This window comes from Rousettus aegyptiacus, unplaced genomic scaffold (genome assembly GCF_014176215.1).
Source record: "Rousettus aegyptiacus isolate mRouAeg1 unplaced genomic scaffold, mRouAeg1.p scaffold_m13_p_20, whole genome shotgun sequence".
In the NCBI taxonomy this organism is placed as follows: Eukaryota; Metazoa; Chordata; class Mammalia; order Chiroptera; family Pteropodidae; genus Rousettus; species Rousettus aegyptiacus.
Window position 1 is genome coordinate 1,019,269 of NW_023416296.1, and position 268,540 is coordinate 1,287,808.

General features: G+C 64.6%; 17 protein-coding genes, 2 non-coding genes and 2 pseudogenes across 29 annotated transcripts; 10 read left to right on the forward strand and 11 right to left on the reverse strand.

The window, feature by feature from the left end:
- Positions 1–30,416: 30,416 nt before the first annotated feature.
- Positions 30,417–31,415, reverse strand: LOC107510167 (keratin-associated protein 10-8-like). The gene is made up of 3 exons (XM_036238145.1): positions 31,230–31,415; positions 31,019–31,100; positions 30,417–30,880 (listed from the first exon to the last, which is right to left on the reverse strand). The coding sequence occupies exons 1-3, from the start codon at positions 31,413–31,415 to the stop codon at positions 30,417–30,419; spliced, it is 732 nt and encodes a 243-aa protein (XP_036094038.1).
- Positions 31,416–37,842: 6,427 nt separating this feature from the next.
- Positions 37,843–38,694, reverse strand: LOC107510166 (keratin-associated protein 10-7-like). The gene is made up of 2 exons (XM_036238137.1): positions 38,458–38,694; positions 37,843–38,358 (listed from the first exon to the last, which is right to left on the reverse strand). Exons 1-2 carry the CDS (start codon positions 38,692–38,694, stop codon positions 37,843–37,845), a joined length of 753 nt encoding a protein of 250 aa, XP_036094030.1.
- Positions 38,695–46,401: 7,707 nt separating this feature from the next.
- LOC107510165 (keratin-associated protein 10-12-like) lies at positions 46,402–47,178 on the reverse strand. The gene has a single exon (XM_016143431.2). The coding sequence runs from the start codon at positions 47,176–47,178 to the stop codon at positions 46,402–46,404; it is 777 nt and encodes a 258-aa protein (XP_015998917.2).
- A 2,964-nt stretch (positions 47,179–50,142) lies between these two features.
- On the forward strand, positions 50,143–51,072 carry LOC107510164 (keratin-associated protein 10-3-like). 2 transcript variants are annotated; one of them, XM_036238132.1, is made up of 2 exons: positions 50,143–50,590; positions 50,687–51,072. In XM_036238132.1, the coding sequence occupies exons 1-2, from the start codon at positions 50,143–50,145 to the stop codon at positions 51,070–51,072; spliced, it is 834 nt and encodes a 277-aa protein (XP_036094025.1). The 2 variants fall into 2 exon arrangements, with proteins under 2 accessions (XP_036094025.1, XP_036094026.1); XM_036238133.1 differs by having other exon boundaries at positions 50,143–50,567; positions 50,760–51,072.
- A 3,420-nt stretch (positions 51,073–54,492) lies between these two features.
- LOC107510163 (keratin-associated protein 10-12-like) lies at positions 54,493–55,479 on the reverse strand. The gene is made up of 2 exons (XM_036238131.1): positions 55,338–55,479; positions 54,493–55,202 (listed from the first exon to the last, which is right to left on the reverse strand). The coding sequence occupies exons 1-2, from the start codon at positions 55,477–55,479 to the stop codon at positions 54,493–54,495; spliced, it is 852 nt and encodes a 283-aa protein (XP_036094024.1).
- Positions 55,480–59,604: 4,125 nt separating this feature from the next.
- On the forward strand, positions 59,605–98,303 carry TSPEAR (thrombospondin type laminin G domain and EAR repeats). The gene is made up of 11 exons (XM_016143522.2): positions 59,605–59,718; positions 81,854–82,092; positions 83,535–83,625; positions 84,289–84,442; positions 85,368–85,499; positions 86,034–86,260; positions 87,245–87,431; positions 88,396–88,625; positions 94,170–94,357; positions 96,750–96,851; positions 97,879–98,303. The coding sequence occupies exons 1-11, from the start codon at positions 59,620–59,622 to the stop codon at positions 98,030–98,032; spliced, it is 1,803 nt and encodes a 600-aa protein (XP_015999008.2). The 5' UTR covers positions 59,605–59,619; the 3' UTR covers positions 98,033–98,303.
- LOC107510158 (keratin-associated protein 10-3-like) lies at positions 64,108–65,004 on the forward strand. Its single transcript, XM_036238136.1, has 2 exons — positions 64,108–64,568; positions 64,677–65,004. The coding sequence occupies exons 1-2, from the start codon at positions 64,108–64,110 to the stop codon at positions 65,002–65,004; spliced, it is 789 nt and encodes a 262-aa protein (XP_036094029.1).
- LOC118614912 (keratin-associated protein 10-3-like) lies at positions 70,635–71,651 on the forward strand. Of its 2 annotated transcripts, none has more exons than XM_036238140.1 (2): positions 70,635–71,014; positions 71,345–71,651. In XM_036238140.1, exons 1-2 carry the CDS (start codon positions 70,635–70,637, stop codon positions 71,649–71,651), a joined length of 687 nt encoding a protein of 228 aa, XP_036094033.1. The 2 variants fall into 2 exon arrangements, with proteins under 2 accessions (XP_036094033.1, XP_036094032.1); XM_036238139.1 differs by having other exon boundaries at positions 70,635–71,007; positions 71,308–71,651.
- LOC118614910 (keratin-associated protein 10-3-like) lies at positions 75,071–75,883 on the reverse strand. Of its 2 annotated transcripts, XM_036238135.1 has the most exons (2): positions 75,481–75,883; positions 75,071–75,390 (listed from the first exon to the last, which is right to left on the reverse strand). In XM_036238135.1, the coding sequence occupies exons 1-2, from the start codon at positions 75,881–75,883 to the stop codon at positions 75,071–75,073; spliced, it is 723 nt and encodes a 240-aa protein (XP_036094028.1). The 2 variants fall into 2 exon arrangements, with proteins under 2 accessions (XP_036094028.1, XP_036094027.1); XM_036238134.1 differs by having other exon boundaries at positions 75,071–75,883.
- On the forward strand, positions 79,038–80,183 carry LOC107510157 (keratin-associated protein 10-3-like). Its single transcript, XM_036238138.1, has 2 exons — positions 79,038–79,558; positions 79,889–80,183. Exons 1-2 carry the CDS (start codon positions 79,119–79,121, stop codon positions 80,181–80,183), a joined length of 735 nt encoding a protein of 244 aa, XP_036094031.1. The 5' UTR covers positions 79,038–79,118.
- A 3,342-nt stretch (positions 98,304–101,645) lies between the features above and the next one.
- On the reverse strand, positions 101,646–106,013 carry LRRC3 (leucine rich repeat containing 3). The gene is made up of 2 exons (XM_016143434.2): positions 105,884–106,013; positions 101,646–105,189 (listed from the first exon to the last, which is right to left on the reverse strand). The coding sequence occupies exon 2, from the start codon at positions 105,142–105,144 to the stop codon at positions 104,269–104,271; it is 876 nt and encodes a 291-aa protein (XP_015998920.2). The 5' UTR covers positions 105,145–105,189; positions 105,884–106,013; the 3' UTR covers positions 101,646–104,268.
- Positions 106,014–114,309: 8,296 nt separating this feature from the next.
- TRPM2 (transient receptor potential cation channel subfamily M member 2) lies at positions 114,310–158,657 on the reverse strand. Of its 5 annotated transcripts, none has more exons than XM_036238117.1 (33): positions 157,597–158,657; positions 153,906–154,144; positions 153,148–153,233; positions 151,792–151,960; positions 151,196–151,376; positions 148,676–148,842; positions 147,037–147,217; positions 145,620–145,681; positions 144,699–144,899; positions 143,346–143,448; positions 140,090–140,211; positions 139,498–139,836; positions 136,024–136,161; positions 134,819–134,948; positions 134,414–134,559; positions 133,680–133,792; positions 132,550–132,763; positions 131,743–131,861; positions 131,284–131,416; positions 130,692–130,863; positions 126,799–126,982; positions 125,249–125,430; positions 124,880–125,012; positions 123,029–123,116; positions 122,533–122,620; positions 121,753–121,910; positions 121,026–121,102; positions 120,702–120,803; positions 119,828–119,914; positions 119,168–119,273; positions 118,342–118,443; positions 116,964–117,080; positions 114,310–116,399 (listed from the first exon to the last, which is right to left on the reverse strand). In XM_036238117.1, the coding sequence occupies exons 2-33, from the start codon at positions 154,068–154,070 to the stop codon at positions 116,274–116,276; spliced, it is 4,491 nt and encodes a 1,496-aa protein (XP_036094010.1). In that variant the 5' UTR covers positions 154,071–154,144; positions 157,597–158,657; the 3' UTR covers positions 114,310–116,273. The 5 variants fall into 5 exon arrangements, with proteins under 5 accessions (XP_036094010.1, XP_036094011.1, XP_036094009.1 ...); XM_036238118.1 differs by having other exon boundaries at positions 131,284–131,323; positions 153,148–153,236; XM_036238116.1 differs by having other exon boundaries at positions 153,148–153,236; positions 157,451–158,657.
- LOC118614930 lies at positions 118,404–118,453 on the reverse strand. Its single transcript, XR_004956164.1, has one exon. It is a non-coding gene; the product is annotated as a Z6 small nucleolar RNA (small nucleolar RNA).
- Positions 119,161–119,214, reverse strand: LOC118614929. Its single transcript, XR_004956163.1, has one exon. It is a non-coding gene; the product is annotated as a Z6 small nucleolar RNA (small nucleolar RNA).
- A 6,103-nt stretch (positions 158,658–164,760) lies between the features above and the next one.
- On the forward strand, positions 164,761–171,920 carry CFAP410 (cilia and flagella associated protein 410). 2 transcript variants are annotated; one of them, XM_016143518.2, is made up of 7 exons: positions 164,761–164,949; positions 166,233–166,251; positions 167,545–167,591; positions 168,324–168,553; positions 169,266–169,437; positions 170,143–170,239; positions 170,934–171,920. In XM_016143518.2, exons 1-7 carry the CDS (start codon positions 164,873–164,875, stop codon positions 171,063–171,065), a joined length of 774 nt encoding a protein of 257 aa, XP_015999004.2. In that variant the 5' UTR covers positions 164,761–164,872; the 3' UTR covers positions 171,066–171,920. The 2 variants fall into 2 exon arrangements, with proteins under 2 accessions (XP_015999004.2, XP_015999005.2); XM_016143519.2 differs by having other exon boundaries at positions 164,762–164,949; positions 170,146–170,239.
- Positions 165,907–166,025, forward strand: LOC118614921 (annotated as a pseudogene).
- A 1,002-nt stretch (positions 171,921–172,922) lies between the features above and the next one.
- PFKL (phosphofructokinase, liver type) lies at positions 172,923–195,155 on the reverse strand. Its single transcript, XM_036238115.1, has 22 exons — positions 195,024–195,155; positions 190,027–190,100; positions 187,350–187,427; positions 185,149–185,338; positions 184,389–184,554; positions 183,906–183,950; positions 183,607–183,715; positions 182,911–183,006; positions 182,377–182,469; positions 180,685–180,810; positions 179,827–179,891; positions 179,472–179,535; positions 178,074–178,220; positions 177,672–177,742; positions 177,143–177,230; positions 176,730–176,882; positions 175,252–175,416; positions 174,818–174,879; positions 174,508–174,619; positions 173,850–173,949; positions 173,635–173,740; positions 172,923–173,389 (listed from the first exon to the last, which is right to left on the reverse strand). The coding sequence occupies exons 1-22, from the start codon at positions 195,106–195,108 to the stop codon at positions 173,242–173,244; spliced, it is 2,343 nt and encodes a 780-aa protein (XP_036094008.1). The 5' UTR covers positions 195,109–195,155; the 3' UTR covers positions 172,923–173,241.
- A 3,959-nt stretch (positions 195,156–199,114) lies between these two features.
- Positions 199,115–209,181, reverse strand: AIRE (autoimmune regulator). Its single transcript, XM_036238146.1, has 12 exons — positions 209,047–209,181; positions 208,384–208,558; positions 208,047–208,202; positions 207,606–207,680; positions 206,796–206,909; positions 205,668–205,812; positions 205,462–205,540; positions 204,511–204,626; positions 203,424–203,541; positions 202,727–202,909; positions 199,992–200,060; positions 199,115–199,446 (listed from the first exon to the last, which is right to left on the reverse strand). Exons 1-12 carry the CDS (start codon positions 209,179–209,181, stop codon positions 199,366–199,368), a joined length of 1,446 nt encoding a protein of 481 aa, XP_036094039.1. The 3' UTR covers positions 199,115–199,365.
- Positions 209,182–210,640: 1,459 nt separating this feature from the next.
- On the forward strand, positions 210,641–212,456 carry LOC118614915 (annotated as a pseudogene).
- Positions 212,457–218,299: 5,843 nt separating this feature from the next.
- DNMT3L (DNA methyltransferase 3 like) lies at positions 218,300–230,019 on the forward strand. Its single transcript, XM_036238141.1, has 12 exons — positions 218,300–218,512; positions 219,010–219,099; positions 219,405–219,449; positions 219,970–220,049; positions 220,128–220,240; positions 220,950–221,121; positions 222,980–223,067; positions 224,093–224,181; positions 225,331–225,406; positions 225,748–225,881; positions 228,261–228,346; positions 229,780–230,019. Exons 1-12 carry the CDS (start codon positions 218,413–218,415, stop codon positions 229,943–229,945), a joined length of 1,239 nt encoding a protein of 412 aa, XP_036094034.1. The 5' UTR covers positions 218,300–218,412; the 3' UTR covers positions 229,946–230,019.
- Positions 230,020–235,102: 5,083 nt separating this feature from the next.
- On the forward strand, positions 235,103–243,756 carry ICOSLG (inducible T cell costimulator ligand). 3 transcript variants are annotated; one of them, XM_036238129.1, is made up of 7 exons: positions 235,103–235,230; positions 237,230–237,270; positions 238,143–238,490; positions 239,065–239,370; positions 240,747–240,911; positions 241,424–241,459; positions 242,327–243,756. In XM_036238129.1, exons 1-7 carry the CDS (start codon positions 235,217–235,219, stop codon positions 242,335–242,337), a joined length of 921 nt encoding a protein of 306 aa, XP_036094022.1. In that variant the 5' UTR covers positions 235,103–235,216; the 3' UTR covers positions 242,338–243,756. The 3 variants fall into 3 exon arrangements, with proteins under 3 accessions (XP_036094022.1, XP_015999001.2, XP_036094023.1); XM_016143515.2 differs by having other exon boundaries at positions 241,424–243,756; XM_036238130.1 differs by lacking the exon at positions 237,230–237,270 and having other exon boundaries at positions 235,129–235,230.
- Positions 243,757–268,540: the final 24,784 nt, after the last annotated feature.

Genomic DNA, 268,540 nt, shown 5'->3' on the forward strand with positions numbered 1-268,540 from the left:
TTGCCCACAGCCTACGCTGCAGGCGCGGGGTGCCGCCCGGCCCGGCCCGGAGCTCCCGGCACCCAGCATGGGGCCGCCCCGAGGGTGCAGGTGCCTTTGGGGTGGGGCCGCGGGAGAGGATAGCCCACGTCCATGACCGGCAGCCATGTCCGTGACCGAGGGCCATGTCCGTGACCGGCGGCCATGTCCATGACCAGGAGCCGTGTCCGTGACCCGGGGCCGTGTCCGTGACCGGGGGCCGTGTCCGTGACCGGGGGCCGTGTCCGTGACCCGGGGCCGTGTCCGTGACCAGGGTCCGTGTCCGTGACCGGCGGCCGTGTCCGTGACCGGCGGCCGTGTCCGTGACCGGGGGCCGTGTCCGTGACCCGGGGCCGTGTCCGTGACCGGGGGCCGTGTCCGTGACCGGGGGCCGTGTCCGTGACCGGCGGCCGTGTCCGTGACCGGGGGCCGTGTCCGTGACCGGGGGCCGTGTCCGTGACCCGGGGCCGTGTCCGTGACCGGGGGCCGTGTCCGTGACCGGGGGCCGTGTCCGTGACCCGGGGCCGTGTCCGTGACCGGGGGCCGTGTCCGTGACCGGGGGCCGTGTCCGTGACCGGCAGCCATGTCCGTGACCGAGGGCCATGTCCGTGACCGGCGGCCATGTCCATGACCAGGAGCCGTGTCCGTGACCAGGGTCCGTGTCTGTGACCGGCGGCCGTGTCCGTGACCAGGGTCCGTGTCCGTGACCGGGGGCCGTGTCCGTGACCGGGGTCCGTGTCCGTGACCGGCGGCCGTGTCCGTGACCGGGGTCCGTGTCCGTGACCGGGGGCCGTGTCCGTGACCGGCGGCCATGTCCGTGACCAGGAGCCGTGTCCATGACCGGCGGCCGTGTCCGTGACCGGGGCCCATGGGGGTAACTGGACGACCTCAGGAGGGTGCTGACCTGTCTCTGCTCCTCTCTGTGGACTCTCGCTGCTCCGCTCTCCACCCCGTCCCTGTGGCTTTTCTGTCCCCTCCCGGTGGCCCCAACGGCTGAGGTGGACGGGCTGAGCAGCTCGCCAGCCCTGTTGCTGTGGTCAGACGGCAGGGACTGGGCTGGACCAGCTGCCCGTGCAGGTGTGTGGCCCCACCTGGGACATGGGGTCCTGACCCATGGCTGTGCCTGGAGGCCTGCGGTGACACTCAGCAACGGGCTCGGACGGGCCAGCAGCGTGGCACGTGGGAGCCGGACAGGAAGCGCCACCCTGGCCTGCTGGCCAGACACGGCTGCCAGCTCCCCACACCTGTCCCTTCTAGAGGCTCTGGTGAGAAGCCGGCAAAGACACAACCCCGAAATCGACATGATCACCAGTCCGGTCCCACGTTTGTACCTGTCACATGGGGTTCTCAACTTGGGGCACCCGGCCCCCGGGGGACGCTGGCAGTGCCCGCAGACACGTCAGGTGCTCATGACGGGGCAGGTGTGCACCCCGTGGGCCTCGGCGGGCAAAGGCCGGGCCAGGGCAGCGCCACCAGGGAGCAGGACTCGGGCTGACAGGGCAGGGCTGTGGCCCGCGAGGGGGGGCTGGGTGCGGGCAGAGCCGCTCAGGATGGGCGGGCACCCAGCCCACACTGCACCCCGCACCCCACGCCCGCACGCAGCCCTGGCCCCCGGCCCTGTGCATCTGGAGCTGGGTCGCAGGGTGGACGTGCGTGGTGGCTGTCCCAGCGCTGCGGGGAACACGGGGCGTCAGGGCCGCCAGCCGCGGGGTGAGCCCTGGCCTTCCTGCCTGGCACCGGGACTCGTGTGTCCTCCTTGCCGAGGTCGAGGCGGAGGCGCCCGCCAGGCGGCCAGGGACACTGTTGCCCCTCAGGGAGCAGCCGGGCAGCCAGGACCAAGGGCACACGCGGGCGGGGCTGCCAGGCACCGCGGGGACATGGGAGTCGCTGGACCACGCGCATTCGGCAAGCCGCCCGGTGGCCCGGCCCTGCCCGCGGAGGGTCTCGCCGCCGCTGGCCGGCTTTCTTCAGAGCGGCGCTGCTGAGGCCCGGGTCCCCGAGTGCCCGCCAGTGCCCGCACCCAAGGGCGCCCTTCCCTCCCCGCTCATCTGTTGGGGTGCGTTGCGTGTCTGCATTCCTGAGTTTTGGGGTAACCCGGTGTGATCGTGGCAGTGTGTGCCGGCGGTGTGTGTGTGTGGGGGGTGCATCCTCCCTCGGGGTGGGGGCTGACTGCTCTCTCCCTGCCGCTGGCTCGGGATGTCACTGTCCCCTCGCAGGGCTGCCTGCCTGACAGTCTGCTGCCGTGCCCCGGGAGCCCCCGGGGCTGCCGCTCTCTCTGGAGGAACACTTTCTTGTTCACGTTTTGGCCACCGATAGTGTTTTCTGCAAAGCTGATTGCTTACAGATAGCATGCATTTGGGTCTTGCTTTTATGTCTTTATTATGTATCCAGTCTGACATTCTCCATCTTCTAACTAGTGTCACAGTGTTTCGGAGAATCGTGCGGATCCTGGGTCGGGGTCCGCGGTTTTACCGTTGGCTTTCTGTCGCCCTCTCTGGATTTGTTACTTCGTTCCCGTTTTCCTGATTCTTTAGGATCATTTGAATATTGTTTATTTTGACTGTTCTGCTTATTAGATTTTCAAATGCGTTTCTTTGCATTGGTGCTTTAGTGACTGCTCCGGCGTGACCGACTACACAGCCCTAGTCTCCATGTCTTCGCGGAGTCAATGTTTTATGTCCCATGTCGTAGTCGTTTTGAGTTTTGAAGTTAGGTCTTCCTCGTGTTTCTTTTTCTCTGTTGAGAACTGCGTTTCCGCTCAGTTCAGGTGTGTTGCCCTCGCTTCGAGGCGGGGTGTTTGCAAAGACCTGCCAAGGGTCGGGCAGGACCAGCACCTGCATTACCTTGTGTTTGGCGTCTGTGACCTTTTCTCTTGGGAATTGTTCACGGTTAAATGTGTATTGAGTGATTTTTTTATCTTACGTGAACATTCTGAGTATTCTATTTTCAGACTGTCTTGTTGGATTTCTCTGGAGACGTTTTTCAAAGCCGGGCGTCCCCCGTGACGGCTCGGCAGACGCCCTGCCTGGCCCCTGTGGGCGGTGTGCCCGAGGCCAGTTCGGTGTCAGCCTCGGCTGTGCGTCTGGCTCGGTTGGGAGCAGCCCGCACTGGGGGTCTGAAGGGGGCGGTGGCGGGGGAGCTCGTATCACGCTCTTGCTCTCAAAAGCTTTCCTGAGCTGCTTCGGGGTCCATGCGTGAGTTGCAGGGAGCCAGGACTTGTGTAGGTTGGCACACGGAACTGGGGGTTCCCTCTGCATGGCACCTCCTCGCTGCTGCCCTCAGGCCCTCCGGCGCCCTGGGCCCCTGCCCCCCGCCCCCTACGCAGCCCGCAGAGCGAAGCAGTGGGTGAGGACAGGCACGACAGGCCTCCCCTCGCCAGCCTCGGGCCGCAGTGGCCTTTCTCCTCGTTCCATTGGCAAGAAAGGTGGGTCGTTTCTCGGGGTTTGGACAGCTGCCCTGCTGGGGCTGCGGGGCCCCTCCAGGCGACGGCCAGCCCTGGGCAAGGCCAGGCGGGGAGGGCAGAAGGGACGCTGGACCCTGCATTGCGTGCACCCAGCTGTGCCGTTGCTCGGTCCTCTGATCGGAGAAGGGGTTGCCGGGCGCCTCGCTCCTGGCAGGGAGGGCGGCCGCCTGCAGGCCAAGCAGGCACAGGGAGACCCGCTCCGCGGCCAGCGTGGGGTCACCACTCAGCGAGCTCCGGCCCACGTCCGCCCACCCGGCTGCCTTTCTGACCAGCTCCGTGTCCCGTGCCTCAGTCATCAGTGGCAGAGAGGCCGTGGCGGGCACCATCTAGAACTGGAGAGTTCTAGAACCCCTGTCCTCCACCGAGGGTCCGCGGGTGCCCCGCCCACCTGGAAAGCCCCGTCCCTCGTCCCGCGTGAGCCGGGTGCGTCCCGGTCCGGACCCTGGATGGGCTCGGCTTGTCTGCCGAGAAGTCGGGGTCCAGCGTGCCTTGCTCCCTGCGTGGAAAGTGGTGCTTTCCCGTCTGCTTTCAGGTCCCCTTTCCTGGGTTTTCCGGCCGGGCCGTCATGCGCCCGTGTGGCTGGCTTTCCGCGCACCCGCCGGCCGGGGTCTGCCGAGAACGCCAGCCATGGCGCCCTGGGTCGCCCATCGGTTCGGGAAACGCTTCCCTTTCCTCTTCGACGTTTTTCTGTTCCGTTTCGCGGTTTCTCCTTCTGCATCCCGTCCCCAGACCCGCCCGTCACCCAGCGGTCTGCAGGACCTGAGGGCATGTGGCGCCTGGGTCCCTCTGCACGGGGCCAGGCGGCAGCCCGGAGCCCGGAGCCCGGAGCCCGTCGACGCCCCCGCGGGGGGGTCCCGGCGTCGCCTGCGCGTCGCGGCCCCGTTTATGGAGACCTGCCGCGCGGGGCGAGGACCCGTGCGTGGCCCGCGGCCCCCGCGGCTGGCCCGTCCCTCTCGGCCCGTCTCTCGGCCCCCTTTCCCTCTCCTCCTCAGGCGGCTTCATTTCCACTCACCTGTTCGCTTGAAGTTAAGCCATCCGGTGAGTCACCCATCTTGGACTTTCCAGAACTGGGAAGAAAGATTCGCGTTTCTTACAGTTTCTGTTTCTCTGCCGAGACTTGCGACTCTCGTGTCTCTTCGTTCTTGGCCTGTTCCCCGCGCCCCCCCCCACACCCCCGCCCTCCGAGCTCTGCAGCCCCCGCTGGGCCCAGGGCCGTGCTGACTTGGGGCTGCGTGTCCGCGGCCCTGTTCCCACGCCGCGTCCCCCCGACCCCCAGCTTGGTGCTGAGGTGCCGGACACCGAGTTCTTACCTTTCTCGAAGAGGGCCCGTTTTTGGTCTGGTCGGCCCTGCGTTTGTGAGTGTGGCTTTATGCGTTGCTGGGTTGTCTCGGAGGCTCGTCCTAGGTGTTCCCCAAGCTCCCGTGACTCGGCCAGGCTCCGCGTGCAAACCCCGTCTCCCCGCCTCCCGTCAGGACGTTGCGGGGGGCTGGGTGTCTAGCTCGGCCACTACAAGACGCAGCCTTCCTGGCGCCCCCGCTGGGCGCCCGGGGGGTGAGTGACGGCCGGGTGCTCTCTCCGCCCGGCCCGAGCAGCTTTTCGGTGGTTCCCACGCGGCCAGGCTGCCAGGTGCAGACAGCCTTCGGCCCGGGGTGTGGGGCCGTGGACCCCGGGGCCCTCTCGGCACATTCCACCCCGACCCCTCCCCGCCGCGCTCCGCCTGGGGTCCAGTCTCGCCCTGGCCCTCGGCCCCACCTGGAGACGGGGACCTGCCACGTCTTCCGGGGAGGAGCTGGTTTAATGCGAAGTGCCGGTCGGGGCCGGTTGCCGTCGCCGCGCGGAGGGACCCAGGAGCCCTCCACCTTTGCTTCGTGACGTCCCCATGTTACGGCCGACTGTGCACTGCTTTGGTAACTTAAAGTAAAGATGAGGGCGTTGGTAAGCTGGGACCCTCCCTGTGGGCTCCAGGCTGTTCCGGGGCCCTCTGTGGAGCGCCCGGGGAGCCGCGAGGGCTTTCCATCACCAGTGCTGTTCATCGGGGTGACAGGCGGGTCTGGGGAGGGGACGCGGGAGGACGTGCCGTTCTGCCTGGTGCTGTGTCCCCTCTGGAGGGGGCTCACAGCGGCTCCTCACCTTGAGGCTTTGGGCCTCACACTGACCTGCGTCAGGCCTAGCGTAGTGCGGACCAGAACCCCGACCCGAGGCCACTCACGCGCGCCTGGCCCGCCGGACGGGGCTTGTGGTCCGTGGACTCTGGGCGGGGAGGGCGTCCACCGCGTGCGGGACAGGCCTGCCCGGGGGGCACGGGTCCTCGGGAGCAGGGCACAGTCTCTGGCCATGTGGCTGGCATGGTGTGCCAGGGGAGAATGGGGTTTGTGGGGGCAGCCGCGGGGCGCAGGGGTCCCCCGGCTTCTGGAGCCTTGGGTGGATGGGTGGGAAGAGCGTGGAAGGCGTGCTCGTGCGCCGGCCGTGCGCCCGCGGGGCCCCTCTGCCGGGTAGGGTGTGGGGATGGGGGGCCGGCCCCGCGCGTCCGCGTCCGTGGTCAGCTGTGGGGCCAGACGGCTCTGCTGGCGGCTGTGAGCCAGCGTGACGGCTGAGCCAGGAGGTGGCCCTGGGGGCTCCAGCCGGGGTGGGGCCGGGGGTGCAGGGTGGGGGTGTGGGTGTGGTTGGGGGGGCTGGCAGCCACTTGGGCGGGCTCTGCACCCTGGTTTCCATACCGACTTTCTGGAAAGTTCACTCGTGCCGCTGAGTTAAGGGAGGACGGGGAGGAGAGACTAGGGAGAAGGGTTTCTGATGGGAACCCAGCTGCGGTGACGGTGGCGGTGACGGCGGCGGTGACGGCGGCGGTGGCGGCGACGGCGGCGGCGGCGGCGGCGGCGGCGACGGTGGCGGTGACGGTGGCGGTGACGGCGGCGGTGGCGGTGGCGGTGGCGGTGAGGAGGGCCCTCAGGTCTCAGCGTGCGGCCTGCTGGGTGAGGGGGAGCGGGAGGGGCGGCAGACAAGCTGCCCTGGGCACACGGTCATGTCCAAGTGTCCGAAAGACCCACAGCAGGGCTGCCACGCTGGGCGTCGCTGCCCAGGGCCCCTTCCGGCTGGCCGCCCTGGCCCCCTCACGAGCAGGGCAGAGGCCCGGGCACCCTGCCCCCGCTGGGCTGGCACCCGTCCACCAGATAGCAGAGCGGGCGCTGTGGACCGGCTTCAAGTGTCTTCATGTCCCCCCGGGAGGATGGTTAGAAAGTAATTAAGCTAAATTTAGCCTGATTGTCATAAAGAAATGAGCCACGTGAGTCATCGGCGACTGCCAGCCCGCACATGCTCGGCTTCCAGGTGCTGCCACCGCGGGGGACGCAGCCGCCCACCTCCAGGAGCTCGGGCCCGCCGCCTCGGTCAGGCCCACGGACCCCTCCACCCACCTGCCTCTCTTCAAACCCCGGGCAACCAAGGAGGTCACCTGGCTGCCATCGCACCCGGGCTGCCTCGGTGGCCGAGACTACTGTGCACTGGCAGAGAGCAGAGCCCCCTGGGATTGCCTGGTGCCGGCTGCGGGGTGCCCACACTCCAGGGGCGTCCTCTGGTGCAGGGCCCCAGGGTCCTAGGACCTGGCCTGGCTGGGCACTTGCCACCATCAGATGTCTTATGGGGGGACCCAGGGTGGGACTGGCTCATGCTGTAGAGACACCCCCAAATCTCATGGCTGAGGGAGGCTGAAACCCCCTCTTCTTACCATCCAGGGGTCTGCACGGGATCCGCCCCTGAGCCTCTCTGACCAGCTGGTGGAGGCCCCCCGGCCCCGCCACCTGCCCGCTCCGGGCACAGAGGCTCAGAGTGTGCCAGGAAGGCCACCTCGTCTGCACACGACATGGCAAAAACCAGGCTACCCTGAGGTCAGCGGGTCCTGTCCCGTGTGGACGAGGACGTCTAGACCCCAGTGTCTCCACACAGCAGCGCGTCACACACCGGGGGTCGTCACCGCACGGGCCGGGCGCTCTGGCTGGGCCGCGGCGCTGGGCGTGTAAGACGCCGTGGGCGCACATCGTTCAGGCGCTGTTCCACAGTCAGCCCCGGAAACCTATGTTCCTTAGCCTTAGCTCAACAAAATCACTGTTATTATAGTCAAGATTTTCTTTAAATTAATCTCTATTGACAGTATTGGTCTAAAATATTTTTTAAAACTGTAATTGTATTCAAAGCATACCGAATTTGAACACGTCTCCATAAAATATAGTTAAAAACAAGCTGAAAGGTTTATTTTCAAAATTTTCAAAATGCTATTTCTTCTAACGTATCCAAATGTATATATTAAAATACAAATTGTAACTTTAATAACCTGAAGGTTATGAATTATAATTAATGAGTATAAAATGTAAATCAAAATTCTTAAAATTAGGAAGTGGTTCCATAGTGTACCGGTTTGCACGTCTGCTTTACACACAGAAAAGGTCCTAGGTTCGTGCCCCAGTGGAGCCACAGTCTGTGGTCTACGGCCATGTCACCCTAAACAAGCTGGATGTCTGATCTTGGAAACTAAGCAGGGTCCGTCCAGCCTGGTTAGCACTTGGATGGGAGACCACCTAGGAAAACCAGGTGCTGTAGGCATAAATAATAATAAATAAATAAATAAAATTAAGCTTTTAAAAATCTAATGCTTTTTGAAAATGCAATTAAATCTTCCTGGGGAGGCTTTAGAGGGACGATGTGTGACCTGATGTTCACGTGGAGTGGCAGGTGGCCCGCGTAGCCCCCCGGACAGGTGCCTCGTTATACCCAGTGGTCCTGGACAACCTGCTCTAGCTCCTGCAGCCCCGAGGCCACCAGCGAGGATGTGAAGAGTGAGACAGCGTGGACCGCGGCCGCTCTGCCACCAGAGTGACAAGTTAATTCACTCCTATCTTCTGTCACATGCACGCTACCTCCGTCAGTCAGGCCCATGTCCCGCTCTGCAGCTGACCAGGCCGCAGGCCCGCGCGGCTCAGGAGGCGCCAGAGACGCGGCCGGCGGTGCCGGCGCCTGCGCCCCATGCCCGTCCCGGTCAGCGCGGACTGCCCCACAGCGTCGTCGCCGAGCGCTGGGCCCGCCCCGGGGCCTCGTGCTGGCTTACGCCCTCTCAGTGGGAATTCGGGCGCTGACCTGGCTCTGTGTGCGGCTTTCTATTAAGGTGTCTTCCAAGCGCCCTCCTGCCCTGGGTGACCCCGCGGCGACCGGAGACCCGGCCAGACACGTGGGAACAGGGACCAGGACCCCGAGCAGCAGCAGCGACGGCGAGCCGTGCGGGGCCCGCGGGGGCTGCTCTCTCTGCTCACGGCTGCGGATGCGTGCTGGGACGGGTCGCGAGCTGCCTCACTCGCGATGGCACGACGACGACGTCGCTCCCGGAGTCGCACTCGGAACGCGTCCAGCTTCCTCCCCTTCAGCCACCTGGAGATGCAGTCACTCTCCGTCTGCCAGATCCTATCTTCCTGTTCAAAGCCACAGGCCTGCCCCCAGCACTCGTCACCTGCGGCGGGAGGTGACTCACAGCCTCGGATCGTGGGCTGTTGTCCTTACTGGTTAGACAGTCATCACACATAGACATGCACACACACACATGTACGTGCACACACACATCCACGTAAGTGCATGCACACGTACGATCCGTGTGCGCACATGCACCTGCACACGCACATGCACATACACACATATACGTACATGCACACAGATCCATGTGAGTGCACACACATGCACACATATAATCCACGTGCATGCATACACACACCTACACACATGTGCATGTATACATGCACACGTACATGCATCCATGTGCACATACCTGCATGCACACACATGCACGTCCACAGGCACGCACAAATCTACATGCCCACACAGGCATGCACACATGCACACACACGCCTGTGTACACATCTACGTGCACACGTGCGTGCACACACTGCTCTGAGAACCGCCCTAGCCTTGGAGCAGGAGGCCAGCCAGGTGGCGTGTCGCTCTGAGCAGTAGTGTCGGGCCGAGGCTCGTCCTCTGCACCGACAGCGCAGAGTGTGGGGGAACGTGGCTCAGAGCCACAGCTGCTTCACGGTCAGTCACGAGTGGGGTCATCGTGGGCCAGAGCTGTGTCAGGCCCCTGGGCTGCGCGGTTGGGACACCTGACCCCGGCCCCACTGCAGCTCAGAGCCAGGGGAGTGGGCTCTGGGCCGGGGTGCCAGAGCGTGGGGGGCCACAATGAGGCCTCCGGGGCCCCGGGAACCCTGAACCCCCTGCGGGTGCCGCAGGCTGGTCCCTCAGGCCTCAGTGGGTCATCGTGATAAGCTCGGGCTGCAGCAGGTGTCATCCTCTTCCTCGGCCAGTGACCTTGACCTCACATCCCGCTCTGACCTAGCTAACAGCCCAGCCAGGGGTCTGAGTAGGAGAGGCCTCTCAGGTGGTGAGCTGGTGGTCTTGGCTGGAAGCCCAAACACAGGCGTGGTTTTCTTGCCATCTGTGTGAGGGGCTCCCCGAGGACCAATGGGGGGTCGGGACCATGAGCTTAGCTTGCTCGGCGGGGGTAGGGGGGTGGCGCGCAGCACCTGGACGGGACAGGCCGAGCCCAGGGTCCATCGCCCACTCCCACCCCGCGCGCCCCTTCGGACCCCTCCCGTCGTCCCCTCTGCCAGATGACGCCCAGGCGCTGCCCGTGGGCCTCACTCCGCTGGCCACGCATAGAGTCCTGGGCCCCGCTGGAGGGCACTCACCCGGACGTCAGCGCTCCCTCCCTGGGACGTCAGAGTCGCAGCTCTGGGCCCTTCAGGTCCCTGGGGAGTTTGCTGGTTCGCTGGGGGGTGGGGGCCCTGGACGTGGCGGGACGGAGGGGGCGGGGCCGGGTCCACGGAGCAGTGCGGCTGCGCCGAGACCAGGCTGTGCCGAAGGCCCGGATGCTCCAGCGCACGCGTGGGTCGGACGCCCGCGGAACGAGCCTTGCAGGGGCCTGAGCGGGCTGCGGGGGGCCGGCTGCTCTCCTCTCGGGGCGCCGGGTTGAAAGATGCAGGTTCCCAGGCCCGTGTGGCATCTGAGCCCCGTCCTGGCAGAACCGTCTGCTCCGGCTCGGTGACCACCATCTCCCGGCCCGTGGGGGCTGGGCAAAGACCCCCCGGAGTGGGCCCAGGTCACCGCTGTGGGCCAGCTCAGCGAGGCAGGGCAGTGGCCCCAGCTGCTCCCCACTGCAGGACCCGGACACCAAAGCTGAGCCCAGGACACGGAGGCTGAGCAAAGGCAGCTGCCCTCCCTGTCACCAGCGGTGGTGGCCTTCAGCCCGGAGGCCTGACCTCGGGGTGGTGGGGAGGCTGGCTCCAGGGGAGGGGCGCTGCCCCTTTGATGAAACGCCCCCCCCCCAAACACACAAACAAGGACTTCACAGAGGGGGGTGACAATGAGGGGGCCAGGTCGCAGGGAGCATCTATGTGCCTGGCTGACCTGGGAGAGGGACGCGCGGGTCCCCGGAGCGGCTCAGCCAGCCGCACCCCGCAGGGGCCCGGTCGCCAGCGCCTGCGCCTGCGTGGGGGCGGGGCCCCCAGCTCCCGCTCAAGGTCAGCCCGCCAGCTGAGGAGGCGCGGCAGAGGGGGGCGTGTGTCCTCGTGCGCCGGCATGGTCCGCGTGCTGCGTGTGCGGCGCGATTCCCACCGCAGGGCGCCGGGGAGCCGGGTGGCGCCCCTGACGGCAGAGGGATGGATAATTTCATTTCCTTTTTTTCTCATCAGTATGTGATGAGGTTTCAACAATGAACCTAATTTTACTTGCGTAATAAGAAAAATAAAGTTACTTTGAAAGCGGCTGTGTGTCTGGGTGAGGTCACTTGTTTGCGGGCTCTGACGGACCGGACCGGCCCCAGCCGCGGGCGGCGCCTCGCGCGCCAGCGGGACTGAACGTGCGGGCGCCCGGCGGCCTTTGTCGTTGTTGGGCGAGGCGCACAGCCGAGGCGCGAACACGCCGGGCGTGGACGGCGGGCCGGACGCGCCGTGCTGAGAACTCGCTGCGATCTCAGTCCACCCAGAAGACCGGGCCCTCGGGCCAGCCTGAGCGCCGCGCTCCCCGGGTTTGACTCGAGGGCGCGCGTTACACGGGGTCTGCTCTCCACACCCCCCACTGGGCGCATCCTCGTGAAGACGAATGCTCGGTGACCGTGTGGCCAATTTTATTCCCACATTGAGAAAAGGACGAGAACCTGATACGCTCCTACTGTTGTGGCGCCTTTAAATCTAAGTAAGACCCACGGAGCCAATTGAGATCAATGGGGCTGATTCTCCTCACTAGAGAATCAGCCCGGAGCCTCCGGAGGAGGCAGCTCATAAAGCCTGAAACTATGTCTTGGTGGGCTTTGATTATGCAAGCAAGCAGATTACAGAGGCGGATGTTGGCGGTTAGCGTCTAACACAAGGAAATGTGGTTTCTGGTGGACAGCTTTGTTATCTATACTCCAGCGGCGATATTGTTTTATCGTTCTTCTTGGGAGCCTTGGAGCTATTTTCTCCTAGGCAGCTGGCGCCTGGAGAGATCACTCTCTGCCCTGTCCTTGGGGCTGACTCACTGAGGAATTGATACCAATGACCCATAACATGTTTTCCAAAGTGGTCACGGCCGGAATGAAGAGGGGAGATGTGAACCAGGAAGATGCTATTGAAATGCACTTTTACACTGTTACACTACGTGTTGACTTTAACCTGTCTCTTCCACGACGATGGTTTTTATGGGCTGAGTTGTATCCTCAAAATTCACGTGTGGCCGTCCAGCCCCCAGTGCGTCAGAGTGTGGCTATGTTTGGAGACCGGGCCTTCAGAGGGGTGATCAAGGGAGCATGGGGGCTTCAGGGTGGCCCTGCTCCCCCGGGGCTGGTGTCCACAGCAGAGGAGACCAGGAGACAGACGCATAGAGGGGTGACCTCGCCGGGACACGGAGGAGCCGTATCACAGCCCTCCTCGCGCGGGGGCACTTCCGGTGGCCTCGTGTCCTCCCATCTCCCCGTCCTCCCATCTCCCCGTCCTCTGCCCGTCTCCCGCTTCTCTCCCTCCCCTCCCCATGGGGCGGCTCTTTCTAGAACCCTCAGGTCTTCCTGCGCCTGGCCTTTCCACTCTGCTCCCAGAGAACCACACGCAGGCCGACCCTGTCCGGGGGTGGGGCAGACATGCCCCGAGTGGAGGGCCGGCTCTCCTGCCGTCCCCTGTCCCTTCACTCTGCGGCTTACCTGCCACAGCCCCTTGCGCCGTGCCCCTCCCCCAGCCCCTCCCCCCACCAGCGGGCGGAGGTGCCCGAGCCTGGGCCGCAGCTGGGCTGGCACGAGTGGGCGGCTTGGTGTCGGAAGCTGCCAGCAACCCCGCTGGGGAGCGCCACAGCGCAGTGACTCAGGTCCCACTGGGCCATCTGTTTCTGTGGGAAGGCCATGGGGCCTTGTGACAGGGAGGCCTCTGTGACCTCCGAACCGCAGTTAGGCCCCACCGTGCACCCGAGCAGGCGCGGCCCACCCTGCCTGAGCCCCTCTGGACTCCAGGAGTGAGGACCTGAGGCCGGGGGAGGGGGGAGTGGGGGAAGCACGTGGCGGAGGCCCGAGCCCTTGGTGGGAACAGCACGGGGCGGGGCAGTCTCCCCAGGGAGGAGGCGGAGCCCAGTGGGAACAGCACCTGCAGGGGGTGCCGTCCGGGGTCCCTCATGGTGGCATCCGGCACTCCTGGTCCCCAGCCGGGTCCCCCAGGGGTCTCTGCGCACTGGACTTGGAGAGCCCTGTCCTGGAACAGGCCCTCAGCAGATGGAATGTGGGGTCCTTAGAGGGGGTAGGGGCAGGGCTAGAAGAGAGGGGTCACCCCAGGAACGGGGACCTTATAGAGGAGGAGGGGATGGACAGCCCCGGGGGCTGCGGTGGCCATGGATTAGAGAAGGGGCATGGCCTCGGTCACCGTGCAGAAGGGCGGTGCAGAACTAGCAGGCTGGGGTCCCGTGACGGGGGCGGGGGGGGGGTGGAGTCTGCGATTGTCAGTCACTCAGCCGTGGGAGAAAAGAAGGGAATGCAGAGGGCCACCAGGAAGGACACACAGCCTCGATCATGGGATCCCACGTCAGCTCGCGGGCGTGTGGCAGGCGGGGGCCGCGAGGTCTGCAGCTGAGTCCAGGAACGAGGCCGATGGCGGGGCTGGTGTTGGTGGCAGTGACGGTGAGGCCCGCTGACTCCGGGCCCACGGCCCGCCCCACTGGGGCCCTGTCATGCCCGTCCTGACCAGCAGCGTGGGTCACCTGGCCCACACAAGTGAGAAGGTTTGCCACGACATCTGGAGGCGGGACTGAAAATGTCCACAGACGCGCCTCGCTCTTCCTGTTGAAGCTGAAAAATGGCGTGTTCACTCACTGAAGAGCATGCCTGCCGCGAAACACGTAAAATGGGACCGGAGGGGCCTGGGCGACAGCGTTTGCCTACCCCGCGCCCTTGGAGGCCTGGGCGACACTTTTGCATATCTCGTGTCCTCGGAAAATGTTTAAAACATATCTTAAGATAACGAGGATAGGACACCAACAGAGGCCAACATACTCCGGTTTGGTGCTAGTTTGGGTCCAACTGGCATCAAGCAAGTGGCCAGCGGGCGGCCACCCCGGCTGTCAGGCCGCTTCTCTCCCCGGGGTGCTTCAGCAGGCATCCCAAGCCGGGCCTTCCGTCTCCAGCCCCCGAGGTCCCTGTGGCAGGGAGGTGCGTCCCCTGCTCGGGCCCCATGGTCCCTGTGGCCAGGAGGCGCGTCCCGCGCAGGCGCCCCCGACCCGCTGACCGCAGAGGCTGTGCGCCGGCGCGCGCGGCGCGTTCCCGGCCCCACAGGCGTGGGCGTGCAGACCTCGCGCACCTCCATCCTGCTCTGTGGCTCCCGCCCATCTCCCCAAAGCCTCTACTAGTCGCAGAGGGTGCAGGGGGGCTGCCCGCGGGGTCCCCGGGTGCAGGGCGGAGGGGCGCGCCTCTGCTCCCGGCTCCCGGTGATTCACATCAAACACTGGGTGCCTTTGTTCCTGCGGCTGTGCGTGCGCGGGGCTCTCTCCGCCCGTGGTCGCCCGGCGGCCGCGCTAATTACAGCTCTGCCTGCCCCCGCCCGCCGCGCCTTTGAAGGGGTGCCGCTGCCCCGCCGGCCTCGCACCCCGTAATTGCAGCTTCCCTGCAGGGCCGGCCGCTGGTTGCGAAGTTTCCCTCTGTCTTGTCAGCGCGCTGCCGGGGGAAATTACAATGCAGCTCCGAGCAGAAGGGAAAGCCTACGCTTTCTTCGGGGTTAGATTAAGGTGGGTTAATCTGTAAGGAATTTTAAGAACATGCTTCGTGAGCCCAGGATAGGCTTTGCCTGGAGGTGGGGACTGGTGCCCTGGCAACGCCGCAAATGACAGGCTGCGGCGCACCCGGAGAGGAAGGGGCTGGTGGCTGGGCCTGCCGGGCCCCCGCCAGGCCGGCTGCGCCCGACTGCCGTTTTTTCTGATGTGCTGCTCCCCTTTACAACCAGCTACTCAAACTAACTCGAGTGATTAGACTCACGCCCCTTTTGGTGTCTGGAGTAAGCTAAAAGCCGGTTCGTGAGAGAAAACGAGGGACCCGCTTCTCTTTCCCCACCCTGCACGGTCGGCTCCCCGCCAGAAAACGTCGTGACGGGGCCTCAGAGGCGCCAGTGGCGCAGCGACGCGCTGCTGGAAATGCCGGCGGGGGCCGGGGGTCTCCGCGCTCCGCCCACCCGCCCTGGGCGTGCCCCTGGCGTGAGGGTGACCGGCCTCCCCACCCCGTTCCACGTTCGCCCTCTAAACACCAGCGAGACAAGTGCCGTGAGCAGCCCTGCCTGAGCCCAGGCCCCACGAGGGAGGACTTCCCGGGCCCTCCCTGAGTCGCCCACATGGCGCCACGGGCTGAGCCCCTGCATGGCTGGCGCCCCAGGGGAACCCCTGCTAGAGTCTCTGGGAAGCTTCCGGGACGTCGTCATGGGACAGAGTCGTGTAGGAAGCAGGAGACGCATCCCTAAGGTGTGTCGTGGGCTGCTCAGGGAACTGGGGGGCTTCTTAAAGCAGGCCCCTCAGTCTGAACCCGCATGAGTGGGTCACGGGGAAATGCCGAGATCGGTGCTTTTCAGGCCTAGACTTTCATGCAGGAGACTTTTTCCCCCTAAAGAGACATGACGGGGACTCCAATCCGTGAGAGGGTAGAAGCAGAACTCCTCTGTCTGCGGGGAGGCCGGCACTGGGGGGCTTGGCCCCCCCAGCTCGACTTCCTCCTGTCCCCCCCCTCCCCCCTCAGCTCTCCCCTCCCCACCCTCGGATACACCTTGGAAGACAGTTTAGGAAGCACCGCCTTAGCTATCCTAGTCAGGGTTCTCCAGAGAAACAACCGATAGGAGATATATCCATATATCTATATATTTGTATATTCTATCCATCTAGCATATCTATCTATCTACATCTATCTATATCTATCTATCTATTATCTATCATCTATATATCTATTATATATCTATGTATCTCTCATCTATATCTATGTATTTATCTATGTATCTATCATCTATCTATCTATATCTATCTATATCTATCTATCTATCTATCTATCTATCTATCTACCTACCTACCTACCATCTATCATCTATCTGTATCTACCTGGCTCACAGGTCCAAGCTCCGCGGGGCGGGCTGGCGGCCGCAGACCCAGGGAAGAGCGGGAGCTGCCGCTGGAGCCGGCACGCAGACGTCCTCAGAATCCCTCCCTCTCCGAGGCCTTCCCTTAGGGCCTCCCGCTGATCGGACGAGGCCGCTCGCCGCAGGGCACGTGACCGCTTTCCTCGTGAACTCCCGATCCGAAAGCGCACCTCGCCCGAGGAGCGCCTGCCCAGCAACGCCCGACGAGCTCGATCCTCCGGGTACCGCGGCCCGGCCGGGGCGACAGGTGGCGCCGCACCGCACCGCGCATGGCGGCGTGTTACGGGCGAGGGCGCGCCTGCCGGCTCCGAGCGGGCGGCCCCGGACCCCGAGGGCTGGGTGCCCTTCCCGACAGTGTGGGACTCAGCCGACGTCCAGCACCCTTCCTTCCTGACGCTGCTGGGTGTCACGGACGGCAGTGTGCCTCCCCTTCCACTCAGTGGTAGAGAGGTGTGTTTGTTTGTTTGTTTGTTTGTTCTTAAAGAGGTGTTTAAGAGGAAAACAAAGGGGTGCAGATAAGCCGGGCATCAGGCTCTACTTTTCGAGGCGTCCGGGAGCGGGTTCTGCAGTGTGTTCCCATTGCAGGATGTCTCCTTTTTGCGACTCTTTCCCCAGGTCCCCAGAGGGAGGCCCCGCCTGCTTGTTCTCCTGGAACTTTTGTTGCCAGGCGGGAATCCGTGTGGTGGCGCAGAGACAAGCGACATGGACGTCAAAGGCCGTGGTGGCGGTGGAGGAGGGCCCAGGCCGGACGCTCCCCGGGAGCCCTGCGGGGTCCAGACGGGGCTCTGGGAGGCAGGCGGGGGTGCGCGTGGCCCTGTGCGGGGGTGCGCGTGGCCCTGTGCGCGGCCGCAGGGGCCGGGAGGTGCCTGGAAGCCGGGCAGGGGGGAATCTGTCTTGGGAAGAACTGAAAACAGCTGCCTGGGTTTCTGGGGTGTGCGTGCGCGTGCGTGTGCGCGTGTTCCCTGTCACCCTCGTCTGGGTAATGTCGAAGGAGAACCACCGTGAAGACTGCAAGAGTCATGCGGCGGCCTCGCCGACAGGTCGGCCTCAGTTTCCTGGGTTTTGGCAGAGACACGTGACTCCCGGGGCAGAGACAAAGGACCGTCGATTGCTAACAGCGGTAGGGGCGCGCAGGGTGTCGGCATTCTCGCCCGTCCCCGAGCCCGTTTCCCGCGTGGCGACACGTGCAGGGGTGCAGGGGTGCAGGGGTGCGGTCCGGGAGGGGCCCGAGCTCAGGGAGGCCGAACGTGGAAGGCGGTGCTCGGGCTCGCGGGGGGGAGGGGGGTGTTGGGGGGGCGGGGCCGGAACGAAGCGGCGCAGACGCGGCGTCTCCCGGAACGACCCCCGCCCTGCGGCTCGGGAGGCCGGAAGCAGCAGGGTTGCTAGCGGGTCTTCCCTCTGACGGTCGCCAGGGAGCCCCTGTCCCACGCTGTGCCCCGGCTCCCGGCGGGTGCTGGCCGTCTGGGGGTTCTTTGGCTTGTACGAGCCCCGCCCCAGGCCTTGCCCCCACGTTCACATGGCCTCTCTGTGCGCCTCTGTGTCCAAATGTCCCTGTTTCATAAGGATATGGGTCAGATTGGATTTGGGGCTCCAGTGTGACCGCCTCTCAACTAAGCACATTTCCATTTACATATAAGGTCACCTTCGGAGGTACTGGGGGTCAGGATCCCGACGCATGGATTTGGTGGGGTACGGCTCACCCCGTGACGGGCCGCGAGCAGGGCCGCCTTTGCTCTGGGAGCCTGTCTTCACCGGCCGGGGAGCACGTCTGCTCACTGCTGACAAGACAGGACCGTTCGGTGTCCCCGAGGCTCCCGAGACGAGCAGACTCGCAGGACGCCCGCGAGGCGCTGCATCCGCACAGTTTGCCGCCGGGCCTCCGGCATTTCTGGGGACACAGGCATCACGCCGTCCCGTCTCGCTCGTGAGTCGGCGGAGGCGCAGAGAGGCCGACTTGTTGCCCGGGGTCTGCACAGCCAAGAATGAGCAGAGAGAGCGCCAGAGCCAGGAATCCCGGCGTGAGAGGCGGCGCTTCTAACCACCGTCCCCCGACATCCGTCGTAAACGTGTGCTGTGATGTCGTGTGGTAAACTGTATCAGCTGCACGTTCACGTAGAGGCTTCTGGAAGGGCGTACACTCAAACATGAAAGTCGATGGCTGGCGTGGTAAAATTACAGAGTCCTTTCCCTCTCTTTTTGGTTAATTACATTTTTACACAATGAAAACATTGCATGAGTAATGTCCTATGGGTCGAGTGGATGTTATGTGAACGAAACGTGTCTTAAGGGAAAAGAAGAGACCTTGGCATGGACCCCACCTTGTCAACACTGTCCTTCTGGGGCAGAATGGGGACCTGGCCTCTGCTCCTACCAGTTCCGTGAGTCCTCTCTGCCGTGGCTGAAAGAGGGGAGGGGCATCTAGGCTTCCTGCGGCCGCCCTGTCCCCCGTTTCCCAAACCCCACGGTGCTTTCCTCATCTCGCGGTCCCTAGAGCATCCCTGCGCTGGCTGGCTGCCCTTGTCCTGGGCGACGGGCTCACCTCCTCTCAGACCTCTTTGCTGACTCCTCCTCCTCTTTTCCTGTGGCATCTTCAAGGCTCTGGCTTTGTCCATCTTGTTGCCATATTTTCTTCAGGAAGCAAATCAATTTCTGCAACTTTGCGTGCTTTGCCTAAGTTAGAAAAAGCACTGGGATTGGGCAGTGAGACAAAGACGCATCTTCTGTAATGATACAAAAGGAAAATGCACCACAACCCAAACACACTAAACAAACTTCTAGAAGGAGACAAGCTTTTGGGCAAAGAGGAATGTTATATACCAACCAGGAAAAAAACGCAAGAACGTATAATCACAAACATATACGCACCAAACAACATGGCATCCATGGATGCAATTACGGGGAGAAATGGAACAGAATGGAGAGATTAAAAAACATACATCTACATGCACTGTAGGAGGATATTACATATGTAAATTTAAAGGACCTCTACAGGAATCACTTTACAGAAGAAATACAGGATCTCCATAGTCAAAACTCCAAACATTTTTTTGATGAACTTAAGATTTGAATAAACAGAGAAATATATGTGTTCCTGAGTGGAAACACTTCATATCATAAAAACGTCTATTATTCTGAAATTAATCTGTAAACGTATAGGTATTTCTATGACGCTTTTTGCTTGTCTGTGTGATTTTGGTTTCAGAGGTGAAGATGAGAACCCATCATTTTTACAGTTCACATGGAATGGAAAATACGTGAGACTTCTACTTTCGTGAAAAGGCAGAGGTAGTGCATCCACCTTTACCTGCAGGCACGAGCAGTCACCAGGGAGGCTGTTATCAAAATAACGTGCTGGCGAAGAAAGGAGACAAAGATTAGTGGAACAGAGCTTAATGGACTGGGTCCAAGTATATGTAGGAGCCTAATCCATCATAAATGTGACATTTCAAGGTGGCGGGAAGGAGAGGTATTTCACAAATGGTGCATAACAGCTTCCTGAAACAGTGGCAGCTCACCGCACTGTGCGAATTCAACCTCGCGGCCCAGAAGGAATAGACAGCTAGACATAAACACACAGCCGAGAAATTTAAATTGTTTTTTAAGACCCAAGAGTCTTAAGGAAAATGTTGCCGAATAAATAAAAATTTAAAATACCTGGCAAAAGACAAAAGCATCAGAAAGCATGTTTTCAAAAGCATTTCAATGGGCGCATCGAAAAGGAAGAGAGAGGGAGAAGGTCCTCACGGCGACCGCTTCACAGACGAAGGGCTGACGGCCCCCCTGTCCTCGCGCTAGGAAGGATGAACTCCTGGTCTCGTACTCAGTGACCTCACGAGCTGCTCTTACGACCGCTCGTGCGAGAGGGAATTCCAACCTGCGTTTCCTGGGACGCTGGGCCTCGCACACGCCTCTCCGGGTGCGTCAGGGAGGGGACCAACGTGGGTGCCAGGTGGGCCCAGGAGCAGTTAGCCCAGGGCGCGGCCGTCGGCCGTTGTCCCCGCCTGCCAACTCTTCCTGTCTATGGACGCTCGTGGTCACACGTCAGGCGCCCGCTTTCCTCTCCGGTGGTCCACGTAGGCGACGAGTTAGCTTAGTAAAACCCCAAACTGGGAGACCGCCTTATTTCTGTAACATGGAGTTACCACTTCAAATTTCTCCTTTACCTGTCACTTCTCCTTATTTCCTGGAGAAAGCGTCACTCCCCGGTGGGGTGTGTGTGACAACCCCCGAGACATGGACAGCCTTCGGGGCCTCCAGGTGATACCCTCAGGCTTATCGTCACAACATCGGGAAGCCCAGGTTACTGCCTGTGGCCTGCATGTCCACCGATCTGATCAGACAGCTGTGTTCCCAGCAGGGTCAGGCGGCCTCCTCCGTCCACGAGTGGGCAAAGGCGGGCGACGGTCTGCACCAGCCCAGCGGGGTGTGTCAGGGACGTTCCTGGGCGGTTCCCTGTTTCCTCGTTTGGAGCCAGTCGGCCCCCCTAGGAGGTCCGGCCCTGTGGGCGGCCGGGGCCTGCATCTGGCTCCCAGGCGGGAATTTCGCCGCCCGCTTCCCGGGCTGTGCTGGCCACGTCCGGGCAGGCAGGTTCTGATGGAGCGTGGAGGTGGCCCTCGCCTGTGGGCGGTGGCCACGCGCTGCCCTTACCGGCGTTTGTCCAGCAGGCTCCTGGACACAGCCCCGCGCGGCAGCGCACGGGAGTGGGGGCCGTGATTTCCACGGCGAAGCCATCGTGGAGAAAACGGGGCAGAAAACGCTGAGCAGCTTCCTTCGTCGCCGAGGCCGCAGAGGCGTCGCGGGGGCCTGCTGGCAGGTCCCGCGTGCCAGGGCCGTGTCCAGAGACAGGCCGCGGTCCGCGAGGGACCCCGCTGTCCAGTCCGTGTGTCCCTCCCGCCACGCGGGCCGCACAGGCAGGACGTCAGGGGCCAGCGCGGGTCGGTGACCCGTCCCGGGTCACGCGGGGCCCCGTCTGCAGACGGGACTGCCGGGCTTCTCTCCAGCTCTCGGCATGGACGCGACTCTGCTCTGCACCCCTCTCTTTGTCCCTGAGCGTCGCGAGGCTGCCGTGACCCACGGGACAGGCGGAGGCCTCTCCTGGGGGAAACCGAGGCGGCACAACGTCGGTTCGTCACATCTGGTTGCTAAAAAACGGCGCGCGATCCCATTTTTAGCAGCCAATTAAAGGGCGGCGAGAGACTTGGCGTCGGAGGTCGAGGGCCACCCGGCGAGGCTGGCGGCAGTGGCGGTGACAGGGCCGGGGTCGGTGGCCCTGCGCAGTGCCGTCGGGCTATCCGGGGGGACGTTACCTGCCCACATGTCTGCTGTCGCCTCGCCCAGGACCACCGTGGCCCGTGGGATTCTCATCAGCCGGGAGTGATGAGGGGGGCTCCGTTGACCCAACTTGCAGCTGCCCTGTCCCCCAAATCAGGCCCCTCACACTCGGGGGGGTGCGGGCTACGTCCTCCCTTTGATCAGATAATGGTTATAACGAATCAGACTGGGTCTGGGGCATCGCACAGCTCCTGAGATCCAGCGAGGTCGGAAAGCCTGTCCCTGCACTGTGCCCGGCGGGGGGCCCGGAGCAGGGAGGCCCGTGGCGAGGGGTCCCTGTGCTGCAAGCCAGTCCCAGGGTTTCTTCCTAGGACCCCACATAACTGAGACCGAATGACCAGGGCGAACGCCGTCTCCTGGTATCTGTCAGCGATGTGCGCACAGACGTGTGCCCGTGGGTCCCCATCACCCATCTGTCCAGCGTCTACTGTGCATGTAGGTGTCTATGTATCGTCTGCCTGGCATCCGTCTGTCTATCCTCCATCCACCAGACAGCGATACAACCAGGCGCAGAGGTGGCTTCGCAGGGGCCCCCCCTCCCCGCTCCCTGTCTGTCTCCAGCCCCAGCAAGTCTCACACCCCGGGCTGTGTGCTCTTCACAAACACCTGTGTCCCGCGCAGCCTCTGCCCAGACCTGGAGCTGGGGCTCCCCAGGGGAGCTTGGGGTTCACGCCGCGGCCCTGTCTTTGGGAAATGTGCACTCCTGGGGCGCTGAGCGGGGCCTGGTTGACTCGGGGACGGCTGCCAGTGTGGCTGGGGGTCGTGCGAGGGCGTAAACCCGGCCCCGGGAGCCCCTCCCAGCCCGGCGCGGGCAGTGCCGGGAGGGGCGGGCGGGCAGGGCAGCCTGCTCCGCGGCCGTCCGCCTGGGGCAGCGTTGCACGTCAGCTGCGGTTCGGGGAGGTCAGACCCAAGTGAAGCCCGAACCGCAGGGAGCACGGAGCACGCCTGTGCTCACGCCCCTCCCCCGGGCAGCTCCTCTCTCCCTCCCCGTCAGCTCTTCCCTCCAAGGGCCGGCTTCCCTCCGGAGGGAAATTCCTGAAACCCAGCAGTTGACAAACCCACACACCCTCCCGAGGGCCGGGCACCAGATAAAAGGAGGAGGACATCACGGCGGGAGTGAGACCTGCCGCCTGGAGCCCGGCGGAGCTGGGGACCTGTCGCCACCGCCACTGGGGACCCGGCAGAGCGGGGGCCTGCCGCCTGGAGCCCAGGGGGCACCCTTGGGACCCGCTGGCCCTCCCTGGCTGGTGGCCGGCCTCACGGCCCTGAGACGCTGCCCACCTGGAGTCTGCGTGCGAGGCAAACAGGTTCTCTGAGTTTTTCTGGTTTGCGCTCAGGTCTCCGCTGGCCGATCTATTTCTGTCTTTCCTTTGGGAAAAATGCGCCTTGCCAATGACTAATCACAGCCCCTGCGGAGATGTTATCAGCTGTCACCTGCACGGCAGGACCCAAGCCCATGCGGAAATGAGGAGCTAGACGGGCGGCAGCTGCAGCCCCGACCAGCTGCTGGAGCGTGGCTGCCCCAGGGCCACCTCCATCTCTGCCACAGGCCCCGGGCATGTGGCCATCCCAGTGACTGCCGGGGGTCCCCTCGAAAGGGCTGACCCCGGTGTCTGAGGAGCAGCTGCCGCCCTCGGGCCCAGTGCGAGCCCTGGGTGGAGCGTGGGGCCCTGACCCCCCATGTCGGTCCTGCTGGCGCTGTGTGTCACGCTCCTGACCCTGGCGACCCCCGGCCGAGGCGCCCGGCGATGGGAGCCCTGCACAGGTAAGGGGGTGCTGCGCTGGGCGCCAGGAGGGGGTGCCACCACTTCCTAACGCGAGTCAAGGTCCCCGCTGCAGCTGGGACAGGCGAAGGGGTCGGGGAAGATGAAAGGGCGCGGGGAGGCGGTCACAATAGAACTGTGGTTCTTTAGAAGCTAACAGGGCGGGGACGCGGTTCAGAGAGTTAGCCAGCTGCCATCCGAGGCCCTTCGCATGTGCCTACCTGCTCGGCCTCCCAGGGCAAGGCCTGACACCTGCCTCGGGAACGGAGCCCGCGGAGCGGACGAAACCCGGGCTGCACTCGGCAAAGCTCGCTGGCCCCGGCCGGGCGGCTCTGTCCCTCAGGAGGGGAGACAGGCGGGGACGGCCCCAAACACAGCAGCCCAGAGCAGGCATGGGGCGCGGCCGGCCAGCTCCCGGGGGCGGCGGGCCGGCGGGCGGCAGGCTGTCCCCCGCTTCGCGGAAGGCCGAGTGGACGCGCTAACGCCACCGGCGCGTTGTTCGGGATTTCTAACAGACTTTACGTGTCAAACCCACCACCCCGAGCGAAGAGACAGGGAGAGGCCCGGGGCTGGGAACCGGGTGCCCAGCCCGTGAGCGAGCGGTGCGGGCGTCCGTGGCCTTGGTGGCCGTGGGCATGGGCATCAGGGGGAGGCGCCCAGAGGCTTCGCTGAGTGGCTCTGGTTTTATTTGCAAATCACGCATCCTCGGTTCCATGGAACCAGCTGAAGTCCCCTCCGTGCTTTGGCTCTTTGCTCTGGTGGCACTTGGTTCCCAATGATGTGACTGGGAGGTGACCGATGATGACCCCGGTTGGAGCACCGACCCGCATGGGGAGGGACGTCCCATCAAGGTCCCCGGCGGCCACTCCGGGACAGCCAGGGCCCTGTGGCGGGGGTGTCGGAGCAGCCACGGCATGGTGGGGGGAGGCCTGAGCCCCCACCGGGCTCCCGAGGTAGCCGCACCTGCCCCGGGACCCAGCTGGGACAACAGTTCTGAACAGCAGACAAGAGCCAGGCCCACCGCCAGAAACCCCAGGCTTTGAGCCACTGAAGGCCAAGCTCCATCCTGGCACCGAGCCCCGCGCGGGGTCCCGGCTGGCCCCCGAAGGGCCCTGAACGGGCGAGCCCACCGTCCCGAGCCCAAGCGCGCGGCGTGCCCCCGGTGGGCGAGTCCCTGGGGTGTGTCTTCATGTTCCCTTCGGCGCTGGGAACAGTCAGCCTGCGTGATGATGACAGAGGTTATTTATAAAGCCCGCCCCCTCTCCCCCGAAGGTACGTTGCGAATAGTTAGAAGATGACCCAGTTACGAATGCCACAGCCGAGGGAGGAAAGGTAAAAGTCAAAGAAATGACACTGAAACTGAACTTGGAACACTCCCAAGACACTTGCAGTCGGCTACTGGGGACACCAGGCAGTTCAGCGCACTGCGAGTGGGCTCGGGGGTGGAGGTACGCCAGCGTGCGGGCGCCTTGCGCGTGTGTCCGTCACTGCGAGTGCGACGTGCTGGGCCTTGGCCGTGACGTCCGGGGCCGTCCGGCCCAGAGCGGCGGCCGGGGGCTGGCGTGCGGGCTGCCGGGCAGAGGCGAGGGCTTCGGGCTTGTGTGCCCCTGTCTGCAGGGCGCTGTGCTGCGGAGAAGCCACTTCGATGGCCACCACCCCATCTCCCCGCCCTGGTCACACGCGCTCCCTAGTCTTAGGTTGTAATTAAGGTCACACTGTGAGGCTGTGGGGACCTCTGGGCTGGGGTTTTCGGGCGTCCTCACCCAACGGGGCAGCAGAGCGGCGAGAAACTGCACCTCAGGAAGTCTGGGTGAAGGCGGAAGGCCCGAGTGGCCAAGGATTTGGGAGTACAGGGGACAGTGGCTCAGCTAGACAGGACTTGGCGCCTGGAGAGCTTCAAGTTCAAGGTTGAGGAGGCCGGGGGAGGGGCAGTCCAGGTGGCCTGGGGCATGAGGGAGGCGCCTCCTCCAGAGGCATGATGGCCCCTTCTGCCCAGCTTTCCTGAGGAAGGGACAGTGGGCGCTGTGTCCTGGACCCCGAAGTGGGCACGGGGTGGGCAGGGGAGCGGGCAGGGCTGGCCAGGAGGCTGCACCTGGACCCCCAGGCTGCCAGCCAGCTCCCCACTGATTGGTGTCCCCGCCAGCAGGCCCGAAGGCCCTCTCCCCAGCTCACAGCTCCGGAGGGGGAAACGGAGGTCACATGTCTGGACGTCTGGGCGCCTGGGCGATGTGTGGCTGGGACCCTCCCCTGAGGGCTGGGGGCGGGTCTGGCCCTTCCGCACAGCAGGTGCCTGACCTTCAAGTCTCAGGGTCTCAGTTCAGCCTGAGAGGCCCCGAGAACAAGTGGGAGCCGCTGCACTGGACCAGCTGGACCAGCTCCAGGGGGCGAGGGCGGAAGGGGCTCAGGCTGTGGGTGGGGTGCAGCGCGCTCCCAGGTTGGGTGCGCGTGCGCGGGCAGGGTTCAGGCCCAGGCGCCTTTTGTGTGGTTGGCCTCCCTGACCCTGGAGCCAGTCCGAGCCTAGCTAGTCACCTTGGGACAAGGGGGTGACGCGCAGTCTGCTACGATGCCTCCGGCTCCTACCGGAAGTCCACGCTTCCCGCTGCACGAGGCGCGTGGGGGCGTCCGCGGGTGGGCGCGTTCCGACAGGGCGCTAGGGCAGGGCGGGGGCTGCGCGTGCGGGCGGGGGTGCTGGTGGAAAGTCCCTGCTTTCATCCCAGCTCAGCTTGTCTCCTCGGAGGGACAGGAGGCCGAGGCGGAGGTGTATTGCCGGAGCCATCCTGGCGACAGCTGGCCAGGGTCGCTGACGGGCTGGGCAGAGAGAAGGGCTGGGGTGGGGGCCGGGGGAGGTGGGGTGTCCGCAGAGCAGTGTCGTGCCGTGCGTTACCCGGAAGCACGTGCCCTGCATCCCTCGTGCGTCCGCTCAGCGGCCAGGCGCAGGAGCGCGGTCCCCGGGCCTGGGAGCTCGCACCGCAGTCAAAGGGCAGCTCTGCGGGGCGCGGCGCTGTGAAACCCCCGCGCCTCGCCCCCCCGCCCCGTCTCTGTGGGGTCCAGATGAGACCTTCGGGGTGGGGGAGCCACCTGGGCTAAGGCTTCAGCAGGTGTGGGGGACCCCAGGGTGACTGAGTTCAGGAGTGGGTGCAGTGGTCAGACCTGGGGTGCCTGCATCCCTGGAGCTAGAGAATGATGGGGCCGAATTTGCCTTTTAAAGCCAGCTGGGGTGTGCGGCCCAAGACGGCCCAGTGGGGGGCGTCTGTCTCCCCGCGCACCTGGGGCAGGAAGCGCCCCGGTCCCCGCCGGGTGCTCCCAGGATCCTTCTGCTGACCGCGTCCTTCGCTTCCGTAAGGCGAGCTCCGCGGGCGGCGGACGCCAGCTGGCGCGTCGCCAAGTGCGGTCCCTGGGCGACGCCCCCTGCTGGCGGTTCGCGCCCGCACGCGCAAAGCCTTCTGCCTTTTGCAGTTCGGCCTGCTGCGGTTAGCTGTCCTTTGTCCCCTCGGAGCTGCAGCGCACCGGCCCCCGGAGTCTGAGCAGCCAGCCCCGGGCCGGTCCCCGCACGGCTCTGGGAGGTCGCGGGGGCCGTGGGGACCGCCTCGCGCGCTCAACAATTCTGAGGGGCTGGGGAGGGGCTAGCAATTGGAGACACTTGTAGTGCTGAAGCTTTTCATTGGTCACTTTTAGCAAAATTCCATGCGCAATATTAAATAAATGACCCCATCAATACGAGCTCCGAGGCCCGCATTCTGCAGGAGACCCTGGCACGCCCTCGCCCTGGTCTCTCGGAAAACAAGTCTGAGGGACCACCCTCCCCCTTCGCCCCCACGCACACCGAGGCCACGCGCCAAGCCAGGGCGCTGTCACCTGACGCACATTTCCTTTAAACGTTCCCCGCAATTAGGACGGGGCTTTTCCTCTCTGCACAGAAATCAGGAAACGAAGAATATTCATTTTTATGATGGAACCTCGTACCCTACGTGCTGGTGTTTTTCTTCTTTATTTAATCTTTAAGATTAAATCATGGATTCCCAGGCAGCCACCGGGTCTGGACTGGCCTCCAGCGGGACCCGCCCCAGTGCCCCACCCCTCCTCCCCCATCCTCCCAGGTGGATTCCGAGCAGAGTCCCGGCTTGGAGGAGACCTGGTGATGGGGTGGCGGAGGGGTGGGAGGCGCCCACTTCTCTCCCCATCCTGAGAGTCTGGGGGAAAACGGATGGGGGCGTGGTCCTTGGCTGTCGCCCTCTGCGTCCCATCCCGGCCTACTGGACCGCCCCGGAGAGGGCTCGGGCCCCGGGCTGGGGCCTCGCTGATTCTCTGCTCTACCCTCCTCGCCAAGCGGCCACCTCCACGGTGATACCACGTGTCCCCCACCCCACCGCGGACCGTGCTCCTCCAGCTCCGCTCAGAGGCGGAGAGGGGCCTGCGGACGTGAAAGCCGGGCCCTCCCCGGCCACTCCGCCCTCACAGGGGCTGGGAGCTCGGGGTGGACGCCCCGTCTGTTAATGCGGCACTTCTCATGCGCCCCCCAGGGCGGGGCTCGGCGCCACCATCCAGGTAGCCGGTGTCTCAGGCGCGTCCGATCTCACGAGCACGTCCGACAACGTCGGGCGCGCTTACCCGCCGCGGGGGCTGGGGGGAGGTAGAGAAATGCCAACCTCGCTGCCAAGGCGACTCCAGGGTCCGTTTGCAGGAGCCCCGGAGACCCCGCCGGGGCCACGCGAGGGCGGAGCGACCCCGGCGGCGGGGTGGGGCTGGCGGGACGGTCCTGAGCTCCCGCGCGTCCCCGCCCCGCCGTCGCATCTGCAGAAAGGGACCTTATCTTCAGGCTAGGTGGGGCCCGCGGGGAGCGCTGGGGACGCGGAGGGGTCCTGCCACTCCCAAGGGGAGGCGGTGTGTGCGCGTGCGTGAGTGTGTGCGTGCGTGCACGCGCGCCGCTGAGAGCAACCCGGAGCATAGCCGCGCCGGCGACAAGCGTGCTTCACGGTTTTGTCGCGGCTGCACGTGGCCCCGCCGCAGGACTTGCGTGTGCGGGCGGTTCCGAAGTCTGCCACGGCGCCGGCGCGGCTCGCCTGTCCCACCTGGCGCGGCGCGTGGGCGGGACCGGCGACGCGCCCACGCCGGAGGGTCCGCGCGCGCCCGGCTCCCGGCGCGCGCTCCGGGCAGCCCTGCGCGTAGTGACCACCTTCCGCCGGAGACTGCGTGTCGCGCGACCCGGGGCGGTGGTCGTGGTGGGGGCGCGAGGCTGAGTTTGGGGCCCTCCAGAAAGGGGTCACCACTGTCGGTGACAGGCGACCGCTGACGTTCCTACGGAGCGGAACAGAACAGCGCGCGAGCAGGTGGCTTTAAGGGCTTCTTTTGGTTAAACCAGGGCGTTCTTTGCTGGCGTCGCTGGGCTCGGTGCTGGGGCCCGGTGGTAGAATTCGGGCTGTGACCTTGAGCGGGAAACACTGCCTCTTTGTCGTCATCATTACAGCCTAGACGCTGCAGTCCAGTGGGGACTGTCACCTGGGACTGTCACGGGCATCGGAGGAACATCCTGTCCCCCGTCCCCATCCAGGCCGCTGCTCCTCCTGCCGGTTAACGCCTTAATGGCAAGACCACCTCACTATCTCATTCGTTGGTAACTTGTCTTTCACACGACTGTCCCCCTTGAAATCTGGAGTGTCACATTTTGTGCACTTAAATACCTGTGTTGGAGAAGCGGCCTACGGGTTCACCAGCAGCCCAGAGGGGTCCAGGCCACAGGAAGGGGGGGGGGGGCGCCCAGTCCACTGGTCTCCGGGGGGCAGGTGAGGCTGGCCAGAGGGGGCTGCCCTGGGCAGCATCCTGGGGAGTTTTCTGGCCCCATAACAGCTGGGAGCGTTGATTTCTCCCCTCCTCTCCCGCAGCAGGGGCCCAGGAGGGAGGGGCAGGGTCCCCAGTGGAAGCAGCGGCAGTGCAGGAGGGGCTGTGGGTACAGGCCTGGCACCCGCACCTTCCAGGTCCTGTCCCCCTGAGGGGTTCCGTGAGGACCTTCTGTCATGAGGATGGCTCTGGAAAAGCCAGCCCAGCCCAGCCCAGGGCGTCAGGGCCAGATTCTCCAGGGGGAGCCGGGGATGGTCAGGGGGTCTCTTTGACCCGTCCCGAGGGGCCACTCCCTTTGGGGAGCGCCTCGCTGGATTTCATGGCCTCCTGCGGGGGAGGGGGATCGTGCATAGCAGGGGAGGACGAGAGGGAGGAGGTGGCACAGGCGGGACTGTGGAGGCCGGCGGGGCGGCCGGGATGGTCCAGGAGCCAGGGCTGGGCGTGGGAAGTCGGGGAGGCATGGGGGCCCCATCCGCACTGGCCCTGCAGGAAAACCCCACGCAGGAGGCAAGCCAGGGCCTCGCACCCCAGAGCGTGGGCCCTTTGGGTCGCTCACCCTTTGGCCTCTTCCCTTGACCTCTGCCACACCCAGGGCGGACCTGGGTGGGGGAAGGGAGCTGTCGTCAGCTTGCATGGGGCGCGTCGGCAGGGCTGGGGCATTGAGTAGAACAGTGGGGATCGAGGGGAGAGCGAGGAAGCCGGCCGTGTGCGGAGGCCCTCTGTGTCAGCTCTGTCCTGGGACGGCCCGGCCCAGCCCTCCTGGCCTGGCCAGCTTAGGCCCTGTTCCCTGGTGTCCTCAGACCCACCAGGGAGAGCGAGGCCTGGGCAGCAGGACCCTCTTCCCCAGGGCCCGCTGGTCAGCTGGTTATTGGCCGGCCACAGCCACCCTGGAGTTGCCCAGAGGTCAGACACAGGAGCAGGGGCCGCCCTGGGTGGGCCTCAGAACTCAGTGCCATCAGAGAAGGTCCCAGGACCTGACTTGTGTGCAAGGCTGTGGAAGTCAGGGCCATGCCGGCCCAGTGAGGCTGGGACAGAGGACAGCAGCGGCCAGGACTGAAGATTTATTCACTCAGCTCAGGACACAAACGTGAGGGGGGCAGGAGCTGGGCAGAGGGGCTGGGGGCCATGGCAGTCAGGAACAACCTGGGGACCCCCCAATAGCAGGAGAGGGCCATCTCAGCTCGTCTGGGCCTGATGTGCAGGCTGCAGACCCGCTAAGCCTGGCTGTGAGGGTTCGAGGCCAGCGAACCTTCACCTGAGACATGCAGGGACACTTGTGCTGGGGTTAAATCCTGAAGGCAGCTACGAGGGGAGATGGGGCTCCCCACAGTGCCTGGTAGCCCTGGAGGGCGGTGCTGGTCAGCAGCAGGACTTCAGGGCCGAGGCGGGGCCGCAGCAGGCCACGCGGGAGCACGCGGGGCGGCAGAGCAGGGACACGCAGGAGGCCGGGCGGCAGCAGCTGGGCCGGCAGGAGGCGGCGGAGGCACAGCAGGAGGAGGCGGGCACGCAGCAGGCGGGCCTGCACACGGGGCGGCAGATGAGGGACACGCAGGAGGAGGGTCTGCAGCAGGACGCGGGGCAGGGGCTGGGCTGGCAGCACGAGGGGGCTGGGCAGGGGGCGGCCCCGGAGCAGACGGGCACACAGCACACGGGCCTGGAGCAGACGAGCGTGCTGCAGACGGGGGTGCCGCAGACGGGGGTGCCGCAGACGGGGGTGCCGCAGACGGGGGTGCCGCAGACGGGCGTGCCGCAGACGGGGGTGCCGCAGACGGGGGTGCCGCAGACGGGCGTGCCGCAGACGGGGGTGCCGCAGACGGGGGTGCCGCAGACGGGGGTGCCGCAGACGGGGATGCCGCAGACGGGGGTGCTGCAGACGGGGGTGCAGCTGACAGGCGTGCTGCAGACAGATGTGCTGCAGACGGGGGTGCTGCAGGTCAGTGTGCAGCTGACAGGTGTGCTGCAGCAGGTACTTGTGCTACAGACGGGCACACAGCAGGCCTGCTGGCAGGGCGAGGAGGTGCAGCAGGAGGGCTGGCAGCTAGACTGCGGGCAGCACGAGGCCGTGCAGGAGCTGCTGCAGGCTGATTGGCAGGGGCTGAGCCCACAGGCCGCCTGGCAGCAGGGGCTGGACACGCAGCTCCCTGGGGTGCAGACGAGGGTCAGGCTGGGGGCCGGGGTGCAGCAGCTGGGGGCACAGCAGGAGGGGGCGCAGCAGGAGGGGGCGCAGCAGGAGGGGGCACAGCAGCTCTCTGGGCTCTCGTCCACCTGCAGGGAGTCAGTGCAAGAGTCCCAGGCACCGGGCAGGCAGACGCGACCGGCGCAGCTGAGGTCGCTGGAGCAGACGGACAGGGCGGCCATGGCGGGGCGTGGGCCTGGAGGAGGGTGTGAGTGTGTGTGTGAGTGTGTGTGAGGTGTGTAAGCTGCTCGCGGTGGCTGGGCTTATATACAGCTGAGTGGGGGTGTTGTCCCAATATGAAGTCACTGAGCCTGTTTCCTTGTTGTTGGAGCAGGTACCTATGGACGCTTGTTGTGGACTCGTGACACGTAGCTCAGGTCATTACTGCTGAGAGGTCAGAGCCCAGGGAACCATGGAGCTGGGGACCAGGGGCAGAGGAGTGTCAGCTGGACGTGGACACGGGAGGCTGGTGGCTCCCGACGGCTCCCCCCGAGCAACTTTCTGGGGCTTCTTGCTGTTATTTCTCCTTCTCAGTGCTCAATTGAATCACAAGCATATATTTTTTTAAAATATCTTCTCTATTTCGGGGTGTAATTCTCTCCTGAATTTATAGACCAAATGAATGGTTTGGAGCTGTGTTTATTTTTACCGTATCAGCAAACACTTTAATAATAGGTCTCGCCATGCCAGCAAGTAGTCGGGCAGCTTACTAAGTATTAACTCTCAACCCTCACCCCAGCCTTGGGAGGAGGTGCCGTTGTTGTCCCCACATTGCAGATGGGGAAACCGAGGCACAGCGAAGCACTCACACGGAAGCCGCGCTAGCAAGCAGAAGGGCCTTGATCGGAGCCCAGTGGGCCTGTGTTCTCACCCACAGCCCTGCTCTCCAGGGAGCTGAGGGACGGAAAGTCTTGAGAAACCAGGGTTCCGGGCGAGGCCGGGGGAGTGGCTGGAAACGGTGGCGGGAGGAAATGCACCTTGAGCGAGGAGCTGCTTCCCGGAAGGCGCAGTTAGCTGCAGGAGCGCGGACCCCGTGACGGTGACGGCGTTCGGAGGCCTTGACTGGGGGCTGCAAGGTCAAGAGCAAAGGCATTGTGGAGCCTTCTCTGTTGAGAAGAAGGGGTCTCGGGTGATGGGGGTCCTGGCCACGCTGACGAGTCTGAGCCAGGTGTGGGCGTGGCCTGTGGGATGCCCCTGGAATGTGGCCTGAGCATCCAGCCCTCGAGGTCCACGTTGTGGCATGTATCAGAACTTCCTTTAAGTTCACGGCCAAATAACTCCCTTGTTTTCGTGGACCCCTTTTGTTACCTGTTAGGCCTAGTGACGGACACTCAGGTATTTGTACCTCTTGGATGTTGTGAATGAGGCTGCAAGGAAGACTTGAGGCCCTTTTCGTTCTTTCGAGTCTATTCCTGGGAACGGAATTTCTGGGTCATGTGGTGAGTCCGTGTTTAACTCTTTGAATGTTTCCACAGCGGCTGCAAATTTTACAGTCCCACTGGAGAGGATAGAGGATTCCAGTCTCTCCACGTCCTCACCAGAAGGTTCCTTCCTTCTTTCCTCCTCCTCCCTCCCCTCCCCCTCCGCTCCCTCATCTCTCTGAATGAGCCGAGCCGGCTGCTAGGTGTGAGGTGCGCTCTCGCTGTGGCTTCTGAGTTCTGTTTCCCTGACAACTTGGCGTGGAGCCTCCTTCACATGCTTCTCGGCTGTTCGTCTGGCTCTTTCGGAGACCTGTCTGTTCGAGTCCTTGGCCCAGCTTTCAGCTGGGTGGTTTGCCTTTTCGTTGTTGGGTTTTAGGAGTTCTTTATATATTCTGGATATTAAACTCTTATTAGACATATGATTTGCAAATATTTTCTCCCATTCCGTAACACTTTCTTTTCGCGGTTTCGATTACAGCCTTTGATTCACAGGTTTTTATTTATTTACTTTTACAGATTTCACATAGTTAAAAATATTCTGTTCGGTGCTCAAATATGTCTTCATTCAGTTGCCCATTTCCATTTCTTAAACTTTTTTGAAACAAAAAATAAAATCACAAAGTTCAATTAAACATGTTGACTTCAAAGCAAAGGGAACCCTGGAGACAGGAGTACAGCAGGGGACAGGTCCTGTTGTCGGACCTCGAATTCTTGCTGGGGCGGAGTTCGTGGCATGAGCGTTGGGGACCGTGGCAGGAGGCAGGGGATGCTGGGGCGGAGTGCGCGGGTGTTGGGGGAGGGGACCGTTGCCACGGGGCTGAAGAAGCGCCTGCAGCTGGGGAGCCCTCACGTGCAGGGAAGCCCCTTCCCCCGAGAGGCTCTGCCCCTGCGTCCCCAACAGCTGCCCACAGGGCTCCCAGCCCTGCGGGAGAGTCCACGAATCCTTGGCCCTCGGCCGCCAGTCAAGTTCGAGTAAGCGGCCGGCTCCTCTGCAGAGGGCGCCTCCCACGTTTCCTTCCCCTGGTGCAAGCGCCAGCAGCTCAGTCCGGGCTTCTGGGGCAGAGACCGCTACCTGGGGGCGACCGCTGCGTCTTGGGGTGGCTGATGCTCCAGCCTGCCTGGGGTGCTCCTCTGAGGAGCATGCAGACGCAGGTGCCAGGGACCGGGAGCCGGCGCCGCGCGCTGGGCCACCCGCCGCCGCGGCGTCCCTGTGCGGCCCGCCCGCGACAGCCCTGAACCACCACGACGTCCGGGTCGCTTGGTCTCGTGCTGTTCATGCTTTCGGCGGCATGGCGCAGACTCCGTTCTCAAACCCAAGGTCGCGAAGCGCGCGCCGTGTTTCCTGCTGAGACTTCGTTGGTTTCGCTCTTGCATTTAGGACGTGGCTCCGTTTTGCGTTGAGTTTTGTACATGGGGTGACGGGGGGGGGGGGGGGTTCCCACTGCATTGGCGGCGCACGGAGTCTGGCTTCCCCAGCGCTTTTGTCGACAGATGCTTTTAGCGCCGTCGGATGGGTTTGAACCCTTGTCGGAAATCAGCTGGCCACACCGCATGGGTCCGTTTCCGGACTGGCCCTTCGGGGCTCGGCCGTGGGTCTGTCCTCGCGCCTCAAGCCGCAGTCGTCATTCCTGCGCTGCCGAAGCACGTCGGCGGCAGGAAGTGTGGATCCCCGACTTCGCTTCCCGTTTCAAGACCCTTGGCTGTTCGAGGCCGCCGTCGGCTTCGTGAGCTCGAGCACCGGCGTTTCCCTTTCCGGACGGCGGCGGCTCGCGGCGCTTTGAGGGGCTGCGACGGGCCGGCGTTCCCGCCGCCTCGCTGTGCGGTGCGGGGCTCGGCGCGCCCCGTGGGGTGAAGGCCCGTCTCCTCCCCCGCCTCCTGCCCGCCCGGTGTCCCGCCCATGACCCCCCGGGGCCCGCCAAAGCCTCCCTCCGCCTCAGGGAGCCATCTGCCGCTCACCTCAGCCCCATCCTCGTCCGCTTCGTGTACTCTGTGTCTCTGTTGCGTGGTGCATGTATGTTTACAGCTCTGGTATCTTCTTGATCAATTGAGTTTTTTATTATTGTTATCGATGTATAACATCCTTCTCATGTGTCTTTCTGTAGTCAGTGCAGTACAGATGAACAGGTCCCCGCAGGGAACGTCCGTCAGGTTTTAGGGTTTTAGTGTCCTGATGGAGACTTATGCCTTCTTGAATAATGAGCTTATCGTGGAGAAAGTCAGCTCCAAGTATTGGCAGGCTCATCGCACTCCCTAAACGACCTAAGTCTTTAGAGACAGAGGGCGAATGCCAGTCTCCGCTCTCAGCTCTGCTCCCTGGCACCCATGACCTGCATGCCAACACCATTATCTCCGGAAGCTTGGAGAGAGGGACTCAAAGGGACGAGGTCTTAAAATCACGTTCTAAGGAGGTCTTACGCAGAGGTCGCCTGGGTAAGAATGTGTGTCTAAAAGTGAGAGAGGGAGGGAGAGAGGGAGGGAGGGGCGGGCGAGGGGGAGAGGTTTCATGAACTTCTCCTCCAAAGCGGGGATCCAACTTGTGGCTTCTGTTTTTTGCAAACATTTTTGTTATTTTAAGCTGCTTAGCTCTTCACTGTTATTTTCATTTTGTTGTGAAAAATTTCAAATGCCCTGAAAGTTGAAAGAATTGAACCGTTTGTACCCATGGACTGTCTCTGGGTGCTGCAGCTGACGCGGCCCCGCCTGCTCCGCCAGACACGTGCCCGTCACGCCGCCCTCTGCCACCCGTCCGACTCTGTGACGCGTCTCAGCGTGAGTTACAAACATCGGCGCACTTCACCGAACGCGTTGTGTCGTTAACTGGAGCTGAAGGTTTACGCCCCAGGATGCCCTCTCCTGCCCTGCCCCGGTCAGCTTCACCCCAACACGCCGGAAGCAGCCGCCGATCTGCCTCTCTTAGACCCCGGGAGACTTCAGGTGACTTCAGCATGTCTCCGGGCCGGCTGGCCAGAGGCGGCTGAGCCACACCGGGGCCGCACAGCAGAGCTGTGCAGCCCGGGGCAGGACAGCAGGTGGGGCGCAGGCCAGGGGACCGGCAGGGCAGCCCGTGTGGCCCACGGCATGGGGCTGGCATGGGGTCGGGGTGGAGGACGAGGCTGGCCTGTGAGCCCTGCCCCGGTGGCCTTTATACGTGGCTGTGGCATCGCGACTCTTGTGACCCCCCCACGTGCCCGACACGTGATCGCCCTGTTTGCACCTGCTGTGCTGGGCGCTTTGCGCCGGCTCTGACCCCTGTCGCCTGTCTGCCCGTCCCTCTGGCAGAAGCGGGGCCCGGGTCCCTGTGTTCATATCAGTTCTGTGCTCTGTTTGTGAGCAGGTTGTCGTGTCGACAACATTCTTGACTCGACTCAAGCCCTGCTCCCGGGGAGGGGCTGTGGTGCTCGCGCAGGTGACCGCCTTCATGGGAAGGACCGAGACACGTGTGAAGACAGGACAGAGGGACAGCATGGTTTATTTGCCTCACACAGGGTGAAGGGTCCTGCTGGCAACAGAGGAGGACCCTGCAAACCTGGGCTTTCCTGAGGGACATGGGGTCCCAAGAGACCCAGGTCACTTGCCACACTCTTCCCCTGGGGTGCAGGGGGCTCGTTGGATGTGTTTTTCACCTGGCACGTGCAGGCCCTGGAGGCCGCCGAGGACTCACTGCGGGAGAGCCACAGGGCGGCCCCGTCTGCCCTGGGAGCAGCTGGGCAGGAGACACGTGGTCAGCAGCGGGAAGGGGCACCACAGGAGACGGGTCTGCAGGCCGGGGCGGGGCAGGAGGGCTGGATGCACCTGGAGGAGTGGCGGGAGAGGGGCCGTGCACACGGCGGGCGTGCAGCTCAGGGGCGGCAGCAGGGCGCCTGGCAGGCGCTGGGCGGGCAGCAGGCGGAGCAGCTGGGGTGCCTCGCGGTGGCGTGAGGCGGAGGGCGGTGATGTCTGCGGGCTGCTTCCCCGGCGGCCTTCCCGGACACACGGGGCACAGCTGTTGACGTCCTCGTGGCCGTTCTCACCGAGCTCCCTGGCCTCCCCGTCCCCGGGACGCGCTCTGCTGTGTTGGGGTCCACCACGGATGAGCTTGGTGCAGACGCCAGGCTCCGCCCCCCGCCCTGCAGACAGGACGTTCTGGTTTGATTCCGGCTCGTGAGGTTTGCCCCGGCTCGACTCAGACGTGTGTCCTGTTGGTCCTTTCTGTCTCACGCCGTCGGTGAGGACTTGGAGGCGACGAGGTCCTCGGAGCTTTCACTCCGCACAGGGAACACTCGGCAGGAGTCCGCGCCCGGCGGTGCGTGGGGCCAAGCTGGCCCGCCGCCCGTTTGCCCAGCAAGCTTCAGCGGCCGCGGCCGCGTTTATGCGTTCGCTGTTGCCTGCCGTTGCTTTGCACCTGGATTCCGGGTCATTACGTGTGCCCAGCCTGAGCACATGCCGTCCTCGCCCCTGAGGGTGCGCCAGACCATGTGGCTTGTAGGCAGCGTCGCCCAGAGGCCTCCCACCCACGGAGCTCACAGCACAGAGGACCCCGGCCGTGGCGGTCCTCCTGCAGGGCACTGTCCCACGGACCCTGGCCAGCAGGGTTTCTGTTGCTCCCCAGCCCCCTTAACCCGGGCGGGCAGGGGGACAGCGTGGGCAGGAGCCCAGGTCCACTCAGGATCCGGGCCTCCCGCACGGCGCCCGCGTTCTGGGGCGGGCCCCGGAGGGCCGCCCCTGCGCAGGGGTGGGCGCTGGGGCCGGGGAGGGAAACGGCGCGCAGGTGGCATCCGCCCTCTGACCCGGTCGCTCGGCTGCCCTGGCCTGGGGTGTGAGCATAAGTCTCTGTTGTCCCGCTCCGGCCCGACGGAGCCCACAGCCCCGGTCCGGAGCGGCGGCCGGGCTCAGGGGAGGCGAAGAACACAAACGCGGGTCCCGACACGAGTGTTTATTGATTATAGCAATTGGCCTTTGTCACAGGGAGGGCGAGCGACCCGACTGCGGAGGAGGCTCCCGGGGCCGCGGTCCACCCCGGTGCGGGATTTGTGGGTCACCTCTTCTCAGGAGCGGATGGCGGTGCGCCCACATCCCACGGGGCAGCAGCTGTGTGTCCCCCGTGGGGAGGGGGCGGTCCTGGCGCCCGCAGACGGCTCCAGGGACCCCGGGAGAGGCGGGCTGGGCTCAGGAGCAGGGACAGCAGCTCCAGAGGCGAGGAGCGAGCCGGTCAGCAGCAGGACTTCAGGGCCGAAGTGGGGCCACAGCAGGCCACGCGGGAGCAAGCGGGGCGGCAGAGCAGGGACACGCAGGAGGCCGGGCGGCAGCAGCTGGGCCGGCAGGAGGCGGCGGGGGCACAGCAGGAGGCGGCGGGCACGCAGCAGGCAGGCCTGCACACGGGGCGGCAGACGAGGGACACGCAGGAGGAGGGTCTGCAGCAGGATGCAGGGCAGGGGCTGGGCTGGCAGCACGAGGGGGCTGGGCAGGGGGCGGCCCCGGAGCAGACGGGCACACAGCACACGGGCCTGGAGCAGACAAGTGTGCTGCAGACGGGTGTGCTACAGATGGATGTGCTGCAGACGGGGGTGCCGCAGACAGGGGTGCCGCAGACGGGGGTGCCGCAGACGGGGGTGCTGCAGATGGGGGTGCTGCAGACGGGCGTGCTGCAGACGGGCGTGCACCTGACAGGCACACAGCAGGCCTGCTGGCAGGGCGAGGAGGTGCAGCAGGAGGGCTGGCAGCTAGACTGCGGGCAGCACGAGGCCGTGCAGGAGCTGCTGCAGGCTGATTGGCAGGGGCTGAGCCCGCAGGCCGCCTGGCAGCAGGGGCTGGACACGCAGCTCGCTGGGGTGCAGACGAGGGTCAGGCTGGGGGCCGGGGTGCAGCAGCTGGGGACACAGCAGGAGGGCTGGCAGCAGCTGGGGGCACAGCAGGAGGGGGCGCAGCAGGAGGGGGCGCAGCAGCTCTCTGGGCTCTCGTCCACCTGCAGGGAGTCAGTGCAAGAGTCCCAGGCACCGGGCAGGCAGACGCGGCTGGCGTAGCTGAGGTCGCTGGAGCAGACGGACAGGGCAGAGGCGGCCATGGCGGGGCGTGGGGCTGGATGTGAGCTGGGAGGAGGGTGTGAGTGTGTTGAGTGTGAGTGAGTGTGTGTGTGTGGTGCTCAGGCGTCGGCTTTTATACCCCCTGGGTGCGTGTTGTCCGAGCGCGAGGCTCCCACGCCCTGCCTTCCTTGTTTGTGTTTGTGCCGTGAGCACCTTCATCAGGGCCGGTCCTGTTGTCATGAGTTGCCCTTGCTGGGCTCATAAAATTTGGACTGTCCTGGGCAGGGCTGGCCATTCCGGCCTGAGTCCGGCCCCCACAGGGACACCTGGAAGGAAGTGGTAGCCTCTGGCAGGTCATGTGCCACCTGGGACCATGGGGACGCACTCTGTGTGTAGCAGCCTTTGTGTGCGGGCCTCACCTGAGCTGGCCTGGCCTGTGACTGGGACAGACGTGGACAGAGCTGCCCGTTCTGGGGAGGAGGTAGCGTTAGGATGGGCCCTTCCTGGTGGGTCTGTGAACTTCTGTGATGTTAGTCGAGGGCAGTGACAATGGCGAGGCTGAGGCCTGAGGACTGAAGGACGTCCCCGAGGCCTGCGCTGGGCTCCTGCTAGGATGACCAGATTCAGGGCCTGGCCTTTGGGCCCTGGAGTGCGTCACAGCACCTGTGGTCAGCTGTCCTGGGAGAGGTGGTCCCCATCAGGACCTGTGGGTGGGTTAACCCAGAGCAGGCCGGTGTCACCAGGCCGGAGAGGAGAGGCTGGGGGACAATCCATTTCTGACATGAAATCAATCGCAACCCAAGGGGAACCTTATGGTACATTAGTTAAGGATATTGAACTGCCGGAAAATACTGTAATATGCACGACAGATGGCAGGTTAGCACGAGGATCAGAACGTCCTGTCGACTGAAACAGGGTAAGATACAAAATAATCAAATACAAAATTCAAAACATTCAAATTTCCAATAAGTGCAGGAAATGCTACTTGACATCAGTAATGCAGTTTCTCACATTAAAACGTGAATGTCCCACCTGTAAGATCCGCCAGGGTCACAATGCTGAGAACGCCCAGCGCTGCTGCTCAGAAACGCTTAGCGTGTGTGTGTGTGTGTGTGTGTGTGTGTGTGTGTGTGTGTGTGTGTTTTGGAAAGTTTGGAGGAAGGTTGGTGTTAAGTCTTCTGTAAACGTTTAGTAGAATTCAGCATTGAAGCCATCTTGTCCTAGGCTTTTCTTTTAGGGGAGCTTCTGAATTGCTGATTCAGTCTCATTACTTGTGTTAAGTTTCTTATTTATTCTTGAGTCAGTTCACTCACTTTAGATTCAAAGGTACAAGACTATTGATAGCGAAGGGTGGGGAAAGGTATTTATGCATATAGTAACCAAAAGAAAGCTGGACGGCCATAATAACATCAGACAAAATAGACTTTGAGTCAAAAATTATTGTAAGACAAAGATTTTAAATATTGCTGAAAGGGTCAATATATTAAGAAGATTACAAACCTATATGCAGCTAGCAACCTAAACGTCCAAAATACATAAAAGAGGAATTAGAGAGGCAGTTCCAGTTCTACAATAATACTTGGAGACTTCAATAAGTCATTTCTGTTAATAAAAATTAAATTATAGAACAATTAGATACAAGATAAATAATGAAATAGAGGATTTGAAGAGCATTAAAAACTACCTAGACCTAACAGACATGTACACAATGATCACGTCAACAACAGCAGAAGGTATATTTTTTCTCAAGTGCACAGGGAATATTCTCCAGATTAGACCATATATTAGGCCACAAAACAAATCTCAGTTCATTTAAAAACATTGAAATCATTCAAATTATCTTCTCTGACCACAATGGAATGAAACTAGAAATCAATTACAGAAAGAAAACTGAAAATTTCACAAATATGTGGAAATTAAACAACACATGTAAACATTATCAGCGGGCCAAGGAAGAAAACACTTTCAGATGAATGCAAACGAAGACATGATAAACTAAAACTTATGGGATAAACAAAAACAATATTCAGAGGGAAATTTATAGCTGTCAACACTTAATTAAAAAAGAAGAAAGATTTCAAATCAATAACCTGTCTTTACACCTTAAGGAACCAGAGAAAGAACAAACAAGACCCGAAGCAGCAGAAGAAAGGAAATAAAAAATTAGAACACAGATTAATGAAATAAAGACTAGAAACATGATAGAAACAATGAAACCAAAAGTCGATTCTTGGAAAGAAGAGCAAAATCGACATACAGAAAGAAGACTCGAATTACTAAAATAAGAAGAATGGGGGCATTATTACTGACCTTAAATAAAAAAGGATTATAAAAGAATACTGTGAACAACGATTCATCAAAACATTAGATCTACACATAGTGGAAAAATCCTTAAAACACACCAGCTACTGAACCTGAAACTGACTGGTGTTTTTATTTCTTCACGTGGCTCCATGTTATTGATTTGTGCCCTTTTATTTCAGCTGGAATTATTATTTCTTGTATGGTAGGTCTACAAGTAATGAACTCTTTCAACTTTTATTTATCTGGAATGTCTTAAATTGTCCTTTGTTAGACTCCTTGATTGATGATTTAAAAAAGCAGTTTAAAATGGCTTCCCACTGCCTCTGGCCACACAGTTTCTGATGGAAAATTGACTGTTAACCTCTCTCTTGCTCCCTTTAAAATTCTCTATCTTTGTCTTCCAATAATTTAATTACAATGTGTCTTAGTGTGGTTCTCTTTGAGTTTATTCTATTTGGAGTTTATTGAGCTTCTTGGATGTGTAGACTCATGTTTCATCAAATTTGGGAAGTTTTTGACTATATCTCTTAAAAATAATTTTTAAAATTTTCAATTACAGTTGGCATACAATATCGTATTAGTTTCAGGGGTACGATATAGTGATTAGACATTTATATAACTTATGAAGTGATCATCCCAATAAATCTAGTGAGTACCTGGCATAATACATAGTAATGACAATGTTATCGACTATATTCTTTGCGCTGTACTTTACACCCCTGTGATGATTTTGTAACTACCAGTTTGTACTTCTTTATCCCTTCCCCTTTTCACCTACCCCTCAACCCCCATCCCATCTGGCAACTATCAAAATGTTCTCGGTACCCATGAGTTTGTTTCTGTTTTGTTTATTTTGTTCTTTAGATTCTACATGTAAGTGAGACCATGTTGCATTCATCTTTCTGTGTCTGATTCCATTCAGTGCAGTAACCTCTAGGTCCATTCATATTGTGGCAGATGGCAAGACCTCATTCCTCCATTGATGGACATCCGGGTTGCCGCCATATCTTGGCTACTGTAAATAATGCTTCAATGAACCGGGCTTGGGGCTGCTTAGCAAGAGGTATGGGGCACGCTGAAGTCAGATGCTGTTGTTTAGGGTTTGTGAATCTTTGAGACATTTTAGAAAAGTCCACAGAATGAGCCAAGACAGGTCGTTTGTATAGCAGTCACTGGAAGCAGCTTGGGCGGCCCCACGTTGGTGGGTGTGGGGTCTCAGAGAATCAACTGGGCAGGGGAGCAGTGTCACCCAGGTTGATGAAGACTCAGATATGGTGGTGCTTGAGTCTGGACGCCAGGAGGAGGAGGAACGGTGGCTTCTGCCAGCACTTCCGTTTGGAAGAAAGCTGCCCCTCCAGCCCTTTCACTGAAGCCAGACAACTCAGTTCCTCTCAGCTTGTTCCTGATGCCTTTTGAGTAGGTCCAGTGTGGGAGCTCAGAGTGACTGAGGCCGTCAGTGGGAAGTCTGCACGCGGGCCATTTAAGAGGAGCATCTGCGACTCCCTCTACCCCGTCCACCCATCCACCATCTCTACTGGTTTTCACAGCCAGAGTTACAGGGACTTCTTTTGCCTGCACTGGAGCCCTGGGCTGGGGAGCCTGTTGTGGGGCTGGGACCCCTCAATTTTCAGAGGGACCTCTGCCGCCAAGATGTCCCTCTGATGCTTGACCACCACACGTGGGTATGGGCCCAGCCCGATTCACATCTGCCCCTCCTACCAGTCTCAAGGTGGCCTCCTCTGTATGTCCCCAGTTGTAGGGCTTTTTAGCTAGACTGCAGGCGACTCCCAATGATGGGTGTTCTGTAGGTTACTTGTGATTGTGATGTGGTCGTGAGAGGTAGGCGCAGCGTGTCCCTACTTGGACATCGTGACTGGAACTCGACCATTATATCTTAAACATTTATTCTGCTCCTTTCTCCCTCTCCTCTCTTTCTGGGACTCCAGTTTAGCACATGTTGTGCTTGATGGTGTCCCGCAGGTCCCTTAAGCTCTGCCCACTTATCGTCATTCTTTTCTTCTGTTATCTGCTTCTCAAACTGGAGTATTTTAGTTTACCTAACTGAATCATTACTTCCACTAACTCTCTTTTCTGCCTGCTCAAATGTTCTTTGAGCTCCTCTAGTGAAGTTTTCAATTACTATACTTTTCAATTCCAGAATTTCTACTTGGTTTCTGTTCACATTTCTCTCTCCTAATTGATATTCTCCATTTGCTGAGACATTATTTTCTTGTTCCTCTTACCTCTTTGTCCGTGGCGAACTCCGAGAGTGTATTGATAGAGTTGATTTAAAGGCTTTGTCTAGTAAGTTCACTTCCTGGACTTCACATGCCTCATAATTTTTCTTGCAAACTGGACATTTTAATATTATAATGTAATGATTCTGGATAGCAGATTCTCCTCCCTCCCTATAGTTTGTTGTTGCTTATTATTGTGGCTTGTTTTTTGTTTGTTTGTTTAACAACTCTTCCAAACTATTTTTGTAATGACTGTCCTCTTTGTCACCTGGAGCCAAAAAGCATCTCCCCCAGACTTTGCGGCCAGCTCCGTGTGCTGGGGTGTGCCTTCACCCCTCACTTCCTGCTTGGTCTGAGCTTGAAGGCCAACCAGAGGTGAGCACTCAGGGCCTTCTGGGGTCTTTTCTGTGCATGCACCCCCCTTGTAGGTACATGTGGGGCCCCCTAGACTCCTACGAATTGGTGGAATCTTCGAAACCCTTATTTCTCAAAGTATCGCATTTCCTAGCTTTTCATTTCAGGCTTTTTTTGGTGTCTTCTGTTTGTCACAACTGAGAGGCGCTTTCCTCGAGTGCCTTGACCGGCGCATTGGACAAACAGTCTCCATGTGGTTGCTCTTATGCCTTGAGAGAGTTCTGAGTCATGAGAAGATCAAGCCCCTTGTGTGAGGCCTTCAGGAAGCCACCAGACAGGTTCACACAGACAACCCCGTATCTTCTAAGACAAGGTCTGCTGTGTTCTTTGTAGCACCGGGAGCCCTCGCCAGGCGCACGGGCTGCCATCTTCAAGACTGCCGCAGGGCCGGGGCCGGGGAAGCGGGGAGAGGGTCTGCTAAACCGCCCCAGAGCCCTTCCACCTGGCCGCAGGTGCTTTTCTTCTTGATGATGCCTTCCCTCGATTGCTGTAAACCTTCGACCATTATTCAGCGTTCAGCTAATGCTGCTTCTGACGGCGTTGCCAGCGGTTCTCAGCGTCTCCGCGTGGGTGGGGCCTGCGAGCTCCGCACTCCCTACCGTTTCTGACATCACTCTCGCCAGGCACTCTTTTGAAAAGCCCTTTTAAGGACATTTGTCAGTATCTCTAAGAATTTAAAATTGGCCACCTCTCCAGCCCGGAAATCTTACTTCAAGAAATTCGAGCCCCATGAGATGCATCAGCAGTGCACACAGGTGCGTGAGAGCCGCACCGCGACGGCGTTTCTGACGACCAACGCTAGTGCGACTTTCCATGCCTGTCCCCCCGGTACTGCGCAAATCAGTAATGGTGCATCCACACCTCCGGGTGCCATGTGCCTAGGCCAAAAAAAAAAGTAATAGTAGTGGTGAGAGATGTTTCCTCAGCGGACTGGCAAAGCCAGGGCCCGCGAGGTCAGGGCCGGGATACCGGCAGTAGGCTCGGGGGCGGGGCGGGGCGGCGCGGCGGCCCTCACGGCGGACGGCGCGGCGGGCGGACGTCGCAGCACCGGCGCCTGCGCGCTCCGCTCTGCAGTTCCGGGCGCCGCTTCGCTGAGTCGCGCGTGCGCATGCGCCGTGCGCCGGGGGCGTGGCTCTCCTGCGCGTTCCGGGCTTCCGCGCCGTGGCCGCCTGTGATCTCCCGGTGCCTGCGCCCAGCTGGCCCAGCCCAGAGGCTGAGTCCGCAGGCGGCGTCCTGGCCTCTGCCCGCTGCGCCCCAGCTGCTGGCTCTGTGCTGGGGCGCGGGGCGTGCGGCCGCTGTGAGTGTGTGTGTGAGGCCAGGACACCCGGCCATCCCCGCGGGACGGGCCGCGCCCCGGGCCAGCAGACCGCCCGTGTCTCCCCGAGCCGAGCCGCGCCTCCCGGCCTCGCTGCGCCAGGCTGGCAGTGCACGGCCCGCACCTGTGCCACGGGGCTGCTTCTCCGCCACGTGGCCTGTGGGCGCTGAGCCTAGGATGTAGCCATGGAGCCCGCAGGACCTGCGATGGGGCACGAGGTGGACACGAGTTTCCAGGTGTCACGTACAAGAGTCCCCCCAAGTTCCCAAAGCTGGTGATGGCAAGAGGGCCCGAGGGACCCAGGCCTCACTACTGCACCCCCCAGGTGCGCGCGGTCGGCATGGAGGCCGGTGACGAGAGCAGAGCTTTTACTGATGCTCCCCTGCGTACGACTCTAGCATTCCTGGGGCACAGCAAGCGGCGCTAAGTTAGCACAGGGCAAACGTGCGTGGGGAGAGGTCGGGGACACCAGTGCAGCCAGCAGAGCCTGTCCCGGTGGAGTCACACAGGGACACACTTAAATCCCCGAGGAGTGGTGACAGCACGTGTGAGATGTCGTCTGCAGGAGCTCGTCAGAGGCCCAGCACCCGGGTTTTTACTGGGGGCAGGTTACGTGGCACCTCTGCCCAGCACGCCCCCAAGTTGCAGGCTCCAGAGGGGGAGCAGGTGCCAGCCCAGCCACAGCGTCGGTGCAGACGGTTTAGGCCCCGTGAGGTACTCTGGTCACATGGTGATGGGAACCCTCGGAAGTTCACGCTCCTAGTGCCAGCCGAGGGCCGGCCCCGGGGGACAACACAGGGACGGCCGCCCTGGCCCGCTGTGCTGACTCCTTCCCGCACAGGCCTGGGGGCTCACCCTTCTGGACTGGGGGCCCTGAACAGAGCGGGTCCAGGCCGTCGCCCCTGAAGGGCGACCCCCGCTCAAGGCAGCACGGTCGTCAGGTTACTCAGCCTTCGGTCCAGAAGATGTGGTCCTCCCTTGGATGAACACGTAGCCAGAGCGATGGGGGCTCATGGAAACCAGTGAAGGGGCGAGAACACGGAGGCCCGTCCTGACAGGGGTCTTTGTCACAAACAACACACATGAATTCTGATTGAATGCATCAGGGAAAGAGTTTATTGCAGGGACAGAGGACACACGGAACTTGGGAAGGGGAAGACACCAGCACGGCGGGCGGTGGGGGTGGCTCCCTCCCGCCTCCCCGCCACACAGCTCGGGCCGGGAGTAAGCTGTCCGCGCTGGAGTCACTGCCAACCTGGGCTTGGTGGCACGGCATGTTGACTGGGGGACAGTCAGTACTTGAAGAAGTGGGTGGGCTGATCCCAGGGGGAGACATGCACAGTGGTGGCCAGGGGACTGTACTGCCCACTGCGGGAGCACACGAGGGGGGATTGATAGCAGCCTTGGCTCTTAGTAAAGAATCCGGGGGTGTAAATGGCAGTAAGCTATCGAGGTTGGGGTGCTTGTAAGAAGATCACTCAGCAGCAGGACTTCTGGGCCAAGGCGGGGACGCAGCAGGCCACACGGGAGCACGCGGGGCGGCAGAGCAGGGACACGCAGGAGGCTGGGCGGCAGCAGCTGGGCCGGCAGGAGGCGGCGGGGGCACAGCAGGAGGAGGCGGGCACACAGCAGGCGGGCCTGCACACGGGGCGGCAGACGAGGGACACGCAGGAGGAGGGTCTGCAGCAGGATGCGGGGCAGGGGCCGGGCTGGCAGCACGAGGGGGCTGGGCAGGGGGCGGCCCCGGAGCAGACGGGCACACAGCACACGGGCCTGGAGCAGATGAGTGTGCTGCAGACGGGGGTGCCGCAGACAGGAGTGCTGCAGACGGGGGTGCTGCAGACAAGGGTGCTGCAGATGGGCGTGCTGCAGACGGGCGTGCAGCTGACGGGCACACAGCAGGCCTGCTGGCAGGGCGAGGAGGTGCAGCAGGAGGGCTGGCAGCTAGACTGCAGGCAGCACAAGGCTGTGCAGGAGCTGCTGCAGGCTGATTGGCAGGGGCTGAGCCCGCAGGCCACCTGGCAGCAGGGGCTGGACACGCAGCTCCCTGGGGTGCAGACGAGGGTCAGGCTGGGGGCCGGGGTGCAGCAGCTGGGGACACAGCAAGTGGGGGCGCAGCAGGAGGGGGCGCAGCAGCTCTCTGGGCTCTCGTCCACCTGCAGGGAGTCAGTGCAAGAGTCCCAGGCACCGGGCAGGCAGGCGGGGACGGCATAGTCGAGGTCGCTGGAGCAGACGGACAGGGCGGAGGCGGCCATGGCGGGGTGGAGCAGGAGGTGAGCTGGGAGGAGGGAGTGAGTGTGAGTGTGTGAGTGAGTGTGTGAGTGTGTGAGGAGCCTGGGCTGTCCGCTTTTATACTCCTCCCTGGCTTGTTTTCCATCGCGAGGCCCCACGCCCCTTCCTTGTTTGTGCTGGGACTCAGGGAACTCTCATTAGTGCCCGTGCTGTGTTTCGTTCTGTGAGGCGTCGCTCAGCCATAAACTCCTGCTGTGTTTTGGGGTCCGTGCTAAGCTGCTCTGGTCTGTGCCGTCGGGGGAGTGCATGTGTGAAGTTGGCTCCTGCCAGGCCGCGCTGGCCGTGTGGCGTCCTCTCTCCCCTAATCCGGCGGCCTTGTGTGACAACAGAGACAGGTCCTGCGCACACCAGGGACTCTGCTCTTCCGGCGCCGTCGCTGTAGAGTGCGAGCTGCAGAGCCCAGGTCAGCGAGGGCCTGAGGCCCGGACGTGACTCGCCGCGGGGCCCCAGCACCCCCTGTGGTGCAGGGACCTCCCCAGGGCGCGTGGCAAGCCGATGGTGGTGGGCAATGTGGTGGCGCACCGCCGTGTCCTCCCCGGGTGGGCAGTGCACATGCCTGTCGTCCACCTGACGCCGGGCCGGCCACGCCCTGCCACGCGGGCTGCATCTGCCCCACACCACGGAGCTGCGCGTGTGCCGCAGCGCCCCCTGGCGCCGCTGCAGACGGAGCAGCCGCGGCCACCGGCCCGCGACCCACAAGGATCGCTTGTGCTTCCTGTTGATGGTCTTGACTGTTAGCAGGAAAATTCCTGGGGCCACCCAGCCAGACTGCAACGTCATCGACTTCTCTTTTCTTCTGCACATAATCTCCACGGGGCTTTTGGGGCTCTGCTAGGTCGGTTTCCCTCCCTCTGGTGCTTTCCGCCTCCCGAGTGTGTTCTCTGTGCAGCAGGTCTCCCCGTAGGATGATCCCGCCGTGTGCCAGGTGGCCCCGGGGTTCGGCCCGCCCCCGTGATGGTCCCTCTACGTGATGGTTCCCCCGCGTGATGTTTCCGCCGCGTGACAGTTTCCCCTGCGTGATGTTCCCCCCCCCCCCCCCCCCCCCCCCCCCCCGCGTGATCGTCCCCCTGCTTGATGGTTCTGCCGCGTGATGGTTCCCTCGGGTGACAGTCCGCCCGTGTGATGGTTCCCCCACGTGATGGTTCCCCCGCGTGATGGTTCCCCCGCATGAGGGTTCCCTCGCGTGCCCAGTGACCGGCGTGATGGTTCCCTCGTGTGCCAGGTCCCCCTGCGTGCCGGGTCTCCCTGGGAGCGGCATGGGCACCAGGCTCGAGCCTTCAACGACCACGGGCAGCCACGCGTGGGGAGCCCGGGCGCCCGAGGGACGCGCTCAGCACCCGGCGCCCAGCGACGACCCGGCACCGCGCCGCGGGCAGGGACCACAGGAGCGGCGGGCGCCTCGCCCGGGGACAGGCTGGCGGGACGATGTCCCCGCGAAGTCTGGGCTTCAGATTCTCACCCTTCCCGCCATCCTGTTCCCACATGGCTTTCCACTCAGGCCTCTCAGCACCTGGGAAGAGTATGGACGGCAAGACAGACGGGGAGAAATTCAACTGAGTTGTGGACGATGTTGATTTAGTTTGTTTTCTGAGTTCTAAAAATAATATAGATTTGAGCCTGGCCTGTGCTCAGACATATATATATATATTATGTATGTATGTTTATGTATATTACATGCATATATTACATATATATATAGTGCATATGGGGGGGGGAGGGAGAGAGCGCAGACATGTCTGCTTCCCCACGAGTCGGAAGGCCGCGACGTGCCTAGCGGGGAGACGAGTCGCATGCGTGGCTGAGCGGGGGACGCGGCCCGGCGTAGAGCAGGACGCGCGTCCAGTCAGGTGTCTGTGAACAGAGAGCCACCGCGAGCGGGCCGCGTGTGCTCGGCGGGGCGGCATTGCTACCCCGGCGCGCACGGTGGCTTCGCAGGAGGCCGCGGCCAGGGATAACGGGAGCGGGCGGCCGAGTGTGAGCGAGTGTGCGTGTGTGTGCACAGTGAGGGGGCAGATGAGGGCTCGTGGAGGGGGCCGACCCTGAGCAGGGACGTGGCTGCGGCAGACAGAGTGCGGGAGGCACTGTTCGCGGCCGCACTTCAGACGTGTGTCGTGTGTGGTGACCATGTGCTCCTCGGTGGCCCTGCAGGTCGTCTGGCACCTGCAGGGCAGGCGGCGGACCCGGGTCATGGCGGGGAGGCTCTGTCAGAGAAGAGTGGGGAGCCCCGGAGAGGAGGCCACCGGCGAGGGAGGCGACGACTATGACTCCACCAAAGTCCAGTCCCGGAGCTCCACGAACTAACGCACAGGAACCGGACACGCAGGACACTGTCATTGTCCCCCAGGGGACGGGAGCACGTGATTCGTCCTAGAATGCCAACCCCTGTGGTCTCTGGAGCTCGAGGACACGTGGAAAGTGGATGCACGGACAGGAGCCCCCGGAGGGAGGGTCTCTGGTGATGACAAATCTGAGCTCCGGCCAAGAGGTCCGGGTCCTGATGTCACCAACGCCCTGGCCTCCGGTTCCCCGCTCACACAGTGGCGGCAGTCCTGTGTCCCCAGAACATGCGATGTTTAAACCACGAGAAACATTCTGAATGATGAAAGCTGACTGTGAAGGATCAGCACCCCGGCTGCGCCGGGGAGCACCCGCCACCCCACGCCCACGCTCGGAGGATGCTCCTGGGACCCTGCTCACCCACTCCTGCCTCCCCAAGGACACAATGGGACAGGTTCCTGAACGAGATGATGCAGGAAGTTAACGAGCTGGACGACGTCCCAGGCAAACAAACACGAAGCCGGAAAAGGGGGCTGTGGTGCCCGGGACACCGCGCCAGGAGAGTATAAGAGCCGCCAAGCCCGGAAACTCACACACTCATCCTCACACTCACCGCCTATCCCAGCTCCCCCCCAGCCCCACGACCCGCCATGGCCACCTCCGCCCTGTCTGTCTGCTCCAGCGACCTCAGCTACGCCAGCCGCATCTGCCTGCCCGGTGCCTGGGACTCTTGCACTGACTCCCTGCAGGTGGACGAGAGCCCAGAGAGCTGCTGCGCCCCCTCCTGCTGCTATGCCCCCAGCTGCTGCCAGCCCTCCTGCTGTGTCCCTAGCTGCTGCACCCCGGCCCCCAGCATGACCCTCGTCTGCACCCCAGGGAGCTGCGTGTCCAGCCCCTGCTGCCAGGTGGCCTGCGGGCTCAGCCCCTGCCAATCAGCCTGCAGCAGCTCCTGCACGGCCTCGTGCTGCCCGCAGTCTAGCTGCCAGCCCTCCTGCTGCACCTCCACGCCCTGCCAGCAGGCGTGCTGTGTGCCCGTCAGCTGCACGCCCATCTGCAGCACGCCCGTCTGCAGCACGCTCGTCTGCAGCACCCCCGTCTGCAGCACCCCCATCTGCAGCACCCCCGTCTGCGGCACCCCCGTCTGCAGCACCCCCATCTGCAGCACCCCCGTCTGCGGCACCCCTGTCTGCGGCACATCCATCTGTAGCACGCCCGTCTGCAGCACGCCCGTCTGCGGCACCCCTGTCTGCGGCACATCCATCTGTAGCACACCCGTCTGCTCCAGGCCCGTGTGCTGTGTGCCCGTCTGCTCCGGGGACGCACCCTGTCCAGCCCCCTCGTGCTGCCAGCCCAGTCCCTGCCCCGCGTCCTGCTGCAGACCCTCCTCCTGCGTGTCCCTCGTCTGCCGCCCCGTGTGCAGGCCCGCCTGCTGCGTGCCCGCCTCCTCCTGCTGTGCCCCCACCGCCTCCTGCCGGCCCAGCTGCTGCCGCCCGGCCTCCTGCATGTCCCTGCTCTGCCGCCCCGCGTGCTCCCGCGTGGCCTGCTGCGGCCCCGCCTCGGCCCTGAAGTCCTGCTGCTGACCGGACACATCTCCCTCGGACCTGCCTGACCCAGGACCCACCCTGTGACCTCAGTCCTCCCAGCTGCCCCTCAGTCTGCCTGTCCCGTGTCAGGTGGCTGCCCCCACCAGGACAGGGTCCCCCGGGCCTGCAGCGTCCTGTCCTGACCTGACCTCCTCCCTCCCAGGAGGCGCCTCCACCTGCCTCTGGGTCACCTGTCCTTCCCTCCCAGTTTCTCTGTCGGTCACCTGACCATGACTCCCAACCTGTCATCACCTCCCCGGGCACCCCAATAAACTCACTTCATCACCTGATCGCTTCTCTCACGTGACTTCATGGTTCGGAGGGGTGGGGGCCACACGGTGCTGAGCAGACGGGGGCCTCCTGCAGCCACGAGCATTCCTGGGAAGAGCGACTGAGACCCCCCAAGGGGCCATGGCCTAACTCCTCTGGGCAGGTCACGCTGGGACTCTGGCCCTTGCCCAGGAAGGTCAGGGCCTGCTGAACCCACGCCCAGGGCTCCCCGAGGCTTGTTGCCCGCATATGGGTCCTGGTCTAGGGCGTCCTCAGGTCCTCGGACCGTTTCACCCACTGTCCTGCCCGGGCAGCCCACCCCCCAGAGTCGCCCGTCTGGAGCCGGTCTGGGACTCAGCAGTGCAGCCTCTCTGGGCCCGGGGCCCTCCTGCTGTCTGCCCGCAGGTCTAGCTTCGGCTGAGACCTGGTGGGCGAGGGAGGAGCTGCCCCGAGCTCATAGGACTGGACGTGGAATCTAACCATGAAGTGTGCAGCGTGGGGGACCCAGAGTTGCGATTCAGGCCTCAAGGTGGCGACGGGTGCGGACGGCGGCCGCTCTGCGTCGGTGCGAAGTCGGCTCCTCGGGGCGCAGGCCGCCCGGGGTGCAGCTGTCCAGGAGCATCGCCCAGTGGCCTGGCACACACGTCTGCTCCGTGTGTTATTTCACTTTCTGACGTTTCGGTTAACAGTAAGTTTATTTCATTTCAACTCTTTCTTGCTACTGTGTAGAAATTCGATTGGCTCTCGCATGTGGACGCTGCATTGTGTAACCTCGCCGAGTTCACTCGTGATCCGATAGCTTTTTTGCACGTTCTCTGTATGATGACAACCATATTAAATATATAGAGACTTGTTTTATGGCCTAGCATATAATTTATTTTGGTGAGTGTTCGATATGCACTGGAAAAAAACGTGAATTCCGCTCTTGTTGGGATGATATATTGCATAAATGTCAAATAGATCAGGTTAGTTTGTGGTGTTTTGGGTTTTAGTGTTTTTTATATACTTATTGATTTCATCAAATTAAGAAAATATCTGGCCATCATCTCTTGAAACATCTCCTTGGCCTCTCCCCCACCTTTTTCCCCAGTAACTTTAATTGGATGTGCCTTAGATCACTTAACATTGGTCCCCAGGTCGCTGAGGCTCTGTGAATATTTCATTATTTCATCTTTTTCTCAGTGTCCTTTGGTTTGGCTCATTCCTACGGCCGCGTCTTCGGGTCACTTGGTCTGATCTTCCGCAGTGTCTAATCCACTCTCGAGCTCATCTTTTTAATTTTTTACTGTCGATGTTGTATTTTTCAGCCTTCGGAAGTCCATTTCGTCCTCTTTCGTATCCTCCGCTTCTCTCCTCATCATGCTCATGTTTTCCTTTAAGTTCCCGAACATATTTATAGTGGTTGTTCTAAGCACCTCGCCTGCTCATTCTATCGACTCTGTCATTTCTGGGTTTATTTCTATAAACGGTTTTATCTCTTGGGCGTGGGTGGCATCTTCCTCTTCTTCACGTGTCTGGTACCTTTTTAGTGAATGATGCGTTTTAATAGAATAAGACCATAACGTCGTCGAACGTTATTCTTCGTTCCCTTTGTTTACGGAGCGCGGGGCTCTGTCGTGCCTGGCAGTTACTACTCGTGGCTCAGTCGGGTGCGTCTCATGCTCCCGCGCTTGCTTTGGAGTTTTGTCGGACAGATCTGGAGAAGCCTTTCCTCGCGAGCAGGTGTGGCCCTCCCGCTGAGAAGCGGCTCTTCCCGGCTCCGCGCTGAATGCCTCTGGAAGGCGGCGAGGACTCTCGGCGCTCTCGCTGGGAACGGTCCTGCCCTCAGCCCCGCGCACCCTCTGGTGACCGTTCTCGCCCACTTCCCGGGGCTCTGAGCTCTGAGTGATCGGCTTAGGTTCGGCAGTGGATTCAAGGGGACCCTGTGGGTGTGACCCGTGTATCTCTTTCCTCTCCGCGTCCGCCCCGGGGATCCCAGCGGCCTCACCCTCGTGGACGCTGATGCCTACCCCTGCGGCTCCGTGGACCCACCAGGCCGTCTGTCTTCAGCTCCATGTGCTCGTGCGGGGACCTCTCGCAGCCCGCGCCCCGGGGCTACCCCAGGGCTGCCTCCTCCGTTTCCCTCCTCTCGGTTGTCCGGTGTCTGAACCTGGTGCCTTGTATTTTTGCCCCGTTTTCTCCTTGCTTAGGGAGGACGAGTCAGGCCCGTCATGGCCAAAGTAAAGTCGGACTCCTTGTTTCCGAGAAGTCAGTTTCTCTTCCAGTCCAATCCTTGGCTGCCCTCTCTAACTCCTCAAATCATCCCTGGTTTGGGGACCGAGTCTGCCTGCTTCCACTCTGGGAAATGCTCCCAGCCAATTCGAGGCCGACCCGAGACGCCTCTGCCACCCCAGGGCCTGGCCCGTGCGGCCAGCCTTCTCCAAGTGGGAATGGGGCTTGGAGGCCCCGACCGTGGGTCCCGGAGAGGTTTCGCCTGTTCCGCCCAGGGCTCAACGGTGTCCTGTGTGCGCAGACCCCGCATTGAATGCATCCGTGGCGAAGTTACGAAGTCCGATCAAGGAAAAGAAATAGTTGGTGAATAAAAGTACAGGCGGGTGAAGGATAAGCTCAAGATGGTCTCGGATGGCTAACCTGTGCTGCCCGGGCCCGCAGGAAGCCGCCCGGGACGCTGCTGGATGGCAGCGTGTCGCGGACAGAGGGGAGACGCGGGCACGTGGCCACGCGGAGGAAAGACAGTGAAGACACGTAGACGTTAGCGCAGTGCTCAGAGTCAGGGGCGTTTATTGGTCAGTTTGCTCAGGTGTGTCCGGAGAAGGCTCTGTGTCAGGGACTCACGGAGGGCGAGTGGGCCCTCGTGAGGGGCGGGAGAGAGGGAGGGGGCCACTGCCATGGGGACTTCCTAGGAGCCCGCACGGGCCGTGGCCTCGAGTACGGCCACTTAGTTCTGGCTGGAGCAGTAGACGCCAGGAAGTGGTCTAAGTGCTAGAGCTGCTCAGGACGTGGCGGCCAGCTGCCAAGGGGGGATCTGACCCCGGCCTGAGTGAGGGGACACCTGATATGGATTGGGAATGGACTGAGGGGCGGCTGGGAGGACTGAGGTCACAGGGTGGGTCCTGAGCCTGGCAGGTCCGAGGGAGATGTGTCCGGTCAGCAGCAGGACTTCAGGGCCGAGGCGGGGCCGCAGCAGGCCACGCGGGAGCACGCGGGGCGGCAGAGCAGGGACACGCAGGAGGCCGGGCGGCAGCAGCTGGGCCGGCAGGAGGCGGCGGGGGCACAGCAGGAGGAGGCGGGCACGCAGCAGGCGGGCCTGCACACGGGGCGGCAGACGAGGGACACGCAGGAGGAGGGTCTGCAGCAGGATGCGGGGCAGGGGCTGGGCTGGCAGCACGAGGAGGCTGGGCAGGGGGCGGCCCCGGAGCAGACGGGCACACAGCACACGGGCCTGGAGCAGACGGGCGTGCTGCAGACGGGGGTGCCGCAGACGGGGGTGCCGCAGACGGGCGTGCTGCAGACGGGGGTGCTGCATACAGGCGTGCTGCAGACGGGGGTGCCGCAGACGGGGGTGCCGCAGACGGGCGTGCCGCAGAGGGGGGTGCCGCAGACGAGGGTGCTGCAGACGGGGGTGCTGCAGACGGGGGTGCTACAGACAGGGGTGCAGCTGACGGGCACACAGCAGGCCTGCTGGCAGGGTGAGGAGGTGCAGCAGGAGGGCTGGCAGCTAGACTGCGGGCAGCACAAGGCCGTGCAGGAGCTGCTGCAGGCTGATTGGCAGGGGCTGAGCCCACAGGCCACCTGGCAGCAGGGGCTGGACACGCAGCTCCCTGGGGTGCAGACGAGGGTCAGGCTGGGGGCCGGGGTGCAGCAGCTGGGGACACAGCAGGAGGGCTGGCAGCAGCTGGGGACACAGCAGGAGGGCTGGCAGCAGCTGGGGGCGCAGCAGGAGGGGGCGCAGCAGCTGGGGACACAGCAGGAGGGGGCGCAGCAGGAGGGGGCGCAGCAGGAGGGGGCGCAGCAGCTCTCTGGGCTCTCGTCCACCTGCAGGGAGTCAGTGCAAGAGTCCCAGGCACCGGGCAGGCAGACGCAGCTGGCGTAGCTGAGGTCGCTGGAGCAGACGGAGGGGGCGGAGGCTGCCATGGCGGGGCGTGGGGCTGGACGTGCGCTGGGAGGAGGGTGTGCGTGTGAGTGTGAGCGAGTGTGAGTGAGTGTGTGCGGATCCTGGGCTGTCGGCTTTTATACGTCTTCCCGGCGCGGCCCCCCGGCTCGGGTGCACTCACCCCTTCCTCCCGGCCATGAGCCGCGTGTTGTTTAGCCCGAGGACCCATCGCTCAGCTCACAACGCTCTCGAGTTGGCTCACGCGTCTTTCCCTGTTTGTTCCCATGAGGAAACCTCGGCGTGAGTGCAGGTTGCCTTGTGTCGGCGCCTCGGTCGGGCGTGGGCAGACGAGTGTGTGTGGGGCGTGTCTCTGCTCCTGGCCGGGTCGCCGCCTGGCTGGCCCGGGCGTCATGCGCCTGGCGGTTGGAGGCCCGTTGCATTTCGCTGACTCCCGTGGACGGGAGCGTTTCCTGGAGGTTTCAGGGGTTCCTCCATGTCTCCTACGCCCTTGTCAGTGCCTATTGTGGCACACACCTGTCCCGTCCCGTCCTGTGACCATCAGCACCCCTGAGCTGTCCTTCCCGAGTGGACAGCCCTGTTTTGACGTGGGCAAATGTACCGATGCCTTCCCGAAGCTCCGTGTTCCATGAGCCTGACAGACCCTCCGTTACTGAGGTCACGCACGGCACCTAACGCTGCCCTCTGGCGGGGGCTTCACCTTCCGCCCCTCCCGGAGTTGGCGGCGGTGCGTGCTGTTTGGGGAGGGGTTTGGACTGCCCATCCCCCACAGAGGCCGGCTCCCCTGGCCCCACACGCCCTCCACAGTCCCTCCCTGCTCCCCTGCAAGGTGTCACTCCGCTTACCTGCAGGGCCCTCGAGCTCCGGGATCTCACCTCCTCGCCGCTTCTCCCGCCTCTTCCTGGGCGCAGACTGCGGGGTTCGTGCCATGGTCCCCTCGGGCAGCCCTCTCCCACCCTACCCTAACCTTCCAGAAAGAAACTGCTCCTGGTCTCTGGGCAGAGTCTAAATCAACGCAATCCACACGATGGGCCCCCCAGTCCTCCCTTTCCGCCCACCGCCGTGGAGGGACCCTCTGAAGCATACCCGGGTGTCCCCTGTGCCCCCGGCGAAGGAAGCCGGCCCCTCCTGGAGGCCTTGGCCATCACAGCTGCATGCGGGCCACCTCCCCAGGGAACAGATTTGAGGTGCGCGGAGCCTGGCTCCTGCCCGAAAGCCCACATGTGATCTGTCAGACCCGGCTACAGGCGGCCACAAAGGCTTCGGTCTCCTGCCACACAGCAGGCTCGGGGTGCAGGTGGGGCACTGCCCTCCCCCGCCCCCGTCCCCGCCCCCCGACGTCCACGTTCCGCGCCCAGCGCCTCCCTACGGGGCCTCGAAGGTGCTTCTCCGCCTCTGACTCTGCGTCCAGCTCTTCCCTCTCCCCTGCCCCGCGCCCGCCCCCACCCCCCGTCCTCCCTGCAGGGGGCGCTGTCCTGGGCTCCCTCACGCGACCCCCTCCGTGTCCCGCGTCCCTCCGTGAGGCGCTGGGGGCCGGAGCCTCCGCCTTCCGCCTCCCGGCGCCTGCTCCGCCGCCCCGTGACGGCACCGTCCCCGCCGCTCCTGCTGCTCCCGGCCGCGGGGGCCTGCGGCGCGGGGCGGCTCGGCCCTTCCTCCAGCTCGGCCGGGCCTGCCCGCGTGTCACCTCCTCCCGCTTTACGGTTGAGGACACTGAGGCTCAGAGAGGTTCGGCGACCGGGCCCATGGCCTCGAGGGCTATCTCAGCCGGCGCCTCGGCGGCCGTCGCCCTCTGCTGCATCGCGGGCTCCGGACGGCAGCGGCTGTTTATTGCTGCCGCTGCCGCTTCGGGAAGCCGTGGCGGCCCCGGGAGGACGCCCGGAGGAGGCGCCGAGGCGGGCCGGGGCTGGAGGGGCTCGCAGCGCCGGCGTGCGCGGAGCCTCCGACGGGCCGGAGGGGGTCCGCCTGAGCGGGAAGGGGGCTCCGTGAGCCCCAGGGCGGCTGGCTGCACCGCGGGAGGCTGGGGCAGGTCGCCAGGCTCGGAGCCGGGCGCCGGGGCCTCGCGCGCCCTGGCCGCTCCTGGCTGGGGGCGGCAGAGGCCGGGGCCGGCTCCCTGGCCCTGCGTGTGGCTCGGCCGCTGTCCGGTTGACCAGGCTCTCAGTGTGGATGCAGCAGGTGGACATGTTGAACCGACCGGGTTCCTCGCTGGAACGTAGCCACGGGCGGTCCGCCTGTCCCCCGGCCCTGGTGCGCGGCAGCCCCGGCCGGAGCTGCTCGCACCCTCCCGCACGCGCCGCCGAGGCAGAGGCAGACGCCGTGTGTGGCCCCAGTGCCATTTTTATTAAACAACGTGGGAGAGGCTCACACTGGGATGAGCTGAATTCGGGGTCCCCCTCACTGTTCATGGGCCCGAGCTCCCCATGCCTGGGGCTCAGCCAGGCCAAGGCACATCCCGGAAGCTGGCAGCCCGCCTGGAGCAGGACCCGCGTTTCCTGAAGTGGGGCTGGAGCCTGGTGCGGACACGGCGGAAGCCAGGAGGGGCGAGCCACCTGCCAGGCGGCACTGGGCTCCGCCGTCTCCCACGGCTTCGGGGAAGGATTTAGGGGCACAGTGTTTACTCACAGCCCCGAGCTCCCCAGGGACCCCAATGGGCACCACCCCGAGGGGTGTGGAACCCGACCCCCACGCCCAGAGCAGGCCGAAGCTGGGGTCAAGGTCAGGCTCCTGGAGCGCAGACCCCTCCCCCGCCTCAGATGCCCACTCCTCTGTCTGGGACCCCTGCTCCCGACACGGCTGCCTCCAGGGCGACCCCGCCCTTGGCATCGGACACGTTAGAGGACGGGGACGCCGTTGCGTCCGACCCGTCCGTCCTGCTCTGCGGGCAGCCTGCTGCACAGCACTGGGAGGGACGGTCCCCTCGCACCCCGCCGTTTCGGTGCCCACAACATAAACTATGACCGAACGATCCTCGCATCACAGAGTGGGCGTGTGCCCCCCTCCTTCGCCATCCCCAGGGGCCCCCGAGGCGCTGCTCAGGCCCGCACGCCATGGGTCCCACAGCCCCCTGCAGCGGCGACGGTCCCACGGTTCTCCCTAGCGCGGCTGCTAGCTTTGCTTCCTGCAACAATGGGGTGTTCACCGTTGTCCTCGTGTGGCCCCCCTCAGGCTGGAAGAGACCCCAAAACTCCCCATGGCCCATCTGGGCCACAGCCCTTGCCACTTCAAGGAAAATCACTGGTTCGACCCTAAGGGAAGGTGTCCCGGGGCTTTCTGGATCATTCTGTGGGCTGCTGTGGGCGGCGGGGACGTGCGTCTGCCTGAGGTCTGATGCAGCGTGACAGCAGCTGGTGGCCGTGTGCTTCAGGCCCCCGCGTGGGGATAGGGAGCTGTCCTCTCTGCCTGGTCACTCGTGTCCTTGGCCACATTCACAGGGGAGAGGCCTTGGGAGCGTTTCACGGGGCAGGGACCTCATCACACCCCGTGACACTAGCCTGGGATGGGCCTTGGCAAGGTAGACTCAGACGGCCTGCAGGGAGCGCCCGGGGAATGGCAGGTGGCCCCAGATGTAAGTCATCTGGCACTGCGGGCGAGGAGTGGCGGCGGGCCCAGCACAGACGGGAAAGGGGGCCTGGCCCATGGAGCACCGTGAGGACGGAGCCACCGACGTCTGTAAACCGGCAGACGGCGCCCGCTCGGCTCCTCGCTCCGGCGGTCCCGGCTGCGCGCTGTGGGGACCACTGTCGGGTCCCGGCGTCTGGTTGGCGATGGCAGCTCAGCTGGGCGCTCTGGGGACGCCACGCGTGAGCCTGTCTCCGCGGGGACTGCGCGCTCCCGGGGCCAGGGCTGGGACTGGTCTTTTCTTGTGCCCAGCGCTGCCCGCTCCGTGCCTGGTTGTGCGGGGCCGGGGGAGGTCATGGGCAGCCCCGGGGGTGGTTGGCCGGGGACGGTCGTGACACCGGCCGTGGGGCTCCTGCGAGGGTCCTGCGAGGGTCCTGCGAGGGCACCGTGGCCCCTGGCGTAACCGCTGTGATCTCCCCGACGCAGACCTGCGGCCCCTGGACATCCTGGCGGAGGCGGTCCCCCCGGACGGCGCCGCGCGCGGGATCCGCGTGGCGCGGGTCCAAGGCGCTCTGGGCCTGCAGCTCTCGGCCGCCGCCCCGCACGCCATGAGCTTCCCCGCATCGAGGATTTTCGTCAGATGCGATGTCTTCCCTGAAGAATTTTCCATCGTCGTGACCCTGAAAGCGCCCAGTCTTCCCCCAAAGGTCAGTGACCCTCCGACCTTCGCGGCCGGTGTCCTCGGGGCCAGAGTGTGCAGACTGACCGGGCGGGCAGGGTCTCCTAGCCCTGTGGCGTCAGCGGCGGTGGCCTCGATGGGCGGCGAGGTCCCCGTCACCGTGAGCGTGCAGGCTCAGCCTGTGTGGCCGTGTGCGTCACTTTCCTGGTGTGCGAGCGGGTCGGAGGCCCCGGATGGGGCTCGGAACTTCTAGTACAACACCCGTTAGCAGGAAAGGTGAACAGTAAAATAACAAACACACCCTTTGGGGGCCCGATTACCTGAGTGGGGAGCAGCGACTCATTTGCCTTCTGCACGTGGGTCCGCCTGGTCCGGACCTCCCGCGGGAATGGAGTCGCGCAGAGTGTGGCTTCTACGCAGCACGTGGCCGAGGTTCGCCGCGTTGCAGGGCACGCCAGCGCTTCGTGCCTGGGTCAGCCACCTTGCGTCGGGGCGTAGGCTCACTCCACAGTACCTTTACCCATCCCAGCTGATGGACACCTGGTCTAATGATCTCCCCCTTATGATTGGATCGCTTAATTTATTCACATTTAAATTATTATCAGTATATAGTGAATCTTCATTATTCACATATTTCGTACTTGCCAATTCACCTTCTTGCTTAAAGTGATGTGCGACCCCTAAAGTCAACACTCGCGAGTTCAGTTATTTGTGGGCGTGGCCAGAGCACCCCCGTAGTTGACGATCCAGGTTCCAGCGCGTGCGCATTCTCGGCCGCGGCTGAGCGAGCACTGCTCCGCCATCTAGTTTTGGCTCATACTGCAGACAAGGGTTCTTGTTTCCTGCTTAGTGCCACATTTTCCACAGTTTTGTGCTTTTATTGGTGATTTTCCTGTTTAAAATGGCCTCCTAAGTGCAAGAAGGCTGTGGTGTCCCTTACAGAGTGTTAGAAAAACTCCATTCAGACACGGGTTACGTTGCTGTGGAAGTGAGTTCGGTGTTAGTGAATCAACAATAAATATTGCGAAGTCGTGTGTGTGTGTGTGTGTGTGTGTGTGTGAGTGTGTATGTGAGTGTGTCTGAGCGTGTGCGCCCTCAGTTCTTGCTAACATTTGTCCTTGACTCGGTTGGTGACACAGAGCTCCGAATCCCTCATAACTTCCTAAGTGATAAGGGTGCTAGGAGCACCTGTAGCTCTAATGTTTGGCCTTTGACTCTGGTCCCAAATCCGTTGGAACTTCCTGGGTGACGGGAGCATCTTTTGCTCTAACGAGGTGACTCCGGGTGGCTGCTGGGTGAGGGCTAGTCACCAGAAAGACAGGCGGGGAGAGGGGCTGGGCGCTCCCAGCCCCGCCCCCGCCCTCCAGGGGGGAGCGGGCTTGGGGAGGGCGGTATGGTGGATGGTGCCCACGGAGGAAGCCCCGTGACTCCCAGCAGCCTGGGATGCAGGGAGCCTCCGGGTTGGTGGACACTCCCCACGCTGAGAGCGCGGTGCACCCCAACCCCGCAGGGCCACAGCTCCTGTGCTCTGGACCCTTCCAGACCTCACCCGGTGGACCTCTTCACCTGGCTGTTTATCTGTGTCCTTTCAACTGTCCTTGGCAGTAAACGAGCAAAGCAAAGGCAACGTTTTCCTGGGTTCTGAGCCCCTCTAGTGAGTCATTCGTTGAACTGAGGAGGTGGCGGTGGGAACCTCTCCAGACAGAAGCCGTGGGTGACCTGGACACCTGCTACTTGCAACTAGCATCTGAAGCGGGGGGGGGGGGGGGGGGGGGGGGGGGGGCAGTCTTGTGGCACTGAGCTCTTGACTCTGGTTAATGTCAGAATAGAATTGAATCGCATGGCAGGACACCCGGCTCGGGCCGGAGACGAGGTCATGTGGGAGCAACCGCGCACGGCCGGGGTCAGAACTGCGTGCGGGAGCAAACGGCGGCACAGGGCAGCTCCCCGGACGCGCGCGAAGCCGGGCTGCGTGCTGGGCGGCTGGCGGGAACGAGGCCGCAGGCCGCAGGCACGAGCCCCGCGTCCCCGGGAGCAGCGGTCGCTGCGCGCGCAGCGTTCCCGTGACCCCGCAGACCCGCGCCTGGGCTCGGGAGCCGCGCGTGGCCGGAGCCCGGCCTGCCGGCCCGCCGCCCCCGCCCCGCGCATGGCCGCCGCGTTCCTCTCGTCCTCGCTCACGGCTCCCTTTGGCATTTGGTGGATATTTTCTAACGTAGCATTTCGATTTCTTGGATGATTTTTCACTGTATTTAAAAAACTTCTCCTTAGTGTTGCTCTAGGGCTGAGCACGTTTTAACCTATCGGAATCAACTTCTGACTTGGAGCAATTCTGCTCCCGCCAGGTGCGCAGGCGCCGCTCGCTTTTACGTGCCCCGCGCCCCCTCTCGACCTCGTCGTGGGCTTGCTGCTACACATGCATCTATAAACGTTGTTAAAGCCAACAATATCTTGCTATAATTATTACTTAATATACTTGTACGACTTTTAAGAGGTTTAGAGAAGAGAAGAAAGTGAGTTCGTATGCGCAGCTTTCGTGATCCGAACCCGCTTAACCTAACGCTCTTTTCTATGGATCTGAGGTACCGTCTGGGGTAATTTCCTTTGCTGGGTACAGCTTCACTCCCGTGTATGTCCTTTGTGCCAATATCAGCAAACACACTACATATTTATATACTGTACGCCCAACGAAATGTTTATATATATATATATATATATATATATAATTTAGTTTTGTGTAACTGCTCTTAAATCAGTTACCAGAAGAACAGATGAAAATGCGCCTTCGTATTGTCGTTTCTAATCACACAGTCACCTTTACTGGTGCTCCTTGTTCTACCCGGTGGATGAGGGCTTTTGCCGGGGGTCACCTGCTTTCAGCCTGAAGGGGTCGTCCCCTCTTCATACATCTTAGAAGGTGAGTCTGGTGATGTCAGGTGACCGCTTTGATTTGCCTGGGACTGTGACTTGACTTCATCGTTGACGTGCAGCTGTGCTGGGCGTAGAGTCCCCAGCGGGCGGCTTTTCTAGCACTTTGAGTATCTGCCTGTTACCGCTCGGCGGGGAGCCCACTGAGCTTCGTGCTGGGCTGCCTCCTGGGTGACCTGTGGTTTCCCTCTTGCTGCTTTCGAGACTTTCTCCTTGTCTTTGTCCTGCAATATTTTTACTGCAAAGTGTCTGTCTGGGGACCTTTTGTGCATATCTTACTTGGAGTTCATGCAGTTTCCTGGATTGTCAATTTTTTCAATGAATTTGTAAAGATCAGCCAGCATATCTTTGGGATAACATTTTTCCATTGCAGCCTGGCTGCCAGGTGGTCCTCTAGCAGAGCCCAGGCCCCTCCCCATTACAAATCAGTGAGACCTCGAACCCCGAAGCCCGCTGGCCCCGGACAAGTGCTCGACGGAGCCCTGGGCTGATTTTGCAGCCCCGCAGCCCAGAGCATCGCCGAGGCCCCTGCCTCTGTCCCTTCAGAGACTCAGCCGAGCACGGTGATCACCAGACGACACACGGAGGCCGTGATCAGATGCCAGTTGCTGGGTCGCAGCTGTAGAGGGGCCACTGCAGCTGCACAGGTGTCTTGGGGCCAGGCTGCTGGGCAACCACATCCTGCCACTGCACCTGCACGGGGACAGTGTCCAGGAGCTGGCATCGGAGGCATGACCCACAGGCCACCACATCCGGATGACCTCCTGCCTGGGCAGGGGAGGGGTCTGGGTTCTTTGGGGAGGAGACCTTGCTCTGATGTTCATGCAGGGACTGCAGGGGTCCCTGAGAACCCTGCGCAGGTGAGGAGGGAAGGCAGGAGCGAGCGTTAAGTGCTCCTGGTAGGGGTTCTATGAAAGGTCAGGATGCAGTGAACCAAGGCATCCGCCCTCACGGTCATTCCTCCTGCCGCACCAGCCCGGGCCTGCGCGGCTCCGTCAGCCCGCAGGGCACGCCCCCTAAGCCGGGCCGCCAAGCACGGTCAGCCCGCCTGCCGCTGACTGCGTCTCCCTCCCAAAGATCCCGCCATGGCCCCACCCTGCTGCCTCTGTGGGGGTAAGAGGTCTGTTTACAGGAGCCGCTGCCCACGGGATGGCACAGACACCGTTGGCTTCAAGAGTGTCCGATTGTGACTGTTCCCGCAGCAGCGTCCACAGCGTTTCCTCTGGGGATACACAAGGGTCAGGATGGCCTGGCTGCAGTCAGGAACTTCACGGCCGTGGCATTCACCATGACCCCGTGATGCTGACACACAGCACAGTGCTAAACACCAACAAGGAAGGGAGGCTTCACCCAGCCTGCTGCTGGGGCCTCGCACGCGCCCAGGAGGGTATAAAAGCCGACGGCTGAGCGCATCACATACACACTCAGACACACACACACACTGACACAGTCACTCCCTCCTCCCAGCTCACCTCCAGCCCCACGCCCCGCCATGGCCGCCTCCGCCCCCTCCGTCTGCTCCAGCGACCTCAGCTACACCGGCCGCGTCTGCCTGCCCGGTGCCTGGGACTCTTGCACTGACTCCCTGCAGGTGGACGAGAGCCCAGAGAGCTGCTGCGCCCCCTCCTGCTGCGCCCCCTCCTGCTGTGTCCCCAGCTGCTGCCAGCCCACCTGCTGTGTCCCCAGCTGCTGTGCCCCCTCCTGCTGCGCCCCCTCCTGCTGCGCCCCCTCCTGCTGTGTCCCCAGCTGCTGCACCCCGGCCCCCAGCCTGACCCTCGTCTGCACCCCAGGGAGCTGCGTGTCCAGCCCCTGCTGCCAGGTGGCCTGTGGGCTCAGCCCCTGCCAATCAGCCTGCTGCAGCTCCTGCACGGCCTCGTGCTGCCCGCAGTCTAGCTGCCAGCCCTCCTGCTGCACCTCCTCGCCCTGCCAGCAGGCCTGCTGTGTGCCCGTCAGGTGCACGCCCGTCTGCAGCACATCTGTCTGCAGCACATCTGTCTGCGGCACCCCCGTCTGCGGCACCCCCGTCTGCGGCACCCCCGTCTGCAGCACATCCATCTGTAGCACACCCGTCTGCAGCACGCCCGTCTGCTCCAGGCCCGTGTGCTGTGTGCCCGTCTGCTCCGGGGCCGCCCCCTGCCCAGCCCCCTCGTGCTGCCAGCCCGGCCCCTGCCCCGCGTCCTGCTGCAGACCCTCCTCCTGCGTGTCCCTCGTCTGCCGCCCCGTGTGCAGGCCCGCCTGCTGCGTGCCCGCCTCCTCCTGCTGTGCCCCCGCCGCCTCCTGCCGGCCCAGCTGCTGCCGCCCGGCCTCCTGCGTGTCCCTGCTCTGCCGCCCCGCGTGCTCCCGCGTGGCCTGCTGCGGTCCCGCCTCGGCCCTGAAGTCCTGCTGCTGACCGAACACATCTCCCTAGGACCTGCCTGACCCAGGACCCACCCTGTGACCTCAGTCCTCCCAGCTGCCCCTCAGTCTGCCTGTCCCGTGTCAGGTGGCTGCCCCCACCAGGACAGGGTCCCCCGGGCCTGCAGCGTCCTGTCCTGACCTGACCTCCTGCCTCCCAGGAGGCGCCTCCACCTGCCTCTGGGTCACCTGTCCTTCCCTCCCAGTTTCTCTGTCATCACCTCCCCGGGCACCCCAATAAACTCACTTCATCACCTGATCGCTTCTCTCACGTGACTTCATGGTTCGGAGGGGTGGGGGCCACACGGTGCTGAGCAGACGGGACCTCCTGCAGCCACGAGCATTCCTGGGAAGAGCGACTGAGACCCCCCAAGGGGCCATGGCCTAACTCCTCTGGGCAGGTCACACTGGGACTCTGGCCCTCGCCCAGGAAGGTCAGGGCCTGCTGAACCCACGCCCAGGGCTCCCCGAGGCTTGTTGCCCGCATATGGGTCCTGGACTAGGGCGTCCTCAGGTCCTCGGACCGTTTCACCCACTGTCCCGCCCGGGCAGCCCACCCCCCAGAGTCGCCCGTCTGGAGCCGGTCTGGGACTCAGCAGTGCCGCCTCTCTGGGCCCGGGGCCCCCCTGCTGTCCGCCCGCAGGTCTAGCTTCGGCTGAGACCTGGTGGGCGAGGGAGGAGCTGCCCCGAGCTCACAGGACTGGACGTGGAATCTAACCATGAAGTATGCAGCGCGGGGGACCCAGAGTTGCGATTCAGGCCTCAAGGTGGCGACGGGTGCGGACGGCGGCCGCTCTGCGTCGGTGCGAAGGCGGCTCCTCGGGGCGCAGGCCGCCCGGGGTGCAGCTGCCCAGGAGCATCGCCCAGTGGCCTGGCACACACGTCTGCTCCGTGTGTTATTTAACTTTCTGATGTTTTGGGGCCCCCCGTGGTCCACTCTTTCTCTCCCCTTTGGCAGAGATGTGTGGGGTGAGGGAGGAGCTGCCCCAATGCTCTGAGGTCAGCGGGACTGGACGCCCTGCCACCTGGGCTGGACCAGAAAGTGGGGGATCCCTGATTTGGCGGCATCCAAACCTGGATAGGAGGATCGCAGAGCGGGCACCCGAGCGGGAAGCGAACACGGCGAGCGTCACCGTAGGCCCCACTCGGCACCTCGAGGAGACTGCCAGGCCCGGTGCACAGAGGCAGAACCAAGCACCAAGCGGCGCTCTACACGCTCCACACGGGCCTCGGGACTCGGAGCGCTCCGGGCAGGTGGTGCTTGGGGTCAGAGTGACGGGAAGGGAGAGCTGCATGAGTGACCCCAGGGCCTCAGAAGCTCCTCAAGTCAGCTAAGCAGCAGGCAGCGCACACGCGGGACTGAGACCGGCGAAGGCAGTCGGCATAATCCGGAGCTTCCCGCTGTGACCAGCGCCGCCTGGAACACGGCCACGGTTCCCAGGTCATCAGGTGGACCACTCTGAGGGCACCGCCTCGGTCATGGGCGACGCCAGTGCCACGTAACCACGGGGTCAGTCCCACCCGACATGGCTGACGTGCAAGCCTCGAAGAACGAGCCGTTTCCAAGGGGCTTCACATCCTAGAGCGAAGGTCAAATATATATATATACTCATATATATATATATTTTTTTTCCAGCACTCAGCAAGGAAAATTCACGATTTCAGAAATCCTTTCAAAACTTCCAGACATGCAAAGAGGCAGGAAAACATGACTCATAAAAGGATAAAACCAATCCACCGAAACCGAACCAGAAATGTCACGGATGACCGAATTAGTAAGTCATGACTATGTTCTAGATATTCAAGAAGTTAGAGAAAAGATTAAGCAAGCATATTAAGGAACGACGAAGATTCAAAAGGACAGACGGAACGTCTGAGTGTAAATTACACTAAGTTACACTAAATGAGATGAACGGCGGAATCGGTGCTTTGGAAGAAAAGACAAGTGAACTTGAAAGCGGAGACGTAGAAACTACAGGAAACAGAGGAACAAGAAATGGACACAGCACCACGAGCTGGGGACTGTGTAACTGGAGCCCCCGAGGGGAAGGGAGAGGAGGGGCAGAGAAGAGGCTGTCCGATTGGAGACAACGAGGAACCCCACTCTGCCGCCGGCGGAGGCTGCACTTTACGCACAGAGAAACGAAGCGCTTGAAGGCTCGAGACGGAAGGAGCGCTTTTATAGTGAGAGGGTCCCGAATTTCGTCCAGTGCTTTTTCTGCGTAGATTGGGAAGACCGTGTTGTTTCGTTCCTTCATTCTACGAGTGCGGCACGTTACATCGGTCCGTCCTCATACGCAGAGCCAGCCTTGCATTCCGGGGACGGGCAGGCTCCTTCGGCCGTGGCGTGTAATCTCTTCGCTGTGCTGCGGAATTCGGTCTGCCGGCGTCTACCGAGGATTTCTGCACAATGATCACCGGGGTTGGGGGCGGGGGACAGGTCTGCAGTTTTCTTTTCCTATGTCCTTGGCTTTGGTATCAGGGTCATGCAGGCTTCCCAGACTGAATTAGGGAGTGTTCCTTCTTCTTTAATTAAAGAAAAAACATTTACAGCGAATGAAGAATAACCAAAAAAATCCTTAACCTGATATAAGGCACCCGTGAAAACCTCGCAGACAACATCGCACGCGGCTGTGGAAGGATGTCCTCTTGTCACCCCTGGTCAGCTCCACCCTGAAATCTCACCCCATGCCACAGGGCAAGAGAAGGACTCAGACAACGTCCGCATTGGGATGAAGAAATAAAACCGTCTCTGTGCACAGAAGACGTGGCTGCCCACACAGAAGACACTCAGAGCCTACGAAAAGGCTCCTGGAATCAGACAAGTGTATAGCAAGGTTGAATAATGCAAGCTTAAAATAATGGGGAAAAAATCGTATTTCTATTTAATGGCAATAAACAACTGGATTTCAACATTTTTTTTTTGTTTAAAAGTATGACTTACAACAAAATTAAAAATGAAAAAAGGTATAAATCTAACAGCATACGTACGTAACGAGAACCATAAAAACACCGAGGAGAGAAATCGGAGAGACACATAAATGGGAAGGCGGGCCGGGCTCGTGGGTCGAAGGATCCGCAGATCCAGGGCTGCCCCGGTCAGGATCCCAGCGCGGTTCTTTTCGTTGTCAGCAAGCCGCTTCTAAAACTATTTGAAAAGGCGAAGGAGCTCAAATAGCCTAAACAATTCGAAAATGAAGAACAGAGTTGGAGGGCCCACGCTCCCTGACTTCCGGGTGTGTGGCCAAGGCGTAGTCATCAGATCAACAGGACAGGGCGCAGACCGACAACGCAGGACGGAGACACCGACCGCAGGGTCAGAGCCAGCTGGTCCTCGGCCTCGGGGCAGGGCCAGGGGAGCGGCACGGCCAGGACGCCGAGTGAACCTTTGCATCAAGTGTGCTGGTTCGAGGTTACCCGCCTTTGTTTGCATATAGACGGACGTCCCCTTGCTCCAAATGGGATGTCTGCATGCAAAAAATAGTGCGGGGGAGGGAGGACCTTGAACCATACCTCACACTTAATGTAAAAGTGTAATCGAAATCCATCATAACCTGAATGTAAAAATGTCAAAGTTTTATAATTTCTGAAGGAAACATAGAAAATCTCTGTGACTTTGTGTTAGGCAGAGTTCTTTGATTCAACACCAAAAGCGTGAGCTTTGAAAAATGCTAAACTGAATTTTATTAACATTAAACTCTTTCGCCATTTAAAAGATACTGTTAACAGTCAAGACAAGCCGCAGAATCCTAGAAAAATCTTTGCAGATGAAACATCTGACCAAAGTACGTGCAGCCAAAATTCATAATGAATCTCAAAATTCAAAATCAGGAACCCCTAACAGAGAAGAAGGAAATGCCGAAGAGATGAAGAAACGCCCGAAAGATGCATCGATGGCAAATAAACGTATCAAAGACACCCCGCTTCAGTAACCGCTGGCGAGATGCAGGCGGAAAGCGCGCCGAGCCGCCCTCCGCGCCTGCCGGGGTGGCTACGGCTTGGAGAGGCCGCCCTGCCGGCGGGCAGGCGAGGGTCGCAGCTCACGCACTGTTGGGGGAGACGCCGAAATGTCACGGTCGCTTCGGAAAACGACGTGGCGGTTGCTTATCGAGATGAGCACACACTTGACGGGTGACCCAGCTATGCCGCGCCCAAGTGTTTGCCCCAGAGAAATGACGAGTCCTCGTCATGAAAACACCTACACACGGACTGTCTCCAGCAGCTCATTCGCGATCGTCACAACCGAAACGAACACACAGATGGCCGGACGTGCATGCGGCGGAGCGCTCCGCGGCCGTCGGAAGGAGCGAGCCCCGGTGTCCGCGGCGATGCAGACGGACCCACGCGCATCGTGCTGAGTGGAGGAAGCCGGACCCCAGAGGCTGCATACGGTACGGTCCTGTGTGTGTGACAGTTTACGGAGACGCAGCTGTGGAGGCTGAGGACCAGCGGCGGCCAGCGCTTCAGAGGAAGGAAGGAGTTTCTGAGGGCGATGGGATTCTTCAGTAGGGGACACTGTGGCACGTGGGCCTTTGTCAAACTCACAAACCCACACGCCACGGAGAGAACTAAGTGCCGGGGGTGGGGATCCGGCCGCCGGTTCTGTGAGGTCGAGCAGGTAGGTTTCCTCTCTCTGAACAGGTCGAGAACATCGGCTTGCTTTTCGCAGGCCTTTTACTCTGACATTTTCTGTGTTTGACTTCCCTGTGGTCTGCGTTCTGTTTGGCCTGACCGCGTGTGCTCAGGACGTTTGGATACGTAGTGCGTGAGTGGCAGAGCCTCGACTCCCGGCGCCCAGGGGACCGGGGGTCAGATCACGGAGGCCGTGTCCCCCGGACTTGGAAGACGGGCGCCGTTACCTGCCGCATCTCGACTGGCCGAGGGACGCAGGAGGCTGACCGCTCTGGGCTCTCAGGATGTGTTTCATGGTCGCTGTCAGATATGTCACCAGCGTGTCCGGAACGCACCGTTTCCACTCATCCTGCCCCACGTTTGGTCCAAAAGCCGCGTCCACAGGCCCGGGCTTCCTTCCCGCACTGGCTCAAATCCCACTGGGATGACTGGGGGGGGGGCTTCCGGCCATGGCGTCTGCTTCGGGCTTCTCCCCTGTGTAATTCTGTGTTTGAGACCCTCCTCTGTCCGCCTCCCCACTTACCCCTCCGCTCCTTGGCCGGTCTGTCCCCTCTTCAGCCCTCGGTGCGTGGGGATGTCCCACGCGGACGAGCAGCAGTGCCCTGACGCCGAGTGGCCCCGCCGCGGACTCAGAGTCGCCCCTCACTTGGAACGTCACAGGGAAGACCTGGAGCTGGGCCAGGCAGTGCCCTGGGGCTCCGGATCGTCCCTGTGCTGTTTGCTTAGGAGACAAACAAGGTCAGGGGGTCACGCCACTCCAGCCAGGACAGGAACGCTGCAGGCGGCGACTCCTTCCTGTCCAACCCGGAAGTATAAGGGCTGTTTCTTAGGACTCAAAACACCGACAAGGAAGGCAGGGCGTGGGAGCCTCGAGCGGGGGCCACACACACCCAGAGGGTATAAAAGCTGACAGCCCAGGCACCTCACACACTCACTCACACCCTCTATTCACACACTCCCTCCTCCCAGCTCACCTCAGACCCGCGCCCCGCCATGGCTGCCTCTGCCCTGTCCGTCTGCTCCAGCGACCTCAGCTACGCCAGCCGCGTCTGCCTGCCCGGTGCCTGGGACTCTTGCACTGACTCCCTGCAGGTGGACGAGAGCCCAGAGAGCTGCTGCGCCCCCTCCTGCTGCGCCCCCAGCTGCTGTGTCCCCAGCTGCTGCACCCCGGCCCCCAGCCTGACCCTCGTCTGCACCCCAGGGAGCTGCGTGTCCAGCCCCTGCTGCCAGGTGGCCTGTGGGCTCAGCCCCTGCCAATCAGCCTGCAGCAGCTCCTGCACGGCCTTGTGCTGCCCGCAGTCTAGCTGCCAGCCCTCCTGCTGCTCCTCCTCGCCCTGCCAGCAGGCCTGCTGTGTGCCCGTCAGCTGCACCCCTGTCTGTAGCACCCTCGTCTGCGGCACCCCCGTCTGCGGCACCCCCATCTGCGGCACCCCCGTCTGCAGCACCCCCGTCTGCGGCACCCCCGTCTGCGGCACCCCTGTCTGCGGCACGCCCGTCTGCGGCACCCCCATCTGCGGCACCCCCGTCTGCAGCACCCCCGTCTGCGGCACCCCCGTCTGCGGCACCCCCGTCTGCGGCACCCCCGTCTGCAGCACCCCTGTCTGCGGCACCCCTGTCTGCGGCACCCCTGTCTGCGGCACCCCCGTTTGCGGCACCCCCGTCTGCGGCACCCCCGTCTGCAGCACGCCTGTCTGCAGCACGCTCGTCTGCTCCAGGCCCGTGTGCTGTGTGCCCGTCTGCTCCGGGGCCGCCCCCTGCCCAGCCCCCTCGTGCTGCCAGCCCAGCCCCTGCCCCGCGTCCTGCTGCAGACCCTCCTCCTGCGTGTCCCTCGTCTGCCGCCCCGTGTGCAGGCCCGCCTGCTGCGTGCCCGCCTCCTCCTGCTGTGCCCCCGCCGCCTCCTGCCGGCCCAGCTGCTGCCGCCCGGCCTCCTGCGTGTCCCTGCTCTGCCGCCCCGCGTGCTCCCGCGTGGCCTGCTGTGGCCCCGCCTCGGCCCTGAAGTCCTGCTGCTGACCGGACACATCTCCCTCGGACCTGCCAGGCTCAGGACCCACCCTGTGACCTCAGTCCTCCCAGCCGCCCCTCAGTCCATTCCCAATCCATATCAGGTGTCCCCTCACTCAGGCCGGGGTCAGATCCCCCCTTGGCAGCTGGCCGCCACGTCCTGAGCAGCTCTAGCACTTAGACCACTTCCTGGCGTCTACTGCTCCAGCCAGAACTAAGTGGCCGTACTCGAGGCCACGGCCCGTGCGGGCTCCTAGGAAGTCCCCATGGCAGTGGCCCCCTCCCTCTCTCCCGCCCCTCACGAGGGCCCACTCGCCCTCCGTGAGTCCCTGACACAGAGCCTTCTCCGGACACACCTGAGCAAACTGACCAATAAACGCCCCTGACTCTGAGCACTGCGCTAACGTCTACGTGTCTTCACTGTCTTTCCTCCGCGTGGCCACGTGCCCGCGTCTCCCCTCTGTCCGCGACACGCTGCCATCCAGCAGCGTCCCGGGCAGCTTCCTGCGGGCCCGGGCGGCACAGGTTAGCCATCCGAGACCATCTAGAGCTTATCCTTCACCCGCTTGTACTTTTATTCACCAACTATTTCTTTTCCTTGATCGGACTTCGTAACTTCGCCACGGACGCATTCAACGCGGGGTCTGCGCACACAGGACACTGTTGAGCCCTGGGCGGAACAGGCGAAACCTCTCCGGGACCCACGGTCGGGGCCTCCAAGCCCCACTCCCACTTGGAGAAAGCTGGCCGCACGGGCCAGGCCCTGGGGTGGCAGGGGCGTCTCGGGTCGGCCTCGAATTGGCCGGGAGCATTTCCCAGAGTGGAAGCAGGCAGACTCGGTCCCCAAACCAGGGATGATTTGAGGAGTTAGAGAGGGCAGCCAAGGATTGGACTGGAAGAGAAACTGACTTTTTGGAAACAAGGGGTCCGACTTTACTTTGGCCATGACGGCCCTGACTCGTCCTCCCTAAGCAAGAAGAAAACGGGGCAAAAATACAAGGCACCAGGTTCAGACACTGGACAACCGAGAGGAGGGAAACGGAGGAGGCAGCCCTGGGGTCGCCCCGGGGCGCGGGCTGCGAGAGGTCCCCGCACGAGCACATGGAGCTGAAGACAGACGGCCTGGTCGGTCCACGGAGCCGCAGGGGTAGGCATCAGCGTCCACGAGGGTGAGGCCGCTGGGATCCCCGGAGCGGATGTGGAGAGGAAGGAGATACACGGGTCACACCCACGGGGTCCCCTTGAATCCACTGCCGAACCTAAGCCGATCACTCAGAGCTCAGAGTCCCGGGAAGTGGCGAGAACGGTCCCAAGAGGGTGCGCGGGGCTGAGGGCAGGACCGTTCCCAGCGAGAGCGCCGAGAGTCCTCGCCGCCTTCCAGAGGCATTCAGCGCGGAGCCGGGAAGAGCCGCTTCTCAGCGGGAGGGCCACACCTGCTCGCGAGGAAAGGCTTCTCCAGATCTGTCCGACAAAACTCCAAAGCAAGCGCGGGAGCATGAGACGCACCCGACTGAGCCACGAGTAGTAACTGCCAGGCACGACAGAGCCCCGCGCTCCGTAAACAAAGGGAACGAAGTATGACGTTCGACGACGTCATGGTCTTATTCTATTAAAACGCATCATTCACTAAAAAGGTACCAGACACGTGAAGAAGAGGAAAATGCCACCCACGCCCAAGAGATAAAACCGTATAGAAATAAACCCAGAAATGACAGAGTCGATAGAATGAGCAGGCGAGGTGCTTAGAACAACCACTATAAATATGTTCGGGAACTTAAAGGAAAACATGAGCATGATGAGGAGAGAAGCGGAGGATACGAAAGAGGACGAAATGGACTTCCGAAGGCTGAAAAATACAACATCGACAGTAAAAAATTAAAAAGATGAGCTCGAGAGTGGATTAGACACTGCGGGAGATCAGACCAAGTGACCCGAAGATGCGGCCGTAGGAATGAGCCAAACCAAAGGACACTGAGAAAAAGATGAAATAATGAAATATTCACAGAGCCTCAGCGACCTGGGGACCAATGTTAAGTGATCTAAGACACATCCAATTAAAGTTACTGGGAAAAAAGGTGGGGGAGAGGCCAAGGAGATGTTTCAAGAGATGATGGCCAGATATTTTCTTAATTCGATGAAATCAATAAGTATATAGAAAACACTAAAACCCAAAACACCACAAACTAACCTGATCTATTTGACATTTATGCAATATATCATCCCAACAAGAGCGGAATTCACGTTTTTTTTCCAGTGCATATCGAACACTCACCAAAATAAATTATATGCTAGGCCATAAAACAAGTCTCAATATATTTAATATGGTTGTCATCATACAGAGAACGTGCAAAAAAGCTATCAGATCACGAGTGAACTCGGCAAGGTTACACAATGCAGCGTCCACATGCGAGAGCCAATCGAATTTCTACACAGTAGCAAGAAAGAGTTGAAAATGAAATAAACTTACTGTTAACCGAAACGTCAGAAAGTGAAATAGCACACGGAGCTGACGTGTGTGCCAGGCCACTGGGCGATGCTCCTGGACAGCTGCACCCCGGGCAGCCTGCGCCCCGAGGAGCCGCCTTCGCACCGACGCAGAGCAGCCGCCGTCCGCACCCGTCGCCACCTTGAGGCCTGAATCGCAACTCTGTGACCCCCGCGCTGCACACTTCATGGTTAGATTCCATGTCCAGTCCTGTGAGCTCGGGGCAGCTCCTCCCTCGCCCACCAGGTCTCAGCCGAAGCTAGACCTGCGGGCGGACAGCAGGGGGGCCCCGGGCCCAGAGAGGCGGCACTGCTGAGTCCCAGACCGGCTCCAGACGGGCGACTCTGGGGGGTGGGCTGCCCGGGCGGGACAGTGGGTGAAACGGTCCGAGGACCTGAGGACGCCCTAGACCAGGACCCATATGCGGGCAACAAGCCTCGGGGAGCCCTGGGCGTGGGTTCAGCAGGCCCTGACCTTCCTGGGCAAGGGCCAGAGTCCCAGCGTGACCTGCCCAGAGGAGTTAGGCCATGGCCCCTTGGGGGGTCTCAGTCGCTCTTCCCAGGAATGCTCGTGGCTGCAGGAGGCCCCCGTCTGCTCAGCACCGTGTGGCCCCCACCCCTCCGAACCATGAAGTCACGTGAGAGAAGCAATCAGGTGATGAAGTGAGTTTATTGGGGTGCCTGGGGAGGTGATGACAGGTTGGGAGTCATGGTCAGGTGACCGACAGAGAAACTGGGAGGGAAGGACAGGTGACCCAGAGGCAGGTGGAGGCGCCTCCTGGGAGGCAGGAGGTCAGGTCAGGACAGGACGCTGCAGGCCCGGGAGACCCTGTCCTGGTGGGGGCAGCCACCTGACACGGGACAGGCAGACTGAGGGGCAGCTGGGAGGACTGAGGTCACAGGGTGGGTCCTGGGTCAGGCAGGTCCGAGGGAGATGTTTCCGGTCAGCAGCAGGACTTCAGGGCCGAGGCGGGGCCGCAGCAGGCCACGCGGGAGCATGCGGGGCGGCAGAGCAGGGACACGCAGGAGGCCGGGCGGCAGCAGCTGGGCCGGCAGGAGGTGGCGGAGGCACAGCAGGAGGAGGCGGGCACGCAGCAGGAGGAGGCGGGCACGCAGCAGGCGGGCCTGCACACGGGGCGGCAGACGAGGGACACGCAGGAGGAGGGTCTGCAGCAGGACGCGGGGCAGGGGCTGGGCTGGCAGCACGAGGGGGCTGGGCAGGGTGCGTCCCCGGAGCAGACGGGCACACAGCACACGGGCCTGGAGCAGACGAGCGTGCTGCAGACGGGGGTGCCGCAGACGGGGGTGCCGCAGACGGGGGTGCCGGAGACGGGGGTGCCGCAGACGGGGGTGCCGCAGACGGGCGTGCTGCAGACAGGCGTGCTGCAGATGGGCGTGCACCTGACAGGCACACAGCAGGCCTGCTGGCAGGGCGAGGATGTGCAGCAGGAGGGCTGGCAGCTAGACTGCGGGCAGCACGAGGCCGTGCAGGAGCTGCTGCAGGCTGATTGGCAGGGGCTGAGCCCGCAGGCCACCTGGCAGCAGGGGCTGGACACGCAGCTCCCTGGGGTGCAGACGAGGGTCAGGCTGGGGGCCGGGGTGCAGCAGCTGGGGACACAGCAGGAGGGGGCGCAGCAGCTCTCTGGGCTCTCGTCCACCTGCAGGGAGTCAGTGCAAGAGTCCCAGGCACCGGGCAGGCAGACGCGGCTGGCGTAGCTGAGGTCGCTGGAGCAGACGGACAGGGCGGAGGTGGCCATGGCGGGTCGTGGGGCTGGGGGGGAGCTGGGATAGGCGGTGAGTGTGAGGATGAGTGTGTGAGGTTCCGGGCTTGGCGGCTCTTATACTCTCCTGGCGCGGTGTCCCAGGCACCTCAGCCCCCATTTCCGGCTTCGTGTTTGTTTGCCTGGGACGTCGTCCAGCTCGTTAACTTCCTGCATCGTCTCGTTCAGGAACCTGTCCCATTGTGTCCTTGGGGAGGCAGGAGTGGGTGGGCAGGGTCCCAGGAGCGTCCTCCGAGCGTGGGCGTGGGGTGGTGGGTGCTCCCCGGCGCAGCCGGGGTGCTGATCCTTCACAGTCAGCAGGCAGCCGGTTTTCATCATTCAGAATGTTTCTCGTGGTTTAAACATCGCATGTTTGGGGACACAGGACTGCCGCCACTGTGTGAGCGGGGAACCGGAGGCCAGGGCGTTGGTGACATCAGGACCCGGACCTCTTGGCCGGAGCTCAGATTTGTCATCACCAGAGACCCTCCCTCCGGGGGCTCCTGTCCGTGCATCCACTTTCCACGTGTCCTCGAGCTCCAGAGACCACAGGGGTTGGCATTCTAGGACGAATCACGTGCTCCCGTCCTCTGGGGGACAATGACAGTATCCTGCGTGTCCGGTTTCTGTGCGTTAGTTCGCGGAGCTCCGGGACTGGACTTTGGTGGAGTCATAGTCGTCGCCTCCCTCGCCGATGGCCTCCTCTCCGGGGCTCCCCACTCTTCTCTGACACAGCCTCCCCGCCGTGACCCGGGTCCGCCGCCTGCCCTGCAGGTACCTGCAGGGCCACCGAGGAGCGCATGGAGCACACGACACACGTCTGAAGTGCGGCCGCGAACAGCGCCTCTCGCACTCTGTCTGCCGCAGCCACGTCCCTGCTCAGGGTCGGCCCCCTCCACGAGCCCTCATCTGCCCCCTCACTGTGCACACACACGCACACTCGCTCACACTCGGCCGCCCGCTCCCGTTATCCCTGGCCGCGGCCTCCTGCGAAGCCACCGTGCGCGCCGGGGTAGCAATGCCGCCCCGCCGAGCACACGCGGCCCGCTCGCGGTGGCTCTCTGTTCACAGACACCTGACTGGACGCGCGTCCTGCTCTACGCCGGGCCGCGTCCCCCGCTCAGCCACGCATGCGACTCGTCTCCCCGCTAGGTGCGTCGCGGCCTTCCGACTCGTGGGGAAGCAGACATGTCTGCGCGCTCTCCCTCCCCCCCCCTCATATGCACTATATATATATGTATGTATGTAATATGTGCATGTAATATATATAAACATACATACATACATATATCTATATCTATATATATATATATGTCTGAGTACAGGCCAGGCTCAAATCTATATTATTTTGATAACTCAGAAAACAAACAAAATCAACACAGCCCACAACTCAGTTGAATTTCTCCCCGTCTGTCTTGCCGTCCATACTCTTCCCAGGTGCTGAGAGGCCTGAGTGGAAAGCCATGTGGGAACAGGATGGCGGGAAGGGTGAGAGTCTGAAGCCCAGACTTCGCGGGGACATCGTCCCGCCAGCCTGTCCCCGGGCGAGGCGCCCGCCGCTCCTGTGGTCCCTGCCCGCGGCGCGGTGCGGGGTCGCTGGGCGCCGGGTGCTGAGCGCGTCCCTCGGGCGCCCGGGCTCCCCACGCGTGGCTGCCCGTGGTCGTTGAAGGCTCGAGCCTGGTGCCCATGCCGTACCCAGGGAGACCCGGCACGCAGGGGGACCTGGCACACGAGGGAACCATCACGCCGGTCACTGGGCACGCGCGGGAACCATCACGCGGCGGAAGCATCACGCGGGGGGAGCATCGCGTGGCGGAACCATCTCGCAGTGGATCCATCAAGCGGGGGAACCATCACGCGGGGGGACCATCACGCGGGGGAACCATCACGCGGCGGAAGCAAAACGCGGGGGGACCTTCACACGGCGGATCAATCACACGGGGGAACCATCATGCGGCGGATCAATCACGCGGGGGAACCATCACGCGGCGGATCCATCACGCGGGGGAACCATCACGCGGCGGAAGCAAAACGCGGGGGAACGATCACGCGGGGGAACCATCACGCGGCGGAAGCAAAACGCGGGGGAACGATCACGCGGGGGAACCATCACGCGGCGGATCCATCACGCGGGGGAGTCATCACGCTGCGGACCCATCTCGAGGGGGAATCATAACGCGGGGGAACCATCACGCGGCGGAACCATCATGCGGCGGAAGCATCAGGCGGGGGAACCATCACACGGGCGGACCGTCACCCGGGGCCACCTGGCACACGGCGGGATCATCCTACGGGGAGACCTGCTGCACAGAGAACACACTCAGGAGGTGGAAAGCACCAGAGGGAGGGAAACCGACCTAGCAGAGCCCCAAAAGCCCCGTGGAGATTATGTGCAGAAGAAAAGAGAAGTCGATGACGTTGCAGTCTGGCTGGGTGGCCCCAGGAATTTTCCTGCTAACAGTCAAGACCATCAACAGGAAGCACAAGCGATCCTTGTGGGTCGGAGGCCGGGTGGCCGCGGCTGCTCCGTCTGCAGCGGCGCCAGGGGGCGCTGCGGCACACGCGCAGCTCCGTGGTGTGGGGCAGATGCAGCCCGCGTGGCAGGGCGTGGCCGGCCCGGCGTCAGGTGGACGACAGGCATGTGCACTGCCCACCCAGGGAGGACACGGCGGTGCGCCACCACACTGTCCACGCCACCGGCTTGCCACGCGCCCCGGGGAGGTCCCTGCACCACGGGGGGTGCTGGGGCCCCGCGGCGAGTCACGTCCCGGCCTCAGGCCCTCGCTGACCTGGGCTCTGCAGCTCGCACTCTGACAGCGACGGCGCCGGAAGAGCAGAGTCCCTGGTGTGCGCAGGACCTGTCCCTGTTGTCACACAACGCTGCTGGATTAGGGGAGAGAGGACGCCACACGGCCAGTGCGGCCCGGCGCGAGCCAACTTCACACATGCACTCCCCCGACGGCACAGACCAGAGCAGCTTAGCACGGACCCCAAAACACAGCAGGAGTTTATGGCTGAGCGACGCCTCACAGAACGAAACGCAGCACGGGCACTAATGAGAGTTCCCTGAGTCCCAGCACAAACAAGGAAGGGGCGTGGGGCCTCGCGATGGAAAACAAGCCAGGGAGGAGTATAAAAGCGGACAGCCCAGGCTCCTCACACACTCACACACTCACTCACACACTCACACTCACTCCCTCCTCCCAGCTCACCTCCAGCTCCACAACCCGCCATGGCCGCCTCCGCCCTGTCCGTCTGCTCCAGCGACCTCGACTATGCCGTCCCCGCCTGCCTGCCCGGTGCCTGGGACTCTTGCACTGACTCCCTGCAGGTGGACGAGAGCCCAGAGAGCTGCTGCGCCCCCTCCTGCTGTGCCCCCACTTGCTGTGTCCCCAGCTGCTGCACCCTGACCCCCAGCCTGACCCTCGTCTGCACCCCAGGGAGCTGCGTGTCGAGCCCCTGCTGCCAGGCGGCCTGTGGGCTCAGCCCCTGCCAATCAGCCTGCAGCAGCTCCTGCACGGCCTTGTGCTGCCCGCAGTCTAGCTGCCAGCCCTCCTGCTGCACCTCCTCGCCCTGCCAGCAGGCCTGCTGTGTGCCCGTCTGTAGCACAAGTACCTGCTGCAGCACACCTGTCTGTTGCACACTGACCTGCAGCACCCCCGTCTGCAGCACGCCCGTCTGCAGCACCCCCGTCTGCAGGACCCCCATCTGCTGCACACCCACTTGCAGCACCCCCGTCTGTGGCACCCCCGTCTGTGGCACCCCTGTCTGTGGCACCCCCGTCTGCAGCACGCCCGTCTGCGGCACGCCCGTCTGCGGCACCCCTGTCTGTGGCACCCCCGTCTGCGGCACCCCCGTCTGCAGCACGCCCGTCTGCGGCACGCCCGTCTGCGGCACCCCCGTCTGCGGCACCCCCGTGTGCGGCACGCCCGTCTGCGGCACCCCCGTCTGCGGCACCCCCGTCTGCAGCACGCCCGTCTGCAGCACGCTCGTCTGCTCCAGGCCCGTGTGCTGTGTGCCCGTCTGCTCCGGGGCCGCCCCCTGCCCAGCCCCCTCGTGCTGCCAGCCCAGCCCCTGCCCCGCGTCCTGCTGCAGACCCTCCTCCTGCGTGTCCCTTGTCTGCCGCCCCGTGTGCAGGCCCGCCTGCTGCGTGCCCGCCTCCTCCTGCTGTGCCCCCGCCGCCTCCTGCCGGCCCAGCTGCTGCCGCCCGGCCTCCTGCGTGTCCCTGCTCTGCCGCCCCGCGTGCTCCCGCGTGGCCTGCTGCGGCCCCGCCTCCGCCCAGAAGTCCTGCTGCTGACCGGACACATCTCCCTAGGACCTGCCTGACCCAGGTCCCACCCTGTGACCTCAGTCCTCCCAGCCACCCCTCAGTCTGTTCCTGTCCTGTGTCAGGTGGCTCCCCCACCTGGACAGGGTTCCCCGGGCCTGCGGCATTCTGTCCTGACCTGACCACCTGCCCCTGGGTCACCTGTCCTTCCCTCCCAGTTTCTCTGTCATCACCTCCCCGGGTACCCCAATAAACTTACTTCATCACCTGATTGCTTCTCTCATGTGACTTCATGGTGGTGGGTTAGGGGACACATGGTGTTGAGCAGACAGGGGCCTCTGCAGCCACGAGCATTCCTGGGAAGAGTGACTGAGCCCTCCCACAAGGTGTGACCTGACTCCTCTGAGCAGGTCACGCTGGGACTCTGGCCCTCACCCAGGAATGTCAGCAAAGCAGTGGCCAGAGGCCGTGTTTCCCACGCTGAGCCAAGTGGACTTCGCCGAATCAGGCGCTAAATTAAACACGAGGACCAAGGTGGCTTTTCACTTCCTTAGAATGACATCACAGAATGAGGCGTGCGTGGTGCTCCGCAGACGCGCTAAGAAAGTCGCACTCTGCAGCTCCTTTGGGCAGGTGCTTTTGGGTTCCGGTTTGGTCCTTGTCAGCTGTTCGCCCTTTCCCTCGTGCTAGAGTAGGGGATGGCAGACTTCTCACTGCCGTTACACGTCATCAGGTCCGCCCTGTTCCTGTGCCGTCAGCCGGACTGTGTACGTTGTTTCTAAGCTGTGCTGCAGTTGCTGAGTTTCGAGTTCACGCTGCGTTTGAGGTCACCATCGCGGGGGCGGAGGGGGAGGCCGGTAGTGGGATGCGTGGTTTTAAAAATTCTGTTAAAATACACTTAACATGAAGTTTACCATTTTAACCATGTTTATATGCAAAGTGGCACTAGACATATTATCAGTGTTGCGTAACCATCACCACCATCATCTCCAGAACCTTTTCCATCTTCCCTGAGTGAAACTCTGTCCCCATCAAGCACTCACTGCCCAGCCCCCTCCGCAGCGCCCGGCACCGCCATCTACATCTCTATGAACGTGACCTCCGCAGGCACCTCATGTTAGTGGAATCACACGACGTTTGTCTTTCCGCCTGGCTCGTTTTGCAGGGCATAAGGTCCTCACGGTCCTCATGCTGGTGCAGAACTTCCTCCCCGAGGCTGAACGATGCTCCTTGCTCGTCCATGGACCACAGGGGGACACCGGGTTGCATCCATGATTTAGCTCCTGTGAAGGATGCGGCAGTGACGTGGGGTGCAAACATCTCTTTAAGTCCCTGCTTTCAGTTCCTTGGGGTTCACACCCAGGAGCGGGGTTGCTGGGTCACGTGGCGACTCAGTATTAAGCGGAGGAAGCTGTGTGGTGTTTTCCCAGCTGAAGCAGCATCTAGTGTGCCCACCAACTGCGCGCGGGCCCCGGTCTCTCCGCGACCCTGCCAGCGCTTGCCGCTCTCTGTTCCTTCGAGAGTAGCCATTCTCCCAGGTGTGAGCAGTGCACCGAGTTTTATCGCAGACATGGTTACTCCATCAGGCCCATCCTGCCTGCCCACCTTACCTAATGTGCCCTCACCCTGCCTGCACTCACTTGCCCACCCTCGCCTGCCCGCGCTCACCTGCCGGGCCTCACCTGCCGCCTCTCTTGCAGACGAACGAGTACCTGCTCTCGGTGCTGGCAGAGGGCCCGGACGCCCTGCTGCTGGGCCTGAGGTTCTCGCCCACGCGGCTGCACTTCCTGTTTCTCAGCGAGGACGCGGCCGGCGCCTGGCAGACCCGCGTGTCCTTCTGGAGCCCCGCCCTGATGGACAGCCAGTGGCACACGCTGGTCCTGGCTGTGTCTGAAAGCTCCTTTTCCCTCACGACGGACTGCGGCGTTCCTGTGGACATGTAGGTACCAGGATGCTGGGGAGTGGGTCGCCTGGCGCTGTGTGCCGGGTCCCGTGTGGCCGTCCAGGGTTGGCCGGTGTCATGCAGTGCAGGCTGCGGTGGGTCAAGGTTAGAAACATCCACTGTGATCGAGTGCCCGGGTCATCGGTGAGTGGACGGTGAACCTGCCTCCAGTAAGGCCGCGGGGGCGGGGCGGGCGCCAATGCCCGGCCCACGGCCTGGGCTGCAGCCGGAGCTGGGCCAGGCGGGCCCTCGGGGGGTGCGGTTCCCTGGGCTAAAGGCCACACAGGGCCGTGGGGAAGAACTCAGCTGCCAGACCCCAAAGGAAGCTGCGTGGCCAAGGCCCAGGGCGGCTGGGCAGGGCAGGCACTCAGAGCCACGCCTCGCGGCCTGAACAGCACCCGGCACTCAGAAGCCAAGTCGGTTTCTCGTCCTGGTCGCCTCCTGGTCCCCATCTACGGCCTGGAAGTCAGCAAGCCGACCTGGGAGGGGTGCGTCCCCACACCCCCTCCAGCTGACGACAGTTCAAAGGGCCTTCAGTTGCCATCCTGCCGAGTGGGGCTGGAAACTCTAAGCACGAACGGTCCAGTTCACATTAAATTTATCATTATATCAAATATGTGGAACCTTACTCTGCTTGGTTATTATGAAACTTATGCCATAATAAAAAGAATCCGCAGTATTTATACGTTTTTTTAAAACACGCCTGCCTGTACCAACCCCTCCCCCGCCACGGGGCGCTGCGGCCACATGGCAGACTGGAAGGCGCAGGTGCTTTGACAAGAGGACGCGGCCTCGTGGCCCAGGGGTCGCTGGGCAGCCATGCTGCCCCCTCCAGCAGGGCACCCGCCTTCTCGCCGGCCCCTGGAGTTTGGCCCCCACTTGCACATCTTCCAACGCCCCGGACTCACCAGGGAGGCGAACCATCCGTCCCGACATCATCTGCCCCCCGGGCCCAGCGGAGGCTGGTCGGCCCGGGGACTTGTGCCCGCAGAAGCCCCCCGAGGTTCTGTGAGATGGCGGGGGCCGCTGACCACTGCCCCAGCATGCGCCCTTGCCAGACACCCTTGTCCTGGGCTAGGGCGTCCCCCAGGACCTGAGAATGGGCCTCGTGTGGAGACCGAACTCTGCAGTTAGGCTGCAGTCACACTGGCACGCAGCGAGCCCCGATCCAGTGACTGGTGTCTTTATGAGAAGAGGATCCGAGAGGAGCCATGTGACAATGTGGCCAGAGAGCAGAGCCATTTGGTCATGAGCCAGGAGCCCCCAGCATTGGAAGGGGCAGGGAGGCCCCCCAAGAGCTTCGGCAGGACTACGAGGGGCTGAATTCCTGCCGCTCGCACGGCCCAGTCCCGTGGCCCTTCGTTCCTGCCGCCCCGGTCTGCACAGATGGGCGGCCACTGTCCCCCCTCGGCCCCAAAACCCTCCTCCGCCTTTTCCAGCGCTGCCGATGTGCCCTTCCCAGCTGCCCTGTCGGTGCGAGGAGCTCGCTTCTTCATCGGCAGCCGGAGGAGGAGCAAGGGCCTGTTCACGGTGAGTGGGGGTGCCGCCCGCGCCTCCCGCCTGCACCTCCCGCCCGCGTGCGGCCTGCTGCCCCGACTGCTGCACGTGACGGACGGGAACGGGGAACACTCGGCACAGCGGAGCCCCACACGCGCCAGGCACACCCTGCACGGCCCCTCTGCACACACGGCCTCGCCGCCGCGTGTCACACCCTGCCCTGCCCTGCCCGCCCCTCCCACGCTGAGAAGATGACCCGCGGCCGGGCCTCCCGGAGCCCTCCAGGGGCTGTCTCTTCACCGTGGCCCTGACCGCCTCAGGGGCTTTGGTTTCCTGCATGTCCACTGTCCGACACACAGTCCCCGCGAGTGTCTACTGATGGCATCCTCGCACAGGCGAATGGACGGGCGGATGGGCGTACTGGTAGATGGACAGATAGCTGGACAGACTGGTGATGGCTGGCTGGCTGGACGGACGGACAGATGAGTGGATAAGCGATGCAGGCCAGTCACCCTAGTCCACAGAAAAAAATCCCTTTGGGGTTTAATTACCTTAGAAGGTGTCCAGCTCCCCACTGGCGCTCCCGACACCCCCCACATGCAGACCCTTCTCTCTTAGCTCTGGCGGTGCGTCGGCCCCACCCAGCCCTGGCCGGCCCTGGGGCCTGAACGCTGCGCCCCCCCCCCCCCCCCGCAGGGCCTGGTGAGGCAGCTGGTCCTGCTGCCCGGCTCGGACGCCACTGCCAGGCTGTGCCCGTGCAGGAACGCCGAGCTCGTGCTGTCCATCCCCCCCGTCCTGCAGGGCCTGACGGGGGAACCGGAAGACAACGAGGTGCTGAAGTATCCCTACGGTCAGTGGAACATCCCCGCGGTCAGGGGAACATCCCTGCGGTCAGGGGCCGCAGCCATCCAGCCCTCGCTGCTGCCACCCGCCACCCGCCAGACTTCCTCTTGAGCCTCTGACCCCCACCGGCTGCCCGCTTTGCCCCAGAGCAGGGTCTAGGGCCCTTTCTTGCCTCCCGTCTCTGATTGGCAGCCAAACCGCGGGGTCCAGCGATGACCCCCTAGCCCAGAGGGTCCCCATGTAAATGCCAATGGTGACTTTATTTAAACGGCAACACCCCCCCCCCCCCCCGCCGTGGAGAATCCCAGTCCCCCTCCCAGCCCCAGAGGGAGGTGGGGGCACAGCCTGACCCTCTCTGGAGCCACCCCAGCTCGGTGACCCCGTGACTCGACCCTGGAACCATGCTTCCAAACCCCAGGGCCTGCGGAGGAAGCCTGGGCAGGCGCCTGGCCGCCAGGCGGGGCTGGGCACTGCCAGGGGGTGAGGACACGTTTGTTGTCGCAGCCGGGCCCTCCGGCCGGACTGCAGTGCAGACGTCGCTCTGAAGTTAGGACGCGCATGCTTTGCCTGAGAGGAAGGCACAATTACGAGACGTGAGGGGGTCAGAATGCCACGAACTAAGCAAAATGGAAGTTTAGGGGAACTCTTGGCCGCCGGTCCCAGGGCGGTGAGCAAGGCGGCCGTGCTCAGGCAGGATTTTCAGGGGAGCTGCAGATCCAGGGGAAGACGCCGCCTCCAGAGCCGGCGGGGAGCTCCGCAGAGTCCCGCCCGCAGCGCGGACGCCCCCGGGGCGCGCGCCTCGCTCTCCGCCTCCGCGGACCTCGGTTAAGACCCCTGAGAGGGTCCTCCGCCGGCTTCAAGGGCAAAGGGAGGACCACCCCCTCCAGGGAGCAGCGTCCCACCGGCCACCCATCCTCCTTGTCTGTCCCCAGAAACCAACATGAAGGTGACGCTGGGGTCCCGTCCTCTGTGCACCAAAATGGAGGACGCCCAGTTCTGGTTCGACGCCAGACAGAGGGGGCTGTACCTGTGCGTGGGCAGCGAGTGGGTCTCCGTGCTGGCAGGTGAGCCGGCGGGTGGGCGGGGACTGGGGGAGGAGCTCCGCTCCGGACAGCGGCGTCACTGGGAATGGGGACCCACCCCCAGCAGAGAGGCCACCTCACCCCGGGCACCACACTGGGGCTGGCAGGGCGCATCCTCTCCCCTCGTTCCTGTCTGGGACGGACACGGGGGCTCCTGGGGATGGCTCCCTCGTGGGGGGCCAGCGCTCCCCTCGACCCCGCCAGCCCCAGGAAGCCAGGCGCTGCTGCGGCAGCCGTGGTCCTGTGGCGAAGGGCGCGTCCAGGCGGCCGTGGGCGCCCGCGCGGGGCGTCCGCAGGGCAAGGGGACCCGCTCCGGCTCGAGTCCACCCTCGGAAGACTTGAGGACACAGCCTCCCGGGGCGGTGGCCGGCACGGGGAACGGCTCATGAGTGTCACCCACGGGACGACCCGCCCCGGGGGAGCCACCCCGCCCCATGCTGACGCCCGGGGTCGTGCTCCGGGAGGGTCCCCTGGGCTCCCGGAGGCGTTCACCGGCTCTGCGCGTCTCCGTCCCAGCCAAAGAGAAGCTGGACTTCGTGGAGGAGCACCAGAGCCTGTTCACGCGCTCCGAGACGCTTGGCATCGAGGTCTTCACCATCCCCGGGGCCGGGCTCTTCCTGGCCACCGCCAACCGGAAGGCCACGTCCGCCATCTACAGATGGACCGACGGCAAGTTCGCGGCCTACCAGGACTTCCGCACGCACCAGGCGCAGTCCTGGAGACACTTCACCATCGGGAGACAGGCGAGTCCGCCCTGCGAGCCCCGGAGGCGGGAGGTCGGGGCTGCGCGAAGCGTGGGGGGGGGAGGGGAGCTTGTCCCGGCACACATCCAGGCGCGCGGGTCCCCGCGCCCGCCAAGGCGGGGGTCCGCAGGTGCGCACACACCCGCGCACGGGCGTTTCCAAGCCGTGTGTCTTCCGTGCGCCCGTCCTCCCTAAATTATAACCATGCTGGGGTCTCCGCCTTGGAACCATCTGCAATGCAGAAATCATCTCAGAGTGGCCCCCCACCCCGGGACACGGGAGACCCCAGGTGTGGGGCCCTGCACGCAGCCCCGCTTCCGGTCAGGCCTGCGCTGGGCATCCGGCTGTGCACCCTGCGGGGGTGGGGTGGAGGGGTGGGGGAATGTTCCCTCCCAGCTCCCTGGGGTCCCTGGGGTCCCCTTCCCGTGCCCGTCCCCCAGATCACTCACTGACCACCACACAGTTGCCGGGGACAGCCATGTCTGCACCTCAGGGCCCCCTGGGGATAAACCAGTGAGCAAACCCACCCTGCCACCCCGGGCTGGCCTGGTGAATGGTGACCTGCTCGCCGGGTATTTGGCTGATGATGTTTTAAAGGTTTTTATGTGTTCATTATTCAAAAACGATAACTTTACATCGAAGAAAAATCGGGAAATTCAGAAATGTACGCGGAAAGCCGTCTGCCTGGCTACCTAGGCACGCGCAGGGTGTAGCTGGGCTTCTGCTTCCGGGCCCCACGGAAACAGACACAGTTGTGCGCAAACCTTTTCCTGTTTGGGGCATAGAAATGGCACCAACGGGCTGGTGAACGCGGACACGCGTGTGGGGCCGGAGCGGGCCGCGCAGGTCCCGAGCCGCCCAGGGGCCCCCAGCCGAGGCCTCGGCGGCGGCGCTGCGGGCTCGGCCTCCGTCCCTGGCCGCTGGGAACCGTTGGCGCCAGGCCGGGCCCAAGACGGGAACCAGGCGTCTGCGTCTCTGCTGCAGGTCTTCCTGGCCGTGGCTAACTTCCACCCCAATGACAAGGGCCAGGAGTTCTCCGTCATTTACAAGTGGAGCCAGAGAAGGCTGCGGTTCGCGCCCTACCAGAGGGTCCCCACCCACAGCGCCCGGGACTGGGAGGCCTTCGAGGTGGCCGGGGAGCACTTCCTGGCCGTGGCCAACCACCGGGAAGGTAGGGCCCAGGCCCTCAGCCCCATAGGGGCAAGGCTCATTGTCGGCTCCTTAACAACGATAGAACGTCACACCGGCCCAGTTCCTGGTGGTGCCTCTGAGGGTCGACACACCTGAGCAACTCCACACCTGTCCAGACAGGAAGACAGACACGGGGTCTGTACCCGCCCTCAGGAGAGTGGCCAGCTGGCCGCAGACTAAGTAACCGACCAGCTGACTCGCCCGCTGACCAAGTGCCCCTCTGGGGCTCCGGCTGATGTAGCTGGGAAGGCCCAGTGTCTGGGGTCGTGGGTGGGGACAGGCTGAGGGCGGGGCGGGGCCTTGTTCCTCCCGGGGCACACAAACTGTAAGGTCTGAGTGTAGTGGGGAGACGTGTGGGGAGGGGCTGGCAAGGGCCAGCCGCTATCCGGGGTGACCAGGCACCCCCCAATCGCCCATCTCCGCCCCGGCCCGTGCCCCGAGGGTTGCCGGGGGCCTGCGGTGCACTCGCGTCTCTGGTGCAGGCCTGGTGCAGGCTCTGTGGCTCGGCATTTACCCCTGGTCTGAGATCTGCCAGGAGCTCTGTGGGGGGCCTGGGAGGGGCCCCCACCACCCCGATGGGCAGGGAGACCCCAGGAGCCCGAGGACAGCAAGTGAGTTTTCCAGGGGAGGCCGGCCCAGAGGGACGCCGGGGGCAGGGTGCCCGGCCTGTGGGGAATCAGGGCAAAGGGCACCCTGGGCGGTGTGAGGCAAGGCTGGGGGGCGGCTCTGGAGCCACTTGGAGGGGGCCTGAGGAGGGCGGGAGGTGTGGCCCTGGGCCCGGGAGGGTCGTCACTGGCCTGGCGAGGGAGCGGGCGCAGGGCCACACGCAGAGCGGCCCTTGGCCTGGCTGGGCTGGCCGGGCGCCAGGTGAGCCGGGCCCTCCAAGGCCACTGCGAGGCCCTGGAGACCCTGTCGCCTCCCTCCACCTGGCACTCGGCTTCCAGGTGACGACCACAACATCGACAGCGTCATCTACAAGTGGAACCCCAGGACACGCCTGTTCGAGCCCAACCAGACCATCAGCACGTCGGGCGCCTACGACTGGGAGTTCTTCACCGTGGGGCCCTACTCCTTCCTGGCGGTGGCCAACGCCTTCAACGGCACGTCCACCAAGGTGCACTCCCACCTGTACGTGTGGCTGGTGGGCTCCTTCCAGCTCTTCCAGTCCTTCCTGGTAAGGCCTCGACCAGCCCCCCCCCCCGGGCCCCGCCTCGCTTGCGGCCCGGAACCAGCACCCGGCGATACGGGTCTGGCGGCCCCAGCTGCCCCTGACCCTCCGCCCTGGGCGCCGCCCCTGACCCTCCGCCCTGGGCGCCGCCCCTCCCCTACCACTCAAGGCTCTGGGGCTGAGGTCATTCCCAGTGACCTGGCTTCCCGTCAGAATCCTGAGGAGAGGACGTTGCTGCCAGCAGGGGGCGCCCTCCTCCCTCGGGTGCTGCTGGGATACCCCTTTGCTCACTTATCCGTCCCCTCATTTGCCAGAAGTGCCTCGAGGCCCTCGCCCTGGCGCCCTGGGCAGGGACTGCCCTGGTGTGCCTGTCCCTGTGGGCCGTCCCTGTGAGCCAGCAGCCTGGGGTGGAGGAGGGGACAGAGCAGGGGACTCTGCCACCCCATCCTGTGGGGCTGGGAAAATGGGCAGGGCAGGCCGTTTCCTAAACACATAGGGGAAGAGCCTGGCAGAGAGGTCGGTGGGGCATGCTGGAGTGATTCACGCCCTCTAGAACATTCCATGCACACTGCCTCGCTTGGATGAGCCTGGAGGGGCGCGTGGTGGAGGGGCCGTATTTGTTTTGGTGTGACTCGCATGCAGGGACTGCACCCCAGGGGGGCACTGAGGTTGTCCTGCCACTGGAATGACCACAGCCATGCCCTGGCCCTCCTCCGCGCCAGGGCTCTTCAGCCTGTGCTCCCACAGCCGCAGCACCCCGCTCCCCCTGCACCCCCTCACCCGTCCCCCCCCCTGCCCCCGTGCGCGCGGCCTCCACGCTGCGGCGCAGGCCGAGCCAGTTGTCTGAGTCCAGGGAGCCCCGGTGGTCTGGCGACGCCCTCTCCACCAGCTCCTGGCCCTTGTACCATGCGGGCGTGTACGTGTATGCACGCGGGCGTGAGCACGCGCGTTCCGTGTCCCACTGACAGGGTGCCCCAGCGCGGGTGGGGGCGCCGCGACCCCGCAGCCTGACGCCCCCGTCCGGGTTCTGCGAAGTCGCAGTGGCCGTCCACACGTGGGCCTGCCCTCCACGAACCCACGCGGCGGAGGGAGCTGCAGGCCCCGCATCCCCCCGGGGTCTCTGAGCTCGCTCAGAAGCTGTGGGTGGCCCGGGGACAGAATGGTGCCACCTCACGGTGCCGAGCTGAGGCGAGGACGTGCTGACCCAGAAAGGCCTCGGCCGCGCTCCTGGCGCCAGCGAGGGGTCAGTCCCCGCCAGGTGTCCGGGTCCCCTGTCCTTGGCCTCGTGAGCCTTGTGCTAGCTTACACGCAGGCGCTCCGCTCTCAGGCCAGGTCCGGACCCGTGGGGTCCAGGAGCCCCTGGCCCAGACCCGGGACGTCCGCAGCTCGCGGGCTGCGCGGGGCTGCGGGGCCGATGGCGCCCTCTGCTGGGCGCGGGGAGCACGGCGCCCCGTAGACGCGCCTAGGTCCGTCCCGCAGACCGATGCCCGCCGCACCCAGCCAGCCAGGCGCCGAGGCCGGCGGGCGCGGGACAGGAAGGCTGGCCAGGCAGCACGTGCGGAACCCGCCAGAAGGGAAGCCGCCCCGCCCCGCCCCGGCCGGTCCGGCTCCAGAACCGTGCCGCTGTCCCCAAGCTCAGGCCTCGCTGGGCGGTCAGGAGGTGTGCCCCTGCAGCGGGGCCGGTTCTGCCTCCGCGGGGACAACCCGCTGCGTGGCCTGGGCACCCCTGCATCCCCAGGCGCAGCCCCCGCCCACATCGGGGCGCTGCTGGGACCCGGCCCCGAGCTGGGGAGGGATGTGCTCCAACGCGGGCCGTCGTCCCGTCCCTGTTCCCGCGGGCGCACGCGCCCTCCCGTCCTCACGGCAGTGGTCACAGGGCGAGGGAAAGCCCCCGAGTGCTGGCCTAACGCAGCCCAAACAAATTCTCCCAGGTTCAGAGGCGGCGGGGGAACGCAGATCCGGCCGTGGCTGCCACGCCCATTCCTGCGGGGGAACGCTGGGGGCGGAGCCCGCCGGCCCCTCCCACCTGCGGCCCCTCCTCGCCCACCGCCCCCCCTTCACGCACGCCTAGGGGTGGGGGACAGAAGGATAGGGCCACCAACAGCGCCCCTTCTGGCTCCAAGACCAGGAGGAAACCGGCTCCCGTTCCACTGGGCAAGAAGCCCTGCGTTTTCTGTTCAGAGTTTGCGTTTGATTGTCCCCACAGGTGTACCCCGCTATGGAGTTTCTCTCACTCCAGAAGGGTCCCTGGTGCCCCTTCGCCGTCAGCGGCTCCCTCGTCGCTGCCCGGCTGTGCCTGCCTAATCGTCCCCCAGTGGGACCGCTTCCGCGGACTGGCATTGGGCCGTGTGTATGTGCGTGTGTGTGTGTGTGTGTGCTGCACACGCACGGCGTCCCTGTGTGTGCATGTGTGTAACGTGTGTGTGCTGCACGCACGCACGGCGTCCCTGTGTGCGCGTGTGTGTGCTGCACGCACGCACGGCGTCCCTGTGTGTATGTGTGTATGTGTGCGCACACACACGGCGTCCCTGTGTGTGCGTGTGTGTACGTGTGTGTGCTGCACGCACGCACCACGACCTCCGTCCTCCGGGTAGCGCTCTGTTGCATGAAAGAGTTTCCATCTCTCCGCCCACGGGCTCGGGATCCGTGTTAGCTTCTGACTTTTATGAATAAGTCTACCCGGGGCGCCTCATGCAAGGCTTTTCTGGGCATATTTTTTTATCTCTTTAGTGGAAACCGAGGAGTGGCATTCTGGGCCATTCTAAGTTTAACTTTTGAGGTTTTTAAGACGCGGCGGTACCGTTTCACGTGCTCCGCGCGGCAGCTCCGCATCCTCCCGTCGCCCGGCTTTGTATTTTTAGTTTCACACTTTGGGTGTGAAGTGCTATCGCCATGTGGTTTTTAAGCTGCAATGCCCTCATGGCTAGAGGTCGCGGGCACCTTTTCACATGCTCGTTGGCTTTCTGTAGTTTTACTTGTGAAACATCTATTCAAGTCTCTGGTATATATTTAATTTTTTTTGCCTTTTCATTATCGCTATCTAGGATTTCTTTATACATCCTTTGTGACATACACAGTCTTCTCTGTCTTCTTTTTTTGTATCAATTTAATGTGTAGCTCCAATAATCACAACGAATGTTTCAATTTGTAGCAATGTTTTGAGTTCATGCTATCCTTCGCATACAGTGTAGTAGCCTCACCACAAAATAATTTACTTACCCTCCCTATCCATCAGGCTAGTACGGACATACTCCTACTCGTGAGGTCCGCATTGGTCATTGTTTCTGCCGTCCTCCATACCCACGCGCACACGGCTCCCAGTGTCCTCTGCGTCCCTCCGACGGAGTCCGGCCCCCACCTGGTGTAACCCACCCTCGGCCCAGAGTCGTCCTTCGGCCGCCGCGTAAAGCGGGGCTGCTGGAAACTCAATCCGTCGCTTTGATCTGAAAGTGACTTTATGTGACCTTCGTTTTTGAAGGCTGCTTTCGCTGGTTGTAGAATTCTGCTTTCGGTCATTTGAAAGACATTTTTCTATGGAGAGAATTCGGGTTTCATCGGCCCCCCGAGTTGAGTGCGTTTCCTCTGGCCTCTGTTGAGATTTCCTCTTTATCTTCAGCTTTCAGCTATTTGAATCTGATGTGTCTAGGTGCGGCTTTTTCTGTTTACTCTGTTTTGGGTCTCTGATTCTCTTACTTTGGCATTTTTAATCAAATTTGGGAAACTTTTAGCTGGCATTTATTTGAATTTTTTTCCCCGCCTCAGTCTCTCTTCCTTTCCTTCTGTGACTCCAATCGCACGTGGGCGGGACTGCCTGCTGTTACCCCACAGGTCACCGAGGCGCTGTTCACTTTTACCGTAATATTTTTTGCCTTCTGTGCTTCGGTCGGATCATATCCAGTGGCCTGTCCTCTGGGTCACTGGTTCTTTGTCTGGATCGCGGCCCCACCCCGTGCGTCCATGAAGAGAGACCTTCCCCCTCCAGGGCTGGGAGCTCTGTTTGGCCCCCTTCGGCGTTTTTGCGGCTCTGGCTTCCCGGTCTCATCGCTCCCCGCTTCCCTCTTCCCCACGGAGCTTCATCGCGCAGGTCTGTCTGCCAGCCCCCCCCCCCCCCCGACGTGCTCAGCGTGGGGCGCTTTCTGTTCACCGTTTCTTCTCTTGGCTGTAGGTCTCAGCGCTGCTGTGTCCCCAGCTGTTTAAGCCTCTGGCCAGACCTTTCAGCCTCTCAGCTGCGGTTTGTCCCTGAGTCCCTGGAATCTCGCCCCACGTGTGCAATGCGGGAGCCGGGCGAGGACTTGCAAGAAGTTAGTGCAGGGATTCTGGGCCCCACCTCCGGGCTCCCTCCTTCCTGGGCCGTCCCCTCCCACCAGAGGCACTCTGCAAGCCCCAAACTCTGCCCTTGACTGCTCTGTCCAACCGGCCTGCTGCGTCCACCTGAGTGCCATGCCACGTGCCACAGGGAGTGTCCTCAGAGGAGACGCCAGATAAATGCGTTCAAGGGTCGCACCCCACCCCCTCACCAGGTCCTGCCTGCCCTTGGCCCTTCTCCAGAGCCTCAGATGGCCGGGTGCTTTGTCTAAGTGCTGCATCCGAGCGCACAGGGTCAGTCTAGTGTTAAGTGTCTCCATCTGTGTCAGAAGCCGAACGTCCAGAGGAAAAACGTTTAAAGCCCATTTCAATGCCACGTCTGTCCCTGGAACTTCCGCAGCGCTCACCAGCCTCGGGGGACAGATGGTGTTCACTCAACCCCCTGTGTGTACATGGGAGCCGAGACCCCCCGCAGCATCCACAGGCGGCGGCTCAGGACCGCTGAGAGTGGTTACACCCTCTCGCAGCGGCCACAGGCCCCTGCCACCTGGCCTGTCATCCTGTGTCCCTGCGCCTGCCCCTTATTTTCCCAAGAAAACGTCTCCCTTCGTTCCTGCCCCTGCCCGCCTCTTCGGCTCAGGACAGGGCGGGACTCCCCTTCCTCCCTGGGCACCCAAACCACCACTGCCCCCGAGACGCTGCTGTAAGCGAGACATAAACTTCCTCCGTGGGGGCCGCGCATGCCAGTCAGCTCGTGCAGCTCAAGGTCTGGGGCAAAGGCCCCGCAGCCGGCCATTTGTGCCAAAGCTCTGCCCTGCCGACCTGCACGCTTCACCCTCAAGGGGCACAAGTGATTTATGAGGTGGGGCGAGCCCGGAACCCAGAGATGGGGCCATGGGTGGAGCCGAAGGAGAAGCTCAGACAGGGACACGTGGTGGGAAATGTGAGCGGTGCCCCGGGGTTGCTTTGGTGTGCAGGGCCAGACCGGAGGAAGAAGGGAGGGCTTCCTGGAGGAGGCGTCGTGGCAGCTGGACCTGGCGGGGCGGCAGCACCGGGGTGTGGGCGGCGGGCGGCACAGGTGGCTAAGAAGCAGTCACCACGGACGGCGCGGCTGGAGCGGGCGTAGCTGGCACCGCCGCTCGCGAGGGGGAGCAGAGGTGGACGGGGCTGGGAACGTGGGCACGGCCGCCGTGGTCCCCGCGGGCCCCTGTTCACGCGGGCCCCCTGCGCCCTCGCCCCTCCCAGACGTTCGGGGCTGCCGACTGGGAAGTCTTCCGCATCGGGGAGAGGGTCTTCCTCGCCGTCGCCAACAGCCACAGCTACGACGTGGAGATGCGAACGCAGAACGACTCCTACGTCATCAACTCCGTCATCTACGAGCTGAACGTCACCGCGCAGATGTTCGTCAAGTTCCAGGAGATCCCGACCTGCAGGTACCGCCGGGCGGCCCGCGGCTGGCCGGAAGGGCCGGCGTGGCGGTCCCCGGGCTGAGTGCGGTGGCTGCCAGGACGGACAGCTGCCCGCGCCCCTCGGACGGGTGACGTGGCCTCCCGCTCCCGCGTGTTGCAAACCTCCAGGGCCAGTGCTTTCGTGGCTCATGGTTGTGATCTTGGCTTCAACTGATTTCAGGTGGCGTGGTTGGTTGGTTCGTTTGTTTGTGTGTTTGTTTGTTGCAATTCAGTGGCTGTCGTTAAAGTCACAGACACACGCAACCACCACCACAGGTGAATTCAGAAGCTTCCGTCAGCTCACACAGAGACCCCAACCTGTCACCTCTCCCGCGCGGCCTCCAGGCCCGGCGCCACCGCTCGGCTCCCCGTCCCCGGGGGTGTCCCTGCGGTGGACATTCAGAGGAGGGGAGGTGTGCCATGCGGCCTTTTGTGACCAGCGTCTTTCGCTCAGCATCACGTTTCCAAGGTTCCTCCGGCTGCAGCCGTTGTCGGCGCCTCATTCCGTGACGGGCCCCGTGGCGCGTGGCGCACGGGCGGGCCACATCGTCCGCTGACGGGCGTGCGGGCTGCTTCTGCCCTTGGACCACATGGTGTGTTTCTGAAGAATAAAAATGCACTTCGCACGACAGGCAGTGGCAGGAAGCCATGGCGACGCCCTTGAGCCCCGAGGTGCTGATGACATTGGCCATGAGCCGGACTCCACTGCTGGCTCCTCACCTAGGGCCCTCGGGTGCAGAACCCAGCTACGATTGGAGGAGTAACGCACGTGGACCCGCACCGTGGCCACGGCCCACACACCTTGCCAGTGGCTCCCTACTGACTGTAGCCGCGGTCAACTCTCTGGAGCTGAATCAGAGCTGGCCGTGAGCTGGCCGTGGCTGGAAGTGGCCCGGCACGTGACCCCGGCCAGTGGAGGAGGGAAGGAGTGAGGAGCCCCAGGGCCCTGCTGACCTCGGCCTGCCCCTCGGTGTCCCCAGGCACCGCTGGGCCCCGTCACTCCTGGGTCCTGTCTGAGCACCCTGCTCCGGGCCAGCGCCCTCAGCTGTCCACAGGGAAGAGCCCAGGGCAGGTCTTCAGGAGAGGGTGGCCTCCTGCTGCCTGAATGAGGCCACCAGATGCAGACGCACCAGCCTGGCGTGGCATCGGGCTGACTCCCGCCAGCCGTGGGGCTCCCACCCCCGCTTCCTCATCTGCAAAGCGGGCACAGGGCCCGCGGCCATCAGCGAGGGGACGGGGGTGGGGGTAGGTGCCAGGGCAGTTCCTCCGGGCAGCCGCTCGGCAGGTGCCTCGGAACTGACCGTCTTGCGCAGACTCGCCCTCAGAGGCCGGAGGCTGTGGTCCACGACGGGGAGCCGCGTGTGGCTCGAGCAGGCAGCCTCCACGTGCATTTCTGCATCGGCACCGCCCGGTGTCGGGGAACGGGCCGGGGGCACACGGGCGACCTCCTGGCCCGCGTCCGCGAGCTGCCGCCCCAGGGTGCTGTGAGTCCACAGCAAGTGACTCTGAGCTCGGGACCCGTGAGTGTCCCGGCCTCTTCTGGGCGAAAGACTGCCCGCCGCACAGAGGCGCCAGCCACACTGGCGAGCCGTGCGTCCGTCGTCCACGCAGTCCCGCCGGTGTGGCCGTCCACACGCGGGGACATCGCTCGGCCTGAGGACGGAGGGACGCTGGTGCCGTGATGGACCTGGGGGACGTCGTGCTGAGTGAAGCGAGCCGGTCACAAAAGGACAAACCCTGTGCGCTCGGTGCCTGTCGTGGAGGTCCCCAGTGGAGCCACACCCACAGGGGCGGATGGCGGCGGCAGGGGCTGGGGGGCAGAGGGAGGGGCGTGTCCAGAGGGGACACGGTGCCGGTCTGGGACGACTGGGTCCTGGTGTCCGGCAGTGGTGGCAGTTGTGCAGTGAGAACGCGCTCAGCGCCGCTAGACCGTGCACGTAAAAATGGTTAGGACGGCACGTTTTATGTGAATTTTAAAATTAAAAGTTTAAAAAGAATTTTTAAATTTTCCTAGAACAGACCAAGTCCCTGGTAGCTGAGACAACCACCCCTCAGGCCCGACCCTCCTCTGCGGATTTGGGGTGGGACCTGGGCCCCGAGTTCCGAGTTCTGGGGGTAGGAGAACTGGCCGAAGGCAGCTCGTCAGCACCTCAGGGCTCCGTATCCTGACGTACACCCCCTAACGACCCCACTAGTGCCCCCCATGTCTCCCCTGACACCCCCAAACATGCACACACCTCCTTAATACCCCACACCTCCTCTAACACCCCTTGTCTCCCACACATCCCCTAATGCCCCTCGCGCCTCCCCTAACACTTCCGCTGCCTCCTAACTCCCCCCAACATCTGCCCCCCAATGCCTGCCCTTCCCCCCGCAGCGCCCTGGACTGGGAGTTTTTCTCAGTGGGAGAAGATTACTTCCTGGTGGTCGCCAACTCCTTCGACGGGAACACCTTCTCGGTGAATAGTGTCATCTACAGGTGAGGAGCTGCAGGGGCTGAAGCCCCCCGCCCGACCGGGGCCGCCTGGGGCGGGCGCAGAGCGAGCCGCGGGCCTCGGGCCAGCAGGTCGCCCGGCATGCCCGAAGGCACCGCGGCGCCCTCGGCAGCGCCACTTCTGAGGGTCACAAGCACCGTGCCTCCAGTTTCCCGGTTCCACTTCCTGCCACTTATGGCAACAGTTGATTTTCGCGTCCGGCCACTGACCAGATTACCCGGTCAGTTCCGATGGGTTTCTGAGCCGGAGCCTTGTGGGAACTCTAGCAGCCCGGCCGCCTCTGCGGATAACAGCGACTTCGCCTCTTCCGACGCTTTTGCTGTTTACCTAGTCTCCTTAATTAGGCGATCCCAGGACAATTCTAGAACAGTCTCCACCCGTTTCCCTGTCTTGCTGACGGTGAGGTTTGACAGGAGCCGGCCGAGCGTCACGTGGTTTGACGGGACGTGAGCGGTTGCCTCCCGTCTGCGGGGTCTGTCTGGAGCCCTCGGCGCTGCGTGGTCCTTCCCGGGTCGTCTCCGGGTGTGGGGGCGTCAGGGGGGCTTCTCCGCATCCCTGGGGCTGGCGCCCCCTGGCGCTGTGCGCCCCCTTAGCGAATCGCCGGCCGCCCATGTTCCCGGCTTAGCTGATGCTGTCGCATCTTTAACAGGAAACAAAGTTGTTCCGTGGTTTTCTTTCGGGCTTTACTTCCATCCAGTTTGAAATGAAGCCCAGCCTAACAGAGACCACCCCGCCGTTTCCCACGGAGGCCTGGGGGCTGCCGCGGGCACGCCGGGCTGGGCGGGGCCCTGGGGGGCGCGAGGGGCCGCAAGGGGGTGGACGGGGCCAGCCTCGGGACTCGGCTTCCCTCTGCTCCGAGCCCGGCTCTCTGATGACGACCAGCAGCGCGTGCAGCGGGACGCGTGGCCCCTACTCGCGGCGCCCGCAGGAGGTGGCTTCCTGGCACGGGCCGCCCCCGCCCCCGCCCCTGCCCCCGCCCCCGCGCCTGAGGCTCGCCTGTCTCCCCCGCAGGTGGCAGGGCTACGAAGGCTTCGTGGCGGTGCACCGCCTCCCCACCTTCGGCTGCCGGGACTGGGAGACCTTCCGCACGGCGGCCGGCTCCTACCTCATCTACTCCAGCGCCAAGGAGCCGCTGTCCCGGGTGCTGAGGCTCAGGACCGGCTGACGTCCCGCCCCAGGGACAGCGCTGGCCTCGTCGCACTCAGAGCCCCTCGAGGAGCCCCGGGAACCCTGGCAGCCGACCCCCGCAGTGTCGCCTCATGAGCCGCCCTCCGCTGGCCCTGGCCCTTGTCCGGTTGGGGACGTCTCCACCCCGGTGGCTGTGACGGCCAGACTCACGTGGCCTCTGGGAAGTCAGGCGGAGCCCAGAGTTACGCTGCACATCTGGGCATCCTGCAGAGATTTCGCTTTATGGGAAAAGTTCATACAATTTTTTTTACCTCAAAAGCAGCGGGGCCTGGTCACCTTCCCCGGGGCGCCGCCTCGCAGCCCGGCCGCTCTGTCCCGGCTGGCGAGCCCAGGTGGGGAGCAGGCTCGCCGCTGCGCTGCTTCCACACCAGCTATTTATTGCGTTCTGTCTGTGCTGAAATATATTTATGACGCCCTTTGCACAGGGCACGCTGCGTCTGCGTGGTCGGTGGGCCTGGGCCCGGCTCCGCCCCCGCAGCGAGCCTGGCCCTCGGGTCCTGCGTTACCAGCATGGACAGAGGACACCTGCCCTCTGCAGGGGACACTTTCCTGTGGCCTGTGGCCTGTGGATGTTGTGAAGGTTGGTCAGGGTGGGGCGGATCTCGAGCAGTGTATGGCATGCGCCCCGTTTCCAGAGGCTGCACCCATGGGAGCCGCTGCGTTGGGCAGGGCCCTGGTGCCTCTGTGCCCAGGCGCTGGGGCTGGTGGGTGCGCAGGACGGACCGGGACCCCGCCTCGGGGCCAGCGCTCGCTCTGTTCCTCCCTGTCCAGGGCCTCTGACCCTACACCAGGCGGGGCCTCCTGCCTCCCTGGGCGGCTTCCAGGGGGGATGTGACGCATTCTGGGAGCCTGGATGGGGGGTTACCAGCCCAACCAGAGGGGCTCCAGTGAGGAGTGTTGCCCCACACCGGAGGCTTTGCTGGGAAGGCCCGTGGGGTCCACATACGGCCAGACCACGGTGGCAGTGAGACCAGGCCAACTCTGTTGTCCACCCGGCCTGCCTGGCAGGGTGACTGCGCTGTGGGGGACGGCCGCACAGCCAGGGCACAGTGGGAGCTGCGGCCAGCCTGCGCCCTGCTCCCTGTGGTCAGGTCCACGGCAGGAAGCGGACGTACGCCGAGCCCAAAGCTCCCCTGTCCGGCCAGAGTTGGGGTTCCTAGACTGGAACTGGGGCCCTCTTCATTTCCACAAGACAAGATCTTTCTAGAGCCTCCTTCAGACCAGTAAGTGGGCCGTGTGCCTCAGGGAGTGCTGGGGCTGACCCCAGGGAGGACAGCAAAGGGCCGGGGCAGGGTGGTCTGGGGCCAGGCCAGGGACCTGTGAGAGAGCGTCCCCCGGGCGATCCCACACACGTGGACCCCTTCCATGTACACTCGGTGTTTTGTAGACAGAGGTGTGCCCCTCACTCCAAGTCAGGCCCTCTGGACCCCCGCGTCCCTGCTGTCACTGTCCCCAAGGCCTGGCCATGTCCCTGCCCTGGGCAGCCAGGGGCCCCGTTCTGTCTGGGCCTAGCGGCTTATGGGGAGAGAGAAGTAGGGGATAAGCCGCAGCTCTTGGGGTCTGCTGGGGGGTTAGGGCTTTAACTGGGATTCGACGTAGGGCCTCAGCAGCCCAGGAGAAGGGGATGAAAGGTGGATCGCAGCCGGGTGGCCTGCAGCGTCAGCGAGGGCAGTGGCCTGTCATCTCAGGGCTTGTCCCACAGGAGGACCCCGGCAGGGCCCCGGAGGCAAGGTGCCCACCCAGAACGAGGAGGCCGCATGGGCCAGGGACATGGCGGGGGCGCCTGAGACCCCAGCCTCCACGCCTGGGACGTGAATTCACAGGTCAGCTTGGCCGAAGCAGACACTGAAATCGGTGGGCTCAGGGAGCAGCGGGCCCTGCGCCCGCCGTGTGAGGCCTTGCCCACGAGGCGGAGGCCTGACAGACGCCCTCGGCCTGGGGCTGCACCCTCCACCCCCTGCGGGCTCCACGTCGCCTGAGCCAAGTCCTCGTAAGAAGTCTCCTCTCTGCACTTGTTGCTGGCACCGTTCCCTGGACAGCGCCGGGCTCAGACAGGCAGGCGCGCAGGAGGGGCGACCCGGGTGCTGCCCCGCGCCCCCCAAGCACCGCCATACACTGCTTCTCTCTCCCCGGGGTGACCCGGATGTCCGCCGGCTTTCCCTTCGCCCCAAGGGTGTCACTGAGGGGTCTGGCTTGCCACGAGGAAAGGGGTCCGGTGCCCAGGGAGGAAGGAGGTGGACGGCTCAGACACGGCGGCACGCACAGCCCCCGTCCTGCCCACGGCCTCCTCAGCGGCCAAAGGCACAGCGTCCGACCGCTGCCCCACTGGGTAGGGACAGAAGCCTGAAACCGAGTCGTTTACATTATGAACGCTAACGAGAGGGGGAGGATGCAGAGCACGCGGAAATGTTTACATCTGCTCGAGCCGGCCCTTCTGGTTTTCGTCCTGCCGATAAACAGTCACGAGGACGCACGAGGTTTCGTGTGGATTTGCGTCCGGCGTGACGTGGCACATTCTGGGCATTTTGACGAGCATGTTGCAACCTTGCGACTCCCCTGAGCCCGTCGCCCCTGCGTGTCCACGGACATTCTGTTCGAGTCTCCGCTGTGACAGATGACGCTTTACGAACAACTTTGTGTGAGCCGCACTCGGCTTTGAGGTCACTGTGGTGAGGCCGTGGTTTCCTGCAGGAACGCTGACCACGGCGGGCCGGGCCTCTGCCCCTGGCCCCCGAGCAAGGCCAGGGACAGCCGGACCTGCGGCTCGCATCGGTCCTCCCCACGCGAGGCGCCCGCTTCACGGCCTGCCGGTTAGGGACCGGGGGCTGCTGACACCGTCATCTTGTCTCACTGTGGTCACCGTCCTGGGGCCAGGCTGCCGGGCCTTTCCCGTGGGCACCAGTGACCTCAGTGACTCGGCCTGCCACACACACATGCATGCGCACACACAAACCACACATGCACATGCACATGTGTACACACACAAACCACAATGCACACACATGCACACACATTCACATCCTCACACACATGCACACAAACCACACATGCACACACATGTATACACATTCACATTCCCCACACACACGTGCACACACAAACAGCACATGCACACATGCACATACACAAACCACACACACCCAAAAACATTCACACCCCGCATGTGTACACATGCATGCACACATTCATATCTCATGCATACACAGACACAAACCACACATCCACACACACATGTGTATACACACCAACCACATATGCAGGCACATGTACACATATTCACATCCCACACACGAAGGCACACAAACCACATATGCACACGCACATGCGCACACAAACCATATGCATCCAAACATATTCCCATCCCACGCGTGTGCACACACATGCACACGATCATGTCTCATGCATGCATGCACATCCCACACATGCACACACATGTCACATTCATATCCCGTGCGTGCACACACATACACATATCCACACATGCACACGCATATACACAGTGCCTTGGTAACTAACAAGGTGATCCACAGAGCATCTCCAAGAACACACAAAAGCACTTTGAACAAATGAGGGAAAGTTTGGCCTCCAGGTTAAATTACGCTAAAATTGAAAAATTCAACTATCGTATCGGCATAATTTTGAAAGTTTAAAAGTTACAGATGTTAAAATTCAAGATTCTAGAATAGTATTTATTATTTTGGAGAGAAACTTTCCAAAGGTAAAAACTATGGAAACAAATGAAAGGCAAGAAAATAAAAAGGGAAGATATACATGAAAAATACAGAGGTGATGGATAAGTAGAAGGTAGGTAACAGGTAGGCAGGCAGACAGGTAGGTCGATAGGTGGGCGGCCGGGCGGTAGATGGGAGAGAGCGGAGTTACGCAGCCATCTAATGAGTGACGCCTTTTGCTCCATCGGCGGACGAGGGGGGGGGGGCCGGCTCACGCTGACACTGCTCCCCACCCTCCCTGGCTTGACTTGAGCGCTCGGGAGGTCCGAGGTGCTCCCACAAGCCGCTGTGAGCCCCAGGCCACCCAGGACTGAGCACGGAGGGTGTGAGCATGCACTTACAGCAGAAAAGACCCAGTGCTGGAAAACAGACTTAAATTCTGACGAGTTACACCCACAAGTCACAAGTGAATGTGACAACAGTGGGTGACCCCGGCCCGGGGCGAGGGTTTGGCGTCTGTCTGAGCCCCTGCTCCGGTGAGTCCTGCAGTGACTAGGGAGACTGCAGGGCATTGGGGCGCCTGGCCGGCCGCTGGGTCTGGCTGGCCACACACAGGGCTGCTCTCTGGTCTATGCCACCGACCCAGGGTGGTGACCGCCTTGCAGAGAGACAGGTGGACACAGCCCAGCGGGCCATGGTTGACGCCCAGGAGCGGGCATGGGGCGGGTGGCAGCTGGGTGTGAGACAGAGCCCTGCTCAGGGAGCCCTCTGTCCCCCTGACAGAGGGCTCCATGGGTCAGGACAGCAGGTGGCCGCCGAGGGGCCCCCTGCAGCTCACCGGTGTGGTCGGAGGCACCCTGGTGGCCCTGCCGGGGGGCACTTCAGAGCTGGGGGGGGGGGAGCAGCCGCCACGGAGCCTGTGTCCTGCCGGTTGGCCAGCCGCAGCGCCCACCTGCTCCGCACAGCACCCATCACACGAGGAGACCAGGTCTAGCCGCATGGTCTCAGCTGTCACCGGAAGCAGGCAAGGCTGTCGCCCCGTGGACTGGGTCGTGTCGCGCGGCGAGTCTCGCTCCCGGGCTCCTGCTCTGGGCGGTGGCCGTCTGCGCATGCGGCACGCTGTCCCCCGCCCCGTGGAGGCGGGCCCGCGGTCCGGGCGTGGGAGGGCGCCCGGAACCCGCCGGGCGTTCCCCGCTGGTGTGCCGCAGCCGACGCATCGCGGCCGCGCTGGCACGTGCCTCCCCGGTCCCCGGCGCCTCCCCGGGCGCGGGATCAGATCGTAAGGTGGCCCCGCGCTCGCGTCCCGCTTCAGGTCCCTCGGGACTTCCCAGGCTCAGAGCGGCCTCCACTGCCAACCCTTCCCGAGGCGCCGCTTGATGACCGTCCCTCCTTCAGTTCGCAGTAGTTTATCTCCCTTTGCTCCGCCTCCTCCCGCAAATATTTAAAATACAAACACTGGCGCAAGGAGAGTAACAAATAGAACTGGAAAGATGAGTCAGAGTTACATAGGCCAAGGCGACAGCTACCCTGAACGCGGAGCAACACAGGTAAGAAAATCGCAGTGAGCTCTGAGATTCCTGGCAGCAAAGGTGAAAAGGGAGCGAGGGAGGGAGGAGGGGAGGGGACCGCAGGGACCCGGGAGGGACAGGTCCTGTTGCTGGAGAAGACTGGCTGCCTGGCCTTGGAACATCAGACATCAGTCCTCCGGTCCCAGAGAAGGAGCTGCTGTAGGCGTCTGTGAGTAGAAAAGCAAGGCACAGTGACGACCAGAGGCGACAGGCCTTCCCAGGAACCACGCGCTGATGGCCGGCAGGAGGCGGCCAGGGCGGAGCCCGTCTGCGCGCGGACTGGCCCGCCCCGCCCCCTCGCCGCCCCCCAGCCACTCTGGACCCTCGTCAGGAGTCTCCCCGTGGTGTTCAGGGTTTGGGTTTGGAGACCTTTTCCCCTCACTGGACTGAAATTTGGGGACGAGCGTCACTCTTCTCCAGCACCCTAAGAATAAACGCAGCTGCTCAAAGGATAGCGCGAGCAGCACCCCTCACTCGCTTCCCTCTGGAAAACGCTGGTCTCCGCCACTTTGCTCCAGTTCGTGCTGTGATCAGACGAGGAGCTGGGACGGGGACGGGCGGGGACCCAGGGTGGCATCGCCCGCGCCCTCCACAGACGAATCTGCGCCCCAGCCCTCGGGGACCCTCAGGCTCAGGGGCACCAGCCCTTCGCTCTCGGGGTGCATTCCCACCCGCGGTGCCACGTGGGAGAGGCCTGCAGACAGAGTGGGGGGACACGGGGCTGCGTGACAGGGGTCTGGTTTTAAACCCCAGCTGGAGCGCCCCCTGGCGGTGCCGTCGCGGCGTCGGTCCGTTTCTCTGAGCCTCGGTTCCTTGCGCCGCGGATGGGTCTCGTGGCGACACTGCTGACCGACACTGCTGACCGGCGCGCTCTGGGCAGTGCTGTCGGGGCGGGCACCGCGCGGGGCAGCTGTGGCTACCGGCTTGCCGGGGGCATGCCAACGCCACGGGCCCGCTGCCGCCCGCCGCGAGCACTAGGGTGCGGGGCTCAGGGGGTCCCTGGACACGGGGGTGCTGGGCAGGGACTTGAGGTACTCCAGGTGCCTCCTGGCGTCCTCCTGGTTCTGGCGCACGTAGTACACGACGTAGGCGACCACCATGGCGAACCAGCCGAACATGGTGACCAGCATGGCCACGTCGGTGGTCTTGTGGTGGGCGCTGCAGAAGCTGACGCCGGCGTCGAGCGCCTGGATCAGCGGCTTGCCGGCGAACGCCTCCTGCTCCGAGGTGTGGCAGGCGAGCTCGTGCACCGAGTCGGGGTCCAGCTTCAGCTCCCACAGCGCCTCCTGCAGGGCGCACTCGCAGTGCAGAGGGTTGTGGGCCAGGCGGATCTTGGCGCTGAGCTTGCCCAGGGCGTCCTTCGGGACCCTGCGGATGCGGTTGTGGGACAGGTCCAGCAGCCGCAGGCCGCCGGCCAGGCCCGAGAAGGCGGCGGGGCCCATGGTCTCGATGGCGTTCTGAGACAGGTCCAGCTCGCGCAGCTGGCTCAGGTGCTGGAAGGCTCCGTTGGGGACGCGGGCGATTCTGTTGGCGTCGAGCTTCAGGAGCACGGCGTTGGCGGGGATGTCCCCGGGGATCTCCTGCAGGCCCCGCGCGCTGCAGTGCACGGCCACGGCCCCCGCGTGCTCCGGACACTGGCAGCTCTGCGGGCAGCAGGCGCCCAAGCGCAGGCAGAACAGCAGGAGGAGGCCAGGCCCTCCCGGGCGCCCCCGCAGCGCCGGGGGGCTCTGTTTGCCCGTGGGGCGCATCCTCACCCCTCCCGGGGCGCGGGCGTGTCCTCTGGCTGGGTGTCGCGGCTCTAGCTCTTCCCCACGCCCCCCGCTGAGCAAGCGGCCACGCGACTCGGGCATGCACCCGTTCCCTGGGCGTCAGGAAAACTACCTTCTCCGACGGTTCTGAAAAGAGGGGAGCAGGTGGCATTGTCCTCGGGGGTCCCGCTGGGACCCGAGACACACTCTGACTTTGGGGAAATGTCACAGGCAAACTAAAGCCTCTGTAACTGATTTCTGGGGACTCTCAATGCCACCAGTAGAGAAAGGACAGGTGGAGCTGCCTGCTGGCTGAGGCCGGCACCTATCAAAATGCTCGGACAACCCTGCCTCTCGCCCTGGACACACCCACCAGGCACCCAGGGGACCAGGGGCCTGGACAGCATGGGGTGGGGGCGGTGAGGCGGACTGGGGTCCACCCTCTGCAGGACCCCACGCTGACTGAATGGAGGGCCACTAGGAACCAGCGGAGCGCTCATCACGCCCGCCAGGCTGCTGTAGGAAGCTTAGCACTTGGCTAAATTTGACAACCCTTTAAAAATTATAATAAATACAGCTTCTCTCTGCTGGCCCTGATGCGAACAGCGACCCGGCCCTGGCGCCGGAGTCGGCGCCTTTTATTTCAGTTATGCTTGAAAAGGGAGGAAAAAGAGAAAAGCCAAGCCCCGGGCGCGCGCTGCGCTGGGGCGCGGAGTGGCGGGGCCGCGCGGGGCCTGGGCGGGTAGGGCTTGGATTCCAGGGCCCGGAACCCCCAGACCCGCGGGAGGGGATGGACGGGGGGTGGGGGAGTTCACAGCCCTGGGCGGGGCGGGGTTTTTACCTGCGCGTCCGTGTCCGGGGACAGCTCTGCGCGAGGCTCTCGGCCGCTCCCAGCCGGTCCTGGCGCCACACCCAGGCGCGGCGGCGACCCCGCAGCCCGCGCCCAGGTCCGCGGCCGCTGACACACACGCGGCTCGGCCAGTGCTCCGCGCTCCGCGGGCGGGGCCTGGGCGGGGCCGGAGAGGGGCGGGGCCTGAGAGGGGCGGGGCCGGGGCGACAAGGGGCCTCGGAGAGCGGGGAGGGGGCAGTGCCTGGGCGGGGCCTATGGGCGGAGCCTCAGTTGGCGGGGAGGGGGAGAGGGCGAGGGGCTGGGCGGGGCCTGGGCGGGACAGGGCCGGGACGACGTGGGGCCTCAGGTCGCGGGGAGGGGCGGGGCCTGGGCGGGGCCTGGGGCGGGGCCTGGGCGGGACAGGGACGGGACGACCTGTGGCTTCAGATCGCAGGGAGGGGCGGGGCCTGGGCGGGGCCTTGCAAAGGCAGGGGCGGGGCTAGGGGTGGGACTTTCAGAGGAGGTCTGTTGCGCGGACAGCGGGCGGAGTCCGCGGGCTGGTCGGGGCTATCAGGGGTGCAGAGCCCCACTTCTGCCCGGGGTTCAGCCCCACCCCGCGCGCGGAAGCTAATCCTCTCCTGGCCCTGGGACCTGGATGCGTGGGGCCTGGCGACCTTCGGGTCAGCGCAGAGCCCTTGCCGTCCCTCGCAGCCCCGATGCCAGTGGTCCCCAAAGCTGGTTAGTGGGGTTAGCTCCCCACCCAGCTGGGTCCTCTCCTGCCCCGGAGCCTCTGTGTCTTGGAGTCTGTGCATGTAAACCCCAGGAGGGTGAGAAATATGGGTGTGGGGGCGTTTAGGTTGTGCCTGAGCCATCCTAAGGTTTTTAAAAACAGTTTTATTGTGGCGTAATTAATATACAATAAACCACAGTTTAAATCTGATCCGTTTGACATTTGTATATACGGTGAAACCATCATCACCATCGACGCGGTAAATCTCCCAGTTGCCCCCTTGGTACTTTCTCCCCCTGTCCCACCCCCAACGCAGGGCAGGACGGGTCTGCGGTCCCTGTAGATCAGTTTGCATTTCTTATAATCGCTGTAAATGGGATCGCAGGTGTGTGCTCCTTTGTCCAGCTTCTTTTGCTCATCGTAATCTCTTGGAGTCCACCTGTGGGTCCTGCTTTGTTTATCGTGTCATTCCTTCCAGTGCCCATTCATCGTATGAATGTTCCACAGTGTGGTGTCCGCTGGCTAGTTCCTGGCGTTTGGGCTATTTTCAGTCTAGTTAGCGCAAATAAAGAGAAATGAACATGGAGTGCGACCTTAGCTTGGACAAACATCCTTATTTCCCTTAGGTAAACGCCCAGGGACAGAATGGCTGGCTCGCAGGGCAGCTATGGTGCTTGACTTCAAAGAAACTGACAAAGCAATTGTACGATTTGACATTCCCGCCAGCCATGTGCGTTCACGCCCTCGCCTGCTCTTGGCAAGGTCAGGCTTTTTAATTTTAGACACTCTAATAGGTGTTTAGTGGTGTAGCTCACTGTGGTGTTAATTCGTGCTTCCCGGGTGACCAGCGGTGGTGAAACATCTTTTCATCTGTTTATTTGCCATTTATCTTCTTTAGGGAAGTGCTCTGTTCAAATCTTGTACCCATTTTTGAGTTGTCTTCTTATCGTTGAGTTTTGAGAGTTCTTTGTGTATTCTGGATACAAGTCCTTTATCAGATATGTGATTTGTAAATATTTTCCCTGAGTCCGTGGATTCCTTCCTTTCTCTTAAAAGTTTTTCAAAGAGCAAAGTTTTCAATTTTGAAGTCTGATTTATCCATTTTTTTCTTTTATGGATCTTGCTCTTTTCCGATGTCATATGTAAGAAATATTCGCCTGACTCAAAGCCACAAGGATTTTATACTTCAGGTTTTGCATTTGGGTCTGTTATCCCTCTAGAGTTAGTTTTGGTATATGATGTGAGATATGATTCCAAGTTTATTTTTTGTGCACGTGGATATCCACTGTTCCAGGACAGTTTGTTGAAAAAAAAAAAACTACTCTTTCTCTACTGAATTACCTTTGTACATTTGTTGAAAATGAGCGATCCATGTGTGTATGTGTCTGTTTCTGTACTCTTTATGTTCGATTGGTCTATTTGCCTATTTTTTATACAAATATTCCAAGCTGTCTTCATTACTAGAGCTTTATAATAATTCTTGAAATCAAGTAGTATAAATTTTCCAACTTTGCTCTTCCATAAAGTTTTAGGTCATCCAAGATACTTTGCATTTCCTCATTAATTTTAGAATCAGCTTGCTAACTTCTACAAACAACAACAACCTAGTGGGATTTTTTTTGAGATTGTGTTGAATCTACAGATTGGTTTGAGAGAATTTACATCTTGATGATGCTATATCTTCCAACCCATGAGTATGGTATATCTTTGGATTTATTTAGAGCTTCTCTAATTTCTTTCGCCTATGTTTTGTAGTTTCTGGTTTACAGAACTTGCACATCTGTTGTCAGAATCATCTCTGATATTTTGTTATCGTAAGTCACATTTCGTTTCAATTTCTATTTTTCAATTGCTAAGATATAGAAACAAAATTGATTTTTGTAGTCTGATTTTAACTTTGCTAGACTCTCTTAGTTCTAGTTAGTTTTTAGTAGATACCTTAATATTCTCCACATATACAATCGTGTTATCTGTAAGTAAAAAGAGTATGGCTTCTTCCTTTCGAGTCTGGATGTATTTTGACTTCATTCTCATGCCTATCTGCCCTGGCTAAAGACTCTAAATTAATTCTGAATGGGAGGCATGAGAGCAGACATCCTGGTTCCTGGCCTTGGGGGAAGCGTGCAGCCTTTTGCTGCTGAGGACAATGTTGGCTGAGGTTTTCCTCAGTTGTCCTTGTCAGTGTGAGCAAGTTTCCTTTTATCACTAGTTTCTACCAGGAATGGATGTTGGATTTTGTGGAATGTTGTTCTGCATCTAGTGACAACCTTTTCTGTTTAAGTCTGTTACTATGATGGATTACACTGATTGATTTCCAAATGTCTTTGAGCTAAATCCCACTCGGCCACGGTATATTATCATTTTTATGTGTTGTTGAATTATTTAGTAGAGTTGGTGCTTCTGAGGTTATTTTTTTTTCCTTGATTGTATGTTGATAGCTTGTGTCTCTTAAAGCATTGTCTATTTATTTAAGTTGTTGAATTTATCAGTATAAAGTTGCTCATAATATTCTGTTATTAATCTTTAAGTGTAAAGTGATATCATCTCTCTTATTTCTGATATCGGTAATGTGTGTCTTCTCTCTTTTCTTTCAGGGATTAGTCAGGATAGAAGTTTATTAATTTTATTGATATTCTCAAAGAACCAGTTTTTGATTTCATTGATATCTCCATTCCCCTCCCCCCTTTTTTCCCCATGGATTTTTACTCTGATCTGTATTCTTTCTTTTGCTTACATTGGATTAATTCCCCATCCCCTTTTTCTGGTTTGTTAAGGTGGAAGCTGAGCTCACTAATTCGAGGCCTTCTTCTTTAGCATGTGCTATAAATTTCCCTCTAAGTTCTGCTTTAGATGCATCCTAGAAATTTCAATGTGTCATATTTTCATATTCACTAAGTTTAAAATATTTTGTAATTTTCCTTTTTCTTTCTTTGTGTGACCCAAGGGTTCAGAAGTATGTTATTTTGTTTTCAGACATGTGAAGATTTTCCAGAGATCTTTCTGTTTTATTATTATTATTATTATTATTATTATTATTATTATCTTAAATCCATCGTTGTCAGAGAACATACCCTGTATGTTTGGATCCTTTTAAGTTTTTCGAGACTGATTTTATGGTCCAGAATACGGCCTGTGTTGGTAATTATCATGTGTGTACTTACCTGTGAGTTCTGCTGTTGCTCGCTGGATTGTTCTGGGCTGTTGGTGGTGTGATTCGAGTGCTCTGCGTTGTTACCGATTTTCTGTCCACCTGCTCTGTTCATTATTGAGAGGGCGTGTTGAACTCTCTGTGACTGTAGATTTGTCTGCTTCTCCTTGAAGTTCTATCGCTTTTGCTTCGTGCATTTCGAAACCCCACATCGATTCATTGTGTCCTCTTGATTAATTTACCGCTTTGTCGTTATGAGATGACCCTCCTCATCCACCGCTTCCTCACCCGGAACTCCGCCCGGTGCGACACGGACAGGCCACTCCGGCTGTCTTCTGATTAGGCTGGCGTGGGGGAGCTTCCGCCATCCCTTTCCTTTTAACCTCGAGTGTCTTTATTTTTAGTTTCCTTTAAGATTTCCATAACAACCAAGTATCTTCCTCAATATATTTTTAACGACAAAGGGGAAATTAATAACTCTGCAGTGGAGAAGCCCAGCGAAGCCCACCTCCCGAGGCGACCACGGGCGACGGCAGCAGTGAGGGCGCGGGCGGACGTCGTGCGAGCCTCGACACGATGGGCTGGGGAAGACGGCCTGGGCCGCGCCGTAGTCTTCGGTCCCGAGAGCGCTTCGGGTACACTCGGACCGAACGACCTTTCGCAAAGTGGCCGATCGGCACACTCCAAAAGTGAAGAAGGCGTGGAAGATCGGGAATGCCTGGGTCACCGTTGCAGACGGGAAAAGACTGAGGAGACGCGGCGGCCGCGCGCAGCGTGGGCCCCTGGAGCCCACGAGGGCGTTGGTGGGAAAACGAGCGACCTGTCCCTCTGCTGCCCCTGGTCCTCTTTTCCTCCCTCCCTTTGGACTCATTGTTCTCGTGGGTCTGCTTTCTGCCCTCATTGACTGTAACTCTTCGCTGTTATTCAGGGGTCGCCGTCGGAGGTGGCGTCTGGCTGCCACCTCCCCTCGCGGTGGGCCGCCCAGTCCCGTGACCGCTCACCCCGTGGAAGCGCGCCGCGCCCCGGGGCTGCGGGCGCGTGGGCGGGGGCCCCGCAGCATGGCACTGTGCCGCCGCAGGCAGCCGGCCGCGGGTAAAGCGGCCGCCGCTGTGAGCCGCGAAGCTGTCGGCTTGTCGCCGGCCTTGTCTAATACATTGAAGAGGTGCCAAAGGGGACCCCCAAGTTATGGAACATTCTCAATGTTCACGCTGAGTACGTTGCGTGGGCACCACCAGGAGTGCGGCGAGCGTGCGGCGAGGGGAGGGCGAGGCTCGGCCCGCCGTGCTGCTCTGGCTGCGGCTGGTTCATGCACAGGCAGCAGCCCCGCTGGGGGGCGGGGAGGGGTGGCTGTTCTGTGTCTTGATCCGGGTGCCAGTTGCGACATAAATAAAAAAGGCACTAAGCTGCTCACATTAAGATTTGTGCAGGTGGCCGCGTGCGTGCGGGTGGCCGCGTGCGTGTGGGTGGCCGCGTGCCTGCGGGTGGCCGCGTGCGTGTGGGTGGCCGTGTGCGTGTGGGTGGCCGCGTGCCTGCGGGTGGCCGCGTGCGTGTGGGTGGCCGAGTGTGTGTGGGTGGCCGTGTGCGTGCTCGTGGCTGAGCGCGTGCGGGTGACCGAGTGTGCGATCTGCCTCAGGAGCCAGAGCAGTGTCACGCCTGCAGGTCTGCCGCTCACAGGGGATTCCACGTGTCAACATGTGCACGCTGACGGGCAGGTCAGCCCATTCCAGGTGCTGTGTGCCGAGCTGCCCTCCTGGTCCTCACCGATCTGTGGCCTGCCTCATTAGCAGTGACATCAGAGTGTCCACAGAGGTGCTGGCTGCCAGCCAGGCTCAGGCCGTGGAGCCCTGCAAGCGCCTGGCTTGATGTCCGCTCCAGACCACAAGCCGGTGCTCTCAGAGACAGCAGAAATGTTCTAATGCCGTCTGGCCACGTGGTCTGGCCATTGCCGCTGCCCTCTGACTGTAAGCGGGCTCGAGGTTGACTATCGACCCCATTTATCTACCTGGAATGCAGGCTGCATGGCCCCAGGGAGTAAATACAGCTGCTCTGGCTGGTTAATTGCTTCCCCATCAGGAAGGATGATTTGCTGGGTGAGGTCTGAGTGCATCTCTCAGGGGAGAGCAAGGGGCTGAGCCTGCAGCACACGCCAGGGCCAGATAAAATCAGGCAGATGAATAAAACATCTCGTGAGCGCCAGGCTCTGCCCCCCTCCCCCACAGAGACCACGTAGAGGCCTGGGACCGGCCCTTCTCTGACCGCAGTGAGTGCTGGCCACCTGCTCTCTGGCTCCGCCCTTCCATGAGCCAGCTCAGCCCTCCGCTGCCCCGGCCTCCACACTGGCCTCACGTGCCCATGGGGGCCCTCGGACAGAGCCCCAGGCCTGCTAGAGCCATCGAGGGCAGTCAGCTCACGGGCAGGGCTGGAGCAGCACAAAGAGACGGGACAAAGGCAGCGGACCAGGAGCCCACTTGCTGTGTGGGAGCCAGAAAGGCAGGGTCGGGGACGCCCGCGCTGACCAAAGGCCCCCTGTGGGTGAACCGCCTGTGGCAAAGCTGTGCCCAGCAGCTGTGACCAGACTCAGCCTCCCCCGCATCCTGTAATTCTCACTCTCTCTGAAACCCTGGATCTCCCAGATTCTGGGTTCTCCCTGCCTGACCTTGAAAACCAGGGCTGGAAAACTAGAAGGAAGGCCAGCGTGCGTCCGCTGCCCGCTTCCCCAGCTCACGGGCGCGTGAGGGGGGCCTTGGCTTGTGCCCAGCCGCCTCGGCCTTCCCCTGCAAAGTCACACCGCCCACTCTCCTGGCTGCAAGGTTTCTCTTGGGGACGGAGGGCCGTCCACTTCCAGGGGTAGCGGGTGGCTGCCTGACTTCTCCCCTGGTATCCCCCTGGGATTTCCAGGCCTGTGAGCTCTGCACACATGTGCACACACACGTGCACACGCACGTGCACACACGTGATGTCACACCACACATATGTATGCATGCACATATACACATAGACACACTCACACGTGCACACACATGCACACCTGTATGCATGCGTGTGTGCATGCATGCACAAACACACACGTGCACAATACGCATGTGCGCACACACACGTACACTCATGCACGCACATGCACGCACGCACACACGCACACCCCGGAGTGCTCCCTCTTCCTTCCCATCCAAGTTTTGTCAATTCTGTTGACCTTTCTCAAGCGCATTTTTCGAGTCGATTCTTTATTTTCCTCTTTTCATTAAACTCCGCCTTCGCCCCGGCACTCACGCTGCGGCTGGGTTTTGAGCTTCTTGACAATTTACTTTCAGTCTCTGGATTTTAAAATAAGTGCACATAAAGCGATAAATGTTCCTCCTGACACTTTCCGGCTGCGTCCCCGCGCCCGGCAGGGGGCAACGGACCCCGCCCCCGCCTTCCTCCTGGATCACCTGCTCCTGCTCAGGGTGTGTGGAGGGCGCGACTTCACAGGGCATGGCGACCAGCCCCCCAGCTCTCCCTGGAGGATCCCAGCTCGCACCTGACTCACCCCCAGCCCCGGGACAAGGGCTGAGCAGGCTCCAGAGGCGCTGGGCTCCTCGCTGGGGCTCCTGCTGAGAGATGGGGTGCAGGGGGGGCTCCCAAGTGAGCACAGGAGCCCTGGGGAGGGCAGGGGCGGAGCGCTGGACCGCCCTGCAGCGTCCTCCCCAGCGTCCCCACTCGCCCTCCGAGCCGGTCAGGGGGCCGGTCGCTCTCCGCCCCGTGTGCAGGGAGGACGCAGGCAGCTGGAGCCACTCGACGCACTTTCCGTCCCCGTCCGGCCTGTGTCCACATTCCGGTGCCCCTGTTCGGACGCCGCGACCAGACGGTGGCCGAGGGCGGCACGCTGCCTACGGGTGCGCGCTCAGGGTCTGTGAATGTCTTATGTGCGTCCCCCCCGGGCCTCGTTTTGGGGGGAGCACAGAACCACGTAAACTCACACAGTGCACACGCACACGCCGTATGTGCTTGTGTGTTAATGTCATGCCCGTTTGTACATCGCACGTAATTTACTATGCGAACGTAAACGCAGTCATATATTATACACATCTAGATGGCACTCAGTTTACATATAAATTTAGGTGCAGATTATATGTAGTTTATGTGCATAACATAAACACGTATATATCTACACACACACACACACACACACACACACACACGCACACACACCACACAAACGCACAGAATGGCTTCAGCCTCGTTGGTCGCGTCATTCAAGTCCTGCCCCGTTTTCCTTTTGCTTCTTGATTCCTTGATTTCTGAGAGTGGGTGACTGTGAATTTGCCAATTTCTCCATGAATTTCTATCAATTTTGCTTCGTATATTTTAAAAACTATGGTGTTAGGTGAAAACGGTTCGCGGAAGTGCTGCCTGCACCCAAACGTCCTCTCTGCCCCGGAGGGGGCGTGTGAGCCCCGCGCCCGCCCTGTCTGCTCCCCGGTCTCCCCACTTTCTCCCCGGCACCCCTGGCCTGACCCGCCCACACCGTCAGCTATGACATGTCTCGTTCGTTTTAGGTAGCGAAGAAAAATGCAGAGAGGACAAGAGAAACGTGTTATTTTTTAATTTCAATATGAGAATCGGTTGATGTGCGTCACAAGTGCTGACACGTTTTGACTAATTTCCTACCATTTTATTTCATATTAACCGTCCTCTACGGGTGTTTTTTTCTTCTCCATTGGGTGGCTGTTGCATTTATCCCCCTGGCGGTTCGAGCTGTTCCTCCGTTTCTGCCGTGCGGGCGCCCTGGACCTGCGGGCGCCCTGGACCTGCAGCCCCCCTGGACCTGCAGCCCCCCTGGACCTGCAGTCCGCTCCGCTCGGTTCCCTCCCGGCACCTGGCCAGGCTCCCTCCCGCCCCCCGCCGGGCAGCAGGCTGGCCGCGCTGCGGGAGGCTGGCTGGGATCTGGATTCTCCGTTGATAAATTTTCTTTTTCCATTTCGTCCCACCATGATAAGACTCAGCCGAACTTGTAGCAGTTGCTTTGCTCACCACAGAGCTGTGTGGGTGCGTGTGCACGCGATCGCCTGAACGTTTGTGTCCCTCCCAAATATTCCCAGCTGAAGCCCTGGCCCCCAGGGTGGCTGCATTTGGGGGCGGGGCCTCTAAGAAAGCACTGCAGGTTCAATGAGGTCACGAGGGGGAGCCCCGATGCTGGAGGATTGGTGCCCTGCTGTGAACGGGAGACCGGGCAGCCCTGCGGGCCCTGGGCCGGACGTCCAGCCTCCGGGAGGGGCCCTGAGCGGTGCTGTCACACAGCCTGAGCCGGCTGGTCAGCGTGTTTGCGTTTCCAGACTTCGTCTCTGAGAAACTTCTTCAGAAAAGACACAGGAGTGACACGTCTTCCGTGTCTCACGATGCCGAAACGTCTTTTCGTGGTGCTGCTGCTTGAGCTCTGGTCTGGCTGGGTCTGTGAATCCAGACGGGAACCAGAGCCCCACCTGCCCACGCACCTGCCTGCGCACCTGCAGAGAGGGGGTGCGCGGCAACGAAGGGGCCTGGGCCTGGGAGGCTGCAGAGGGGGAGTGGGCGCAGGGCGCTGGCACTCAGGGGCGAAGTTGGGGGGGGCCCGCAGGGTGTCCACAGGGAGGAAGCCAGGGACAGCCCTCGAGCCCCGGGAGGCTCGGCCGAGGCTGGGCAGAGGTTTCGGCGGCCCAGACACAGCCCGACACTGCGCTGTCACCGTTTGCGGGACGCACAGTAGAGTGCACCGCGAGGTACAGGACAGCGGGTCTGATGTCAAGGTGACACCATGCCTGGTCCCGAGGCTCCTGGTGGGTTATGCTGATGCTCTGTGAGTTTCTGAGTGGAACGGGGTGCTCCGTGCTCGCCGTCCACCCCCTGTGGCTGCTCCCTGGGCACAGGGGTGGGGGCAGGGAGGGGGTGCGGTGTGCGGGGTAGGGGGGCCATGCCTGGGTCCGGGTCACACAGGCAGGGAACCTCTGCATCTGCAGGCCGGCCTCCTCGCCCGCGGAGGGGCTCAGCTTGATGGTGAGCCAGGCTGGGGGTCCCACGGTGCTCGGCCTAGGCGGAGGCCATCTCTGGGGCACAGGCCCAAGGAAGAGGCCACAGGGGAACCCGGGATCCCTGGGAGAAGCAGGCCTTGGACTGACGCATCTCCAGTAGGGGGCGTGCTGCTCACGACGGTGTGACCAGGAGGGGGCCAACTCCGGCCGCAGGCTGAGGCCGCCAGCCAGTTCAAGAGGGCAGCGACAGCTGGAGGGCCCCAGAGGCCACCTCCACCCAAGGAAAGGCCATGTGACTGGATCCAGCCTGTCCTCTGCCCTGGCTCCCCTCCCACAGCACCTTGCTGCCTTCTGGGCCGCGCGCTCGGCTGGCAGGCGCGTCCAGCTGGCCGTGTGGGGGGGCACATGCCCAAGCACACTGTGCCCCGCCCCTGGCCCGCCTGAAGCCTGTGGCTACGTCCGTGCGGCCCACGTCTCCCAGGGACCAGGGGCAGGCCAGCCGCGCCTGTCCTGGTGGAGGGCCCGGCCTGAGCTCACGGGTCAGTAGTAAGCTCCGAACAGAGTGGCCACCTTCTGGAGAATGGCCTTGTGGCTGGCATACAGCGGGATGCGCTTGTCCACCACCTGCCAGCGGATGGACGTCTCCGGGTCCTGGGCAAGCAGGTGCTGCAAGGACACAGGACGTGTGACTCTCCGAGCCGCCTGCCGCCGCCCAGACACCCGGGGACCTGGCTGGGCCCCGGCCTGCGGGCCTCGCTGTGGCTGGCCTGGCTTTGTCCTTCTGTCACCAGGAGCGAGAACGCCCACTCAGGCCCAACTCGGCAAGTGCCCACCAAGCCCTGCAAGCCCTGGACGAGGACCGGGCAGGCACCATTCTGGGGCATCCTGCCCTACAAATGACACCCAGCTCTGTTCCCTGGGTCTCCTGGTCCCAGTTTCGATTAGGGACATTTAGGACTGAGCCAAATGCAGGGAACAGTATCTCGTGCATGAATCCGGAAGCCCAGGAGGACCCTGTCCCAAGGTCCTCACCCAGCCCTGACCCCACTCCAGCCAGCTGCCAGTGCCCTCTGGCCCCTCCTGGGCCCCCCTTGGTACCCTTTGGGCACCAGTCTCACCCTTGCAGCCCCCGCTCTGTGGTCCTGGCTGCTCCCCACCCAGGAGCCCGTGAGACCCCTCCCTCGGCCCCGAGATGCCCCCTCCCCGGAGCCTGTGACCCGAGCCCCGTACCATGTTTAGCTTATTCAGCTCCACGTCGCTCTGGTCTGGGAAGTGGACGCTGATGGCCACTGTCTCAATCCAGGCGTTATCCGTGTTCCGAGCGTCGTCCATGTAGCCCGTGTACACCTGGGGGCAGCACAGGGCAGGCTGTCCCCCTGCCGTGGGCCCTGCCAGCTCCCTCCGCAGGGAGGGGCCTCACTGTCCCGACACTACGTCTGGCCCTGGGACACTCAGCACAGCGGCCCACGGCGCCCAAACCCCCGCCTGGCTGCCTCCCTGCCCACGCGGCTGCTCTCGGCGCGGCCCTCAGCCTCGACCGGCATTGCACAGGGACCCACAGCCCACCCGTCTCCCTCCTGGCCTCTGGCCTGGCGTCTGGACCCGCCCGGACTGTCCTCGGAGGAGTTAAAGGTGACGGCGGGCCCTGGGAGACACCGCGCTGAGGGAAAGACTCCAAACACCCAAGGCCTCGAGCTGTGACCCCACTGACAGAAGGGTCCAGAACAGCGCCGGATGGCGGCTCCGTGGTGGCCAGGGTCTGGGGGAGGGGAGGGGAATCACCGACGGGGTGATGAGAATGTTCCAGAACCGGATGGGGGGGACAGTCACGTGGCTTTGTCTGCGTCCTCAACGCCACTGAAGCGTTTGCTTTAAAATAGTTCTACAAAGTAAGGAGCGGGGACACGGCGGCGTCTCCGAGACAGCACACGCAGGACAAGCCACACGCGGCGGCCGGGTCCGGAAGCACCAGCCGTGGCCTGCTCCCTGCCGACACGTGGCAGAAACCGGACCGGCGACAACGCAGATGCCACTCAGGGGACTGCGCAAGCCAACCCTGGCACAAAACCCCGCATGTAACCCACAAGTCATCATGCAGTCACGGAGAAGAGTGAGGGACGGAGCCCGGGTGTCCGAGGGGGTGCGCGGGGTGTCCGGGCAGCCCGACTGGGGCGCGGGGCGTGTGTGGGGAGCGGCCCGGCTGCCGCCGTTTACCTGCAGCGTGTGGGCTGGTGGAGCGAACACGTGTTTCTTTTGTGATTAAAAAAAGTTTCAATAAAGCAAACGGCCTGAGGGGAGGCGGCGCAGACGCTGCGTGCTCAGGGCAGGCGTGACGGTGGGCAGCTCGAGGGGACCGCAGGCCTGCCCCAGGGCGCCAGAGCCCGGGACGGCCCTCGCTTTAGGAGGAGACGACAGGACCGAGCGGGGCCAGGAGGCCCCAGCACAGATCGCTCCTGGGCCCGCCCTTCCGCGGGGCGCGGCTGGGGGCGCGGCTGGGGGCGTGGCTGGGGCTGGGGGCGGGGCGGGACGCCTGGCGGACGGGCTCCCCTGTCCCGCCCTGCCCTTCCCGCGGCAACGAGGGGCTCAGGATGCCGAGGGGCCACCCTACCTCCTTGCCCCGCGCCAGCAGGCTCTCGAAGGCCGGCCAGAACTCTCTCTGGAGGACCTGCTTCAGCTTCCGGGGCAGCGTCTCCCCTGGTTCCCGGGAGCCCTGGGCAGGGGGGGGGGGGCGGAGGCGCGTCGGCAAGGCCAGTGGGGGGGGGGGGCACCTCCCTGGCTACCGGCGCGGCCGGGGCCCCTGGCCAGACCCCTGGAGCCGCAGGCCGACTGACATTGTCCAGAGCCCACGGGCCACGTCAGCGGCTCCGCGGCAGGGGTGTGAGGCCGAAGCGCAGCTGTGGGGAGCACGTGCCAGCCTGGGATTCCCGCGCCCCGGTTCCAGCGGGAGGGCTTGCCTCTGCCACTTGCACCCTCAGACCCCACCTCTCACCTCTGCACCCCAGCTGGGCGCCCGGCCACTCCCCAAGCCACCCGCCCCGTGCCCGCACCCCACCCATCTAGGGGACCCCGTTTGTCATCCAGTGTGTGACACGTCCATTCCACTTCAGTCCCCGTGACGCCCTGACCCTCATGAGCCGCGGTGGCCGGGACCTGTGCAGGCTCAGCAGACGCCCCTGGGCGCCCGGTGCTCAGGGCCGTGGTCCCATGGCTGAGGGTACGGGGGTCTTGGCTGTCCACACATGGGGACAGCACCACCAAGAGACCCAGAGTCCACTTAGGGTCTGAAGACCCGTGGCAACGCCGCCAAGGCCCCGGCTCTGTCACGGAGACGAGCGAGAGTCCCGCACTGCCCGGGCGGTGGCCGCAGGGGCTGTTCGTCAGTGTGTGCGCCAGAGGAAGGACACGTGACCCACGACCGCGGCCGGAGGGCTTACCCCGGGCAAGGCCCAGTGCTCGGAGCGGGGATGCTTCACCACCAGCACGTCCAGCACCTTCCTTACGCTCTTCCTGCAGATGGCGCCATCCTGGTTCCTCTTCCACCTGCTCAGGAACAAGCCAACACTTGCTCCAGGCCTGCCGGCTCCGCCCACGTCCCCCCCCCCCGGCTGGCCACGCCCCCAGGCCAGCCACGCCCCCAGGCCGGCCCACACCCCCTCCAGGCCGGCCCGCCCCCAGGGGGACAGTCCACACCCCGCGGGACCCTGCCGGCCCCCAGGACAGCCCCACTCCCAGCGGCGGGGACGCCTTCGGGAGAACGTTTTCTAGGGCCCCAGCCGCTCTGCGTGTGCGGGCCGGGGTCGCCGTGGGGCTGTGTATGTTTAGTTTGTCCTTGGGGGTGGGCCCTGGCTGCTTTGTCCCTCCCACGGGCTCCGAGGTGGGGGGGCCCACAGGGAAGCAAGGGCAGCCTCTGTCGGGGGCTGGACTCTCCCAGGCACAGACGGTCCTGGCTGTGTTTTGGGGTGCGCCCGGCCGCCCAGGCCCCGCAGTGATGCTGGCGCCCAGTGTGAGCTGTCCTCTGGGCTCTCGGCACACGGGGAGGGGCCCAGAAGTGATCCCTCGTGGCGTGGATGGGTGGCCACCCCTGGCACACTCACCGAGTGACCACGGGCTGCAGCGTGTGGTTGGGTCCGAAGAAGCTAAGGGCCCCGCGCCCCCGCAGCCCCGTGCGGCCCATGGGGTTCCTGGGGTGGACGAGTCTGCTCAGCTGGCTGCCCGCCACCGGCAGAGCCGACCCTCGCGGGCTCTGAGGCCCAAGCGAGGCTCTGGGTGATCGTGGGCTCAGTTGGAAAAGAAAAGGGTGCCCTTGGGAGCAAAAGCCTGGCCCGCTGCAGACGGGCGAGGTCCTGTGCCCCCGAGACCGTGCGAGGGGACACGGGGGCCGCAGGGGCCAGGGCCGGCACCCGGAGGTGTCTCATGGCTGTGGCCACAGACAAGGCAGTGTCGTCGGTGGGACCTGGCCGGGGGGCCGGAGCCTGGCACACAGACTCGTCCCTGCTCCCCACACCCCAGCACTAGCACGGACACCCCGGGTTCCGTGGTGTCCCCAGGGCCAGCTCCTGGTCCCGTTTCTCCCTACCACATCCTATCCAAAACGACATGTCCTCACAGGGGTGGGCCTGGTGACCTCGGCACTAAAACGGGAGGAAAAGCCCACCACCCCTGCCATCCCTGGCCCACGGTCTAGCCCGTCCTCTACACCAGGCCTCACACAGCCTCTCCCTGTCCCAGAAGTTTACAGAGAGGCCCACCGCCTCCGCCCTCAGGCCCCTCACTCCGGCCTGCGCTGTGGGGGTCCCCAGGCCCGGCTTCGGTCGTCGCTCTCTGACCCTGACGGCCCCCGCCGGCCTCCGCCCAGAGCCCTGGCCGGCACGCGGCAGGCCTGCGCCGAGGGCCTGCTGCCGCCTTTGCCAGGAGGGACACCCGGCACCAGCAGCAAAGCCCCGAGCCCGGGCGGCGGGGGCGACTCACAGCGGGAGCCCGTCCTGGACCGCGTAGCTGCCGTGGAAGCTGCGGCGGTCGGTGGGGCCGTCCACGGCGTTGTAGCTGATCCTGGACAGAGATTCCGGGGTGCTGGGTGCAGGGGAGTGGAGGGGGGCGGTCAGGGCGTGGCGGTGACTGGACTGGCCCCAGCGGAGCACGCGAGGGCCCCCCGTGGCCCACGGGCACTCCCGGCCGCGTGCCACCCTCCCGGGTGTCCCAGCCCTCGGGGAGGACGGGGTGCCCCACCCAGGCATTCCCCCCACCCCTGCCCTGGGCGTGGGGCAGGGCCACAGGGCCGGGGGGCACACTCACTCTCCCGTGGGGTCCACCAAGGCCTTGTCCTTTCTGTCCGCCGTGTAGAAGGGCGGGTCATAGATGAGAAACTCCATCTGCACAGAATGGTGGTTCCCCCTCAAAACGTCACCCCAGGTGCCCCGGCGCCCGAGGCCACCCCACAGGTGGCTCTGAGCTGGAGCCAGCCGGGGACCCAGCCAGGGCTGGGGGGCGGGGGAGGGCTGGGGTCGGGATCAGTGGTCCTGGAATCTCCCCGGGGCAGATGGGGGGCTAAGCTGGGCTCAGAGGTGAGAAGGATTCTGCTGGTAGGGACCAGGCAGAAGGCAACGGAAGCAACAGCCCGGAACATTCTGGCAAAGCAGGAGACGAAGCCTGCGGGGCTGGGAGGCTGCTGTTATCTATCCTAGTCTCTCTCTCCCCCTCTCCCCCATGGTTCCACCCACAGGAGGGGCGGTGACCACGCACGGGGGCACAGGGCGCGGGGTCCTCTCTGACAGCTGGGGCAGCCGGAGGCTCCCCGTGTGGATCAGGGACCCACCAGGTGCTCTGGGCTCTGGGCTCCAGCCCCAGCTCCCCGCCACCCCCGGCTGCGTGGCCCTGACACCCGGCTCCCTCATCTCCCCCTGTCCCCGTGAGGCTGCAGCGGGCTGCCCTGCCCCAGGGCCCGGCTACACGGGGGGATTGGTCGGGACGGCTTCTGCCAGGGCGCTGACCACCTCCGGCTGGTGGGGACGCAGGCACGCACCTCCCAGGGCACCTTCTCGTCGGGGACGGGGAAGCGTGTGACGAGGGCGTCGGGGTAGAGCAGGTGCCGGGCGTTGACGTGGTGGCCGTCACCTCCGTCCTCCGCCTGCCACCCGCCGCTCAGGGCCGGGTCCTGCCCCTCCGAGGCCTTCTGGGGTGCTAGGGACAGTCACGTGGGCCATGGGCGAAGCCGGCGGGGCTCAGGCAGCAGCCCACAGGACAGCGTGTTCTCTGTAGTCCTCACCAAAACTCGGTGACCCCACCCCTCAACCTAGGTCGAACAGGGTCCCCAGTACTGCAGCCGGATCTGGGGTTGGGCGGCGTCCTCCAGCCGGCACCCGCCTCCCTGTGCAGCTGCCGGCAGGGCCCTTGGGAGCTAGAGGGGCTCGGGCCCCCCGGAAGCCGGTGCAGTGGAGGGGGAGTCGCTGCTGCTTTGCGGCTAGCAGCCCCGGGGCAGGGGGGAGGGGAGGGGAGGGCTCCTGATGCTGGTGCCCAGCTGGCAGCAAAGTCAGGAACCCAGACGTGGCCTCTGTCACCCGGTCCACTGGCTCAGTCCCGGGCACCTCCTGTGGCTGTCCCCCTTTGCAGCATGACACACAGGAGGAAGGCGGGGACGGGCCAGGCCTCCCCCTGGAAGTCCCCGCTGGGCTGGGTCATAGCGGGAAGGGGCTGGCCGCCCTCGGCGCTCAGGCGGCGGCCTCCCGCCCGGCAGGCAGGAGCCCTGCCCGCACTTCTACTCCCCACAGAGCCCGGCCTCAAGGGAGCATGGCCGCCCACTCACCCAGGGTGGGGGCGCCCTCCTTGGAGCCCAGGCCGCTGCCCCTCAGGGCCTCCACAATCCAGCGCACGGCGCTGGCCGTCTGGGCCACCTGCAAGGCACGTCCCAGGAGAGATGAGTCAGCACCTCCCCCACACAGCATGCCCACCCCTCCACCCACCCCCTCCCCCAAGCAGCCCCCCAACCCCACGGGCCTCCCCCAGGTTCCAGCAGAGTCCTGTGACAGTGGCCGGACAGGTGCATGGAGGCCAGAGCAGGGGACCAGAGTTTGTCCCTCGGGGGCCCGTGATGTGGCCCCTCGCCGCGCAGTGTAGGGGTGCTCAGCCGGGAACTCTTGGAGTGAGGAAGGCGTGTCCCCCCACCGGGAACAGCCGTGTGTGCCCCGCACCCCAGCCCGTCCTTCCGTCGTTTGCCTGGCATGCTGGTGCTCAGAGCCACCACAGCAGAGTGGCCAGCAGGCCCCGCAGCCCCACGCCCTGCGGACGCCGGCCCCACCCACCTGCACCTCCAGGGAGGCCAGCCTCTGCTCCACGGAGCCCGGCTGCTTCAGGCGGTCCATCTGCAGCACGTCCGCCATGCTGTCCACCCTGCAAGCGCGCACAGCTGAGCCCACTGGCCAGCGCACGGCCGCGTCAGCGAGGGGCGTGGCCCTGACCACAGGGACAGCCTTGTAGGCGTGGGCCCTGCCCATGGGGACAGCCCCACCAGGCCTGGCCTCTGTGGGCTGCAGCGTTTTCCTCTGAATTTGCAGATGCTCATGATCCACGTTTCCGTGCAGAGAGGGTGCCCACAGGGTAGACCTCTCGGCCAGCGGAGGCCCCGGGCCCCACGGCCACGGAGCGGCCCAGGCGAGGGGCAGGTGTCAGGTGTGCATGTGCCTGGGCTCCTCACCTGGATGTGCCACACGCTCCAGAACCTAAGTCACGAGAACAAAGCTACCCCTGGGTGCAGCTGCCGCTTGGGGAACGGTCGCGTGGTTCTGCTCTTCGCTAGGACGTGACGTGAGAGTTTCACGCGGCTTTTACCGGCCGCGTTCGTGGGTAAAACGGTTCCACGGCCCGACCCCCACCTGCACGCCCCAGGAGCCTCCGCTTCGGCAAGCCCGCCCTCCTGTGGCCATGTGGGCCACCGTCTGGTACACCACAGACACGGAGCAGGCCGTGAACCACTCGGGACCGTCCCGTGGGGAAGGGGGAGGAGGCTGAGGCCAGGAGGCGAGTTCTGCCCCCGCCGAAGCCTCACGGCGGCTCCCTGACTGACGTGCTGCCCGCTTACTGGAGAGGAGATGACAGAGTCCGTTTGGCCCACCGTGACTCAGTCACCGTGACAAACAGGAACTGTCCCCATCTGCAGGCGGAGCTTGTCCGAGACCCCACCCCATCCCCCAAAAGCCCTGGTCCCTGGCGTGGGCACAGCGTGTGGGCTTGGCTCGGCCGAGGCTGTGGGGTCCTGGCACCATGCTGCCTACGTGTGCTCGCCCGACCCATGGGGAGGTGTCCAGGCCGGGGGCACCGACGTCGCCCCTCGTGTGTGACGGCGACAGCCGGTGCTCCCGGGGTGCTGGTGTCTCCAGGACGGAGGTGCCCGGGCGCCCGGCACGCGCTCCTCCCGTGTTCGGGAAGCAGCTCCAGCCGGCGGCCGCCGTCACTGCCACCACTTCGCGGATGAGCAGAGGGAGGCGTGGACAGGCAGGCGGCAGGGAGCCCGCGCTCGTGGCTGCTCCCGGCCCCGCGGCGCCGGGGCGCCCCCCCACGGCTGCGGACGCCCCCGTGCCAGGGCCAGGAGCTGCCGTGCCTGCACGGCACCGCGTCCCCTCCTCTCCTGGCCTACCGTGCGACACGCACTGACAGCGAGACCGAACCTCCCACGTGTGTGCCCGAGGCTGCCAGGCCCTTCTGGTGCCCGTCGGGCTGAGGGCTGGGCTGCAGAGGTGAACCCCCAACGCCGACCTCGCCCCGGAAGGGAGGCAGGGAGGGCGGGGAGGGCGGGGAGGGCCGTGCCGAGGGGGCCCTGCAGGAGCCGCGGCGAGGCTGTCGCCCTTGCTCACCGTCCACCCGCCCGGCTCCCGGTTGGCCTCCTGCGGGCCCGCCTTCCGTCCCCCAGCACACTGGACACCCCGCCCCGTGGCGCCTCCGCGGCCAGCCCGCCCGCAGCACGGGCGGCCCTCCCAGGACTCGGAGGGAGGGCCGTGGGCCGGATGGAGGACGCAGCCCCACGCCAAGGAACAGCGGGGGTCTCAGGCGCGAGGGCACCGGTCGCCGGGCCGTCCCTGGGTGGGCCGTGTCCGCACAGTGCCTCAGACCCGCCGGGGCGCAGTGCCCGCCCGAGGCGGCCGCCCAGCTCCCAGCACCTGTCACTGATGTGCTGGATCCTGTGCTCCGGCCGCTGCCGCTGCTGGCTCTGCAGGCTCTGCAGGTAGTTCTCCTTCAGGTAGGTCTCCCAGGACAGGAGCGCTGCTTCCTCCTTCTCCTCCAGCTTGTTCCCTGCACGGGGTGTAGAGGGGGCGGGGCAGGGGGTCTGCCTGGGGGTGTCTGTGCCCGGAGCAGCAGGAGGAGCCCACCCCACGCCCCCCAAGGGGACTGCCGGGAGGCCGGGGGCCTGAGCGGTCCACATCCTTCCAGCTCCAGGATTCTAGGGGGGGCCGCCACCCCCCCCCAAGCCCTGCCTAGTCCCCAAGGTGGCTGAGCACGCGCCCGGGGACGGCAGAGGCCCGGCTTACTGAGCTGCCTGTGCCGCTTGGCGGGAATCTTCAGCACCAGCCTCTTGATGAAGAGCTGCAGGTGGCTGAGCAGGATGAAGGGCGGCGGGGCCGGGGACCTGCTCTGGTACTCCTCTATGAAGTCGTGGCGCTGGAACTTCCAGATCTGGTCCGTGTGCTCCTGCACCTGCTGGAACGTGTAGCTGGCGGGAGGCAAGCGCACACCGGTCACGCGGGCAGGACGACAACATGCCTGTCACTGCCGGCGACAGCCCCCAGAGCAGACGCACGCTGCCCACAGGCAGACGGGGACGGCCGGCTGGCCGGACGCAGGATCCTGAGCGTCCTGGCAGCCAAGGTGAGAACAGAAAGGGAACACCTAGATTGTAGAGTTTGTCACCCTCGTTAGCAACGGAACGAAGCGGACGCCTGTGGGGAGGTGGACGTCGTGCTGGCGCCAAACCCTGAGAGAAGTTTATCGGTCGAGTCTGACGAACGGGAGGGACAGTGTCCTCGTGGGGGGACAAGCTGCCGTCCGCACGTCGGCCCCCTGTAGACGGACTGAGTCTGAGGGGGAGAGAGGCCCTTGCAGGGGCGGCCAGTGGTGCGGGACGCGCTCGCCTCGCCCGCCGCGGGGACGGAGGCCCTGCCCGCTGGTCCCCTGGCCTCTATCAGAGCTCCGGCGCGTGGTCGAGGTCTGTCCCATCAAATCAGAAAGTGACAGCCTCAGCACCTCAGCGGATGGAAGGGGAGGGGAGCAGGCCTGCCCGAACCAGAATTCAGACATTTTCTAAGGATCACAGATCCCACAGGCCCTTCTGAGAGGCCGGGAGGGTCCCTGGGGGCCGGCAGCCTCCTCGAGCCATGGTCCGCGCTGACCTGGCCTCCTGTCGGGCTTGGGCTTCTTACCCCAGGACGAGCACAGGTTGTCTGTCCCGCATCCTAAGTGCCATGTGCACCCGCCACACCTAGAGACGAGCCCGCACGGGCCGCCGCCTGTCCCGCCTGGGTCCCTCGTGTGAACGGTGGGGGCCTCGCACCCTCACGACCTCCTTCCACGCTCACGAGCGACTGAGAAATAGTGTTTCCTCCCAGAGGACCGAAACCGGGCAACACCAATGTGTTCGCCCAGGGCCCAGGAGCGACTCTGGCTCCCCCTGCACGCGGCCGTGCCCCAGCCCGCCAGGGTGGTTGCCTTCCCCGTGAGGCGCCCAGAGATGCCACAGGCCGGTCTGCGATCGTGCGGGACGGGGGCCCACGCCCTGCAGCCCTCAGTCCCCCGCAGTCCCCGGGAGCGGGAGGAGCGAGACCGCCCCTCGCACCCCCAGCCTCCCACGGCCTCCGCAGCACGGCCCACGGGCTGCGGCGACGGTGCCCTGGGCCCCCCGCAGCAGTGCCCGGCGGAACGGCCGGGTCCCGGGGACAGTGGCCGGGTCCCGGGGACAGTGGCCGGCACATTCCAGCGCGGGTCGAGCGAGGCACCTGGCGCGCCAGGGTCCCGGCCCCGGGCGCGCGCTCCGTGGCGGGGTCGGCGCAGGCAGCGTGGGTGACGGGAGGCTGTCGGCACTCACTTGAACATGGCGATGAGCAGGTTGAGCAGCAGGATGTTGGTGAAGAGCAGGTACAGGCAGAACAGGAGGATTGTCAGCCACTCGGGGAAGACGGGCTGGTGCCGCGCGGCATCGCGCTCCGGGCACTTGGGCTTGTACGGGTCGGTGCCGTTGGGGCTGCAGTGGTCCGGGCTGAACTCCACGCCTAGCAGGGGCGGGCGCGGGGGACAAAGAGGGCCACGCAGTCACAAGGCCTGGACACCTGCACGTCGGCTGTCGGCTCAGCCCCAGAGGAAGCCCGAGAGAGGTGCCCGTCCACACCCGCACCTGCTCTGCGGGCAGGAAGTGCGGCTGCCAAGGTGCTTCCTGGGCCCCAGGCACCAGGCGGGACCAGCTCCAGGCGGGACCAGCACCAGGCTGGGGAACAGCACCGGCAGGGGGGGGGGGCGGGGGGAGGGGGGGGACCAGCTCCAGGCAGGGCTGGGGCACGTCACCAAGATGCAGGTCTCTACCTGGTCCCAACCCGGAGAGCCCCATGTGGTGGGGCAGAATTCAAAGCGAGAAAATGGACAACGACCACCAAGACGAGGGGACGGGAGAAGGAAGGGGCCACGGCCGCGACGTGCCGACCCGAGAAGCGCCGCGGGCGCGGGAAGCACGCGCTCACCCAGCGGGCGCACGGGGACATCGCTCGGGAAACACTCTGAGTCGTCGACGGCGACGACTCCGGGCGGCGGGGACTGGGACGTTTTTCTTGATACTTACTTTGAATTTAAAAAGTTTTCAACAAGAATGCACTGTTTTGTAATCGAAACTATTTTTGAAAGTGTTGCCAGTTTTCTGATAGAAATGCACTATAATAGCCATAAATACCTATACTAAAAATAGGAGGTCGAATTAATAACACGTCTTCCACTTCAGTGAATGAAAAAGAGAAAAGCAAACTAAACCCAGAGCAAGTGGAGGGAAGGAGAAAAGAAAGATCAGAAGGCAAAAAAACAAAATAAAAAATACGAAAACACAGAACATCAATGAAAGCAAAATTCGGTTCTTGAAAAAGATCCACAAAATGAGGACCCTTTAGCGACAGATAAAGAGGAAAAAAAGAAAAGGCTCAAATTACCAAAATCATAAATGAAAGAGAGGACATTACTATCGCTCTTAACGAAAATAAAAAGAATTACAAGGAAATACTATAAAAATATATGCTAATAAATTAGACAACTTAGAAAAATGGACAAATTTCTAGAAAGACAGAAACTACCAAAAGTCACTGAAGAATAAATAGAAAATGTAAATTGACCTATAACAAGTAGAGAGACTTAATTAGTCATTTTAAAATTTCACACGAATTAAAATTCAGGCCTAGGTGGCTTCACTGGTGAATACTACCAAATGTTTAAAGAAAAATTAAAATCAGCCCTTCACAAACTTTTTCAAAGTATAGAAAAGGAAAGCCCACCGTACGACTCATTCTAAAGGCCAGCATCACCCTGATGCCAAAAGAAGACGAAACGTCACGAGGAAAGAAAACGCCGTTTGTGAACAGAGACGCAAAACTCCTCGACCACGTGCTAGAAAACCGAATGCAGCAGCACGTGAAAAGGCCACACCGTGACCAAGTGAGACCGCTCCCAGGAACGCGGAGTTTGACATCTGAAACTCATTTCGCATAGCACACCACGTAGACAGCACAGAGAACGAAAACTGCGTGAACATTTCTCTAAAGGCAGAAAACGCATCTGACAAAAAGCTGACACCCTTTGGTAAAGCAGCCACTCGAGACACTAGGACTAGGGGGGAACCACTTCGACTGGATGACGGGCATTTACGGAAACCCGCAGCGGACATCACGCTTAACGGGGCAAGAGAGAACGCCTCCCCACAGATCGGCAACGAGGTACAGAGGTGTGCTCTCCGTGCTTCTTTTCCACATCGTACCCGATGCTCTAGCAGAATAATTGGAAATAGAAATAAAAGGCAACCAGATTCGGAAGAAACGATGAAAAGTATCTTCTATTTGCAGATGACACGATCTTTGAATCCCAAGCAATCTACTAAAAACTATTAAAAGTAATAAAGAAGTTGGACAAGATTTCAAGATATGAGATTCTTATACAAAACATAGTGTGTTTTCGTACCCTAGCAATAAACAATCCAAAATGAAATTAATAAAACAATTCTATTTACAATAGCATGAGAAATAATAAAACACTTAGGAATAAACTTAACACTGAAAACTATGAAACTTTATAGAAAGAAATTAAAGATCTAAATAAATGTTCACAACAAAAATCCTGGATGCCTTTTTTTAGAGACATCGATAGGGAGATACAAAAGTTCGTGTGAACACAAAGGACCAGAGGCCAAAACTATCTTGAAAAGAAAAGAACGAAGTTGAAGGACTCACACTTCCCAGTTTCGAAACGTGCTCCACGGATACGGTAACCAAGGTAACCAAGAACAGCATGGCACTGGCACGGGACAGGCAAGGAGCCCACCGGAGCAGGACGCAGAGCCTAGAGCTAAACCCTTTATCAATGGCCAACGTGCCAAGACGCCTCAGTGCGGAGAGAATGGTCTTCAACAAACGATGCCGGAACAACTGGATACTTGTGTGCAAAAGAACATATATACGAGAATTAATTTAAATGGATCAAAGGCCCGAAGCAACTGCTAAAGCTACAAAACTTTTAGAATAACAACACAGGCATAAATCTTCGTGGCCTTGGGTCAGGGAATGGGCCTTTGGAATATGACAGCAAAAGCACAAATGATAAAAGAGATGGATAAGCTGATCTTCCTTGAAATTAAAAGCGTCTGTGCTCTAAAGGGCGTCACAAAGAAAGCGGAAAGGCAACGCACGGCACGGCAGAGCACGGCTGCAAATCACGCGTACGGTGAGGGACCGGAGTCCACGTGGAAGAACTCGTACGACCCACAAAAGGACCGATAACCCACTTGCAAACGAGAGGAGAGGAATCGACGTTTCTCCAGAGAAGGTGCACAACCCACTCAGCAAGCACATGAAGAGAGGGTCAACCCCGACGGCCGCCGGAGAGGCCGGGACCAAACCACAGGCTCGGGGGGCAGAATGGACGGACAGTGGCCGGCGCGAGCAAGGACGTGGAGACGCCGGAGCCCCACACGCTGCTGGCGGGACGGGCGTGGTGCATGGCGCAGCCGCTCCGGAAGACGGGCGGGCGGGGCTCGAAACGTCGCACGGAGTCATCACATGACCCTGCGGGTCCACCACTGGACCTACACCGTGGGGACCGAAAACACAGGGCCGCACACGGCTCGCGAGCGACCACAGCGGCCGCATCGTTCACAGTAGCCGGAAAGCTGGGATGTCCAGCCACTTACGAAACAAAATCTGTTCTGCCCCTACAACGGGATACGAGTCAGCCACGACAAAGGAAGGAAGTTCTGATGCAGGCTGCAACCTGACGAGCCTGGAAGGCGTGCGAAGAAAAAGCAGCAAGACGCAGAAGACAGCGAATCGCATCATCCCGTGCACGTGCAGGGTCCCGGAAAGGCAGACTCCGAGGGGGGAGGGTGGGCGAAAGGCTTCCGGGGGGATGGGCAGTGGCCACCGTGGGTATGGGGAGTCTTTAGGGGGTGATGGAAATGTTCTAGAACTAGATACTAAAATCAGCACATAAAGAAAATGCTCAGTATACAACAAGTGTTCCCTGCACCCAGAGATGATTTCTGACTGGGGTGGAAGGGAAGGAAGATGCTGGGGGTGGGTGTCAGGTGAGGCCCCAGTGCCCCAGGCCCACCACCATGCCAGGTCCCCACCGCAGTGGCGAGGGACAGCTCAGGACCTTCCCCCGACCCCAGCCACGCCCTCCCCCGGCTGGACCATGCCCGCGGCCGCCCCTTCTGCCCCGGGAGTGCGAGGGCCCTACTGTCGATGTAGGTGGGGATCTGCCCGAAGATGGTGAGGTACGACTGGTACACGACCCCCCGGAAGATCCAGTCGACCCGGCTCTCATTGTGGATGAGGATGGCTTGCTCGGCCACCCCGAAGGACACGACCCACACGGCCAGCAGGAAGAGGAAGAAGAAGACGTCCTTCATCTGCAGAGACAGGGCGGCACCGCGCTCGGTCCCACGGCCGGGCTCCGCCCTCCGCCCTCTGCGCCTGCGGGGCACAGCGCCGCCGCCAGCACCCACGCTGCAGGTGCTCGGAGCCAGGCGCTCTGGGGAGACGGCCCTGGGGCTGCCCCGTGCCCTAACGGGGCGCTAGGCACCCATGATGTGTGGGAAGGGTTGGATGTGACCATGACCCACAGAGGGGAGCAACAGGGGCTATAACTGGGATTGGGAGTGAGCCGTGGATATCAGGGAAGGCTGCTCGGAAGAGGCGACGTGCAGGCAAAGACGCGAGAGGGCGGTGCCCGGAGGCGGGAGCCCGGGGACACGGGGCCCTCGGGGTGTGCTCAGGCCCTGGTGCGCCTCGCCCGCGGCGGCGGCGGCCCCCCTCAGCAGCACCCTCACCATCCGCTTCACGATGATTATCTTGGGCCCCAGCGTCTTGCTGATGGTGAAGATGTGCATGAGCCGGAGGCAGAACATGGTGAAGTCCAGCGAGAGGACAACGCGCCCGGGGTACAGCGCCGCGGGCGTCAGCCTGGCCGGGCACGGGCAGGGGCCTCAGCGCTCCACCCCGGGCCCGGCCCCCAGGCTTCACGGGGAAAGGGGACCGCGGGGCGGCGGCAGACACGCGTGGCCTTGATGGGCAGCGGAGAGGCCAGGGCCACACGGGAGGGAGCGGCTGGGCACGCGGGCAGCTGTCCGGGCGACAGGGACTCTCCCACCACCCCCCTCTGCTCCTCCGGCAGTCCCCGGGGTGCACGGGGTCACCCATGACCAGAGGACAGCCATGTTCAGAGGCAGCCAAGCCCACGAGGGTGGCCGGGCCGAGCCCAGTCCCAAGCCCGCCCGGGCGGCGCCCACCTGCAGGCCAGCCCTGCTACGAAGAGCAGGATGGCGGCAACGTCCAGTTTGTTCCAGAAGTCGCTGAAGTACAGCACGGCCATCTTCCTCAGCCCGCACCCGCTGGGGTCGTAGAACAGCTGCGAGAGGGCGCGCGGGGTCACCGGGGCGCGGGATTGCCGGGGTGAGGGGTCACCGGGGGCACAGGGTCACAGGGCGCGCGGGGTCACCGGGGCGCGGGATCGCCGGGGTGAGGGGTCACCGGGGGCGCAGGGTCACAGGGCGCGTGGGGTCACCGGGGCGTGGGGTCACAGGGCGCGCGGGGTCACCGGGGCGCGGGATTGCCGGGGTGAGGGGTCACCGGGGGCGCAGGGTCACAGGGTGCGCAGGGTCGCCGGGGACGTGGGGTCACAGGGGGCACGGGGTCACCGGGGCAAGGGGTGAGCCCAGGCTGCTGACCCCTCACCCTGCCCGACATGCAAATGTGTGTTGGGGAGCCCCCTCTCTGCGTCAGGAGCCAGCCAGCCTCCAGCTCCTGCAGGAGCCCTGAGGGGAGGAGGGCACGGTCCCCGGGGCCACCCTGGAAGCCCCGTCCAGCCTGCCCGGCACGAGTCCCTGTGTCCCCGAGACCCAGGCAGCTGGGACCACGGGAGGGACTTGGGGAGAGGGATGGGCCGGGCTCTTGGCTCTGCATCTGCCCTTCGAGGCTGGGAGGGCCAGGGAGAGGCCGCCCCCACACCACGCACGGCGGGCGGGGGCGTTCGGGGCGCTCCCTGGGCAGCGGCGGGGGCGGGGGCGGGGGGGCGGGGGGGGGGGGGGGGGCCGTGCCTGCCGCAGCTCCTCGCAGAACAGGGAGAACAGCCAGAGGTAGACGACGCGCTCGCACCAGGAGGGCGTGGGCTGGAAGTCCACCATGAGCACGTAGGCGAAGAGGCAGAGGAAGGAGAAGTAGGACAGCGTGTTCAGGTGGAAGACGACCACGGGCGCGTTGAAGAAGGCGCGGACTCGGGCCAGGCCCCGCTCCGCCTGCAGCCTCCTCTCCCTGCGGGGGGGCGGGAGGTGGCAGGAAGCCGGAGGGGCCTGGCGGCCCCAGGACTGGGCCACCCACCCTGGGCCCACGTCTGGGGCAGGGGCCCCCCCTGTGCTCACGCCACTGTCTCCAAGGGCTGTGCCCACGCAGCCCCGAGAGAGGGCCCCGCAGAGGGGGCCTGAGGGGGCCCAGAGCCTGGTCCCGTAGGGCCTGACGGACACTCAGGCTATGTGAGTGCTCTGAGCAGGGTGCTTGGGGCAGGGTGGGCGCTCGGGGCGGGGTGGGTGCTCAGGGCAGGGTGGGTGCTCAGAGCGGGGTGGGTGCTCAGAGCAGGGTGGGTGCTCAGAGCGGGGTGGGTGCTCAGAGCAGGATGGGAGCTCGGGGCAGGGTGGGCGCTCGGGGCAGGGTGGGTGCTCAGGGCGGGGTGGGCGCTTGGGGCGGGGTGGGTGCTCAGGGCAGGGTGCTTGGGGCAGGGTGTTCAGGGTGGGTGGGTGCTCAGGGCAGAGTGGGTGCTCAGAGCAGGGTGGGAGCTTGGGGCAGGGTGGGCGCTCGGGGCGGGGTGGGTGCTCAGGGTGGGGTGGGTGCTCAGGGCAGGGTGGGTGCTCACAGCAGGGTGGGTGCTTGGGGCAGGGTGGGCGCTCGGGGCGGGGTGGGTGCTCAGGGCAGGGTGGGTGCTCAGAGCGGGGTGGGTGCTCAGAGCAGGGTGGGTGCTCGGGGCAGGGTGGGTGCTGGGACGGGGTGTTTGGGGACAGCAGGTGCTCAGGTCCGGGGGTGCTCAGGCGGGGTGTGGCTTTGCACAGGTGTGACCCCCTGCCCCTCGCCCCCATGCCCCCCGCTGTTCCAGCGTCTGAGCCCTGAGCACATGTGCGACCTGCCCCCGCGGGGGCGTCTGGGACGGAAGGGCCCGCCGCCCGCAGCCAGGCCGCACCTGAAGGAGACGAGGCCGGTGGCAAGCAGCGGGAAGGCCAGCATGCACAGGATCACCCGCCACAGCCCGGTGTCCACGCAGAGCTCGCCCCACCACACCTTGGTCAGGAAGGCCTGTGGACACGGGGCCAGCCTCAGGGCGCTGGGCACCCCGCCGGCCCAGGCCCCTGCACCCCACGCCTGAGGGAGGGTGACGGCACACGCTCGGGCGCGGTGTTCTCTGCGGCGGGTGGCACAGGACAGCCCTGCCATCTGCCGGGCGAGCAGAGGCTCCACGGGCCGGGCTCCCGTGGAGGGACCAGCGGCGAGGCCCACAGCAGGCTCCCGGACACCTGCCCCCTGAGCTCGGGGTGTGTGTGCGTGTGTGTGCGCGTGTGTGTGCGCGTGTGCTGGGGGGGGATGACAGGACTTCTCCCCACAGCGTCCCCAGGCTCAGCACAGCACGTGCCAGTGCCCCATAGACTTGGGGACAGCACACAGCTGAGCTCGAGGAAGCACCAGGTGCGAGGGCCACCTGCCCCGCCCCCCCATCCCCCCACGAGCATGGAGGGGCTTCCACTTGCTGCACTCGGAGGGCGCTCTGCCCTCCACGGGTCCTTCTGAGGCCGATGGGCCAGGCACCGTCCCCGGCTGAGGGACCCGGGAAGCTGAGTGTGCCAGCCGCCTGCTGGCAGAGGCTCCGCCCCCGACAGCGCCGCGGACATCGGTGTCTGGAAGCAGGCCCTCGGAAATCACCTGGATGCCGCCGTGAGACACGAACTTCATGTCCTTGGCCTCCAGGGCCAGCTGCAGGCAGGTGGTCTTGCCCCAGGCCTCCGACACGCGCACGAGCAGCTGCTGTGCCCGCTCCTCGTCCTTCCGGTAGCACTCGGTGAAGACCCCTGCGGAGCGAGGCCATGTCGAGGCCACGGGCGCCCGGGCACTGATGCCTGGGGCAGCGTCAGAGGGCTGTCGCTCCACGGCGACACAGCCAGGGCAGGGGTAGGGCTGAGGGCGGGATGGGGCCCCGGGGGCGGGGGGCGCGCGGAGCTGAGCGTGGGCACGGATGGGGCCCCGGGCGGGGGGGGGGGGGGGGGGGGGAGGGGGGGGCGGGCGGAGCTGAGCCGAGCATGCGCGCGCCGGCAGCCCCGGGGAGCTCACCGATGGCTCTGAGCTCATACTCGTCGGCGAGCGCCAGCATCTCCTCGGAGGTGTCCGTGTCCTCCTCCTCCTTGGAGAGCTCCTTGAGGATCTTGCTGCAGGCCAAGGCCGCGGCTGTGCAGTCCTGGGCCTGGACCGGGAGCCACAGTGAGGGCCCGCGTGGTCCAGTGCGGGGACCCTGGACACACTGCCCAGGGTGACGACGGCAGGGCCCCCATCTGTACAGGCCACAGGGGTCACTCCCAGTCTCCCCATAAGCCCTTGCCAGGGCCTGGGGCCTTGCCCTGGCCGGTGGCGCTGGTCAGCTCGCCCACTCAGAACAGGGACTGGGTGCAGGGCTAGTGTAGCCAGCACGGGGCCCAGCGCTCTCAGGGCAGCTGGTCGACCCGAGGTGGCAGGGCGGGGCTTGGGGGGGCCTCGGGCCTGAGAGCGCCCCGTGGGAGAAGCAGGGCCAGGCCCACGCAAGCGCCCGTCCAGGCTCAGGGCTCCGCCTCGCCAGCACTGTCTGTCCGCAGCTCCGGAGGAGGCAAAGCTGACCTCAGGACCGAGCCCAGAGCTCAGCCCAGAGATGCCGGCTCAGCACGAGGGCCGCGTTCAGAGCCTGGAAGCCTGCGTCTTGCCACCCCCGAGCCCCACGCAGCTCGCCCAAGGCCAGTCAGGCCCGGCCAGATGCTGCCCGCCAGGCCCTGGGAGAGGCGGGCCGCCCGCAGCCGCCGGCGGGGGCGCTCTGCCGATGGCACTGAGGTGTGACAGAGGCAGGAGCGGCCCGCAGAGCACTCTGGAAAGGTCAGCGCTGGACGGCAGGGCCCCTCTGAGGACGAGCTCCGAAGGGCCACTGTTGCTTTAACTGGGGACTCGCCTCAGGGGCTGCGCCCAGCCAAGTGACCAGTGGTCTCTATCAGACCCCCACCTGTCAATGTGAGGGGCACGGCCCCTCAGGCATGGAGCCCGCCCTGCAGCCTGTACAGAGCAGGATGCCTCGGCCCAGTCCGCCCGGCCCTGTGTGGGCTGGGGCTGCCTGGGGCTCACCTTCTCACAAGCTCTTTTCTTGCCCAGAGCCAAGCCCTCCGTGGTCAACACTGGGCACCCAGAGTCCTCCCACTGCTGCCGCCCCCCACCCTCCACAGCTCTGGCACCCCGCTGCCCTGCTCAGGCTCCTGGCGTCAGCCCTCACCCTGGTCCCAGCCAGCCGTGGGTCCGGTTACCTGAGCCCAGATGATTTCCGCCAGCTCCCGGCGGTTCTGGACGATGGCCCAGATGAGCAGATCGCGGATCGGGTCTATGGTGAAGATGTCATGGCTTGAGGCATGCTTGTAGAGGGTCCGGAGACTCGCCCCCTGCACCTGTGAGCAGTGAACAGTCAGCGCCCCCACCTAGGTCCCCGCTGGCAGAGGTCCCGGGGGCCGGTGGGGTGCAGGTCCTGAGCCTCCCCACACCGCAGAGCCCATGTCCCCGGAGGGCGGGCCCTGCGACCTGTGTGCGAACAGTGCCCTAGAAGGTTCCCATGCACCCCAGGGCCCCGAGTCCACCAATGCAGACACCGGACTCGCCCGGAGCGGGGGGCGGGGGCAGCTCACTCCTGCTGCACGCCCGGCAGCTCGAGGCTCCTCATCTCAGCAGAGGGCATCAGAGCCTTTCCCTAAGGGAAAACCTCTAACTGTCTGTCAACAGATTCATGGCCCTGAGCCCCTCAGCTGACCTACATGGCGTCTCCTGCAGAGAGCGCCGCCCAGTGGACACGGCAAGGTGACAAGTGAGCAGGTGACGTGACCTGCTTTGTGACAGGAGAACCCAGGCTCCCTCAGACAGTCCCAAGACGGTCCCCAGGGGCAGGGAACAGAGTTGCACTTTCTCTAAGTGGTTCTGGGCATTTCCTGAAGGCTCTTCTTTATGGATAAAAAGAAAAGTTTACTGCATTGCAGGCGTGATTAAGCGTGAGCTTCCATTGGCCCTCCCGAAGCACACTCACGGGGCGTATTACACACTCGGGGGTTGGGAGGGCAGAACTGTGACCTTGCCAACCTGAGCCACAGCCATGTCTCTGGGGTCTCGTCTGGGACGAGGGGCAGATTGGAGACTCTAAAGGAGTGAGCCATTTTCTAGCAGGAAAAACATAAAACCCAACCTCAGAAACCTAAACAGAGGAATCTCCAGAAGAGGAGCTGAGGGACCCAGCGGAGCTGCGGCCAGGCCCGGCGCCACGCCGGCCCCCCCGGCGTGGGCTGCGCTGTCAGGAGCCACGACTCTGGCCACACGGGCGGTCTGGACACAGGAGGGAAGACGGCTCCCCGACCGGGCTAGTACATAGTCCTTACCGCGACCGGACAGAGACAGCCCCAAACGAGACTGAGACCCGAACCCACGAAAATACTGGCACGCGAACCCAGCGTTGTACAAGACACACGGCACGCTGCCCTCAGAGCGAGCGCCTTGGCGTGAATGAAAACGTTTCTCCATCAGAAGCCACACACCCTCAGGACAGAGAGGAGCCGCTCAGCCCCTCGCAGGCGCCTGAGGAAACGGGGTGCTGAGGCATCGCTTGGGAAACTTGGACAACTCGGGAGACCGGCACTCCCCAGCAAGAGCCAACGCCGGCCTTGCCCTCGGCCGAGAGACGCGACCCCAGCGAACCAAGACTGGACGAGCAACTGCCCCTCCTCTGCCGGCGTGTGCCCGCCTCACGCAGGTGTGGTGGGACCCTCCCTGCCTGCGCGGAGACCCAGTCACCCCTGCTGAGCAGGACTGAGGGTGCGGGGCACCCCGCATAAGCTCTGCGCCACTGGGGAGGTGTAGAGAGAAAAAGATGGGAACCGACTATGCCCCCCCAAATTCCTACATCGAAGCCCCGCCCCCAAGCGTGACTGCACTTAGAGACGGGGCCTCTAAAGAGGTGGTGAAGGTTAAATGGGGTCCTGTGTGTGGGCCCCGGATCCCTGGATTGGTGCCCTTACGAGAGGAGGAGACGCACAGTGCTCTCCACTCGCAGGGCACACGAAAGGCCACCTGCCACCCAGGAAGAGGCTGCTGCCCAGCCCTGCTGACACGCGGTCTTGGCGTCCAGCACCGTGGGGAAGGAAGCGAGCGCTGTTGGCCCAGTGGCCAGCCTGATTCGTCAGCAGACTAAGATTTCCACACCGTGCCCTGGGGAGCTGTAACAACATGGGTCACGCAGTGGGAAGATGGGGACACAGCTGCCCGTTCAGTGGGGCGGAGCCTGCCCCAGGGGCGGAGCCTGCCCAACCCAGGCCTTTCGCCTTTGTCCTGCTGTGCCCTGGGGGGTGGAGCTTGTGAGAGATGCAGCCGGATCGGGATCGATCTGAGGGGGATTCTGAGCCAGGTGCTGAAGGCGCAGCCCGCGACAGGACACAGGTTAAGAGGGCCGTTGAGCAAACAGGAGCCAGAACTTGAAGGTCTGGGAAATTCTCGGCCTCTCCGTAAGGCGGAGGTGAGCCAGCACGTGCGGGGAGGACAGCAGCCGTGTGCGGGGCTCATTGGTTAGGTGAGGAGACTGGGGTGTGACCCCCCGCGGCTCCAGAAGCAGCTCGGCAGAAGCCAGGAACAGGGGCCCGGCTCTGGAACGAGGGGGGACAGAGCAAACCGGCTGGGGGGAGGGCCGGCTGTCGCGCTCTGCGATTCTACCCAATGGGACAGGAGAGCGTGTCCCGCACATGAGCCCTCTTCTCTTTTGAGGAAAGAGGAGAAAGACCCTGAGGGGATTCAGAAGCTGCTGCCCCCGCCACACGCCCGCAGGGCCAGGACAGTGCTTCTCAGCTTCTGAGCATGGCCATCTCCTTGGGCCAGGAGGCCACCACCCGGCGTCCACCGGCCCCGTGCTGCAGAGGCCGCAGGGCTGACAGTGAGCCCCCTGGGCCCCCAAGGCAGGTCGGGCCGGAGAGATTTATCTTGAGCCTCGGGGCCCCGAGGGACCCGCCCAGCGAGGCGTCGGGCTTCCCCCTTTCCGATCGCTCCCTTGGCAACGCGGACGTCTGTCCTACGCCCGACCCCACCACCGGAAGCACGTGACGCGTCTGGCGTCACACGTTCCAAGCTGGACGGGATCCGCCTCGGGAGGAATGCACTTCTGACTCATGTGAGACTTCGATGTGACCTCAGACATTGGCGGGGTCGAGGCCTTTTGGGGATGTTGGGAATGGAGGAAACATTTTGCTTTTGGTAAGGACCTGCGTTTGGGGGGGCCAGAAGGCGGAACGTTTCGGGCTGAACGTTCTTCCGCTGAAGCCTCGACCCCTGCGGCTGCTGTGTGCGGAGGCGGGGCCTAGAAGGAAGTAGCCGCGGTCGCGGGAGGTCACCGCGGGAGACCCCGACCCAGCAGGACCGGTGTCCTTACAGAAGAGACGCCAGCGCCGTCTCTGAGCACGTGCACACTGACGAGAGGTCACGCGAGGGCGCGCCGGGAGGAGGGCCCTGGCCGGAAGCCAGCCCTGCGCCCCGACTTTGGGCTTCCAGCCTCTGGAGCCCCGATAAAACAAACGCGTCGCGTGACCCCCCCAGGCCAGCACGTCCTCACGGCAGCTGAGCCGACTAAGCCCGCATGTGCTGCTTTTCCCATTAACACATAAGCTACGTTTTCTAGAATGCTCTGAGGACAGCAGGGGCCCGGCGCGCAGGCTGCCCCGCGCGGGGCGGGGGTGGGGGTGGGGGGCGTCACCAGCACGCACGTTGAGCTTGACGTGCGGCACGGGCAGCAGCAGGTGCGGCCGCTCGCCGGGCCGGGGCCGCGGGTACAGCGGCTGCGTGGAGTCGCCCAGCAGCTCGCGCAGCACCTGCGCCACGTGGTGCATGCGCAGGGGCGGCCTGGCGGTGGCCGGCTCCTCCGCCAGCACCTTCTGCAGCTTGGCCCAGAACAGGCAGGCGGGGTCCAGGTTCTCGTACAGGTAGAGCAGGGTGTCGCAGGTGACAAAGTCCTTCAGCCGCAGCCCGTTCTCCAGGAAGAGCTTCACGAACTCGGGCTTGTTGGAGATGAGGGCGGCCGCCATGATGGGGTGCAGCTCTGCGGGCTGGGAGAGGGGGCGGGGCCGCGTCTGGTCACCGCCTCCTGTGCTCCCGGGGCGCGGGGACGGGCAGGTGTGGCTCCAGCTGGGGGAGAAGGACACACGCCCGGGCCTCCCGCCTCCACCCGGGAGACGGCTGGGCCCACACGGAGGCCCGTCGGGCGTCCATGGCACCGCTCACCGGGGGCGGGGGAGGGGGGCGGGGAGGCGCCGGGGGGCGCCGCGCCCCTCTGCCCAGCGCAGCCCCGAGAAGCCTCACCTTCCACTGACGCTCGTCCGTGAAGATCTCACTGCGGGCCATGTCCACGCGGTTCCACGCCACGGCCAGCTTCAGCTGATGGTCCCAGTTCTCGTGGCCAAAGTGGTCGTGACTGCGCGAGGCTGCAGGGACGAGCATAGTGTCCAGGGCTTGAAGCCACCTCTCGAAGCCACTTCCCGCAGCACCCTGCTGCCCCATACAGCCACAGAGGCAGGCCGTCCCCAGCCACTGCCGCCCGGTCACCATGGTTGAGGATGTGCCGAGCTCAGTGCACCCCCCCATGCCCTCGGTGTCGTCGGAATGTGGGGCTCTCGCAGTCACCACTCTGGCTCCCCGCAGCTCCCTGCCCTGCCCCCACCTCCTGGTCAAGGCCCTGGCCCCTAACTTAGAACCTTTGTGTCACCCTGATTGCAAAAGCACCGCCTCACCCAGCTTCTCAGGGTGAGCACTTCTGCACACGCATTTCTGCACATGCCCTCTGGCTCTGTCTCTCTGTCTCTCTCTCTGTCTCTCTCTCTCTGTCTCTGTCCCTCTCTGTCTCTGTCCCTCTCTGTCTGTCTCTCTCTGTCTCTCTCTCTCTCTGGTTTAACATTTAAAACATGGGTTGTTATTTGGGGAAGAAAAACAAAGAACTTTGACCTTCACCCTACGACACCAAGGTCGATCATGGACCTAAGCTGAGCCTGCAGAGCCCCCAGAATGAGCACATGGCAACAGCTGTGACTGTGGGCGGCAAAGACTTCTTGGGGTGCAGAGAACATGCACCACGAAGGCGCAAACTGCTAAATTAACTGCATTAAAATGCCAGCCTCCTGCTCTTCAGAGACCCCGGAGGGAAGTCTGAAAGCAGCCCACAAACCAAGAGAAAACGTCCCCGGCACACGCATCCGGGAAAGAATTTGTATTGGAATGTATCGAAACCCTTGCAATGCAATGCAAAAACGAGAAGACGATTCACTACGTGAACGCGGACTAACCATCTGAAAGACACTCCACCAAGATGACAGACGAGTGGCCAACAAGCCTAGGAAATGACGCCCCACCTTATTCATTGGGGAGACCACACTGACACGTCACCTCACAGCCACTAGGACGGCTACCGTCTAAATGACAGGTGACAGGGGTCAGGAGGCTGCGCAGAGAGAGGTAAAACAGTAGGCTCTTTCTGGAAAGCAGTTCAGCAGTTTCTCGTAAAGTTAAACATACATTCACCCCAAAGGACCAGTCATCGCATTCCCACGGGTGGACCCCGAGAAATGAAAACAAATACGTATATTCATAATAGCCGCAAACGGTGGGCAACGTGAACGTCTGTCCACACATGAACGGAAAACGACACAGGCGCTCAGAAGACCGCCCACGGCTGACGCCCACGGCAGACGCCCACGGCAGACGCCCACGGCAGACTGCCCACGCAGAGGACCCACGGCAGACGCCCACGGCAGCCGCCCACGCAGAGGACCCACGCGGAGGACGGCTCGGCAGCAAGGGAGCCGAGTCTGACACACAGTTCAACAATATGGACGCATCTCAGAACCACAGCGCTGAACAGAGGAGCGAGACGCCAACCGCCAGGCGTGGTGGGTCCCGGATGGGAAAGCGGACGCAGTCGCCGGGCTGGAGGGCAGAGAGGGGAGACGTCTGCCGACGGGGGACGCGAGGGGCTTTCTGGGGTGAGGAGCCAGGCCCCATATCAACTGTGGGGTACGTGGGGAACACACGCCTGTTACAGTGCCTCCCGCAGTAAGCTTGGGGGTCACTATACGTAAACTGTACCTCGAGGCGGTTGGTTTTTAAAAAGGCCGCCTCCGGAAAACCCTGCACGTCTTTCTGGAACCACGTGCACTTCACACATGCCCCACGATTAGGGGTGTCCCTGCCCCGTACCCTCCCCTAAGCACCCGCTTGCGACCAATTACACCGACTTCGCGCCCAGCAACACGTACGCTCCCTCCTGCCCACCCTGCACCGTGGCCGCCACCCGCGCCGCCTGCTCAGCCCTGCTGTGCCCGAGGCACCGGCCGACACTTCTCGCTGAGGACAACAGACCTCGACCGTGCACAAGTCTCACCCGCACCGCTCGCCGGCTTTTCCCTACGTCTACACTGGCACAGCCACCACCGAGGTCCAGACATGGGACCTTCCGACACCCAAGGCCCGTCTGCCCCTCCCCGCTCAGCACCCACCCAGAAGTGGCCACCACGGCCTGAGCTCTGCTCTGAGCAGCCCCACAGCCGGTGAGAGCAGAGGCCGCGGGACTCGGGGCTCCACATCTGTGGGGTCCGCCCTGGGCCACGAGGAGGGGTGTCCCCTCTCCCAGTGCTGTGCGCTGCTGGTCAGACTCAGTGTCCCTTGTCACTGCCTCCAAGGGCCACAGCAGCCTCGGGTTCCTGGGCCACCTCAGAGAAGTGACAGACGCCTCCACTGCCCTCTGCGATGGGGACACCCTCAGACCCAGGTGTTCGCTCCTGCCAGCACGCCACCGGTCATGGGCCACGTGGCGGGTCTGTGGGTCAGGCTCCTGACCCCGCCCGCACCATCGCCGGCCGCCACAGGGAAGAAGCGGCTCTGACCCTGCCGAGTCAGCTCTTCCTGGTTCTTCTCTGTTCCAGCGAGAACCTCCCAGCCCAGGCCTTTAAACGCACGACTCGAGTCTCACTTCTAACCGTTTCATCCGCTAGGTGAGGTTTATGGGAAACATCTGGGCCCTTTGTCAGTGAGAGGGGCACAGAGGGGACACCCAGAAATCAAAGTGACGTCGGATGGGCGACCACGGGAGCCTCCTGCTGTGTGCCGGGGTCTGCCTGGGGCTGTGTCCCCAGCACGGCCATGGGGAAGCCAGCGGGAAGTGCCTGCCCCGGAAGTGGGGGAGGGGGAGCGGGCAGCGTGTGCCAGGCAGAGTGCAGACAGGGGAGAAGCCCAGAGCCCCGCCCTTCGTCGCGAGGACCCCTGCTTCGCAGCCTCCCTGGCGGGGACGTGGGGAGGTCAAGCACAGGACAAGTATGGGGTCTCTGCAGGGGGACCGCCGAGGTCTCTCTCCCTACCCTGAAGCTTAGTGAGAAGCTGCTCTGACCACAGAGGGAGGGATTCGTGTGGGCCACGCTCAGGTTTCAGCGAGAAGAGGAGGCGAGGAGCCCGCACCCTGACGTTGGCGGTGGGTACCCCGACACCAGCCTCCGCTGCCCTCTGACCCATGCACCTGCCCGCCCAGGGCTCAGGGTCCCGAGCCCCGGCCCCCACCTCGCCTGACACGCACCTTTCAGCAAGGCCTGCAGGATGGCCACGTCCACGTCCTGCTGGCCGTCCTTGCCCTCCCGGAAGATGGTCAGCAGCTGCCGCCTCCGGACAATGTCCTGGATCTGCAACGCACGGCCCCTGTGAGGCACGGCAGCCGACGGGCCTCTGGCGACGAGGGGGACCCCGCGCGGGGTCCTCGCCCTGCTCCACCGCCCGCACTGTCCCCTCCCCCCACAGGAACGAGAGACCCAAGGACTTCAGAGCAGAACTGCCGAACTGCAGGGCCGCTGGGGTCCTCGGTCCTAACAGCCATGAGAGTCCCTGGGCCCAGAGTGGTCCCGTGGCGGGGGGCACCCCACGCCCAAAGCAGCCTGGCTCATCTTGTTCTTTGAAACCTGATGGGCTAGCTAGAGAACGTCCCGCCAGGGCAGACGCCGCAAAGGAAAAGGAAAAGCGATCAGACAGTGAGCGAGGCCGGGGTGAACGTGACGCGCGGTCTTGGTCGGGGTCCGGGGCCCGGAAGGCCGGGCTGGCCGGCAGCGGCGGCACCCCGAGGCCCAGCCCGCAGGCTCGGCGGCGTCAGCCCCGGGGGCGGGGGTGAGGGGCCGCTGGCCGCCCTCTGCCTCCGCAGCTCCTGCACGAGTCTAAAGTCCTTCTAACACACAAGTGGAGAGAGCGCGGCGGGCACCCGAAGGACGCCGAGCCCGCCATGGGGGCCGAGCCCGTCCGTCATGCCCTGCGCCCTGGGCCTGCTGGCTGCAGCTTCCTGTCTGAACCCTCCAGTCCCTGCTCGGCACGTCCTGCCCCTGGGGCATGAAGGCTCACCCCTTGGGGCGTAACTAGCTTCCTCGCAGTCCCTGAAGTCTCCCCAAATCCCTGGAGACCGAGGGTCCCCCAGAGGCTCAGTAAATCTGCAGATCCCCAGGTGGGCCACACCAACCGACACCCTAGCTAAGGGGGCACGTGAGGTGCCTCTCAGATGGGCACCCGGTACCGGGAGCCACCTGTGGCCCCATCTCAATGCGCTCGCCGCCCCCCACTGCCTGGCCAACCCCTGAAAGCTAGGTGGCCGTGAGCTCGCAGGCCGGGAGGCTGGGCCAGACCCTGCCGCCTGCTGCCCAAACCTCAGCTCTCCACCGCTCTGTCCCTCCTGAAACCTCTGCAGGATCCCAGCCCGGGCCTGAGGTTCTGCAGCCGAGAGGTTCGAGACCCTCCCGAGCTGGGCAGGACAGCGCACTGGGCAGAGCCCCTATCTCTGGGGATCGCTCCCGGGCCCGCCCCAGGCCCACCAGGTGTCCACTTCCTGGCCCCACACGTGGCTCCTGGCCCCGTAGGTCAGCCGGGCCCAGGGACCACGTGCTGCCGGCCTCACCTTCTTGGTCCACTCCACAATCCTCCCCTCGGTGAAGGTCTCAAACAGCTCCTGGAAGAACACGGCCAGCTTCTGCTGAATCAGGGAGACGGTGATCTCGGAGATGGGCAGGCTGGCCACCTGGGCGATGACGTCAGCCACTCGGCCCGAGCCCTCCACGACCACACAGGGGGTGCCGTGGGTGATGGCGTTGTAGATGGTCTGCAAGGCAGGGGCCAGCGTGAGCCGGACAGCGCGCTCGCCCGCCCCACAGTTCCTGCAGGGGAGGGCGATGGCCGCCCTTAACGTCAGGGCCTCTCTGAAACGCTGACCAGCGCGGCCGTGGCCCCTGCCCCGAGGGAAGAGGCGTTGGTCCGACACACGGCGGCGTGTGCGCCCCACACACCTCGTCCAGGCCTGTGGCTCACTCAACAGCCCGTCCTCAGGAAGGACGCCGGCCTGCGGGGACGCGGTCTGGGCACCGCCTGCAGGAGAACCGTGGGCATGCCACTGGCGGACGTGGTGGGGACCGAAGGGGTTCCCACCCCCAGGAGACCCCGGGGCTCCATGGACACGTACATGGTGCCTTTTCTCCTCTTTTGCCCCAAATCTGCAGACTGTAGTGCCACCAACATTCCTACAGCAGAGGGGCCATGAACGAGGCGAACCACACACCGTGGGCTCTGAGCTAAGGTCCACGGGCAGCGCATTGAAACCACTGGGGAACCAGCCCTTACTCAGCAGGGTCCCCGGGGCTGGCCTCCCAGAACCCCTCCAGGGAGCCTGGGTGCAGAGACGCTGAAAGCCCACCGCCCAGGGGTGCTGGAAAGGGGGCCATCAGCACCAGCCCCTCGAAGCCCTGCTACTGGTCAACCGCCCAGGACCTAGGCCAGCGCCGCTGTCCGCCCCCGTGGAGATGGCCCGGCCCCCGCTGGTACTCACGAGCAGAGTCCCAGGCCCCCCCTGCAACACCACACAGACGATGGGGATCTTGATGGCCACGCCTAGGACGAAGCACAGGGGCCCAGCTTAGGGAACTCGGGGCCCAGGGCCTGCCCTGCCCCCACCGCTCCCACCCAGCACTGCCTGGGGGACGTGTCGCCAGCAGCTCTGAAAGGCTGGCGCCCTGAAGGGGCAGCTGGCCTGCTCGTCCTCCGTGCGTGAGCGCGGACTAGAGGCCCCGCGATGGCTCCTCCCCCCTGCGCCCCCTCCAGGTGTGGGGAAGTGAGGACGGCAGAGTGGCCTGGGTCCCCCGGCCGGTCTCCGCCTGCCAGCCACGGGACCTGTCTGCTTATCTCCGCAGCGCGTCTGAGCGGGTGGGCGTGACACAGGGTGGGGGTGGGGGCAAGTACAGCGAAGGAGCCCGGTCCTGTCCAGACACCCGGCCCCACCCGAGCCTCCGTCCAGCCCTCAGCCAGGGGTCTTCTCACGGTTTTAGAAACGTCCTTCCCTGGGCAGCAAACTTCCTTTCCACATGCCAACCTGGTCTCACTGTCCCCCAAACACGCACGCCCAGGTGCTCTCGGTCAAAGCAGGGTGCTGACAGTGCGGGCCCCAGGCCCGCTGGTCAGCGTCACCTGAGAACTTGGACATGCACAGACGGGGGGGCGGGACCCAGGGGTGGGGGTGATGAGCCCTCCAGGGGACTCCGACGTGCAGCAAACCTTGAAAACTTCTGCTTTCAAGGTGCCCGACTGCGCCAGGTAGAACCTTCTCGGGCCCCCTCGCCCCTCCCCATAGCAAAGTCCTGCACACCTGACCCCCACTGTCCCAGTGCACCCTGTCCCACCCACGGGGAAGACGCGTCAACGCTCCACTTCTGAGCCGAGACCAAGCGTGTGAAGTGACTGCAGATGGCCTCTGGCCTGAGACAGAAAAGCGGGGGGCTGCCTCGATGGTCCTCCAGGGACCCTGTCCGTCCTGGGACCCTGTCCGTCCTGGGGCCCCGTCCGTCCTGGGACCCCGTCTGTCCTGGGACCCTGTCCGTCCTGGGGCACTGTCCGTCCTGGGGCACTGTCCGTCCTGGGACCCCGTCTGTCCTGGGACCCTATCCGTCCTGGGGCACTGTCCGTCCTGGGGCACTGTCCGCCCTGGGACCCCGTCCGTCCTGGGGCCCCGTCCGTCCTGGGGCACTGTCCGTCCTGGGGCACTGTCCGCCCTGGGACCCCATCCGTCCTGGGCCACTGTCCGTCCTGGGGCAGGGCCTGGGGAGGTGACCCCCTCGACGAGGGCGAGAGAATCCAGGGCTGTGCTGATCCTGCCCCGAGCGGCCCCGGGGCACGTCCTGGCCAGCCGGCTGTGTCCCCGTCACTGCGACCAGCCCGCGCCTTGGCCGGGCTCCCGGAAGCGCCTGCCCCACCTCCTCTCTCCTTCGTCTGCTCCGACATGAACTTCTCCAGCCGGGTGCGGAGGGGGATCTCGATGCCGTAGCGGCCGTGGGTACCGTCGTCCACGAGGATGAAATGGGAGTGGTTGTTGTCCAGGCAGGTGAGGTGCCCTTGGCCTTCCTCGTCCATGACGTACTCGGCAGGGAAGCTGCCCTGGGGACAGTGGCCGGAGAGGAGTCGGACACCGGGGGGGCAGTTCTGCGCCGCGCGTGCCCAGAGCGGGGGCCTTGCGGCTGGGCAACGACCCAAGCACCAGCGCCTCGCGGCCGGAGCCTGCGCTGTGGCCTCGAGCCTTCGCAGATGTGGCTGCGTTAAGGACATTTACGGGAAGATGACGCCGCGGGACCCAGGTGGCCCCGAAACGCCGCCACATTCTCCTTGCGAGCGGGAGGCCCAGGAGACCCAACCTCGGAAGGGAGGCCACGCGGCCATGGAGGCACGGACTGGCTTGATGCGGCCACGGGAGACAGGCGGGGGCGGGGGGCGGATTCTCCCCGCAGCCGGGAGGGCGCACCCTGGCGGCATCTTGGTTTTGGCCAAGTGACGCCGATGTTGTAGCTCCGACCTCCAGAACCACGAGGGGTCCATGTCTGCGGCTTTAAGCCACCCCGCTTAGGACCGTTGGCTTCGCAGCGTCCCCAGGACACAGATCCAGGAGGCGTGGCCGCTAGGCCAACGCGCCCGTCCTGGGTGTCCACCCACGACGGCAAGGGGTGTCATAGCGAGTCTTCTGAACTCGAAGAGGAGAGAAATGGCAGTCGCCCAGTCTCTCTCAGCCTGCGACATCTACTCCGTGGAGTGAGCCGTCCCCCCAGCGAGGCTAGGGCTGGAGCGGGCCAGCCACGTCGCAAGCACGTGGCCGGCGAGAGGGTCCCAGCCCCGGGCAATGGGCAGGGGCTGCTGCAGCCCGGACGCGGGGCGGCGGGGGGGGCTGCACCCACACACCCCCGGCGCAGGCCGCGACGAGGAAGCCTCCGCGGCACCCCGCGTGCCCCCGAGCGCCCCGACTGTGCGGAGTGCATGGCGAGTGCTCACTCTGCCAACTCTGCCGAGGCCCTGAGAAGCCTGACCGAGAGACTCAGACGACCTTGCCCAGCTCAGGTCCCCACACTTACGCAGTGGCTCCCCACTGCCACGCCTCCTTCGAGGCGACAGGACCCTCATGCGGTGACGACTGTCGGGAGCAGAGCGTCAGGCTCCGCCTGCAGACCGTGCAGTGGAGGGGCTCAAGGGTCAAGGCCAGGCTCTGTGGTCAGAAGGCCCAGCTAATCGGGGCCTAGTGCTCACCACGGCATGATCTGGGCCACGCCACTTCCTCCCGCTAAGCCGTGGCTCATCTGAGTGGCTTTAGCATGACAGAGCCGGCTCCCGCATGACTCTTACGTGTCCTGTGGCTGTGGCGGAGGACACGAGCCCAGCCGGGCAGCTGCGTGTCCCGGGTCGCCAGGCTCCGGCGGGGCAGGCGGGCAAATCCCGCGCAGGACCCTCCCCGCCGCACGCGCTACCCCCTCTTCCCCGGCGCCGGGGGGTGACCTGCCACCGCGGGACCCGTGGGACCCCACGTGGCGCCAGCCCGCCCCGGGGCAGCCCCGGGGCAGCCACGCGGCTCACCTCTGGGTGGACCAGGCCCTCGCGGTTGTGCACGACGCCCCACGTCGCGATGCCGATGGTGACGACGTCCCCGTCGTCGTGGCCGCTGCTCAGGCTGGAGTCCCGCACGGCCTTGCCCACCTGCTTCATCACACCGGTGTGGGACCCCCCGGTGACGATCCAGGCCCCTGCGGAGAGGAGCAGAGGCCGGGGAGGCCCGTGGGTCCTGGCGTGCGCCCTGCCGCGCGCATGCGGGGGCCCTGTGCACACCGGCGTCACACGCCTTCCCGCAGGGGCCTCACCCATGGTGCGTCCAACGCCACGGCCACGATGGATCTGAGCAGCGCCCCCGGCCCCGCGAGGCAGCCACCCAGAGCCCAGGCCCCCAGGCCCAGGCGGGGGCACGGGAGCCTCCCGCCGCCTGCCGTCTGGCCCGTCTCGCGAACACGGTGTCTCAGACATTTCTCTGAATCCTTGTATTGCAAAGTACGTAAATGTCCTCTCTCCCTCTTGGTTTGGGGGCCACGTGCCGTGATCACGTTTCTGCACCTCATCGCGTGGCCCCTTCTCTGCAAGGAATCCGCACCCCGCACCCCATGCTCTGCTTGGGACTGGCTTGGCCCATGGGGTCCCGCCCTGCTGTCCAGCCTGAGCAGGCAGGTCCGGGCACTAGCAACCACAGCCGCCGGGAGGACAGTGGGTCCCCAGCGGGGTCCGGCCCTCTGGCCGGTGACCGCACACGGGAAGACGTCCGGGTGAGCGGCAGCCGCCCCCCTGAGCAGACGAAGGGAGCGTCTGCTGCTGTGCGGGGCACTCGCCCACAGCCAGGACCGCGGGCGGCGTGGAGATCGGTGCCCGAGCCCAGACAGACGGCGTGGAGATCGGCGCCCGAGCCCAGACACGGCGTGGAGATCGGCGCCCGAGCCCAGACAGACGGCGTGGAGATCGGCGCCCGAGCCCAGACACGGCGTGGAGATCGGCGCCCGAGCCCAGACACGGCGTGGAGATCGGCGCCCGAGCCCAGACACGGCGTGGAGATCGGAGCCGAGCCCAGACGACGGCGTGGAGATCGGCGCCCGAGCCCAGACGCGGCGTGGAGATCGGCGCCCGAGCCCAGACGCGGCGTGGAGATCGGCGCCCGAGCCCAGACGCGGCGTGGAGATCGGCGCCCGAGCCCAGACGCGGCGTGGAGATCGGCGCCCGAGCCCAGACGCGGCGTGGAGATCGGTGCCCGAGCCCAGACACGGCGTCACCACAGAGCACAAACGTGCGGCGCTGGCTCGGGGGCAGGGAGCGGCAGCGAGGACACTGAACTCGAGAAAGGGAAATGTCCAGACGGGGAACGGGTCGGCACCCAGCGAGTCCGTGGCGAAGGGGGCAGGTGTGCCCGGGTGACCGTCAGCGGCACCGAGCCACGTGCTACACGACTGAGGGAGCCTTGGTGACCTTCAGGCAGGCGGGGGCGGGGGTGGCACCCAGAAATCCGAGGAAGCCTGGAGTGACACGGGCCAAACGAGATGCAGACGAAGGCTGTTTCGGGGCAGAGACCGAACCGAGGGTGTGGCCCGACGCCCTCTGCCAAAGCCAGATCCAAAAAAGAGGCTCGGGGACCTGGGCGACCCCGTGTTACCTGGACCCCGATCCCCCCTCTCCTGTCACTAACCTACCTACACAGCCCCCTAGTCAGCCACAGGTACTACGTCACCTTGTCTGTCGTCACTCTGATGCCTCGTGGGGACACGTGGCTCCCTCCCCCTGGTCACCGCAGGAGTCTGTCCTGCTCTTCCCAGTGCTGTGGCCTTGGGACCGATCTACCTGAGGCCATCCCCTAGGCGAAGGGCTGGAGGGGTCATGCTTCCACCCCGGTGCTGACAGAGCTAGGTAACAGAGCCCTGCTGACACCCCAGGCCAGCACGGCGGCCCCCGCCTGCTGTCCCCGCCCACCAGGGGGCGTCACGGCTCCCAGGCCCCCTCTCTGTGCCCAGCAGGGTGTCGTCACCGGGAGCTAAGTGGAGCTGTGTCTGCTCCCTTGAGCATCCCAATGACAGCGGGATGTGGACAAAGGAGCTTCCGGCAGATGTGGTGGGTGAATCTGACCAGATGCTTCTCCACCTGGCCAGAACGTGGCGCCCACGACCCACAGGACCAACCAGTCCCAAGGTCCAACTCTGCCTCTCAGGGACCACTCACCCAGAGTTTGGTGCTCAGCCCGCCCACTACTGCCAGGCTGCTGTGGTTTGAGCCTCCTGACCCTCTCTCCCCTCCCCGCCCCTGGGCACACTGTGGTCTGGGCTTAGTGTCCCGACCCCCTCACACACACACACCTGCGGTCTGGGCTCGGTGACCGCCGCACACCTGCGGCCTGGGCTTGGTGTTCCCCGCACACCTGGGGTCTGGGCTCGGTGACCGCCGCACACCTGCGGTCTGGGCTCGGTGACCGCCGCACACCTGCGGTCTGGGCTTGGTGACCCCCGCACACCTGGGGTCTGGGCTTGGTGACCCCCGCACACCTGCGGCCTGGGCTTGGTGACCCCCGCACACCTGTGGTCTGGGCCACCTTGACCAGGCCTCTGCGGAAGACGTTCTTCAGCCGAGGCTTCATGTTGAAGTTCTTGGCCCCGCCGGTGACCGAGATGAGGAGGTTGGGGACGTCCAGGCCCCAGTGTTGGGTCATGAGCTGGTAGATCATGTTGGAAGGTGTGTCCTGAGAGACGCGGACGTACTGCAGGGGAGTCAGGGGACAGTGGAAGGACCCCGAGTCAGCACGAGGCCCGCCCGGCACCCCAGAACCCGCACGCTGGCCCTGCTTGAGAGCCCAGCCAGGCGGGGGACGCCTTGCCCCGCAGTCTAGACCCAATGGGGACAGGTGGCCAGGCCCGGGCAGGACGTGGGTAAAGGGAAGACGAGGGCTGGAGGAGGGGCCCAGCCCCGCCCTGCTGCAGTGACAGGGGACGCTGGGAGCACCGTGTCTCCTGCTCGCAGGGCGGCCCCCCGCCTGCCCCATCCCTCGGGCTGGGAGGGCTCTGTGCCCCCTGGTTTCAGCCAGCCCCTCACTCCATCCTGGCCAGCGCGGCCAGCGTGGGTCACCGCTGCGGGCTGTAGTCCGCAGTAAGAGCAACGGGGTGACAGAAACCAACCTTTCCCATTTTCTGGCCCAGTCCCGTGAAGACGATGTCACCAAAGGCGTCCGTCGGCCTCTCCTGGATGTGCCTTTTGGGGTCCCACTCCTGGCCCTGGAAGGCGTGGGGCCCGATGGCCTCCTCCAAGTGCTGCTCGCGTGTGTAGCCACACGCACACACCACCTTCCTGCAGAGGCCTGCGGTCAGCTCAGGCGTCCAGCTGGGGGTGTCGCAGGGGGCCCCGTGGAGAGCCAGGCTCTCTCCCCCTCCCCCACCCAGCAGTGACAGGTGCAGCCACGAGGCCACCGGGGCAGCACGGAGGCACCCTACCCTGCCCAGCCGATTACGCCTCCTTCAACTGGAAGACTAAGAATTTTTTAGATTCTTACTTTTCTTAGTAACAAATGACTTAGAAAACTAGATACGGAAAAGACCGAAACCAAAACTTTTTAAAAGTCTAAAGCGCAGGTCATTTATTTTTCTTTTACTTCCTTTGCCTCTGGGGTCAAGTTTACAAAAATCCCGCTGAGACCAAGGTCCATAAACCTATGTTTCATATACGTATAATGGAATATTACTCAGCCACACACACAAAAAAGATGAAATACTGCCATTTGCGACAATGTGGATGGATCTTGAGAGTGTCATGGGAAGTGAAATAAATCAGACAGAAAAGGACAAAAACCATGTGATTCCACTTCCAGGTGGCACGTAAAACAGAAGGCGACAAACGAACAAATAAAATGCATAACCTCAAAATGCCAACAAAAATGCAGACAGAGGGCCGAGAGGCAAAGGGGGCCGCGGTGTGGTGGCGGGGGGACCCCGCCTGCAGGGCGAGCACCCAGATGGCGGGTTGCAGAGCTGTACACCTGGAACTCATGTCACGTCTTTAGCCGACGTCCCCCCGAAACAGTAACTCCACCAGCCATGCCACCGAGGCTCTCGGTCCCGGGAACGGGGGCGGGTGGTGTCCCTCAGGCTCACCCTACTCATGCGTGCCCCACTGGGGAGCCCTGCTGGTCCCACAGGCTCTCGGGAGGACAGGCAGCAGTGACATGGTGGGCCTCGGGGTGGGGTGGGCCTGTCCAGACTCCGCGACCTCCGACCTCCTGAGGGGTCCGGGCTGTGGGCTTTCCCTGGGCTCCTCCTTCCTGTCCCCAGGCCCATGACACTCCATGCCAGGGGGCAGAGCCAGGCACTGGCCGTGGACAGGCCACCTACACTCCCCGCACTTCCAATGCGACGCACCCCTTCCCCCCGCAAGCTCCCAGCACCCCGGTCCTGTGCAGACTGGGGGGCGTCCCCGGCTGAGGCCCCGCCCAGTCCTGCCCCCACAGCCACTGCGCGTGGGAGCGAGGAGGGGTCGCTCACCCGGCATCCGACAGCTTGGGGCTCTCCACGAAGTACACGCACTCTTTCTTCTTGATGTTTTCAGGGATCCATGAGCTGAGGCTCTTCTGCTGCGGGTTGGAGGCGGTCTGAGCTTCCTGGCCAAGCAAACTGACCGTCCTCACGGAGGCGCGCCCTGTCCTCCCTGGACACCCCGCCCTCCCCGACCAGCTCCGAGGGGCTCTGCTCAGACTCGGGCGGCCCGAGCACACCCAGGGCAGCCCGGGGGTGTGCGCCCCTGCTGAGGGCACGCGGGCGCGGACTCGGGTCGGAGGCGGGCACGAGTGCGAGTGTATGCCAGCACCGCCTTCCTGGGGCCAACTCAGGGGCAAGGTGGCAGGCGAGGGTGTGCCTTGGTGCTGCGGGCCACCGGGCCGAGACGCCCGCGTGCCCGCCACAGCGGACTGTGACATCTGAGCGTGCCCATCCTGCGGTCGTGTCCAGGGCCTCCTGTGAGTGTGGCCCAGGACCTGGGCCGTGCTGGGGCCTGCCCACAGGACGGGAAGTCACTGCACAAGGAGGTCAGGGGCGACGGCCTTCTGTGAGTCTGGCCCCGGACCAAGAACAGAAAGTGATTGTGCGTCCCCAGGGGCTAGGGAGGGGACGAACCTGGCCCTACCATTCTGTCCTGTTCTCTCTTCCGGAGCCTTCCTGGGCTGCGGCCCCCAGGGCGGGAGTCTCTGCCCAGCAGGAAACGCCCCTCGCTGTGGCGACCGGGCCGCTGGCCCCTGGACACTCACCTTCTCAGAGCTGTCGAGGAGGAACTGGAGCCCCCTCTTCTTGCAGAGGCTGCTGCTGCTCCGCTGGAGGTTGAGGACCGGGCCCAGGTCGGTCCCCCACGTGGGCTGCGCCCCGAAGCCCTCCTCCTGTTTGGAGCCTGCTTTCGTCGGGGCCGAGGGCTCCATGGTCCCGCGCCTCCCTTGGGACGGGCTCGCTCCGGCGGGCTGGGCCGAGGGTTCCAGAAACACACGGAGCGGGGCTGCAACAGACCAGGGGAGTGAGGCAGGTCTCCCGAGGGGCCTGGCAGGTCCCCCGTGTGCAGCCCTGGCTCGGTCCCCACACCGCGAAGTACAGGCACGTGACCGGGCCCCAGGCGCCCGTTCATAACGGTGACAACCTCGGGTCTCTGTGAAGGGCCAGCGGAAGAGCTCCCGCCCCACCCCGCACCCTGCCCCGCTTGGCCCGCACCCCAGGGGTATGTCGGGGAGGCAGGCGCCCACCCTGCCCTTACCCAGCTCAGCTCAGCACTGGGCCCTGCGGTTCAGTCACATGGCCACTGACCTCAGGCAAACACTCCCAGTGACATGCAGGGCTCAGGCCCCCCCCCCACCTCCGCATCCTTGCCCCCTCCCCACCCCGCGGCCGGACGCATGCCCGTCCCTCCCGCGAGGGCACTGTGAGGACACAGAACACCGGCCCTGGGAGCGGGTGCTGCCGCGACGGTCACCACAGCCGTGGAAGTGGCTTTGGAACTGGGTGACGGGTGGAGGCTGGAAGAGTTTGGAGGTGACTTTGGAAAAAGCTTACACTACCATGCACAAGCCTGGGGGGTGGCGCTCTCTATCCCAATTTTGAAGGATGAGGGGACCCAGAGCCTCGGGAACCCAGCCCTGGCAGGGAGCCCCGGCAAGAGCACCGCCCGTGGAGCCGCGGGGGAGGGTGGCCAAGCCCACAGAGCCCCCAGCATGCGAGTCCAGCCCGGGGGCGTCCCAGTGGGCCTCACGGCGCCAGACTTCAGGGGACCCATCACCCCCGCCTCCTTTCCAATCTCTCCCTTGGAAATGCGGGCGTCTGTCCTGTGCCTGTCCCCCCACCACATTTTGGAACGTGGCGTCACACGTCCCCAGCTGTAGGGGACCTGTCTCTGATGTGGATGACATTTAGAGGAGACCTCGGACTTGGTAGCGTTGGCGCTGGAATGGGTCAGGCTCTGGGGCTGCGGGGAGGAGGGCGAACGTATTTCGCATCTGAGACGAACATGAATTTGGGGGAACAGGAGCGGAACGCCATAGCCTGAATGTGTCCCCCATAATTCACAGCCCCACGGCGATGGGGTTAGGAGGCGGGGCCTTCAGGCGTGAGGTGGTCACGAGGGTGAAGGCTTTGTGACCCGGGGGGTCAGCCCCCAGAGAGCGCCCTGGCACTCTGCCGCCTGCTGCCCGTGAGGTCAGCGGGAGGAGTCTGCAGCCCGGAAGGGGCCCCGCCCCCGCCAGCCCCCTCCTCGTGGGCTTCCAGCCTCCGGGGTGTGAGGGACAAACCCGCACTGTTTCTAAGCCACCCAGACCGTGACTTTCAGTCACAGCAGCCCGAACGGCCGGGAGCGACAGGGGCCAGCGCTGGCCCAGCGGCCACGGCGGAGGTGCCGCCCTAGCCCTGTGTAGCCCTTGCAGGGCCACCTGCTGTCCTCTGCAACAGCTCACCTGGCCTCACAGCCAGCTTCCAAGGGACACAGTGAATAAGAGAGGCTCCGGGCTGACAGAGGAACATGAGGCTCGGGAATTCGTCACATGGCCACTCTGTCAGGGGGCCTGGCCTAGATGGCTCCCGCCCCCTCTCCCAGGCTGGGAGAGTGGAAATGAAATGGCCGAGTGGCAGGCCAGGTCTGGGCAAGGAAGGCCTTCGTCTGAAACCCAGAAGCGCTGCCGTCCGCAGCCACCCTCAGGGCCCGCAGCCGCCTCGCATGGCCCCCTCGGCATGGCGCCCTCGGCACGGCCACCTCAGCCACCTCGGCCTGGCCTCCTCGGCGCGGCCCCCTGGGCACGCCCTCGCGGGCCACATGCAGGTCTTCTCAGGCGTCAGCTGAGAACAGGTCCCTGGGAAAGGGGACCAACACCACGCCCCGCCCACCGCCCTGGGCACTGCAGGGCAGGCCACGTGTGGCCCTTCCCGCTCCCAGGGGCTTGGGGAAGGACAAGGCCCGTTCCCTCCCCGCCGCCCCTCCCCCCTCCCCGCTGCCCCTCCCTCCACCCCGCGCAGGGCCGAAGGGGCGCTCCGGCTGCCCCGCCCCCTTCTCTGGGGTTCTCGGGGTCATAGCTACTGTCCTCTAACTGCCCCCTAACTGCGGTTGGCATAGGTGTGTGCTGACAGCGCTCTGGAAACACGTGACCTCCAGGGGACGGACGCACAGACAGGCGCACGGCGTGGGCGTCGGCACACACGCACACACACATGAGCGCTGCCTGTCACGGGGCCCTCGCGGATGCCGAGCTGCTGTGAAAGAGCCAGCGGCCTGAGCCGGCTGCGGCCCACGTGGGGCCAGGGTCCAGCCCTGCGCTGTGCACCAAGCCGTCCCCCAGGGGGCGGGGCGAGGGGACCCACAGGGTGATGGAAGGGGGGCGGCCCCCCCACCTGTCCCAGCCTGGGACCTCCCGGCTCCTGTGTCCCCAGCTATGGCAGCTGACAGACCCACTGGACCCTCAGGAACAGACACCAAGGTCAGTCAGAACCCCGCTCCTGGGCACAACTTCTTATGGCTGCCACCGAAGCTCACGAAGACTGGGGCTCCTCGTACCCCACCCTCCGCAGCCCCAAAGACCACCGCCAGGAAACAGAGCGAGCAACTTTAGATGCGGGCTGGCCAGGCTCAGCGGCCGCGGCCGGATGTGCACCCCCCACACCCCCCCACGCCCCCCTCTAACCCCGCGGCTGCTCCCTGCTGCTCCTGCCCCGCTGGCTCCTGCACTCCCGGGCTGTGACGGTGCGGACATCAGGGGCAAAGGAAGTCCCTCCTGCGGTCCTGTCCGGGGGTTCGAAGCCCCCGGCCGCCAAGCCTGGTCTCCGCAGGTCGAGGCTCCGGCCGCGGACAGCTCGGTCCCCCGCGCGGCGCGGCGCCCACGGCCCGGTGCCGCCTCGCCGCGGACGCCCGCACTGCGATTCGCGAGCCCGCACTCACCCCTGCGTCCCGGCCGCTTCCCAGCGCGCGCTCCCGCGCCGCGGCAAGGCCCGCGCTTAGGTCCCGGCGCCCGGCGGCGCACCCGCCTCACCTGCGCCTCCGCCCGGCGCCAGGTCCCGCTACCTCGCCGCGGCATCCAGGTCACCCCGCCAGAGCGCATACCTGCTCGGAGGCAGCGCTTCGGCCTGTGTCGCTCGCGCTGCAGCGCAGGACACCCTCCCCGGCCCCGCGTGCACCCCTCGCCCCCGCGCGCGCGCGCCTCGTGTCCCCTGCCCGCACCGGTCGCGGGGCCCCGCAGCGCGCCTGCGTCACTCCGCCCGAGCGCGCAGCCTGCCGCGTCCCGCGCCTCGGGATAGAGCCAAGGAAGAGCCCGCAGGAGCTAGACCACCCGACCTGAGCGAGCTGGCCGTCCCAGAGAACCCCGACTCAGCCCCTGGTAGCACGGTCCCTTCTCAGGAGGATGGGCAGCGACTGCGCTCTGGCTCCTAAAAAGCAACCCAGCTTTCGGACAGGTGCACACGGCAAATGCTCTCACTCACAAAGGCCCTCCGGCTCCTTCCGCTGCAGCACCCAGGGTCCTGGGCGGGCAGCGCTCAAGTCCAGGGAACTGACGAGTGGGCCTCCTGTGGCTTCTCCAAACCAGCCAAGGGCCACCGCTCACTTCCTCCCCCGGGTACGTTGACCCAGTGTCCAGACTTCTGCGCACAGCACCCTTGTCCGGAAAGCCCTGCCTCCGGTGCCCCTGCCCCTCCCACGCCCAGCGGGGACACAGGCCAGTGCACCCCCCCCACACCACTATCGGGCCACCAGAGAGGCACCATGAGAGGGCTCTCGCAGCTGTGGGAGGCGGCGGGACCCCCCGCTGGGATGGGGCAGGGCCTGGTTGTTTATTCAGACGCTTTGAGAGGCAGGAAGGTGGCTGCAGCCGGTCCCGCAAAGCGGTTAGCGCCACAGAGGGAGGACCGGGCAGCAGCGGCGTGGGCACAGCGGCCTGCGGGGGGCACAGCCCTCCAGCCGCGGGCTGCTGCATTCTCAGAGCCTGACGCCCAGCCGATGCTGTGGGTGCCCACGGTCGCGGTGAGCTGGCTGCATGGCCGCACCCCAGAGAGGGGTCTGAGACCCGCCAGTGTCAGCAGCTGGTGTTGGCAGGTGTCGAGGCCTCGTAAGGGGGCCTCCCCTCAGCCCTGTCTGTCTCGCTGGCTCGGACCACGCGGGGGCCATTACTGTTTCCTGAGACAGCCAGGCGCCGGGGCCGCCTGAAGGACAGGCACGGGCTGGCTTTTGTTTCCAGCCACCCTGGACCCCTGTGGGAACGCCGTCTGAGGTCAAGGAGTTCAGGAGACGCTTCTGCTGAGGCGTGCGTGCCCCGAGAGGCCCCTTCCCTTTCGGAGGAGAACCGCGTGTTGCACAAGAAGGCCCCGTGCCATCCGCCAGGACGGCGCCGCAGTTAGCCACGTCCTTCCCGCAGCAATCAAAAGGCGTGCGACCCTGAGCAGGCACACGGGCCGCGCTGGTCTGGACGGAGCGCCGCTCCGGGTTCGGGTCAGGGCAGTGCGGAGCGGAGGGCTGGGGCAGGGCGCGGACGTCCTGCCCGCGATGAAAGGCCCTGGCTCCGGCCGCCGGCGCGAAACCGCAGCCCGTGAGAGGGGGCTCCGCGAGCCCGCGGCGTGACGCGCTGGCCATCGATAATTCACAGGCGCAGGGCAGCAAGGCTGCCACCTCGGGCGCAGGTGGGGCCGGGGGCCACCGGGGCAGGACCGGAGCAGGGGCGGCGCTCCAGGTGGCAGACGCTCCCGGCCTCCGTGCCACCTGCAGCCGGACAGCTGCCGCTGGCGAAACGCCAGCTGGTGGACGCGGCTGTAAAAGCTTTATTTGCTAAAGCAGGCAGCGGCCGGGTCTGGCCTGGGGCTCTGGTCGGCCGACGCCTGGTCCAGAGAGGCCACGTGCGTGGCAGGGACGGTTTGGAAGAAGAGTCCGAGTCTGGAAATGTGTAACTTGCATGGGTAAAGGAGAAGGGGGTTGGCAATGCCAGCGCCCCCCACCCCTGTCTCCATGGCCTTTCATTAAGTTTTACAGCAACGCCGGCTTTGTAATTCAATGACAGTTACTCTGAGGTCAGCGGGTGCCAGCTGGATACAAGCTACAGCTGACGCCCAGGGTCAGCCTCCAAGCCCCTCCGCGTTCTCCGCGATCTCCTCGTCTCTTCTCCTGGTCCCTGGAGCAAGAAGCCTTGGAAGCGGTCGGCGTGCGCACCCTCCCCGCAGGGTGTCCTCGTGTGCAAGTCCACATCTACTTCCCATGTTCTCGTTGCTCCAAGCGCCGGACATCCTGCTGGGACCCTCTGTCCTGCAGGCGTCTCTTAGGGGCACTATTGTTTTTCTTTCTCTCTTAAGTCAGCTGGTCATCTGCATTCCAGAACTTTCTCATCGCAAAGGACTATCAATGAGATGCAAATAGAAGCGGGAGCATACAGAGGCGCTGGCTGGTGGCGGCAGCGACTGCGGACGCTCTCCGTGGCTGCGGGCCTGCCCAGGGCGCTCCAACAGGTGGCACGTTGCCATAGCGACCGTGATGGGGCCGGGCTGGAAATGACCCCTGGCCTGCGCGCGATCGCTCAGGAGACTGAAGAGAATCAGTAAACACGAGCCGTTTGTCCCTTCTCCGGAGCACTCCGCAGTTTGCCCGGAGGGCGGAAACTCGTCTCCAGTCCACCCTTCCTGGCCTCTCGGCACACACCCTGCAGTCACATACGCCCACCTCTCCAGGGCCCACACTGAGCACCCCCACCCCCATCCGTGTGCAGTCCTCCAGTCCGGATGTGGCTGGAAGCCTCATTCCATTTCCTGTGGGGAAGCTGTGGCTCAGAACAGCTAAGGAACTGCCCCAAAGACTCCCGAGGGGACCTGCCCTCGCTGCCCTTGCTTCCCCTTCTGGTTCTCCCTCTTCCCTCCCTCCCTGTTCGCCCACTCCGAGGAGGCCCTGTGGAGAGGAAGGAGCCTCCTGTCACGAGAGGCCCCAGGCCAGGCCACCTGGCTGCTCCCAGATCCCCGACTGTCAGACACTGAGATGGCAGGTGTCCGTCTTCTTGGCTGCTGGGTGCACAGCTGCAGGAGCTCCAGGCTGCCTAGCAGGAGCTTTCTGAGGTCAGGTGGTCCACGGAGCTGCCCCCGGGAGCCACAGGGCCCTGCCTTTGTGCCCGCCACCAACGACGGGCAGGGAGGCACACCCTTGGGTGGTGGCAGTCTCTCGGGAGGGTCTCGGCTGGAAGCTGTCTGAGGCAGCCCTCCGGGCAGCACCCGCGCCTCGGGCCACAGCGCCCACCTCGCCAGGACCCCTGCCCCGCCTCCTTCCTCGACAGCCCCACGCTCGCAGCCTGAGCCCCTCTGTGGCATTGGCCTGCAGTGGTGCCCAGGCTGCCATGCTCCCTCCTTGTTCTTTCATCTTGGGACCCCCCTGTTCCCCAACAAGTCGAAGCTGCTTCCTCATCATTGGGAGGTGGGAGTCCCCAAAGGAAACTCGGGGAGAGGGGGCACTGTCCACCCTGAGGGTGACCTTGTGAGCAAAGAGAGAGATTCTGCCACTATCCCAGCCCGCAGGAGGCTCTGCTGCCACTGCCCAGCCCAAATCTTCCCCTGAGCCCTAGGGTCCTGCCCCGCTGTGGTGTGGCCCCCAGCCAAGGGCCTAGGGGTCAGGGCTCTGGGAGGAGTGTGGCCCTGTCCCTGTGCCCTGGTGGCCCCCCACAGCAGCACCATCACTGATAGCGCACAGGGCTGGGCCCAGCACCCTGGCCTCTGCCACCCTCCGGGCCACCTGAAACAGGAAGGCCCTCCCACCCCGTGGTCCTGAGGACTCAGGAGAGCCGGTGAGGCCGGAGCGCGGTAGTCGTGGGCACGGGAAATGTGCAGGTGCCCGACTGGACACCTGGCGGTGGCAGACGTGAAGCTTGTGACTTCGCGGTGTCAGAACCGGATTCGGTCAGCGAGGCCTTTGGAGATGGTGAATTATTTTTTTTTAGAAGAGAGCAGAGCGCGCCCTAGTGTGGCCAGGGCCGTGGTGAGCACCCCAGGGTGTGCGCATGTGGGCGTTCCGTGGGGGCCCCAGGGCGACCGCTGGGAGAGGGGCATCTGCCCTGGAGTCCGGCAGTTGGAGCGAGGGACAGAGGGAGTGCGGGGTGCCTGCTGCAGGGCGAGCAGCAGCAGTGACCCCCCCTTCCCTGGGGAGACGTTTCTCTGGGTCCCCGCCCCTTTCGGGCTGGCAGCCAGGCATCCTGCAGGCAGCCACAGCAACAGGTCCAGGGTGGCACGGGACCCGCGCCGGGCCAGTCCCCAGCCTTGCACCTGAGCTGCTGGGAAAAAGCATTTTTTCCGCAGGACTGAGGGTTGCTGGGGTGTGGGCCTGGGGCAGAGGGTGGGTGGCACCTGGATGTGGCAACTGTGGGGGGCCAGGGGGGAGACTGAGACCCTAGATTGAGCCACACTCGAAGCAACAACCCTTGGTTTCTCGTGAGTCACCGTCTCATTTTGGTTTAAGCAACTCTGGCCGTCCCGCCTGCCAGGGTCCATTTAGGGAAGCAAAACCCTGTGAATGTTACAAAACAGGTCACGTTACAGTACTTCACCTGCACACAACTGGGGACCTGGACACCCAAAGGAGAAGCTGAGAAGGGGGTCGCTGAGCAGCCCCAGGCAGGGAGCAGCCTGCACAGGAACTGGGGAGCGGGCGGAGGGCAGGCCCACTGGGAAGACCCCGTGGCCCCTCACGCATCACCCCGTCTGTGACCAGGACGGCCTTTGGAGGTGACAGTGGCCTCTGCTCCTCTCGCGCCGTCCACAGCACACGCCAGTTTCTTTTTGGGACACGTCCCCCTGGAGCTACATGGGAGGGAATTCTGGGAACGACAAAGCCACACGACCCAAAGCACACGTCTGCTCACCATGAAGAGTCCCCACTTCACAACTGTCACTGGAATCACCAGGACCTTCAACCCACTCACACCCGACCACCCTGTCGCCCACAGGCGGCCCACGTGAAAACGCCTGCGTCCTGCCCCCCCCCGCCCCCCCGCGTGGGGACCTGACGGCAGCCCCTCCCCAGCCCCAGCCAGGAAGACAAGCAGATGCTTCCTGCGGATGCCCGGCCTGTGTGGACTCGGGAGGGGGGGTCCCCGTTCCCCAGCAACTGCTTGGGGTGGGATGAGCACACACCCCTAGTGAGTCCCAACCGAGCCTGGACACCCCTGCTGGGTCTCCGTCCCTCTGCGCCCTGGCCCCCCTCATCCATCGCCCTCCAGGGCTAGGCCTCCCGCAGAGAGGCGCAGGGAGGCCTCAGCCCTCGGGCGCTGTCGCGGGGCGGGGCAGGGGCCATTCTCATGGGGCTTGGCCCACAGACCTCCCTAAAGCCCTGTCCCACCAACCGCCAGCCCCCTGGCACGTGTCACAATGAAGCGTGTAGTGCCCCGTCACACGCCTGCCATGTCCCCGAGAACCAGCTCCTGCACGTTTCTTTCTCCTGCTGCTGCCGCGTCCCTACCCACAGCCTGGAGGGTCCCTCCGCTCGCCCTGCACTGCCTCTTCACCCAGCCTGCTCTCCAGGTCCCGGTCACTAGACGTGGCTCCCCAGTTGGGACAGCTGGTGACCCTGTGCGAGCTCAGACAGCCTGGGCCTGCCAGGAGCTCCCAGCCACTCTTGGTGGGGCTGAGCCCCGCTGTTGTCTGCATTTCTCTTAGCTCAGCGGTCCCCAACCTTTGTGGCACCAGGGACCGGTGCTCCTATGACAATCTAAGGCCTGAGGATCTGAGGTGGAGCTGAGGCGGTGATGCCAGCGCTGGGGAGCGGCTGCAAATACAGATGCTTTGCTCACTCGCCTGCTGCTCACCTCCTGCTGTGCGGCCCGGTTCCTAACAGCCCATGGACTGGTACCAGTCCACAGCCCAGGGTTGGGGACCCCCGTCTAAGCTCAAGCCTCATTAGCCAGCCTGCTTGCTGGCTAAGAACTCGGAACGCACTGCTCTGAGATGCCCTATCCTCCCAAACCCGACGCTGACCAGCAGGCACCCGTCGCCACCATGAGCACTGACTACTTCTGCATTCCCCAGCCCACGGGCCATCCTGTTCCTGGAACGGTTCTGCCCAGTGATGGCCCCGCAGTGTCCCTGCAGGCCACCACCAAAACCTTGGCTTTCTGTGATTGCAGGCTTCCAACACAGAGGCCATACTTCCCTGCCTTGACACTTGGGACAGGTCCCCAGGGGGGCCACTACTAAAGCCAGTGTGTTTAGAGTGCTGACTGGCACTGTTTGCAGGCTTGCCTTCCACCTCTAAAGAATGCCAAAGATCTGTTGCCTGAGGAGGTTCATGCACCACTTTGGGGCCACCTTATCCAGGCACCAATAAGAGAGTCAGGGCAAGAATCTGACTGCTAAATCCCTCACAGCCCCCGCCCCCCTCCCACCGGCCCAGCAAAACACAGAGCATAGGACAAAACACAGAAAGCAGCAGCAGTTGTCACACCACTGTGGGGACATTTTTCTTTTGGATCCCCTATATTGTCTTTATAATACAAATGGCAGGATAGGGTGGGACAGGAGATCACACAGCAAAATTCCACTCTCGCCCACCGAATCACGACGCCTCGTGGTGACACGGCCTCCACATACAGGCAGGTCCTCCACCCATCTTGGGGGCCCTGGGCTTTGGCTGTTGCTGTGACATCTAGGGACGCAATCTTTGACCACTGAGAAATAAAAAATTACCCTGACACTTGTTAAAATGGTAAGGACGGCTTTACCCGAGGTTATTGCAACAGGGGAGAGAGACAGGGCTCCACTCCAAATAAAGGAAGACAAGTGGGGGCTTCACGGACGAGGAGCAGAGCTGGGGGCGGGGGGGGGGGGCAGTGGATGGAAAACGAGACTTCAAGGGTAGACCTTTAGCTAACGTCAGGGCAGGACGACCAGACGTCACCCAGGGAGGATGAGGCTGGTCAGATGGCAAGGTTAGGGGGATGACCTGGCAGGATCTTTGCTGAGACTGGGCTGGGCAGGCCAAAGCCAGGAAAAGAGGTCTCAGAAGAGGCTACGAAGTTCGGTCTCGTGGGCCTAACCCATCTCAGATCCCAAATGCCTGTCTTAACGTAACCCGCAGCCCAGGCGACCTCCGGTTTCTAAAAGGTTTAAGTACTTGCGAAGGCGCTGCTAGGGCTGCCCCCCCCCCCCGCCCCGGGGCTGTGGCACCTGCCTCACTTCCTTAAACGCTGGAAGAGAGGGAGCGAGGGAAGCGACGCGGCCCCAGGACCGCCCTGGTTCCCCGTTTCCGGTCTAAACCCTGCGACCCAGGGAAGCCTGGGGAGCGTCGCCTCTAACGCTGGGGCCGGGGCTGGGGCTCTGAAACTCGGGGCCGGAAGCCGGGGTGGGAATTCGGCGCCGGGAGCTCGAAGGTCGAGGCTGGAGCTGGAGCTCAGGGCGCGGGGGTGGAACTCAGGACAGGGGACGGTCGCTTTCTCGGGTCGCCACAAGGTCACGTCACAGCCCGGCGACCCCACGCCGCGCAAGCGCAGGACGAGGCTCGGCCCGCGCGGGGAAAGGGGCGGAGCCACCGCAGGAGGAGGCGGAGCCACCACGGCGAGCGCCGGCCCAGGCGGCCCTACTGCGCTCGCGCTGCCCCGCCCCCTCGCCAGGAGGCCAATGGGCTTGCGGGACACGCCCCTGACGACGCGGTCCCCGCCCCCTGGAGACGCGCCGCGGCGGATCAGAAATCCTCCGGGTTGCTGGCGGGTCCAAGGCCCGGCCGGGGTCTGGGGTCCTGCGGCCCGCCGCCATGAAGCTAACGCGGAAGATGGTCCTGTCACGGGCCAAGGCCTCGGAGCTGCACAGCGTGCGGAAACTCAACTGTTGGTGAGGTCCAGAAGCTGGGCCGTCCCCGCTGCCCGCACCCCTGCCCTGGGACCGCCCCCCCCCCCCCATCAGGCGACTCCGTCCTGGGATGGGGACCTACGCCCGGCACCCTCTCCCTGAGATGAGGCCCTCCCCCCTCTCGCCGCACCTCCTCCCGGGTTGCGGCCCCCTTCGTACGGGCACCTCCTCCCTGAATTTGGGCCCCACTCTGCTCCCCTCTCGCCGCACCGTCGCGCTGAGTTGGAGGCTCCCTCGCACCTCCGACCTGAGTTGGGGTCTGCCTCCCAGCATGTCAGCCCTGGGTTGGGGCCCCCTGCCCAGCGTCTATGCTCTGTGGAGGAGCATTTTGGGGTGGAGGGAGCACCTTCAGCCAAGCCTTCCTGGCCTCTCCCAGGCCGGCCTTCCAGATTTCAAAGGCCCATAGCTTCTGGGAGGTGCTGCACAAACTCAGGTGGGGATTGGCAAAGGTCATTCCGGAATGTTCACACACAGCCCACCCTTCCCAGCGGTGGTGTTTCAGACACAGGCTCCCACCTGCTAGCCTTGCTTAGAACAAGTAGAATTGCTTGAAGACTCATGGTGGGGCTTCTAGATAGCTTTAGTGGGGCAGATGGTTATCTCTGTGGATGGGTCCCATTTGTGACACTGCCGGTCATTGGGAGCCAAGTCTCCTAATGAGGTGGCAGGTCAGGTGACTAACACCATTTCTAGGGGGAAAAAAAGAGCTGAGAGACTATAGCGAGGAGTCAGTAATATTTCTGTACCTCGGTCCTGGGGGAGGAGGAGCTCTCCCAAGGTGACCTCGGGAGGCGACGTGGGATATAGGTGCTGTGGGCTCAGTGCAGGACCAGAAGCGCTACGTGACCCCCTGAAGGACATACAACCAGGAGATGATTTTTAACACCTTCGTCAGTTTCTGGACGAGCTTTCTTTTGTTGTTGAAATCATAGGCTCCTAGTCTACAGTCATGCCACCCTGAACGAGCCCGATCCCGCCTGATCTCAGAAGCTAAGTAGGGTCGGGCCTGGTTAGTACTTGGACGGGGGACCACCTAGGAAGACCCGGTGCTATAGGCGTGAAAAATAACAAAATAAGTGATTGTAAGCTGACAAGGTCTTTGCAATTTGTGAGGTCAACCAAGGGTTGCCTCATCTAAAAAAAAGAAAGAAAATCATAGGCTCTTAACGTTTCTACGCATTTGTCATTAATTTTTTGAATTTTTATTTTTAATTTTTTGTATTCGCCTTTAACAAAATTAAAGTATGTGTCTCTTCTTTCCCCAGGGGCAGCCGCCTCACAGATGTAAGTATTCTGCTGGCCGGCTCCAGATGCACCCGAGGCCGCAGCCTCCCCTACAGGAGAACTATTAAGGGGACAGAGCTGCACCCCTTCCTTCCAGGCCCTCACCCGGCCCTTGTGTGGCCCCTGTCATGAGCAAGGCAGGACCACGGGTACAGGGATCCCCAGGGAAGGGCCCACGTTTATCTTGAAGTCCTTTAAACATCTCATGTCACGGAGAGGCTCCTGTGTCTGTGCAGGTCTCAGGAGTGGGGGTGGGGGGCAGGGCAGATCCAAGTGCAGCCCAGCTGACCTGGGGGGACCCGGCGGGGGGAGGGGCTGTGTTTGCTTTCAGAGAAGGGCACTTGGCTGGGCTCTCTGTGGGTTCCTGGACTTCACGTCCTCAAGGAGGAGGAGGGTCCTCATTTCAGCTCCCCGTCTGGTCGCATCCAGCTTCACACCCTCCCCCACCCCCGCCCAGTGGCAGGACGAGCCGGAGCTGGGGGTGGAGGACAGTGCACAGAGCCGGGTGGGCTGTGGGTCTGGGACACCAAGAATGAATGTCCCCAATTTGCTCGGCCCTTGAATGCCAGCCAGCTACGCAGCTCTTACCCACATTTGCAACTTCAGCTGAGCCTTTTTCCTTAAAGACAAAGCTCCCCAGGAAAGCCGACACCAGCTCGTACGGTAGCTGCGTGCTGCACGTTTGGCAGGAAAAACGCCCCCGTAGCAGAAAACGAAGGCATCGCACATTCTCCGGCCCCTGCCGCGACGGGAGCCACTGTGGTCAGGGCCTGTCTGGCTCCACGCCTGGCGAGTGGCAGCATGCAGCAGCCATACAGGCCGGGGAGCTGGGGGGACCCCCCTGAGCCCCCCACTGCTCTCTCCCGCTGGCTCCACAGTGGTGACAGGCTCTGAGGTCCCTGGTCTCCTGTTTAGCCCAGCTGTGTTGGCCAGAAGGGACTTCCATCCTTCCCCTGTCAGTCAGGGACAGCGAGATGCAAGGTCCGGCACGGGGGGCATTGAGGTCGCCTTACCTGGGGTCCTCCGAGGGCGTCTAAAGGCAGGACGGTCCGTGCGGACGGCTGGCAGTGACGCAGCGTCTCCTCCAGGCCGCGCGCACGTCCCGGCTGCACAGCGGGGCCCGCATGCTCCTGCGCAATCTGTGCGGGGCGCGGGGCGGCGGGGCGGCAGGCAGCCCGCGCAGGCCCTGCGAGGAGCTGGCTGCGACTCCACGCTGCCCCTCTGCTGGGCTGGCGGACAGAGGCGATGTCACCGCACCAGCAAAGTCTGCAAGCACGTGCTTTCCCTCCCCAGATCTCCATATGCCGGGAAATGCCCCGCCTGGAAGTGATCACCCTCAGGTACCTGGGTGTCCGCTGTCGCTCTGGGTGCCCGGGGCTCGGCAGAGGAGGACCTTCTGTCCTCCTGCAGACCTGCGACCTCGGATAACCCGGACACTCCCGGGCTCCGCCCCACGCTGCAGTCCAGGATGCCCAGATGTCCGTCTGCCCCAGCACCCTGGCCTCTGCCTGGTTCCCTCACGGCCCAGGGCTCTGCCAGTTTCTTTGTACCACATGCTCCGGGATTCGTAATTGTCACCTCTCGGAGTCACTTAGTCTTAACAGGCTACGGAAACCTCGCGTGAAGCACGTTCTGTCACTGGGATTCTGGGCGGCCGGGGAGCGCGGAGGGTCTGGCCCTGAGCCCGGTCTGGCCCTGAGCCCCCTCTGCCCTCACCGGACCCAGGGAGGCCGCCGACGCGGTGGACGCTGCTGCTCTGATGCAGTCCCCACGTGTCAGCCTGATGGGGCTTCAGACTCCGCAAGGCGGACCCCCTGTTGGTAGTTCAGAAGGTTCTGGAACTGGCCCTGGGCCCGCACAGCTCCCGTGACTTCCCTTCCTGATCAGACGGCTGGCCGCCCTGTTCGTCCTTTGTGCCTTCCGCGGTCGCCTTGCGGGTGCCCGTGCTGCCCGCCCAGCCCGGGCCCGAGCCTGAACGGCTGGGCTGGGAGCCACGCGGACGCGCAGACCCCGTGCCTCGGTTTCCCTGCTCCGTGGCGTGGTGCAGACAGGTGCCCCCCGTGTCTCCGCAGCGTCAACAGCGTGTCGAGCCTGGAGCCCGTGAGCTGGTGCCGGCAGCTGAGCGAGCTGTACCTGCGGGGCAACTGCATCCCCAGCCTGGCCGAGCTGCGCCACCTGCAGGGCCTGCCGCACCTGCGCGTGCTGTGGCTGGCCGAGAACCCGTGCTGCGGGCCCGACCCCCACCGCTACCGCATGACGGTGCTGCGCAACCTGCCCCGCCTGCAGCGGCTGGACAACCAGGGTAGGCGTCCCCTCCCCCGGCGCCCGGGACCCCGGTCCACGCCCGGCCCTGCTGAGCATGCTCTGCTCCAAGCTCGTCCGGGCGCCCTGGCGAGCACGTGAGGGGCCGGGCGGCCGGGCAGGGCCACTGCTGGTCTGTGGGGACCCAGGGCTGCCGGCGCCCCTGCCCTCCGGCCCTGGGCACGTGGTGTCCACCTCTTCTGGTTGAGTGCGACTCCTCCATGACCCCTGGGCAAGACTGTCCCCCAGGCCGAGGGCCCCGCAGCCCAGAGCGCCCCGTGCCGGGCTGTGCCTCTCTCTGGTCAGTCCACTGGCATCCCCCGTGGGCCGGCTCCGAGTCCTTGTCTTAAATGCATAGTTCTTTTCTGCCATTTGACCAGTTTTAAATAAATAAAATCTGGGGAAATTAAGTCACGTGAGAGAAATGGAATAAGTGCAGTGCATGCCACTTCTTTTTACAATTCGACTCGAGTTTTTATGAATATTCTCTTTTGAGAAGTGCTGAGATTCAGGTTCGCAGGCAGTCATTGGCCATCTGCTGTGCGTCCAGCATGAGCTGGGGCTGGGGAGCCTGCCCCACCCCCCGGGAGCTGGCCGTGGGGTGACCAGACGCGCAGACAGCCCTTTCTAAGGCAGGCTGCTGAACGCCACGCCGCGAGGGGCCTGTGCGCATGAGGCCACTCTGACGCCTTTGCCCCCCTCCCCACCTCCAGCTGTGACTGAGGAGGAGCTGTCCCGAGCGCTGTTGGAGGGAGAGGAGGTCATGGCCCCCAGCAGAGAGGGAACAGGGAACGGCCAGACAGAGCTGTCCTACACCCTGAGCACCATGAGCGCCACTGCCGAGACCCACGGGGACCCGCTGAGCTACAGCGAGGAGGAGGCAAGGTGCGCCCGCGGGCCTGTCCCCATCTGTCCCCCCGCCACGCCGTCTTCCCTCTGGGAGAGTCAGCAGGCCCTCCCGCAAGCCACCTCTCTGGGAAGGGCCGGAGCGAGTCGCCCAGGGCAGTTCTTCCTGGCCTGGCCCTCGGTGTTCGGTGTTTGAGAGAAGGCTCAGGGCGTGGCGTGCGTGCAGTGGGGACCAGCCCTCCAGCCGTGCATGGGGGTGGCCCGGAGGCGGGGTTACTTGGCTGGGCTGGAGGAGGGGACAGTGCGGCTCCAGAGCCTGCAGGGGCGGGGAGGGTGGCCTCTGAGGACAAGTCCGACTGTCTTGGGCGTTTCGGAGCAGAGACTGAACGTGGGGAAAGTCACAGAGACGGTCGTTCAGTCCCCGTGGCAGGCGAAGGCACCCTCTAGTTTTCCTGGGCGCAGCGCGAGTCAGGCGCCCTGAGCGTCGTTCGGGTTCGGCCCCCCTCACCCTCCGCCGTGGGCAGGAGCTCGGGTGCGGGAGGGCAGCCCCAGGCAGCAGAGAGAAATAGGTGCTGGAGCCTCGGTTCCTCCGTCCCAGCCTCCCTTCTGGCGCCCGTCCCCTCCGCGGACTGGGGGCCGGGCGGGCCACCTCGGGGCGCCTTCCTCCCTGCGCTCCGGGGCTCCAGGGGCTGACCCCGGGGGAGCGAGCCCGTGCGCTCAGCCCCCGTGCACTGTCGTCCCCAGCAGCAACGTCCAGGGGCAGCTCGGCCTGAAGCCCCCCGCCCGGGACCGCGCCCCTTCCTTCTCTCAGAGGGAGGCTGTGAGCGGTCGCAAGAACAGGGTGAGTGTGACGGGGCCACTGGCTCCCTCTGCCAGTGCGTGGCAGTCGTGGGGGCGGGAGACACAGCGGGGCTGCACAGAGCCAGGCCCCGTGGAGGTGGGGGGGGGTCCCCGCCTGGGCTCCGCGCCCGCCCGCGTGTGGCTCGGTGCAGGCGCTGTGCGGCCCGCGGGGGCCTTGTCCGCTGCGGCTGGAAAGAGGGCTGTGCAGGCTGCTCGCTGGGGGGCTTGGCTGCTGCGGCGAGTCCAGCCTGCGGCCACCTGCCCGTCACCCCAGGCATGTCGGCGCCGGCAGCCCCGGGCCCCACGCGTGCGAGTGCCTGCCCACATGTGTGCGGCAGGCGTGGTGGTGCTCCCTGCCCGCGTCCACTCGTGACACGCAGATGTCACGCTCGTGAGCACACGTGTGTGCGTGTGAGCACATCTTACTGAGCAGCCCGGGGCTGCCCGGCCACTGCCCAGCTGTGTGGCGGGGCCCGGTCCCCAGCCTCCCTGGGCCTCCAGGCTGTGAGCACGAGGTGAGTCCGCGTGGAGGAAGTCCCCGAGGTGGTGACCGCCACACCACAGTGGTGGCCACGGCTGCCTGGAAGGCCATCCGCCCGTGACCTGGCGTGCTCTGGCCAGGGCCCCTGGTGCATCGTGGTGTGGGCAGCCTGGCCCTGCCAGGCGTGGTGCTCAGCCACCGACTCCATCCCCAGAGCAATGTCCTGGCCGCCATCCTGCTGCTGCTGCAGGACCTGGACGCCGAGGGCCTGGAGGCCGTGCACCAGGCCGTGCTCGGCCAGCTGCAGGCCCTGCACAGGCGGGACGTGCAGGAGGACATGGACTGACCCAGCGACGGCCCGAGCTGCCAGGCCGTCCTCTCGAGACCCGGCGCTGAAGTCCCAGAGCCTTGCTGAGAACCGGAGGCCACAGCCACAGCCACAGCCTCAGCAGACCCAGCTGGGCCCCAGCACGCGGGGCTGCATCCTCAGGAGGCCCCCGCCCGCACGGAAGGCCTCACCATGGACGCCACCGGTGCGGAGGGCCCACCTCGACGTGCACTCCGGGGGGCCGCCGTGCCCTTCCCTGCACAGATGGCCCTGACGTCACACCTGGGGGCAGTTTGCTGGGACCGACATGGCCTCAGCCTTGCTTCTGAAACCGAGGGCCCGGCTCACGTGCATTTGCCCCGATCAGGCCTCTGGCTCAGCTGGGGGCAGATTCTGGACCACGGGCATCTCACAGGCATGTCACCATCACCGCCACCAGGGACGGCTGGGCTGGGAGGGGCGGCAGCTTTGGAGCCGTGCGGTGACATGGAGCATGTGTGCGCCCTGCGTAAGAGGCCTGGGGGGGGGACAGGACTGCCATGTCTGCTCGGGGACCCACATGTGGCCACGGGAAGGACAGACGTCTGGGAACTGCGTTTAGAACGCTTCCCTTCTCTGGGAAGTCACAGGCCTTGCCGTGATGCAGGGGAGCTGGGGGGTGACGTGGCAGCCCTCGGGGGCCTTCCTAGTGACCCCCAGAAGCCAAGATGCGCCTACATGGAACGGGAGCCGTGCGGCCCCCGAGCCCCTGGAGGAAAGTCCTCCCTCACGGGCACTGCGATGACGGGCTGGAGGCGGGGCGCAGATCACACGTGTGCCTCGTCCTCGCCGTGGGACCCGGGACGCCCCCAATAAAGCTGCGCCTCTGCGGGACCGCGTCGGCGGGTGTGCTGCTGCGCCGCACGCGGGGTCCCCTGGGCGGGCCTGTCGGGAGAAGCCTCGGCCCAGGCCCCGTGACCCCGCGTGGTTCTCCCGCCGGACCAGAGGCCGTCAGCTCTCGGGGCCCCACTCCCAGCCGCTGCCTGCTCGAAGCCCCCAGGGTGGACCAGGACCACCCCGTCCACCCAGGGCCTCCGGTCCAGAACAGGGACACTCAACGGGCTCTGCTCTGGGCTCCCCAGTGACCCCGGCAGCAGGGCGCCAAGCCCAGCGGGTGTTACCCCTGGGTGTGTCCTGCCAGCCCCAGCTCGCACAGCTCCGAGACCCAGGAGGACACGCGGCCCCGCCTGCTGGGCCCGGCGCACACCCACACGGGCGGGGTGGACCCGAGGGCCCAGCTCCAGGACCGGGCACCAGGGGCTGCCGGGCGCTTGGACCAACGTGGCGAGGCTGGCACGGGGCCAGCGCAGCCGTGCCCGCCAGCCCCCTGGAGTGACCGAGGTGCCCTGCCAAGACCTGTGGGGACACAAAGGCAGCTCCGGGGACAGCGGGCCCCAGCCTGGTCCCTGGAGCCACCGAGCCAGCCTTGGCCCCCTGATGTGGCCTGAGAGCTCCCCAAAGCCAGGGCCTCCCCACAGAACCCCACGAGTCCCGGCCCCTCATCCTGAGCCTGGGCGGGAGTGCGGCCGCGAGCAGCCCAGGGCTAAGTGCCCAGGCAGCCGCGTGGGACGGGGCAGCGCGGTGAGTGCGGGCGTGATGCGTCCCCCCGGAGCGCAGCTCGGGGGCCAGGTCGGCTTGTCCCCCGCACCAGCGCCCGCTGTGCTGCGGGGCGAGGCCCTGCGCTGCCCAAACCTTGTGGTGCATCAGCCCACACGTGGCAGTGCAGGTCTGGCTGCCTCCCCCCCCCCAGACCAGCCGCCTGCCCTAGGGTCCCCGGCGCTGCCCCGGAGACCCCGAGAAGGCCCCATGGGCCTGGCTCCCAGAGACTGACAGTGCTCCACTGCCGGGGTGACTTTACTTCTAGAAAACGTAACAAGCTCTGCTCAGCCAGAGTGGCCAGTGCACACAGGGGCATGGTCACAGCGAGGCCCACAGGGACCCGGGCAATGCACCCCACGGGCTGGTGAGGGTGAGGGTGGAGGCCAGCACGGGGGGCGGCTCAGCCGTGTGGGGGGCCGCGAGGCGGTGGTGTCCAGACTCAGACGCCCCACGTGCCCCAGTGCAGAAGGCAGGCGCTCTGCCCTGGAGGGGGTCCGGCGGGCAGCAGGGCTGGGGCCGGGAGGCTGCAGCAGCCGGGCGCGGGGGCTGGGCGGCCTCAGAAGCCCGTGTCCACGCTCAGCGTGCGGCGGGTGACGTGCTCCAGCTCCCCGGACACGTAGTCGGCCATGCTGACGTGGTAGTGCGCCAGCATCTTCAGCATCAGCCGCAGGTGCAGCCACCACTGCTCCCGGGGCATGCGGTGCCTGCCGGGTGGGCGGGGCGGCGGTTGGGGCACCTCCTCCTCCTCCGAGCCCCGCCCCTCCCGGCCCTACACAAGAGTGGCCCCAGGCGGTGGTGTCAGGGTCCCCGGCCCTGGGCCCGCACCCATGACGGGCTCGGCACACCCACCAGGGACCAGAGGGCGGGCGCATGCACTCGGGGCTGGCCCAGCACACCCGCCAGGGGAGGCCTGGACCGCGCGCTCCACCCTCGCTTCCCAGGGACTCACTCAAAGTCAGTGTCCTTCTTGAGCTCGGTGACCGGGCTGAAGGCCACCGCCTTCTTCCGCAGGCCGATCACGCAGGCGGAGTCGGGGGCGTTGGCGAACACGCGCCCTGCGGACACAGGCAGGAGCTACAGGCCCCGCCCCCACGCCCACTCCGCTCGCAGGGGGCGGGGGCGGGCGGGGCCGTGGCCGTGGGCGGGGCCACCACCCCCACGTACCATTGCGATAGACCGCCTGGAGCTTCTCGGACATCCAGAGCATGGCCTTCACCCCCAGCTTGGTCCCATAGTTCCGGTCGAAGGGGGTAGGAGCCCCGCCCTGGGGACAGTGAGGCCAAGGTCTGGTCTGCATGCCCGCCCCGGAGTCCCCAACTTCGGCCCTGCTGGGAGCCCAGGGCAGTCCTCCAGGCAGCTTCTGACACCCCACCCTCTGCCTGCAGCACCCCGCCCCTCTCTCCACCCCTAATCTGGCACAAAAGCCACTTCCAGAGGCCAGGTATTGGGTCGCCATGGGGTGGCCCGCGTGGACCCATGCATCCAACAGGCAGGTCCCCCCACCAGTGAGCGCGGGCCTCCCCGTGGGGGAGGGGAGCCCTCTGGGTGTCCCTGGTCCTCACATCAGGCTGGGAGACCCCACAGATCCAGTTCCCTGCAGGCCCCGCCCCTTCCCAGCGGGGAGGCCTCAGCAGGCAGGAGCCTGGTGTCCTGTCCTGCCCTGTGCCCTGTGCCAGGTGAGGGGCGGGGGCCGTGGGCACTGGCTGGGCTGTGAGCGTGAGGTCCTCACCCTGCCGTGTTCCTCTGCACCCTCGGCCCAACTACAGAGACGGCGGCAGGGCCAAGGGGCCACCGACCAGCACCCACGCCGCCCACGCCGTACCTGCTGCAGGTGGCCCAGGACGTTGGTCCTGCAGTCGAAGACGCCCTTGCCCTCGGAGGAGTACAGGTTGTACAGAAACTCCGTGGTGTAGTGCTCGTGACACTTCTCATTCCTGGGGAGCGCAACCAGGGACCCGGGCTGGGCGGGAGCTGGCTCCGGCCACCCCTGATGCCGAGCCCCGGGGCCAGGCCACAGGCCCTCGGAACGCCAACCGCCCCCCAGTCTCCAAGGCCCCCACGCTCTTTCCCGAAGCCCCAACCGTGGCTTGGACAGACCGTCCCCCGCCAGGGGCAAGGCCACTGGGCCTCACCGAAGCACCAGGCCCCTCTGGATCTCCGTCTGCATCTTCTCAGTCATGTGCTCCACGTTGGCCTGAGGGGCGAGGGACACGGTGAGGCGGGGCAGGGCAGCGGCCAGCACTGCCCCCCCACCCCGCCGAAGGCAGGCTGCCCAGGGAGGACCATTCCAGACTAACTGGCAGGCAGGGTCGCTATGACCCAGGGGGACGGGGGGCTGGCAAGAGGGTCCAGAGGTGGCAGCTGGACCATGAGGCCATGGAAGCCACAAGGTGGACGTAGGGTGGGGGGCTGCAGGGGAAGGGGTGCAGGGGTCATGGGCCAGGTCCCCTCACAGGCAGGGAGCCCCCAGCCCGCTTGGCCCAGCCCCGTGCCGGGCCGGTTCTCGCGTGTCTTAGCTGGGGACCCATGTGGCCTCTGACGGGAGGAGGCTGAGGGCTCAGCTCACCTTGAGGTCCTGGATGTTGAAAGGGTCCTCGAAGATGTAGGCGGCGTCAGCGCCCACGGCGATGCCGGTCACGGTGGCCAGGTAGCCGCAGTAGCCGCCCATGGTCTCCACAACGAACACCCGGCGCTTGGTCCCCGAGGCCGACTGCTTGATGCGGTCACAGCTCTGTGGGACCGGGGTGGTCAGGGCCCGCCCCGGTGGGCCACGGGGACCCGCTCTGAGGCAGGGGCGGTCCCAGGCCCCACGTGCCCGGGGCTCCGCAGGCCACGGGACCCCTGACCGGGCGATTCTGCCCCGGGGGGCGGGGGGAGGCCAGGTCCCCGCTGAGAGGACGTCCCTGGCGCTGGCCCTCCACCTCTCGTCCGCAGCCCGGGAAGGTCACTGCTGCCACTGTAGGTAGATGTCGGCAAGCGGGCGGGGACTCGCGCGGTAGCTGCTCTGTAGCCGCTAACGACCAACGGTTTCGAAAGGCCGTTGTGACATTACCCGGAGAATTGAAAAAGGGAAATGAAGCGGGGAAGTGGGTGACTGGGGCCTGGGCCAGGAGGTTCAGCCCCGGACGACAGACGAGCAGCGAGGAGGCGGGAACCCCGCCGCCTTGGCCAAAGGGTCACCGTCCTGCACGTGTGACGAGCACTTGCAAATAAAAAAAGAAAATCCACCGAGAGAAAAACGGGCAGGTGATAGACAAAGACATTTTAAAGAAAACCAGAAATGGGCGATACACGCACAGGAGAGCCAACCGCTAGGAAGTCAGAGTGGTGAATCGAAACAGAAACGTCCTTCCCGCCCGGGGCGAAGGTCACGGGCCGGGGTGGCGCGGGTGGGGGGGAGGCATGAAGGCTCGCGGGGCCGGAGGCGACCCACAGCCGGGCAGGTGGGGCGGGGACTCAAAGCCCCGCAGGATCGGGGCTCTGGGTGGGGAGATCGGGTGGGCGGGGGGTCTCCTATCTCAATCCTGTTTTCTTTCTCTAATGACAGCCAGAACCTGCTGGGGTTCAGCACAGCCCTTCCAGCCTCCGATCCCCCATGGAGCGGAGCCCTGTGGGGCGAAGGCAGGGCTGGGAGAGGCCTTGAGGGCGGGGGGCACAGTGAGCAGGGCCCCACGGAGCCCCCGCTGGGGCCACCTTGGGGATGGGGACCCCTCTGGGAAGCCGAGGTGGACGGCTGGGACCACCACAGGGCTCTCCTGGGCCCCTGCCCACCCTCCGCGTCCCAGCCGGTGGCCTCGGTTCCCACAGACCCACGTGCGGCCACGTCACTGAACAGAACCGTGGCCTGTCGTCCACGCCTCTACAGTAGCACAGTGCAGCGGGCTCAGCCCTGACCTTCACGCTCATGCCCTGTGACCCCCGAGCCACACCCCGCCGAGCGTCCGTAAGGCCTCAGGGCAGCCACCCAGGCCTCCTGGGGCGCGCCGCGCCGCCCCGCCCCCGCTGCACGCAGCCCGAGGGGGCGGCAGGGCCCCGGCACCCTACCTCCATGGCGGCGTTGACGGCGGTGTCTGAGCCCAGGCTGAAGTCGGTGCCCGGCACGTTGTTGCTGATGGTGGCCGGGATCACGCACATGACAACGCACAGCTCCTCGAAGCAGCCCCGCGCCTCCACCAGCTGCAGCACCCCCTCGTAGGCCTGCGGGCGGGGCGCAGGGCCCCGAGGGGCTGGGCTGCCGGGACGGGAAGGCGTGGCCTGCCCGGAGCTCTGCGGTCCCCATGCCCAGGCGGGAGGCCACCCCCTGCCCGGACCCCTCTGCCTCCCCACAAGCGCCCGGTCGCCAGCTCCCCCGTGAGCTGCGAAGCCCTCAGGAGAAGGCGAACCCTCCCAACACCGACGCCACTGTCCCGAGGGCGGGCGGGGTCTCCGGGGGGCCTGGGCAGAGGGCGCAGCCTCACCTCGAAGCCCCCGACGACCAGCAGGGCGTGGATGTTGTAGTTACGGATGTTCTCCACGATTTTCTCCATGTAGCCCTTGGGCAGAGTCCTGCAGCGGGAGACAGTCAGACGGACACTCAGCGTCCACACAGACCACAGGACGGCAGCACACACGTCCACGCTGCCCCGACCTGCCCCTCACCTCAGGGCGCAGGCCCCGTGGGGCTGCGATTCTTGGTGAGAGGCGGAAGTGGAGGCTCGAGGCCCCGGGCGTACGGAGGCCATTGTGGGGGCCCGGCACCCGCTCACCACCCTCACCGGCCGTTGGCCAGGCGACTGGGGAGCCCCTCGGCCCTGCGGCCTGGCTGCGAGCTCCCCGCAGGCGTGGGGCCGCAGAGCAGCGCCTCCCACCCAGGTGACCGCAGGCGAGCCCGGCCAGCGAGCCCCAGGGCGCAGAGTCGGGGCTGGCTTCCCCTGGCGGCTCCTCGGCCGAGCCGCAGTCGGCACCTCCCACTCGGCTGCCCGTGGCGGCCAGCGGCCGGCCGCTCACCGCTTGGTCCCCAGCATGGAGCCGCCGCGCCCCAGCCAGCCGGCCACGTCGTGCCAGCTCACTTCTTGCACCTGCAGGGAGGAGGCACCGCTTCAGGGAGCCGGCCAAGGCCCCGGCCCACTCCCGAGGCGCCGGCCCTGCGCTCAGGGACAGCATGCCCTCAGGGGCACAGACGCCGTGCCAGCAGTGGCCGCCCAGCCGCAGGTCAAGGCGGGGCTCAGGGCCTGGGCTGGGCACAGCCAGGGTGGACCCAGCCCCTCTCCCTCCTCCTCTGACCCGTCGTCCTCGTGGACTGGACTGGCCGCCCCGCGCTGGTGCACCGGAGGCCCCACGTGTCCAGGGGAAACTGGGGGTGGGTTGTGAACAGCCAGCGCCCCATGCGCCCCACCCCCGCACACCTACCTGACCCTTGGCCAAGCCCTCGAAGCCGTCGTGCACGACGTAGACGGTGTGGCCGTGCGAGATGCCCGTGCGCACAGCCGAGCGCACGGCCGCGTTCATGCCGGCCGCCGGGGCGCCCACGTTCAGGACGGCCAAGGAGAAGCCGGTCTTCGGGGAAGGGGACAGAGACAGCGTGTGAACACAGGGCTGCGGGGCCGCTGACGACGGAAGCCAGCGACAGCCAGCCTCCCACGCCCGCCCGGCTCCCGGGACTGACAAACCCCGGGACGCCACGAGCTCCTGGCAGAGTGCGGGCAGGCGGCGGGGCGGGCCCCACTCGGCCACGGCGTCGGCCTGGCCACGGGCATTAGCGGCGCTTGGTCCCCCCGAGCCCAGCACCCTCACGGGGCACAGGGCAGGTTCAGGCTGGCGTCCAAGGCTGCCTGGAAACCTCGCCATCACCCTCATAAGCAGGCCAGCGGCCAGTGCCCCAAAGCCCTTGGCGGGAGGCACAGACGCGGGGCAGGGGGCACTGCCGGCGAAAGCTCCTGGTGTCCACAGTGAGTAGGCAGCAGGGGACACGTCCAGGGTTAACTCGACCTGGCGCGGCCGAAGCACGGCCGCCCCACCTGCGGTCGGCGTGCGGGGCCTCCCGCACTGTCCTCCGTCCCGGCCGGCCCACACTCCTGGCCACGGCGGCCTGGGCTGCACCAGCGGCTGTCACCCAGCCCCGCTGCCCCGAGGCGGTCACACCCCGGTGGGTCCCGGGAGGGGACGTGCTGGCCGGGTGCTGCCCCTGCCTCGGCGGCCCCGGTGATGCTGCAGGCGGCGACCGGCGGGGGCCTCCTCGAAGCGGGGTCGGCGTCGGCGACAGCAGCCCGGGGCCTGGCCAGCCCCAGCCTCTGCCGCGAGGCGGCCTCCGCTTTCCGCCGGCCACCCCCGTGGCCGGGGCTCCAGGACCCCGCCGTCCAGCACTGCCTTGGTGGGACCTGTCCCTTGTCCCCTGGGGCTTCAGAAACGAGTCCTGCTGTCAGGCTTATGTTGAAGCCAGCCCACCTCCCCAGGTTCTTAGTCGTCTTGGGACGGTTCACAGGATGGTTCACAAACATCAGATCCCTTCACCCTTGAGTGAAATCGTGAGCCTGACTCTATGTCCCACACTGTCTGGCGAGCAAGCTGCCGCCATAACCTCCCGGCCCAGACGCTGGCTGGCTGCCTGGGGCCTGCTGGCCAGGTAGAAGCCGAGCCTCGCCCTCTGCTCACGATGCAGAAGCCCCGCAGCAGGCAGTCCTGGCCCAGCTGGACCTGCTCGGAGCTGCCTGCGTCCTGGGGGGGCTGCAGCAGGCAGAGCCCGACCCCAGGCAGACCCCAGCCCCGTGGCTGGCCCTGCAGGCCGAGGTGACCGCCCTCACACCTCACCTTCTCCTTGGAGACCTTCTGGTGAGCGAGCAGCTTGTAAATGTTCCAGTTGTTCTCAAAGCTCCTGGAACGGAAGCCAGCCACGCGTCGGGGGCCCACGGCCACGCGGCTCCACGTGACCCGACGCCCTCGCCGCTGAGCCAGCCTGCCTGGGGTCGGCGGCTCCCGTCCCCACCATGGCCGGCCTGCGGCCCGCCTCGAGGACGCGAGGCCTGGCCACGCGCGCGCAGGAAGAGGGCGTGAGCAGAGTGCAGGCGCCACCTCTGCAGGTGTGTGCGTTCTGCGTGTCGGGGGCACGGCCGGGTGCCAGGGGCTCGGGAGTCGGCCGCAGACCACGAGCCCGCGAGGCCCTCACCTGCCGCGGAGCTGGATGGCCTCGTCGAACCTCTTCTCGTCCATGGCCTTCTGCACCTCCTTCGTCTTAAAGAAAACAGAGCGCAGACTTGGGGGGGTCTGCGGCACACACCGCCGCCACCTGATGCGGCGGACCTGTCCCAGACTGCGGGGCAGCGGTCACTGCCACGGCCGGCAGCCAGGAGGGCTGACGGAGACTGCGTGGGGCCCACTGGCCTGGCCACTGGGCCCTCCCTGGCCCTCCTCGCTCGTCCTCAGCCCCCGGAGCCCGATCGAGGCCTATCTGGCCCCTGGACCACAGCCGATGCCCAGCCCGCCCAGCAGCACGGCCAGCGACATCACAGCGGGGAATTCTTCCAAGAGAAGCATCCACATGCCCACTCCCCGCCCGGCGCGGGGCCCCCAAACCTGCGGATCGGGGCCAGCGTCCCGTACCCAGCCTCTCAGCCTCGGGGCCCTCACCTCCCACGCCCCCTTCCTGTGGCCCCTGCTCTGCCCACACCAAATGTCCCCACACCGTCTGCCAGAGCTCACCCACTCCTCCTCCCTCCCACCTTCGCCCCAGATGCGCCCCGCCCCCCAGTGTGCAAGGTGGGTCCACCTTGGGGACGTGTTCACCCCCCCACCTGGAGGGCCGCAGGCTTCAGATACCCTGAGGCCAGCCGGGGCACAGGGGGAGCAACGAACCCAGACGGCCGGGACAGGAGGTGGCAATGCAGCTGCTGCCTGCTCCCCCAAACGCAGGAGCCGGGACTGGGGGCGGGGCCTGCCCAGAGTGGGGGGGCCTGGGAGCCTGGGGGGAGGGGAGAGCCACAAAGGCCCAGAGCACTGCCCTCGGGAGGCGGGGCCACATACTCACCACCTGCACACACTCCATGAGGGGCAGCCGCACGGACTGGTTCCCGGACAGGCTGACCACGCAGGCCGGGGTGTCGGGCGTGGCCTCCAGCAGCGCCATCACCGCCTCCATGCCCATCTTGCTGCTCTGCCGGGTGGGAGGGGCGGGGCTCAGGGCGGCTCAGCCCACCCCTCACCGCGCATGCACGCCTGCGCCCACACACGCACGTGCACACACAAGCATCTAGATCGAGCGGCACCAGAAACAGCCACACAATGTGATCACGATTCACCACGGCCCCTCCCGGCACCACGTCACGGGGCTGCGTGCTGTCCTGCCAGGACGGTGCAGCCTCTGGCTGCAGCGACACGACCTGCCCATGGTCACTCGGCCTGACACGGGAAGGGCGAGGGTTGTAAGTGGCTTCTGGGGTTCCTTCTGCTATAACAAGGTTTCTCTATCGGGGCTCCTTTCCTGATGTGTGTGCAAATGACAGACTTGGCCCGCTGGGCTGGGCCAGCTGCAGCATTTAGGGACCCAAGGCACCGTGCCCTGCTCAGTGAGGGACTGCAGGCTGGCCCCCTGCCCCCCGCTGCACCCACAGACAGTGCCCCCTGGGTCTCCGGCCATCTGCACAGCCCGGGAGCAAAGCACCTGCTGCTCAGGTCTGTATCGGGAACGGCCTTGGAGGGACGTTCCTGCCCCCTTGGGAGCACCGTGCTCATTAGGGAAGATGGGTCCCCTGCGACGGGACACACTGTGTGGGTGGAAGTCATCCCGTGGGAACTGGACTTGGGGACCGGCATGGAATGCTGCCACTCTGGCCACGAGTTACAAACTGTTCTCAGTCTCCAACCCAGGGATCTCGTGCCTTCTGCCAGCGCCCACGAAACCGGCAGGCGCTGTAGGGCGGGGAGCCCCCAGAGCCACCCCAGCACCTCTCTGCTGCCTAGGCCTGGAGGACGACTATGCTTGTGCCCGATGCCCCAGGCCCCTCCCGAGGGCACCTGAGGCCTCACGAAGGGTGCAGAGGCGCCTGGCCAGACCACCAAGGGCCCAGGCCAGCCGTATCCCCGCTGTGGCGTGGGGCTGAGGAGACCACGGACCGAGACCGCCCAGGAGGGGCTCAGTGCTGCGCGCAGCTGTGGGTCGCCGAGGGCCTGGGCATGTCACCGGCCTCCTGCCAGCGCCGTGGCCCAGGCGGTTTCAAGCCCCGCCCAGCGACCAGCCCTCACGTGTAGGCACGCTGCCACCCACGGGGCCCTCCCTGGCCCCAGACTCTGCCTCTGAACCCGGCAGTAGTCAGGACGCCGTAGTCAGGACGCCGGTGGCGCACTCAGGCCAGCATCCGACATGCCCCGCCCCCCCGCGCCTGGCTCCGCCCCCGCCCCCCCCACTCCCGGCCGTGGGAGAGCCAGGGGCCACGCAGAGGCTCGCATGCTCGCCCCTCGCACACACCCGGCACCTTCTGGGATGCGGTCAAACGCCGAGGGGGTCCCTCCCCGCCCCTCGCGCGCACCCGGCACCTACCAGGATGTGGTCGAAGGCCGAGGGGGTCCCTCCCTGCCCCTCACGCGCACCCGGCACCTACCGGGATGTGGTCGAAGGCCGAGGGGGTCCCTCCCCGCCCCTCGCGCGCACCCGGCACCTACCAGGATGCGGTCGAAGGCCGAGGGGGTCCCTCCCCGCCCCTCGCGCGCACCCGGCACCTACCAGGATGCGGTCGAAGGCTGAGGGGGTCCCTCCCCGCTGCACGTGGCCCAGCACCGTCACGCGGGTGTCGAAGCCCAGTCTCTGCACCACCAGCTGCCCATCGGGGGAGAGTAAGGCGGTCCTCGCGTTTGCCGCCCGGCCCCACTGTCCCGCCTCTCCACAGGCCCCCAGCCCTGGGCCTCACCCCCCACGCCCTGCTGCAGGGATCTGGGGCGTCAGCTCCCAGGGCCCCACAGAGCCAGCCCAGGGTGTACGCTCATGGCATGTGAGTGTGTGAGTGTGCAGTTCCCGGGCAGGCCAGGCCCTGCAGAGGGAGGGGGCCTCCCTACAGATGTGGGGCACACCTCAGCCCCAGTGTGTGCACCCCACATCTCTGGCTGTCACTGAGGGTGAGGAAGCCCTCCAGGAGCCTCCTGCCCATGGGGAGAGGGGTCCCAGCAAGAGCACTTGGGGACTGAGATAAAGGGGAGCCCCCAAGGCTCCACCCCCACCCCTCCCGCGTCACCAGGCCTCTTGGGGGCCCCTCACACTCACGTCCTTCACGTAGCGGGAGGAGATGGGCCGTCCGCTGCGGTCGATGGCGCCCTCGGCGATGATGATGATGTTCAGCCGGGACCCTCGGCTCCGGGTCTGGGTCAGAGACGCCTGCGCTCAGCTGCCTGGCCAAAACTACCCTTGGACTCAGCCACCACCCGCCAGCCCTCTCATAGCCTCCCCGGAACTGGGGGCTGGGATGGGGACGGAGGAACCCCAAAGGCCGCAGTGGCAGTCAGTCCTGCCCGCAGCTAACCCGAGACAGGGCTTCCTGAGCCCCTGGGGCAAGCCCCCCACCCCGAGGGCTGAGGGCGGATCAGAGGTGGCACCTAAGGGACCCACACAGTGGCCCTACATCAGTGGGGTGGGACCAGAGTGCACACGGAACGCTCTCGGGGCTTTTAAAGTGCTATCCACGCCTTCACTTCCCCAAGGACCCAGCACACTGCGGGGTCTGCAATGCCCCAGAGCCCCGGGACACCCCACAGCCTGTCTGCAGAGCCTCGGCGGGGAAACAGGGTCAGAGCGCTCCTGCCAGGCCTGGGTGCCACCCCCAGGGGGACGCCCACAGACGCTGTGAAACCAGAGTGAGGATGAGGACCCCCTCAGAGCTGGCCACGCGGCCCTGGGGGCACCGTCCTGGGGACAGCTGCCTCTGCACAGCGGGACCCCTGCGGGAAGGCGCTTCCCACTCACCTCGCCGAGCCTCTCGCACATGAAGTTCTCCCAGCCGTCCTCGGGGGGCGCCTCGGGGATGAACAGCCAGTCGGCCCCCGAGGCCAGGGCGGACACCAGCGCCAGGTACCTGGGGGGCAGGTCCACCTGCTCAGGCCCTGGGTCCCTCTGAGCCTCGCCTCCCACCCTCCCTGCCGCAGAGATGGCTCCCAGCCCCGGGGAGGTGAGCCTGCCTGGAGCCGGGTGCCCCGGGGACTCCACGCCCGGCTCCTGCTCCCCTGCAGCCCTGCCCCCCCCAGCCGACCGGGCAGCCCCCTTACCCGCAGTGCCGCCCCATCACCTCCAGCACGAAGGTCCTCTGGTGGCTGCAGACAGAGAACGGGCCGGAGGCGTCAGCACTGAGCCTCATGGCCCCACGAGCCGGCGGAAGCAGCCCCCCGAGAGCCACAGGGGTGGTGCCACACTTCCCACACCCATGGGCGCCCTGGCGACCCGGTGGACACAGGAGCAGCAGAAGGGCAGGCATTCCTCATTCCCAGGGCGGCCGAGGGACTGAGCGAAACACGGCCTCGGGCTCCTCACCAGTCCTGCGCCTGGTCTCCACTGACCTCTGCTCCTCGGGCTGAAGGCCGTTCACCTTGCCCTGGCCTGGTCGTCCCTGGCCAGGGGCTCAAAGGCTGCCCTCCCGGACCCGCCATCACTGACCCGCAGACGGGCAGCCTCGCCCCTCGCCAGAACAGGACTCCAGCTTGCCGGCCTGCAGGCCTGGCTGGCCAGGCGGCAGGGCCGTGGGCCTCACTCACCTCTGCGCGGTGGTGGTGATGGCGTCGATGACCTCCATGATGCGGTGCAGGGCCGAGTCAGTGCCGATGGTCATGTCAGTGCCGCAAAAGTCGTTGTCAATGGAGCCCACCAGCCCCGCGATGTTCAGGTGGGAGTAGGTCTGCGCCGTGCTCTCCGAGACCCTGCCTGAGGGGCGGTGCGCTCAGGCCCGCTGGCCACGCCCCGGCCACGCCCCCGGCCCTGGGCCCAGCCGCTCCTCCGCCCCACGCCAGGCTGGGCCACGCCCTCTGGCCACGCCCCTGGACCGGGCCTCCGCGGTGGTTTTAGGGAGCTACCATGCCCCTCATTTCCAGTCCGGCCCGAGCAGCCCAGAACCCAAGTTCAAGGGTCACTCGCCAACGTTCCAACTTGGTCTCAGGTGTTAGTCAGTTTTACGTACTACGCTTCTTCAAACCGTGACAGAGTCTGTAACCCACACGCTCCGAGAATCAACGACACACGAGACCAGTCCACGCGGAGTGGAGGAGTCAGCCTGGGACTGCCGCCCACCGTGCCCGGGGACCCTGGCGCCGGGCCGGAGGCGGGTGCTCATGCACGGACCCCACGAGCAGCAAGACCGGTGCAGCTGCCCCGGGTGCCCTCCACCCCAGGCTAGGCTGGGCCAGGCCCGGTGATCCCGCCTGTCCCCGCCGCCTGGCAGCGGCAGGCAGGTGCCGTGGCCTGGCGCCCCCACCCTCAGCCGGCCCCGCACCCTCCGTGCCGGGCTCCGCGCTGACCCACCTTCCTTCACGAGCTCCTCCAGCAAACTGCCCCATTCGCTGCGGAAGATGTTGGCGCCCGTGAGGCTGCCGTCCCCGCCGATGACGCACAGGTTGGTGATGCCGCGCTGCACCAGGTTGTAGGCCGCTGCCAGGCGTCCCTCCCGCGTGGTGAAGGCCTTGCAGCGGGCGCTGCCGATGACGGTGCCGCCCTGTGCAGAGGACGCCGGGGCCTTGGCCAACGAGGCAGCCGAGGGCCCTGCGGGGACGCTGGAGGGGACTAGTGGACCCCGCGGAGCTGAGAAGCAGAGTCCAGGGCCTCCTCCCGAGGCCTGGGCAGGGGACCCGCCTCCCTGTGCGTCTCTCCTCACTGCGATGAGGAGGACGTCCACCCTTCAGGCCCGGGGGCCTCGCGATGGACGAGCAGGCGCTGCTCTCTCTCTCTCTCACACCCACAAACACACACGCACACATACACACACACATGCTCATACACAAAAACACACACACATTCACACATACTCACACACATACACACAAACTCACACATACACAAACACATACACACACTCACATGCTCACACACACACACACGCACACATACACACACTCACATGCTCATACACACAAATACACGCACATTCACACATACTCACATGCTCATACACAAAAACACACACACATTCACACATACTCACACACATACACACAAACTCACACATACACAAACACATACACACACTCACATGCTCACACACATACACACATGCTCATACATGCAGTCACACATGCTCACACGCAAACACGTCCATGCACACAAACACACAAACACATGCATGACACACATGCACACTCACACATGCTCACACATGCATACACACTCATGCACACATACAGCCACACATGCTCACATGCACACACAAATACACATAAACACAAACGCACACTCAGACACACTCATACACACAAACACATACACATGCTCAGAGACACACATACTCAATGCTCACACACATATATGCACACCTTCACACATGCTCACATGCAAAAACCTCCACATATACAAAGATACATACACTCACACTAACGGGCACACATACATATACACACACTCACACACATACACACACACATATACATGTACTCACACGCTCACTCAATACATACCTACACGCTCACACACAAACACATATGCGCACATACACATGCTCATACATGCAAATACACATGCACTCACACACCTACACACACGCACACGCACACACACACGCCCACCAGCTGGGCACCGACACGGAGCTCTGAGCTTCACGGGGACATGGCTGCGGCAGCTAGTGCCCACATCCACACAGCCCCTCCTTGCTTTCCCGAGGACCCCGCCCACAACACACACCTGCCTGCCTGCCAGGCCCCAACAAAGTGCCCGCCCTCCGCCCCATGCTGCTCCTGAGACTTGCTAGGTGGGGCCCCAGGCTTAAACGGGCCGGCCCGGTGGCATCCCAAGCCCTTCCTCAGCTGCCCCACAGTGCGCCTCGAGGGGTGGGGACTCCCAGTGGCTGTCCGGCCCCTTCCGCTTGTCCACACTCACTGGCCTGACCAGGACTGGGCGGCAGATCTGCTCTATCCCCCAGGCTAGCGGCCCCCTGGGGGTTGGCCATGCCTGGACGAGACCTGCACCGACTCCGGGCACTGGGGTCCAGGCCAGCCTGCCCCCTGCTCCCACTGACCCATTCATGGCTCATGACGACAACTAGCCACTTGAATAAGCTGGGTGTCAGCTGGCAGCCTGGGGCAAACAGGTTCCGGGTGCCCACACCACCATCCCAGCTCTATGGGAGGAAAAGGGTCTCCCCAGAGAGACATGGTTTGAAGACCCCCACTCCCGGGGATCCTGGCCCACCGAGGTGGCCTCGCTCGGTAAGCGGGTGGGAGGCCCTGGCCTTGGTCAGCGGGAGGCTGAGAGCGGCAATGAAGTGGAAGCCGGGAGCAGGAGTGGGGGGGCCGTCGGACGCTGTGCCATGTCTTTCCCGTGTCCGCTCCTCCCTCGCCAGAGCGTGAACTCTGGCGGTGGCCCTGTCGGGGGCCGTCGCGACTCCACGACCCCATGGCGCCCTGGAGCCGGGCCCAGTGTCTGTCTGTGCCCGCATCCGTGCGTGCGCCTGCATCTCTCCGGCTCGTGCGCGCACACGCGTGCTCACGGGCAGGAAGGGACCACCGCGGCCTTACCAGCTGGATGATGTTGGAGACGCTGAGCCAGTTGGCGGGCTTGATGTTCTCGCCTCCTTCCACGAGACCCTCATAGCCCTGGAACCGAGGAGCACGGGCGTGAGACGCATCCACAGCAGCCGGACAGCACTGCGTCTGTGCGCAGGCGCTGGCCCCTGGCCAAGACCCCGTCCGGCAGGAAGCAGGCCCGGCACCCCAGGGCCTCGGGCGATGAAGCCGGGCTGTCCTGGGAGAGGCCAGGATGCCCAGCGGGGCCTTCCAGAACGCCTGTGCGAGGCTGGCGAGGCTGTTCATTTGTTACTGAATGTAACTCGCAGGGCAGAGTGCTCCTGCCACAGGTGGCCACTTGCCAAGTGTTCAAAATCATGCCAGGTCACCGGGCCCAGACCGCGAACAGAAGCCCAGCTCCCAGCGGCCCTCTGCCCTGCGGGGCCGTCCGTCCCCTCCCCGGGGAACCCGCTGTCCTGTCTCCTGCGGGCACTGCTTAGACGCGGAAATGGCAGCTCATGTCTGCGAGGCCCCACGTCACGTGTGCGGCCGAGTCTGGGCTCGCTGCCGTGCCGCAGTCCACTGTGCACCCCACACCCCAGTTCGTGATCCGTGCACTGACGACGGACGCATGGGAGGTCTCCAGTCTGGGGCCATCAGTGCCACGGCCACACAGCACCGCTGTGCCTGCGGTGACCTCCTCGGCCACCAGCCACGTGGCCCAGCTTCCGGGCGCTCCAGCCCACAGCACCGGGCTGTGCCGGTCCTCGTCCCAGGGGCTGCCTGTCGGCCCCTGCAGGTGGCTGTATCTTGAACCCCCTGATGACCACACGCTGCTCCCCTATGACATAAGCCGCCAGCGGTCTGGACTGCGTCTCTGAGAAGCACCTGGTCAGGTGTCCTGACTGCTCCAAACGCGGCCACCCTTTCCCGTTAGCAGCCCTGGACGTAGTCTGGGTGAGGACGGGGGCATTTCGTGACTGGTGGCCGCGCCGCCATGGTCCCCGTGTGGCCCTCCGTCCTCAGGTGAAGCAGGGGATGAGCCGCCGCTTCGGCCTGGCCATCTACTGCCCCACCTCCTCCCCAGGCAGGGGGAGCAGGCGCCTCCCTGCGGGGACCAGAACGCGGAGGTTCTCAGGGCCCCAGCAGCGCTGAGGCCCCAGTCCACGGAGCAACCTTGAACGGCTTACACCAGGCCGTGTCCCTCCCGCCTCCTGGTTCGGTCAGGGATTTGGCCACGAGGACACAAGCCAGCCTGACTGCCACCATCCCTGCACAGAAAAGCAGGAGAACGGCCTGAAACCCACAGCAGGCACTGCCCGGAGCGAGCAGCGGCAGAAAGGCCGATCTCGGGCCGCGGGAAGCCAGGATCGGGCACGGAGCCCAGGCACAGTGCCCGCCCGGCCCCTGCCCTACTGCAGGCCCCAGGGCCCCTTACCAGGCCGGTCAGCAGCGCGAGTCAGCCTCACGGACACAACCCTCCTCTCCTAGCCTTGGAACCTTCTAGAACGCCTCTGCCCGCGTTGCGTCACCTCTCCCCACTCGCCCCTTCGCCCTCCCCGCTCCCAGGCCAGGACCCGAGGTGGGCCCAGGACCGGCCCGGGCGGGCGCCCTGCGGGCTCTCCCTGTGTGGGCTGAGCCCTCAGGCCCAGTTTGGGCTCCTGGGTGAACGGATGCTGTCCCCTCCCAGTCGGCTAAGAAAAGCGCTCAATGCGCACCCCGGTTTTAGCTCCTGTGCCCTAGACAAGGACCTGGCATGCCCACCCCACGGAGGGAGAAACCGAGGGTCCGGAGGCGAAGGGACGCAGCTGTCACAGCCGGACTCCCTCAGGCAGGCCTCGGACCCATCCTGCCCTGTCTGGAGGCCCTTGGCACTCCCTGGAGGCTCTCACCCTGCCCTCCAGAAGGTTCTAAAGCAGTATCAGGGCACAGGCCCACCCTGCCCTTCAGCAATGAGGAGACCTGGCCCCAGGAGGGGCCTACAAACTGCTACTCTGTGTTCCTGCAGCCAAGGCCTGGGTGTGGCCAGCCCAACCTGGGGCCAGGGCAAGGGACAAGGACAGCCCCCGGGAGAGGAGGCGGGCACTGGGGAGGGCAGAGAGGCTGAGCTTCGCTACTTTCTGCCTAACAATTGAAAACAAAGTAACACAGCCAGCCAGAAAACCAGAAGACAAGGGAGGAATTCCGCCACGGGGGTGTGTGTGTGCGCGCGCGCGCGTGCGCGTGCACGCGACTGTGCGTCTGCACGTCAGCCCCCAATGTGACACGGATCCCGGGGCTGGGTGAGGCAGAGGGGGCACGAGCTTGGCCGGAACAAAAACAACCTCGCTCTGTTGCCACAAGGAGGCTGCTGGCGGTGGTTAGTGGGCGGTTCGCAGTGGGGCTGGGGGCTGGCGGTGGGAGGGAGACTGGGTGGGAGCTGAGGTCCCAGGCCCCAGAGGACAGTGGCAGCTTCACGCCCTCTTATCTCCCTAGGGACATGGCCTACCCCTCAGGGACCCGGGCGGGGGCGGAGGGGCCCCTCGGCCACACCCCGGCGCAGGGGCCCAGCTCCCTCCCGGCCCATGGCCGTCATGCCTCCACGTCCCCCTCCCCTCCCTCTGGGCCTCGGGTCAACCAGCCGCCAGTGACCACTGCGGGACGGGGCCATGTCCCCTCCCTCCAGCGCCGCACCCCCCGCCGGCCTCACCTCGTAGATCAGGAAGACCTTGGCCCCCACGTAGATGCCCATGCGCGTCACGGCCCTGACGGCGGCGTTCATACCTGCGGAGGAGACGCGTAGAGGTCGGGCTCGGGCCCCCCGATGCGGGGGCACCGAGCCAGCAGGCAGGCCCGGCCCCGGGTCGCAGGGCGAGCCCAGTCATTTCAGCTTCTGCCCATTCGGAAATCAGCTGTCCCCGGAGAGACACCGCCGGCCCGACTCGGCCTGAGTGCGGGGACCAGGCACGGGCGAGAGCCCGCCCCCCGCTGTGCTCCAGGCCCCGACCGGGGGGCAGCACAGGGGCACCCTCTGCCCACCGTGCACTTGCCCTGGGACCACGGCCCCTAGGACTTGAGGTGTCCACTTCCTGGAAGGAGGGACATTCGTGGGGCCGGAGGGTCGGCAGGGCGGCGTGCTCCCAGCCGGGGGAGCCTCAGCCCTTCCCTCTCGGCCGCTCAGAGAGCCACGGGGGCAAAGGTGTCCATCCCAGGCCTCCTCCACGAGGTGCGACCTGAGCGAAGCCCTCACGGATGGCTCCAAGAGACATGGAGACCGGCCGTGGCCCCGGGGGGTTCCCTTGCCATGCTCTGAGAGTGCAATGGGGCCTCACCTGGGGACAGGCCTCCCAACAGCCAAGAGGCTGGGGCTGCAGCCGCCATGGGCCTGGAGGATGCCAGGTGAGGTCCCCCAGCCAGTGGTCCCCGTATGGGCACCCTGGCAGGCCCAGCCCCCACAGTGACCCCAAACCTTCCTTCCCGAGAGTCCATGCCACGAAAGACACTGTGGTTCAGCACACAGGCAGGACACCCCTGTCCTCAGAGAGGAAGGATGACAGCCACGGCCACCCTTCCAGCGTCCTGTCCTCTGACACTGGGTCCAGGGCCAAATCAGACCTGTCCCGGGTCTCCCCAAGGACCCTGGTGCCCCCGCCTCCCTCCCGCCCACCCGGCCAAGGGCACACGCACACATCCTGTGGCCGTGCCCCTGTGGCCAGTGCGAGCCCAGTGTGGCCACGGCCCCAGAAGCCTCCCCAGACCCGGGCTGGTGGAGGTGGGCAGTGCCATTGCGTGGGCATCCTGCAGGAGCACCAGTGACCTTCACAGCACGTGCGGTCCACAGGATGACCGCGGTGTGAAGATTTGTGACCCCTACCCTGCTTACACATGGCTTGCCCGGTCCCAACCTGGAAGGCCGGCCCCAGGGGGAGCGAGCAGGTCTCAGGGGACACATGGAGGGCTGCACGGCCTCGGGAAGACCCCGCGGGCAGCCCCCCACGGGACCGGGTGGGCGGTGGCACTCGCCCTGCTCCACAGGAGAGAAGCCCAGGTCCCAGAGCGAGGGCAGGGACCTGCCGGGGCCCCAGCAGATGAGTGCACCCCAACTCCTCCTCAGGCACAGCGAGCCGCCCTGTCCCTGCCCGCAGCCGAGACTCCAGCTGCCCGATGGCCAGGGGCTCCTGGGGCAGGGCCACCCAGACACGAGGGCGGGCAGAGCGCAGAGGCCTGTGGGCCCCGAGCTGGACACACTCGTGGCTTCCACGCCGGACTTAGCCAGAGAGCCCCATTTCTAAAGGATTCGTGAGTCTCGTGTCCCCCAAATGCAGGAACTGAGACTTCGGAGGCTAACGTTGGGGGCAGGAGCCCACAGAGCACCCCACACCCAGGAACCTGGATCTGGAGCCCGAGGTCAGGGCGTGGCCTGCAGGCTTCCCACCCCCTACCCCACCCCCCACCCAGACCCAGATGGCAGCTGCTGCGGGCGCTCCCTGCCCTCCCTCGTGCCCCACCCCGCTGGGCCCCGTTCTGGCAGAGGAGTCGGGGGCCTCGCTGGCCCTGGCCAGCCCAGGAGGGTGCTCTCGGGTGTCCGCCTCCCACAGCTGCGCTCACCGGGGAGGCCGCTTTGGGCCCACTGCAGGCTCAAGGTCCGAGCCCCACCTCTGGCAGGCAGAGGGAGGCTAGCAGCTGGGGACAGAGAGGGGACAGGGTGCATGGGGGAAGGGGAGGAGAGTGGCCTGGGGACCCAGCCCTCCCACCCCCAGCGACGGCTCTTCGGTCAACCCTGACTGCGGCCGCGGCCACCTCACTAGCCAGCCTGGTGGGTCAAGGGACCCTAGAGGCAGAGCAATGTTTTCAGCCCTTGGGAGGGGAGCACATGGCTGGCCACGTTCAAAGGAGACCCTGGACTTTCAGCAGGGGAGCCGGGTGCCATGGCGACGGGGAGCCGGGGGCCATGGTGACGGCTGGCTGAGGGCGTGGGTTTCCGCGTGGGCTGCTGCTTCCAAAGGCCTTTTTAATGGCCCTTCAATCTGTTCTTCTTCCTCGAAATCAACCCTGGGCCGGGTCGGAGGGGTGGGCAGGAGAGCAGCTGCATCCACCAGCTGCGGGGGGCCCAGGCCCCTCGGCCCTCTGACGCCAGGGGGGGACACCCCATGACCTCCTGCCGGAGGAAACCCAGGACGCAACCAAACCCACATCTGGAGCTGACGGGTCACACTCAGCTCCCAGGAAGACAGAATGTACCGGGTGGTGGCCGAGATGACACGGAGCCCGGCTGGGACCTGACGGGGTGGGGAGGGCGGTCGGGGAGCTAGATCCACGCCTGCAAACGTGGGGTGTCATCGTCACTGTCCTGCTCATCCACCAGGAAAAGGCAGGTCCTGCCTGTGTCATTTAGGGGCTGGTGGGGGGCGCCCACGGCGGGACGGAGGGAGGGCCGGCGGGCGGGCCAGGCTGTTTCACGAGCGTAGCTACTTTTGCACAAAGTGCTCGGAGGTCTTTAAACAGCTGTGGGTCCCTCTGCTCGCTGACACTTCCTGCAGCGAGCAGGCAGGGAGAGGCCCTGAGCTGGCGGAGGCTGGCGGAGGATGCCACTTCCAGGCCGGCTGGAAGGAACCTGCCAGGTAGCCTATCTTGGCCTCTCTCCCGTTTGCAGAAGGGGAAACTGAGGCCCAAGGGAGGTGCTTGGGTCAAGTCACAGAGCTGGACAACGCCAGCCCTGCCAGGATCTTGGTCTGGCCCCGCCCTCCAGGAGCTTGGCTGCTTTGCACACCCCCAGCAAAGGCAGGCGGCAGCATCTGGGGAGAGAGCTCAGGGTTCCCATCGCCCCGGCTGCCGTCAGCCGGGCGCAGACCCGGCGGGGGGCCCACACGGGTCACCCGGGCGGGGAGGCAGACATGGGAGGGCCTGGCGAAATCAGCCTCTATTTAGAAGGACCTGGGGGCCCGGAAGGCAACCTGAGCGCCCGGGCCTGGAGCCGGCCCGCGGGAACAGCGGTGGCTGGGGGCGCACCTGCCGGCAGGTCCCAGGACTCGCAGAGCAGAGGCCCCATCCTCCCATTACTCCAGCCGGCCCTGCGTCTTCCTGCCGCCTCGGCCCAGCCCTAAACTGGGGGAGTCTGTGCGGTACCCCTGTGTGCAGCCCCAGCCGGAAACCACGGCTACCACGTCATGTGCAGGAGCACAGCTGAGGCTGCCAAGCTCTGGTGTGGTGGGGACACTCGCTAAGGCCCCATCCTCTGCTCCACCTGTGCCGGGAGAGGGCGGGAGCATGCCGCCCCCCGGCCTTTGCGCCCCGACCTACGTGCGTGCATGTATCTGCCCGAGCCCCTCCGTGCTGCTGTCCCCACTGCACAGGCAGAAGCCCGCAGGAGCCACGGAGTCGGGGCCCCACTGGCCTCTCAGGGTGTGGCCTTCCCCAAGGTCTACTCCCACAGGAGGAGGCTGCCCCTCCAAGCCGCTGACCCCAGCCCCGCTCATGCCCATTCACTGGCCTAGGGAGCTGCAGGCTTCAAGTGCTCTGGCCAAGAGGGGACGGAGAGGAGATGCGCCGCAGGGCACGACTGGCAGCGGGGCCAGGCCCCGAGGGCTCGGCCTGACCGGCAGGAGGGGCCCTGGCAGGCGGGGACACAGGCGGAGGCTGATTCTCTCTGCCTTCCTGTCAGGAAGCCGCTTCGGTTCCTGGGCACGTGGGGGGGCGGAGGGAGGGGCGTCGGGGGCCTGAGGCTGGGAGGGGAGGTGTTCGGCTCCCATCTGGAGGGAGGTGGGCCCAGCTGTGTGGCCTGAGGGTGCTGGCTCCGTCCCTCCCATCCTGCTTCCTGGTCCACTTAAGGTCCTTCCTGGGATTCAGGGTGTAGAAATACGGCCGAGCGTGACACGTGCCAAGCTGGTGGCCCCAGGTGAGAGACACTGGAGAGCAGTGGTCAGGAGGAGACCAGGCTGCCGGGGAGGGGTGGAACCCGCCCGCGGGCATGGCACCTGCCGCCTCTATCCCCTGCTGCAGAGCCCTGGGCAGGGCACCAGGAAGCCCCCCAACCCTCCTTGAGAAAGGACAGGTCTGAACACCCCGAGCCCCAGACAGGGAACCTCCCCAAGGCAGCCTCCTCCCCACCAGGCCTGAAAGGGGACGGAGGGGCTGTCCTGGATGGGGTCTGCCACCCTCACCTCTGCCAGCCAGGATGGACGGAAGAGGAGGGGAGGGGTGAGCCGGCCAGAGCCAAGCTGGAGGCCACGGCTGGGGTCAGCACAGTGCTCCCGGGCGGTCGGCTTTCAGAACCAGGAAGAGCACGGCCCTCTGGATCTGCGGGGACCTGCCCAGCTCAGCGCGGCCACCGAGAAACAGGGCGCTTGACACGTGACACGGAGAAGGGGCGCAGGAAGCAGAGCGGGGACAGCGGGCAGTCCCGCGCCTGCCCCGCGCGCAGCGCCCCGGCCGCCGCCGTCAGCGCGCGGACACACCCCCCGCGGGCGCGCGCGGGCGGGGCGCGGAGGCCGTGGCGTGCTGCACGTACGCGGGCGACAGCGCGTCGGGCAGGGTCTGGGGACGGGACGGGGAGGATGGGGACAAGAAGGGGACCGGCGGCGCCGCGCAGGCGGAGGGAGTTGCTGGCCGCGCGACCCCTGCCCCTTGCCGAGGATGGCAGACGCGCGCCGAGGGTCCCGGGGACAGGTGGGCGCCCATCCCCGGCGACGGGCCCCGCGCCCTGCCCACCTTGCGCGTCGCCGCCGCTGGTCAGCACGCCGATGGCCTTGCCGGCCCCGGACATCCGCAGCTTCTCCAGGTCCACGGTGGCCATGGTGGCGCCGAAACGGGCCGCTCGCTCGCTCTCCGCCCGCGCGGCGCGCTGCCGCCGGTCCCGCCCCCGCCCCGCGCCGCCCCGCCCCGCCCCGCCCCGCGCCGGCGCCGCCCCGGTGTGAGGTCACTGCTGCCCACGCCGGTGGGGCGGCCGCGGGTGTGGGGCGGCGGCCAAGGGGGGGTCCAGCGCCCTCGTTCCGGCAGGGTCCGTGGCTGTCCCTGGAGTCCCCGAGTCCCCGCGCGTGCACCAGGCTCCTGAACCCGCGACAGCACAGGGCCAGTACCCTTCGGGTGGGAATCTGCGACCGTGGCTGGCCGTGGCCGGCAGTTTTGAGTTTCTGCGTCACGTAATCGCCCAAGCGCCTTAATCCACCCTGGTGAGCTTCGGGAGGACTTAGGAGCCCTTACTTAACCTCAAAGCCAGGTCAGATTGCCAAAGACACACGCAGAATTTGTAATTCTAGGCCTGGGACGACTTTTACGTTGTTTTCCAAGTTCATTACAGGAGCCTCGAGTCCTCCTGCCCATTTCTTCGAGCTTTAGCAGAGGGTGAGGGTCCACCGAGAGTCGGCCTCTGGTTAAGATGCCCAATGGGGTTAAGGGGACGCCAGGCTCATTTGTGTATTAACTTATTACTTTTATACATTTTATTATTTTATTAATTTATTACTTCAGTAAATCTTTGCTGGACCCTTGGAAAACTCTTGTATGCCAGGCAGTGTGGGGGGAAGGGCGTGGGGGGGTCAGGCTGAGCGATGGAACCCTTCTGCTGAGCTGGGCGTCCCCCCAGCCCAGGAGGGACCCAGCGTGGTCAGCACAATGCTCAGCCCTGGTCCTAAGGGAGCCTGGCCGCTGGTGGGAGAGTCCTCAGAACCAAAGCAAGCGTGAGGAAAGGCGTCCACACCAGGGGCTGAGCCAGGGCTGCCAGTGGGAAGGCCCAGCCAGCCACCAGGAGGCTCAGGGTGGGAGGCAGGGGTCACATTGCCAGCTGAGTGGTGACACAGGTGTGCTTGCTGTATGACAGTTCGGCAAGCTGATCGCCTATCCTTCGTGCCTTTTTCTTTACACGTGTTATGTTCCGATAAGAAGTTTACTTAAAATTACCGCCCTGTTGGGGAGAGGGAGCGGGAGGTATGAGGCAGCGGGGGCAGGGTTTCAGTGCTAGAAGGTGACCGCGTCCTGGCGCCTGCTGGCCGGCACAGCGCCTGCGGTCAGTAACTCTGCAGTGTCCGCCAAAGCCCTGCTGTGAGGGCAGATCTCACGTGAAGGTGAAGTGTTCTTATCAATAGCGATTTATACTAATAATGATAAAGAGGGCCAGGAAAAAAAGGTTTCTATTTTTCTCTGGAAAAAAGTAACATTGCATCTTGTGAAATATTGGGAAAGAGTGGAGGGAAGGGGTTGGCAGGGGGAGGGAGGGGGACCCAGGCACTGGGGGGCGTGACCTCGGAACACACTTAACCATGTAACCGAAGTGCGCGGACGTGAGGAGGCGCGAGCGCCACGTCCAGGCTGGCGGGCACGGGGCGCGGGGCGCGTCCTTGGCTCCCGCGTGTGTGCGCCTGCGTGCATTCTTAAACACCCGCGGTTCCGCTGTGAAAGCTCAGTGGCAAACACGATGTCCCCTGGCAAGGAGAGACCTCTGGCGTGGCCACCGCTGGACGGGGCCGCATGTCCTCCCCGAGGGGACGACAACCTCTGGGCATGGCCAACAGCACGGGAGACCCGTGGCTGTGGAGAACGTGCCCTGAGACTCAGAGGCCCGGAGCAGCAAAAAGCACGCTTTACGTCAGGGTCCCTGGGGCCCAGGGCTTTGGCTGCGCTCCCGGTCAGGACCTCGGCAGAGGCTGCGGGCAAGGTCCAGCCGCCGTCCCCACTGGGCCGGAGCAGCGGCTTCTGGGATGGCGCCCTCATGTGGCTGTCAGTGGTGCTCAGCTTCTCACGGGCGGCGGTGCTGCAGGAGAGTCCCCAGGACAGGGCCGCCGGCTCCCCCCAGAGCTGTCCGTCCGAGGGGGAAGCCGCGATGCTTTCGGTGACCTAGACTCAGGAGGCCCACGTGGCACGGCAGCACACGGCCCACGAGAAGCGAGTTGCCGAGTGCAGCCCAGCCCAAGGGGCACGGGACAAAGCTCCACCCGGAGAGACCAGCATCAGAGAATGTGCGGCTTGTTTTAAAGCCACCAGCTGGGCCTTCTGGGGACGGTGTGGTCAGCAGGCCATGGCGTGGGCAGGTCATAGACGTCGGGGAGTGGCTCTGCCCGTGACAGGGACTTGCAGGCCCTGAGCCTTTGCTGCTGGTGAGCTTGCTGGGTGGTGTTCTGGGGAAACCTAGGGCCTTGTCCTTTTAGGGTGTTCAGTTTCAAGGATCTCCTGCCTCTTGTCCAGAGCTGAATGAAGCGGGAGGGTCCCCACAGGCAGCGTTCTGCCGTGGGCGAGCCACGCCCTTCGGCGCGGGCCGCCTGCCGCCACTCTTTGTGCCGCTCCTTGGTCAGCCGCGGTCCCCACCATGCCGCCCCCCCAGCCTCTGCGAACCTCATCCGGTCCCACTTCGTCCCTGGGGTGGGGGCAGGCGCCGGGATCTGTGGGGAAGGGACGGCCCTCAGCTAGGCAGGCAGGGGCTTGCTGGACTGCGGCCCCGCTCTGCGTGGGCGGGCCCGGGCCGCCTGTGCGTGGACGCTGCGTCCCGAGCCTCTCCCTAGTCCTGCCCCTCTCGGTGTCTTTCCCGTCCAGAGCCCAGCCTCCGAGCTGGGACACTCAGGCGCATCCACAGATGTCCCACGGCTGTCCCTCCCACCGCTGCCCGCCTCGGGGCCCAGCTGCCCACGCGCTCATGCACACCTGCCAGCGTTGGAACCGACGATCCACCCAGGAGCCTGGGCCACTCACCCCAGCTGCTGGGAGCCGACCAGACCCTGAGCAGGAGCTGCCCTAGGTGGCCTGCCGTCCCCGCCTCACCCCGAATGGGGCAGCCACAGAGGCTCGCAGGGTCTCCGGAGGGGCCGAGGGAGCTGACCGAACCCCGTATATTGCTCCCTGCCTGGGCCTCCCTGGCCGGGGACGAAAGCCACGTCCCGAGTCAGCACACCCGTCCGAGCTCTGCTGCCCAGCACGCAGGGGCCTGTGGCCGCTGGCCTCCCTCCCAGGTCTGACTCCCATCCGGGTGGTCCACTGTGGGTCCCCGTGGGGTGAGGGGGTGACAGCCTTGACATCCCTGTCCACTGACACTGACTCGGCAGCGGCACCAGGCCCGAGGACATCGCTGAGAACTAGACAGGGTCCCCAGGTCGCCAGCTGCCATTCTCAGGGGGTGACAGACACAACTAGGAAGGAAGTCGATCAGAGCAGAGGCTGGCTTCTGGGGGACAGTGAGGGACAGCACTGCCCACCGCGGCCTGCGGGTCCCCCAACACACTCCGCCCGCCACTGGCCCCCCCGCCCAGCACACTCCGCCCGCCACCGCCCCCCCCCACACTCCGCCCGCAGGCCTGTCCTGCCTCCTGCTTCATAGTTCCTTACCCTGCCTGAGGCCACCGTCCTCCTGTGTGTGACCTGTCCCCCCAACCGGATATCCCCCCACGGGACTCGGCATATACGAGGTCCGAGGTCCGCAGTGAAGGTTTCTTGGAGAAACGACTGAGTGAGGGCGTGAACGAGGAGGTGGCCGGGGAGCTGAGCACTCAACGACGAGAAAGCGCTGAGCAGCGCGAGGGAGGGGCTCCACGCAGCGGGCGCCGTGCACAGGCCCCGGGCGGAGCGCGCATGGCCCTTGGGGGGGGGGGCGGGGCAGGACGCGGTGGGCCGGGGTGGGACTGAGGCAGGACGTGGGGGTGAAGGCCGGGGTGGCGGCCACAGCGCTCGCTCCAGGACCAGCGGAGCGAGGCCCCCCTGTGGGCTCCTGCTCACGGGCGCCTCTCCACTACGGTGAGTGCCCCTCTGGCCAGCTCGGCGCCCCCTTCGCGCACCAGAAACCCAGGGGTTCGGACCCCAAACAAACACACCCACGGGAGCGCGGGGAAAGCACACAGCGGCGACTTTAATTTCCGCCCGCGCGCTGGCTTCCTGTCGCCGGAGGGGGCCGTGTTGACGAGCCAGCGCAGACAGCGCTTGGAGCTTCTCGGGTCCTCTTGGTCCTGACCTGGTGAGTCCCCGCTGTCCCTCTCGGCCAGAGTCGCCGCGGGAACGGGTGGGCGCTCGCACGTGCACCACTCGGGGATGGGGGTCAGCTCTCACTCGGCGCCGCCCCCCAGGCCGCGAGGCCTCAGGAGGGGAAGGCGGGCGCGTCGGCCAGCGGGCGGGACATGCTCTGGATGGCCCACTGCAGGATGGCGTCGAAGGAGTGCTGAGGGACAGAGGGGGCGGCACTGGGCGCTGGGCACGGGCACCCGGGGACCTCAGGATGCTGCGCCCGCCCCGCCCGCATTGGCCGCCAGGGTCTCGGGCTGGCTGGAGGAGGGACCTCCTGTCAGAGGAAGACGATGAGGCCCCCAAAGGCCACATTCTCCCAGTGATTCCAGCTACTGGTCTCTGGGTGGGGGGGGGGGGCTAGGCGGAGAGGGGGGCCAGAGGTCCACCAGGGGCACCCACCCCATGGCGGGACAAGTCGAGGCCTGTGCATCAGGCTTCAGCGGCCCCGGTGCTGGGGCTCTGCGGCCGCCCAACCCGCGATCCCCACGTCCAGGCCCCGGGACTCCTGGCGGCCAGATGGGGCTGCAGCTCAGGCCCCCTCGGGTGCTCGGGGCTCCTGCGTGTGGAGAGGTCAGCACCGTCCTGGAGCACATGGCCCTGCAATGCGGGGCTCCTGGCCCTTCCGGTGGCTCGGGAGCCTTGGGGGCGGGAGTGGGGAGCAGTAGGGGAGAACGTGGGGGGTGGGGTGCTGGGTGCTACCTCATTTAGCAGGGACTCCAGGTCATCCCTGTGGAGAACGGGCTCCTGAGCAGCAGAGTCGGCCCCCGCCTGGAACCCAGGAGACAGAGATCAGCCCAACCCCCACGTCCCCGCCAGGGACAGGCCGGCAGCAGCGGGGGTGGGGGGAGCTGGCCCCGGGCGGGGGATGCTGCGGGTGCTTCTCTGGGGGGCCTGAGAACTCTGGGGGTGGAGGGCGCGGGCAGGGCGAGCATGAGTGAGCTCGGGGTGTCCCACCCAGGACCCTGCATCTTGGGAAGCTGGCCACCCCAGGCCCCAGAGCTGCCCACCTCCACACCCTGCAGGTGGCCCTCTGGGAAATGTGGGGTGATTCAGAGAACCCCGTCACCAATGGAAAACTGAGGCCCAGAGCAGAAAGCGCCTAGTCCCACGGCAGCCGTTCAACCATCCAACTAGCATGGCCAGGGCCAACGGGGGGTGCACCGCTGGGCGAGGGCCGGAGCGGGGAACCAGAGTCCCCTCCAGGAGGGGGAGGGGCCCTTCCAGGTGGAACCTCGTGAAACTGCCAAGCTTGTAGCTCAAAACAGCCCAGGTCAGCACTTCCCACCTGGGGGTCTGATAAACACCGGCCTGCCCACAGCCCAGGTGCTGGAAGGAACATAGCCCTGGGGCAGGGTACAAGGCCTTTCTGGAAGGAGGGGGCCACACCCACAGCCACGTGACCACATCCACCATCACGTGATCACACCTGGGGCTGGGGCTGGGGCTGGGCAAAGGGGGAAACAACTTTTTACTCCAAAATGGCAACACACTTTATAGCAAGTGAAAAGGTGTCTTTGCTGCTAAGAACCCAGGCCTCGATAAAGGGACCAGGTGCTGGAGGGAAGCACCCCCACACACCCCGAGACCCCCGAGGCTGCCTGAGGAGCAGCCACGTCTGCGGGCTCGGGCACCCCCAGTGCACAGGGGTGCCGACCGTGAGAGAGGCTGCCAGCAGGAACAGGCCGCGGGCAGTCGTGAGCCACGCCAGAGGTCCCCGGGGAGCCCCCTAGTGGGCAGGGCCTGGGTGCAGTACCTGGGGTGCCGCTGGAGCCTTGGCGGTGTCTCAACAAATGAGGAGAGGGGGTGGGGCTCTGGGCTGCAGGATGGGGCAGGATGGGGTCCCCGCCCTGGGCTGCCGGAGGACTGGGGTGTGGGCAGGAAAGGTTCTGCGGAAAGTGACCTCGCAGGGTGACCTGGTCATGAATCCCTAACGGGGGCCGGTGGGTGCGGCTCGTGGTTTATCTCTGCCCTGAGCCGTTGCACCCGTTGCTGTGCACCTGGGTTCACGCACCCCTGAAACGTCCCTTCCGAGCAGAGGGCACAGCCTTACGTCCCCTGCGACCCCCTGCGACCCCGCCTGGCGTCCCCTCCTCCAGCTGATCAGCTTAGTTCCCTCCTTATTCTCAAACACAGGAAAGAAGCTGCTGTTCTCCGAAGCTGCACCTGGGTCTGCCAGGTCTTGCTTCCCAGGAACATCCTGTTTGACTCAGATACATTTTTATACAAATTCTCTACATGTTCGCACTTTCTTAGGTCCCCAGGGGCAGGATCGTACGTGGGCCACCCCGGGTCACCCAGAGAGTTTGCCCATCCCTAGGGCGGTGCCTCCTTTCCCTAGCCCCTCGCCTGACCCCCACCCGCGGGCCGCGTACTCCCAGGCTGGGGGAGGGGCGCCGGGCGATTAAGGACGCTCTGGGCACAGAAGGGCATCCAAACTGCGACTTCCTAGTCACTCTTCCTTGAGCGGGTTCCCTCTTTAAACAGATTCATCAAAAGGAAGTCGATTTACACAAAACCGTTAAGTTAGGAGCATGTAGTAGGGCTGGTGATGCGGTAACCCCAGAGCTGGCACCGAGCCTTCCGTTGAGATGTCCTGGCCCCACCTCCCAGCCCCCGGGGTCCCCCGGCCCCACTGGGGGCACTGACCTTGGCGGGCCCGGGCGCCTGGCGGGCGGGGCCCGGGGCGGCGTCCCCGCAGCAGGACCGGCAGCGCGGGGCGGCTCTGCGCGGACGGGAGGGCGCGCTGAGGCCCGCCGCGCCGGCCGGGGTGGGCGTGGGCGTCTGTCGCGGGGCCGCGGGTGCGCCACCCCCCGCCCCGGCGTCGCACTCGCCCGGGCCGGCCGCCCGCCGGGAGGTGGCAGCGCCCGTGGAACGCGGCGGCGCAGCGCGCGCACCGCAGCGCGTGCGCGCCGGGCGCCGGGCTCTGCGTGGCGCACATCGCGGTGACCGCGGGCCGGGAGGGACACGGAAGCCTCCTCGCGCCTCCCGCGCCGCCCCGGGGACCCGCCGCGGCTGGACCCGCGCTTCGTGGATCCCAGCCCTGGGAGGTCAGGGGCTCCCCTGATCAAGGGGTTTCCAGAATAGCACGCCCTGAAACGCTGGAAGGCCTGGGAACTCCCCAACGTCCCAACCCCCCTTATTGTCCTGCCTCTATTTGGGGCAGAGGACTCAGGAGCAATGAGGGAATGCCTCGCCCCTGGCTGGACTCCCTCCAGGAGGCCTCCTCCCCCAGCCTTTCCCGAGCCCCCCATGGTTCTGAGTGCTCCCCTAAGCTTCTTCTTGCCTTCCCCAAGGCTGGTCTGGCTGCTCCTGGTAGAGGTCTCCCCCAAGCCCTGAACCCTAACCCCCATCGACTCCTCCTGGACCCCCCGTGCGTCACCCCCCTGTTTCGGTGGGCCCCCTGAAGCCAGCCACCCCAATCCAAGCCCCCTCACCTGCTGCCCCTCAGGGCCCACGCACAGCAGGGGGCGCAGGGCCGAGGGGTCCAGCACGGGCAGGGGAGCCACGGAAGGTGGGACCAGCAGCTGCCTGAAGGCCACAGCGGTGTCCGTCCCAGCTGGGGGCTCCCCAGGCAGGCCCCTCGCTTCCTCTCCGGCCGACCTCAGTCCCAGGATGACCTGGAACCAGAGGGTCAGTGCTCAGGGCGGCTCCAGCACCGCCCAGGGAGGTCCCAGGGAGGTCGTAGCCCCTGGGACCCCGGGAGCCGGGGCTGCTGTCCTGGGCGGAGCCCCGCACCAGGCTGCAAAGGCCCGGGTGCATTGTCTGTGGTCCTCGGCTCTCGACCCCTTCCTGTCTAAAAATGGGGTGCCCAGGGCCTGGGGCTGGCAGAGTAAACCCTCGATATGTACCCAGGTGTCACGACCGGCACATCTTTGCCACACGGGGCAGACGCGCATCCCCTGTGCTGGGCGGACAGTCGCGGGCCTCCAGTCAGAGCACTGAGAAAGGGGCCCTCGTAAGGGGGGTGCCCGGCGGCCAGCACCCCCTCGGACCCCGCCGTATGAAGTCGAATTGCTGTGGCCAGGCTGAGGCGGGGCCACAGTTCGGTGGCTGGGGCAGGCCGACCCGCAGGAGTGGCCAAGCGGCAGGACTGCAGGCGGACAGCTGGCCTGGGAGGGGGCCCGTGCGTACCGGGGTCTCCTTCGCCTCCGGCAGCTCCTGGGGCCGCGGCTCCTCGGCCCGCTCCTCGGCCCGGGGCGGGTCCTGCTGGGCTCCTCCCTGGACGCAGCTGGAGCACCTCCAGGTGCCGCTGCTCGTGCCGTCGCCGGCCAGAAGCACGCAGGGCAGGGCAGAGGGGACAGTGGATCGCCAACCCACGACGCGGAAAGGCCTGAGGGCTCCCCCGGTCACCCTTTCTTTTACGGATGGAGAAACCGAGGCCCAGACAGGAAGTGGGCAGCGCCACAGTGGGCGGGCCCGCCTGGCACTCAGCAGGACAGCCCAGAGTGCCCGATGTTTACTCCTGGTGCATGGCCCTGGCCGCCGAGGTCAGTGTCCCAGAGTCCTTCTCTGAGGAGCCCCAGGAGTGTCCGACAGCCACACCTGCAGCGGCCTGTAGCCGGTTGGCACAAGCCTGCAGGCAGGGCCTCGCTGGGCCGGGTGCTTATGCCCAGGGGCCTGGCCACGGTCCACGGGGGGAGGGCGCCCAGCAGAAAGGAGGCGGCCAAGGGCAGGGAGGAAGGGAAAGGCGGGGCAAGGGGAACGATGGCTGAGCCTTGGGTCACTGCCACAGCCCCTGAGGCTCAGAGACGTGAGCGGGCGAGGTCGCCCAGCAGGCGGGGCAGGACTGAACCCCCATGCCCTCATCCGAGCCCCGTGACCCGCGGGCACTGGTGGGGGACAGGGCTCTCCCGGTGGCCAGGGGAGGGGGTGTCGGGAGGTGGACCGTCCTCGGGTGCAGCTCCGCATCTCTGTGCGCCCTGACCCTGAGGTGCGCTGTGCTTGGGGTGCGGGGTCGGAACGTGGGGTGAGATGGGGCAGGCCGGCCACGCTTTGCCTTGGGCCTCCATCCCCCTTTGCCGCCCTCAGGGCCCTGCTGGCCAGGCTGGGAGGATCGTGTGGCCACGCGGGCAGGAGGGTGCTGTGGGCGGGGCCGGGCTCCACCCCTGCCCAGTGAGCTGCACCAGCATGCGCCCCCCACACCCCGCGTGGCCTCCGCTCAGGGTCAGTGGGTGGAGGTCCCCGTGCAGCCCGGTGGGGGCGGGGGCGCCAGCCTCACCTGGGGACCTCCCGCAGCGGGGGGGCCAGGCAGGCCAGGTGGAAGGCGCGGGGGCAGCCGTCACAGCAGAGGAGCTCCCCGCCGTCCCGGCACACCGCACACTCGTCCTCGTTCTTCTGCGGCAGGGAGAGGCCCGTCTCGGGGGGTGGGGACGGGACGCCCCCACCCGGAGCCCCCGGATGGCTCCGCCACAGGGGACCCCGGGCCCCCAGGTCCCCTGGCCTGCTCCCCTGCCGGCCGATGCCTGCGCCCAGGACCCCCAAGGCCCACACGCCCCGCAGGTCCACCCGGCGCTCCGGCCGGTCCCGAGCCTGCACGCCCACCTCCACGCTGCCCCTTCCCGGCAGGCAACAGGGGGCAGGCCCGTTGGCCCAGGCACACGCCGTCCCCTCCGCCCAAGGCCACCATCCTGCTTGCGCCCTCGCCTGTATGGCGCCCACCATGCCCTCCGGGACCCCACCGCCTCCGGGAGCCCCCGGACTGCCAGGCTGGGCACCCTGCATAGCATAAGCACCCTCCTCCCGACGGTCGCCCTGGACCCTCCTCCCGCCGGCGGCAGGCGCGGTCGGCGTCGGGGTCTGTGACTAGTTCTGCCTCATTGAGAAACCGTCCTGGGAGGCCCAGCATGAGCTTGACACTCTGGGTCCAGGCTCGGAGCAGGGGCCACCACCCCACCCACGGCCAGCGGCGAGACGAGGGACAGCTGGCGCCCGGCCCAACGCCACGGTTTAAAACACCCAGGACGGCTCACTTTCTCTGACTCGTTTGAATCTGAACAACTGTGAATTATCAGAAATAAATACGATTGGGGAGAAAAAAGAGCCCCGCGCTGTGCACCGGAGCCTGGGCCCTGTCCTAGTCACCGCCGCGAGTGCCCTCCACGGGTGGCGACGGGGCAGGACCGCCTGCGGGGTCGTGGGGCTAAGGGGCACCCCTGTGGTCTGCGGTTACCTGGTGGAGCTGGGGCTCGCTGGGGAGGGTGGGAGGGGCCGGGGCCCTGCCCTGCTGGCCCGCCCTGGGGTCCCCTCCAGCCTGCGAGGGAAAAGAGAGAGTCACGAACAGGGGGAGCAGCCTGGACAGTGACACCCCCCAGCCCAGCAGAGATCCCGGCCCAGAGGTGACGCCGCTGCCACTGTGTGCGCTGGAGGTGGGGGGTGCCTGGGGCAGTGACCTGGGTCCCCTTGGCTCGGACCAGGGTCTTCAGGCCACCACTGCTGCGGGCCTTAATCTTCCCCGCGCTGGGGTCCTCATACTTGCTGGGAGTGTAGACGCCCCCGACCTGGACGCACTTCTGGGCACCACCTGGGAGGAGATGCTGCGTGGCCGGGCCACCTGCCCAGCTGGCCCTGCCCAGCCACACTGCAGCCCCGGGCCAGCGGCTGGCAGGCGGCTAGGCGCCCTGCGGCTGGATGCCCCTCCCGCCACGCCCCCAGTCAGGTCGGGGGCCAGGGTCTTGGGCACAGGAGTGTTCTCTGCTGGGGCATGTACTGGCTGAAGCATGTCACCAAGTTCGCATCACCTAGAATCTCAGAATAGAACCTTATTTGCAAGCAGGATCTTTGAAATTTGTTGAGATGGGTTCACAGTGGACCCTGCGTCCAGTGGCTGGCATCCTTACGAGGGGAGAGGACAGAGAGGGAGGGGGCCCTGTGACCCTGGAGGCAGAGGCTGGATTAACACCACTGTGAGCCAGGCTGCAGGGGGCAGGGGGGGCTGCAGCCACCAGGAGCTGGGAGTGGCCTGCACTCTGGCGAGGGAGCGCGGCCTTGCCGACCAGTCACGTTTGGAATTTCTGTTGCTTTAAGCCGCCCAGTTAGTGGCAATTTGCCATAAGAGCCCCGGGAACCACTGCGGGTTCCTCGGGCCCAGCCCCGGTGAGAGGCCAGGGCCCGCAGCAGCTCCCAGGGGCCAGCGGGTCTGCCGTCCTCAGCAAAGCCAGCCGGCGCCCAGCACAGAAGGAGGAGGCAGGAGGCGGTGCGGGGCAGGGACGCCGCAGGCTGTCCTACGGAGAGAGCCCCCGCCCCCCGCCGCACAGGGAGCGGCGCAGTCTGAGGATGTGAGCCTGTGACCAAGGAGGGGCCCAGCCAAGTGGGCGGAGGTGGTCTGGGACAGGGACCTGGGCTGCCAGCCCGTCGGAACCCCCAGGTCCACGTGCCTACGAGTCCCCGCCGCCCCGGGGGGAGCCCTCAGTGCTCCTCGCCCTCCAGAGCCAGCAGAACCACTCGGGGGCGCTGTCCGCCCCATCCACGGTCTGGGGGACGTAGATCCGGCATCCGTGCGTCTACCTGACTCGAACACCTGCTGGATGAGGATGCCCTCCACAGCCCCGCGGGCTCCTGGGACGTCCCCCGAGGACACGGCCACGGCTCTCTGCACCGAAGCGGACATGGTCTGAATCCCTGGGGAAGGCGGCAGGAGACGAGGGTCACGATCAGGAGGGTGGCCCCCGAGCGCCCCTGCACGCAGGAGGTGTGGCCTGAGAGGCGCCTGGTGGCAGAATGCTGCTTTGGTCACCAGGGCGGGCACGGTGGGGCCCGGTCCTCCACACGCAGGACAGACGGACAGCCCACGTGTCAGGGCAGACGGGCTGTGAGTGTGTGAGCGTGTGTGTGAGCGTGTGTGTGAGCGTGTCTGAGTGTGTGAGTGCATGTGTGAGCATGTGAGCGGATGTGTGTGTGTGTGAGTGCATGTGAGCATGTGGCAGTGTGTGCGAGTGTGCATATGAGTGTATGTGTGCGTACATGCGTGAGCGTGTGTGTGAGCTGACTAGACACAGTGGGCAGGAATGAACGAGGATCCCCCGGGACATGGGTTGGGCTGCGCTCGCAGGAGCAGAGTACCCAGGACCCGCCTTAGGTCAGCACCAATGACCCCAGGAGGCCTCTGGGCGCCGTGTCCTGGGACAGGGAGGGGGCCAAGGAGGTGTCTCTGGAGGAAGCAGTCGAGCCGTCCGTGAAGGAGGGGTGCTCAGACCACAGGAGGGGTGTCTGAGGCGTGCCCTCTTCCCCGTGTGGCTGTCGGGTGGGACATGGTCCCAGGGCAGTTCCCAGGCCGACCCCTGACCCTGGCCGGAGGCGGGGGCTGGGGCCTCTCACCGTTGCCCAGCAGGCGGCGCTGTGGCTCCGAAGTGCTCTCTGGCTTCTTGGGGGGCTTGGCCTTCACTTGGGGGCCTTCGGGGGGCGCTGCGGCGGCTGGCCCTCTCCCTGCCAGGGTCAGTAGGCCGCAAGGTGGAGAGAGAGTACGGGTGTCCCCCCAACTCCTGTGGGCCCCTGGCTTTACCAGGCTCTGGTGTCCACATCAGCGAGAAGGAAAAGACACCCACGTGCCTACTCGCAGGGCTGGGGTCACATTCAGTGTGTCCACTAAACACCCAGGGGACCCCTGCTGCCCCGCCAGGCTGATCTGGCTGATCAGGCGGGACAGAAGCTCCCGGAACCAGCCGGGGAGGGGTGTGGCAGGCGGGGGCGGGGGTGGCAGGGGAGTGTCAGGCTCCCTGGGGGCCATCTGAGACCCAGCCAGCTCCTCATCCTGTGTACCTGGGCTGGAGGTGCTCCTTGGGGACAGGGCTGCCGGTGGTGTGGTCTGGGACTCCTCTGGGACCTTCCTCTTGGTGGGGGGTCTGGGCAGGGACACCACTGCCTTGGGCCCAGCGGGGGGCTTCCGCCCCTTCCGGGGCTGACTGAGGTCCACATCTGCAGGGCGCCAGCAGGAGCGGGCATGGCCTCCCGCCCAGAGCTGAGGCCCAGGCCAGGTGAGCGAGGCCGGGGCCTTGACCGCGCAGGACCCCAGGCGGTCCTGGGTGTTGTCCTGGGGCTCCCTGGACCCCCACATGCACGCCCCTCCCCTCGTCCGGCCCCCAGCCCAGCACCCCACCTCTGGGGAAGCTGTCCAGGACGGGCTGCAGCCTGGCGTATCTCTCCAGGTTGTAGTCCTTAAAGAGGACCCTCCAGAAGGCCAGGATGGCCCCCGCGTCTCGGGTCAGAAGCCACGAGAGCAGCGCGTGGAAGGCCTGCGGGCAGCCCTCCTTCTCCTTCAGACGCAGGGTCTCCTGAGGCCAGCGCAGGGGGCGGGGCGGGTGCCCCCTCAGTGCCCCCTCCCCGCCGCGGCCACGGGGGTCGGGGTGGGGGGGTGGGGGGCCGGGACAAGAGGGCGGCGCCGACGCAGAGAAGGCTGCTGGTGGCCTGGGCGCTGTGTCCGTCCCTTGGCTTGGGCAGGTGTGGGGATGGCATGGGGTGCTGGGGTGAGGGCGGCTCCCTTGGACCCCGTCTTCGGGGACCGTGGCTTGGGGTGGGTCGGGAGAGGGCACCGGGGCCGTGTCCGGAGACCCTCGGCTGCTGGCTGCGACTTGAGGAGGGATGATCACGGTGGGGGGGCAGGGCACCCCCCTCCCCAGCCTGCCCCGGCCAAGTCCCCCTGGCTCATGGGCGGGGCGTTGGGGGCGGGAGAGCCGGGAAGGGAGGAGCGCGGGAGGGTCCCGCCGGAACTCGCTTCCCCAGCGCGCACCCCGAGGGCGGCGGGGTCTGGGCTGGGGCCCACCTGGAACTTGTCCTCGGGGACCACGTCGTGGTCGGCCAGCGCGTGCAGCAGCGGGAAGGCGCTGTCCACAGCCACGGCGATCTCGGTGCGGTGCAGCCGCAGCAGGCGGCGCAGCGCGGCGTCGCCGCCCGCCATCGCGGGGCTGCGGGCGCGAGGCTGGGCGCTGGGCTCGGCGCCCCTCTCCCGGCGTGGAGGGCGGCCTCAGCGTGCCCCGGGCCTGTGAGGCGTCTGGGGCCTGTCTGCCTCCTGGTCCCAGCGCTCCCGCAGCCCGCAGGGCTCCTGGGCCGGCACACGGGGACGCGCGCCTGGCGGGCTGAGCGCTGGGGCGCGGGGTCCCTGTTATAGGCACTCCCCACGGAAAGAGCAAAGGCCCAGCTGCCCCAAAGCCAATCAGGGCCCGCGCTTCCTGAGGGGCAGGACTGGACGGTTCCCTGTCACTAAGACGAGCCGGGTCGCCCCGCCCGCAGCCCCTGTCCCCACACCTGCGAGAGAGACCTCTGTTCCTTCCTTTGCTGTGAAGGAAGCTTCTGGGACAGCTGTCTCAGACCCCTCGCTCACGTACAGGACGGGAGGGCTGAGGAAAGAAAAAGCCACTTCACGACACACCTAATGACACCCGCTGGGCCAGTGGCAGCGGCTCCAAAGCTCCCCCACAGAGGCACCCAGGGGTGCCGGAGGCCGTGCTGCGGTTTTAGGGGTGAGTGAGGACTGTCGCCTCCGGCAAGTTGGCGTCCAGATCAGAGTCTTCGCGTCTCTTTTTCCAACCACGCCGCCCTTGCAGGTGCAGCTGTGTCCTCGGGGGAGCCTGCGGGCTGCTGGCGCCCCCTGGCCGCCTGCGGGGAGGTGAGTGGCGGCTCTGGGAGAGCCCCGGGCTTTCCGCCCCGCAGGGCGTTCCTGCAGGTGGCCCAGAGCCACCAGGATGTGTGGAGGGGCCCGCGTGACCCTCGGCAGGGACTGGGCCGCTGCCTTTGTAGGGCTGAGCCTCAGTTTCTCCGTGCGGCATGGCACGCAGCCACGTGCCTGCTGCTTGGTGGCCATGGCTAGCCCTCTGTCCTCGCGCACGAGGGAGCAGGCGCCCCAGCTCCTCCCGACCAGGGCGTGGCACGCACCGGGCGCAGACGGGCACAGCGGGCACAGCGGGCCCTGCCCTGCGCTCCCCCGCTGCCCTCGCTGGGTGTTGGCCCGCCCTGAGGTCAGCGCCACCCTCACCCCATTCCGCAGAGGAGGCCGAGGCCCAGAGAGGTCACGGCACTGGACCAAAGCCGCACAGCTCGTGCGCGGCCCCGGGTGACTGACTGGTGGCCAGGTCAGTGCTCTCAGCACGCTCGGCTCGCTCCTTGTGTGCCCAGGTCACGTCAAGACAGGGAAATGCATCCCCATGGGATGTGCCCAAGATCGGCCTGGGGTTACATTTTCTGATACCGCACAGCGATGTCAGGGAGACTTGGGGGTCTGGAACCCCTGGGAGAGGCCTGGCTGAAGACGTTGACCTGGAGGTCGTCAGGTCACTGATATGGTTAGAACCCCGGAGGGGAGTAAGAGAGTCCTGACGCGGAAGGGACTCCTGCAGTTCCGGTGGCTACTGCTCCCCGAGATGGAGGGCCGCTGGGCAGGAGCACAAGGGACGTCGTCAGAAAGTGCCCAGGAGTGCAGGGCACTTGGACATATCTCAAAGGCCAAGTCCGGTCACGGGAGGTCAAGGGCTGACCCTCCCACGGAGCCCCTCGAGGTCACCGGTGAGCCTGAGACACTGGAGGGCAGTCAGGGGGGAGTCGGGGCGGAGGAGCGAGGTGCTTGCCCTGGCTGAGGGGCTTGAAGTGCAGAGCCCCAGCACCCCTGCCCCTGGGAGGCACCCAGCCCCCAGGGGAGAAGCCTGTGTGGCTGGGCTGGCACCGCCCACTTTTCAAAATAGATGTTACTTTTTAATCTTTAAAAATGGACTTTATTTTTCAAAGCAGCTTCATGTTCCCAGCAAAGACGAGCAGAAAGGACAGGGGTCCCCCCCACGGCCTCCCCCACTGTGGACGCCCCCACTGGAGGGGGGAGTAGATGAACCTGCCGGGACACGTCACTGTCACCGGGAGTCCCCAGTTCACATCAGGGACACTCCTGCTTCTGCACACTAGGGATTTGGACAGGTACATAATGACATATGTCCGTCACCATGATGTCACGCAGAGTCGTTACATTGCCCTGAAAATCCTCTGTGCCCTGCCTGTTTATCCCGCCCTCCCCTCACCAGGAGGACACCCCAGATGTGGCCCCGCCGGCACCGGGCTGTGGCAGAAGCTCCCACTGCCGAGGGGGGCGAAAGCAAAGGGAGCCACAAGCAGCCGACACCCTGGAAAAGCCCCGCAGGGGAAGCGCCGGGCGCCGGACAGACGAAGCACAGAGCCCTGGGGACAGGGCTGGGGTCCCCGCGGGGGTTCCCACGGGGGGGGGGGGCTGCCAGCGAAGCCTGACTCAGCGAGGGCGCGGCAGCGGGAGAGGGGGCGGGAGGCCCGGCAGTGCTACAGCCGGCATCGGACATTGGGGCCTGAACCGTGCGGGCCGAGGGTTCTGGCCCAGACCCGAAGCGAGGGGGCCAGACAGGAGGCCGGGAGGGACGTGCTGCCCGGCCATGCCCAGGGCATCCAGCTTCAGGCCCTGGAGAACCCAGCGGCCCGCCTGGCCACGGGCCACAGCCCTGCTCAGCCTCCGCCAGGGGCCCAGGCAGGGTCGAGACGTGCTGCTGCCGTGGATGAGACCGTGAGCCTCCCGCCGGCCAGGGCGAGGGAGCCAGCCCAGGAAATGCAGATGGCCTCGTGTCAGGGAGAGCGAAACCCTCCGGGACCGGCACGGGGCCCTCGACAGCCCAAGAGCAGGAAACACATAGGAATTTTCCACGTCCAAGGGCCTCTGGTGGGCACCCTGTACCAGCGTCCTCAGCCACCACCCCACCACCACCCAGAGGCCCTGAGTCCCCGGGCTGACCCGGCTACTCGCTGGCCATGCCGGTGTCTCGGGGCCGCGCCCCAGGCCTGCAGGTGTAGACGCACCTCCCAGAATGTCCCCACCTGCTCCTGTCCTGCTGAGTGTGCAGAGAGCAAGGGAGAATGTGACCCGCTTTGGGGCTGGGGCTGGGGGGCTTCCCCTGCAGATGACGTGCGAGGAACAGAAAGCCCCCAACTGTCCCTCGATGGAGGCGGGCCGGAGGCCAGACATGGCTCTCCGTGGTGGCAAGCGGGCGGAGGGCCGCGTGCGGGCACCTGCTCACTGCGCCTGTATCCTGCAGGTTCAGTTATTGTGAAGGAGAGAAAGCGAAGCTTCGCGTCAGAAAGGACGCGGACAGGCGTGGGCCGGCGCGGCGGGCACTCGGCCGGGGCCGCAGTCTGCTCGCTCAGCCGTGGACTGAATTCGAATCTTACTAACATACGTATATGTCAGTTCTTATATTAAAATAAGAAATAAAATATAATAGAAAATATTTCCCATACCTATTAAATATCAAAATTAGGAGTAACGATAGGAAAAAATTCTGCAGTACCCACACTTCTAAAAAAGAAGAAATAGATAGATATGCCATGTTCCTGGATTCAACTTCTTAGTTTTATTTTTTAAAATGTCAGTTCTTCCTTAATTAACTTATAAAGCTAATAAAATTTCAGTTAAATTGCCAAAGGGGTTAGTAGAATATGAAAAGTGGTAACCGTAGAGAAAAAGCAACTGATCTGACTTAGTGATGAAAGACGTTTGTATATAAAAATGTCATGGAACGCTACCATGGGGACGGCATGCTGGGGAAAACACACCACGCAAATATGAGGATGCGGTAAGAGTTAGCGTCTTTAATGTAGAAAGGAGTTGTCAAACCAATAAGAAAAAGGTGAATACTGAAGAGTTAAAAAGAGGCAGAAAAGAGAGGCTCGACTTGCACGGAGGCTTCTCTCCACCGCCCAGGGCACCGGGCGCTGGGGTCACGCGCACGTCGCCGGCTGCGGTGAGACTTTCGAGTGTCAACCGTGAAACGGACGAACTGCGCCGTGAAACGGACGAACTGCGCCCGCCCAGACGACAGCACCGGAGCTTCACGAAGCGAAGCGGGCTTCACGCCGCGCGTGCATCGCGCCACAAAGGGAGCGTTCGCCTAAGCGGGGCGCGGCACGCGACGTGCCGTCGAGGCGTTCCGGGAACCTTCGCGCGTGACGCCGCCGTGAACGGCGTGTCCGATGGCCGGCCTGCAGCCCTGTCCCCAGGGCTCCGCGGAGGCGGCCGCGGACTGGGCGCTGCTGGGCGGAGGGTGGTTCCGGCGGGGCGTGCTCAGGCGCCTCTCCAGCTGCGGGGACGGGCCGCAGTGACCGTGGTCGCCAGCAGAGGGCGCTGTGCGGCCGCATCTGTGCCCGGCACCTGCCCTTGCTCCTGCGCTCACACGCGGCGCGGGCGGCCTGGTCTTTTCCCACTGTCGCTGCCTGGGTCGCAGGGGGCCTTGTCCCAGGCCGGCTCGCTGAAGCCCTTGCCGCCCCTGGGAGCACAGCGAGGCCTCGCTGAGGGGAGGCCGCTCCCAGCGGTGGGCTGCCCCCCACTCCGTATTTACAGCTGCCCCCTCGCTGGTGGGCAGGGGAGCCGCAGGCTGAGTGTGCGCACTGCCGGACGGACGGATGGACCGACGGATGGACGGATGGATGAGAGGCTGGTGTGGTCCTCTCTGGGCCAGGGCCCCCGCGAGCGCCGTTTCTCTTTCGGTCCAACGGCTTCGTCTCCTGGGGAAGGATGAGGATCGGTCCCCTTGTCCACCCGTCCACGCCCCCGGCAGAGCCCTTCCATCGGAGGACGAAGGGCGGGCTCCCGGCCGCCCCAGTTCAGGCTGCGGACGGTGCGGGATTTTCTCGGATGGCGGGTGGCTCAGAGGGCCTCGCGTCCACCCTGGCAGCGGCTGTGGCCTGGAGGTGACCAGGCTGAGTGGAGGTTTTCGTGTGACCGATGCGTCTGCCCGGAAGTCTTCACGGCTGGTCTCCACACGCTTTTGACTGTGACTGCCTCTGACAAGCTCTCCCCTTGCCGTCCCTGCAGGTAAACGCGGCCCAGCCTGAACCTCGGCGGCCTCACCCGCAGCTCGCTGTGCTTTGCTTGTCCCGAATTGTGATTCCTCCTGAGCTTGCCTCAGTTTACCCCTTTATTTAGGTCGATAAACCCAGCAAACATCATGAAACATCACCTCTCCCTGCTCAGTACCACTAGCTGGTCGCATGACTTGACCCGGCCACTGAAATGTGACCAATGGCCCCTTCCCTTGCCGGGGCCCACTCTCCCGATGGAAGAGGGCACGGGCCCTCCCGGCCTGCCCCACAGAGGCCCAGGGCCACGAGGGTCGGAAAGGGTGGATGGGACACCGGCCCCCACGGCTGAAGCCCTGAGCCGGGGTTGTCGATGCCGCGACCTGGGCGGCCCTGCCTGTCACTTCCCAAATGCTGCTCCAGGACGCTGGTCCCCATTGTCCCCTAGGAGCCTTGTGCTCTGGCTGAGGCACGTTGTGACACCGGCTGCCAGGCCCCGTCTGCTTAATTTGCCTGAAAATCCTCTCCAGTGGCCTGGTGTGCGACCCGCAGACCCTCCTGCTCGTCGGGACCCTTCAGGGCGGCAAAGGACGCACGGGGGCTGCGGTGGGGTGGGGTCTCACCGCTGCCGGGACACGAGGACTCCAGCCAGCCAACCCGGTCGGTGCCCGGCTACATGTGGCCAGCCCCAGACCCAGCCGGGTAACCACAGGTCAGGATGGACCTAACCGCAGGCCCGCTGCAGCTCTGAAGGGGTCGGGGCTCGGCAGGGAGCCTGGGCGGGTCCCCCAGCCTTGAGGGTGTCCTGGCCAGGTGAAGGCTGGGGGTCCGCCGGAGAGGCTTCAGACCCGCCCTCTCGGGGCATTGCAGGGCAGAGTGGGGAGGGGGCAATTAGCTGGGGGCCTGTGCAGGTGGAGAAGCCACATCGGGTCCTGCCCTTTGCTCCCACGCAGGGCCCTTCACCTGTGAGGTTTCAGGGCTTCCTGGGCATCTGTGTCAAGGACAGGCGGCCAGAAGCTCACCCCAGCCCAGGACCCATGGCCGGCAGAGCAGCCTGAGTGTCTCAGGGCCTAATTCTGGTGGTGGCCTTGGGGTCACTGAGAGGCCAGCTCCTCTGAGGCCCTTTACAGACCAGCAGGACCCCCTCCGTTTCTGCAGTGGTCGGCCCTGGTCTCTGCCAAGCTGTGGTATGGCGCACAGACACCAGCACAGGGCGCGTCCCAGGGCCACACTGACGCCTGCCCGCCCACCCTGGCACCCTGCCAGGGCCAGGTGCTCCTGCCGGCCCGGGTGCCCTCCCTGCTGTACGGGTCCCACGATGAGAAGCGTGTCCCTTCACGGAGCTGGAACGGGCCCCGGACCACCCACGCTCCCCTCTGCCCCCAGAAACAGTACAGACAGGGAAGGCCAGGGCGTGAGCCTGTGGTCGGGTGGCGGACAGGCCTGCACCCCAGCTGCAGCGGTCTCTGTAATCATTGTTCAATCTGGGTCCCCCGAAAAATACAAAGTTGAACTAAATAAAAGGAAGAGGAAGCAGTTAAGACAATTTTACTCAAACACGGGGGGAAACGACTTCGCTGGCAGCAACAGCCTTCTCGTCCCTCCGCATTAAAAAAATAAGCTACTGAGAGGAGGTGTTGCAGGGATCCACGCTCGCGGGGAGGCGGCACTCGTATCACGGCCACACCGCCCAAAGCAGCCTACGGATTCGGCGTGACCCCCATCAAAATGCCAATGGCACTTTTCACAGAGCTAGAACAAACAACCCTAAAATGTGTATGGAGACACAAAAGGCCTCAAGTAGCCACAGCAATCTTGAGAAAGAAGAACGAAGCTGGAGGCGTCACACTTCCTGACTTCAAACTACATTACGAAGCCACGGTCATCAAAACAGCACGTCACTGGCATGAAAAGAGACACACGGGCTAATGGGACAGGATAGAGAGCCCAGAAATAAACGCATGCCGGCGCAGTCAGCTGATCTATGACAAAGGAGCCAGGAATATGCAATGGGGAAAGGACAGTTTCTTCAATAAATGGTGTTGGGAAAACCAGACAGCTACGTGCAAAAAAAATCATATTGGACCGCGATCTTACAGCACACACGAAAATGAACTCAGCATGGATTATAGATTTGAATGTAAGGCCTGAAGCCGTACAATTCCTGGGAGAAAACCCAGATGGTAAGCTCCTTGATACAGATCTTGGAGATGATTTTTTAAATCTGACAACAAAAGCGAAAGCAACAAAAGCAAAAATAAACGAGTGGGGCCACATCGAACTGAACAGCTTCTGCAGGGCAAAGGGAACCATCAACAGGGAAAAGGCAGCCTACGAATGGGGGAAACATTCGCGAATCATGTATCTGATAAGAGGCTAATATTCAAAATGTATAAAAAAAAACCCGTACGACTCGGTAGCAAAGAACCGAACAATCCTTTTAAAAAGTGGGCAGATTGGAATAGAATTTTTGCCAAAGAGGACAGAGAGCCAACAGACATGAGAAGATGCTCAGCGTCACCGTCATCAGGGACATGCCATCAGAACCACGAGATACCACGTCGCACCGGTCAGAATGGCCGTCAAGGAGGCAGGAGAGAGCAAGAGCCGGCGGGGACGGGGAGGAGGGAGCCCCGCGCGCTGGCGGCGGGGTCGTACACGGGAGCGGCCGCGACAGACGGCGGCACGGAGCTGCCTCAAAACATTAAAAACGGAGCGGCCACGCCACCCGGCAATTCACCTCTGGGTATCGATCTAAAGAAAACGAACACAGGGACTGGAGAAAATGCATCAGTCCTGCGTTGACTGACAATAGCCAAGGCACGGAAGCAACCTCGTGCCCGTCCGCGGAGGACTGCGTGAAGAGGGTGTGGCAGGTACACCCTACGGAACGTCACTCCGTCGTAAACAAAGAAACAGCATTGCAACTTGCGCCAACGTGGATGGACCTAGAGAGCATTATGCTAAGTGGAATGAGTCAGACAGATAAAGACAAATACCCTATGATCTCGCTTATATGTGGAATCTAAAACACAAACAAAAAATACCCCTAAACTCACAGATAGAATGAACAGAGGGGTGCTTGCCAGGACGAGGCTGGGTGAAGGGGGTCGAAAGATACAAAATTCCAGTTATAAAAGAAATAAGCCCTGGGATGTGATGGACGGCATGGCGACTATAGCTAATAGTGTCGTATTACAGAAAAGAACTATTTTAGAGCAGCTTCATATTTACAGAAAATTTACAGAGCCAGCGCAGAGTTCCCGGGAACCCACATGGTTTCCCATTAGGAACGTCTTGCATTAGTTTGATACATTTGTTACAACTGATGAGCCGATACTGATACATTATCATTAACTAAAGGGATAAGGCTTCCTTCATTTTTCTCTAATGTCCTTTTCCTGTCCCAAGGTCCGACGGGACATTTAGTCATCCTGTGCCCTTAGGCTCCTCTTGGCTGTCAGTTTTTCAGACTTTCTTTGCTTTTGATGACCTTGACAGTTTTAAGGAGTGCTGGCAGTTAACTTGCAGGACGTCCCTCTCCTGGAATTTTCTGGTGTTTTTTCATGGGGAGTGGTAGGGGTTGGGTCACAGGAAGCTGGGAGGAAGGCCACAGAGGTGACCTGCGTTTCTCATCACATCCTACCCAGGGCATACACTGTCAACCCAGATGACCTTGAGGGCGTGGAGGGTTTGCCCCGTGTCCCTCTCACTGCGAGCCCCTCCCCCAACTCAGACTTCGCTTTCACAGGGAAAGCACCAGACTCTGCCACACCCAAGTGGGGGGTGGGGAGGGAGTTACGCCCCAGGGGCCCCCCCACTTTACCCAGCGCTATACCGGCCCCGGGGACACAGCCCCTGCCCAGTGGGCCTCTGCCTGCTGCTGGCACCTGCCCTGAGTCCCCCACCCCTCCCCCCTCCCCCCTCCCCTCCGCCCCCCACCCAGCGCTCTGTGGCCCCATCACCACTTCTGCTTCTTCCTCCTCGCCCCTCCCCTCCACGGACCCACCCCCAGCTCCCTGAGCCCCTGGGAATTCCCTGCCCCTCGCCCTCCCACGCCTCCCCCTTGAGCCCCGCCCCACCCCAGCCCCCCCACTGAGCCCTAAGCCCCGCCCCTGAGTGCTCCACCCCTCCCTCAGCTCAGGCCGCCACTCAGCACCCCTTTACTGAAGCCCCTCAGCCTTCCACCTGCAGGCTCCCCCGCCTCCGCCCCCGCACCTCTGGGGGACCCTGCGCCCCTCTCCGGGGCTACTCCCCGCCCACACGCGGTGGCCCGGGCTTTCCACCTGACCCGTCTCCTGTTGATGTGTGGAAGGCCGGGTCCCCTGGTTCCATGGCCCTCTCGTTCCCAGGGACCCTGAGCCCTCAGCCCCTGGACAGCTGGAACCCCGACCCAGCCGGGCAGCTGGAAGAGGAGCCACCCTGTGAAACCCGTGAGGCCCTTTCTCCTTCTCCCCGGCCTTCTGCCTCGAGGGTCCCTGCAGGAGGGACCGCAGGCTCGGGTGTGGGGGACAGTGCGGGAGGTGGGGCACGGGGGTGGCTCAGGGGCCCACGGCTGCGGTTAGGCGCAGATGGAGATGGGGCTGTGGCCGCCCGCAGCTCCGCCCCGCGGCGCAGCCGCTGCCCTCTCCTTCGTGGGAAGACGACCACCCGACTTTAAACTGGCAGGGGCCTCGGGTCGGGGGGCAGGACACGGGCCACCCTGAGCTCCCTCTCTAGGCTGGCCCTCAACACCAGTCTCCTGCCAGGGGGACCTTCCTTCAGAAGCGGCGGGCGGGCATCCCTGTGGAAGGCGGGCGGGCGCAGAGCTGGGCGGCGGGCGCGTCCGAGCGGGGGGCCAGGGCTCGCGGGCAGAGGCCGAGGGACCGTTTCCTGCCTCTGCTTGTGCACGTCCTGTCTCCTGGGTGGCGGGCCCACGGCGGCGCCTCAGTGCTGGACGCGGAGGTGGACTGCAGCATGGACGTCATCCTGGTGGGCTCCAGCGAGCTGTCGGCACCCCCTTCACCAGAGCCCTGCAGAGGTGAGGGCCCGCCAGGCGCAAAGCCGTCAGTCGGGATGCCAGCCCCGGGCTGGGCAGCTCTGAGGGCTCCGGGCTTCTGGAATATTCCCACCGCATTCAGACACCTGGCAGGGCCAGGAGGGCCCCACCCGGAGACTGTCCCCTGGGCGCGGATGATTGACGTGCCAGGAAACGCGGAGGGGCTGGGGTGCAGGCGTCCCCGGCTTCCGGGACTTCAGAAGATCAACTTGTGGCACCTTTTCTTGGCAGTGTTTAAATCACACGTCAGCAGACGGAAAGGTCCACTCCTTAACTTTCTTTCCCAGATCTCATTGCACATGAAGTCAGGGTCAACCAGCGAGACATAGAAGGTGAGGGGCCGCTGGCCGCCCGCGCCGGGGAAGCGGTGTCGGCCGGCCTCGCAAGCTCGGCGTCCTTCCTGGAGGGGGCAGCGGGCACCGCGGGCGCCCCGCTCGGCTCCCCTGCAGCAGCCCGAGCCCCCCGAGGCTCCGTTGAGGCTGCACAGCCCAGTGTCTTTCAGGACGTCACACTCTGCCACCATCACCACACTCTAATTTGAGGACATTTTCATCACCCCCCCAAGACCCCCAAACCCACCCCTTAGCCTGCCCCCTCTTCTGACATCAGGCGACTACAGACCCACTTTCTCTAGGATTCCTCGCATTTTAGGATCAGCTTGTGGGGTTCTGGGCCGGCTGGGGAGGCGATCGTTCCAGCATCCCTGAATGTGGGGCACCTTCCCAGTTATCCGGATCTCCGATTTCTTCCAAGGGCGCCTCGTGCTTTTCGGTGCGGGGGTCTCGCACTCCCGTTAGCTTGGTTCTCCGCGTTTGACGGTGCAGTGACGCACCCCGCGCTCTGTCCCCCCAGACCTGTGCATCTGCTGCGGCAGTTTCCAGGTGCACACGCAGCACCCCCTGTTCGAGGGGGGGATGTGCGCCCCGTGCAAGGTGAGCGGGGAGGAGGGGGTGGCTCGGCGGGGTCCGCGCGGGAGCGGGGGGCAGCGGGCCGCTTCGTCTCTCGCCAAGGACACGTTCCTGGACTGCCTCTTCCTGTACGACGAGGACGGGTACCAGTCCTATTGCTCCATCTGCTGCTCCGGGGAGACGCTGCTCGTCTGCGAGAGCCCCGACTGCACCCGGTGAGGCCTGAGGCCGGGGCGGGGCCCCCAGCCCCGCGCCCCGGGACCACGCCCCCCAAAGCTTCCTGTCCCCACATGGCGTGGTGCTTTCGCGTGGGGAGGTGGCATCGAAAGATCTGTTTCCCGTGCTTCTTTTTATTTTCATTACCGCCAAGACCAGCTGCTCCCACGGTCATGACGTGGGGCTCGCAGGACGCCCCGGCCCCTCGGGACTGCTGCCCACCGCTGGGGGGCACGTTCCCACCTCAAGGCCCCCCCACTTCAGCCCTGTGGGCCACCCCTGCATCTCCAGTCCTCTGCCCAGAGCTGCCGCAGCTGATGCCCCTGCACTTGGCCTTGCCGGGAGACCTCGTCTGTTTCCAGAGGCTCAGGGGTTGGGGGGACGATGGGCGGCTTAAGGGGTTCTTCAAACTCTGTCACTGTCGTAAACAGCCTGCCAGCTTCTGGAGGGTGCTTGGTTCCTGTCACTCCGGGTCCCCAGGAGGGACCGGCCCCCCTTCCCTGGCCCACAGTCTCGCCCCTCCCCCACTCCCACCACCTTGCGGGTGGGACAGGCTTGGCCTTTGCTCGGGAGCCGGGCGTGGCCTCGACGGCTCGGCCCAGAGCCAGGGGCAGGCTCCGCTCTGCCGTAGCCCGACCGACCAGCCGCGGCTCCGCTGGTGGCCAGGCCGCGTCACCCCAGCCACTGTGGTTTCCTGTTTGACTCTAGGTGCTACTGCTTCGAGTGCGTGGACACCCTGGTGGGCCCGGGGACCTCGGGGAAGGTCCAGGCCCTGAGCAACTGGGTATGCTTCCTCTGCCTGCCGCTCCCCAGCAGCGGGCTGCTGCGGCGCCGGCCCAAGTGGCGCGGGCGGCTGAAGGCCTTCTACGACCGGGAGGCGGTGAGCGGCCGCGCCTGGGGTCGGGGGAGCTGGCGTCCTGGGGGCCCTGGGTGCGAGGCGTCCACCGCTCTGCCCGCAGCGAGGTCGGCCTTGTAGGCACAGGCCCGTCCCCGTTGTCCTGTGTGACGGCTGGGCCCACCAGCGGTCCCTCCGCAATTACTCCAGCTGGTGGCGGTTTGGGGCTTTTGTCTGAGAACCAGGTGTTCGTGGCAGGTAGGAGAGTGGGGAGGTGTGTCTCTGAGTCCAGCAAATGGCAGCTGACACCTGGGTGGCCGGTGTGGACTCAGCCTCTCAAGAGTCAAGGCCGGGAGCCAGGAGCTAGGCAGGAGCTGTGGGCTCATCAAAGCGGGGAGAACTGGGTCCCCCCAAAAGGTGCGCCCAAGTCCTGCGGCCTGGAGCTCACAAAAGTGACCGGCCTTGGACGCAGGGTCTTTGCAGGAGTGATCGCGTTGAGGGTCTCGAGATGCCGGCACCGTGCGCGAGGGTGGCCTGCCGTGCAGTGACTGGAGTCACGTGAGAGAAGAGAGAGCCTGGGGGGCGGAGACACAGGGGGAGCGGCCGCGGGGCTGCCGAGGCGCCGACCCGACCCGGGGCTTCGGGCTTCCGAGCAGCCGGGGGTGTGAGCCGCACCGTTATTCCCGTTCGCCCTCGGGAATCCAGATGCAAGGGCAGGAGCATGCGGGGGACAGCGGGGGACGCGGGGCCCGGGGGCCCCTGGCCAGGAGGGCTCTGGGACCTGCGCTCGGCCTGGCCGCCCCGCCCTCCGAGCCCACACGGGCGGTGGTCCCGGTCCCCGGCACAGCACACAGGCGACGGCCTCCGCGCCTCCGGGTGCTTCCGGGGAACAGGCGCGCGCATGCGCCTCGGCGCACCCCTTCCCGGCCATTTGTGGCAGAGACGGGGCGCCCCAGTGCGCGGACACCCGTGCTCGCGAGCGCAGCGGCTTCCGGAGAAAGAGCTGAAGCTGACGCTCGGCGTTGCTGGACGCCGGCCGGTGCCGGTGCCGGTGCCGGGGCCGGTGCCGGGAGAAGCCGCCCTGCTCCCGCCGTGGGCCGGGACGCGCGCCCCTCAGCGCCCAGCTGAGCCGCGCCCGCGCCAGGGTGGCCCTGCCCGCCTGCCCGGCCCGCCCCAGACTGGCCTGCTTACTCACTCACCTGTGTGGGCGCTGTACCCTCTCCTGAGCCCCAGGCGGCCCCACCCCGAGGTCCTGGGTCCCCTGCAAGTCTCCCGTGCAGGCAGCCCCCCCCCCCACCCCAGGCCTGGTCGGCAGCCGGATGCCTTGTTTGCTGGAGGCCGGGCATCCCCAAGTGCTACCTCCTGGGGTGCAGGGGGCTCTGGGGCCTTGTGTTCTGAATGATCCACCCAGCGTCTCCCTGGAGGTGCTGGGGGGGCGGGCGGTGTCCACAGGCCTTCCCACGCCTCGGCCTCAGGGTGGCCACTCCAGGCCTGAGAGCCAGGCCACGGCTCTTGGCTCTGCTGTCAGGGTCTCCCACTGGTAGCTTTTGGGGGTGCCAGGTGGCTTGGCCACCCCCAGAGCCTCCGTGAGGAAGGAGAGGAACAGGGTGAACCCCACTGTTGCATGGATCCCAGCTCCCCAACGTGGGGCCCTCCCCGTGACACAGGAGGCCTCGTTTCCTCCCGGGATGGGACGTACCCCTTCACCCCCTGAGGGCTCCTAGCACTGGCCCGCCCTGCGGCAGAGGGGCACCCGGGGGCGGGCGGGGTCTTCGCATGGGGCGCGGGGCCGTGGCGGCCCAGGTGTCAGCCCCTCGGGGTGCCTCTGCGGCCAGAGGGGTCCCCCTGACTCAGGGGCTCCACAGCCAAGCCGGCCTCAGAACGCTGTCTTCTCAATAATCAGGAGAGTCCCCAGGAGATGTACAAGACTGTGCCCGTGTGGAAGAGGGAGCCAGTCCGGGTGCTGTCCCTCTTCGGGGACATCAAGGCAGGTGAGTGCGGTGGCACCCGGAGGACTGGCCTGGGAAGACCGGCCCGGAGTGGGTCATGCGGGGGCCCAGGTGTGCACGCGGGCTCGGAAGTTTCCAGAACCACACGCGCCGAGGTCGGGGCTGAGGGCCAGCGCTGGGCGGGTGGGGCCCACCAGTGGGCCCCGGGGAAGGAGCACAGGGAGCAACGTGGGTGGGAGACGCTGTCGCTGAGGGGCCGGGCTCCCCGTCACGGCCACCCCAGACTCCGCTGCACCCCGCCAGCACGCAGGGCACCCTGCCCACGGGGCTTCCGGCACCCACGTGCTGCCCTCCGGCCTTCCCCGGGCGTCCTTCCTCCTCCCCCTGCACCGCTGACCCCCCCCCCCCCCAGTGCCTTTGCAAATCCTGAGTCCTGCTGAGGAGAATCCGTGAAAATTGTCCTTAGCTGGGGCCAGAAGGAATCGGGGACCCGCCCTTTCCGATACTGCTGCTGCCCGGTGCGGTGTGGGCGGCCTCACACGCCACGTCGCCAACAAGGGTCCGAGACCCGCACAGAGCAGGCGGGCGCAGCTGCGGCCGAAGGGGCCCAGGAGCCCGGCCACCTCCCCTCATCTCCTGCCCCGACGCTCCCGGAGTCCCATCCGCAAGGTCCTGCCTGGGCTCGCTTCCTGCCCCAGGCCCCAGGCTCTCTGAGGCCGTGACAGGGTCCAGCAGCCCAGCCGCCAGGTCACACATCCTGGCTGGCCGCCACCCACGTGGACCGCACTGCCTGGCGCAGCTCCTGCCCCGGGGCAGGACGTGGCCGCCCAGGGAGGCTCCTTCCCAACGGGTCACTCGACCTTCCCAGCGGTGCGCGAGGCGTTCCCGCCTTTGGTTTACGCACAGCCAGTGGCTTCACCCTTAGTCTCCGGTCACGTGGCTAAAAAGGGGAGACAGCTCGCTGCTTGTGTACAGACGACAGACAGACGACAGACGGGCTTCGCCGATCACTCACCTTTTGATCCCGGCGGGGGTCAAAGTCAGTGTCCCTGTGTCTCCCCGGCCAGAGCTGGCGAGCCTGGGCTTTCTGGAAAACGGTGCTGGCCCAGGAAGCCTGAAGCATCTGGAAGATGTCACCAACACAGTGAGGAAGGACGTGAGTGCAGCTGAGTGTGCGGACGGGGGCCGCGGGCGGGTGCGCAGCAGGTCCCTGGGGGCTGCTGCGGTGGCCGCGCACGGCGTGGGTGGCGCGGGCCGGCGCGGGTCTGCGGGCATTGCCGCCTCCCCCACGCGGCCGCTGGCGGTCGGCCCCGCAGTGGGGGACGTGGGAGGGGCGTTCTGGCAGCCCCGCGCTGCCCGCATCCCCGAGTGGAGCAACCGGCCGAAGCGCCACGGCCAACCCCGCCGCCTGCCTGCCACGGTGCTGCCCGGAGAGGGGTTACCCCGCCCCGCCCCCCAAATAAAGTGCGAGAGCTGAACTGCAAAGCCCTGATGGACAACTTCCTGCGAGCACCGGCCCCCTCGAAGGCTCCTTCCTTCCTGCTGTCGTGACCCATGGCCTCGGAAGATGCGCCTACAAATGACTCAGTAGCGCCCGCCGCGGCCTTGAGCCGCTCACGGGCAGAGAGGAGGAAGGGCAGGGGCCCCTTCCGGTGCCCTCCGGTGACCCCGATGCCGGGACACGACACGGCCATCTCAGGCAGTGGGTCTGGGCGGAGGGTCTGCGGGGCGGGAGCGCTGGCCGCGGAGGGGGCAGCAGGGACAGGGCCGAGGCAGAGGGCGCGCTCCGCCCCCTTGGGTGCTGGCTGGGGCCGCACAGCTCTGCTCCCCGTCTGGCCGGAGTCCTGTGAGTGGTGGCGTCTCGTCCTCCAGCTCGGCCGTGCAGTGACCCGTGACCGGCGGCGCTGGCCCCTGGGCGCTGTCACACCCTGAAGGGAAGCGAGCAGCCCCACTGTGGCCGAGCTCCAGGCTGCCGGCTCTGCGCCGGGGCGCCTCGGGCCGTCCTGCCCCCACAAAGTCCACGTGGCCCCAGGAGCCAGTGCACGGACCCCCCCCCCAGCAGCTCTGTGGGGGGCGGGCGCCTGCCACAGGGAGTCACCTGGGACCCCCAGCGAGGACAGCCAACGCCTAGTGTCCTCGAGGCCCGGGGCAGACACCGGTGGGTCTGACCCCGTGGGCTTCACTTCCCGCCCCAACCCCGGGTCCTGCGAGGGCCTTGGCTGAGCCGCTGGCTAGCCTGAGGCCACCACCCGCGCGCTGCCCCCCCCCATGCCACACGTGCCCTCCCGTGTCCCCCGTCCCGCAGGTGGAAGAGTGGGGCCCGTTCGACCTCGTGTATGGAGCCACACCCCCCCTCGGCCAGGCCTGCGACCGTCCCCCGGGTGAGAGAGCCCTGTCCCCCGTCACCCCAGCCCCTGGCCTCTGGCCTCTGGCCCACCCCCACCCCCTGCAAGCCCTGCCCGTAGAGAGCTGGACAGTATGCGTTCCCCGAGGGCTCGCGGACCTGCGCAAGCTGTCCGCCCTCAGCGAGGACCGAGGGGCGGGGTCGGACGCGTGTCCCCGTGAGGCAGACTGCCTGGGAGCAGGCGGGGCGGGTCCGCGGCCACGGAGCCCGGTCCCCCCCCCAGGTCACCCGCCCCCCAGAGCCGCCCCTCCCCCGCCGCGCCCCGCCCCGGCCCTGCGGCTCCGGCGGGCAGGGCCGGACGCACCTGGGCCGCCCCAGGCTGGTACCTGTTCCAGTTCCACCGCCTGCTGCAGTACGCCCGGCCCGGCGGCCCGCGGCCCTTCTTCTGGATGTTCGTGGACAACCTGGTGCTGAGCGAGGACGACCGCGCCGTCGCCTCGCGCTTCCTGGAGGTGCGCGCGGCTCGGGGGCTGGGGGCTGGGGGCTCGGGGGCTGGGGGCTGGGGGCTGGGGGCTCGGGGGCTGGGGGCTGGGGGCTCGGGGGCTCGGGGGCTCGGGGGCGGCCAGGGACACTCCGGCCTTCTCAGGGGGCGGCAGCTCAGACCCCAGCTCGGACCCTGTCGCCGGAGGCCTTGGCCACCGGGTGGCGCCCGGGCCTCTGCTCCCACGGACGGTGCTGCAGTGAAGGGGCCCGTGTGGGAGTCTGCGGGGTCAAGTCCGGGGCGAGGCCGCCGGACCAGGGTCAAGCGTGTGCCAGGTCACAGGTGGCCTGGTGGCCCCCGGCAGAGGGCGTCCAGCTCCCGCCCCACCCTCTGCTTCCTGGGCCTCCGAGAGTGTCCCCCAGCGGCCCCCTGAGTCACCAGCGCTCTCGTGGGTTCTCGGTAACGCTTGTCCCCGGCGTCCGGGGCACCCGGGGTCGTGTCCTCTGACTGGCCTCCACATGCACACGGGAAGCTGCCGCTCTCTGCACGTGGGCTTGGGCCCCACTGCCTTGTCGCGTGACCTTGTGGTCAGCAGCCGTTTTCGGGGGCGTCTGTTGGGTTTGGGGCGTTTGAGCAGATCGCCTGCGGGTGGGGCGGTTTCCCCTTTGCGTTTCACACTCAGAAAACACTGGATCGCCGCGGTGACGAGCCCGCCTGCCTCGTCCCTGACCGGCAGGGACGCAGGTTCCCGGCGTTTGCCCTCTGAGCCGGCGCTGGCCTTGAGGTTGCGGTCGACGTGCTTCACTATGTCAAGGAAGTGTCCGGAAGCGTCCCCTGGTTGCTATTTTTTTGAGTAATTTTATCATGAACAATTGATGGATTCTGTCAATTTTTTTTTTTAACGTCTGTGAAGAGAATTAGATAATTTTCCTTTTTAGATCTATGAATAGGACGTAGGGTGTTAATAGGTTTCTTAACAATGAACCATCCTTGCTTTCCTGGAAGAAATGCACGCGGCCGTGTGTGGGGCGTGTTTCTGCTGACGTGTCTCTAGTTTGGGGGAGCAGCGTGTCCTTTGGGGTGTTTGCTGCGATCAGCAACAGGTATTTGAGAAACTGACAGCGTTCCGCTGTGAACGGTCTGGGTCGCTGGTGGTTCCGTTGCTTTAAAACGGGCGTTGAGGCTTCCAGTGGAAACCGAGTTATCAGGTCTGCTCTTTTCGGAGCCCCGTCTGGTAGGTTACGCTTCCCTAGAATACGATCCCTTTCATGGTGGCTTTAAGATCATTTCCGTAGAGCTGAGCGGAGTGGCCCCGGGACTCCTGTGCTTTCTCCGGCCTCGGTGGCTATTTCCCCTCCTTGGGAAGTTTGGGATTTTTAAAACTGACATGTTGTTGCGTAACAGCCGTCAGGCCCGCGTTCGTGTTTTAAAAAAAAAAAATCTGGTAAGAGTAACTGTGAGTACAGCCAAAAAGAGCGGTTCCCAGGCCCGGCACCAGTCACACCACACCTGGAGGACAGTGGACACACTGACTTCTGCGCACGCATGTGGCAGATCAGAATCGGGCCCCAGTCAGAAGGAGGCAAACGAGAGAGCCCCCCGGAGTTTCTGTGAGCCCCGCTCCTGCTGATGGGCGGACGCCCGCCTGTGCAGAGGCAGGCGCGGTCTCTGCAGGCCCTGGCGCCCGGGCGTGGCCAGCCGTGCCTCTCACCCCAGTGCAGCGCCCGGACCGAGGAGGAGGCTGGTGTGTCAGGGGCGGCCGGGCTGGGGGCCTCCACATGGGCCTCTCTGCCGGCCGAGTCTGGGGAGGCGGGGTCTGGGCCACCACGTTGTGTGCTGTGTGTCGGGGACCATGGCCTCACTCTGTCCTGCACACTGCTCTTCCCTCCCAGCGGTGGGAGGTCCGTCCCGCCTCCCATCCCCCGCGCCCCCATCCCTCTGGTCCTTCTAAGGACATGGTGACCCCAGGATCCAGGCGCTGGGCCCCTGACGGGTGCTGCAAAGCGGCGGCACTTGAGAACATGCTCCTCTCTGCCGGGAAAGCCTCTCACGCCCCGAGAGTGACAGCCGTCCACACACATCCCGCTCTCACGCCCCGAGAGTGGCAGCCGTCCACACAAAGGCCACGGGTTCCACCGCGACGGAGCCAGGGGAGTCCCTGGGCCACCTGCCCCGTTAGAAGGAAAACCTATCACCTACCAGTTAAAAGCTTTGAAATAACATCTCGTTTTCCTCCTCGTAAGGGATTTATAAGGAAAGAGACGTGACTTGTAAGCACCGTGGACGGGCACGCAGTCGCCCTGGGGAGGCTGCTGCCCAGATTCCCAGGGCCATACGCGGTTCGCACGGCGGCCGAGGCCCGTGGGCCCTGCCCAGGTGGCCCCGCCCCACAGCCGCTGTTCCCCCCCAGGGGGAGCCCGTGACCATCCGGGACGCCGGCGGCAGGGCCCCGCAGAACGCCGTGCATGTGTGGAGCAACATCCCAGCCGTGAGGAGGTACGCCCTGGCCCTCTGGGCCGCGACGAGGCGGGGGCTCCAGCCTGCCGTGGCCTCGCTGCCCAGGGCGGGCGCCCCCAAACCCCGGCACGCTCTGGTCGGGGATGCCGCCTCCACTCCGGGGACCTGCTCCCAGCTGTCACACCCGTGCCCACGAGGTCCTCGCCTCGGGCTTTTGCAGGCTGGGAAGGCCCAGCCCCGCCACGTGCCCTGGGGCTGCCGGCCACACCCGTACGGCCCGGCACACGGCCGCAGGCCACGCACGCTCACGCGCACTCGCTCACATGCCCGTGGGGCGCCGTGGCCGCACGGACCGCTCACGCCGACCGCCAGGCCGCGGGCCTTCGTGCGCGCCCTCCGAGGCCCCGGCCCATCTCTGCCCCTGGCCGCCGGCCCCCGCCTCCCGACACCTCTGTGGCCCCTGTCTCGGCGTGCCCTGTCCCCACTGCCCTCGGGGTGGCTGGCTGCTCCCCTGCGCCCACGCCCAGCACGGCCCTGTGCAGACAGTGCCGACCCAGCTTCTGCGACAGCCGGGTCCTGTGTCTTCCCCGCGGGGAGCCCCTGCAGCCCTTCCCAGCCCCTCGGCCCCGGGATCGCATGTGGTGCAGCTAAGGCAGGGCGGCTTCCGGAACGTCGTCTTCTCGGAAGGAAGCCGGGGTGCTCAGCCGTGGGCGCCGCTTGCGTCGCGGTCCTTCCCCGTGCCCCGGCCACCAGCTCGCCCCCGCCCGGTTCCCAGAACCCAAGGGCAGGTCCCCCAGGCGCCCACCGCCGCAGTCACATGCTCTGGCAGGCCCAGCACCCGGCCGAGACGCCTCCCACAGCCTGGCCGCCCCTCCGCCCAGCGGGCTGCCCTGGGCTGGTGCCGGCGGGGGGCCCCGCTTGTTTCTGGCACCTCGTTTGTGGCCTTCGCCTCCCAAAGTAGATCCAGGAATGCTCCAGGGGGCCAGGGAGCACGAGGCAGGGGACCGGGAGCCACGTCCGAGCACCACGGGTCCACTCGGGGCGCAAGGTGGGGGTGGCACGTTCTCCCCTCCCGCCCGCCCCGCACATGGGGCCCGAAGCACTGGCCGCCACAGGCCCCTCGGGACGTGCTCAGACAGCTCAGGGGGTCGGTGTACCAGACTGCTCGGGAGTCAGGCATGGTCAGGTTTGCCTGGACGTGCCCAGGTCCCGCCCCTCCAGCTGAGTGGGTCTGTGCCTTGATGGCTGCTTCCCCCTGAACGCTGGGCCAAGGGGACGCTCTCTGCCCCCCCAACCTGACTGCTTCTCGCAGGGATGGGCTGCTCCCTGGGGGAGGGTGGGGGTTTGTCTGAGAGACTTGGACATACTCTGGTAGACGGGCACCGGCCAGCTCCACCTGCCACTGCCGGGGTCACCCTGGCCGGGGCACATGGTGCCCCTCCCCCCTTGATCGGCCCCTCCCTCCTTCCCAGCAGGCACTGCACCCTGCTTCCCCACGAGGAATCATCGCTGCTGGCTCGGGACAGACAGAGAGCACGGCGCCCCACCCCTGGGCCAGCCCAGCTGGTGAAGAATTGTTTTCTCCCCCTGAGGGAATATTTCAAGTATTTTTCAAAAGAACTCACTTCCTCTGTATAAGTGAGTCATTATACTGCGAAAAAGAAAAAAAAAAGACTTTTCTTAGAATAAACGCAGGTTTCCTGATATTGTCATTTTTCCTCCTCAAATTACTTTATTTGCTTGACTTTGGATTCTCATAGTTGCCACAGACTCGTCTCCCCTCCGGGTCTGGAGGTGCTGCCCCCCCCCCCGCACACACACGGCCTGTCCAGGGAGGGGGCGAAGCACACCCCTCGCCCCCCTCTGCGAGCGACAAACAGGGACCAGGTCCCCGTGTGGTGTTGCTGGGTGTTGCTGCTGAAAACGTTAGTGTGCCGGCTGAGAGTTAAAAACACATTTATCGTGAGAGTTCCTGGTCAGTTTTGGAGTTTGGATGCATAAGCACAGCCTTTACTCCGTGGGACCCGGAGGCATGGGTGACAGGGACGAGCAGGACACGTCTTTGTAAGTGCATGGTGCACGGGTCCCTATGAGCGCGGAGTGATGCTGTCACGTGACAGCCACTGGCTGTGCTAGTTAAAGCCACTCGCCCTGATGGCGGCTGCACGGGACACCCCAGACCTTTGCAAAGTATGGAGCTCCAGGCCTGGTGAGCGAAGGCGCCTGTGGGGGGACCCCTGGAGAGTGCCAACGGCACCAGTTCCAGAGCACACGTCGCCAGTCCCGAAGGGGTCTCTCCAGGTTAGCCAGAACCCCCAAAGCGGTCTCGACCTGATCGTGAAACACTCAGCTTGTTTTGGGTGTGACAGCCGGGACCTGGGGACTCAGGCCCAGTGCTGGCACGTAAGATGCTTTGTGGAACAAGGGTGGGGTTAAACGGGACCTCAGAAAGATTTTTAAAAGCGTCTTGAAGTAGAACAGAAGTACGTATCGACTTGGCTGGGGTGGGGTGCCCCGAACGTCTGTTCAGACAGTATTCTGGATGTTTCCGTGAAGGTGTTTTTTTTGGACGATATTAACACTTAACCTGGCAGATTGCCCTCCATAATGTGGGTGGGGACTACGATGTGAATGTCTTTGTTCCCCAAATTCACATGTGGAACCGTACCCCGCAAGTTGTCGAGAGGCGGGTCCTTGGGCTGGCGACTCCTGAACGGGACTGGTACCCTCATGAGAGGCAGCCCTTCCGCCACGAGGACACGCGGAACCTGGACGGGAAGGGGGCCCCTGCCTGGCCGTGCTGGCACCCCGTCCCACTCCAGCCCCCCGCACTTCCTCGTGCATGAGCCGCCAGGCCTGGCATTCCGCTACGGCAGCGCCAGGACGGCAGCTCCACCCAAGCCAGCGCGGGCCCCGCGCGGACCCGGGCCGGGCTCGGCTGAGCAGGAGCCCTCCAGCAGGTGGCCTGTGGGCCCCCCTCACGACTCTTTCCTGGGTCTCCGGCCCCCTCACCTGCAGACGTGAAATTTATCAAGCCTCCATAACCACACGAGCCACTTCCTTGAAACAAATTCTCTCTACACATCCTGTTCTATTTCTCCGGAGAGCCCCGTCTTCATCGACCAGTGTGAACCTGCTCTTGCTGGTGGACGGGAGGGCAGCCTGGGCTCTGACATCACAGCTCCCCTGTCCAGGGGCTCATTTAGCAAGGTCTGTAATGAAACTCAAGGCATGGCAGCCCCAGGAGCATGGAGGGGACAGAGACAGGAGCATCCAGGCACAGAGAAGACCTTCCTGGGAAGCTGAGCTCTGGATTCGGGCTCACCGCAGAAACCCATGCTCCTGGCTGCAGCTGCTGGGACAGGGTGTGGCGATGGCCGTGCCCTGCAGGCCGGCTCCAGGCTGCTTCCGTCCAAGGTAACCAGCAACGCGGGGCCCCTCAAGTGTCCCCTTTCCATCAGACTGTCCCCAAGCAGAGCCCAGAGCCACTCGGAACAGGTCTGCACCTTCGGTTCCCTCCCAGACACCTGCGGACTCCCCCTCTGAGCATTTAAACTCCGCCCAGAGGGCCCCTATCTGGACCCTCCTGTGGTCGGCTGAATAACAATGACCCCAAAGGATGTCCCTGTCCTAATTCCTCATCACCTTGCATGGCAAGAAAGAACTTGGCCCATGGGATGGAATCGAGACAGGGAGATTCCTGGCTCATCCAGGTGATTGTGGGGGTCCTTACGGGGAGCACAACGGAGATGGGGTGATGTAGCTACAGGCCAGAGGACGCTGGAGGCCACCGGGGGTGGGAGAAGCAGGAAGGACCCTTCCTGGACCCCTGGGGCATCTCGGACTGCCAGCCTCCGGAACTGCGAGAGGGTACACTTCTGTTCTTTTAAGCCACCAAGTTTGCAGCCATTAGTTATGGCACCCATGGGCGCCCTAAAAGGCGGGCTTCCTGGGACCAGGGATCAGTCACGCTCTAAGTGTCGACAGACACCTACAATGTCGCAGGCGCGCAGGGCCCCCCGGGGAACTGCCGATGGGGACGCGTGGCCGGCCCTGGGTCTCAGCATCGAGCCGCCCCCACGTCTGCCCAAAGAGCTTCAAGCCCCCAGCGTGAACACAGCTCCCGCTTGGTCCCTGGGTCAGCCCAGTGTTCCAGGGGAGGCGGGCGCTTCTCTGTCCACACCCCCCACTGCCTGAGAGCCGGCCGGGTGGTCAAGGAAGAGCCGAGAAGCTTCCTGCAGGAAGCACCCGGAGGGGCCATCTGCTTTGTCACGTCATAACACCGTCTGTGGCCCACATGTCGGCCTCCATGTGTGCTCTGCGTGTGCGATGCCGCGGGAAGGCCGTATACGCGCGGCTGCTTTAAGAGGAAGTCGTGATAACTCTCCTCCCTTCACCACTGGGCAAATGCAGGTGGAGGGGTCACATCACTTGCCCAAGGTCACACAGCGCCTGAGCAGCAGAGCTGGACGCCAGCACCCCACCCCCGTCTCAGGCCAGTGCTCCCTGGTTTCGCTCCTGGAGGCGCCCCTCCCCCCACGGCCCCAGTCCCACCTGGATATGCCCTCCCAGACGCCCGCGCTCCCTGCCACCCTGCTGCCTGCTCAGTGCGGCAGGTGCCCACTCAGGTGGGCCCGGCAGCCGCCACGCGCGGCCTTCCGGGGCCTGGGGGGCGGGGCCTGGCCTGGAAGCGGAGCCTGGCGCTGCTCCACCAGCCGCAGGGGCCACCGGCGCCGCGGTGCTGGTCCCTTCACGCCCCCGGCGGCCCTCCGCGTCCGGGCGCGCAGTGCCGGGCCGCCCTGAAGAGCTGCGCTCCAGGACACCCCGACTGCGCGGCCGGCCGCCCTCCTCCCCCCGCTCCGCAAAAGCAGACACCCTCTGGGGGAGACTGACGGAGGGGGCTCGCATCCCTCAGGGCCCGTCGGGTCTCCAACAGCCCCAGACATTGCAGACGAGGTCCACCCCTCCCCGCGCCCCGAGAACACTGGAGTCAGCCAGTCGGCGCCGCAGCCCGTCCAATCAAAGAGAGTGGGGGCGGGGCTGCCGTGGGCAGGTGCTGGAGGTGCGGCGCACCCGTCCCGCGCTTCCGCCTCACCTGAGGGCGTGGATGCGGCTGGCCCTCTCCAAACACGGTCCTCTGCCAGCGGCTGCCTGCTCGTGCGGAGAGGCCCCGGAGCCACCGACAGACAGCACGCCCCCTCCAGCCCCCGGGCCCGGGAGGCGCCAGGCCCCAGGGCGCGCGGCTGCGTCGGTCCGGCTGCAGCACCGCAGGACGCTGGTTTTCTGGCTCCGGAAACGGGGCGCGACCCGAGCCCTGGCCCGCATTCGATGTATGCCCACGCCCTGCCTTCCTAGCCACATCTTCTTTCATCCGACCCCAACTCCCATCCCCTTCACGAGGCTCCCCTACCCCAGAGTCAGTCCCCGAGTTCAGGGTGTCGGTATGCTCACTGGACACTTGAACGGAGCTCTGGCCCTGTCCATGGCCCTGCCCTCCCCAGCGAAACGGGGCGGGGGGGGGGAGGGGTGAGGGTGGCCCCCGCGGCTCCTGAACAGCGGTGTGCACGAATCTCTTGAATGAATAACGGCCTGCGAGAGGTGGCCGGGGCGGAAACCCCCAGAACTGGGCTCCGCCTTCACCTTACACCCTGCTTGTCCTGCCCCGCAAAGGTGCGCCTCCGCCTGCGCAGCAGGACACCCCTCCTGCCGTCTCCTAGGGGACAAGAGCCTCCATACCTGAGCGGGGTGCCTGGAAGCCCGGGCCTTTCCCGGGCGCCCACGTGGGGAGGGCACCCTACTTCCCGGGGGCCCCACCTCCCCTCACCTCATCGCCCCTCAGGCGGGGCGGGCAGCGGAGGGGAGGGGAGCACTGGCCCAGCGGGACCGGGGAGAGGAGGGAGGGGAGGGGACGGGGGGGGGGCGGGTTTAGGAGGGAGGGCGTTTGGGGAGAGGGGGGGCTGGAGGAGGGGTTTGCGGGGAGGGTTTGGGGGAGGGGTGTTGGAGAGGGTGCGGGGGTGGGAGGAGAGGAGTTTGGGGAGGGGTTTGCGGGTAAGGGTGGGGGGAGGGGTGCTGGGGTTGGGGGAGGAGTGGGGGGAGAGGGGTGGGAGCGTTTGGGGGGAGGCAGCGCTCCGCGGATCAGAACGCAAGAGCGCGGGTCCCGCCAGCGTGGAGCGGCGAAGACGAAGTGGCTCCCGCGCGGCGGGTTTCTCGGCCTCTAACATGCCAATATGCTGCGACGCAAGGCCCAGGACCCACACCGTATCGGGGAGGGGGGACCCCGGGCTGGACACGCCGGTGGAGCCCGCCTGCCGTCCCGTTTGTCTCCCGTCCATTCGTTCCCGAACCGCCGTGGAGCCCTCGCTGCACCTGAGAGCTGGGGTCCGAGGGAGGGCGGCGGGGCGGGGGGGGGGGACCGTCTAGCGCGGGAACATCGGGCCGCGCGGAGGGGAGGGTGGGGCGCGGCGGGTGCGGGCGGAGCCGGGCTCTTCGGGGCGCGGACGTTCTGCGCAACATCGGGGTACAGAGCTTAGCTCCCCACGGCCCCTCCAGCCCGCAGCGCCCCTGGCCGCCCTCCTCTGTGGGACCCGCTGCCCCAACCTTCCGGCGCACCCGGGCCGGCGGCCCTGCTCCCCCGTGGGAAGGGCTTAACTTTCTGGAGCCAGTGGCTGGGCTTCCGTTCCGCAGCGCCCGCCTGCGGCCGGGTGCGGAGGGGTGGGGGGGAGGGGGGGCCGGGGCGGAGCGTGGGGGTGGGCGGGGAGGGGCGGGCCCGGGGGCGGGGCCGAGACCAGCTCTGGGCAAAACGCTCAGAGGCGCGGTGCGCGCGCGCGGACACAGCGGGGCTGCCGGGCGCCGCGGTCTCCTGGGCTTGGAGGGCTCCGGCTGCCCGCGCTCCGAGGGCTTCGCCCCACCATGAGACTACGAAGGTGAGCGGCGCGGCGGCCACACTGGTCCTGCGGGAGCCGAGGAGGAGCGGGGTCGCCACAGTTGGGAGCGGGGTTCTGGGGGCGCCCTGGGGGCCGTAGCCGAGGGCCCCCTTCCCCGGCGGCGCAGTGGCGAGGATCGGCGCGGAGGGTCGGCCGCCGGGAACCGAGCGGCCTTGGGCGGGGCCAGGCAAGCGGTTACCTGCCAGTGAGTGTGGCATCTGCCTGGGCCGGCCGGGGAAGGGCCGGATGGGGGCGGGACCGATGGGGTGCATGGGTGCGCTTGGGGCGGGATCCCTGCGGAGGGACGGGGCCGAGCAAAAGCTGGAAGCTAGGGAAGACCCGGCGACGCTCACCCCCCTCCCCACCCCTGCCCACTCCCTTCCCCCGCCCCCACAGTGGGGAGGGTGGGGGCTGTGGTCGCGCTGCGCCCAGGACACACTGAGACACAGCTAGGCGGGCAGTGCCCGCCGCTGGGTGACCTGCCCTCCTCCCACACACCTGGGATCTCCCCCTGCGCATCAGCAGAGCCAGCGATACCGGGCCAGCGCAGGGCTCCTGGTCTCCCAGCCGGGCGGGGGATGACAGCTCTGCCAAAATACCACCTTCAGGGCAGCTTGTGGAGTTAACAGCCTGTGCCTCCCTTGGTGAACTGGTGAGGCACCTGGTCGCCGCCAGGTGTCCCACCCTCAGCCCGAAAGCTTGCCCACGCCTGGGTCCTGCAGTCTCTCCAGTTAGAAATGTAGGTAGTTAAGGCTGTTTCCTGGAAAGTACTGGAATGCCACAGCCACCAGCTACCCTCAGCTGGGAGCAATGGTCCTGTCTCTGCCACATCCTGCCGGACCCCAAGAGCCCACTGGGGCGGGAGGCGGGGTCGTGACTGGGCACAGGCAGGGGTGGTGGGCCAGAGGTGCGGGTGGGTAGCGTTTGATGGCGGGGCTGGGAGGAGGCCCCGGGCAGAGGGTGCAGAGGGGCCCGCAGGCAGCACCAGGGAGGGGGCCACCGTCACCTGCAGGGGCCCAGTGAGCCCAGCTGCCTGAGGCGGCCCTGACAGGCACGTGCTCCCTGCGCCCAGCAAGGCAGGGCTGGCCTCGCGGCCTCACTGCATGGGCTCCACAGGAGAGCAGCGGGGCCCACGGAGGGCCTTTCGCAGCTCTGGGGATGGTGGCCGACGGGGTCGACACTGGACACAGAGGCCCCACGGCCACCCCTGCAAACGGGAATGGTGGGCCCAGCAGGGACAGCGGGAGAGGACAGGCTGCGGCCTCTGCGAGGTGCGGGGTGTCCCTGGTGACAGGGACGCGTCTCCAAGCAGAGTCGGATGGTAGCTCTCAAGGGCGGGGGCCTCTGTGGGTCCAGAGCTCAGGGGACAGACACAGCACCCTGGGAGGCTTGAGAGAGGGGTGGCCAGGCCCAAGCATGTCAGGCACAGAGGCTCCCGTGGGAGCCGCCAGGAGCCTCCTAATCCCCGAGGTGGCTTTGCCCCCGCGGGTCGGCGGCCCACCAGCTGGGGGGAGCCTCCGACTTCATTTCAGAAGGAGCCGGTCCCTTCGCGGGTGCCCCGCAGAGCACCCCACTCTGCCCTTGGGCATCATAGATCTATCTCTGTCTCCAAAAACTTAAAAAGTAGCTCTTGCTGTGAGTACCCCAGAAGGTGTTTTTTTTTTTTTTTTTTTTTTTTTTTGGAATTTCTTGGAACCCATCCCCTGCATGGCTGGGCCACCAAGGGTTCAAGGCTGTGGCCTTGGCGGTGCCTCTCACTACCCTTTCTCACATCATTTTCTGGGGGTTTCCTTAGCAAGGGAGCTGGCTGGTGGCAGGAACGGTCCTGGTCCCCTCCCTGACTCTCAGCAGGGGCCCTGGGCCTTGGGGCCGCTGGGCTGTGGATGTCACATTTCCGTGAGGGGTGTGGCCGGCTCCTCCCACAAGGAGCAGGCGGCTGGCCTGCCCTGGGCTCTGAGGAAGCGGGCCTCAGCGGGCGGTCTCTCTGGTTCCCTTCCAGCCCCGGCCTGTTCCTGCTGCTGCTCAGCGGCCTACGCGCCGGTAAGTTCTCCAGAGGCACTCATGGGGGCCCGGGGTGCAGGCGTCAGCAGCGGCTCCCCCCCCCCCCCCCGCACAGCCCTTCCTGCTTCTCCCGGGGCCCCCGCAGGAAAGCTGGGCCCCAAGCCCGAGTAGTATGTAGGCCTGAAGGCCACAGTGGGGACGCTGATCCAGAGACCCTGAGGTTCTCGTTGGACGGGGTGCCGGGAGGGGTGGGGGGCACGTCCCCCCGCGTGTCCCAGTCCTCTGCTTTCCAGGGGAGGCGGGAGCTTCCTGCTCTCCTGGCTCCTTGGCCCCGGTCAGTCCTGGGCAGCCCCCGAAGCCACAGCTTCCAAACAGCAAGGAGCAGGGATGTGCACTGCAGCCGGGGCCGGGGCCTGCGAGCTCCGGCCCGCGGGTGGCGGGGCAGGGGACGCAGCCGCCCTCACTGCAGGCAGCTACGTGGCTGCAGGCGGGCGACGCCACTCTGGGCACGGCCCACCAGCCTTCTCCGAGGTACGAGCGGCCTTACGAGGCCGCTGTTGAAAAGCCGACGTGTTCTTTTAAATGACTAAGTTTTTAAAAACGTTTTTGATTTGAATTCATTGTAGACTCCCAAAAAGTAGCAACAGGAGTGCATCAGGGTCCCAGGTGTCCCGTGGTCCCTGTTTCTCCCGTGCTAGCCTGTCACATGCCGCGGGCACGCGGGCCCTGAGGCGCACACCGCAAGGGCGTGGCGCGTGGGTCTGGGCGTCGGGTACTGCCTTCCGGGGCGTCCCTCGGACCGGCGAGAGTCGGGGCCGGTGTTTGAGCCTCGCCCCCAGGAAGCCCCCGGCCCCCCCGGGGTAGTTCCGCGAGCTCGGAGAATGCCTCTCACCCCGTTCGAACCGTTACAGATGTTCAGGAAAGAGAAGTCAGGGCGATGGTGGGCAGCGAGGTCGAGCTGAGCTGCGTCGACTTCAAGGAAAACGCTTTTGACTTAAACGAACTTCACGTTTATTGGCAAATCACCGTCAATGGCAAAACGAAAACCGTGGCTTACTACCTGTCGGAGAACAGCTCCGCGGTCTACGTGGACGCGCAGTATAAGGGCCGGGCCCAGCTGTCGCAGGCCGGCATGAGGCACGGCGACTTCTCGCTGCGTCTGCGCAACGTCACCCCCCAGGACGAGCAGAAGTTCAACTGCCTGGTGTTCAAGAAATTCGAGAGGGCTTTGAACATGACGGTCGCGCTGCACGTGGCAGGTGAGGGCGCCGGCGTGGCCGTGGCCTCCCCGCAGCCTCGCGGCCCGGGCGGAGCGGGCGGACCCGGTTCCTCCCGCGAAGCGAAGCCCGGCAGTGCCGCGGGCTCCCGCGTGACCGTGTGCGAAGCCGAGCGGGCCGGGAGTCCCCCTGCCCGCAGGAATGCTGCGTGCGGCCCGGGGCGGCCTCGGGGGCCCCGACCAAAGCCTGCTGCCTTTGCCGCGGACTCGCCACGTCAGCTCGAACGAGATTTTTAAGATGAAATTTGGAGGGAGCACTGAAAGATCAGCATCGGGGAAGGAGATTAGAGCCGACAAGGCGGCTCGGGGTGCAGCGTGAGCCGTTGCTGCCCAGCGAGGCCGGCCGCGCGGGGCAGGGGGTGGGTGCTGGTCGCCGCCCCCTAGCGTGAGTGGGGGTGACTCTTAGGCAGAACAGGACCGTCGCCCAAAACCCAGACTGCAGGCCTGGTCCCGCCCGTCTCCAGGTCTGGGGGGTGGCGGCCGCCTGCCCTCTAACCCGGCCCCGGGTGCGGGCGCCGCCGGCGTCTGACCTCAGGACCCGGCCCCCCTCCCCGCAGCGAACTACAGCATGCCCGTGGTCAGCGCCCCCCTCAGCGCCCCCCAGGACCAGGACGAGGCGCTCACGTTCACGTGCAGGTCGATGGACGGCTACCCCAGGCCCAACGTGTACTGGATCAACAGGACAGACAACAGCCTGCTGAGCGAGGCCCTGTACAACAGCTCCGTCTCCGTGAACAGCCGGGGCCTGTACGATGTGGTCAGTGTGCTCAGGGTCCCCCGGGCCCCCAGCCTGGACGTCGGCTGCTGCATCGAGAACGTCCTCCTGCACCAGAACCTGACGGTCAGCAGCCAGGCCGAGACAGGTACGGCCCGCCGGGGTCTGCACGCTGGCCCCGGCCCAGGGCGGGGCCCGGCGGCCCGGGACGTCTTCACGGGCAGAAGAGAGTCCCTGTGAAGTGACCGGCAGGGCCTGGGGGCGGAGGACAGTCAGGCGCTCTGATGAGACCCCGCGCCTGGGGTGCGCTGGGCCGGGCGCTCTCTGCGACCGAGCCACTTAGTGGTCACTCACGGGCCAGTTTGGTGGCCCGTTTCGCAGATGGGGCACTGAGGCTCTGGAGGCCTCTGTGACGCCTCGGAAGCCCCAGGTCTAGGCAGCGACAGCATCGGGATCGCAGCCCTGGCCCGCACGGCCCCCACTCGAGCTCCTTGCCTCGGGCATGTGTCCCCTGGGAAAGCCAGGCCCCCCACGACAGGGGGCCACACAGACGCTGACTCCCCCGCAGAGGCCGCGGGCTCTCTCGGCCCGTGTCCCTGTCACCGGTGTTGAGATGGGGGGAGGGGGGAGGAGGCATCCCCGGGCCCGGCCTGTGGCAGGAAAGGGTGCCCATCGCGGAACCCGCGGGCCGCAGTGCAGTGTGGGAAGGAGGGCAGAGCTGCCGGGTCGGGAGAAGGGTGCAAGCTGGTGACCGCAGGGCATCGCACCGGGCGCAGGCCCTCTGAGCGCGGGCCCTGGGAGCCTGCACAGCTCACAGGCCGCGACGCGGCCCTGACCGCCGGGAACTGCTGCGGAGCTGGACGCGCTCCTTCCCCACGCCTGGCAGCCCTGTGACTCGTGGGGCACGGTCTCTGAGCCTGAGGGGCCCCGGACAAGGGCTGCACGGAAAAGCCACCTCTGCCTCCCGGGCCGCAGCGGGAGGGGAGCCGGAAGGTCCGCCTGGGCCAGCGGCCGCACCCCGGCTCCGGCGTGGGACACCCCGGGGAGCCCGTAGCAGCCCCCAGGCCCGACGCGGGGTGGGGAGCGGCTGCCGATGGGAATGGGGCCTCCCTTTGGGTGACAACAAAAGTCCCAGAGTCAGAGAATGGCTCCACCGCACGACCTTGTGAATGTGCTAAATGCCACCGAGTCGCTCACATCGCAATGGTTAATTTCACGTTATATAAATTTCACCTAAATTTTTTTTTAAGTTGACAAAAAGCTAGAAAAGAGTTAAATGATTAAGTTAAATGTAAGAAGTGGTGGGGAGCCTCCTGCCCGCCACGCCGCTCCGCGGGGTGGCTGGGGTCGCGTGCGAGGCGGGCGGGAGTGAGGCGGGACCCTCCCCCTGCAAGGGTGGGCCTCCGCGCAGCCTCGTGGCCACAGGCCACGGGCCGGGCCCCCACGCCGTCTCCCCGGGCTGCCAGGACGAGGCCTCTGTCCTCCCCGCCTGCCCATCTCGGCTTCTCTCCCTCTTTCTCGTAGGGACGTTCACGGGAACCAAAAGCGGCATCACGGAGAACGGCGCCTCCGCCCGCGCGGGGAGCCCCAGCGCCCTGGCGGCCATGCTCGTGACGGGCCTGGTGGTGGTGGCGGTGGCGGTGGTCTTGGCACACCGGAGCCGGCGCCTGCCCTGCCGGCGCTACGCAGGTACCAGGCGGGCGCAAGTCCATGGCCGGCGTGCGTCGGGTGGGAGCGAGCGTTCTCGCTGTTCTCAGGACATTTAAAGGCTCCGGGAGGGGTCAGTCCCCTTCGGGTGCAGTCTGGCAGTGTTCACGTCCGGATGGGGGTTCACAGCCGCGGTCCGGGCCCCGGGCTCCCGACACCAGCTCACAGGTCCGGGGTGGGAAGGGCGGCCTCCGGATCAGAGGGTAGGACGGAGTGCATTGTCTTGGACGCTGAGCTGCCTCTGGTCCCCACAAGGCTGGCTGTCGGGTCCTGGCCCCACCACGCAGACCCAGGAAGCCTGCGTTTTGTGCACGTGACATGAGATAGATCTCAGAGGAGGCTGAGAAGCCGAGAAGGTGTGCACGGGGTCCCCAGGGCCAGCAAGAGGCCTGCAGGCCGGCCCAGGGGCTTGGGGCGTCTCCCGGGTCGGCGGGCCTCCGCACAGGACCCTGCCCCTAGCCACCTGCCCTCACGTCTCTGGTTTGTTCCGACAGGTGCCCAGGCTGCGAAGCCCGAGCTGGAGCTCACCGGTGAGTTTGCCGAGAGGGGAGGGGCGGGGAGATGCCCCGTGACGTGCGTCCAGGTGGCTTCTCAGCCGCTTCGGTGTCTGCCATTTGGCACGCGCGATGCTCGGTGACCAGGACAGAAATGCGACCGTTGTCAGAGACGCCGAAGTCCCCAGGGAGGGCCTCTCCCCCCAGCCCCCTCCCGCACGCAGTCCTGTCCTCGTGGACACTTGCGGGGGGCGGGTTATGGAATTTTTAAACGTACGCAGAAGCAGGAGCCTGGGACAGTGACCCCCAGTGTGTCCACGGAGCCTCCGTCCTCACTGCCTCTGCGCACACTGCCCCCACCCCGTGGGGCTCTCGAGCAAGTCCAGACGCTGAGTCCTGCGTGATGGCGGGGGGCGCCCCGCGGCTCTGTAAGCAAAGGTCCCATCCCGTCTGGGGAACATTTACGCACAGCCTCGGGCTGCGAGGGGCCCTGCAGGCAGGCCAGCCCTCCCCGCTGACGCCTCAGGCAAATGACCACACCTGTCCGAGCCCCGTTCCCCAGCGGTGGGAAGGGGTCGTCCTGGGGAGGGTGCACCCTGGTGCCTGGGGCACCCACCACGGGTGGCCCGCCCGTCACCCTGCTGAGCCTGGGCCACGCGGGCTGAGCGGCTGCAGGGGACGCACGCCTGGGCCCACGCAGGCAGCCCCGGGTCACTGGAGCACAGCGTGCTGAGGGCTTCGGGGCTCCTGACCCCAGCCTCACGGGAAGCGAAACTTTGGTAGGCGGCTGTCGTAAGCCCCTGGCGTCACCGTCCTGAGTCCTGAGACAGTCACCCTCTGCCTCCAAGATGAGGACGAGTGGGCACGGCGTTTGACTCCACCCCCCTTCCCTTTCCTTCCCAGACCACGTTTGACGAGACCCACCGCCAGGACGTGGACGGGCTGCTGCGAGATGCCACGTGGAGGGGCTTCGACGGCAGCTTGAGAACTGACTCGAGCAGGCTGGTGGCCGAGGGGGGCCGCCTGCCCCGACCTGCAGCGCCGACGTGGGCTTCACGGACAGAGCCTCCCCCACAGAGACCACGCTCGACCCCGGGGAGAATGCGCTGGGCGCCTCCCTGGTCCCACAGGGCCCTGGGACGCATCCCCGAGCGGGAGGGGACCCCACCGTCGCTGCCGAGGAGCGGAGCAGAAAGGGACAGCTCCTGCCCACCAGCCGCCCCGGCCCTGCCGGCCCCCCAGCCCGCACCCCGCCCTGCGCTGCGGCCAGGAGCTCCCGTGCTGCCGGTGCCGGCGTGCACCCCAAACGCAGGAAGCCGCCGATTCGCCTTCCTCTAGGGTGTCCTCTGGGAGGCGCCCGAGGCCAGCTGTGGGGGCCAAGAGCCAGGGCCCCGTCTGGGGCCCGCACAGGAGAGTCGCGAGGAGGAGACTCCAGGGAGGGACCACCAGGGGCCTCGGAGTGGGCAGCGGCACGGGGGGGCAGGCGCTCGGCACGGCGGCCTGTCCCGCTGCGCAGGAATTCCCCGAGTGCGTGTGCGGCCCCCGCCCCGCCGCCCGCCCGGCCCGCACCGAGAGCCCCCGAGTCTGACGGAGACCCCACTAGTCACCAGGGCCCTCCCGGGCAATGGGAGACTGGCAGTGACCCTGTCGTCTGGAATGAATCGAGCAGCTAAATGTTTCCAGAACGTTCTGCCGAGGAGTCTGCCAGATGTGTGCACCCAGGACAGTAGGTCCGTGTGGCTGCCCCGCGGTCACTGAACGCCGGCATGGACCCGCGGTCAGGCCGCATCCAGCACGTGCTCCAAGGACTCGCGCATCCGTCTGGGGCAGCCGCTCATTGGTGAGCGTGAGGGGCGCCCCGAGACCTTCACTGTGGGAGCGCTGGGAGCCCAGGCCAGTCCAAGCAGGCACTGCGGGGTGCCGACTGCATCTGGAGCGAAGAGCCCTGGGGCGCCGGAGGGCGGGAGCCATGCTCATCCTCAGACTGACAAGCTGGACAGACACGCCCCCACCCCCAGCCCGCGGGGGCCCCACGGCACCCCAGCCCCAGCCGCCTGGCGCCCTCAGCAGGCCCGGAGCGAGGGGCCCTGGGCTTAGGGGCCGGGAACTCGCAGGCGGCGGGTCGGGGACGGACACCTTGGGGGCCGAGTCCGGTCCCAGCTCGCCTGTCCTGGCTGGGCCGCCCCGCAGGGCTGGCCTGGGCCGGGGCCCCCACGGCCGTGGGGTGCTCTGCACGCAGGGTCACTGCCTTCTGTACACAGGCCGGAGCCTCGCCGCACGCCTGTTCCTACCACCTTGATCTGAGCCAATACAGATGCCAGCTCCGCCCAGCGGCTGTGACGGTCCGGCTCGTCCTTCATGCAGGCCGGGGGGACCTCTGTCCCCAGGGGACGCGGGGCCAGGCCAGAGGCCTTTCTCCGGTCCCAGTGGGGGCCGCTCTGGCCTCGGGTGGGCGGGGGGCGCACAGGGCCCACACCGCTGTGGCTGGCGTGAGGACAGGTCCTTGCCCCCAAGGGCACTTCCGCAGGGCAGTCTGGGTGAGCCCAGCCCCTGCCTCGCGCCCCATCTGCACTGGATCTCAGGGGTGCCGTGAGGCTCATGACCAGGTCCAGGGTGGTCCAGGTCAGCCCCGTCCACCCAGCACCGCCCCTGGGTCCTGACGCCCTCAGCCCAGAGCCCGGCGTCTGCCCCCTGGTCATGCTCAGAGCCGGCCAGGGTCCGGCACCATTGGCTTCCTGGTCTCTGGGCACCATGGCTCCTGCACCAGCCCCCCGCCCTGCACACAGTAGGTGAGCAGTGAACACCCATCAGGAGGTGGGGACAAGGCTAGTGACAGGGTGGCCCGCCTCGAGGACAGGGAGGGAGCAGCCACCAGTGTGGCCTCAGCCTGTCCGTGCGCCTCCCCCGCCGGCCCAGAGACGGGCCAAAGGAACTCAGTCCCTGTAGCAAAGGGAAATGGAGTTGGGTCAGGGGCCTGGGCACCAGGCTGAGACTGGAGGAAGCCGTGGGCGGAGGGCAAGGCTGGCCGGGTGTCTTTCAGAAGGGAAGTGGCCAACCCTGGGGGTGTGGGAAAGATGACAAGCCTGTGGCCAAGGCTGCCCGTGAGGGCCCGTGAGAGACGCGGGGTCAGCCCGCGAACCCCCAGGACCAAGGTCCAGCACGTCCTGCTCCACCCTGCATGCCAGGCGCCCCAGCAGCCAGGCCCGGCCCCCCCACAAACCCCTGCCCTGCAGGGCCCGGCACCTGCTGGCAGCGGCAGTGGCCATGGGGGCCGGAGGTGACCTTGCGCCAGACAGGAAAGTCATGGATTAGGTTTCCTCCAGGCGCAGAACCAGGAGGCTTTCAGAGCCTCTCTTCAGTTTTTAGGGTGAAAAAGCCACTTTTTAAAAAGATTGCTTCCTAAAAAGAAGGAGGGAGGGTGGATCAATCGTGGATCCTTGAACCCGACCGGTTTCTTTCACTGAGCTGCGAGGGAGGCGTGGTGGTCCGAGGGGCCCGGCGTGGTCACACGTCTCGGGACAGGCCTGGCCACCGACGAGCGTGTGGGGTCTGGTGCGTCCAGGTTTTGACGAGAAATTCCTGACCCCGAAGACGTGTGACCCGTGTAGAGGGCCCCAGGCCCGGGCAGCCGTGACGGGCGTGAGGGGCCACCCCTCGGTGCCCAGGCCCCCGTCGCCCCCGGCCCGGGACGTCCTTCACAGAGCCCGGCCAGCAGCCGCAGGGACGGCAGCATAGACCCCGACCCGTCAGAAGGGAAAGCAAGACGTTTAGTTAAAATCATCTCCCCGAACTTCCTGTCTGCCTTTCGGGCCCAAAAGAGGAAGCAACACTTTCGGAGCCCCAGACACCAAGCGGGAGAAGATGCGCTCCGGCGTGTGCTCCCCACAGCTGGCCCCGGCACCCCGTCCGGAATCGAGGCTCAGCGGCCACTCCAGCCCAGGGCCTGCCACGGCCAGCCGGGCCGCGCCACCCGCTGTGCGCTCGGCCAGGGGACAGCCCCTCCGTGCAGGACGCAGGCTCCGGGGGCTCGGGGATGAGGAGGGGGCGGGGTGTCCCCGTGAGGACAAAATGAGACAGGGCGAGCGTGCAGGACGGCGCCCCGCGGCCCCCCGCCTCCAGCCTGCAGTCCGTGACGTCCCAGATGCTGGCGTGTGCTGGGGCGCAGCAGGACCCCGTCTGGCCCGAGGGTCCACTGTCCGTGGGGGGCAGTGACAGCTGGCGGAAGGACCCGAGAGGCAGGGCCTCTGGCCGGAGCTGGGGGGCTGCACCGCTCACCAGCTGGGGCCAGCTGCAGGCGTGTGGCTCAGGCGACACACAGAGGTCACACTCCCGGAGTCACCTGACCGTCCGTGCTCCAAGCCGCCACTGCCTCTCGACCGGGCTCCTGGGCTCCCGGAGAGGCCGCACGGTGTCCGAGACGAAGGTATCAGGAGGGGGCGGCGCGTCCCTGCTGGACCCCTCCGGGTCCCGCAGACGGGGTGAGCCTGGACTGCGCACTGGGCGTGGCCTGAGGGATGGTCTGTCTAGGGCCCCCAGCCGGTCAGGAGGTGCAGCCAGCCCCTGGGGTCCGTCCCTGTCAGGCTGCGGCTGTGCTGAGCCCCGTGCCCATCGGGGTTGGGGGAGGTTTGCCGCACGGCACGGGCGGGCCGGGGCGGGACACGCGGGGATGAACCGGCCTCGTGGGTTACGGTTTAGACGGAAACCACCCAAAGGTACGGCCAGGTGAATGAATACACAGCTGGTCTTTCAATTCCTTGTATCAAATTCCAAAAAGCCTGCGATTTTTTTCTCTGGGAAAATCCCAGAACCACCAGACCCACTGGCCTGGATTCTCCTGGTCCCACGGCAAAAAAAGAGATTGGGCTCCTTCACTCAGACACCTGAGACTGCACCCCGAGCCGGGCCTCTGCCACAGGGCCACTCCCCGCCCGCCTGCTCCCTGACGGGTTCGGCCCGCGGGGACGGAGCCGGGGGCGGGCAGAGGAGGAGGACCACGCCGCCCCAGCCCCCTGCCGAGAGGCCGCAGGCCCGGCAGGTGCTCACCCGCGGGGCGGAGCCTGTCATGCTCTGTCGCCTGTGGGTGCCAACACCCCCACCCCCCACCCTCCTGCCTTCAGCCCGCTGTGTCTTCCTAAAGCCACACCGCGAATGGCGAGCCCCTGCGTGAGGGCGGAAGTCACAGCTCACGGGACTGTCGTAGTAACACTGTCCCGCAGGGGGGACAGGCTGCCGCTTTCCCCCTGCCAGGAGGCTGAGGGCGGCCCGCCCGCCCGCTGCTGCCACCGGCCGGCTCTCTGGTTCCGCATCCGGCCCCTGTCCCCTGTCCCCTGTGCCCGAGACGTCCCTCTGCAGCTCCCGGCATCTCCTCCCTGCCCCAGTGGGTTAAGCTGTGGGCGCACAGCCCGGGGTCAGCTCAGGCTACGCGGAGGCCATTGGCAAGGTCCCATCCTGGCCCCAGGGTGTCTGAAGGTCTGGGTGAGCCCCTGGGGTCGGGCTTTCAAAGCTCCCAGGTCAACTGTGTCCCTGTCAGTAGTGACAGCCCCGAGCCTGGCTCCGGACACTGGGCGGGCAGCTCATCACCCAGCATACCGAGACCCCAGGCCCCCACTCTCTGGCAGGGGACAGGCGGGGGCCGTGACCCAGGGCAGTACCAGAGCTGGCGGAGACAGGGAGACAGGCCGGGCGCCGGGGCGCAGGGTGACGCCCACCCCCGGGGCCCCAGCCACGCTTGAGCCCACGGGCGCCGCTCCCCGCCCGCCAGCGCCCTGTGGCCTGCCTCCCCCTCGCTCCGGCCCAGCCAGGCGGGACAGCGGGGCCTCTGAGCGCCGTTCCGCAGTTTTGCGTGAGTGCCCAGGGCCACGCGCGCGGTGACAGGCGTGTGACATTCCGCTGCGCGTCCGCGCCCCCTCGTCCAGCCACCTGCCCGTGGACACCGAGGCCGCTCCGCGTCTCGGCTGCTGCAGGCGGTGCTGCCCTGAGCGTGGGGTGCACGTCTTTTCACATCAGAGTTTTTGTTTTCTCGGAAGGAACACCCAGAAGCAGGATTGCTGGGTCAGGCGACAGCTCTGGCTTTAATTTTTTCGAGGAGCCCCCCGTCCAAACCCCGCTTTCCGTGGTGGCTGCTCCTGCTTACACTCCTGCCAACAGTGCCCGAGGGCCCCTCCCTCCCTCTCTGCACCCTCCCCAGAGCCCACGCTTGCTGACTTTGCTGACGGCCCCTCCGACAGGTGCGCAGGTGCGAGGCGGCATCTCGCTGTGGTTTCGATTTGCATGTCCCTGATGACTGGTGATGTCGAGCACCTTTCCGTGTGGCTGTTGGCCGTCCGTGTGTCCTCTTTGGAGAAATGTACTATGCCGAGTGAAATCAGCCAGATGGAGAAAATAATCATCATCATTTAAAAAACTCAGATGAAGACAAACACTGTACGATTTCACCTTCACGCGGAATCTGAAGAAGAAAACAAATGGACACACGAAACAAGCGACCCACGCGGGCAGAGGACGGCCGACAGCGGCCAGACGGGAGGCGCGGGGGCCGGCGCGGGCGCGGAAGGCGGTCAGCACTGCGGACCGGCAGAGTGAGTCACGGGGCGGGCACCGCAGCACGAGCCGCGGGACCCGCAATGTCACGTTAACGCGTTAACTCGTGTGCTGTCCGACGGGCCCCGGGCTTGCTGGGGGGTCACTTGCGAAGGATGTAAACGTCCGACCACCTTGCTATGCGCCTGGACCCGGTATAACATTGTACGTTTGCTGCGATTAAAGATCGTTTTTAAAACGCGGGGCGTTGCAGCGGTGTGAACGGGCTGGCGGCCCCCCGCTTGGCAGAACGGGGCGCGCAGGTGGGCAGGGCGGGCTCGGGGTGTGTCCTGGGGCGCCGGCGTGCGGCACCGACCTGCGGCACTGACCTCCCCCCGCCCCTGGGCCTCTGACGCCCGGCTCTTAGCCCTGGACCCTCCACAAGGCCTGGGCCTGCACCTGTGCGCTCCGGACCACAAAGTACCCTGCCTTCCAAAACGCCCTCGGGACAAACTGGCCAAGGACATTTCCCTGGGTGACACTGCACACACGGCCCCTCGTTTGGAGCAAAACCCAGGAACCAGTTGCCAGCGGTGGTCTCTGTGACAGCGGACCCCACCTGGACACGGCCCGGGGCGGCCTCCCAGGCGCCCACAGGCTCTCCCCAGGGAGATCCCCGAGGGGCCGCTGGGCTCTGAAGCCACCGCAGCCGGACACAGCCCTCCTGCGGCCCCATTCACAGGGCTCCTGCTGATCAAGGGAATTTCCATCCGTCCGTTAAAGAAACTTTTTTTTTAATGACTTCTATTTTTAACACTCTCAGCTGAGGGCCCAGGTTTGTCTTTGTGACGTCCAGGCTCCCAGAGGTGTCCCTTCCCACAAACCTGTTCTGTCACAGTGCTCGGTGGCTTTCTGCTCACTCACACGCCTTCATTCCACGCGCGCCCCACCCACCAGGGGGACGGGACTGTCACCGCGGGCCCAGGACGGGGCGGGGGGTTCGTCCCAGGCAGGGGGCACTGAGGTGGGGCAGGCGGCAAGGCAGGGGCCAGGTTCCGGGAGGGGCTCGGGGGGGGGGGCCTTTCTTTTCTTTCTGGAGAGATTTCTGAGGAGGTGGCGCGTGTTCAAACGGGTCCCTGTGTCATGCATTCATTCGTGTGGGCTCCACGGCATTCACGTCTCCCGCCGAAGCGCAGGGAGACTGCAGAGGTGATTCACGCTCATTTGCGAACCGGCTCCCGGGGCAGGGCTGGCGGAGAAACTCCCCCCACGGGGGCGGGGGCGGGGGGAGACGTGCAGGAGGGGCATGGCGAGGGTCAGGCCGGGGTGGGTCCGGGTCTGGGCTGGTCTTGTCCAGCGGGGAGCAGGACAAGGTGACCAGTGACCGGTCCCCAGGGCGGAGGAGGGCCCGGGACCACCGACCTTGAGGCCGCTGGGCTCTTCGCGAGACCAGAGCTTCAGTGAGCTGATCGGCGAGGATGCTCGCCAGGGACGCGGCTCCCGGTGCCGGCAGCTCCCTCGTTCCCGGTGCCGCCGTCTCATTCTGCCCAAACCCTCGGCACTGTCCAGGGAGGCCCTTCTGCCACCGCGGTCCTGGACCACGTGGGCACCGGGCTGGGCACGTGCCGGGCACCTGACAAGCCCTCGTGGGGTCTGCCACCTGGCGGGGTGGGGCCGGGGCATCGGGAAGGGTGCCCCCTCCCCTGGTGCCCCCTCCCCCGGCGCTGCACCCCGCTGCAGGGAAGCCTCGGCATCCTTGGTTCTCAGCGCGCGGGCCTCCCCGCCAGGGAGCCGGGGTAACTGCTCTGGTGGCTGGCGGCTGGCACAGCCGTCAACGCCCAGCCGGCCCGCGGTGGGGGGCGGGGGGCCTGCGCCTGCCTCCAACCTCCTCCCAGACTCTGCTCCACACGGCTCCTGACGTGATCTGGCCAGCGCCCTGTGCTCCGGCCGCTGAAGGCCCGTCCCGCGCCCACGGCTCTGCTCTGAGCTGACGGAACAAGCCGGACCTTTGTCTTCTCACCTGGAGACATTCAAAACAGCAAGATTTCAAATGACCTGCTCGGGATGACCACTTAAAAACCACCCTGCCCGATTCGTCGTCACAGAACCAATAAAGGTACGACTGAAATAAAAAGACCCGCCTGCCCACGGGCCAGGGGTCGCAGCTGTGGAGCAGGAGGCCACACGGGGACATGCTCCAGGTCTGCCTCCCGGCCCAGCCTCGTCCACCCCAGCCACAGGGGCGGCACAGCCCCCCACGCGCAGGCTCCACCCCCTCCCGCCGGCCGCTGTGCCGCTGCCCCCCACCCCACGCCAAGGCCCTGCCCTCACCCGCCGCGACTTCCCACCAAGGTGTCCCCGCCCCCCCCCACCCCCCCTGCCTCTCCCACTTCCCGCGCCCACCTGGCTCCCACCTGCCTCAGGACCACCCCCCCCCCTCCGCGACGGGCCGGGAGGGACGATTCGGGCTCCAGCAGGTGACCAGGCCTGGCTGCGGGGTCGTGGGGAGCAGTGATGGGGGCCTCAGTGGGGGCCTCTGCGGTTCGTTCTGACATCGTGTGTGTCGCAGGAAAGAGGGCAGGAAGCCCAAGAAAGGGGTGAGCAGGACAGGGTGGGAGCCAGAGCCGCTTCTCCAGGGTGGCGGGACGGGGTGCGGAGGGCGGCCAGGGGGGCGCAGCCCTGGGGGGACAGCTCGCGGTGCCGGGGCGGAATGGGGGCAAGGAGGGGTGGGCTGCGGGGCCCGTGCCGAAGAGGGCTGGTCACAGAGGGCCGGGGGCGGGGCAGGGCCCTGGCACCAGCGACGTCCATGGGCCAGACGCGGTCCACGGGATCCGGCACAGGGGTGTCCACAGTGGACTCTCGCTCGGCACCGCGGGTCTGGGCCCCGTCTCCGCCCTGACGCTGAGCGGCATCCCCGCCCCCTCCCTCGCCGCAGGACAACCCATACGTCCCCGGACTACGCGAGTCAAAACCCCCGCAGGTGACAGATGAGGACCCGTCTGAGCCGCCTGCCTCCCAGAGGGGCCGCGCCACCGGCGGGCCCGGCGGCGGTTCTGCGGGCTCGTCTCTGCTTTCCCGAGGAGACAGCGTCAGGGACGAGCGTCAGTGAGCGAGCGGAAGAGCGGATGAAGGAAACGGCCAGCCGCACGAGGACGGGGGAGGGGCCGTCTCGCCCCAGCGACGCGTCTGTTTGCTGCTCTTCGCCACGGGTCCCCCATCCGTGCCCTGGAGCCGAATCCGCTGTCTAACTTTGGAAAACCCCTTCAGAAAAGTCTAGAAAAAGAGCAGGTGTGCAGTTCATCTGGGGGAAGAAACAGAAAACTGGTGACATAGTAACGCTCGGGCAGCCACCTGTGGACGGCAGTGCAGGAGGCGCGCTCTGCGCAGGTGGGGCGCTGCGCAGGTGGAGACGGGGCGCTGCGCGGACGGGGCGCTGCGCAGACGGGGCGCTGAGCAGATGGAGCTCTGCGCAGGTGGGGCGCTGCGCATGTGGGGCGCTGCGCAGGTGGAGACGGGGCTCTGCGCAGGTGGGGCGCTGCGCAGACGGTGCGCTGCGCAGACGGGGTTCTGCGCAGACGGGGCTCTGCGCAGGTGGGGCACTGCGCAGGTGGAGACGGGGCGCTTCGCAGACGGGGTTCTGCGCAGACAGGGCTCTGCGCAGGTGGGGCGCTGCGCAGGCAGGGTGCAGGGCCCAGAGCAGAAACGGCAGCATTGCTGCCGGCCGGTCCCCCTGTGATTGGTGCGTCTTGCCGGGTTTGCCGTCTCACAGAAGGCATCGGGCAGAGTGAATGACTCTGCCTTGGGCCTCAGGTGACCTCTGAAGTCACGGGCACTGCACGGTGGGCCTGTAGCTAAGGGGAAGGGGTGGGCCAGGGCCGAGCGAGCCTGGGGAGAGTGCTAAGGTCACTGAAGGGGTCTCCGTGAGGCCCACGAGTGGCTCTGAGCCCCGCCTCCCACCAAGGCCTCCAGAGTCACTGTCTTGTCTTCGTGGCTGTCAGTGCCGTTCCTGACTTCAGCTGCTTGTGGCAGGGGAGCTGGCAGGGCGTGGGGACGCGGGGAGCAGAGAGATGCAGAGCGGGAGAGGAGCTGCTGGCCGTGTTTGGACATGGCTGCAGGCTCAGCCCCCCGGCCGGGAGGGAGGCTGGGCCGAGCAGGTGCTGTGGCCGCAGCCCTCACCCCGGCTGCACCGCCCCCCAGGGGGCTCGGAGGGGGCGGGCAAGTGCAGGGGACACAGACGGCCCCAGCGTCATCCTGGCGTGGGGACCTGGGTCGTGCCCACGGCCCTGCCCTGCGACCTCGCCTGGTGGGCGCCCCACCCCCTCCCTCACCCCAGCACCCCGGACGCAGCCGTCTGTCCGCCGTTTCCTGAGGCTCCCGTGTGTGTCTCCTCCTCGGGCCCACATCCGGGGCCTCTCCAGACACGAACAGACCGGCTTGTGGGGTCACTTCCTTTGGTCACAGGCCAACGCATCTCACGTGTCCCCGTGAGCACTGAGGCTTGTCTGTTTCCTTAAATCTTGAGTCAACAGCTGGAGCCAGGGGTCGGCCGCCGAGAAACTGACTTTGTATCCAGAAGTTTCTATTTCGCAGTCCCTGAAGGAGTCACAAAAGGCAGTCTTCAAAGAGGAAAGTCACGCCTCTCGTACAGCGGGAACGCGGATGCGCCTTTAGTTTTAGTGCGGGAATCAGCCGACTCCAAGCAGAGGTGAAGCCGAGGGACTAAACGAGCCCAACGGGGGTGGGGGGGCCTCTGCGGGTGCAGGGGAGACGCCCGCAGGCTCCTGTCGCTTCCTGGGGCTGCGTGACAAAGCACCACAGAGGGGCAGCTCCACTCGGCGGTCACAGCTCTGGGGGCCGCGTCCTTGGGGAAGGGGGGGAGGGGCAGCCAGATCCAGCCGCCGGGGCCCTCCCCGCCCACCTCTCCGGGCTCCTGGTGCACGTGCGTGCATGGCCCCAGTCCCCACAGCTTCTCCTGTGTCACGTGGCTCCAGTCCGCTTTCCTGGCCCCTGTCAGGGCACCGGAGTGGCCCCTAAGTCCAGGATGACTTCACGCCGAGATCCTCAAACTAACTACACCCAGAAAGACTCTGCTTCCAAATAATGCAGCGAGGGCGTGGACACATGGCCTTGGGTGGCTGTCACCGTTATCTAAAAGCAAGAGTGATCCAGAGTGTGTCACCCATCAGTCACCCGCTAGTGACCTACTTCTCAGTCGCTCGCAGTTGCAGAGCGTGGGAATGCCCAGAGGCAGCACAAGGCTGGACCCGGGAGCCCCAGGAGACGCCCCGTCATCTCTGAGTCCTCGCCGCCTGTTCCAAACCCCTCACACCCGTCCCGGGAGCCGCGTCCGGGCTCCACGGGGTCAGCCATGGCTCAGGCCCGCTGGTCACGGGGGCGCAGGCGCGGGAGTGGGTGCCTGTGAGGTGTGCAGTTGGTGGAGAGGCGCCTGCAGCCCACAGGCCTGGGCCTTGAGCTCTGCCGGGGACTCTGTCCTGTCCACCCCAGTGTCCAGTACCCAGAACGGCCGGCCCCTGCCCTGTCCTGTCGCCGCACCCCTCAGCCCGCGGGCTCAGCAATCAATACCTGACCACTGAGAGTGAGCAGCCTTCCTCCCCCAGCTCCCAGAGGAGGCGGCTCTCTCCTTGGCCCCTACCCCAGGTCCATCTCGCGTGTAGACCTGCTGGCCTCAGGCCCCATCTGGGCTGACCTTGGGTCAAGTGGCATCGGGGTCCCTTTGAGGCCAGCAGAATCTGGGGAAGGACCAAGGGCTGCGTGGGAGGTGCTGAGCGGGCCCCTAGGGAGGGAGGTGGGGGGGACCACAGGAGGAGGCTGGGGGTGCTGTGACCTGCCCACGTGGCGAGCGCCTGGGACCTGGGACACCTTTGGTCCTGCGGGGGCGCGGGAGCCAGGGCCCGCCTTCCAGACGCTGCTTTGCAGGCTCAGTGTGCCAGGCCCCGGGCGGGTCCCCAGGCCGGACCCCGGGCCTCTGCGGGGCTGAGTGCGGGGAGCCGGTGGGCCCCGGCTTCGCCCCCGCACCGGCGGCAGCCGTCCTGTCCTGGGGCCTCAGCTCCCACCGAGCCCCGGCAGAGATGCCACGCTGGGCAGCGTCCCGAGGACGTGGACACAGAGGCCTGAGGTCCCTGAGGGAATTCCAGGGATTTTCAGGAGACCAGTGAGTGTTTCTCTTCCCCAAACACGCTCAGGGAACCCAGAAAGCCCCAAGGCCCAGCCGCTGGGATGCACGTTCCAGAGAAGCACATTCCAAGGCCAGCTCTGACCGCAAGCCATGGGGTCAGGACCCGTGTCCATAGCTCCCAGCAAAGCAAACAGAGGCCCCATCCGGCCCTCACTGAGTGCCCCCGCCCCCCCGCCACCCCGCCCGGTGCTGGCCCCAGACTCAGGAGGCAGGCAGGACAAGCCTCTGTCCTCACGCGGGCTCTGGCCTCCCGGCTTCAGGGTCCCTGCAAGGAAGTGGGGACACAAGCCCTGCGAAAGAGCACCTAGTCCTGGGGCTGCTGGGCGGAGGCCGGGCGGGCGGAGAGGTCGGGAGGGGGTGGGGGAGACGGAGACTCCTGGGGACAGGTGGGCGCAGACGTCCTCAGGCCTCCTCAGACGCAGAGCCCAGGGCGGCCCGCTCGGGCCAGGGGCGAGGGCAGCCGGAAGCGCGCGCACCTCCGGGGCCTGCACCCCACGGGGCGGTGGGGCCACCTGGGTGCCTGAGCCTCAGTATATTCTCACTGCGTTTGCTCTTTCTTCCTTCTTGATATTTCCTGAGTTTTTTAAATCTCAACGTGTGTTGGCCTCCTGTGTCTGTGGGGACAGGTTATATCCAGCTCGGCTGACGTGCAAAGGGAACTCAATGTCCAAGAGCCAGGAGGCGCTCCGGGAGGGGGGTTCCGGCAGCACCCCCACCTCAGCCAGGGGCCCTCGCCCCGCCCTCCCACAGCCCCACTCTGCAGAGGCGACGGTCCTGGGCCGGGGGCGTGACCATCTCAGGATCGAAAAGAACACAAGTCGCGAAATCCGCCTCCACCTGCAGCTCACGGGGTCCTGCATGCACACGGTCGGCGGGCCCCAGCTAGGTCCTTACCGCCCCTTCTTGAAGAGAGCAGACGGTCTGGGGTCTCCCGTGACATGAAGGAGAGGGGCGACCACAAAAGCAGGGGCCCGAGGGGGCGACAGGTGCGGTGTGGACGGGAGTCCGCCACAGCCTGTGTGCGGCAGGCGTCCGGCGTCCAGCAGCTGCCGGGCCACCACCCACCAGGTGCCAGCAACACCCTCAGCCAAGGACGCCTCCGGGCTCTGCTGCGTGTCCCCTGGGGGCAGTCACTGCTGGTTGAAAGCTGCCATTTTAGAGTTGATATTCACTAACCTCCCCGACATCCAAACCTGACGACAGGTGCATGCCGGAGCCGCGGGCCCAAGTGCAGTGTGGGCGGTGTGGGTCGGCCCACTGTGCACCGCGGGTCACCTCCCTGTGCCGGGCTGGCGGCTGCAGAAGCCCGCCCCGTGTGCGCCGTCCGGGCTCACGCCCCACGTGGCCGGAGCCCGGCCCATCTGTGCCCACCTGGGGGACAGCCCAGGAACCTGGGATTCTGCCTTTCTCGGCAGCCCGCGTGAGATGGCCACTCGACTCTGTAGGTCAAATGTTGTTTTCTTGTCAGCAGAAGCAGGAATGCAAACGATCACACCCAGCGTCACCACGAAGACAGGCATTCCGTGGGAATTTCTGGGGGAAAAAGTGGAACTTTGCTTCACTTCGCCCCCCCGTAAACAGCCTCGGCTCTCCAGCCGTGTGTGGACGCCAGCTGCTTTCTGGAGCACCTCTGAAGTCGGGGTGCTTTCCGCAGAGCACCCCGCCTGCGGACTCCGGGGACCCCAGCGACGTGGGGCCAGACGGCGAGGCGAGTGTGGCTTGTCCTGCCTCTGCCCGCCCCCCCCCCCGCCACCCCGTCCCCAGCTGTGCGCAGGCCTCCCTGGCCCTGGTCCCAGGTCTCGGTGTCGTGTCTTCTGCAAGGGACCTCCCCGTCACCCACGAAGCCGGCTGGGGCCCATCTTTCTGGGACACGTGGAGCGCAGCTGCCCGGCTGGGCCCACGCAGAGGCTGGCGGCGAGCACACGCCGAGCACACGCCCTGCACCTCGCGGCCGGGCGAAGGCCACGGTTCCCGTTCAGACGGCGAGCTCTGGATGGGGCCGCTCCGTGTCCTGAGACGCACCCACAGCTGCCGATTAGGACGTGACTCAATCACGCCTTGTTTTTATTTGGCTTTTCTTATGTGTGGTCTTGTTATGTGAATTTCTGTGACTGCGAGACCAACGACTCGGTCTCACGCTGCTGAAGCATGTTTTGTGGAAATTTTTGATGACAATGGTGTATCCATTTCCTCCCACTGCTGGAATACATCACCACAGTCTGGTGGCTTAAAGCGCCATGAATTTACTATTTTGCATCTGGGGTCAGAGAGCCACAGCCAGCCTTGCTGGGCTAGAACGAGGGTCCCAGGCCCTGGAGGCGCCCCGCCTCTGGCTCCATGCCCCCCTCGCCCCGGAAGGCAGCAGGCGAGGGCGCTCCCCCTCTGGCCTGTTCCAGCAGCCGGACCTCCTTTCTCTGACTTTCTTGCCTCCGCGTAAGGATCATCTCCCATCTCAAGGTCCTCAGCGTAATCCCGTGGGCAAAGCCCTTTGTACCCTATAAGGTGACATACCCACGGAGTCCCCGGATTAGGACAGAATCATGCAGCCTGGAACAACTAGGCTTTGTAGCCAAGTTTTCCAGTTAAACAGGAAAATGTCTGACGATGAAAAACAGAAGGACTAGCAGGGACGACCCTCGGAGAAGAGCTGTGTGGTCGCCTCGGGGGGCGGGGGAACCCGTGTGGGGGGTGGGGACACACAGGGCGCCTCTTTATGAGCGTATCAGATTTCCTTCTCTTTTTACTAAGTGCAGTTAGTATTTAATGTTACCTCAATTATAAAAGAAAAAACACTCTGCCCCTTGTCCCCGGGATGTGGTGGAGACACACCTGTGCTTGACACACTGTGATGAGGGGCCGCGTGGCAGGGGAGGTTGTACCAAGGGCCAGGTGAACTTGGGGTGACCAGTGCGGGGGCCGGGACAGGGGGCTCTCGAAGCTGGTGGCCTTCAAACTGGGGCACAGCAGTACCAGACGCTTTTCAGAGACATGGGTCGGGGACCAGAGGGCAGAGCCTGGACTCCCACTTGTTCCTTTCTGGAGGGGACCCTCCCCCCCCCCCGCCCCCGTACCCACGACCCCCCCCTCCGGCCCAGGCCAGCAGGGTGCCGGCCACGCGGCCCCCTATCGCCCTCGGAGCCCAGGGAAAGCGTGACTGACGGCTGCAGTGAGGGGGACGGAGCCGCTAACCCGTCACACGCGGGTCTTACGTGGCGACTCCCGGAGCTGAACCCCGACTTCAGTCCGCTCGGGCACACGCACAGCCGCCAACGGGGGCGGGGTGCGGGGCTCGACCCCCCCACACCCCGGCGTGCGTGCGTGCGTGCGTTCGTCAACTCCGGACTCCCGGGGCGCAGGACAGCTCCGCGGCCCACCCCCAGCTGGCCCCGCCCACCCCGCAGCTCGCCCCGCCCACCCCGCAGCTCGCCCCGCCCACCCCACGGCAGCTGGCCCCGCAGCAGCTCGTCCCGCAGCTCCACGCATGCAGGAAATTCCGCTTGTCCGCTGGCGAGACAAGGGGCAGCCACGTGGCGGGCGCTCTCCGCTCGCGAGGGACAAAATCTGCTGCTCTGGGTTTTTTGGCAAAAATAATTTGTGGCCCATAAAAGGCAAAATACCGCGCAGGGGAAGGCGCGACGACGTGAACGGGACTCGGCAGTGTCCCCGACCTCCGCCGACCAGGCTGCGTGGCGCCCCGCGCGCAGAGGCGCCTGGACGCAACGGCCCCATCGCGGCCCGGCCGGCCGCCCAGCGATGAAGGCGACAAGGAGGTGAGCGGCCGCTGGGGGTCTCAGGGTGGGCGTGGGGGACGCGGCCTATCTGGGCCCCGCCTCCGGTGCTTGCCTGGGGAAGGGCAAACTGTGTGGTCTACGCTGGCCCCCTCCATGGGGACCTGGGGCACCGAGCGTCACCAGTCGCTGACAGGGACCAGGATGACGGGCAGGTGGAGCCCTTACACTCAAGGAGCATGCATCCCACAGGGGAATGAGGGCCTGGCACCCCGAAACACGTGAGGTCCAGGGGTGAGCCTGCGCCGGGTCAGCGGACAGACAGAGGCTCTCGGGGCGACCTCGCGGGGGGCACACAAGCCGGGTCCTTGGGCAGGACGGTGACCACGGTGAGACGACGGGGCCACCGGTAACTGGCCGGTGGGTGGGGCGGGGGGCGGCCGCAGACGGCTAAGCCTGGGTCCCTCCACGTGATGGCGAGACCTGCATTCACACACCCTCCCATTTTTACGTGGCCACCGAGCTCGCGGGGCTGAGTGACAGCAGCAGACAAGGTTGCGTTTCCGTGGGCAAATCTCCCTCCGTGTGGAGTTTTATTGTTTTCAGCTGAGACTCATCATGTGGGTTTGGATGTCTGAGTCTGGCTCTCAGAATGTTTACTTGCAAATCCAGGCCAAGGTTAAACAAATGGCCTTAATTAAACTTCGCTCGGCCGTAGCCCCTCACCCTGCCAGAGTCACGGAAAAATCTCCAGCGAAAACCACACGGGGTGCTTCCTTCCGACGCCCCGGGGTGCCCCGCAGGCGGGGACGAAGCTGGCCCCTCGGCCCACCACATACGGACTCCCCACGAACGAGCCCCAGCTCCTGAGTGTAAGACGCCAAAAGCTTAATCACAAACAGAGGGGAACGGCTCCGCGACACTGGATTGCACAATGCGTTCTCAGAAATGACACCACAAGCACACACACGGCAAGAGCTGACGCGGACCGAGTGCGTCGCGCACAAAGCTCTTGTTCACCCAGGTCCACGGTCATCGCGGTGAAAGGCAAGCCGCAGAATGAGAGAAAATATTTGCAAGGGGCTAACAGCCAGATGACACAAAGGACTCCTCGGATTCAACAATGACAACAACAACAACGAAACCAAACCACCACGATTCAAGTGGGCAAAGCACTCGAATAGAAATTTCTGCAAAGAAGACATAAAAATTGGCAATAAACACATGAAAAGATGCTCAGCATCCCCGATGGTTAGGGAAACGCAAATTGAAACCGTGATGAGCCGGCACCTTGCACCTGTCAGGATGGCCGCTGTCAAAGCCACAACGACATACACAAGCAAAAGCAGACGGAAACACAGCGAGCGCTGGCCGGGCCGCTGGCGGGGCGGGCGCCCCGCGCCCCGCGGTGGGACGCGCTGCATGGAGCAGCCGCCGTGAAAGGCAGGACGGAGGCTCTTCGAGAAAGCAAACAGACTCACCGTGTCATCCGGCGATGACACATCTCGGGGGACGCCCCGGAGAAGCGAAAGCAGAGGCCCCAGCAGACACTGGCGCACCCGCGCTCACAGCAGCACTGCTCACGGGAGCCACGAAGCGGAAGGGAACGGCCCTCGGGGCCCCCGACGGGAGAAGGGATACACGGAGCGCGGGCCACCCGACGGGACGGGCCGTCTGGCACCTGCTACGCCGCGGACCACCCCTGAAGGCGTCAGGCCGAGCGAAAAAGCCGGTTGCAAAAGGACAGATCCCGAGTGGTTCCACTCAGCCGAGGTACCGAAAACAGTCACATTCGTGGGATAGACAGTAGAACGGTGGCCGCCGGGGGCTGAGGGGAAGGGAGGCCATCTGATGGGCACAGCGGCAGGTGGGAAGGCGAGAAGCCCTGGGGGCGGTGGCGGGGCCGGCACGCAGCAGTGCGGTCTGCCCGCGGCTGCTGCCTCTTCACTGCGGCATGGTCGAAATGACCGATTTCCTGTTCCGCATACTTCACCACGATTTAAAAAATCAAGAGCCTCAGTATAACTACATCTGTAGTTTCATAATAAAAATGTTAAGCTTTACAGCTCATTAAATTCTTTACAGATGTACCAAAGTTAGCATTACACTCTACTGGATTGACGTGACAAAAAATGGATAGAAATAATGCCTTTGTCGGCCTTTTTGTATTCTCTTCAAAATGAAGGTGAGGAGTCGACTGTTATTTCTGTGAGAGTTGTGATTTTAAGCTGAGAGGTGGTAAATAATTTAAGTTTGGAAACAGTATTAGAGTGTGTAGGTGGACTTGATTTGTTATAAGCTTAATTTATTAGGTAAATAAAAGTAATTTAAGTGTTCAAGAAGTTTGCTTTGTGCTGCTAATACCTTGCCGGTATTTAAAATGCTGAAAGAGAAAAGTGAATACATTAAATTATAATTGAACGTAAAACATATAAAGGAATTTCACTTTAAGACAAAGCCGATGCCCAAGGGTCAAGGTAAGGAAGGCGCCGGCCTAGGGGTGGAGGCCAGGGAACCTTGACCATACCCGTCAGGAACCTTCTCACCCAGACGACCTGTCTTTGAACACGATGACATTTGGCGAGGGGTCTCCCAGGGCGGTGTGGACGGGGAACACGTGTGTGAAATCCAAACCCCTCCGAGGTCTCTCCCTAAGTGTCTCATATGGTCACTGCCATGAGGACACACTCCGTTTGCTCCCAGAGGGAGGGGTCCTTTCAGGAAAGATAGTCACACAGCAACCTGGCCACAGTCGAGGGCACCGGCCCGGACCCCACCCAGGGACGTGCTCGAGCAGCGGGCAGGGTGCCCAGCCAGATTCCCGGGGCTAACTAAAGCCTGGCCTCGCCCAGGCAGGGGCCTGGGGGCTGAGCAGGAGGCTCGCGCCTGGGGTGGAGGCCTCTCCCCCACCACAAAGGCCTCCCTGACTGGCGAGTGGCTGCCCTGGAGGAGCCTGGGCGGCTGCGGCAGCGGGGCTGGCCGAGGGGGTTAGCGCCCAGGCGGTGTGAGTGGATGGGCTGCAGGGCCTGGCCCTCCAGACTCTGTGCCACGGCGGAAAACCACGGAGCCTGAAGTTCCCCCGTGGGATTTCCCAGGGCCCCTCTACCTCCCCGGCACCCCCAGCAGCTTCAAACCAAACTGGCAAACACCAGGCACCGAAGGGACAGTGGCGGGGATCCGGCCGCCAGACGACGAGGAGGGGGGCCAGGCAGACACACCGACGCCCCGGGTCAGGGAAATACCAGCCTCCGTGAAACCCCGGCAACGGCCCGGAGGAGTAAAGCGAAAAACAAAACCATCAAACGTCCCTTTCCACAAGCCCAGGAAAACATGGCATCCTTAGAAAGAAAAAAGTTCTTCAGAAGGAAGAATGATACGTCAGGCTACTGTTCTCACTCAAAAAAATGTAAGAAATGCTTCCTGCGGGAAACAGGGGCGGAGGGGCAGATGAAGCAGCCTGGTGGACGGGCGGCTGCGAACGGGCACAGGGCAACAGGAAGGCGCGTGACGCCTGAGGGGACATTCGAAGACGGAAACTGGACCCTCGCCAGGGGGATAACTGATTTTCCGGGTGAAGACACGGGAGTGGAACGGAGACAGTGATGAAAGACATCACGGAAGAAACGTGCTCGAACCGAAGACAGATCTCAGTCTATTTAACAAAAGGGCTCACTGGACATCGAGCAAAATCAGTGAATATTTTATATAAAATATAAACTCTCAGACAAGCACAAAGCGCAACACTCAGAGTGGCCCAAGAGCCTCCTGTTCAAACACCAGGAGACGGGATGGTCGTGGCTGCTGACCCAGGCTTCCGTGCCTAGCCAGGTCATCGCGGGGTGGCCTGCTGCATGACACGGGGACTCAGAAATTGTACTAAGAACTGTCCCTCCCTGAAAAAAGCCAACTTAAAACATTATCCAGGCAAACAGAGGTGACTCAAAGATCCACAAATGGGGAAGGCAGGCGAGAAATGGTGGATGGGGGAGTAGAGGTGATTGCAGCGAGAGTTAAGTCCAAGTAGTTTTTGTGAACGAACTGAGAATTACAAAAGAACCACCATTAAAGCTAAAACCTTCTCCACTTTACAAGGAACGATGGCTCTTTGGGGTCTCACTGCAAGGAGATAAAGATGCGCATGGCAGGTAGAACCTAGGAGAGGTGTGGATGCTGTCAGCTTCACAGCAAGCGCCAGAGTCTGTGTCCCCTGCTCACCCCAGGGCCCTTCTGACACAGCTCTCATAAAGTACATCCGTCTCCGTCCTGCCCCGCGATCAGTATCTATCATCTATTTGTCATCTGTCATGTATCTATATCTATCTATCTATCTATCTGTCTGTCTGTCTGTCTGTCTGTCTGTGTGTATCATCTATCTACATACCTATGCCCACAGGTATACCAATACCTACATAGAGAGATTTAACGCATTGGTTCATGTGACCGTATGGGGCGGCAGCTCCAAACCCTGCAGAGCGGGCCCAATCACTTCCAAGATGCCCAGGAGTAGACACGACTCTGGTTGAAGGGACTAACTAACCAACCTTAGCAGCTTGGTCAGCAAGGGGACTGGGGGTGGAGCTCCAGGACATCACGTGTGGCCTCTGCCCCACCCTTCCTGAAGGTAGTTCGGCTACGGATGAGCGACCTGCCACCAGGGAGGCTATCTGGCTCCTGGGTGCATCACAAACCCTGGGGGACAGGAGGGAGAGTCTGGACTGGCCCCGTGGTGTGGTTGAAGATGGAGGGGCCACCAGGAAAGGTCGGGGAGTGGCCTCTGGAGCTGAGAGCCAAACCTGCCTGCCAGGCAGCAGGGAAGGCCCCCAGCCCTCTCGCTCAGGGACTCCGGGTCCTGCCAGCACCGAGCAAGCAGAACGGGCCGGACCGCAAGGACCAGCCTGGCCCAGCCTGGTTTCAGCCGGGGAGTCTCGGGCAGGGGCCCGGCCAGGCTGCACAAGGTGACAAATGGGGGTGGGTCCTTCGCTTTGACCTATTTGCTTTTATTCTGGTAAAATACACAGAACACAAAAGTTACCATTTTTCACTATTTTGAAGTGTACATTTCAGTGGCGTTAAGTACACCGGCTCTGTGCAGCCCGCACCTCTGTGTACTTCCAGAACCTTCCACCCGCCCTCTCGCTGGGGGAGCAGAGCCCCCGCGAGGACGAGGACGCAGACTGGAGAAAGTGCTTGCGGGCCTCTCCAGAGGCCGCAGGAGCTTCGGGAAGTCCCCGCGGGGTCGCTTCCTCCAGGCAAGCCCCGCCTGTGCTCACTTTCTCCCGGGAGCCCCGGGGAACTCCGCACCCCACATCGCACCCCACACAGGGAGCTTCAGGACAGCGTCCTGCCCCTGGCAGACCTCAGGCACAGCGGCGAGGAAGTGAGTGTGACCTTTCTCCTCTCCCTGATATCCCCAAGCAGCGCGTGCTCCCTGGCCGGGGAGAACGGCGTCTGCCCTGCCGCTGACCTGGGCGTCTGGGGGCAGCAGGTCACCTGCCCGCGCTCCTGGCCAACGCTCGCCGGGACCGGCTCCAGGGGACCGGGTGGGCTCCAGGCAGCAGCGGGGCTGGCCTGCACCTGGCCTGTCTTTGGAGGGGGTGGCGGGCTGACGGGACCCCAGGCACCGCTGCTGGGCTGGCGCCGGTTCTCAGCAAAAACTGCCGAAGGCCGCGGGCTCCGGAGCTGTCACCTCGGTGCTTCTGGCCTGCTGGGCCCCTGACAGGGTCCCCGTACACGTGCCCCATACACGTGCCTCCCTCCTGGAGAGCACTTCCGGCAAAACGCAGCGGCCCTCCCTGCCCAGGCGTCCTGCGGTCCATCCCCACCCATCCCCACCCTTTCCAGCCAGGTGCGAAGGCACAGGGCCGCGCATGCGCACAGCGTGCCCACCGCTCATCTCAGAGCAAGCGCGCGGGCCCGCAGCCGCGCATGCGCACAGCGCGCTGTGATAGGCTGGCTGGGGCCACACCGCGCTCCCTGCTGCGGGTCCCCCAGGACCAGATGGGGTGTGGTGGAGCCGTGCTGGGCCCTCCTCTGACAACACTAAGACTCGCGCCCTAGCATCCTCGTCCTGCGCATCCGAACAACCGGACACGCCGTTAACCAAGGCCCTCCCCCCACCCCTTCCAGTCCGCCAGCCTCAGCTTTCTGATTTAGAAAGTCTTTCATTTTTGCAGGAAACCCGAATGGAGGTTGTCACCCATCAGCCTAGGTCCAGCTTCGTGCTGGCTCCCAGCTTTGCGAGCTCGCACCCAGCACAAGTCCCCTCGTCTCTGAATGTCCCGATCACTTGTGATGTGGGTGAGACAGCCCTGGCTTTATAAGGGTCTAAAGAGGATTCCAGGAGCCAGTGCCTGGCCCTCAGGGTGGGGCTCAGGAGCCTCGCCTGCCATCACCACACCTGCGGAAGGGACCTCACGTCCCTGGAGGAGGGTGTGAGTGCGGGCACGGCGTCCAGCGTCCTGTCCAGGAGTGTTTGCCACCGCAAGGTTCTGTCACAGACAGACGTGTGCGGCTGCCATTCTCACCTCCCCACTGCTGCCAAAATAAACGGAGTTCTCTCTGGCTGCCTCTCGGTCAATGCGCTTTGCGGGGGTTTGGAAAGTACAGAGGAACACAGACGATAATCTAAAAATACCCCGTCTGTGGCGGCCGACCGCCGGCCGGTGCTCCCAGTCGCCGACGAGAAGGCCAAAGTAAAACAGGAAGGAGCTGCGGGGCGTGGTGCCGAGCGAAATCTGTCAGACAGAGAAAGACCAGGGCCACACTGTTTCTCTCATGTGTGGAACATAAAAAGCAAAATAAACGAACCAACAAAACAGAAACACACTCATAGAGAACCGACTGCTGGCGGCAAGATGGGAGGGGGCCCTGGGGCGGGGTGGCAAGGGAAAGTGAGCAAGATGCATAAACTGGCGGTTGCAAAATCGTCACAAGGGTGTGCAGTACAGCCGAGGGGACACAGCGGATACCCTGATAGCTCTGCGCGTGTCAGGCACTGGACTGAGCGAGCGGTCATCTGGAACGAATACAGCCGTGTATGTCAACTGTAATTAAAGTATAAACTAAAAAAAAAATTTTTAAATAAAATTTAAAAATTAAAAAAAAAGAAGAAGTTACCTGGCTGGGTTTGGTCACGTTCGAGTTCCGCCTCTGAGCAGAGGGGAGACCGCCTCGGTCGGTGCAGCCCCACCCCCCAACAGGAAGGGCACGTGCGGGTCTCCGGGTCTCCGGCAGAGAAAGGAAGCCGCTGAGGTCGGGCCCAGCACGGGCCCTCTGCATCGGCTCCCTCGCCAGGGACAGCGAGGTCCATGGCGAGAAGCCCCACCCGTCCGGGGACGCTGACACACAGGACCCGTGAATCCACGTTCTGTGGACGGGCGCTCGGAGCCGCCGCCTGTAGCTCCTGCCCCGAGTCGGCGTCTCCCTGGCGGACACCTACGTCTCCCCACGGCTGCCTTTACTCAGACACACCTGAGTCAACAGAGCCACATGTAAGGGCCCCGGGTCGGAGCGGCCAGCACACTGATGGCTCAGGGTGCTGTGGGGGGCGGGGCCGGGCAGGTGGCTACAGGTGAGAGCGACCTGAGCGCATGGGGGTCCCCCTGAGCAGTCCGGATTTAAGGGCATGTCGTCTACCCCGGCTCTTCTCCATGTTGGTTGCTTCTAGGGGTCAAACAGACACCCCGGTTCTGACATGCCCCCCATCCTGGCCCAGGGGGAAGGCTGCCGGGCGGCGGCTGTTTGACGCCCTGGACCTGGGGCAACAGAGCAGGGGGTGCCTCCCTGGTCTCAGACTCATGGCCAGCGCGGTGCTGGCCCCCGGCTGCCCTCTGCCGGCAGCTTGACCGCCGCTTGCCCACGGGCCCAGGGCACGCCGCCCGCGCCGCCCGCCTGCTGGTCTCTCTGCCACTCTTCCCAGGTGCCAGGAGCCATGTGCACCCCGAGCCCTCAGCTGCTGGGAAAGGTGGAGGGGTTCCAGGGGCCCCAGGGCCCAGGGTCACAGTGGCTAGTGTGGGTGGCAAACCAGAGGCTGCTGTCCACTCCAGCCCGTCCCCGTCCTCATCCCCGTGGCCCGAAGCTGCAAGCTCCACTGGGGAAACTGAGGCCTGGTCAGGCGGAGAGGCCAGCCAGCCTGTCCCTAGGCCAAGAGGAGACACTCGGGCTGCCAGGCCCAGGTTCTGAAAGCTTTAGCTCATTGACAAGCCCCCTTCCAACCTCACTGACCACTTCAGGGGGTGGCCCCAAGCCTGCCTGACAGAGCACTCTGCGTGCTTTGCTCAGAGGCCAGGAGCTGAGCCCGCCCGCGGGGAGCCCACTGGACATGGGGCTGCGGGGGTGGGGCGCGGGGGTGACGGGGGTGGGGGGGGGGCCTCGCGTCTGGCTGCCCCCTGTGCCAGAGCTTCCCTGCTCCCCTTGGCAGACATCCCTCCCTCTGCCCAGCTCCGTGCCAGGCCACAGCTCACTTCCTCCCGCCGGGCCTGCAGGGTCGGCTCCCACGTGGAGAAACGAAAGTCAGGGCAAGTCCCTGCCGCTTCCCAGGAAAGCCCCGGCTGAGCCCCGGCCTCCCGGGCCATGCCAGAGGGTGTGCCGGGCCTCGGCAGCGGTGGGGAAGGGGTATCTTTCCCCTGACAGTCTGGCAGGCATCAGCTGCCTGTGACGAGGCCCAACCCACTCAGCAGTGGCCACCGCTCATTCCGCTCATTCCGCTCATTCCGCAGCCTCCAGGGAGCGGGCAGCCCCCGCCCCCCCCCCCCCAAGTGCGTTGTGTCTTTCTCGCCGGTCTCCGGTGTCCGCCCCTACTTGGCAGGCGTCAGTGGGTTGCCCAAGTGAGGCTGGAGTCCCATTCCCAGGATGGGGGCCGCTGCGGAGGGGGCAAGCTGCGGCGGCGTTTGGGGTGACGGGGAGCTGACAGCACGGTGTGCCGGCCTCCAGCCGGTATCCCCAGGGCCTCGGCCTCCCCCGCGGAGCCCCGATTCCAGCCTCCGAGGGAGAGCCGTGCTCCCCCACGTGTCCCGTCTGGGGGTTCCCCCGGCTCTGCCGTCTTCCTCTCTGGACGAGTCTGTGCCGGTGCTCATGGACCTCATCCGGCAGGTGCGCACTGCGCCTGGCCGGGGCGAGCACACGTGGGAGCGAGCCCCGCCCCCGGGGGGGCCAGCGGCTCCTGGACAGGGGGGACGGCTGCGCTCAGAGGGGGCAGGGGCCACGCGGGTGGACGTGGCAGAGACGGCACTGAGTGTGTGGGCTCTGACTCAGGTGTCGGGTGCCCCCGTGCCTCCGACACGGGCGTGCCAACCCCTCGGGCCCAGCCCAGCCACCCTGTGCCCGCGCTGGCTGACCCCACGACTCCACTTTCACACGGGACTTCCCCAGATCCGCGTCTGAGCCAAGGAGCCTGACCAGGAAAGTCCCCGGTCGGTCGGTCGACGAGGAAATGTTGGTTCCAGGCCCAGGGGGGCCCGGCCCGCAGTGCCCGCAGGGCCTCCTGAGGCTACTGGAGGTCTGGCCACAGGGCACAGGGACCCTGTAGTACCCCAGAGAACCGGCAGACCAGAGCTGCCCAGTGAGGCCTCTCCAGCCGGATGGGTGAAGGGACGGTGGGCGGCCTTCACCTCCTGCCCTCCGCACTTCTGCTGCCCATAAGGCTATGCGGGGACTTACTGGGGGGTGGGCGTGGCCACGGGCGGAGCGTCTGGAGTTGGGCGGGGCCTGGACAAGGGGGCAGAGGGTGGACATCAGACCTTTGCCTTTGCCTGCAGGAGGTTGGGCGTCGCCCAGCAGACTGGGCCAGCGAGGCCCTCGGAGTGACAGGCCCTCCACAGAGACAGACACGGGCTCAGTGACAGTGTGCCAGCGGACGCGGTAGCCTGCAGAGGTGCTGACTAAGCCCACAGCCACGACCTCCCCAGGGGGGCGCTGAGGCCCCACCGTCTCCCGCACCGAGGGGCGTGCTTGGTCAGAGCGAGGGATGGCCCTGGCCGCCCCCCATGCGAGCCCCCGTCCCACAGGCCAGGGGCCTGGGCACGAGGCACCAGCTGTCCCGGGCCCACGTCGCTCACCCACTTTCCGGGCACGGTCACCTCGTGTGCCCCGTGGCCCGCTGTCCAGCCTTAGCTTGTTCCCTAGCTCACCCCAAACCTGGAGGGGCTTGCGAGGCTGGGAGGGGGTCATGGGACACAGGAACCTGGCTTGAGCCTGCAGCCAGCATGGGGCACCCAGCGAGGGCAGCATGGTCAGTAGGGTGACATTCTTATAGGCACCGCTGGCCACCCCACAGCCCCCTCCCGCGAGACTCACTCCAGCACCCCCAGCTCCTGGAAATGGGGCGTCTCTCCTGGGGGTCTCATCTGAGGCTGGGAGAGGAGGCTCTGTGACATGAGTCTCTGCCACCTCACCTACTGCTCCTGGCTGGCTGGCTCGGTCACCCCAGGCCTCGCCTCTGTTCTGGGGGGACATCCTCTCTCCTCCGGAGGTGGAGCTGAGACAGGAGTCAGGGTGGCTGGGTTGGCTGCTGGCTGGGGACAAAGCGACGGGGCTCAGCGTGGCAACCACAGCCCTCAAGGGTGACCAGATAGGTGCACAGGGCCCGAGGGGCAGCAGAGCTGCTGGCGGGGGCCGGCGGGTCTGACGTGTCCCCTCGCCCTCCCCAGGCTTGTGGTGGCTCCACTGAGCCAGGTG

Excerpts from the sequence above, each read along its gene's own strand:
- LOC107510165 (XM_016143431.2), bottom strand. The coding sequence starts at position 47,178 with ATGGCCGCCTCCGCCCTGTCCGTCTGCTCCAGCGACCTCGACTATGCC.
- LOC107510167 (XM_036238145.1), bottom strand. The coding sequence starts at position 31,415 with ATGGCCGCCCTGTCCGTCTGCTCCAGCGACCTCAGCTGCGCCGGTCGC. Across the intron at positions 31,101-31,229 it reads CCCCCAGCTGCTGCACCCCG|TCTAGCTGCCAGCCCTCCTG; the intron begins GCCCCCAGCCTG and ends TGCTGCCCGCAG. Across the intron at positions 30,881-31,018 it reads CTGTAGCACAAGTACCTGCT|GCACCCCCGTCTGCGGCACC; the intron begins GCAGCACACCTG and ends CCCCCGTCTGCG.
- PFKL (XM_036238115.1), bottom strand. The coding sequence starts at position 195,108 with ATGGCCACCGTGGACCTGGAGAAGCTGCGGATGTCCGGGGCCGGCAAG. Across the intron at positions 180,811-182,376 it reads CAGCCTTCGACCGCATCCTG|AGCAGCAAGATGGGCATGGA; the intron begins GTAGGTGCCGGG and ends CCCACCCGGCAG. Across the intron at positions 173,950-174,507 it reads TCCTGGGCCACCTGCAGCAG|GGCGGGGCTCCTACCCCCTT; the intron begins GTACGGCGTGGG and ends CACTGTCCCCAG.
- LOC107510157 (XM_036238138.1), top strand. The coding sequence starts at position 79,119 with ATGGCCGCCTCCGCCCTGTCCGTCTGCTCCAGCGACCTCGACTATGCC. Across the intron at positions 79,559-79,888 it reads AGCACCCCCGTCTGCAGCAC|GCCCGTGTGCTGTGTGCCCG; the intron begins GCCCGTCTGCAG and ends CGTCTGCTCCAG.
- LOC118614912 (XM_036238139.1), top strand. The coding sequence starts at position 70,635 with ATGGCTGCCTCTGCCCTGTCCGTCTGCTCCAGCGACCTCAGCTACGCC. Across the intron at positions 71,008-71,307 it reads CTGCTGTGTGCCCGTCAGCT|GCACCCCCGTCTGCAGCACG; the intron begins GCACCCCTGTCT and ends CCCCCGTCTGCG.
- TSPEAR (XM_016143522.2), top strand. The coding sequence starts at position 59,620 with ATGAGCTTCCCCGCATCGAGGATTTTCGTCAGATGCGATGTCTTCCCT. Across the intron at positions 82,093-83,534 it reads TGCGGCGTTCCTGTGGACAT|CGCTGCCGATGTGCCCTTCC; the intron begins GTAGGTACCAGG and ends CGCCTTTTCCAG. Across the intron at positions 84,443-85,367 it reads GGTGCTGAAGTATCCCTACG|AAACCAACATGAAGGTGACG; the intron begins GTCAGTGGAACA and ends GTCTGTCCCCAG.
- LOC107510164 (XM_036238132.1), top strand. The coding sequence starts at position 50,143 with ATGGCCACCTCCGCCCTGTCTGTCTGCTCCAGCGACCTCAGCTACGCC. Across the intron at positions 50,591-50,686 it reads CGTCTGCAGCACCCCCGTCT|CATCCATCTGTAGCACGCCC; the intron begins GCAGCACCCCCA and ends CTGTCTGCGGCA.
- DNMT3L (XM_036238141.1), top strand. The coding sequence starts at position 218,413 with ATGGCCCTCTCGTTCCCAGGGACCCTGAGCCCTCAGCCCCTGGACAGC. Across the intron at positions 218,513-219,009 it reads GGAGCCACCCTGTGAAACCC|TGCTGGACGCGGAGGTGGAC; the intron begins GTGAGGCCCTTT and ends GCGGCGCCTCAG. Across the intron at positions 221,122-222,979 it reads CCTTCTACGACCGGGAGGCG|GAGAGTCCCCAGGAGATGTA; the intron begins GTGAGCGGCCGC and ends CTCAATAATCAG.
- AIRE (XM_036238146.1), bottom strand. The coding sequence starts at position 209,181 with ATGGCGGGCGGCGACGCCGCGCTGCGCCGCCTGCTGCGGCTGCACCGC. Across the intron at positions 208,559-209,046 it reads TCCCCGAGGACAAGTTCCAG|GAGACCCTGCGTCTGAAGGA; the intron begins GTGGGCCCCAGC and ends CGCTGGCCTCAG. Across the intron at positions 208,203-208,383 it reads CCTGGACAGCTTCCCCAGAG|ATGTGGACCTCAGTCAGCCC; the intron begins GTGGGGTGCTGG and ends GGCGCCCTGCAG.
- CFAP410 (XM_016143518.2), top strand. The coding sequence starts at position 164,873 with ATGAAGCTAACGCGGAAGATGGTCCTGTCACGGGCCAAGGCCTCGGAG. Across the intron at positions 168,554-169,265 it reads GCAGCGGCTGGACAACCAGG|CTGTGACTGAGGAGGAGCTG; the intron begins GTAGGCGTCCCC and ends CCCCACCTCCAG. Across the intron at positions 170,240-170,933 it reads TGAGCGGTCGCAAGAACAGG|AGCAATGTCCTGGCCGCCAT; the intron begins GTGAGTGTGACG and ends CTCCATCCCCAG.
- LOC118614910 (XM_036238134.1), bottom strand. The coding sequence starts at position 75,883 with ATGGCCACCTCCGCCCTGTCCGTCTGCTCCAGCGACCTCAGCTACGCC.
- TRPM2 (XM_036238116.1), bottom strand. The coding sequence starts at position 154,070 with ATGGAGCCCTCGGCCCCGACGAAAGCAGGCTCCAAACAGGAGGAGGGC. Across the intron at positions 134,949-136,023 it reads CGGAAATCATCTGGGCTCAG|GCCCAGGACTGCACAGCCGC; the intron begins GTAACCGGACCC and ends CTCCCGGTCCAG. Across the intron at positions 117,081-118,341 it reads TGCTGGCGCGGGGCAAGGAG|GTGTACACGGGCTACATGGA; the intron begins GTAGGGTGGCCC and ends TGCTGCCCCCAG.
- LOC107510163 (XM_036238131.1), bottom strand. The coding sequence starts at position 55,479 with ATGGCAGCCTCCGCCCCCTCCGTCTGCTCCAGCGACCTCAGCTACGCC. Across the intron at positions 55,203-55,337 it reads CTGCGCCCCCTCCTGCTGCG|CCCCGGCCCCCAGCCTGACC; the intron begins CCCCCTCCTGCT and ends CCAGCTGCTGCA.
- LOC107510158 (XM_036238136.1), top strand. The coding sequence starts at position 64,108 with ATGGCCGCCTCCGCCCCCTCCGTCTGCTCCAGCGACCTCAGCTACACC. Across the intron at positions 64,569-64,676 it reads GCCTGCTGTGTGCCCGTCAG|CACACCCGTCTGCAGCACGC; the intron begins GTGCACGCCCGT and ends ATCCATCTGTAG.
- LRRC3 (XM_016143434.2), bottom strand. The coding sequence starts at position 105,144 with ATGCCCGAGTCGCGTGGCCGCTTGCTCAGCGGGGGGCGTGGGGAAGAG.
- LOC107510166 (XM_036238137.1), bottom strand. The coding sequence starts at position 38,694 with ATGGCCGCCTCTGCCCTGTCCGTCTGCTCCAGCGACCTCAGCTACGCC. Across the intron at positions 38,359-38,457 it reads TGACCCTCGTCTGCACCCCA|TCTAGCTGCCAGCCCTCCTG; the intron begins GCGAGCTGCGTG and ends TGCTGCCCGCAG.
- ICOSLG (XM_016143515.2), top strand. Across the intron at positions 239,371-240,746 it reads CAGCAGCCAGGCCGAGACAG|GGACGTTCACGGGAACCAAA; the intron begins GTACGGCCCGCC and ends TCTTTCTCGTAG. Across the intron at positions 240,912-241,423 it reads GCCCTGCCGGCGCTACGCAG|GTGCCCAGGCTGCGAAGCCC; the intron begins GTACCAGGCGGG and ends TTGTTCCGACAG.